The sequence below is a fragment of the Chlorocebus sabaeus genome, chromosome 11, assembly GCF_047675955.1.
Source record: "Chlorocebus sabaeus isolate Y175 chromosome 11, mChlSab1.0.hap1, whole genome shotgun sequence".
NCBI classification, from domain to species: domain Eukaryota; kingdom Metazoa; phylum Chordata; class Mammalia; order Primates; family Cercopithecidae; genus Chlorocebus; species Chlorocebus sabaeus.
In genome coordinates, this window is record NC_132914.1 from 45,591,695 (window position 1) to 45,878,364 (window position 286,670).

The 286,670-nt window shown below is 43.8% G+C and overlaps 8 protein-coding genes, 1 long non-coding RNA gene, 1 other non-coding gene and 3 pseudogenes across 25 annotated transcripts; 6 read left to right on the forward strand and 7 right to left on the reverse strand.

The window, feature by feature from the left end:
• Window positions 1–6,855: 6,855 nt before the first annotated feature.
• Window positions 6,856–12,170, forward strand: TMEM106C (transmembrane protein 106C). Of its 2 annotated transcripts, none has more exons than XM_008003022.3 (8): window positions 6,856–6,937; window positions 7,512–7,723; window positions 8,594–8,657; window positions 9,145–9,304; window positions 9,396–9,536; window positions 9,987–10,036; window positions 10,508–10,561; window positions 11,431–12,170. In XM_008003022.3, the coding sequence occupies exons 2-8, from the start codon at window positions 7,540–7,542 to the stop codon at window positions 11,525–11,527; spliced, it is 750 nt and encodes a 249-aa protein (XP_008001213.2). In that variant the 5' UTR covers window positions 6,856–6,937; window positions 7,512–7,539; the 3' UTR covers window positions 11,528–12,170. The 2 variants fall into 2 exon arrangements, with proteins under 2 accessions (XP_008001213.2, XP_008001212.2); XM_008003021.3 differs by having other exon boundaries at window positions 6,900–7,008.
• Window positions 12,171–15,365: 3,195 nt separating this feature from the next.
• On the reverse strand, window positions 15,366–47,385 carry COL2A1 (collagen type II alpha 1 chain). Of its 3 annotated transcripts, none has more exons than XM_073020671.1 (54): window positions 47,052–47,385; window positions 42,729–42,938; window positions 41,219–41,235; window positions 40,971–41,003; window positions 40,834–40,866; window positions 40,673–40,726; window positions 40,408–40,509; window positions 39,365–39,442; window positions 38,691–38,735; window positions 38,526–38,579; window positions 38,076–38,129; window positions 37,247–37,300; window positions 36,817–36,870; window positions 36,632–36,685; window positions 36,281–36,325; window positions 35,701–35,754; window positions 32,596–32,640; window positions 32,060–32,113; window positions 30,442–30,540; window positions 30,101–30,145; window positions 29,910–30,008; window positions 29,668–29,721; window positions 29,155–29,262; window positions 28,730–28,783; window positions 28,546–28,644; window positions 28,341–28,394; window positions 27,803–27,901; window positions 27,353–27,406; window positions 26,894–26,947; window positions 26,484–26,537; window positions 26,186–26,239; window positions 25,895–25,939; window positions 25,650–25,748; window positions 25,295–25,402; window positions 24,899–24,952; window positions 24,569–24,622; window positions 24,134–24,187; window positions 23,706–23,759; window positions 23,343–23,450; window positions 22,785–22,838; window positions 22,296–22,349; window positions 21,510–21,671; window positions 21,206–21,313; window positions 20,925–21,032; window positions 20,515–20,568; window positions 20,235–20,342; window positions 20,002–20,055; window positions 19,712–19,819; window positions 19,418–19,471; window positions 18,859–18,966; window positions 18,212–18,500; window positions 17,570–17,757; window positions 16,984–17,226; window positions 15,366–16,449 (listed from the first exon to the last, which is right to left on the reverse strand). In XM_073020671.1, exons 1-54 carry the CDS (start codon window positions 47,134–47,136, stop codon window positions 16,303–16,305), a joined length of 4,467 nt encoding a protein of 1,488 aa, XP_072876772.1. In that variant the 5' UTR covers window positions 47,137–47,385; the 3' UTR covers window positions 15,366–16,302. The 3 variants fall into 3 exon arrangements, with proteins under 3 accessions (XP_072876772.1, XP_008001218.1, XP_008001219.1); XM_008003027.3 differs by having other exon boundaries at window positions 15,367–16,449; window positions 42,732–42,938; XM_008003028.2 differs by lacking the exon at window positions 42,729–42,938 and having other exon boundaries at window positions 15,367–16,449.
• Window positions 24,550–25,700, forward strand: LOC140712760 (uncharacterized). Its single transcript, XR_012094487.1, has 3 exons — window positions 24,550–24,643; window positions 25,208–25,413; window positions 25,599–25,700. It is a non-coding gene; the product is annotated as an uncharacterized lncRNA (long non-coding RNA).
• A 44,596-nt stretch (window positions 47,386–91,981) lies between the features above and the next one.
• Window positions 91,982–153,474, reverse strand: SENP1 (SUMO specific peptidase 1). Of its 5 annotated transcripts, none has more exons than XM_008003035.3 (18): window positions 153,374–153,474; window positions 148,616–148,663; window positions 145,162–145,292; window positions 143,515–143,599; window positions 135,983–136,142; window positions 130,826–130,997; window positions 122,377–122,480; window positions 122,008–122,294; window positions 119,358–119,412; window positions 114,411–114,449; window positions 113,112–113,196; window positions 112,581–112,736; window positions 111,220–111,351; window positions 97,993–98,196; window positions 97,069–97,148; window positions 96,049–96,133; window positions 95,430–95,525; window positions 91,982–94,434 (listed from the first exon to the last, which is right to left on the reverse strand). In XM_008003035.3, exons 2-18 carry the CDS (start codon window positions 148,617–148,619, stop codon window positions 94,372–94,374), a joined length of 1,938 nt encoding a protein of 645 aa, XP_008001226.2. In that variant the 5' UTR covers window positions 148,620–148,663; window positions 153,374–153,474; the 3' UTR covers window positions 91,982–94,371. The 5 variants fall into 5 exon arrangements, with proteins under 5 accessions (XP_008001226.2, XP_008001227.2, XP_008001224.2 ...); XM_008003036.3 differs by lacking the exon at window positions 153,374–153,474 and adding an exon at window positions 152,803–153,201; XM_008003033.3 differs by lacking the exon at window positions 153,374–153,474 and adding an exon at window positions 152,748–152,901 and having other exon boundaries at window positions 93,177–94,434.
• Window positions 102,585–104,833, reverse strand: LOC119623903 (large ribosomal subunit protein eL37 pseudogene; annotated as a pseudogene).
• LOC119623978 (U6 spliceosomal RNA) lies at window positions 128,868–128,973 on the forward strand. Its single transcript, XR_005240079.1, has one exon. It is a non-coding gene; the product is annotated as a U6 spliceosomal RNA (small nuclear RNA).
• Window positions 131,190–134,581, forward strand: LOC119620744 (V-type proton ATPase subunit F). Its single transcript, XM_073021332.1, has one exon. The coding sequence runs from the start codon at window positions 132,309–132,311 to the stop codon at window positions 132,666–132,668; it is 360 nt and encodes a 119-aa protein (XP_072877433.1). The 5' UTR covers window positions 131,190–132,308; the 3' UTR covers window positions 132,669–134,581.
• PFKM (phosphofructokinase, muscle) lies at window positions 152,698–198,574 on the forward strand. 3 transcript variants are annotated; one of them, XM_037997201.2, is made up of 23 exons: window positions 152,698–152,765; window positions 175,647–175,739; window positions 183,236–183,309; window positions 184,183–184,260; window positions 185,689–185,878; window positions 186,136–186,301; window positions 187,056–187,100; window positions 187,546–187,654; window positions 187,768–187,863; window positions 188,116–188,208; window positions 190,224–190,349; window positions 191,804–191,868; window positions 192,364–192,427; window positions 193,222–193,371; window positions 193,831–193,901; window positions 194,260–194,347; window positions 194,434–194,586; window positions 195,288–195,452; window positions 196,262–196,323; window positions 196,550–196,661; window positions 197,508–197,607; window positions 197,689–197,794; window positions 198,034–198,574. In XM_037997201.2, exons 2-23 carry the CDS (start codon window positions 175,655–175,657, stop codon window positions 198,176–198,178), a joined length of 2,343 nt encoding a protein of 780 aa, XP_037853129.1. In that variant the 5' UTR covers window positions 152,698–152,765; window positions 175,647–175,654; the 3' UTR covers window positions 198,179–198,574. The 3 variants fall into 3 exon arrangements, with proteins under 3 accessions (XP_037853129.1, XP_008001223.1, XP_037853130.1); XM_008003032.3 differs by lacking the exon at window positions 152,698–152,765 and adding an exon at window positions 172,202–172,303; XM_037997202.2 differs by lacking the exon at window positions 152,698–152,765 and adding an exon at window positions 172,341–172,359.
• A 1,669-nt stretch (window positions 198,575–200,243) lies between these two features.
• On the reverse strand, window positions 200,244–208,074 carry ASB8 (ankyrin repeat and SOCS box containing 8). Of its 7 annotated transcripts, none has more exons than XM_073020673.1 (5): window positions 207,968–208,074; window positions 207,338–207,468; window positions 205,793–205,950; window positions 203,596–203,700; window positions 200,244–202,397 (listed from the first exon to the last, which is right to left on the reverse strand). In XM_073020673.1, exons 3-5 carry the CDS (start codon window positions 205,919–205,921, stop codon window positions 201,765–201,767), a joined length of 867 nt encoding a protein of 288 aa, XP_072876774.1. In that variant the 5' UTR covers window positions 205,922–205,950; window positions 207,338–207,468; window positions 207,968–208,074; the 3' UTR covers window positions 200,244–201,764. The 7 variants fall into 7 exon arrangements, with proteins under 7 accessions (XP_072876774.1, XP_008001229.1, XP_008001233.1 ...); XM_008003038.3 differs by having other exon boundaries at window positions 205,793–205,954; XM_008003042.3 differs by having other exon boundaries at window positions 205,793–205,954; window positions 207,338–207,425; window positions 207,968–207,986.
• LOC103239484 (protein SCO1 homolog, mitochondrial-like) lies at window positions 205,921–215,602 on the reverse strand (annotated as a pseudogene).
• A 3,788-nt stretch (window positions 215,603–219,390) lies between these two features.
• LOC103238222 (prohibitin 1 pseudogene) lies at window positions 219,391–220,195 on the reverse strand (annotated as a pseudogene).
• A 13,004-nt stretch (window positions 220,196–233,199) lies between these two features.
• Window positions 233,200–235,494, forward strand: CCDC184 (coiled-coil domain containing 184). Its single transcript, XM_008003048.3, has one exon. It carries the CDS (start codon window positions 233,694–233,696, stop codon window positions 234,276–234,278), a length of 585 nt encoding a protein of 194 aa, XP_008001239.1. The 5' UTR covers window positions 233,200–233,693; the 3' UTR covers window positions 234,279–235,494.
• Window positions 235,495–248,426: 12,932 nt separating this feature from the next.
• Window positions 248,427–255,909, reverse strand: OR10AD1 (olfactory receptor family 10 subfamily AD member 1). The gene is given in 2 exon segments (XM_073020676.1): window positions 248,427–252,341; window positions 252,344–255,909. Coding segments are annotated over 2 exon segments (924 nt in total). The 5' UTR covers window positions 253,197–255,909; the 3' UTR covers window positions 248,427–252,270.
• Window positions 255,910–286,670: the final 30,761 nt, after the last annotated feature.

Here is a 286,670-nt window from a genome sequence, read left to right on the forward strand (position 1 = left end):
ACTTCCTAGAGACTTGTTGAATGGTTTTGACCAAGATGCTGATAGTGATATGGACAGTGAAGTCCAGGCTGAGGTGGTCTCAGATGGAGATAAGGAACTTATTGGGAACTGGAGTAAAGGTCATTCTTGCTATGCTTTAGCAAACATACTAACAGCATTTTGCCCCAGCCCTAGAGATCTGTGGCACTTTGAACTTGAGAGAGATGATTGAGGGTATCTGGTGGAAGACATTTGTAAGCAGCAAAGTATTCAAGAGGTGACCTGACCTGGCTGCTCCTAACAGTGTACAGTCATATGTGTTCACAAAGTGATGATCTGAAATCAGAACTTTTGTTTAAAAGGGAAGCAGCACATACACGTTTGGAAAATTTGCAGCCTGACCATGTGGTAGAAAAGAAAAACCTATTTTCTGGGAAGAAATTCAAGCTGGATGCCAGGCATGGTGGCTCACGCCTGTAATCCCAGCACTTTGGGAGGTTTAGGAGGGTGGATCACCTGAGGTCAGGAGTTCAAGACCAGCCTGGACAACATGGCAAAACCCTGTCTCTACTAATAATACAAAAATTAGCTGGACATGGTGGTGGGCACCTGTAATCCCAGCTACTCAGGCGACTGAGACAGGAGAATTGCTTGAACCTGGGAGGCAGAGGTTGCAGTGAGCCGCGATTGCTCCACTGCACTCCAGCCTGGGCAACAAGAGTGAGAATCTGACTTGGTGAGGGCATGGGGGCTGGGAGGGAAAAAATTCAAGCCAGCTGCAGAAATCTACATAAGTAAAGAGGAGATGAATGTTAATAACCAAGACAATGGGGAAAATGTCTCCAGGGCATGTCAGAGATCTTTGTGGCAGCACCTCCCATCATAGGCATGGAGGCCTTGGAGGGAAAAATGGTCTTATGCGCCAGGCCCAGGGCCCCTGCTGCTCTGGGCAGCATCAGGATATGGCACCCTGCCTCCCAGTCACTCCAGCTCCAGCTGTGGCTAAAAGGGGCCAAGGTACAGCTCAGGCTGTTGCTTCAGAGGGTTCAAGCCCCAAGTCTTGGTGGCTTCCATATGGTGTTGGGTCTGCAGGTGTGCAGAAGGCAAGAGCTGAGGCTTGGAAGCCTTCACCTAGATTTTAGAGGATGTATGGAAATGCCTGGATGTCCAGGCAGAAGTCTGCTGCATGGGCAGAGCCCTCATGAAAAACCTCTACTAGGGCATTGCGAGGGGAAATATGTGGTTGGAGCCCCCACAGAGTCCCCACTGGGGCACTGCCTGGTGGAGCTGAGAAGAACACCACCATCCTCCAGACCCTAGAATAGTAGATCCACTGACAGCTTGCACTGTGCACCTGTGCACCTGGAAAAGTAGTAGTAGACAGCTTGCACTGTGCACCTGCAACACCAGCCCATGAAAGCAGCCAAAGGGGCTGTACCCTGCAGAGTCATAAGGGCAGAGCTGTCCAAAGCCTTAGGAGCCCACCACTTGTATCAGCATGCTCTGAATGTGACACATGGAGTCAAAGGAGATTATTTTGGAGCTTTAAAATTTGGCTGGGTGTGGTAGCTCACACCTGTAATCCTAGCACTTTGGGAGGCCGAGACATGAGGATTGCTTGAGGCCAGGAGTTTGAGACCAGCCTGGGTAACATGGCAAAACACCATCTCTACCAAAAAAGAAAAAAATACACACATACAGATTAGCCAGGCATGGTGGTACATTCCTGTAGTCCCAGCTACTTGGGAGGCTGAGGAGGGAGGGTGGTTTGAGCCCAGGAGACAGAGGATGCAGTGAGCTGAGATCATAACCGTGCACTCCAGCCTGGGCAATGGAGCCAGACCCTGTCTCAAAAAAATAAAAAGATTTAATGACTGCCCTATTGTGTTTCAAACTTGCATGAGGCTTGTAGCCCCTTTGTTTTGGCCAATTTCTCCCATTTGGAATGGGAGCATTTATTCAATGCCAGTACCTCCATTGTATCTTGCAAGTAACTAAATTGTTTTTGAATTTACAGGCTCATAGGCAGAAGGGACTTACCATGTCTCAAATGAGACTTTGTCAGAGGCATCTGAACCAGAACAACTCCATCTTGAATAGGAGCTGGGTACAATGAGGCTGAAACCTACTGGGTTGCATTCCCAGACAGTTAAGGCATTCTAAGTCACAGGATGAGATGGGAGGTCAGCACAAGATACAGGTCATAAAGACCTTGCTGATATAACAGGCTTCAGGAAAGAAGCCAGCTAAATCATACCAAAACCAAAATGGCCACAAGAGTGACCTCTGGTCGTCCTCACTGCTGCACTCCCACCAGTGCCATGATAGTTTACAAATGCCATGGCAATGTCAGGAAGTTACCCTATATGGTCTAAAAAGGGAAAACATGAATAATCCACCCCTTGTTCAGCATATCATCAAGAAATAACCCTAAAAATGGGCAATCAGCAGCCCTCGTGGCTGCCCTGTCTATGAAGTAGCCATTCTTTTATTCCTTTACTTTCCTAATAAACTTACTTTCACTTTGCACTGCAGACTCACCCTGAATTCTTTCTTGAGCGAGATCCAAGAACCCTCTCTTGGGGTCTGGATCGGGATGGACCCCTTTCCTGTAACAACTTTGGACTTGGACTTTTCAGTTAATGCTGGGATGAGTTAAGACTTTGGGGGACTGCTGAGAAGGGATAATTGTATTTTGCAATGTGAGAAAGACATGAGATTTGGGAGGGGTCAGAGTAGAATGATATGGCTCGGATTTGTATCCCTGCCCAAATCTCATGTTGAATTGGAGGAGGGGACTCATGGGAGGTGATTGGATCATGGGGGCTGTTCTCGTGATAGTGAGTGAGTTCTCACAAGATCTGATGGTTTAGAAGTGTGTGGCACTTTTCCCTTCACTCTCTGCGTCTCTGCCATGCTAAGATGTGTTTGCTTCCCATGTACCTTCTGCCATGATTGTAAGTTTCCTGAGGCCTCTCACTCAAGCTTCCTGCACAGCCTGTGGAACTGTGATTCAATTAAACCTCTTTTCTTCATAATTACCCAGTCTCAGGCAGTTCTTTTTTTTTTTTTTTGAGACGGAGTCTTGCTCTGTTGCCCAAGCTGGAGTGCAGTGGCACGATCTAGGCTCACTGCAAGCTCCGCCTTCCAGGTTCATGCCATTCTCCTGCCTCAGCCTCCCAAGTAGCTGGGACTACAGGTGCCCACCACCAGGCCCAGCTAATTTTTTTTTTGTATTTTTAGTAGAGACAGGGTTTCACCATGTTAGCCAGGATGGTCTCGATCTCCTGACCTCGTGATCCGCCCACCTCGGCCTCCCAAAGTGCTGGGATTACAGGGTTGAGCCACCGTGCTTGGCCTTAGATAGTTCTTTACAGCAGTGTGAGAATGGATACAACCCTTCTTTACAGCGGAGAAAGAAGATGGGGAATGTAAGCAGTTCTTTTGAGGGGCAGTAAATGATTAGGGAGAATGAATAGACAAGGCAGACACATTAACTTGTAAATGATTCTCTTTGCAATTTGAAAGAGCAGGAAAGGCAGGCATCATCTTGTGAAAAATTCCATCCAGGCATGATTGCATTCTTCAGTCTTCTTCTCTGCCATAGATAATGATATTTCAGGGATGGGATACAAACTCTTGGTAAGAAGTTTTCTTGGCCAGACACAGTGGCTCATGCCTGTAATCCCAGCACATTGGGAAGCTGAGGCAGGAGAATTGCTTGAGCCCAGGAGTTTGAGACCAGCCTGGGCAACATGGGGAGACCCCATTGCTAGTAAAAATTTAAAAATTAGCCAGGCGTGGTGGTGCACACCTGTGGTCCCAACTACTTGAGAGGTTGAGGTGGGGGGTATAATCCAAAAAAGTATCAGAGGTAAGTCTCAATTAATTTAGGAGTTTATTTTGAGAAGGTTAAGGACATACCTGTGACACAGCCTCAGGAGGTCCTAACAACATGTGCCCAAGGTAGTCAGGTACAGCTTGCTTTTAAACATTTTTGGGAGGCATGAGACATCAATAATTATGTGCAAGATGTACACTGGTTGTGTCCAGTAAGGCAGGACAACTCGAAGGGTGGTGAGGTGGGGGTCTTTCAGGTCAGAAGTAGATAAGAGACAAAATGTTGCATTCTTTTGAGTCCTAGATCCGCCTTCCACTGAATACACACTTTAGTCTGGTTCAGTATACCTGCATTTTTACATACACCATAGGGCAGAGGAGGCAATCAAATACGCATTTGTCTCAGGTGAGCCTCAGAAGGATGACTTTGAGTCCTGTCTGTCCTTTGTCCACAAGGAAATTCCTTGTGGGCAAATTGTAAGGGGTGTATGTAGCTTTTGATCTTTGTAGCTACCTTACTTAGGAATAAAATGGGAGGCAGAATTGCCTGACATAGTCTCCAGCTTGACTTTTCCCTTGGCTTCATGATTTGGGGGTCTGGGATTTATTTTTCTTTCACAATGGTAATGAGGCATGTGTGACTCCCCCTTCCCATCATGGCCTGAACTAGTTTTTCAGGTTAACTTTGCAATGCCCTTGGCCAAGAGGAGAAGTCCATTCAGATGGCTGGGGGTAGAGGAGGCTTAGTTTTATTTTTGTTTCACAGAGGACTGCTTGAGCCCCAGATTTTGAGGCTTCAATGAGCTGTGATGGCACCACTGTACTTGAGCCTGGACAACAGAGCAAAACACTGTCTCAAAAACTTTCTTGATGAGACAAGGAAATTCCAGAGAGATTCTTCCCCTGTGCTTGGGGTTGAGGGGAGGAACAAGACAAGGTTAGAGTGACCTTGATTCTGAGGCTTGTTTTCTTTTAATTCTCAAAAGCACTCAGTATGCTCAAACACCATATTTTGGGGAATCGTTTTCTGTGACCCAACAGATGAAAAAAAAACATTTCAAGAAGGAAAAGAGGCGGATCAGAGATGTGAGAGGGGAAGTACAGGGTCCTCGTTGCCTCGTACTAAAGACTCAGTGGGCTGACTGTGGCCAGTGGTCAGGCAGGTGGCTAGACAACAGCAGGTACATTGGCATTCCCCACAGGAGAAAGAGGAAAATATGGAGGTGGCAGAAACCTGAGGGGTCACCAGCCTTTCTCTCCATTGCCAAGTGGGCCCCTTATTCATCCCATTTCAGAGTATCTCCTCTCCCTCAGCATCATCTTTAATAATTTCACCTGGTTAATGTCTGCGCTCAACTCTTTCTGCTGCAGGCTGAGCTCGACCTGGCAGTACGAACAAAGAAACGCACCCATTCAAAAGTACCCTCTAGGCTGGGCGCGGTGGCTCACACCTGTATTCCCAGCACTTTCGGAGGCCAAGGCAGGCAGATCACCTGAGGTCAGGAGTTTCAGGCCAGCCTGGTCAACTACTAAAAATACAAAAATTAGCCAGGCGTGGTGGCAGGCGCCTCTAATCCCAGCTACTTGTGAGGCAGAGACAGGAGAATCGCTTAAACCCGGGAGGTGGAGGTTGCAGTGAGCTGAGATTGTGCCACTGTACTCCAGCCTGGGGGACAGAGCGAGACTCCATCTCAAAACAAACAAACAAACAAACAAAAAGTACTTCCTAACCTCTTGTGTGCGTGCCTTTTTTTGTGGCGGTCTGGGGAAAGGGGTCCCTACTACAGAATGAGTCTACTCCTTGGTGCCTCTTGGCACCTAATTGGCTTGCAAAGCTCAGCTCTGGGGTACCTTCCTGCGAGAAGCCAGCAGGACTCCCCATGGAAGCTTTCCCCCAGACTGGGCCCCTCTGAGTGAGACTTCCAGCAGCACTTTTATCTACAGTATTGGAGGGGTCGATGAAGCCTTTGGTTCCCCTCCTGGACTGAGGACAGGTTCCAGTGTAATTGCCCAACGGGTTCTCCTTGCCCACTGCCCAGAGCTAATTCATCAAGATAAGGGAATTGCAATAGAGAATTTAATTCACGCAGAGCCCGCTGAATGAGATACCGGAGTTTTATCACCCAAATAAGTCTCCCTGACAATTCAGAGACTGGGGTTTTTTAACGATAATTTGGCTGGTAGGATACCAGGCAGTGGGGAGTACTGATTGGTTAGGTTGGAGATGAAATCATAGGGGGTCTAAGTGGGTTCTTCTTACTTCTAATCCTGGGTGGGACTGCAGAACTGGCTGAGCCAGATAACTGGTCTGGCTACTGCCAGCTGGTGCCTCAGAATGCAGGGTCTGAAAAATATCCCCAGCACCGATCTTAGATTTTACAATAGTGATGTTATCCCTTGGAGCAACTGGGAAGGTTTGGAATCTTGTGACCTCCGGCTGGATGACTCCTAAACCATAATTTCTAATCTTGTGGCTAATTTGTTAGTCTTACAAAGGCAGTCTGGTCCCCAGGCAAGAAGGGGGCTTGTTTTGGGAAAGGGCTGTTACCTTTGCTTCGAAGTTCAACTATAAACTAAATTCCTCCCAAAGTTAGTTCGGCCTCTGCCCAGGAATGAACAAGGGCAGCTTGGAGATTAGAAGCAAGGCGGAACTGGGTAAGTCAGATCTCTTTCACCGTCATAATTTTCTCACAATTTCTGCAAAGGCAGTTTCTCTGGATGCTCTGCATCTGTGTAGCCTCAGCGACTACACAGCTCCTGTGCTCTAAAGAATATTTCAGAATGGCTTCGGTAGCCGGCAGCACCTTCCTCCTCTCGCAGCAGAGAAGTGTTTTGCTCGGGAAACTTGACTGGAGCCTTTCCCAGCCTATCTAGCGAACAGCAGAGCATCCTCCGGACTCCGCAGACGACCCCGGCGGCACAACCAGGCTCGCAGCTCCCCGGCGCTCTCTGCCGCCCTCTCCCGGAACCGAGGGAGCGAGACAGCGGCGACGTTGACGGGAAGGCCTCCGGAGCCGCGAAGAGCGCACGCGCGAGCGCGCTCCGGCGGCCCCCGAGCGGGCTTGGTATTTGGCGCCTGCGCGCTGAGTTCGTGCCGCTCCGCCGACCGAAGAGGCTGGTAAGTCGTCAAGCTGGCAGGTGGTCGGGGGAGCGGCCGGAGAGGAGCTGCTGGGAGTTCGTGCCCTCCAGGTCTGGGACGCTGGCGTTCGCTCCTGCCTGGGCCACTTTGGTGGGCTCAGAGCATCGCTCTTTGCCAGGGGGCGTGACCTGAGCCCGCCTCCCGGGGCTGGGGGGTGGAGAGGAATGGGAATCGTTAAGGCCCGTTATCAATTTGGTGCCTGTTTGTTGCTCGAGGAGGGCACAGAGCTTACAAATAGTGAAGAGGAAGGGGCAAGGCTGAACCAGGTGGGAGTGGGGGTGCTCCAAGTCCCAGGGCGGTGAGGATCGAGGCAGGTGCGCGAAAGGCAGGCCCCGTTCCCCCTCCCCACCCCCACCGGCTGTGTGTGGCGGATAAGAGCGGAGTGGGGAGCAGTACTACAAAATGGGGATCCCGATGGAAATCGTACAGGTGTTGGGACCACACTCAGGGCAGCAACTTGTTATTTCTGCGTTTTTAGTTTTCTTATAGAAACAAGCGATTTCTGTCGTGATTCACTGGGGCCGCTAACATGCACTCCCTCTTTTCATCTTAGGACATGACACCAGTGGCATATCACGGCCATGGGGTCTCAGCATTCAGCTGCTGCTCGCCCCTCCTGCAGGCGAAAGCAAGAAGATGACAGGGACGGTTTGCTGGCTGAACGAGAGCAGGAAGAAGCCATTGCTCAGTTCCCATATGTGGAATTCACCGGGAGAGATAGCATCACCTGTCTCACGTGCCAGGGGACAGGCTACATTCCAACAGGTGATCACGGAGGGATGATTCCCTAATGAGAATCCCAAGGTACCTTTGGAGTTCTCCTGTCTGCCCAGACAACTTTTCTTCTAGGCAGTAATACCGTAACAGTCAGAGACAGTGCCCTGGACAGGAGCCAGTTCTACTGACTTAATACACTTGGGCAGTTCCACAACTTCTCTTCTTCTCCTTATTTTTCCAACCCTTTCTTCTTTTCTTCACCTCCACTCTTGTTCTTTTCCTGAGGTTTGGAATATTCAGTTTGCTCTATGTTGTGGGGTTAGTTGACAGGTGCATTTCTTTATCACTGTCACTCACAAGGTTTGGGACAGCTTTGCAGGGAAACCATCTTGGAAGCTGCTTTTCAAGGAAATGGACAGCTAATCCTTGACAGCCTAAGGTCAGAAAAATATATCAGGTCAGGAGAGAGAGACAAACACTCAACCTTGGTACAGGATCATCTATTACTATTAACAAGTTGGCCCTCAGAAAATCTTTAACAGTTTAGCTGGAGAGTCATGGAAATTTAGAGCTGGTTAGAACCTTACAAATAATTTACTCCAAAGCTTCCATATGAAAGGCGAGGAAACCATGGCCTTGAGAGATTCAACGACTCTACCAAGCCCATGTAGTAAAGCCAGAACAGGATCCCAGGTTTTTCAACTTCCACGTCACTACGCTAGCAGCACTAATAGATATTTTATAATTTGTGGCACTTTCTTGTTTCTTGTTCATTAGACCCAACATGTGAATTTCACTAGTATTTTTAAAAACGTCTCATTCCAGAAGAATATTTGTTGTGGCAGGCTCAAGTGAGACATGAAGGAAAGTACTGCCAACACATGGGATTTACAAAATAATTGTTTGGCTCTTTTCTAGAGCAAGTAAATGAGTTGGTGGCTTTGATCCCACACAGTGATCAGAGATTGCGCCCTCAGCGAACGTGAGTTACCTGCCTCTTACCTGTTAATACCTACTTCTGTCCCTAATCTCTTTATGTATGAATGCCAGTTAATTCTTTGAAAAGTACATACATTCTTATAAGTTCCCCATTTTCCTTGTAACTGTTTGCCCAAGCAGGATATCTCTGCCCCCATCACAATCTGGGGAAAGAAACTTGAAGCTGGAAATGCTTTGAAGGTCAAGGAATGGAATTAGAAGAAATTGGGAAAGTGGGGTGTTCTGGGAGGTGTGGGACTGTCTCTGTCCACATAGCTCCTTTCTTCAGCTTTTCTTCCCAGAGTGCAAACAGTGTTCAAAGGAGTTTTAAAAGGTTTCTCCTGCTTCACTGCTTCTTGACTGGTTTATGGTTCCTGGCTCTTGGAACTTCCCTTTCACTCCCTTCTCTTTCCTGGTTTTGTGTTTAATCTTGACACACTGAACCTTGATATCTGAATGCCTGGGTCGGTCATGTGCTGTGTCATTTACAGTAAGCAGTATGTCCTCCTGTCCATCCTGCTTTGTCTCCTGGCATCTGGTTTGGTGGTTTTCTTCCTGTTTCCGCATTCAGTCCTTGTGGATGATGACGGCATCAAAGTGGTGAAAGTCACATTTAATAAGCAAGACTCCCTTGTAATTCTCACCATCATGGTAAGCCTTAGGGTCTCATTCTCTGGGTTATGCACCTGCCAGGCTGGGACCCAGGACACTTACACTTGTTTCCTGACTTGCCCTGATGTAGGCCACCCTGAAAATCAGGAACTCCAACTTCTACCCAGTGGCAGTGACCAGCTTGTCCAGCCAGATTCAGTACATGAACACAGTGGTCGGTACATATGTGACTACTAACGTCTCCCTTATTCCACCTCGGAGTGAGCAACTGGTATGCTGTTCTTTTAGGAACATTGCCCCACAGGCCTGAGAGAAGAGTAGGGGCCTGCAGGAATGCCATAGCTGTGTCACTTTCCTTTGTGTCTTCTCATTTCTACTTGTAGGAACTGGTGGTGAGGAAAACCTGATGGGCCCTGTAATTATAAATAATTGTGAGAAAAACCAGCTAGCATTTAAGCATCTGGGGAGCAGAATAATTTGTAAGAGAAAAAGATTTGCTACAAATTAAGAAGCAGCAGTGTTATAGCCTGAGGTCCATTGGCCTCTCAAAAGGGAAGAGGTTGGCAGTATCTATTAGAGGCTCATAGACTGTATTAGGGACGATCTCAGGGCAGTATTTTGTATGTGATGGAAAAATGACCCAAGGTCTTTGGATTGCTAATGACACTGTTCTGTGTCAAGCCTGCTTGGCCACAGACCAACTCTGGTATCTTATTTTCAGGTGAATTTTACCGGGAAGGCCGAGATGGGAGGACCGTTTTCCTATGTGTAGTAAGGACACTGTTCTCTATGTGTGTGCTCTCTACTGGAGGAAAGGGATTCAAAGTCATACTTCATTGACTGGGGCCTGGTCCTGCCTTAGGTCTCAGCTTTTGGCCTATAGGTTCCCTGGCTTTGGATGTATTGAGATTTATTTGAAGAATGTATTATGCATATATTTGAAGAATGTATTATTTGATATGTGACGGAAGTGCTGGAACTTCAAAAGAGAACGTTAAGCCACTAAGGTTCCAAGCGCCAGCACTTATATGATGAGTTTGAAAAAACAGAAAGTGGTATGATGCTGTGGGAGGATGAAAACGACAGTGGCAGGGACTGAGAGCTGACGAGCCTTGGCAGCACTGAGGTTGGAAAGGGGAGGGGATTCACCTCAAGCAGGACAGTATAATTCTGCAGTCTTCTGCTGAAGCTTTTTAAAACAAACAAAAAACACTGACTATTTCCATATTTGCTGTTTGGTAGCTTCTTCTGCACGGTACCTGATATCCTGGTGCACAACATAGTGATCTTCATGCGGTGCGTCTCTCTTCCCTATCCTGATGGCCTGTGCGGCCATGTGAGCCCACCACCTTTGCTCAGGAGGCCCCTGTGTGGCCACAGGGCAGAGGCACCTAGCCCGAGGGGACACCCAGTGCCTCACAGGCACAGATACAGTAGACCCGTGGTGTTCTCTAGATGTGGTGTCCACATGCCCTTCACGAATCACCAGTCACCCTGAGCAGTCAAACCTTTTCTCCATAAAATGGGTCTAGTTTAACTAAACACATGATCCCCTCAGAATCCAGATGAGACAGTCATGAACAGAAAAGCTTTCTCAAGATGTTAAGTACTGAGCATTTGACCAGACTTCCTCTCTAGCCACACAGGTTACCACATGTCATGGACCTTTAGGGTTGTTTCTGGAACCATGGCTGTTAAATTTGCCAGTGACAAGACTCTGCTGCAGACGTGAAATATGAGGGTTAGAGCAGAGTTTCTCAGCCTTGGCACTATGAACACTTTGGGCCAGCCCTTTGTTGTAGGAGGCTGTTCTGTGCATTGTAGGATGTTTAACAGTATTCGTGGCCTCTACCCTCTAGATCCCAGTAGTAAACCCTCCATCCCTTAGTTGTAACAACCCAGAATGTCTTCAGGCATTGCCAGAAGTCTCCTGTGGGGTGAAATCATTCCCAGTTGAGAACCCTTGTTTAGAAGGCCACCTCCTGGCACAGTATCTCTGTGAATGTGGAAAGATTTTCTGGCCTCCTGGTTACATAACAATGAGGGTGTGTGCCTGGGGCCCCTGGGTATTGTTGCCTGAACTTGCAAAAAATTTCCTGGGACATTTTTATGGCTTATTTCATCCCCCAAACATAATTAATTCTTCTTGGTTTTCTTTTCCCTAGAACTTCAGTGAAGATTTCATACATTGGCCTCATGACCCAGAGCTCCTTGGAGACACATCACTATGTGGATTGTGGAGGAAATTCCACAGCTATTTAACAACTGTTACTGGTTCTTCCACATAGCACCTGTAGAAGAGAGCACAGCATCTGTTCCCAAGGCCTGAGTTCTGTACCTACCCACATGTGGTGTAAGCAGAGGAGGAATTAACTCCCAGCAAACATCCTCCTGCCACTTAGGAGGAGACACCTCCCTATGGTACCACTTATGTTTCTCAGAACCAGCAGAATCACTGCCCAGTGCCTAGCCTGTGCCCAGCAAATAGTTGGCACTCAATAAAGGTTTTCAGAATTTAATACAGATCTTTTCAGCTGTTCTTAGGGCATTATAAATGGAAATCATAACATGGTTCTAGGTTATCAAACCATGGGGTGACGTGGAGCTAGGGATGTGAGTGAGCTGCAGGCCATTATCAGTGCCTCATCTGTGCAGAAGTGGCAGCAGAGAGGGACCATCCAAATACCTAAGAGAAAACAGACCTATTCAGGATGTGAATTTGTTTCAGCTGTTCCCAAAGGCCTGGGAGCTTTTCAGAAAGAAAGAAAAAAGTGTGTTGGCTTTTTTTTTTAGAATGTTAGAATTGTTTTTACCAAGAGTCTACGTGGGGCTTGATTCACCCTTCATCCATTGGCTGGAACATGGATTGGGGATTGATAGAAAAATAAACCCTGCTTTTGATTCATCTGTGTCTCCTCTGATTGCCTGGGTGTCTTTGTAGGGATCTCTGGGGGAACCGTAGAATAGTTCCCTGCCAAGAGGGTCAGGATGGAATGGGAGGAAAGAGATTGTACCGATTGTACTCCCATTCCCATGAGTTCCTGTTACAGCAAACAGCCTCATTTTCCTCCATCTGCCTCTTGCGGCACAGGGCTACCCTGTTCCCTTCCAGGGCAGAGCACTCAGTGCCCCCTGGAGGTTGGAATTCAGTCTTGACTAAGACATCCTGGTTTGAGATTGTAAGTTTCTTGGGTCGTCATCACCTGCTGTGCCACCTAAGGTTAGGCTACAGCCCCAGGATGGCAGAGAATCTAGTTAAGAAGCTTGAGTAGTCAGGTGTCAGAAGTTAGCTCTTCCCATAACACTGGAACCTCAGGAAACCCTAACAACAACAGATGGTGGCTGGGGTTGTATATTAGTTTTTGTCTCCCTTCCCATAGCTTGGTTTTCAATATTTGCGTAATGATCTGTATAGTGTTGAATCTTCAAACTAAGGCTAAATTTCATGACTGATGGGCTGACTTCGACCATAACGGAGGAACCCAGAAGCTGAGGGTTAAGTTTCAGTGTTGCCCTGGATCATGTAGTGACACATGTACATGACAGTGATGACTGATGTGGATTGATGATGGGATATCACCACTTACACAGAAGCAAATGTGCACCATTTCTGAGAATGTTGCCCTAATCAAAACATGCCCTAAACACATGAAGATGTTCACATTGCTACATTTGCTCTTTAGTTTTCCTGTTTTCCAAATAGCCTATGTAACAGAATTTTCATGGAATTTTGAAAAAGATACTCATACTGGTACTTCAGTTTTGAAACATTTTTCTTTTGTGACCATATGCCTCAGTAACATTTCTTGCTTTTGATATTATCTTAAAATCCAGTTATTATTTTAGAATGAGAGCACTTACATTTTTAAAACATATAGCAATAAATCCAATGTTATAATACTATCAATTTCTGTATCTGTTTACATTATTAGCATCTCAGACTGCACTTTGGGATATTCTGCATAGCTTTATTGTAGTGTCTGTCAATTCTTGAACAAATGCCTGGAATATTCTCTCAGTATCCCCAAATAGAAAGAGGAAGTGGCTGGCTTTGGTGTCGTTGTCATCACCATTGTGTTCCCGATGGACTGAAGTTTTCAGAGTGTGTTTCTTGGAGAGAGGCTTTGCTAGCTCTCTCTTCTCTGTAGTTTCTGGCTTGGCCAGAAACTATACTTATCTGTACTGTGACCTCTTTCTTATCTCGAACTACTTATTCCGTATCACCTTGTTGAAGAGTTGCTGCATACAGAGATGTCCATTCATTTATTTACTCATTCGAGAAAGTATTTATTGAGTACCTGCTGTATGCCTAGGATTGCAATTTCTAATGCATTTTGTCCAGAGTCATAGCTAGAGTTTAAAACACCATCACACATCTTTTATGCTCACCAGGCCTTATATAGGCCACAGTTTATCTCCACCAACTATTCTGCAACCCTAGGTACCTCAATGCAGGACCTCCACGATCTCTGGGTCAACTCTCAGGGATTCAAGCCCAAAGTGTGAAAGAAATTATTAAAAGAATCAGCCTATTTGTTTAAAACACTACATGAATCAATAGGGTCTCAGGTATTTTCTCTGGACAAAACAATCCTTATTCTTTGCCTTGATAAATAAAATATTACCTGGTTAGCACTCCTTTAAGATTCTGTGTTCTTTCAGTTGTTTAGAAGGGAACCCACTTCAGAAGTTCTGTGATTTGTACAGTATCCAAGGGGTTTGGAAGTAAGTCTTAGCTGGAGCTGAGACTGCCAACTCCTAGTCCAAAGCCTTTGATGCCAGACACTTCCATGGAGATGAGGAGGCTCAAGAAAGGGAAAGCCTGGCCCAGCCCCTTAAAATCAGCAAGCTGGGTCTTTCCACTCAGTCCTGCTGAGTGGAATTTATCCTGAGTCCTGCTGGGGTCGGGAATTTATCCCACAGGTTATTCTGACCAGTAAGACTATCTCCTTTCTGGGGGCATCAGGGATCACAGAAGTTAGTAGCGATCCTGGTTATTCTCACCTTCCCCTCTGGGCCAAGGGAGGACAAGGAAGCAGCACAGGGAGCACAGCCCTGCCAGCCAGGGTGGCAATTTCCACCTGACCCTAGTGCAGGCAGAGGTAGAGCTTTCTGTGCACCACCCTGGGCTCTTCCTTCTGCTTCATGCGGCAGTTACCTAGGGAGCAGCTGCTATTACTTCTAGGTTTGACTAGGCACTCAAGAAGCAGGTGAACTGCAAGGAATCACCTTGATCCTGGGACTTATCTTGCAGAGGTCTAAGCTGATGGTGACAATCTACTGAACTACTTAATTAAGAGTAAGTAGGCTCTGGAGTTTGACAGGTTGGAGCAGAGCTCAACACTCTAGCTCCAGCTAGGAACTCATATATGTCACCTCTCTTCCGACCCTAATTAGCGCTCTTGGTAGGTGGAAGGGTTAACTTATGAGATAGCTATTCTAATTATGTGTTTTCAATGATCATGTTTTCATTTTACTCCTTTGTCATGAACTAGCTCTGACGGGGTATATATTATTATTGTAGATGTATATGTATGTATGTGTATATACATACATATATAAACCTAGGTATATATTATATAATAATATATAGGTATAGATTATTATAATTATCTGGTGATAATTTATATCATAAATTGAGAATACATACAAATCCAACACAAGTGTCTTATTTATTTTTACTATTTAATAGAAAAGCTGTCAACCTTAACTTGGAGGAAGCAGGGGCAGGGATGGGAGAAGGGGACAGCGAAAGGGGTAGCTCTCTGTTTTATCAGCTGTGCCAAATATCTGGAAATTTACTTCACAAAATACTACTGCCCTCTGGTTGATTTGGAGTCTCTCGCCCACTTCATGCATTCCCGTCACTGTGGCCCTCTACTGGAGAAGGGGACAACTTGCTTATTGTTGCCACCTGTCCAGGTCATTGAAAGGCAAGGGACACCCAAGAGTAGGAAGAAATGGGAAGCAGTCCATTCTTAAGACTAGTGTTCAGAGTATATGGAAACTTTTAAGTGCAGGCCCAGGGAGTGAAGAATGGGGGCTAGAGGGGTGGGGACAGGAAAGAGGAATATGGGTGGGGCAGGTCACATTTCCACCTCTCCTTGACCTACAACCAAACATCTTATAGGGGGACATAAATAGATCACTCAGATTGATTGTGTGCACTTAACCATGGGCCCCTGCAGGATTAACTCCCCTATCTTCTCCCTTTCTCGAGGGAGTATCTCCCACGTCTCCGATCCAGCAGGATGCAGCCCACATGTGGTCTTACACCCTAAGCTGGCAGGGCACTAATGTGTCATAGAGCTGTGTTCAGTGTTTACCTTCAAGAGCAATGCCATTCCTCTGGCATACCTCCCTTCCCAAATTTTGGTCTCTGGTCCTGTTCAACAATGGGTTTCACATAGTGCCAAGGTTTACCAGAGAGGCAAGTTCATGTTTGTGTGAGGCTGCTAACCCCAGCAGTGTGGCTTCAGTGTCCTTACTCTTGGTTGAAAAATCAACAGAAGAAGTCCTTAGGACTGCTATTTGGGCACGCCTACAGAATGGAGAATTAATGGAAAAGAAACTAAAGAACAAACCACAAGTCAATAGGTACTTTCCAATAATCTTTTCATTTTTAATATCAATTGATGTTTTAAAAAATACAGAGGTGTTTGACACAGAATAGCACCATTGTGTAGGACACACACAGTTCCTGCGCCCGGCACCTGAAGGGGGGTCTTCTGGCCTGGGCTGGGGGCAGTCACTCAGGGGGCATTTGACTCACACCAGTTAGTTTCCTGCCTCTGCCTTGACCCGAAGGTCTTACAGGAAGACAATAAATAAATAGAACACCGAGATTTTATTTTGCAGTCTGCCCAGTTCAGGTCTCTCAGAAAGAGAGGGGAGAAAGTCCGAACTGTGAGAGGGTGGGATGAATGGACATCAGGTCAGGTCAGCCATTCAGTGCAGAGTCCTAGAGTGACTGGGATTGGAAAGTACTTGGGTCCTTTGGGTTTGCAACGGATTGTGTTGTTTCTGGGTTCAGGTTTTTACAAGAAGCAGACCGGCCCTATGTCCACACCGAATTCCTGCTCAGGCCCTCCTATGTCCATGGGTGCAATGTCAATGATGGGGAGTCGTGAGGTCTTCTGTGACCGGTACTCGATGACAGTCTTGCCCCACTTACCGGTGTGTTTCTAGGGGAGAAAAAAGGAGGAGGCTCTGTTCAGTAGATGCCTTGCTACCCAGTTCCAGCTGCCCAGGAGCCCAAAACTGAACAAACTGGCGAGCATCAGAGCCTACAAGGTTGAACCACACTGAGAGGGCTCCTGAGACCTCTTCTTGGCTTGCCAAAGGCCTCTCCACTTCAACTCCTATCCTTAGCAGCAGGGCCCTCCTCCACTCTGCCCTTCCCGTCCTTCCCCACTCCCTACAGTGAGCTCCCAACCTGTGACCTCTTCTTCACCCTGTACACATTGTAAGAACACTTCTATAACAGTCATTGGGTTCCAGGTAGGGTTTTATTCCCCTGAGTCAGGGGAATGGAGAAGATGAATGATATGTGCCTCTCCCTCACCTGTCACTCAGCCTATCTTCTCTACATGACCCTCAAACTTATGCCTCTTATGATCCTGTCACTTTAGGACCTGACAGCTGCTGCGGGCCAACCCTCAGCCCTGCTCCAGGCAGCTCAGGCACAGGCAGCTCTTCTCTCTGACGGCCCCACTCACCGTGCAGTCATCCTTCAGGGCAGTGTACGTGAACCTGCTATTGCCCTCTGCCCGGATCTCCACATCATTGGAGCCCTGGATAAGCAGGGCCTTCTTGAGGTTGCCAGCTGCTTCGTCCAGGTAGGCAATGCTATTCTTGCAGTGGTAGGTGATGTTCTGGGAGCCTTCCGTGGAAAGCAGGCGTAGGAAGGTCATCTGGACGTTGGCAGTGTTGGGAGCCAGGTTGTCATCTCCATAGCTGAACTGTTGGGGCAGACAGCAGCAGTGTGAGGCCTAGGAGCTGGCATTCAATGGGACCAGGGACTGTAGGGGCTGCCAAGAGTTCATGGTTCAAGGACCTCAAGGGTGCTGGGACAGCAGGGAGCTAGTTGGATATTTTTGCTTCCAGGAGTGGAGCAAGCTCAGAGGACCTCTTTTCCCACCTCCACATGGGAAAAAAATACTCTTCCTCCTCTTTCCCTCCTCTCAAGCCCAACAGAAAACTGGAGGAAAATATGGGGAAGGTGCTAAAAGCTTCCAGAGAGAAATAAAAGAAAGAGTGTGAGGAGCCATCTCTGCTCATCATCTAGGGCACCCAGGTACTCACATGGAAGCCACCATTGATGGTTTCTCCAAACCAGATATGTTTCTTCTCCTTGCTCTTGCTGCTCCACCAATTCTTCTTGGGAACGTTTGCTGGGTTGGGGTAGACGCAAGTCTCACCAGTCTCCATGTTGCAGAAAACCTTCATGGCGTCCAAGGTGCAGCCTTGGTTGGGGTCAATCCAGTAGTCTCCTGCAGGGGGAAGAGGCAGCACCCATGGGGGCTCAGACAGGCACAGACGCAAAAGCTTGAGAGGGCCAGGCCTGACTGAAAGGGACAGAAAGGCCTACAGGGACAAGGGATGAGGTTCACACGTGGCCTGAAAGGAGGGGAACCTGGAAGGATGCAGGGGCAGGGATATCTGCATGAGCTAAGTCCAGCTCTAAGAAAGGACACATGCAAAGAGGGCAGGAGCAGTGCCCGGCTGGTGGATGGAGTCCACCCTGAGGTCACCTTGGCCAAGTAGCCATGGCAGGACAGGTGCCAGGGCTGCAGCTTCTCTGCTGTGAAATGAGAGAGGAACCCTCTGGCAGAACCTTCCAGGCCCAGCTCTGCCCTGTAGTAGGGGGCGTCTCCTCTCTTGCTGCTGTGCCTAAGGGCTGACTCCCTGCTTCCCAGGGTGGGGGATCCTGTCCTCCAAGCTTACCACTCTTCCACTCAGGATGGCAGAGTTTCAGGTCTCTGCAGGTGCGTGCAGGGTTCTTGCGGGAGCCCTCGGGGCTGCGGATGCTCTCAATCTGGTTGTTGAGGGACTTGAGTGTGGCATCCACCTCTGCATCATGCTGTCTCAGGCCACCGGCTGCCTGGTCAGCCCGCATGTACTGCAAGGGGTCGGGGCCCTTCTCTCTCGGGCCTAGGCCAGCAAAGGCGGACATGTCGATGCCAGGGCCAGGGGGACCTGGAGGCCCAGGGGGTCCAGGATTTCCAGGAGGACCCTGCAGCAGGAAACAGAGAGATCAGCCACGATTGTGGGAAAGTGCCCCTCCGTGTCCATCCCCATTTGCTAGAATGTACTAGAGTATCCCTCTTCCCAGTCCCATGGGTGGGGCAGAGGTGTAGCAGGCCAGGACCAAGGAAACCACAGGACCATGCCTATTTCTTCCTTAACCCTTCTCTTCAGTTTCCCAGCACTGATCATGGGCCCTGTGAACCTCTGAGGAGACCTCAGGATAAAGGGTGCCATCACTGTTAACTGCAGGTGGATGCCCTAAAAGAGGCCCTGAGGAAAAAAGAGCTCAAGCCTCCCGGATGCTGGAGACACCTCGACAGCAGGGAAGGAGTCAGGACACTTACAGCAGGGCCAGTTTCGCCTGATCGTCCACGGGGACCAGGAGGCCCAATGGGGCCAGGGATTCCATTAGCACCATCTTTGCCAGAGGGACCGACAGGGCCAGGAGGACCCTGCAAGAGAGAGCAGTCGTGAGGAAAGAGTGGTCACCACAGGGAAGGCTGGGGAGTCGCCAGGGCTGGGTAGGTGGCTATCCTGATAGCACCAGCCACCCCACCCCCCGTTCTTCACATGCTCAGTCATGGAAGCCTAAGTTGGTCTCTATTTGGCCAAGAACCAGCAGGATAGCTCCATGGCCTGCCTACCCTCTTAAGCTCCTCTTTGTAAAATGCTGTTACCAGGGGTCTGTCTGGCAGCAAGAGCTGCTTTGTGTTTGTCTTGCAGCCACTGTGGCCTCAAGTGCTTTTCTGGCCATAGGCACATGAGCCAGTCCTGCCCCCACTGCTGAGTGAGGACCCCTGAGCCCACAGCTTCCCCAGAAGCAGCAGCATTTCCCTCCTCATGGGAACACAGGCCCGCACCCTCTGAAGGGCCCCCTCCATCTTCCAACTCCAAGTCACTTACTCTAGGGCCAGAAGGACCAGCAGGACCAGAAGCACCTTGGTCTCCAGAAGGACCCTGTGTAGAAGGAAGAGGCAAAAGACCGCGGTCAGCACGGACATATCTATATCCTGGGAGCTGGGGGAGCAGCTTTATGTCCCAGCCCCATTCCTTTTCCACTTCCTCCTCCCTCCAGCCCTGAGGAAGTCCTAGAAACTGCTTAGGGTGATCCCAAGCTGTCCTAGCAGCACAGGGAGCTCAAGTGGGCTCTGAGTGGCAGGAGGCCTCGGGAAGTCCCACGCAGGCAGTGACACTCACAGGAGGGCCGGGCAGACCCTGCAGACCAGTGAAGCCACGGTGTCCCTTCAGGCCTCTCTCGCCAGGCTCTCCAGCCTCTCCTTTGTCACCTCGGGGGCCTTGAGGACCCTGGGAACAAGATAGACACAGATTGAGTCAGGTCAGGGCCAGGACAGGAGTCCCCTCCTGTTCCACCCAAGCTGAGGAATCCCTGGAACCACAGGGCTGGAGGCCCGGGAACCACCTGGAGGCCGGTTGCCCTCCAGGCCTACCCCTGGTGGAGACTCAGTGCAGGACACTTGGATACTCACCTGGATTCCCCGGGCTCCAGCTGGTCCTGAGGGTCCCATGGGGCCTTGTGCACCCTGAGGAGAGTGAGCGCAGCATCAGAGAAAAGCCAAGACAGGTGAGGGCCTCCTCTGCATCTGCCCCCAGCTGGGCACTGAGGCCACCGCTCTGTAGTCCAGAGACTGCCTAAACCCGGGGACTGCCTCAGCCCCACCGCTCAGGGGAAGGCGGCTTTTACTGAATTCAGGATACTTACAGCTTCTCCTCTGTCTCCCTGCTTGCCAGTTGGACCAGCGGGGCCAGGAGAGCCAGGGGGCCCAGGGGATCCAGGAGCTCCCACAGCACCAGTCTCACCACGATCACCCTGTCAGGAGAGAGGTCTCAGGCTCAGAGAAGAATGTTCCAGAAGAGACAGGAACAGAAGGTCCTTCTAGGCTGAGATGAGACTGGTTCCAACCAGCCACCCCCGGCTGACCTGTCAGGCCCCAGGCAATGTCCTCCCCATCCCACTGCATACACAGACACCAGACACTCACCTTGACTCCAGCTGCACCATCTCTGCCAGGGGGGCCATCAGCGCCGGGGCTTCCCTGGACAAAGGGAAACAAGAATGCATTTAGAGCTGCTTCCTGCCCGTCTCCACCTCTGCTCCCCCAGCCCCCCTCAGAAGCCCAGGCCTCTCCTCTTCTGCCTAACTCACTCACACTTTGAAGCCAAAGCTTCCTCACTGAGTTTTCTTCCTCCTTCTGGAAGCAGCTCTTGGTCTCTATGCCCGTCTCTCTCCCTCACAACCTTCCCATTGCACCTAGGCTCTCAGGCCTGTCAGCTGACACTGCCACCTGCTTCTCCAGTGCCCTGCCTGGGACTTGCTCTGGCCGGCCCAGCACAGAGACTCACAGGGCCCCTCTCTCCAATCAGAGCCACTCCAGGGGGTCCCACTGCTCACCTCTCGTCCAGGTTCACCTGCAGGACCGGTCAGGCCAGGAGGACCCACGGGGCCAGGAGGACCTCTGTCTCCAGATGCTCCAGGAGCGCCCTGCTTGCCGGGCTCACCCTGGAGGGACAGAGACAAGGACGATGAGTGCACATGGTAAGCACCCCTGCCCAGGGCCCACTGACCCTTCAGGGAGAGGGCAGACAAGGGACAGTCCTGAGGGTGCTGAGGGAGGCAGAAGCTTTGGCAGGCAGGGCCCAGCTTGGATGGAGGGAGGGACACCCCACACTCACCGATGGGCCAGGCAAGCCTGGGAATCCTCTCTCACCACGCTGCCCAGGCAGACCGACGATGCCTCTCTGACCCGCCAGACCCTGGGGACCTGGTGGACCATCGGCACCCTGAGAGAGGAGAGGCAGGAGATGAGAACTGACAGAGTAGCCCAGCCTCTTCCGCCTTCTCAGCATAGCTCTGTGCAGCCCCGCTCCCTGGCATCCCCACGGCCCCTGCTCCCTCCCACCCCATGCTCTGTGAGCTCAGAAGCCACTCACGACCCTGCTCCCAGGGACCTTGGCATGGGCCTGGTAAGGGACTTACAGAGGGACCATCATCTCCAGGCTCTCCTTTCTCGCCAGGGGGTCCAGCAGGACCTTGGAGGCCAGGGTCACCAGCTCGGCCAGGGGGGCCGCTGTCTCCTCGAGCACCTTTGGGACCATCTTTTCCAGAAGGACCAGGGGGACCAGGGGGTCCAGGGTTGCCCTAGAAGGAGAAAATGCGGGAAGTGAGGGCTCATCTCACCCTTCCTCATCCAGGCTGCCAAAGTCACTATGGCCTCATCGACAGTAGTTTCCTCTCTGGGGGCTTCTCTACCTCCCCACACTAAGGGCAAATTAACCCCCACCCCAATCTACCTCTGCAACCTTCTCACCATGTAAGACAGCTCTGGGAAGCCACTCTGGCTTCTCCAGCCCCTGCTCGCTTTGCTTTCTCCCATCTACTTGGAATCCCTCCTTCCTCCTCCCTTTGTCCTCAATCCCTCTTCCTCAGGAGCTGCGCCACCTCTGCCCCTCTGACCCCTGAGCTTGACCCCAGCATTCACTCCCTCTGCCTATGGCGCTGGTGAACTCAGTGAGTTCATCACCCCTACTCCCTCCATGTAAACTCCCTGAGAGCGACCCAGGACATGTGGACTTGCTTTAAAGCACACGGGCAGGTGCACAGAACATGCTGAAAAAACATCTGTCCAGGATGAAGGTAATCGTGGCGGCCCTGTCCTGCCCACCGAGCCAGCAGGGCAGTCACCTGGAGCAATCCAGACCCTGTTGGGTGCTGACCAGGCTATTCCATGCCGCCTGTGCCTCTCATGCCAGGAGAATCACTTACATTGGAGCCTGGGGGTCCAACGCGGCCAGCAGCTCCAGGGAATCCGGTGGCTCCCTGTGTGGGGAGAGGAGAGTCCCTGAGAACCTCAAGCCTTCAGGAGGTTCGAGATTCAAATGGGCGTGGGGTGTGGTCTCAGAGCCTGGTGTGGAAAGGGTGAGGGGCTGCAAAGCAGCAAGGGGGAGCCAGGGAGGGAGAAAGGGCTCCCGGGTCTGGCCACAGAAGCAGGCACAGGCTGTTCCCCTGCCTCCGACTTCTGCAGTCAGCACTTCAGGGAGATGACCAAGGGGCAAGCCTCAAGCTGGGGAATCCGGGACCACTGTGCACTCAGGCGCCCTCTCTCCCACCTGGCTGTGGGTGGCCTTAGGCTGGGGGCCAACGCAGGGCTGGGAAAAGAGTGGGAGGCATCCCAGAACACCCCCCGCCATGGGAGCCTCTGGGGCCAGGCCCTCTTTGTGAGGTACAGGGTGGGTTGTGAGAGGCCTCACTCACTGGGGGACCTTGGGCACCTCGGGCTCCTTTAGGACCAGTCACTCCAGTAGGACCCTGGGAAGGAAAGAGGGAGACAGTGAGGCCCAGTGCCCGGGGAGGTCAGTGGGCTTCTGTCTGAGCCCCAACAATGGACCCTTGAGGTTTTCAAAGATGCAGCTTTCTTGGCACTAAAAACCCAGCCTGAAGAGGCTGCCCCAGGCAAGCCTGTCCTCTCTGCCGCAGGAGACTTGTGTTCTAGTAGAAGCCCGTCGGGCAACCACGGAACTGGTCTGGGGTCTGGCCTCCTGGGAAGCTCTTCCTGCCACCGCTCCCTCCTCTCCAGGAGACCAGCAGCTTGGTTATGGTGGTCGGTGGCCAGCCTGTACTCTGTCAGTCCCTCCACCCTACCCACACAGCCCACATGCCACATGGGGACCATGAAAGCTCCTTCTACCGACATGGGGGTGTTCCCAGGCCTGTGAACCAGCCTCTGTGTACAGCCTGCTGGGGCCTCCGCATCTGCACCCCAAGAGCCCTTCCTTGAGGGAACAATTCTTGGGGGAGTGCAGCGTTACCCACCTGAGGCCCAGGCGCTCCAGAGGGGCCCTGAGGACCAGGGGCACCAGCGTCGCCTTTCTGGCCGGCCTCTCCTTGCTCACCCTTGGCCCCAGGCTGGCCATCAGCACCCTATAATGGGAGGGAGGAGGCGGGTGAGTGACAGGCAGGCCAAAGCCCTGGAGCTCTTCCAGAGGAGCGGGAGACTCTGAGTATCTGCATGTGTGTCCACCCTGGCCTGGATACGATGGTTCTCTTGGTATGGAGGCGGCAAAGGAGAGGAGAGGAGCGTCCATTTCCCTCCCCGACAAGCTCTGATGCCCGAGGGTGCTGGATGTGGAGCTGGCCTGAGTGGAGGGAGCCAGGCGGATGGAGAGAGATACTCACGGGAGGCCCAGCAAATCCTGCTGGTCCAGGGGGCCCAGTCTCTCCACGTTCACCCTGTGAGAGAAGGGGGCATGGTGAGAGGTCAGGCCCCGCTGCCTGACCTACTTCTTCTCCCCTCCGAGAGCCCCTTGGGCCCTGCCCAGCCTCCTGTTCCCCAGAGACGGGCATCTGAAAGCAGCCTTAGTCCTAAACGCAGGCTGAGGCTCTGTTAACCCAAAAGCCCTCAACCTGAGCACATCATGGGAGTGACGTGCCTTCCCCCTTCCCTTCCCATCTCTCCTCCCTCCCTAGACCCAGCGGGCAGGGAGGGAGCCAGTGCCTGGCAGCACGCAGGGCCACCAGGCAGCACGAGGGCCCACACTGGCTCCCTGGCTCTTTGGCTCCTGGGGGCCGAGGGCAGAGCCAGGCTCAGAGGGGCAGACACTCACCGGAGCGCCACGAGCACCAGCACTTCCTGCAGGACCAGGAGGTCCAACTTCTCCCTAAGGGCAGGGAGGGGAGGAAGAACCAGGGGTGAGAAGGTGGGGAGTCGAGTGGGAGAGGGCAAAGTGCATTTGGGGGGCCTTGCTCGTGGGGAGGGGGCTCCAGGTCCCCCTGGCACAGCCTGTGTTACTGTGCAGCCCACACGCGCACCCTCTCGGCCTCTGCTGAATGCACTTTTACCCCCAGCCCAGCTGTCCCACCCGACAGGGAACACTGCCAGTGGCTTCACTTCTGAGAGGACCCCCTCTTCACCCCTCACAGCCCCAGCGGGCAGGAAGGTGACTGATGAGTGAGGAGAAGACAGAACAGCCTCTGGCAGGAGATAAGAAGGAGGCATGACAGGGAGGCAAGGCATGGAGAGGAAAGGAGCCAGGACTCACCTTCTCGCCATTAGCACCAGCCGGGCCAGGGGGGCCAATAGGACCTGTCAAGCCCTGCAGGGAGAGCAGGTAGAGGTGAGGGAGGCAGGCTGAGCCAGCCGAGCACATGGGACTCTACACCAAGAGGACCTTGGTGTGCCCTCCCACCGCCTCCAGAGCTCCCACTTACCCTCTGGCCCCAGTTTAACAGAGAAGTCCCTGCAGTTGCCCATCCCCCACAGAACAGGACCAGGGACCCCACTGGCAGACTGCCCAGCCCCCTTCCCAGCTCTCCTGGGTGCAGGGCTGGGATCCCAATGCCCAGCAGTCCGGCAACCCGCATTCACTTACTCGTCCACCATCCTTTCCAGGGGCTCCCTCAGGGCCTTTCTCACCAACATCACCCTGGAGGAAGAGAAAACCAGCCACCTCAGCCGGGCACCCCAGGACCCCTGTGGCTGGCTCAGTCCCACCCAGGCTGGGGTGCTAGGGAGAGCCCAGTCCCTGCCCAAGAGGGATTTGCTGTGGTCTCAGGGTGGGTCAGGAGCAGCAGGGGCAAGATGAAGGAACAAGGGGAGAGGATGTCACTAAAAGGCAGGGAGCTTTGGAAAGGAGTCTTTAAGCTCCTCAAGAAGGGCTAACAGAAACCCTCATTACCAGGTGCCACGAGGGAATGGAAGTAATCACAAGGGGCAGGAACGTGGCAAAGCCACATCTTTGGTGAGAGGCCGTAACCCCAGTACTTACCCTGTCACCCTTGGGCCCAGCGATACCAGCTGCTCCCCTCTCGCCAGGCATTCCCTGAAGACCTGGAGGGCCCTGAGCCCCAGGGGGGCCTGCTGGGCCAGATGCACCCTGGGATGGAGGTAAGAGGGAGTCTGTAGTGGACAGCACCTCCCCTTGAACCCCTGTTCGCGGAGCCTGGGTAACCAGGGCCCCAAACCCCTCTTCCTTCCCTTCCTCCTATGTATACCTCCTTTCCAGCTCCATCTTCCGCCCCCCACTTCTATTCTTCCTTCCTCCTGAGCCCGCTCCCCTTCTCCCTGCTCAGTGGGACTCCCAGGCTGCCGAGAAGACCCCTACAGGACACAGCCTCACTTACTTTGGGACCATCAGTGCCAGGAGTGCCGGGGAGGCCACGGGCACCTTGGAGGCCTTGGGAACCGGGAGAGCCACGTTCACCTGGGAAACCTCGTTCACCCTGCGGCAGAGTCACCAAGAAGTGATCAACCAAGAGCAATGGGGGAGAAGGCCCAGGGAGAAGCAGGGAGGTGGGGAAAGGAGAAGGAGCCTAGAACCCAGGGCAGGCCCAAGGAGGCCGCCTGCAGTGGCCAACAGGACACTCACCCTGGGACCCACGAGGCCAGGGGCTCCAGCTTCACCGGGAACACCCTGGAGAATAAAGAAAGATGTGTGAGTGTGAAGTCCTCATGTCACAGAGCCCTGAACAGTCCTCCACGGCGGGGCTGAACATCACTCCTCCCATGGGGGACTGTGTCATCTCTGGAGGCTGGGATGTGGGTCCAGGACATTCCCAGGCCTCACAGGGCTCCTCATGCCCTCTTGCCCTTGCCTCCCAGCATCAGAAACGACCTTCCCATCTAAACAGGTTGCAGGTCCAAAGAGCCCCATACTCACCTGGTCACCTGGTTTTCCACCTTCACCTGGCGGACCAGGAGGGCCAGGAAGTCCCTAGAAGCCAAAGTGACAAGCGTTATCAAAGGAGTAAGTTTGCTGCCCTGGCCCCCAGGGAGGCACAGTATATGGTAGACCCAAAGGAAGGAGGCAAGAGCAATGAGAGCCAGGGGTGCAGGGAAGGTTCAATGCTTGGCACCCTGCAAGAGGCGTGGGCCCTCCAGCGATGGTGCCTGCTGCTGTCCCAGGAAGCCCTTGGTATGGCAAAGAACTAGACAGACAGCCTGGTCCAGCCACCTACCTGGAACCCAGATGGCCCAGGAGCACCCTGCTCGCCTCGTTCACCAGCAGGTCCCTGCAGAGGAAAAGAAAAGGTGAGCTGAGCCAGTGTTCCAGAGACCCTGAGAGCCACAGCTAGCAGGGCCCAGGGGAGGTCAGCAGGGTGGGCAGGACAGGCGTCTTCCTGCGCTGCTCAGACAGTATGTGCCTGCCTCCCTGCACTCCCATTAGCCACCCACACTCCTCTCCACCAATGCGGGTCCACACAGCCTCCTGGGACACCTTGCCTCAGCTCAGAGTGAGTCTGGTGTACCAGCTTAGCCCACATCCACATCCGTCAGCTCCATTATTGGATGGATCTGTGGTTTCCCACCCCCACCCCTCCCAGCCCCTGCCCCCAGGGTCACCCGGGGAGGCTAGGAAGGTACTTACAGCAGGGCCAGGGGGTCCTGCAGCACCTGTCTCACCATCTTTGCCAGGAAGACCCTAGAGGGAAGAGAAAAAGACAATGTAATGACATGCTTTTTTTCCCTCTTGAAGTCCCCCTAGGACTGGGCAAAGGTACTTCTGGCCCACAGTTTCCAGACCTTCACGATACCCCAGCTGAACCCCATTTCCACACCTTTCCCTCCCTTCCTTCCCAGGCCCCATCTTTTCTTAGCTGTTTTCAGCATGGAAGCCTTCCCCAGCTCCCTGGCCTGCTGACCAATGGCAACCAGAAGTCTCCCTGTGTAGACACCCAAAGGGCCCAGCCAACATGGGGCTCAGCCGCAGGGATCAACACTCAATACCAAGGGGTCCCAGGACCATGCCATGGGGATGCCATTTCCCTGTCCTCCCTGCAAATGCCCAGCCAACACCAAACCATGGGCAATGGGGAAGGATACTTACTCTCAGACCAGGAGCACCAGGCAGTCCCTTCTCACCAGCTTTGCCAGGCTCGCCCTAGAGGAAAGAGAGGGCAGGGCCATGGGGCAGATGGTTTGGTAGGGAGTTAGGGGCAGAGCAGGCTGCAGGGACTGAGGCTTGGGGCCACATCCTGATGGACAGCCGAGATAAAGCAAATTACCAGCCCTTCTCTTCTGTTCAGGGGCCATAATGGCAGCCAGCCTGCTGGGCACTGCCACATGGAACAATGTATGGCTGCAATGCCCTGACGCTCTCTGGGGCTGTGGATTTTCCCCAGATCACATGCAGACCCCCACTGCCACCCATGGCACAGAAGCCCCACTCATCACTGTCCCTGGCTAAACTCTACTCAGGACCCAGCCCTTTCCCCAAGAGGGCAGGGAGGTAGGTAGCACCACATGGAAGGAAATGGAAGAGCAAATTATTACTTACATTGGCACCTTTGGGACCAGGGAAACCCATGACACCAGGCTGCCCGCGAGCCCCCTGAGGACCTGGAGGTCCAGGACGACCATCTTCACCAGGGGCTCCCTGAAAGAGAGAACACCATCCTCATAACATAGACACTCTGACTACATCCATCCATCTAACATCCACTAAGGGCCTACATGGTAGACCTAGAACTAGGCACCAGTCACACATGCTCAGTATCTAGGATTGACCACACCACACTCATGGGCCCATCTACAGCAAGACACCGCTGAGCTTAGAAAGCTGCCCAAGAAAGTGCACACACAATGTCATCATTCCTCCAAGGATAAGCCCCAAATGCATAATGAAGTGGCATTTTCAGAGCTCACGGCTACTGTACAGGCTATATCTGGCCCCAGTGCCTACCATCTACCCCCACCACAATTCTCAAAATTCACAGTACTCCAGGCCTCCCCAACCCAAACTCCCATCTCTCTTTTCTCTTGCCTCCCCAAGGAGATCCCCCCACCCTCCAGCAGCCCTCCGAGGATAGACTTACAGAAGGGCCAACTTTGCCTTGAGGACCAGCATCACCAGGGCGGCCAGTGAGACCCTTTGTTCAGGAGAGAGAAGAGGGTGGGGTCAGGAGCTGGCCCCAGGACCTCCCAATCCTGGCAGTGCAGGGCTGGAGGGAGCCAGCCAGGAAGGGCCTGAGGGTCTGCCCACAGTCTGAAGCCAAGGGCAACAGTGGCTTTGCTACTTACCCGGGCTCCAGGAAGTCCAGGTTCTCCAGGACGGCCAGGGTCACCATTGGCTCCCTTGGGACCAGCAAGACCACTGGGCCCTCGCTCTCCAGGAGCTCCCTACACAAGGGCACACAGGGAGTCAGTGGGATACCATGTGACCAGCGATGCAGAGAGGGACCCCAGCCCCTCTTCCCCCACTCACCTTGGGACCTGCCAGACCATCTTGACCTGGGAAACCGCGGTTGCCAGGAGCACCCTAAGGAGCCACAGGGAGGAGAGGCGGTGAATGAGAACGGCCCCTAACCCAGCCAGGCTCCAGCGGGTCCATCCCACTAACCCACCAATCCCAATTTCTGGGGAGCAGTAACTGTGGTCTGCAGGACTCTCAGAGGTTAACTTCTGGAGCCTGTCCCCGCTTCCTGGGAAGGAGTTCAGACTGTTTCATGTCAGCCTGGCGGTGGGGGGCACAACTCAGGGTCAGACTCCCTCTCCCCGTGGTGTGGATGGAGAAAGAGGAGGATGACATGCGGAAAAGTCATGGGCTCTGACCAGAACACGGACCACAAGGACTCCACTTCCCTCTCGAGATCACAGCCCCCGTGGGATAGAGCCTCCTCATTCACTTACTCTTTCTCCAGGGGGACCGATGGGCCCAACACCACCAGGCTCTCCACGGGCACCTCTCTTGCCTTCTTCACCAGCGGGTCCAGGGGCTCCCTGGGGGCCAGCGGGGCCCTGAGGACCACCAAAAAAGAGAAACAGAGTGAGCCTTCACCTGGGCCTGAAGCAAGCCTCGACTCAGAGTATGGAGGAAGTAGCCTTGGCAACTGTTTCAGGGTAGGGGGGGCTTGAGGATGAGAGGCCATAAAGGACCAGCCGTGGCAGAGCAGAGGGAAATGAGAGGGCATAAAGATCCAACTGTTCACACTGGCCAAGCCAAGGATGGGAGCTGAAGCTGTATCTGGGCCTTCTCAACCCTGTTAAGTCTCCTCCAGGCATAATCTGAAAGGACCCAGACTGGGAGATAGAGCCCCGGAGGAGGTAGGCGGTGGGCCGGTGGGGCAGTGGGGAGGAGGTGAGGAGGCCTGTGACCCATAGAACAGCAGTAGAAAAGACAAGGGCTTGGGGGCAGATACTCACAGGTTCTCCCTTGGGGCCTTGTTCACCTTTGAAGCCAGCAATACCAGGTTCACCCTTGAAAAGAGAGGCAGGTCCTCACACCAGATTCTCTCCAGGGAGCCTGCCCACCCCAGAACCCCTGTTCACGATGCCCTCGGATGGAGGCCGCTGTGAGGCCAGGGCAGGAGAGCGTGGGAAAGAGGGGTGATGGGGTTTGACTCCAGACATGTCAATGGGACTTGGGGGTCACTTTGGGCTCTTACCGTCTGACCTTTCGGGCCCAGAGGACCAGTTGCACCTTGAGGGCCAGGAGGTCCCCGTGGCCCAGGGAAGCCAGGAGCACCAGCAATGCCAGGAGCACCCTGTCAGCATGAGCAGAAGGGAAGGGTGTCAGGAGAGGGCAGAGGCAGGACCAGGCTCGCTTGGGGGAGCAAAGTCCAGGGGCAACACTCACAGCAGATCCTTTGGCTCCAGGAATTCCATCTGTTCCAGGGTTACCCTGAGAAAGGAGACATTGTCAAATAAGCAGCAAAGAATGAACCCCAACCACCTCCAGCCCTCCAGGGTCCAGATCCAGGGACCTGGCATAGGTGCTGTCCATTTCAGGGACATTCCCACGATGTGTTTCAAGGGGAAGATGGGAAAGAAGGGGATACATCTAGAGATGGGGACAGGCATTGGGCCAGAATGAAGGTTTGGTGATTGGAGCCCACGGCCGTCAGAGCAAAGTACAGAGTCAAGAATTCCAAGGCCACAGACCCCAGACCCCCCAGGCCAAAGAGAAGCTGCACTTACAGAGGCACCAGCAGGCCCAGGGGACCCAGGAGTACCAGGTTCACCACGAGGACCTTGAGCACCTTCAGGACCACGGGCACCAGTGGGGCCGGCTTCACCCTGGGAAGAGACAGGAAGGATGAAATGAAGAAGAGAGGGGACACGGACCTCTAGTGGGTGGGCAACAGCTCAGGGCCAGCCGTGAGCACAGCCCTGGATTATGCACATGCACCCAAGCCCGCACCTGAACATGCGCATTCACACACAGGTCACGCTGCCATTTCTGTCCCTGCCTGACTGAGCTAATGACTTGATGACTTCCCACACCTGCCTCCTCTACTGCTCACCTCCTCTCTACACAGTAAGCCTCCACGCGCCACGGCACGGCTACGTACTACAGCAATGGACAACCCACGGTTCCATAGACACCATCAGAAAAGCGTGGACTGGGGACCCTGCCATCTTGGCACCCTGCGATGATGGATGGACACCACTCTCTCCTACCACCTCCTGTTTTTCTATTTTATTGAGGAACTGAGGTCCCTTCTAAGTCTCTGAACATCCGGGCTCAGAGCACCACCTCACTCCCATCTGGCTGACGGGTGAAGAGTGACACCCCGGCCCTGGCCCCAGTCTGTTCTCAGTAAGCCAGAAATCCAAGACAAAAGCACATGGGGACTCTGCCCCTTCCTTGCTCTCAATGCAGCCCAATTCCCCTTAGGGGGAGCCTCTGGCAAGCCCCCTTCCCCCAAAATGGCTTGTGCTTTTACTTTCATTTTTTCCTAAAAATTACAACCCACTCGAGATGGCAGAGTCCCTGGGGAGGGCTGTCGACCTGGAGAGAGGGCAGAGCCTCCTCAGGTTTCTTCTCAGAACATTCCTGCTTCACTTCGGTAATTATTATTTTCCAAAGGTCAGCCCCCCTCACCTTCCGCTGTCCCTCTTCACAATGGGTCTCCTTTACCCGGCTCCCGGGACCTCAGACACTGTCTGGTTGCCATGGAAACCCCCAGGAGGGGAAAAGCAACCTGATGCCAGTGACACATGGAGGCTCCTTATTCATTCCCAGGGACGTTCACACTGGAATCCCTCCTGGGCTGCGGGGCCTGGCCCTGAACTGGCTGGCCTCCCACTGGCCTCTAGTAATCCTCCAGAGATCTCCATTAACATGGCTTGGAAGAGCCAGGCACCCCAAAAGAAGCAGAAACCTGGAGGGCAGCAGAGGCTCCCTGCCTGTGCCCTCTTCCCTGTCCAGTTCCCTCCAGTGCCCGTCAGGGCCCCGAGCTTGCTCAGCTGTTGGGTCTCCCCCTAGGTTTGCCTCCTTTTGCTGCCACTCCTGGCCTTCTGGCCCTGCCAGGCCTCTGGTGTATTCCCATCTTCTTCTCCGTCCACCTCTCCCCACTCCAAAGTTGTAACCGGATCTCCCACATTTTATCTTCTGTTTTACTTTCCCTCCAGGTGAGGCTACAAGTGTCTGGCTTTTTGCCCTGCCTAGATGGAGGCGGCAGTGGGTGGGGTGGTGGGGAGCTACTTCTCAGACGGGAGCAGGCGGTTGTTGAGGGAGCAATGAGCAAGGGTTACAGGGAAAGGACAGCTTCTCAGCATCCAGAAATTCCTGACTGGACAACAGGACATGTACCTTGGCTCCAGGAGCACCAGGGAAGCCAGGACCACCAGCAGGACCGACAGGACCCTGGAGAGAGTAGGTGGATGAGAAGAGAGGTGAATGCCAGTTCTGACCTCCAAAGCGAGCCACCCCCACACCTCACACTCCTTCCCTCCTCTATACTGATTTCACTCCATATCCATTGTGGCTAAAAAGCCTTGGATGAAAGTTGTCCCTGTTGCCAGCGTCCCCAGGAACCTTTGCCTGGTTTCAGAAGGCAAAGCAAGTTTCTGACTACATCTGTAGTGAGAAGCAGAATCTCCATTGACCTTCCTCCTCTAAAAAGACTGCTGAAAGGATGGCTGAGGAAAATGAGCCCATGCTTCAAAGCTTGTTATCAACATGCTCAAGTGATATTTAAAAACTACTTCTCTTTCTTCCTCCTTTCCAGTAGACATCTGAGAGCTGCTGTGGTTGCACCCAATAAACCCTGCAGACTTCACCGGGCTGCTTAATAGGACTTAGAGCACAGCAACAACAATGACCTGCTGAGGATAAAATGAACTTACCGGAGGCCCTGCGGGGCCTGGCTGACCATCGTTGCCTCGGGCACCCTGTGAGCAAGAAGGAAGTGACCATGAGAGGTACCCACAGGCTCTGTTCATCCCTGCTTCTAGCCCACCCTTACAGAAAACGAAGGAGACACTGTGCCTGGGATGTCCCAGGGCTGAGCACAAGGATGGTGAGGTGTGGGCTTCAGCTTTGGTGTCTGTGTGGGTGACCAAGGGTAGTAGTGGGTTTCTTCTATTTTTTTTTTTTTTTTTTTTTTGAGACAAAGCCTGGCTCTGATGCCAGACTGGAGTGCAGTGGTGCGGTCTCGGCTCACTACAACCTCCACCTCCCAAGTTCAAGCGATTCTTCTGCCTCCTGAGTAACTGGGATTACAGGCATGTGTCACCACACCTGGCTAATTTTTTTATTTTTATTTTCAGGAGAGACTGGGTTTTGCCATGTTGGCCAGGCTGGTCTGGAACTCCTGACCTCAGGTGACCCACCCGCCTCAGGCTCCCAAGGTGCTGGGATTACAGGCGTGAGCCACTGCACCTGGCCCCTAATCTTAAACAAAGCTTAAATCATTTCTTCTTTTCTTCAACTTCAGTTCAGACCCCAAACATCCCTAACTTCACGGCCAAGTGATCATTTAAACACTGAGAACTGAGTGCAAGGAAATAAACAGCGAGACAACCACGTGGACTCAGTGCTTCCTGCCTTGAAGTGCCTTCAAGGCTTGGTAAACCTCTCTGGTTAAGACTTGGTTAAGGCCTCCTCTTGGTTGACTCCAGGTTGCCTCTTCCTCTGGCCAATCCCCAGACAACTTGCTCTTATGGAAAACAAAGATGCTCACAAGATGTCTCCCACTGGCTCCCTGATGGGGCAGGGCACCAGCCACAGTTCAAAGACTACATCCAAGCTCAAGCCCTAAGAGGCTTTGGCTTACAAAGCAAGGCAAGGTTGCCAGCTCCTTCTCTAGGACTGGACTTGGAGGGGGAGGGTTTTTCTGCCAACTTTGTGGTGGCACCCCTCAAATGCTCTCTCAGGGTTCCTTAGGGCCCAGGGAACTCTTTACCCAAACTCTGGGGGCCACAGGCTGGGTGGAGCTGGGCCTAGGGCCTGACTGAGCAGGTCGGCGGGGACCTTTCCCTGCTGAGTCCTGCCTACCAGTCTCTGCCTCTCCTTAGAAGCTAGAGAAGGATGCTTTAGGGGGAGCTCGTGTTTTAAATACAACTCAACTCTTCTTCCTGGCTGGGGTCCATTTCTCCTAACGGAGACTCTCCAGATTGGCATTTAAGAGGAAAGCAAGAGAAGGCTTAGAAAAAATGTCAGCAGGAACATAAAGCTTCAGGATTGGCCACAGCCCCTCTGGCTGGCCTGGCTGCTTCGGGAAACTGTTCCTTGGGAAGCTCTGGAGCACCCTCTCCCCAGAGGTCAGCCAGCAGGGAGGCCCAGGCTGGGCCTGAGCGAAAAGGAGCTGCCACGCTGCTCTGAGAGGCCAGAACTAGGCTGGCATCTGTCACCTCTCCCTGCAGCAAGTCTGGAGAGAGGACACAGTCAGGCCCAAGGGAGGGCACATGACCACAGCAGGCAGACGCCAACCCAGCCCAGTCTCTGGGCCAGCCTTGACACCAGACCAGCACTTGGATCTCCGTGAGCCTGCCCCTTGTCTGGGGCCTGCACACCCCAGACACTGCACAGCCCCCTTCTGGAAGTCAAGGCTGAGAAGGCTGCTGGGAGACCACAGAGTAGGGGCCTCGCAGAGCAGACTCCAGAGAGGAGTCTGATGGGAGGGGAGAGGGAGGAGGAGCAAAGAAGGGCTCAAAGGCAACGTTGTCAATCTTCTAAGCCAAATCCTATACACGCTGCCAGCCTAACTACCATGGGGACAGGAACCAGCAAAGAGAACCAAGAAACAGAGCAGCTGTGCCCAGAAAGGAGGGAACAAGGACAGGGGATGGAGCTTGTCTTTAGCCCATGCAGACTAGGGCCACTGCAGCTCTGAGCCTCGCTAAAAGGCCACAAGCCAGCATCCTGCTAATCTGTAGAAACGGCAGTGTTTCTTGGCAGCCCCAGTGCTCTCTAATCCCCTCACACAGAGTGACCCTGGGGCAAGGCGCTTCAGCAGCTCTGGCTGACAAAGGGGGCGGGGGTCGAGGCTGCTGCTTATTTCACTGATCTGCCATTGAGGGAAACTTCTGCCAAACAAGACACATTAGCTGGAAAGCAGCACAACAGAGTGAAGCTGATTTATTTTGGCCAGCCCTGCAAGGACCTGTGAGGAGGGGCCTCAGAGCTTGGGTGGTGGGGGTATGAAATCAGCAGAAAGCATAATCTTTCTTAAACACGGCTTTCATCGCATCACTCGCCTGACCAAGCGCCTACAAGGACTCTCTATTGCTAAGGAATCAGAGCTAAACGCCTCCGTCTGGCACCCTGCACCCTCCCTCAGCTGCCAATCCCCTCACCCTTAATTTCCCACATTAACTAGAGGCCACCAGAGTCTGAGGCTGCAAGGCACCATTTATCTTAAGCTATTTCACTTTTCTGTGTCTCGGTTTTTTCATTTGTAAAATTGGGAGAAGAATAAAACCACCTCTCAGGATGTGGAGGAAGATGAGACCAGGTAAAACATATAGGGTATTAAACTCAGGAAGTGCCTATGGAATGGTGGCCCCCGGTACTATAGCATGATATCACTCACAGCAGCAGCCAGCATAGAGCCCTGTGAGTTGATGCTCACCTGTTCCACTTTTCTAGGGCATCTGAGCAACCAGGAAGAACAGAGAGTAGCACGGTAGTACTATAGCCAACCAAGTCTGTCTGTAAACTCCAACTGGATTGCCCAGGGAGTGGGTGGCGTCTGTTGAAGGGATTACCTGATAATCTGGATTGGTTAAGAGAATCCTGCTTTCACCCATCCACCCTCCCATTCCCATCCCTCCTCCTTCAACTGTGCAGACTCAGCCTGGGAATTTTTGATGGGCACACTCGGGGTGAGTTCTTAAGGGATAACAATACTCCCTATGCTTCACAGGGTTGTTTCGAGGGTCAAGAGAAACAAACCTGTAAACTCTAAAGTGCTTGGTAAATGGTGGTGTTTGGCTTTGTCAGTTACTCACCGCAGCACCAGCAGGGCCAGTCCGTCCTCTTTCACCAGGCAGGCCACGAGGACCCTGGAACACACACGAGGACAGCCTAAGCATGAGTTGGCTTCACGGTGCTCAGGGTGACCATTTCTACCTGTGGGCCCTTTGCAGATATCAGAGGAGAGGGAGGGTGCACACACCCAGGAAACCAAGGACCTCCTGATGGTGCTGGCTCCTTGACTAGCCAGGATGCCTCAGATCACACCCAACAGTTTTCTCCCCAGGCATAACACACAGATGTTCCTGTTGCTACCTATTGGGAACCTTTGTTACAAGCACACCTTGCTCCTTGCAGTAGATGAGCTTGACAAAATGTTGAGACTCAACAGAATTTTTTTAAATGGGAGCATCTTTAGTGTGTTAACATGGCTATCTTAAGGAAATGTTGGTGAAATCTTGAACAAATCATCTGTCTAATACATTTTGCTTTTTGCTCACAGTCAGATGAAATCTACAACATTGAATATGAACTTTGCACAAAGAGAGCTCTTTGCAGCCATCTGATAGTCTGAAGAGTCTCTGATAAGCCTTCCTGGAGGGTGTCCATACTTACCATTGGGCCCGGAGATCCGTTCTCACCCGGGGAACCACTCTCACCCTGGAAAAATGATTCACAAGGTCAGTGTCTGGGACCCCATTCTTGGCCCACAGAAAACTCCTAGGGAAGACGCCAAAAGCCCTAGTCACCTCAGCCTGCATTGACCCAAACTTCAGTCCTGTGAAGGACAATGCCCTGAGCTCTCCAGGTCTGCTGTTGGCCCATCAGGATGTAGGGCTGGTGTTCCCAGCCACAGCTGTTCTGAGGAGCTAGTTCCACTGAGCTCCACAGTGTCTCCCTGGCTAGGAAGAGGGACTCCTCAATGTCTCCCTCCTCCCCATCCCATTGCACTTTCTGGCCTCTCACCTTCACACCAGGGGCACCCGCCTCTCCCTTAGCACCGTCCAGGCCTGGATAACCCTAGGGAACATGAGAAAATGTTCAATCACACTTCTGGGAAACTCAAGTTGGAAGAAATGCATGAGCCCCAAAGTGCTTTTCTCTCCCCGCAGGCATCTCTTCCTTCCAACCTCCTCACCCGTGATACTTACTCTGTGACCTTTGACACCAGGAAGGCCTGGGGTTCCTGGGAAACCGCGAGCACCCTGCAATCCAAAGTGGAGGTGTTCAGAGCACAGAGTAAAATAACAGGGGGAAGCTGCCCTGGGTTGCAGGAGGGCCTCCAGCTCCCTTGGGCCACCAGGGCATTGTCTCCAATCCCCACACTTGGACAGCTCTTTCAGTAAAACCCAGACCACCCCTCCCCATACTCCCCATTTTATGCAAAGTGGTATAAATAACAACTGCCCAGCCTCCCTCATGGGAGCCTGAGTGGAGATTACAAACATGGTCGTGATAAATATAGGGGCTACTGGTGTTCCATCTCAGAAGTGACCTCATTGAACTGGATGCACTGGGTTTAAGGCCACGGGGAGGGAGACGCTGGGAAAGATGCCTGAGGCTCGGAAAGGTGGCATTTACCTGAGGACCAGGCGGACCTCTTTCACCAGCTTTTCCAGGTTTTCCAGCTTCGCCCTGAAGGGAGAGAGAGATACCCCAGCTTCCTCAGAGACACAGTAGCATAGTGGGGGCACCCCAGAGGGCTTCCCTCCTTCCAGCCGTCCATGCCTTTGCCCACTGGCTCACTCATCTCCCTCAACTCCTTCAGACTCCACATGCCTGGATGCCTTTCATGGTTCACGATTTATTCTTTTGGACACAAGCATAGCCCATGGGCAAGCTCCTCTGTCCTCACCAGCCTCCGACTTCCCCTGAGAGGCTTTTTCTCTCTTCTCCTGGGCTCTGCTGACTGGACGTGCTCTCCCTAACCTTGAGAGACTTTTACTGTCTAATGCTATTCATAAAAATAGCCCAAGAGTGCCAACTCTTGTCTCTTCATTTCGTTTGCATCCTTTGTAGACATCCTGACTCAGGCTGTGCTTTTTCTAACTCATTTACAATTAAGATAATGCTGGGTTGTTGAACGCTTCTTTCTTTGTTTTTTCTTCTCTACATCTTTCTGCCTTGTGTTTTTTCTCTCTCTTCTCTCATTTCTCAATTTCCCTTCCTGGGGCTAATGATGTTTTAATTATTTCTCTTCCCCTTGGATCCAAAGCAGTCCCCAAGGAACTTGCCAGCACAGTCACAGTGGCCATATAGATAGGAGATGGCATCAGGGTTTGGGACAGCCCAGTCTTGCTCCTCAAGACATCTTCACCCTGGGTGCCTCCCTGTCACTCCCCCAGCACACACCTTTTCCAGGCCCTTTCAAAGGAGGCAGCTCCTCATTTGTCTACTCATGTATACTCACATCATCACCAGGCTTTCCAGGGGGACCAGGAGGACCACGGGGACCCATGGGACCCTACAAAGGAAGAGAGTTTAAGAGATGGTTAGAGTGGGAAGACACCTGAGCAATGGACAAAACTTGGACATTGTAGTTTTGGAAGCCAGTTCTTCTATGAAGAAGAAAGATGGGAAGGTCAGAACAAAGGTGCAGAGACCATAGTGGGACGCAGCAGCAGCACAGGCTGGGGTGATCCGGAAAGGGGGCTGGTAGGACAGAGTCCCTGGTGGCCCTTGCCACACTGGGCTGTCTGTCAGAGTTCCTCCACAGCTAGGAAGTCACATCTGAGTTTCCTTGGGGCCACCAACTATGGGAAAGAGCTGGGCAGAGCCTGGGAGGGACAGCAGCTGTGGTCCCAGTGGTCTATCATTACAGGCTCCCCCGGAGAGAGGACAGGGCCGTGTCGGTACTCACAGAGACACCAGGTTCACCAGGTTCACCAGGATTGCCTTGAAATCCTTGAGGCCCCTAAAAAGTAAAATGAGGACACCAGGTGAACCCCTATAAATGACTAAAACATCATAGTGCTTGGGAATCATCTGTGACACCATGGAGGCGAAAAGACTTGTAGGTACTTACAGGAGCACCTGCAGGGCCTGGAGGTCCTCGAGGTCCCATGGGGCCCTGCACCAGAACAGAAAATGAGGGGTTTACTGCACATGCTTCACCAGTGGCCTCCAGTGTGCCATCTTCTCCTAGCCAACAGCCCAGACAAAGGACAAGAAGTTACTCTGTGGGCAAGGGGCCTAGAGTGGCTGCTCCCTCTCATTTCCCACTCCCCACGCAACACTCTATTTTTATTTATAGGCACCATTTGGACAGAAAAGCTGGCCTTGCTTTCTCCTGGACAGTAGCCATGTTTACTAAAGGCTGAGTTTCATTTAGCATGTGCCAAGTCAGAGCTGCGGGGCTGAGATTTCCTGCTGGAAGTCTGTGGATGCTGGAGAACAGTAGCTGCTGTCTGCATTCTTCAGTTCTCATTCCAAGAGCAATAGCAACTGGCCTTCTAACAGATCAGCCTATATGCATCTCTCCATCTTCATTCTTCTTAGTCACTCCAGCGCATCATTAAAAGTGGCATCCATTGCCATTAAAAACCAAATACTTTGGGCTAGCTGAATGGGAGGTTACATAACTATGGAGGAGAGCTGCTCTAAGCAATTATCTGTGAAGCAGAGGTTGTCAGACTCTCTGGCTCTGCTAAGGGCCACCTCCTGCCATTTTCGCAGCAAAGAACTAGTGTCTTTTCTTACCATTGGTCCTTGCATTACTCCCATCTGGGCGCCACCAGCCTTTTCATCAAATCCTCCAGCCATCTGGGCAGCAAAGTTCTGCAAAGAAACCCAACATCAGGAGGTTGAAAGGCACTAGGTCTTCCCTACTTGGCTAGGTAAGCTCTATCTGAATACAAAGAACTCTACTGAGATAAACTCTGATTGTTGGAGACTAACCTATCGTTGATCAGAATTACCACTGATGCCTGGAAAGTACTTTGGGGAATGGATTATAAGGTGGCAAAATCTGGAAGGGAAAGTGTTATTTGGAGAAGTATCAGTTCCTCGCATGTCATTTTATAAAATTATTTTTATGTTCTAAAATATGGCAGATATTATTTAACATATATGGAGAAACATAACCAAACCTTCAAAGGGTGTTCTTTATTCTTTAGGACTTTAATGCCCAGCAAAAGACTAAAATCAACAGTCTTGGAATATTTCAGCAAGAGATGTAGTAGGCATCTGTGAGCCCATTTAAGTTTAAGAATTTACAATACAGCAAACGTCAAAATAGCAAACCTGCAAAAACTAGGCAATCATATAATTTGCTGATTGGTTTGATTCCAAAATTGACTTTAGCCACACACCTTCACTCAGTGGAGTTCTTTCATGAGAGTGAATAGTTGCTTGGAATGTACTTGGCAAGGACCAAGAATAAATGTCTTCCAAGGACAGTGGTCACTCTTCTTCCAGGGAAATACAAGTGCCCAGTCATCCTTTCTCCTAACCCTTACACCCACCCCCGAGCATCAACCACACGGTACAGATGCCTGGAAGCCAGGTAACTGAAGACTTTCTTTATAGAATCCCGGTTAGTGAAAAAAAGCCAGCCCTTAGCACCACAGTCTCATGCCTAATATATGACTCTACTAAATTATAGGCCTGAGGGCAAAGCCCATGGACAGGCTATGTACACACTGCTGGCAGCCCTGGGAGCCAGCCAGGTAAGTGCAAGTAGCAATTTAAAAGCCACATTTCTGGAGGGACAGCCTGAAGGAACGGGAAGTAAGGATACTTACTCCACCAAGACCAGGGGGACCAGGGGGGCCAGGAGGACCAGGGGGGCCAGGATTTCCAGGGGTCCCAGGTTCTCCATCTCTGCCACGAGGTCCAGGGGCACCCTTGGCATAAACAGAAAAAGGCATCAATGGGAAGCCGTGTTTCTCCAAGCGCCATCTGTCCCTGGGCTGCTGTGTAAGAGGTGACCAGGCTCTTAAACACATGGTAGGGCCTTGGGGGACCTGGGAAGTCCCCCAGAGTCAAGCAGCATTGCTTTTTACTCACTTTTTCACCTTTGTCACCACGATCGCCTCTGGGTCCTTGTTCCCCTGCAGGTCCCTGAAGGTGAAGAACATGGTAAGACGACAGCAAGGCCAGGAACCTGCAGGTCAGTAACTCACATGCAGTGAGGAAGGCACGGAGAAGGGGATTTCCCCCTTTCTTACCTGAGGCCCAGGAGGTCCTTTGGGTCCTACAATCTGTGAGAGAGAACCCCACAGGATGGTTAGTTAGAGGAGAGCACAAGGAAATGACCCATTTCAAGCAGCAACTGGGACACCAGGTGAGAATAATTTGAACTTACATCCTTGATGTCTCCAGGTTCTCCTTTCTGTCCCTGAAACATGAAACATTCACAGGATTAAGCTGAGTAAGCCCACTAAGCCCCTAGTCTAAAACCCTGCCAGCAGCCCCTGTGTTGAAGTGCCCTCTGAAACAGATACCTTCTGATGTCTTAAAAAAATCACAGACTGGATTAGCATAGCATTGCTTTTGAAGCACGAAATATAAAGGCAAACAAATATGAAAAAAGAAAAAGAAGAAAGCCCTTACCTTTGGTCCTGGTTGCCCTGCAAGGGGGGAAAAAATAATAGAGAAGAAGGAGGTAAGAATCTTGAGATGGAAAAATACCAATTCTTGTCATTCAAACACTCATTAGATCAAACAAGTAAAAGGACACAACCAAGGAAGGTGGCAGCTTCCTGTGACTCCACTGAACCCCTCTGTTGGGGTGTTAGGGCCACTGTGGCCCTGGGGTTGCTGAGGTCCCATGAGGAATGGAGGTGACCCAGACTTTGTTATTCAAAAAGCAGACAGCATGCAAAAGAAAGGAGCAAGGGCAGCACAAAAAGGCAATGAAGAACTCAAGATCTAATCAGCCACGAGAAGGAAAGCACAGATTCCGTCTCTCTTCCCCCCACAGGGTAGGAAGCCCTTCCCGAACCCCAAGCCCTCCCAGAGGAAGAGTTAGGCACTTAGAAAGGTCTTACATTAGAGCTGCGTCTCCTTGAAGCAAGCACAAATAAAAACACAAAAACAGCAAGGCATATGAGTTATGAAGAGTATCGGAGCATCAGATCCTGTGCCATCCCCAGTCAATAACCCCTCCCTTACAGTAGCAGCAAAATAGTAAAGGCAAGTAACACTTCGCTCACATGGGCCCCTCAGAAAGGATCTGGGAATCTATACATTAAGGAGCCAGTGTTGCTGAAGTGTTAAGGAAAGGCAACTTCTCACTTCCCTTGCCACAGCCTTCTCTACTTCAGCAGGAAGGGGACAGCAAGAACTACTCAAAAAATCTAGACAAGTGTCCCCACTCACTCTGCAGGGAGATAGGATAGGGCATCTGTATGAATGCTGGGAAGGGGTCACCTGTACATATATCATCCACCAGCACTGGATCTAACTGGGAGTTTATAACCACCCACCACAGTGCAGACATATGGGGCTCTGTCTCCACCTATCCCCACTAGAACTCCCAAAGCCTAGCCCTTCCCTCTGCTATTATTTTGCTTCTGAATTAGTGGTCAACTCCAAGAGAGGTAATAGCAGGTAGGAAACTACCACCAATGTTCCATAACTCAATGAGGGAGCCTGCCCCTACTGTCTCCCCACTAGCTGGCAGAGCTTTCTTCACACTGAAGACCACATACATGGAAGTCTTCTAAGGAGAAGAGAAGATGTCAGTGGCAGAGGAGGAATTAATTCATGGATTGGCCAGACAGAGCATTTGATCTCCATAGTAGCTCTAGTAATTTGCAGAGATGATTTCAGAGAGGATTTTTTTTTTTTTTTTTTTTTGTAGAATCACATCTGTCCTTCATGTGTCTTAGAAGCAAATATTTTTGGAGATGCTGGGCAAAGAAGGACCCCTCTAGCGTCTCAAGCTCCCTTACTCAGTTTCAACCTGCAAGTGAGAAGTGGCCTTTCATTTCTACCCCAGCTGCCAGGTCCCATGGATAACTAGCCCCTCTGCTTTGCAGAGACGACCAGCATCTATGGGAGCATGTTTGCGGTGCTTGCAAGTAATTTATTTATGTTGAACAGGAAATAAATAAATTACAACCACTGGCAGTGGCGAGGTCAGTTGGGCAGATGGGGCAGCACTCTCCGAAGGGGATCTCAGGGCTGAGGCAGTCTTTCACGTCTTCACAGATTATGTCGTCGCAGAGGACAGTCCCAGTGTCACAGACACAGATCCGGCAGGGCTCCGGCTTCCACACATCCTTATCATTATACCTCTGCCCATCCTGCACACAGCTGCCAGCCTCCTCTGCACCAAGGGTGGGAAGGGAGAAGCAGAGAGCCAAGGGAAGGAGGGGGTGGGGAGCCAGAGAGAAAAAGAGAGAGGTTGCAGTCAACTTGACAGAATTCAAATGCTGAAGAATGTAGGCTGGGGCCACCTGGACATATAGAACTTAAAAATTATTTTCCTAAAACATCACTGATTTTTCCATGTATTCAACAAATATTTATTATGCACCTTGCACCATGCTCTCTATTCACCAGTGAAAATCTTGACCCAGCAATGAAAGTGGGGGGTTACTATACTATTCTCTTTACCCACCTAATATGGGGGAGACCAGGTGATGGGGTGGGTGGGGGGAGTTGAAGGGTGAGCAGAAGGGAGGAGATGAGATATTCTGAATAGGAACTCTGGGACTATAAAAAGAAAGGAGACAGAAAAATGGTGAGACCTGCCCTCCCCCAGCCCAGGATCAGAGAAGTCTTCTTTCTTCTGCCTTCCTCTGGGAATTATGGGATTTGCTAAATACAACTGACAGCTAACATTCAGAGGGGATGTAGAAAATTCTACCTACAAAAATTGGAATCTATAAGCAGCCAGGCTCCAAAAATAGATATATAAGAGAGGGGGGTGAAAAGATGAGCTATTAGACTTAAGATCTTGTCTCATTCTTTGAACCATATTAGAATTAGGACCAATTTGGGGAGCGGGTAGACCCATTCAAACGATACACTTGGGGCTTGGGCAGGCTATAAACTACTTAGGCGGCAAGGGGGCCAAAGCGCCCCCAGTGCTGACCTCCACCTGTAGCCCTGCTTGGAGATGCCCTGCCTCCATCTGAAAACAGCACCCCGATTTGGGGAGCAGGGGTCCTTGAATACCTGGTTAGGGCTAAGATTGGCCAGGCCAGGCCTGGCCTCCTTCAAGAATGCAGAGGAAGAATAGGAGGGACTAGTCCCCTCCACCAGGGCCCTGCCGTCTGGAATTCATGCTGCAAATGAAACCTGTGCTGACAAGAGCGCTCCTTAGCAGCCAAGGACTGTAGAGCCCGCACCACGTGCTAGGGAGCGCCCAGTGCTGTTTTTCTCATCAAAATCCCCAAGGCAATGGCAGCAGCAGGAGATGAATAATAGGAAAGAGCCACAAACCCAGAGGGTGGAGAGACAAACGAGCCTGCCCACTGCTCTTTAAGGAGAGTGAAAATCTAAAGATAAACGTTCCTTTTTACTTTCCCACTAGAAGAAATCCGCTCAGCCTTTGGGCAAGATAATCACAGGAGGGTGAGAGATCCCAGGGAAAATACAGAAGTTGCTGGGACACACCCACCGTTAAAATAGCTGGAGCAGTAGAATGCAGGCGGTGAGGAAGGTGTGGGAGAGGAGGCGTCGGTTAATGCGCCCCAGCCCAGACTAAGGAAGAGCCCACCCACACCCATGAGGACCCAGGGCGGAGAGAGGGAAAAGCTTGGAGAGGGGCCACTCCCCGTGCGGATCAGATTTCGCGGGGAAGGGCGGCCCGGGATGCGCGGGCGCAGGGGCGGGGCCAGGCTGCGCTGGGTGTAAGAGCCGCTGGGTGACTCTGTGGCTGCGGCTCTGGACACGGCTCGCTCACAGACATTGGCAGAGTGAAAAGTGGGATTAAATGACTGCCCCAGAAAGGAGCCAGCGCCGTAACCGGATCCCCTAGGTGTGGACGGAGGAGCCCAGCACCACCATAATTGCTGCTCCAAAACGGCTGCCGATAGCATCCCGGCGCGCCTGATCCGGTTCCCCTCATTACCGCAAGGCCGTATAAGTGATTCTTTGTGGCAAGCCAATTAAAAAGCTACCTCTTTCGGGGAACTGTTTTGCTTCACCGCCGCTCTGCGCAGGGCTGGAGCCGGGAGGTGGCGGCGGGCGGGCACAGGGGGGCATTGTGGGAGAGGGGGTCGGGCAGTACGAGAGAACCCACCGGACCTCGTCTCTCATGAATGGGGCTTTTCTCGAGCGCACACAGAGCCCGATTCACAGGTCTCCGCGAGGAACCAGTTTAAATAAATACGGGCAGCGTTTCAGCCCCATCTGGAAGCCATCGCTGCCAATCTCCCAACGCAAACAAGCCTCACAAAGGAGGATTGAGATCTCTCCCCTGAGCCAGGGGCACTGTCGGAGGCGAGGGCTCTGAAATGCAGATGAGGGTCAAAGACGCCGCCGCCAATAAGTTTCTCAAACTCGTGGAAGGATAGGGAGGAGGGGTGTGGCCGAGCTCTAGGTTTCTGACATTCCTGACGTCCATGCAGACTGCGCATTTCCCCACGTCACACCTAGGGGTCCGCTGACCCCAGGCGGAGGGGTTACAAAGGTGAGATGCTCCAGGGCGCAAAATCAGCCTCTCGGATGCAGAATCACACTTCCTCCGGGAGGAGGAGGAGCGACGGGAAGGTGTGGGCCGGAGAAGCTGTGGAATCACTACCTCCCAGGAAAGATGCGGCGGTGAGAGAGCTCTACCGCTTAAGCAAGCGACCCTAATACCGGATGGAGAATTTGAGAATTATTTTAAAGTCACCCAGCTAATTCCATTGCGAACTAAGGCAGGGGTCAGTCAAGAAGACATCTTTGTGGGCGTGTGCTTGCAAATTTAGTACAAAAATATAGTCAGTCTAAGTCCAGGCCACGTATAGTCACGCTGTATTCCTCAAATGCCCGGGAGCGCGCCTCCAGCTCAGCGCACTACCGAGTGACCCGGCCAGAGTCTCCTGCTCCCGGCTCCTCCTCGCAGCTGCGCCGCAGGCACCAGCCCTGCCCCCGACGCGCTAATGAACGGAAAGCCCGCCTGAGCCCGCCGCCTTCCACGCTATTCCTGGAGACAGCCTGGTGGCAGGAGAGGGCCCACAGAGCCTCGAAGGCAGAGAACTTTGATTCCCCCTGCCGAAGAGTTTCCCTCTGCGATTGATTTACAATCTGTAACATACAAAGACAGGGCTGGAATCCCAGCCGTCGGAAACGTGCCCAAACACGTGGAAAAAAAAAATCCTCTCTACCTAATACACTTTCCAGGCTTCGTTTGTCCTGAATATAATCCCAGACAGTTGACCTTACCAAAGGAGGGGTAGAAAGAAAGGTGCAGTCCGAACAGCCTTTGGACCCGACTACAACAGCCATCTCTAACTCTACCGGTTGAAATAGTTGTAGCAATCGTAGCAATCGACCAGCCTGCCCCGCTTCCCTGACACACACACACACACACACACACACACACACACACACACACACCCCACGCAGCCTGGCTAGGTGAGTTCCAGAATTTAGAAAAGTAACTCATTGTAGTACCTCCGGGCGGCGGGGAATGGGGTAAGACCGCGGGGAAGGGGGCGCTATTTTCGGGGGCATTTGAAAAGCACGGTCTGGTTGGAATGTTATCGTCTTTCAGACGATCTCTCCTACTGGAAGTTTCTGTACCCTTTATCAGAAGACAGGCGCAGGCGGACGGAGGGAAGTCGAGATGAGCGCGAGGGCTGCACCTTGCTCCAGGGCCAGCTGGGTGGGGAGAGTACCCTAAAGAGGCGCTGAGGTCTCAGAGGGCCTCTCCGAAGCCATTCTTTGTGGCCTGGGATCTCAGCCCACCAGTGTCAGAGTGTTAGTCCCCTTTGTCTAACTCTCCTTTGAGCCCACCAGCCACCAAGCCTTGAACAGGCTGTGAAGTCAACCCTTTGGCGTTTGCTTGCTCCCTCGCTCGCGTTCTCTCTTTTCTACTTCTCCTAAGTTCGATGAGTTAAGATCTGTTTTTGCAGAACTCGAAGTGCTTCGAAGAGGCGAGCTGCGTGCATGTGCGCCTAATTATCAAAGCTGGTGGAGAAGAGCGCATTTATATCTGTGCACAAACTTCTCCCAGCCAACACTTTGCAAGTTCAGTATTCTAGCGCAACGTAAGGACCTCCAAATACTTGCAACCGCGATGGGCACCGAGGACCCTGGGACAGAGTCCTTGACTCCCAGAACTCTGCTCGGTGAACTCCTGCATGTCCTGTGCCTAAGACAGCAAGCTACGACCCCGGGAGCTGTTTTAGCCCGGAGCCGCGGGCTCCAGAGCTGGAGCGGGCCGGGGAGAAGGATGCTGAGGGACGCATAGAAGGCAGGCAGGCAGGGGCAGGGGACGACTTACGGACATCCTGGCCCTGACACCGAAGGACAGCGGCGACGAGCAGCGTCAGCAGCACCAGCGTCGGGGGAGCCCCGAGGCGAATCATGGCTCACCGCGGGGCCTGGCTGAGCCGGGCCCGGGCGGAGCGCAGCGAGGCGGCAGGAGCACAGCGCGGGTCCGGGTCTCTACCGCGCCCTCATGCAGGAGGCCCTTGGAGCAGGAGGAAGCGGGAGACCCGGCAGCCCAGCAGCGCTCTGCGTCTTCTCCCCGCCGCGGCGCCCGTTATATGCGCCCGGCCCCTTTCGAGGCTGGAGAACTCGCCCAAACCGCGGGCCGCCCCCTGCCCCCCGCTGGGCTGTAACCTGAGCCCCCCGCCCCCGGAGCCCGCCTGGTCCCTGCCAGTGCCCGCACCTGCCCAAGCTGGACCCCCCTCTCTGCGAGTCCCGCTTCCCGCCCCCCACCCCTAGGGCGCCGAGTGGGCTGATCGGGCGGGGCGCAGAGATGGCCCCTGCCCCCCAAACCCGGGGCTGCCGCGCTGCCCCCCTCTGACCACAGGCGGGAAGGGGGGCCTCCGGCCCCTCCCCTCGGAGTTCTGCCGGAGTTGGAGGGGAGGGGGGTGTTTGCAGAGGCGCAGGCCGAGAGCCCTAGACCAAGGACGGAAAAGACACGGGAGGGAGGAGGGAAAGCGGTAGAAAGGAGCAGCGGAGGGAGAAGGAGCAGCGGAGGAAGAAGGGGCACCGCGTCGGGCGTTTGGGAGTGGGGACAGGGAGGAGCCCATAGAGTTATTCAGAGTCCTAAATCTTGGAGACAAGCTAGCTGAGCCAGGTCTGAAGGGCTGCCCCGACCTGTCTTTTAGCCCTTTCCTGCAGTACCTGGTCCCCAGACTCCCACCTGGACGTTCACAGCGCCTGCCCTCCACCCCTCCCCCATCCAGCTCTGCGATGAAAGCCTCCTCTGGAGTCCAGGCCGAAGTTGGCCTGAGCCGACAGCCAGGAAAGGAACTGGTGTGTTACTGCACAGAAGGAGACCTGTGTGAAGGTGTGGGGGGCAGGGGCAGGCCCTGGGAAGGGGACTGAAGGAGCCACAGAGGACGGAGGGAGCGGAGACTAAACGGTGCAAGCTGCCTGCTGTCGGGGGACTGTCTAGCTCCAGGCTCAGACGTGGTGTCTGCTCTTCCTGGCTGGGGTCCGGGAGTCCCCCGGGGAGTGGGCACTGCCGGCCGGGGTAGAGCAGCTTTGGCCAGAGACGGTTGGTCACTGCTGCGGCCCTGGCCAGGGATCGGGGAGGCCGATCCAGCTGGCGAGTTCTGTGAGCCGGGGAGAAGCGCCAGAATTTCCCAGTTGGCCCCCTCGCCCTCCGCTTCCCACCTCACCTCACCTTCCCCGGTGAGTGCCCTCTCTCACCTTAGCCAAACTGCCTTCTCCCCAGGGCTTAGCTGGTCTCTTCTCTTGGTCTCCGGTGCCTCCTTTCATACCAGGGAGGAAACGTCCCCAAACAGACCTTTCTCTTGAGTGATATGGTCCCCCAAAGAACTTTAGGCAAAATGAAACTCAGGATTTGGGATCTGACTTAACCAGAACTTCTGCCCTCCTGGGCAATTTGATTTCTCTGGAGCTTTCCCCCTAGAAGCTGAGAGCACTTGGAAGAAGCTACTTCTGGGCCTTAGGTTTCCACCAGGGGTCATGGGACCCCATCCCTAGCCTATCAAGCTTTGACACTTGTCCTAGTAGAGGCTGGAGTTGCAAGAGCACTGGCTGGAAAGGGAAAGAACTCATTGTTGAAGGAAATACTTCCATGCTTTGTCCAGTCTGGATGGAGATGGGGAAGAATTCAACCACTGTTTCCAGCATCTCCGCTACCTTTCACGGGCCTTACTTGTTTGAGTCTCCATGCTCCCATTCAGGGGCTTGCATTAAGCTCTGGGCTCTTCCTCAGGCCCAATCTCTGCTAGAAAAAAGCTGTTCTCTTGCTAGCAGTGCCTCATGTCCTCTTCGGGGGTCAGAGGATCCTATACTCTCTACCTGGAAGATAGAATGACCAAATTCCACTCATTTATCAAGACCTCCTAGGTTAAAGCCCCTCTGAGAAGCCTTCTCTGATATCTCGAGAACACAACATCTCCCTGCCTTTCTGAATCCCCCTGGCATTTATAGCCTAAGCTACGTATGTTTTTGTGTAGTTTTAATTTTTTCCCCTTATATCCATTGGTCTTTATCTCATCAATGAGCCTGGAAGATGCTTGGGAACAAGAACTGTGCCTAGCACAATTCTAACACATAGGAGGAGTTAGGAAAGCCCCTGTGGACTAATAGTTTAGATACAACTATAAAGGCATTTATACGACTGACTTCAAATACAAGTTGTCATAAAAATTCAACAGAAAGAAAAGAATTTGGGAGAAAACACTAAAGTATATGGAAAAAATCGAAGCCCAGTTCAGAATGATCTGGTTTAGTGAGCAGCAAAGTGGTACAGACTTTCATTGCAAATTTGTTCTTAATTTCATCCTCTAGCTCTGTGATTCATCTTTGTCAGTAGACTGTATCTACGTGTAAGAGCTTTGGATTCCTTCCAGCAATCATGGTCCATCTATGAATACAAGTTAAGTTCTCCACCCCCTGTAGGAAAATTTCTTTTCACCAGCGGTGGGAATTGACATAAGAAAAATAAAATTTAAAATTTAAATTGACAAGCCTAAATAAGCTATGGAAATTATTTAAATTATAAAGCCAACTGAACACCAACATTAATATTTTACCCATCTGTGACTCCAAACAACTAATTAAAAACCTCTAATTTGTGACTCAAACTGGAATCAGACCTATATGTAGCACACATATGCAAATCACTGATTTGGAAATTACTTGTCCAACAATCTCACTATCCACACCATACCCAAGCAACTGAAAAGAAGGGGAACTAAACCACTAAATAGCCAGAATTGATGTTATATAAAGCTATGCATTTTGTGCATAGTAGAGCCCTTCTTACTCCTTGTCTGTTAATTCATAGTTTAGGTATTATATTAACACATAATGGCATCTGACCTCTCCAATTAGATGCAGAAAACTAGAGGTAAGATAGGAGAGCAGCAATTGTTGATGAAGCACAATGAGAACAGCAAAAAGGGAGAATAAGAGAGGAAACAGAAAAGCAATATGAAATTGACACAACAAATACAAAACATGGTAACCGAAGGTCAATGGGCTAGGGCCACTGCCCCTACAGTCATCAATGCTTCCAGGGAATATCCTCATCTACAGCATCTGCTGTAGTCCCTGTGATTCATAACTGAAATGTCCAATAAAATGCTAATTTAGGTTTAATGTGGTCTCTTTGAGGAGACACGTAAATATGTATTCCATATTTTAGAAAGGTTGTAAATAAATGTTCATTCACTTAACGTGAAAAATCTTCTATCATAGCAGTGTCAGACCAATAAGGAAATGCTACAATTTCTAGAGCTGCTGAACTGAAGACAAAGAGCTTCTGATTTCCCCAGTTGGTAGGAAAAGAGCATCGATGGCTGAGTGTCGCACATGATCAGCTTCACTCACTCACACCTTTAAGTACAGTATGGGTAACAGTAGGTAGAACAGTTAGAAATTAAACAGGTACAACAGGGTGCAGTGGCTCACACCTGTAATCCCAGAACTTTGGGATGCCAAAGCCAGAGGATCATTTGAGGTCGGGAGTTCGAGATCAGCATGGCCAATATGGTGAAACCCCATCTCTACAAAAATATGAAAATTAGCTGGGTGTGGTGGTGGGCAACTGTAATCCCAGCTACTCAGGAGGCTGAGGCAGGAGAATCCCTTGGACCCGGGAGGCAGAGGTTGCAGTGAGTTGAGATTGCACCATTGCACTCTAGCCTGGGCAACAGAGCGAGACTTCATCTCAAAGCAAAAAAAAAGAAAGAAAGAAAAAAAAGAAATTAAACAGTCACAATCAGTGTATCTACCCCAAGTCAGCCCAATTCAGAGAAACAGATGGATTAAATCAGCAATATTGTGTTGTACAGACAAAATAACCATTTCACTATTTTTCTCTCTTTTATGGAAGCATTAAATTTAGACTCAGGTTGACATAGCCTTATTGGGAAAGATATTTGTAGAGAGGCTGTAAAGAAAAGATCTCTTTCTCTTCCTCTGCACAAATCCCATTTAAAAATAGTGATAAAGTGAAGAAGGATTCACATTCCAAAGAGGTAAGCCCACCCCAAATATGGCAGGTGGTGAATGCACAGACTTCACACAGCAGCCGTGGCGGAGGGTGAGCCCAGCTTACTCAATGACACTCAGCTTCTGTTGGTTGGGCTCAGTTCAGACAGCCTTTCAAGATGTGTTTATGTTTTCTTTTGGCATTTTTGGGGCAGAGTAACAGGATCAAGACTGTCCAGGATAGGGTTTTCCAGATTTATGGTGTACATTCCATTCCATAGGAACATAAATGTGTTACTATGTATTCTCAAATGCAAATAGCACTAAGAATCCCACCCAGTCTCCTCTATCCTGTCACAGTGCCATACAAATTCAGCGTAGGACTCGTACTGAACACCTACTTCTGTATGAGATGGGGATACAGAGAGGATTTAGATACCACCTCTTCATCTGTAGGGGAAAAAGGAAAAAAATGATTATACAAAATGCTGCAAAAAAGGTATCCCACTCTCCCCAACCCCTTAAAAAAAAGAATGAAACAGAAAGAAAGGAAAGAAAGAATGGCATTCTGGAAGCCATGGAGTAAGCTGTGGGGAGGTTTCCTAGGAGAAGTGTGTCTCCAAGCATGGGTGGGGGTTTGAAATTCTGAGAGGTACAGTGAGAGGGCAGGATGGCTCCCAAATGGAAGCAAAGAAGGGCAGATGCACCAGAAGACATGGCAGTGGCCCCAGGACGGTGTGGAGCCATCTGCAGGGCCCGGGGAATAAGACATGGCAGTAAGGGGTGAAGGCAAGGCCAGACATGGAGGACTCCTTGAATGCCACCGAATCTGGCTCAGATCTGCCTTTCTTCTCATTTTCCCCTCTTCTTCTTACCTCCTAGTAGTTAGACCTTTGTGGGAAAAGATAAAAGTGTCTGGGCTTTTTAAAGGCTTACATTTTGAAGAAATGTCTGTATTTTTATACAGAAATGATCTTCCCATTTCACTTTAAAAACAAAGACAACAAACTTCGTGCAAAATCTTGCATTTTCTTAAGGTGGGTAACTTTTTGCTTTTAAGCAGCATTTGTCTCTCTCATCAGCTCTTGATGGTTCTGAGATAAAGGAATAACACAAATGCTTAAATGCAGAGATGTTTGAGCACTTCCAGCAGAAGTTCCATACGAAGCAACTGGTTCTACAATAAACCACAACCATTCCCAAGAGCTAGAGAGCATCTGTTCCAGGCACTTCTCAAGCAATGACACAACATGGGGTTTCCAAGGGATACCCTTTGAGAGGTCAACAACCCACGAAACAGGTGAAACTCTCTCTCCCCATCTCTCTCCCTTCCTTGAACTCCTATTGCATTTGAGTACAACCAGTTCTGTGGAGTTTTGCCTTTAGATAGTCATCAATCCATCTATCCATCCATCTATCCATCTATCCATCCATCCATCCATCCATCCATCCATCTATCCATCCATCCATCCATCCCTTCCTCCCTCAAACATGTGAAGAAATCCCATGTGAGTCTATTCACATGCCTCCTTGATAGCAGTGGCCATACCTTAACGCACCTAATTTTTCCCCTCAAAGCCTTCTTGGCACAGTGCGGTCACATAGTAAATCTGGTCCATGGACCAGCGGCATCAATCTACCCTGGAAGCTTTTTGGAAAAGCTGAACCTACCAAATCAGAGTTGGCTTTTACTGAACTCTTCAGATAACTCATATGTCCATGAAGGCTGGAGACGTGCTGGTCTAAATATTGGCCCATGGAAAGTTCCATGTGACCCTGGCTAACAGAGGCATGTGGTCTGCATGGTCTGTAGTCACACATGACTGGGCTCAGGCGTGCACTGGAGGCAGACAAGGCAAGGAGGGGCCTGAGTTAAAGGTGGCAGAAAGGAGAAGTGAGTTTTAAGGAGAGGAATGGATGAAGGACCCTAAAGGAGGTGATGGATGCACAACTTTGTAAAGCCTGCTGCAATCTTTTTTTAAAGTGGGTGGGGGGGTCACTTTTCCTATGTCCCTTTTTTCAAGTAGGAATTGGGTCCAGTGCAAGGAAGAGACTGACCCATGATTAGAACTAGAACCGTGGATTCCATGGAGACAGTGTCGGGGCAGAGCTGGCAGGGGAGCGGAGTTGGCCACCTAAGCCTCCTTCCCACAGTGGTCCCTTAGCACTGCCCCTCAGGGACTCCTGACTGATGAACTCCTCCTAGGTGGGAAAGGAAAGCGAGGAGCTAACTATGATGTCCCTAGGGCTAGTAGGGTGGGTGCCACCTCAGAGAAAGCCAGGCCCCTGCAAACCAAGTTTATCTTGCCCCAGTGCAGGGGGCAGGGTGCAGTCGGCCAGCCCTCTGGGAAGTCCCTGAAAAGCCCCAGGGAAGATGTGGTAAGTTTCTAGTGAGATCCTTTGCCAAAAACAACCTTGAGAGGGAGCAGGACAGTGCATACTGCCCTTCCCCATGAAGGCCACTTGGCTGTCCCCACACCCAGCACCTGTCCGGAGGCAGCCAGGGCCCCACTGTGCTCTGCACTGCCCCAATCTCCACTCCAGGCTCCAGGCCAGCTCCTCAGCTGATCACCCACCCACTGCCCTTGACACCCTCCCTCCCAGAATCCTGGGCTCAAAATCTTGGGGTCCTGCTCGACTGCCTCCCCTCACTCCATAGCACCAACTATGCACCAGGCACTTGCTAGGTGGTATGGAGGGACAAAAGAAAGCTCTATTAGACATGAATCCTGCACGCAAGGATATGACTACCTCTCAGGGGATACACAAAAAAGGCAAACTGTAAAGTAAACAAGTTATAATATATTGTGATGTTATGTGGCATTCTATGATGTGCTGTAGCACAATACAATGTCATGGACAGAAGACCTCTGTTCTGCCCTTTCACTAAAAATAGCTCTTCCTGACAATGCCTTGGGTAGTGAAGGCAGCTTGGTCACATCTGTCCCATGGTGTAACTAATCTTAAGGATCTGCAGAGACCTGCCTTCCTCCGCAATGGTAACTGTACCTCCAATCGTGAGTTTCTTCTGGCAGCTTAACTGGGCTACCAGCAATGGTACCTCACTGGGCTACCTCACAATGGCTTTTTCTCCTTGCTTCATGGAGACGCCACTCTGGAATCCTTAGCCAGTGGTCTGTAAGCTTCCTTCTCATGGGAGATAGGAGGAAAAAATCCCACATGTGCCCCAGTTTCCTCCCATGCAAGCCTGTCAAGAGGCCCATCTTCATCTTAGAACTGCTTAGAGCTGGGCACGGTGGCACACGCCTGTAATCCCAGCACTTTGGGAGGCCAAGGCAGGCAGATCATGAGGTCAGGAGATCGAGACCATCCTGGCTAACATGGTGAAACCCCATCTCTACTAAAAATACACACACACACACAAAAAAAATCAGTGGCTAGTACCGGTTGTTCCTTTCCATGTTTAGTGCTTCCTTCAGGAGCTCTTGTAGGGCAGGCCTGGTGGTGACAAAATCTCTAAGCATTTGCTTGTCTGCAAAGGATTTTATTTCTCCTTCACTTATGAAACTTAGTTTGGCTGGATATGAAATTCTGGGTTGAAAATTCTTTTCTTTAAGAATGTTGAATATCGGCCCCCACTCTCTTCTGGCTTGTAGAGTTTCTGCCGAGAGATCTCCTGTTAGTCTGATGGGCTTCCCTTTGTGGGTAACCCGACCTTTCTCTCTGGCTGCCCTTAACATTTTTTCCTTCATTTCAACTTTGGTGAATCTGACAATTATGTGTCTTGGAGTTGCTCTTTTCAAAGAGTATCTTTGTGGCATTCTCTGTATTTCCTGAATTTGAATGTTGGCCTGCCTTGCTAGGTTGGGGAAGTTCTCCTGGATAATGTCCTGCAGAGTGTTTTCCAACTTGGTTCCATTCTCCCCATCACTTTCAGGTACAACAATCAGACATAGATTTGGTCTTTTCACATAGTCCCATATTTCTTGGAGGCTTTGTTTATTTCTTTTTACTCTTTTTCTCTAAACTTTTCTTCTCACTTAATTTCATTCATTTGATCTTCAATCACTGATACCCTTTCTTCCAGTTGATCGAATCGGTTACTGAAGCTTGTACATTTGTCACGTAGTTCTTGCGCCATGGTTTTCAGCTCTATCAGGTCATTTAAGGACTTCTCTACATTGGTTATTTTAGTTATCCATTCGTCTAATCTTTTTTCAAGGTTTTTAGCTTCTTTGCAATGGGTTCGAACTTTCTCCTTCAGCTCGGAGAAGTCTGATCCTCTGAAGCCTTCTTCTCTCAACTTGTCAAAGTCATTGTCCATTCATTCTGCTTTGTTCCATTGCTGGTAAGGAGTTGCATTCCTTTGGAGGGGGAGAAGCACTCTGATTTTTAGAATTTTCAGCTTTTCTATTCTGTTTTCCCCCCATCTTTGTGGTTTTATCTACCTTTGGTCTTTGATGATGGTGATGTACAGGTGGAGTTTTGGTGTGAATGTCCTGTCTGTTTGTGTTTTCCTTCTAACAGTCAGGACCCTCAGCTGCAGGTCTGTTGAAGTTTGCTCGAGGTCTACTCCAGACCCTGTTTGCCTGGGTATCAGCAGCAGAGGCTGCAGAAGAGTGAATATTGCTGAACAGCAACTGGTACCAGCCACTGCAAAAACATACCAAAATGTAAAGACCATTGATGCTAGGAAGAAACTGCATCAACTAATGAGCAAAATAACCAACTAACATAATGACAGGATCCGATTCACACATAACAATATTAGCCTTAAATGTAAATGGGCTAAATGCTCAAATTAAAAGACATAGACTGGCAAATTGGATAAAGAGTCAAGACCCAGACCCATCAGTGTGCTGTATTGAGGAGACCCATCTCACGTGCACAGACACACGTAGGCTCAAAATAAAGGGATGGAGGAAGATCTACCAAGCAAATGGAAAACAAAAAAAGGCAGGGGTTGCAATCCTAGTCTCTGATAAAACAGACTTTAAACCAAAAAAGATCAAAAGAGATAAAGAAGGCCATTACATAATGGTAAAGGGATCAATTCAAAAAGAAGAGCTAACTATCCTAAATATATATGCACCCAATACAGGAGGAAGTCCTTAGAGACTTACAAAGAGATTTAGACTCCCATACAATAATAATGGGAGACCTTAACACCCCACTGTCAACATTAGACAGATCCACGACACAGAAGGTTAACAAGGACATCCAGGAATTGAACTCAGCTCTGCACCAAGCAGACCTAATAGACATCTACAGAACTCTCCACCCCAAATCAACAGAATATACATTCTTCTCAGCATCATATCACACTTATTCCAAAATTGACCACATAATTGGAAGTAAAGCACTCCTCAGCAAATGTAAAAGAACAGAAATTATAACAAACTGTCTCTCAGACCACAGTACAATCAAACTAGAAATCAGGATTAAGAAACTCACTCAAAACCGCTCAACTACATGGAAACTGAACAACCTGCTCCTAAATGACTACTGGTACATAACAAAATGAAGGCAGAAATAAAGATGTTCTTTGAAACCAATGAGAACAAAGATACAACATACCAGAATCTCTGGGACACATTTAAAGCAGTGTGTAGAAGGAAATTTATAGCACTAAATGCCCACAAGAGAAAGCAGGAAAGATCTAAAATTGACACCCTAACATCACAATTAAAAGAACTAGAGAAGCAAGAGCAAACACATTCAAAAGCGATCAGAAGGCAAGAAATAACTAAGATCAGAGGAGAACTGAAGGAGATAGAGACACAAAAAACCCTCCAAAAAATCAATGAATCCAGGAGCTGGTTTTTTGAAAAGATCAACAAAATTGATAGACCGCTAGCAAGCCTAACAAAGAAGAAAAGAGAGAAGAATAAAATAGACGCAATAAAAAATGACAAAGGGGATATCACCACCAACCCCACAGAAATACAAACTACCATCAGAGAATACTATAAACACCTCTATGCCAATAAACTAGAAAACCTAGAAGAAATAGATAAATTCCTGGACACATACACTCTCCCAAGACTAAACTAGGAAGAAGTTGAATCCCTGAATAGACCAGTAGCAGGCTCTGAAATTGAGGCAGCAATTAATAGCCTACCAACCAAAAAAAAAGTCCATGACCAGACGGATTCCCAGCCGAATTCTACTAGAGGTACAAGGAGGAGCTGGTACCATACCTTCTGAAACTATTCCAATCAATAGAAAAGGAGGGAATCCTTCCTAACTCATTTTATGAGGCCAATATCATCCTGATACCAATGCCTGGCAGAGACACAACAAAAAAAAAAGAATTTTAGACCAATGTCCCCAATGAACATCGATGCAAAAATGCTCAATAAAATACTGGCAAACCGAATCCAGCAGCACATTGAAAAGCTTATCCACCATGATCAAGTGGGCTTCATCCCTGGGATGCAAGGCTGGTTCAACATATGCAAATCAATAAATGTAATCCATCACATAAACAGAACCAACAACAAAGACCACATGATTATCTCAATAGATGCAGAAAAGGCCTTTGACGAAATTCAACAGCCCTTTATGCTAAAAACTATCAATAAATTCAGTATTGATGGAATGTATCTAATAAGAGCTATTTATGACAAACCCACAGCCAGTGTCATACTGAATGGGCAAAAACTGGAAGCATTCCCTTTGAAAACTGGCACAAGACAGGGATGCCCTCTCTCACCACTCCTATTCAACATAGTGTTGGAAGTTCTGGCCAGGGCAATCAGGCAGGAGAGAGAAATAAAGGGTATTCAATTAGGAAAAGAGGAAGTCAAATTGTCCCTGTTTGCAGACGACATGATTGTATATTTAGAAAACCCCATCATCTTAATCCAAAATCTCCTTCAACTGATAAGCAACTTCAGCAGTCTCAGGATACAAAATCAATGTGCAAAAATCACAAGCATTCTTACACACCAATAACAGACAAACAGAGAGCCAAATCAGGAATGAACTTCCATTCACAATTGCTTCAAAGAGAATAAGATACCTAGGAATCCAACTTACAAGGGATGTAAAGGACCTCTTCAAGGAGAACTACAAACCACTGCTCAGTAAAATAAAAGAGGGCACAAACAAATGGAAGAACATTCCATGCTTACTGATAGGAAGAATCAGTATCATGAAAATGGCCATACTGCCCAAAGTGATTTATAGATTCAATGCCATCCCCATTAAGCTACCAATGAGTTTCTTCACAGACTTGGAAAAAACTACCTTAAAGTTCATATGGAACCAAAAAAGAGCCCACATTGCCAAGACAATCCTAAGCCAAAAGAACAAAGCTGGAGGCATCACGCTACCTGACTTCAAACTATACTACAAGGCTACAGTAACCAAAACAGCATGGTACTGGTACCAAAACAGAGATATAGACCAATGGAACAGAACAGAGCCCTCAGAAATAATACCACACATCTATGAACATCTAATCTTTGACAAACCTGACAAGAACAAGAAATGGGGAAAGGATTCCCTATTTAATAAATGGTGCTGGGAAAACTGGCTAACCGTATGTAGAAAGCTGAAACTGGATCCATTCTTTACACCTTAAACGAAAATTAATTCAAGACTGATTAGAGACTTAAATGTTAGACCTAAAACCGTAAAAACCCTAGAAGAAAACCTAGGCAATACCATTCAGGACATATGCATGGGCAAGGACTTCATATCTGAAACACCAAAAACAATGGCAACAAAAGCCAAAATTGACAAATGGGATCTAATGAAACTAAAGAGCTTCTGCACAGCAAAAGAAACTACCATCAGAGTGAACAGACAACCTACAGAATGGGAGAAAATTTTTGTAATCTACTCATCTGACAAAGGGCTAATATCCAGAACCTACAAAGAACTCAGACAAATTTACAAGGAAAAAACAAACAATCCCATCAAAGAGTGGGCAAAGGATATGAACAGACAGTTCTCAAAAGAAGACATTTATGCAGCCAACAGACACATGAAAAAATGCTGGTCATCACTTGCCATCAGAGAAATGCAAATCAAAACCAGAATGAGATATTATCTCATACCAGTTAGAATGGTGATCATTAAAAAGTCAGGAAGCAACAGGTGCTGGAGAGGATGTGGAGAAATAGGAACACTTTTACACTGTTGGTGGGACTGTAAACTAGTTCAACCATTGTGGAAAACAGTATGGCGATTCCTCAAGGATCTAGAACTAGAAATACCATTTGACCCAGCCATCCCATTATTGGGTATATACCCAAAGGATTATAAATCATGCTGCTATAAAGACACATGCACATGTATGTTTATTACGGCACTATTTACAATAGCAAAGACTTGGAATCAACCCAAATGCCCATCAATGACAGACTAGATTAAGAAAACGTGACACATACACACCATGGAATACTATGCAGCCATAAAAAAGGATGAGTTCATGTCCTTTGTAGGGACATGGATGCAGCTAGAAACCATCATTCTCAGCAAACTATTGCAAGAACAGAAAACCAAACACTGTCTGTTGTCACTCGTAGGTGGGAATTGAACAATGAGAACACCTGGATGCAGGAAGGGGAACATCACACACCGGGGCCTGTAGTCGGGTGGGGGGAGGTGGGAGGGATAGCATTAGGAGATACACCTAATGTAAATGACAAGTTAATGGGTGCAGCACACCAACATGGCCCATGTATACATATCTAACAAACCTGCATGTTGTGCACATGTACCCTAGAACTTAAAGCATAATACAAAATTAAAAAAAAAAAAAAATTAGCCAAGCGTGGTGGTGGGCGCCTGTAGTCCCAGCTACTTGGAAAGCTGAGGCAGAAGAATGGCGTGAACCTGGGAGGCGGAGCTTGCAGTGAGCTGAGATCCGGCCACTGCACTCCAACCTGGGTGACACAGCCAGACTCCGTCTCAAAAAAAAAAAAAAAAAAGAAAAGAAAAGAAAAGAAAAGAAAAGAAAAAGTGCCCAAAGGCCTGGCGCGGTGGCTCACACCTGTAATCCCAGCACTTTGGGAGGCCGAGGCGGGCGTATCACCTGAGGTCAGGAGTTCGAGACCAGCCTGACCAACATGGAGAAACCCAGTCTCTACTAAAAATACAAAAAATTAGCCGGGTGTAGTGGCGGGTGCCTGTAATCCCAGCTACTCGGGAGGCTGAGGCAGGAGAATCGCTTGAACCTGGGAGGTGGAGGTTGCAGTGAGCCGAGATTGCGCCATTGCACTCCAGCCTGGGAAACAAGGGGGGGGGGGGGGTGGGGGGGGGAAGTGCCTAGAAACTCACCACATTCCTAATGCTTCTCTGGGTAAAAATACAAAGAAGTGAGGGTTGTTTCCTTTTAATTTCCCCAGATTAGACGCTGCAACTGCACTTCCTGGCTCTGTCCTCTTGAGCAAGTGAATTCGCTTCTCTGAGCATCATGGAAGTAATCGGTAAAACAGGGATAGTAGTAATTTACTCATGGGCTTATTGTGAGCAGTAAATGAAGTAACAAACATGAAACCTGGGCAAGTGCTTTACATGGGAGGCTTAGAGTAAATGTTTATTATTGCTAGTACTACTCTCCTTGGTCTGCATCCGATTTACCCTTCCTGCACACACCTGCCATACCGTAAAGAGACAATATCATTTATCTGTTTTTAATGTAGTTGGGTCTCATAAAAATTTTTGTCTTAACAGTTATGTTTGCATGAGTTTGGATTACAGCCGATAGATCTAGGTTGATTGACGAATATCCTGGGATTTAAAGTATAGCATTGAACACATCTTTTTTTTTTTTTTTTTTTTTTTTTTTTTTGAGGCGGAGTTTCGCTCTGTCGCCCAGGCTGGAGTGCAGTGGCCGGATCTCAGCTCACTGCAAGCTCCGCCTCCCGGGTTCACGCCATTCTCCTGCCTCAGCCTCCCGAGTAGCTGGGACTACAGGCGCCCGCCACCTCGCCCGGCTAGATTTTTGTATTTTTTTTTAGTAGAGACGGGGTTTCACCGGGTTAGCCAGGATGGTCTTGATCTCCTGACCTCGTGATCTGCCCGTCTCGGCCTCCCAAAGTGCTGGGATTACAGGCTTGAGCCACCGCGCCCGGCCAAACACATCTTAATTGTTTTAAAATCAGTTAGGAATAAAAATTAGATTAAGAAACTTTCAATATTACCTGGAAAAAAAAAAAAAAAAAAAAACTTGGCACAGAGGATAAGTGGCCCCAATTCTTCAGCACAAGTTTTCCCTAAGAAGAACAGGAACTTCTAAATTTATCATAGGTATTGATAGGTATTGGCCTTCTCATTAGTTATCATCTTAAACAAAAAGACAAGTATGATGTAACTGTGGAAAGATTACTATTTGGGAAAAAACTGTCTGCAAGGCCTTTTAAATTTGGTTTGATAAGAAGCTCTAAAGGACCTAACTCAAAGAAATAAGAGGGAAAAGCTGGTCCTTCTCACGTCTGGATAGTGCCAATACTATATTTTGTAGTCAGAAACAGTTTAAAGGGAGTGAAAAAGATGCCTGATTGTATATAGGTGTTTCTGTTTCTTTAAATCTTGCTTGGAATTTTGTAACTTTATTTCTAAATTACCTATCCTGATTCTCCATGATCTTTGTACTTAGGTGTATTAATTAAGATCTAGTTTGTAGGGAAGATGTATTTAAATAGAAAAGTGAGGCTGGGTGTGGTGGTTCACGCCTGTAATCCCAGCACTTGGGAGGCTGAGGTAGGAGGATCGCTTGAGCCCAGGAGTTTGAGACCAGACTGGGTAATATAGCAAGACCCTACCTCTACAAAAACCTTTAAAAATTTAACTGTGTGTGGTGTTCATGTCTGTTGCCCTAGATACTGGAGAGGCTGAGGCAGGAGGATCACTTTAGCACAGGAGGTCGGGGCTGCAGTGAGCCGTGATTGTACCACTGTACTCCAGCCTAGGTGATAGAGCAAGACCCTGTCTTACAAAAAAAGAAAGAAATCTTAATTGAAAAAAAAGAAAGAAAGAAAGAAAGAAAAGTACATGTGCCAGGTTATTCAGACTCAGTCCTTAGTTAAAGCAGAGTTCACCTGTGACAGAGGGTCACAATTGCAGGCAAAGTGCCCAGGAGTGCTGACTTGACAAATGCAACCTAACTGCAAACATCATGTCATTCTCCTTTTCCATAAGCATCGTAAATATCTTACATGTACTTGTGAACGTACTGAATGTATTTTGCTCTTGATGAGGTAATAACTACTGATATTTACTAAATGAAAGCATTTAGGAAATGTTAGATTCCCCTAATATTAATGCCTTGCATCTGTCCACTTCTGTGTGTTTGTCTTTGGCATTAAAGAGCAGGCAGTACCTTCGTGTAGTACAGATTATGAATGGAGATAACACTCAGTAGTAACACTAGCATGGTTTTCTAGACTGAGAACTAGTAAGTAATGTGATCAGTACTGGGGTAGAGAAGCAGTAAGACGATTTTGAGAAATGTTGACTGATGTAAGTTCATGCATTTATTAAGAGCCAACTGATAACCACCTTGGTGTCTGGGGCTGCATGGCTTGTAAATTTCCAGTGTGATGTGTCTGTAGACCTGCAAAAGAAGCTACCATTCTCTTCTTTACCCACTTGGAAACATTTCCTATGATTATAGTGCTTACAGCTTCCTCTTTCTCCCTCCCTCCCTCCCTCCCTCCCTCCCTCCCTCCCTCCCTCCCTCCCTCCCTCCCTCCCTTCCTTCCTTCCTTCCTTCCTTCCTTCCTTCCTTCCTTCCTTCCTTCCTTCCTTCCTTCTCTCTTTCTTTCTTTTTGAGATGTGGTCTCACCATGTTGCCCAGACTGGCCTCAAATTGCTGGGCTCCAGTGATCCACCTACCTTGGCCTCCCAAAGTGCTGGGATTACGGTGTGAGCCACCATGCCCAGCCGGTTCATCTTTCTTTACTCATGGTGAGTTACTCATTAAAGATGTTGCTTTATTGCTGAGATATGTGCAGGGGGTGGAAGGAAGGTTTAGCCTTCCCCAAAGGAGTGTGCAATGTGTATCCAGCAGTAGGATGTGGTGAGTGTAAGTGAGAAAGTAGGAAAAAAGCAATTTTATTATCATCCTTTCCAGAAAAGAACTAAAGAACACCCACCTTGTGTATTGTACTAGAGATACATATTTATGTAATATTCTACTTCTATTCTATTTGAGTGGCTTATACATTCTTGCAAACCTCATGGACATGAAGGAGTGGAAAGAACACTGGCCTGGGAGTCGGGAAACCTACATTTTACACCTAACCATGTGTCTAACATGTTGTGTGATGTCAATCAAATTGCTGTACTCTGTGGGCTTCAGATGCTTCAGCGGTGAAATGAGGTGGCCACACATGGCTCTGTGATGGTTCCTGTTCCAGTTTCTTTTCCACTACCGCTTTTTCCTAGCAGAACAATGACTTATCAATTAACTCTGAAAATCAATTGCTGTGAAGCTAAAACAAGAGCGCACCTAGCTGAAGGTTTAACTTACCCACCCAGTGTGGCTAAGGCAGATGGAAACTCCCTCTGCTTCTGGGACCCAGCACCCCAATCCCAGCTCTGCCTCCTGTGTCTGTGACAGCTGCCCAAGGAAAGACAGAGCAGCTATGCAGGAATAGGAAGCAGGCAATCTCCAGGAACTTACCTTTCCCCAAGGCCCAGGAAAAATGCCCAGAGAGAGAACATATCCAGATTTGTCTCCTCTGAATTGGGCTTGAAGATGAAGGGTCCTGTTAGGTAAACCTGAGCATCTCAGCCCATCTCCCAGGCTAAATGACTAATGATGGACAGATGCTTCTGACAGAGGCCACCTGGAGCCGTGCTTTTTTTTTTTTTTTGTCATGAACCATGGGCCAACCAGGGATAGAGGAAGCATTCTTACTGCAACCTGATCATTGACCTCTTCCAAGCTGACATGTCCACTGAACCACTGGATGCAACTCCATAAGACTGCTCATTGATGCCCAAGTAGACATTAATCAGTCAGTGTTTATATGGTGGTAGTCTTTGGACAAAGACACAAGTACCCTAACTAAGCAAGCATTAACTGAGCACCTATTAAATTTCTAGTTCACAGACACAACATGGGGAGTATAAGGGACTGTTTCATAGTCCCTGCCACCAAGGAAGCTTCAATCTGCATTTCAAGAGATGGCAACTTGAACAGAAGTTTAGAGACAAGGAGATGCTCTAAGACATCACTGCCCCAAAGAACTTTCTGTGATAATGGGAGAGTCTCTCTGTGCCATCCATTATGGTAGCTACTAGCCACATGTGGTGACTGAGCACATAAATGTGGCTAACACAGTGAAGGAACTGAATTTCTAAAGTTTAAGTTGTTTTAAAATTTAATTAAGCAGCAACATGTGTGACTGTTAGCTACCATGTTGGACAATGCAGTGTGCTCTTGCTACTTGAAGTGTGGTCTGCAGACCAGCAGCATCTCATCACCCGGGAGCTTGTTAGAAGTACAGAAGTTTGGCCGGGTGCAGTGCTTTATGCCTGTAATCCCAGCACTTTGGAGGGCTGAGGTGGGCAGATGACGAGGTCAGGAGTTTGAGACCAGGCTGACCAACATGGTGAAACCCCATCTCTACTAAAAACACAAAGATTAACTGGGTGTGGTGGCATGCACCTGTAATCCCAGCTACTCACAAGGCTGAGGCTAGAGAATCACTTGAACCCGGGAGGCAGAGGTTGCAGCGAGGTGAGATTGCACCACTGCACTCCAACCTGGGTGACAGAGTGAGACTCCATCTCAAAAAAGAAAAGAAAAGAAAAGAAAAGTACAGAAGTTCAGCTCCCACACCAGACCTGCTGAATCAGAATTTTCATGTTAACAAGATCCTGAGGTCATTTGTTTACATGTGAAGGTTTCAGCACTGGTCCGGGTGGGGCAGTAGTTCTCAGTCTTCACTGCATATTGGGATCACTTGGGGAGCTTTGAAAAATCCCAATGTTGTGACTGCACCCCAGAACTATTAAATCAGAATTTTTTTTGGTGAGGGGACCCTGGTCAGTGTTTTTTAAGCCCCCCACGTGATTCCAATTTGTGCCTAAGGTTGAGAACCGCTGCTTTCAGGCTGTGCAGCCAGCCAAGGACACACTCAGATGGTAAGTCCATGTGAGGACCAACAACTCACTTCTCAACCTCTAAATTCACTTGTTGGACCCAGCTAGCTGGGAAGCCAAAGGGACTTATTCATCCTTAGCAAGTGTAAGAATTGGCTAGGGCTTATGTTTGTTTCCAATATCTAAGTGAGATGTTCATTAGTTTTTGACAAAACATGTCTAAATACCACACCACTGAAGGGTACAGAAGCAGCCTGCATGACTGAAGGCTGGGAAGAGTTGATTCACTTCCTCACTCTGGGACCTGGATAACCCTGGCATCCCAGAGCAGTCCCAATGAAGGGAGCCATTCTTCCTGTCCAGGGTGGAGGCCACTGTTTTTTCCAATGTCACTTGTCTTCAGCTGCCCTCCTGCAGCTCGGCAAGAATGTGAGGGGCACTGGGGCCAAAGAGAAGAGGTGGGTTTTCCTGAAGAGCGGGAGTCTCTCATCCTGTTGATCTGAACAGGACATCAGAGGCCCCAGCCACTTTCTAGTGATGAATGACATTTGCAGAGATGAAGCTTCGTCTCTGAGCTGGTAAGGATTTGGGGAAAAGCAGTCTGAAACCCGCCTTTCAGGAAACGGGTGCCACGAGCAGCAAGGCTGCCCCAAGGGGTGGAGCTGCAGCCCCATGTGGAACATGGGTTTGAAGCCTCAGTGAGAAATGTTATCCTTGACTTGGGTGATGGGGAGGTGCAAGTTATTCACTATGGAAATGGGATTCCCTAACTATATGATTATTAGCTAATTTGTCTCATGTCCACAGAATGTCCTAATCTTTGTATTCACAGCTGTTCTCATGCATTCATTCTATGGGGGCCTTAGAGGACTCGGTCAAGACAATGGTGCCCTCATGAAGGTTACAAGAGAGCAAGCCGTGCTGCTTTGCCCATCTTGGGATGAGGCAAGAGGGCGGCACTGGTTGGGTCCCAGGATATCAGGCAGGGCACCTCTGCTGCGCTCCCTTCCTCCTATGGAGTACCACACTTCTCTCAGATATCCTTAGAAAGCTGTGTTAGCCAGCACGTCGCTGGGCCACAAGCCACATGTGAATGAGGCTCTCCCTGTCCCCTGACTAGGTCTGAGCACAGTTCCAGGGGAGAAAGAGGGAGGAGGCTCGGGAGCATTGTCCCCCTCCTGTCGCTGGTAGGTGAGCTTGTGTCCAGTGGAAACAAAGAGAAAGCTGGCCAAATGTTGTTATCTCCCCCAGCTGCCTGGACTCTATTGCCATCCCTTGTCCCCATGAAGACTCCCCGTCACCCCACCCGCACTATTGTCTGGGCTGTACAATTAGCACTTTGTTAAATGTTCTCTCATTCTTCAGTGGCACCTCATTACTGAGCCATAAAACAACGGGGCCCAGCAGGTTCCTGGGCGGTCAAATGGTCCAACCCTCTTGACTTAGAGATGCGGAAAATGAGGCCTTGGGGACAATGCTGTGTCCAGCCATAATGGAGCCACAGCAAAAGGAAGAAGCAGTAATATTGATCCTATATTTATTTAAATGTCTGGTATTTTGTTCATTATAGATTTTTGCATTAATTTTTATTTTTAAAATGTTGCATTAAACTAGTCTGTATCTTGATGACTGAATTTTTTGGTGCCTCTTAAAGTGTGCATCCTGGGCCTGGCCCTGACAGGGAGAATAGGGAGTTGCCCAAGGTGACACTAGTTTTGATCAAGAGGTTAAAAGAGAGCTTGGGTCTTCCAACTTGTCCACTTCCTTCTTTTCTGTCAGCTTCAAGTACAAAGTCCTGTTTCTCCAAACAAGTAGAGAGCTCCAGCAGGCAGGGTGGTGAACTTGTGGAATAATAACACTTTCACGTGGTTATTGCCTAGCCAAAGAAGCAACTGTATTTGAAAATTCCAGAAACTGCAGATTTATTCCTTAAATAAGGCACTACTGTTGAGATAGTATCAAAATATTGATACTGCAGTGAGATAAGAGATCTAGGGAAAACGTCAAAATGTGGACCAGTGCCCCAGCTCAATCCTCTCTCACCTGCACTGCTTTGGAAACCCTTTACTTTCCTTCCAAATCCAGCTGACATCCTTCCAAAGAGTTTTGTGTCTCTGATCAGGCTTCACTACACTTGTGTTTCTCCCACTCACCTGGTGCTCAGGGCGTAGAACACAGCCCCAGGTACACAGAGGGTGAACAATCTTCAACAACTGGGCACCAAGGATCCTGCTCCTTTTTCTTTGTAATAGCTGCATGACATGGTCTTCTGTATGGATGTACAAGTTGTCTATTGATGGACTTTCGGTTGCTTCTTTTTGTTCTCTCTCTGTCTTTCTTGTTCTCTCTTTTCTTGTCTTTTTTGGCCCCCTTTTTCTCCAGGGTTCTCTACTGCAGAGTCATGTAATTCCCACACAGTTTTCTCAGAGCAAGTACATGTTCCCTGCCCAACATCAGCGCTGTTGCCATTCACGTCCTGTATCTATGGGGATGACCATGCTCCTTTGGAGGAAAGGCTTGGAACTTACCAACTTACGGAAACTTATGGAAATCATCATTTGGTATTGAGATTTTGCAGGGAACACACTCCTTAAAAATTTCTGTGAGTATGGCTGTTAAGAACCCCATAAAGAGGGAGAAAGGTAGGAAGTGAGTGAAGCGAGGCTCAGCTGCCACCAAGAACTAAGCGGGGTCCACTTTGCGTCTGCTGCAAAGAGAGGAACGGACATTTGGCCTGTCTCCTCTTCCTTTATTGTGTCATAGTCTTTCCTTTACTCTTCTCTTTTTAAAACAAGAAAATCATAATTTTAATATTATTTTTAAAATAGACATACATTCACACAATTCAAAATTCCAGTAGTTGGCCAGACACAGTGGCTCATGCCTGTAATCCCAGCACTTTGGGAGGCTGAGGCAGGAGGGTTGCTTGAGGCCAGGAGTTCGAGTCAAGCCTGGGTAGCATAGTGCAGACCCCATCTCTACAGAAAAAATTTTAAAATTAGCCGAGTGTGGTGACACACATCTGTAGTCCCAGCTACTTGGGAGGCTGAGGTGGGAGGATCACTTGAGCCCGGGAGACTGAGGCTGCAGCAAGCTGTCATCACACTCCTGCACTCCAACCTGGGCAACAGAGTGAGACCCTGTCTCAACAAATAAAATAAATAAATAAAATTCCAAAGGTACAAAAGGTGAAGTCTCCTCCGCTTCCACTCATTCCCCTCCCCATAGGGGACCAATATTACTAGTTCTCAGGTCTCCTTCCAGAGAGATTCCAAGCATATGCAAGCAACTGTGTTTAAAAATCATCCCTTACTCCCGTCTCAAATGGTAAAAATCACCCCTCTCCTCTCCTGGCGCAAATGGTACTCCACACACTGGTCTACACAGGACTTTTTCACTTTCTGTGTCCTGGAAAGATTCCACACCCACACGTTTTTGAAGTCCTCATTATTTTAAGATTGCTTAATATTCCATTGTACAGATATACCACAATTTATTTAACCACTCCCCTTCTGATGGACATTTGGGTTATCTCTAGCCTTTTGCTGAGATAACGCTGTAGTAAATATTTGTGTATATGTCATTTTGCACATGCACATTTATGTGTTGGATAATTTCCTAGAAGCAGAATTGCTGGGTCAAAATTGAAGTATATTAAAAAAAATTTTACAGATATTGTTAAATTCCCTTTAACACTGCATGCGCCATTCCCATCAACAATGTACGCCAATGCCTATTTCACCAAATCTTTGCCAGCTACCACCGTCATGGTTTACAGAGGGAAAATCTCACCACCATAGCCACTCCTTGTATAGTAATCAGTTATTTTGGTCTTTGCCAATCTGAAAAGTGAAAAATGCTACCTCAGTGTGGTTTTAATTTGTATTTTCTTTCTTTCTTTCTTTCTTTCTTTGTTTCTTTTTTTTTTTGTATTGGTTTTGTTTCATTTTCTGGGAACTGTTGGTTCATGTGCTTTGCTTGCTTTTCTATTCAACTGTTGTTCTCTTTCTTATTCGATTTACGTGAGATCTTTATATAGACAACATTACCTCTTGCCTATAATAAGAGTTGCAAGTAATTCTTGATGATTTTCATTTAGAATTTTTTTTTTTTTTTTTTTTTTTTTTTTTTTTTTGAGACAGAGTCTCACTCTTGTTGCCCAGGCTGGATTGTAGTGGCACAATCTCGGCTCACTGCAACCTCCACCTCCCAGGATCAAGCGAATCTCCTGCCTCTGTCTCCTGAGTAGCTGGGACTACAGGCATGCACCACCATGACCAGCTAATTTTTGTATTTTTAGTAGAGACGGGGTTTTACCATGTTGGCCAGGCTGGTCTTGAACTCCTGACCTCAAGTGATCTGCCTGCCTCAGCCTCCCAAAGTGCTGGGATTACAGGCATGAGACACTGTGCCTGGCCTCATTTTGGCTTTTGACTTTGTTTATGATGATTCTTTTTGTTTGCCATGCAAACACTTTTTATTTTTATATGGTCAAATTTATTGTTATTTTATTTTATGGTTTCTGGTTTCATTCATAGATTTTAATTTTTTTCTCCTGGCTCCTTTGAGTTCTTTTAGGGTTAAATTTTTACATTTAAAATTTGATCCACATACAATTGATCTCATTTTAAGGTATGAGATATACATCTGAATTTACTGTTTTTTTTCCCAAATGTCTGTCCAGTTGTGCTAGAACATTTATTGAAAAGTCTATTTTGGCTGGGTGCAGTGGCTCACATGTGTAATCCCAGCACTTTGGAAGCCCAAGGCAGGCAGATGTCTTGAGGTCAGGAGTTCGAGACCAGCCTGACCAACATGGCGAAACCCTGTCTCTACTAAAAATACAAAAATTAGCCCGGCATGGAGGCACGCGCCTGTAATCCCAGCTACCTGGGAGGCTGAGCCATGAGAATTGCTTGAACCCAGGAGGCAGAGGTCGTGGTGAGCCGAGATCATTCCCCTGCACTTGAGCCTGGGAGACAGCAAGAAAAGTCTATCTTTCCTAACTGGTTGAAATGCCATCCTTGATCTACTATAAATTCCAGAGTTTGTCTGCGCCCATCTCAGTACTTCTGTGTCCCCTGTCGTGTGTATCCAAGCACCAGCACCACAGTCCCTTTTTTTTTTTTTTTTGGCTCCATGCAACTTGACTACAGGTCCCTAGGTCTGCAGACATGGAGATTTGCTGATCCCAAGGTGGGATGAGGAGGTAGGGGAAATAGCAAAAGAGTTGGATATTAAGAGCAGAAAGCTTCTGGGCTCTCTCCAAATAACCTCTAGCATCTAAAACGGCTTTGCTCCTATACATTCTCTCAAAATAAAACAAAAAGAGAACAAAGAAGTCCGTTTCCTTATTAAACAGCTATTTGTCGAGCCTGAGAGAGCTCCCTAGTCTAACCCTGTACCTGCTGCTGACCCTCTCCTGGAGTACCTTCTAAGATTGTTTCAGGAGCTTAAGAAGGCCCTAAGTGTGGCTTTGATCGCCATTTTGGAAATGCTTCCCTCACTGGCTCCCTGGGCTCCAAGCCCAGTACTTGACAGTTGCCTGTAAACTGAGCAGGTCTTTATCTCAAAGACATTACAATGGACCCTAAACAAACACATTAACAACCACTCAGAGACCTAACTAACGCTGGCCAATAAACAAACCACCAGAAAAGCTTAGTCAGAAAAGGTTCCTCCTTCCTGCAGCCCCTGAGGGCAGATCCCGGAGTCCCTGCTTCCTCAGCCTGCAGGCTGCTTGCTGCTTTCCAAGGGCTCCCCAGCCCTCCCGGCAGGAATGTAATCATCTGCCCTGAGTGCCCTGCCTCGTCTCACCTTTACCTACAATAACCCAGCATGGTCGCAGTGCACTCAGTGCATACCTATTGCAAATAAAACAAGAAAGTAAATCTCCTTCAAAGGAACAGCTAATAGCTCCAGGCTACCAAAAGAAATGTGTTCCATGGGAGCTAGTGATTATCCTATATACCAAGGTTTTAAATTTAAGGTCTTTGGATGAGCTTCGGGGGTTCCCTGAACCCCTACAATGATTTGCAAAATGTATATGTAGACTTAAGAAGGGCATTTTTTCCCTAAGATATGGGGAAGGAGATCCCCTGTATCATCAGAGTTCAATATCAAATATTTTTAAAATCTAGATATTTATGGATGAAAGGATATGATGTCTAGAATTTGTTTCAAAACATTTCAGTTGGAGGACAAAGAGTGGGTGAAGTAGGTGCAGTTATGGATTAAACAAGATTGGCCATTAGTTGATAGTTATTAAAGCTAGTGATGAGTGCTTGGGAATTTATATTATTCTGTCATGAAAGAAGTGGAAGGAAGGAAGAAGAAAGGGAGGGAGGGAGGGAGGAAACCTTTGCTACAGACTACACTAAAAGAACCAGACCATAGTATACATCTGCTATTCTCATAGTTCTAGCTTTATAGGAACAACGGCCCAGTGGCTTGCCTGATCAGAATTTGAAAGCCTGGAAAATTTGAGGGTGCAGAGCCGTGTTCTTCTCACTCTCACCCCTGCTCTCTATCCTCAGCATCACCCAGAGGGAGGGACCAGAATCCCTGAGGCCATCTTGGTTCATCTGCACCATCTCTCCTACACCTCTTCACCCCTCCCCTCCCCACTTCACTCCAGGCTGCAATGGGGCAAAGAGGTGGTCATCCAAGGCCCTGGCTCTCCATCCAGACCCCAGACAGGTAGAGCCCCTATTGCCTGAGCAAGCTCGCGCAGGAGGGAGCTGGGGTTGCACTATTTGGATGTTCTTGGAGTAGAAAATTCACAAATTCCAAGTTCTGCTCCCAAAGCAAACCTCCCCAGCCCAGGTGGCTGCATCCTTCTCCTCCCCTCCACCCAGTTCCCTGGGTCGCCAAGCGGAGGCTTTGAAAACCAGCTTGTGTTTGGTTTGTGAAAGCACCAATGTTTGCAAAGTTTGCCCAGCAGAGAAGGAGCATATTTTCTCCCTTCCAAATGCAAACTCAAAAGATGCTCCACAGTTTTTCTTCAGACTTTCCACAGGAAACATAAATAAGAAAGAAAAATGACTTTAGGTGCTGAGACCTGAAATGGAATTTCAACCCTGAAGGAACTACCTGTAACAAGCATTCTCTGTCCTTCAGTGAAGGCTTCGAGAGCCTGGGTGCACGTTCCTTTCCTCTGAGCAGCCTTCACAGACGAGGCAAGGGGAGGAGCTGAACCAGTTCTTAGGTCTGACTCCCAGCTAGGTCTTCAGTCCCACACAATGAATGGCTGGTGATTGGCACAGCAGCTGAGATTCCCTGGCTACAGTGTTCTTTTATATATTTCTTGATTGTGTTAGGGTAGAACAAATGAGAGTGCTCCAACCCGAGAGTGCTTGCAGCCACACTGCAAGCCAGATGCACAATCAGAGTGTGAAGTGTGGACACGCCCCCCTGGAACCTGAGGCCACAATTTGCCATCTGCTCTGCCCTTGTCACCATCTCGGAAGAAGGACATCCCTGATCTGTGGCCTCTGTCCTCATGGATCTCATAATTATCAGACAAACACAACCGAAGAGAGGCTGGAAGGCAGTGCTTCAGCATCACACATATATGCATTGGTGATCCAGAGTTCTGAATAATCTTAATGGACAGATAATTGGAGCACTTCTTGCTCACAGCTTAGAGCCACCAAATGACTGTTTCCAGGTTAGGAGTTTGTAGAATATTTACACACCCATGGAACCCTACAAAAGGCTCCAGACCCAAGAAATACAGGGTTGAAGTCAAGGGTTGAGTGTTTATACTTCAAGGTCACCATTTCTGTCTCCTGACATCTGAGAACTCTTCTTCTTCTTCTTCTCCTCCTCCTCCTCCTTCTTCTTCTTCTTATTCTTCCTCCTCCTCCTCCTCCTTCTCCTCCCTCTCCCTCTCCCTCTCCTTCTCCTTCTCCTTTTCTTCTTCTCCTCCTCCTCCTTCTCCTCCTCCTCCTCCTCCCCTCCTCCTCCTCCTCCTCCTCCTCCTCCTCCTCCTCCTCCTCCTCCTCCTCCTCCTCTCTTCTTCTTCTTCTTCTTCTTCTTCTTCTTCTTCTTCTTCTTCTTCTTCTTCTTCTTCTTCTTCTTCTTCTTCTTCTTGTTCTTCTTCTTCTTCTCTTCTTCTTTTGAGAGAGAGTCTCACCATGTCGTCCAGGCTGGAGTGCAGTGGCATGATCTTGGCTCACTGTAACCTCTACTTCCCGGGTTCAAGTGATTCTGTTGCCTCAGCCTCCTGAGTAGCTGGGATTACAGGCACCCGCCACCACACCTGGCAAATTTTGTATTTTTGGTAGAGACGGGGTTTCACCATGTTGACCAGGCTGGTCTCGAACTCCTGGTCTCAAGTGATCTGCCCACCTCAGCCTCCCAAAGTGCTGGGATTACAGGCCTGAGCCACCGCACCTCGCCCAAGAACCTTTCTTCTTAAGATGTTTTCCTTTCCCATAGCATTCTATCTTTGGATAGGCCCAATAAGGCCATTGAGCATCTGCCCTTTTTACAAAACATATTATCAATCCTTACAGCCCATATGTTTAGTGAAAAGTCAACTAAACAAAGCAAGGGACTCCACTAGAAGGTGCTTGTGAGAAGTTTACTCTTCCATCTAGGACTTCACTTTGATGTGCCAAATTCTGAGAAAGGGTATCTGAATGTGTTTATCTGAAGCCAGGGCCAATAACCCAAATGGCTTTCAAATGGCTACAGAGGTTTCTCAGCATTCGATTAATCAGTCCCATCACAGACAAGTCAACTGACCTGCAGACCCATGTGCTGTACTCATGCGTGTTGCTGGTTCTGGCAGGGGTGATCTGGGAGGAGGTATTTCCCGGAGGTGTTTCTGAAGGGAGAGGCACTAGCTGAAGTTGGCTCTGAGATGCAATACGGATGAGGAAAGGGAAGGTGGAGTGCTGATGCTGACAAGGGGAGGAAGAGGAGGGGTAGAGGTTACCAGTGCTCAGAGCATGGGTTTTGGAGGCACACAGATCTGTGCCCAAAGGGCTATCGATGCTCTTCCACTTCATTGCTGAGCAACCTGATGTGTTCATAAGTTCCCTGATACGTAAAAGTGGCACAATACTCACATATACCTGATAAAGTGCCTGCAAGCACTAAGACAAAATGTAGAGAGAGCTTAGTGCAGTGCCGGACTCAGTCAACAAACAGCAAATGGAAGCTGTTCTCATTACAGTAAAAAGGAAGACAGAGGAGGACAAAGGGAAGACGGGGAGGGGGTGCCGTGGGAGGCTGTGGGTGGGGTGCAGAGGCCAACACTGCAGACAGCAGCCCCTCACCCAGCTCCATTTCGGGGCACCTGGGACAACACAGCTCTCAGTCCAGACAGGCTGCTCAGATGTTTATTAAGAAACCACCCATAAAAGTTATTGGAAACTTTACATTTGCAGCACGGTCTCTGCACACTGCTGAGCTGCCACAGCTCTCAACAAGGCCTCATTCATGGCCCCAGGCAGCTCACTTGCCTGCCCCCACTCCCTGGGTCTCAAGCCCACCAGGGTGCCCCCCAGCCCCCGCCCCCAGCCCAAGCCCGGCCTCCTTCCCTCCCTTGGCTCTGAGTGATTTTCTGATTTGCCTTTTCCAAGTGTGAAATCTTTGAATGAAGTCACTTCAACTGGAGAGCAACATCACAAGGCAATGTTTCCTAAGTGCAAAGGTCCCTGGGTGATTTTAGGTAGAACTTGGATGAAAGTTTTGCATTCTAATAGTGTTATATATAGTATCTATATTTTAATGTACATGTGTATGTATTTTGGCAGAGACCAAACCTGTAAAATATATTTATTTTAATAAGTATTGGAGGAAAAGGTAGAATATCAATCCCATGTTACAGAGTTTTCATTTCAAATAAACTTGAGTAAAGTAAAAGAGAATGAGAAAGTTGACTTAAGGAAACCATAAAAACAGTCATAGTCTAGGTGACCCTCAGATCCGGCAAATCCATCCAGGAACGCTGCATGTGATCTCAGCCCTCACCTAGAGCTGTCTGGACACAGCAGTCTGATGCACACAATTCTGATCTACACAGGGAGGTCCTGCCCCAGGCTGGTCAGAGAGAGGACCTGCTCCTTATCCAGAGAGCTCTAGTGACTTGTCCCGGCTCCCTCGGTCATGGTTCTGCCTGTCCCTCACCAGTCTGCACTCGGCCAGACTTGTTCTACTGAAACACTGTCTACAGGCATGGGGCAGCTCCTCAGACCAGCACCCAAGGCCCTTCTCATCCGGCTTTCCTGTCTCTGTCCCTGGTTGGCCTCTCCACCAGGCCCAGTGTACTCAGGGCCAGGACGGCATGGCTCTTCCCTTTGGTTTCCCCTCTGCTTAGACTGCTCTGCTGACACGAATCGCCCCCTGGCCTCTGACTTGTTCTTACTCCCCCACCTTCCCCCAGGCTCCCAAACCTCCCCCTCGCTGCAAGTGGGACAGCTAGTACAGCATCATGCTCGAGTTCAGGCTTGAGTTCTAATCTTACAACGACGGCTTGACAGCTGTGTGTGCTTAAGCCTATTGCTTAACCTCTCTGTTACTCAGTTGCCTCATCTGTTATGGGGGCAATGGCAGCAACATCTTCCTCCTCCCAGGTTTGTTGGGAGAACTGAATGAAAAGACAGTACCAGATTCACAGTAACAGCAAGTACACTGCATGGCTGTGCCTTCGTTAGAGTTTAGTTCTTGCCGAGAGCAGCCTTTCAGCACTCATTGTCCAGGGAGTAGGTGCTAGATAGGTATCTGTTGGCTGATTACGGATGTGTTTTCTACATACGATCTCTTGATCCCTGAGCCTGAGAGCTGAGTTTCTTTTCTGGATCTAACAACCCTGTGGAAACTTGGAGAGCACTTATTCCTGGCCTATCGCACAGCCGTCTCTTCTTTGGAAGGTCTGGTCTCCAGGGCTCTTCGTGGAGCTTGTCTTCCTCCGTCAAGTTTGGCCTAGGAGATGGAATCCTCCAGAAGCAGGCCTTGCTGGGGATGCACATAGACCTTCCCCAGCACAGAGAGGACAGTGCCTGGGGACACTCAAGGCCATCTTCTCTGAAGCCCACCCATGTGGGCAGACTAGAGAGAAGCCACTAGCACACACCCAGAGTCCCTTGTGCCAGGCACCAAGCTAGGTGCACCCTACAAGGCCCAGGCCCTAGTCCTTCAGCCCTTGCTCAGGTGGCTACCAAGACAGCTCCAGAGCTTGGGGGTTGAGGCGAGTTCTCCAGCTGTCAGCCTGTGGCCACCCTGGAGCATGCTCAGAGGGAAACTGCCTTCCCTCGCCCCAGGCCTCAGACTTTTCTGAAAGAAATGTTGTGTTGCCTTGGCCCTCCCGCTTTGCCACATCCCCTTCCTCCCACAAAGCCCGGGGCCCAGGCTACAGTCCAGCAGTACCTCTGTGAGCAGACTTCCAGTGACACATGGCTTTGTCAGAAACCTCATTAGCAGAGACAGAAAGGCGAGAGGCAGCTCAGAGAGGCATTCCAGGTGTCAGTTAAGAGGGGCCGCAGGAGGAAAAGGCCATTAAACCACAACTAAGGTCAGCCCCCGGTAGAATGAGAAAACAATAAACTGAGACCTTGGAGAGTGGTGGGAAGGTAACTGGGGAGTTGAGGGGGGTACCCCTGACTCAGGCTGGGGAGGGCCACCAGCTTGTCTTGCCTGATGCTGGGAGTCCCAGAGGCTGTTCTGTGTAAACTCCTGGAGGACAGGGTCTGGGCCCCAAGAGACTCTGAACCCCGCTCCCAGCACACGCTCAGCACACCACAGGCACTCGGCGCGCACCTGATGAATGAGTGGAGACTGAGCCTGGCGCGCAGGAGGAGGCTGGAGTGTTTGTCATGCATTAGGGGCTGGGCTCGGCACCGCTTGTCTGCAAACTCTTAGTACCCCAAGACGTATTATTAGCTCCCTTTTAAATCTAAGGAAATGTAGACACTAGAATGTGTTATTTTGGGGCTCCCCAGATTCTGGGAATTCACTAGAACTCTACCTATTGATACTTGGAACTTCTGAAACAGACACATTCCTTCATTCCAGAATTAGTCATAAAAAGGCTGAATGAGGCCAGAAGTGGTGGCTCATGCCTGTAATCCTAGCACTTTGGGAAGCTGAGGCAAGCGGATCACGAGGTCAAGAGATGGAGACCATCATGGGCAACATGGTGAAAGCCCATCTCTACTAAAAATACAAAAATTAGCTGGGCATGGTGGCGCGCGCCTGTAGTCTCAGCTACTCATGAGGCTGAGGCAGGAGAATTGCTTGAACCCGGGAGGCAGAGGCTGCGGCCAGCTGAGATCGCACCACTGCACTCCAGCCTGGTGACAGAGTGAGACTCCATCTCAAAAGAAAAAGAAAAAAAAGGCCGAATGCCTGTGGAGGCTGAGGCAGCACACTGAAACTCACTCCTGAAGGGTCATTAGAATGATTGTCTGGTATCTGGAATTCCCTGTCCTGTCAAGGATGACGGGGGCTGCCCTGAGCTGGGGAACATGCTCGGCTGAGGGAGGTGGAGGACAGTGGCAGGCCTGTGTGCACTCCCAGAATTGCTTCAGTGAGCTGTTTGCCTTCACTGGGCAGGGACCCGCACGGGCCATGTATTTTTGTCATGCCCGACGGGGAATGCACATGATTTATGAAGTTTTTTTAACCTGAGGCTTCCTCATAAAGGAGCTTTGAGAAGACTGCAGCAAACCTCCTTATGAAAGGCCTTCCTTTCTGGGATCTGCTAGACAAGGTATTGTTGACTGCCTGCCCTCAAGAATGAGGGACCACGCGTGCCCCACCCTAGGTCTGGAATGGCTCGAGAACTCAGGAAAACTGCATGTGGATTTGTACTTTGTTCGCCTAACCCATCTCAGGCTTCTTGCCCTTTACACCCTCTTAGCTGACATTTCTACCCCCAAGAAACCTGTCCCAAGAGATCTCTGAGTCCCTGATCCCTTATGCCTTTGACATCAAAGGTCTAAGCTTCCCTGGACAAGTCACTTGACCTCATTGAGTCTCTTTTCTCATATGCAAAATGAGCATAAAAATATCCACCTTGAAATCTTCACAGTAAGGGATTTAATCAATGCCTCACCAGTTGGAAAGCTGTCTGAGAATAGCCCTCCACGTGTCATTTAATCTTGTCTCCCTAGCACCTAACAGAGTGCCAGGCACATAGAGACCAATACTAAATGGCAATTTGTAGAACTGACTTCTACTGAATTCAGTGAATTCAGTGACAAAGAATAAGTAAAATGTGTTTGTAAACTGCAAGCACAGTGCCTGGCACTTGGTAGGCATTTAGAAAATTTGGGTTAAGCCTGCATTTGAATCTGATTCTCCCCTACAGATGCCAGACCCAAGACTCTGGCCCCAGGGGTGAGGCAGGGACCCCAACGTTTCAGCCATCTCCTCCTGGCCTGATTGGGGCTGCAGGGGGCCTTTGTCAGCCTCCCCCCTTGGTGCCCCCTCCCCCATCCCAGACCCCTGGCCTCCTGATATCCTGGCAGCAGCCCCCACAGCCCCTCTGGGGTGGTAGGTGTCCCTGTGTCGACACAGCTAGGCTGGGCCCCTCTCCAGGGAAGGGGCTGAAGGGTGTGAAGGACTGGTGTGTATGACTTTGTTTATTTTCTCTGAAGAATCCTGCCTGAGCCCTGCTATAAAAATAACCTGCCTGGAAACCTCATCTCCGAGGGGTAGAAAGAAGCTTTTGTATCCAGGGAAGCTGCTCTAACTGCCGCCCTGTACCTTCGCCTCAGCCCATGCATCAAGGAGGAGCCAGTTAAGGTGATGAGGGGCCAGGGCAAGGGAGAGGGATGCGTGGGGAAGGAGGAGGGGACGGAAGGGCAGTTCAGCAGCCACTCGCCCTGAGCACAGCAGAAGCCTCTCACTTGTCTGCTCGACCCAGGAAGATGCAAAGGAGGAACTGAGGGAGAGAGAGAGAAAGAGGAAGTCAACAAGAGTGAAAACCAAGATACACTGGATGTTGAGAGAGACGAGGAGGCCAGGAGACAGAAGATCAAGTCCAGGACAGAGGAGGGGCATGGCGAGAGTGGGGAGGAGAGTGAAGCCAAAGGAGAAAGAACACCAAGAGACGTGTATGCAGAGACACAGAGCTCAAGGGATCAGAAAGAGGCTGTGGCCATGTTTACAGATGTAGCTTAGCATGTGGTCCCCACCACCAAGGGAGAAGGCAGGCACAGCTGGGTTGTCCCTGCCACCTGCTGGGTTCCTGCTCTGCTGCACAGTCCAACTTCCACTCTGGCTCAGGCTGTGGCAGAAAAGACAAAGGTCCCCTGAGCACCCACTATGGCCGGGCCCTGGGTGAGGCACAAGACCAGGCCCCACTAAGGCTTCTCAAAGTGTTCCTTCCCAGGAGCCAGGCCTGATGGCAAGGAGCGAGTCTGCACTGACACTGGATTCAGGAGGCCTGGATTCAAGTCCCAGTTCTCCTGCTTTTTAGTCAGGTGATCTTGTACAAACCACTTAAAATTTCCCAGCCTGGTTCTCTTATCTGAACCATAAATAATAAACCTCCCTGTCTACCTGCCAGGGCTATGGAGCAAATATATGGAAGCATATCTGAACAGGCTCTCCAAGTTGTATGGTGCCAGCAAGACAAGAGGGAATGACCCATTCCTTTAGCCATGTTTCTCTGGGTAGCCATCTTAGGATCATGGGTGAGCCATACTGAAGATGACCCAACATAGGAAACTCCTATTATCTCTGTTTTCACAGATGAGGAAACTGAGGCTTAAACAGGTTAGTAACATGCTCACCATCATGTATTAATAGCTCGTAGGCAACAGAACATGAATCCAGGTCTCTATATTCAGAATCTGTGTAGACCCAGAGTGCTGGGCCTTCTCTCCAATCTGATGGCAGAGGTTGCCCAAGAATGACCTGGGACAGTCTGCTCCACTTCCTTTAAGGATGAATTAATTTCCAATTGTTCTATGCAGGCCAGACCTATCTATCCTTGGAGACTGCATAAGCAGGCACATTAAAGGAAGACGGGAGGCCAATTTTCGCCCAATATTAGGAAGAACATTGCCATTGTTCCAGCAATGAAGTGAGCTGCCTGAGAGAGTCCGAGCCCTCTGTGGCTGCGAGGCCAGCAGGCCAGGACTTGCAAAGACCACTGGTGCCTATAGGAGGCACATGCTGGGCTTGACAAAAGAAAGCCCAACATTTTATACTCCTTGAGTCACCCCCAGTCCATGCCTCAGTTTCCCCATACATACAGTGGTTGGAGCAAGACTAGATGAAGGCTGAGGTCTTGTCTAGCTCTAACTTCCTAGAATTCTGGAATCCCGAAGGCAGGGCTCCAGGCCTCAGGGTCTGGCAGAGAGAACAGAGACGTGGCTGTTTGTCCAGCTTGGTAGAAGAGTGGAGCTCATTGAGCTTGCAGTTCCCTAAAACGGAACCAGTCGAAAGGCACACGCAGAGAAGATAAATTCATCTGTGGGTCTGGTGAGAGTCACTGAAAAAAATGCAGTGCTTGAGGACGGTCCAAGGAGAGCCAGTTTTCAATTCATAGCCTGTGATGCTGTGTCCAAACAATGAGAACAGCACACTGGGCTTCATGCGACCACGGCCAGAGGGAAAACAGTGATCTTGCAGATGATGTCCCCATCGACAGCACAGTGATCAAGCGGCCCTACATGGTGGGGCCTCCTTAAAATGGTTCCCCTTCCCTTGCAGGCCTGGTCAGGTGGTGTTCGTAAAGCAAAGGGAACACTTTTAGAAATTTGCCTTGAATTAAACGATTGTTCGTGTGACCAAGAGGTGTTTATTTCAGCAACAGAAAGACCTTCCTAAGTTTTGAGCCCAGAATTAGAGTGAGGTGGGCTGGGATCTACTCCCTGGATATGTTTGAGTTAGACTGGAGGCTGGGAAGGAGACAAGATGCTGTTGTAAAGCTTCTAGTGGTCGCTATGGGACATTCCTTCCACTCTTTGCTCTAATGACGATTAATGTTGATGCAGTGACTATTTTAACGTGCTTAGACACCTGCAGTCCTATTTGGCCTTCACTACAATATGCGAAGCAACTGGCTAATATTATGTAGGTAGTAGATAGATGAGATTATGCCCATCTTAGGAGAAAATGGAGAATCAGAGAGGGTAATTCTAAGGGCCCTCAGTTAGCAAATGATGGCTCTGTGGCTTGAACTCAGGCCTTTCGGCCCCAAATGCTGTGCTCTTCATAGCACGCTGCCATCCCTCCGCCCCCATTTTGGGGCCATGCGGGGCTGATTTTTCCAGGCTGCTTTTTCTCTTGTTTAGGGACAGTGCAAAACTATTGGAGCTGGATTAAAACCTTTACAAATACCAAGTTTTGAAACGATTGGTCTTCAAAATAAAAGCAATTCTAATGATTAAGTATAAAGAAGTCTGACGAAGTTCTAACTTTTGCCATGAGCATTACTTTGATGCTTTAAAAATATGAAATACCAGAAATCAAATCTTAATTTTGTATATGGTACCCCTGCCTTCCTGTGTCTTAAGTAGTTTCTAGTCTGTCCTTGGCCCACCGAGTCCCGAGGACTTCCTACCACCACAAGCCGCAGAGCAGAAAGACAGGCTGTACTGGAGCGGAGCAGAAGGTGACTGTTGAGCGGGAGCAGGGAGCAGGAGGGGTTTCGGGAGTGGGGCCCAGGCAAGCAGGAGGAGCCACAGAAAGTTAGGCTCCCACAGAGCTGTAAATCATATTCTTCCTGAGCTTAGGAAATGCAACAATGACCACCATCCCTACCCTCAGGAGGAGACAGACCTCAGAAGGGCCATAGTAAAAAGTGGAAGAAAACCAGTCTTAGGAGTGTCCAGTAAGAGGAGTAGAAAAGACACTAGAGATGCCCTGATTCCCTGCTCCCAGTGGAGCTGACTCTACCCTCCAGAACCTTCGGGCTGGGACTCCTTCCTGCATACTCTGGTTCCTTCTAGATGCCAGTCTGGGGATGAAGGCGGCCAGAATTCAGTTCAAGGGTACCCATCAAGTATCCCACTGGCATATTTTCCAGTCTTCCTCACTTTTTCTGATAGCACAGAGGCTGGAAGGGGGCAATGGGAGGGATTACAGGAAGAAGACAGAGAAACAGTGTTAGCAAGTCGATTCTGAGTCCTTTAATAATCAATAATAATTAATATTAATAACTGCAAATTAATAAGCATTTGCAAACTCTTTAAAGTAATATAAACAGCTAATAAATCCTTCATTCCTGGCCTCTGAAAGAAGTGAAATGTTTGTTTGGTGAGCAGCTGGCTTACAGGCCTTCCACTGATTCTTCCTAATACAGTCCCTCCTGCCCACCCTATCTCCCTAGCAGTCCTGTCCCTTGTCCCTGAGCCACCCATCCTTTTAAAAATCCTGTGGAGTGATGAGGGCTGGCTATTTTCTGGCCGATGGTGGGAGGGACTGGAGACCCCTGTATGCTGGTGGAGCAGCCCAAGGTCCCTGAGGACCCAGGGTGGAGAGCTTCTCGTGGAAGCTGGAACAGTGAACAAAGAGGCTTTTGAGTGCGGCCTCGGCGAAAGCTCTGGAGAGCCAGTGCCTTCAGCCAGCATCCCAGCTGCCCTCATACCCCCAAGGACTGGCTCAGGTAGACTGCTGGCTCTGGCCTCTTCTCCCCAAAGAGATCCCTCATGGAGCTTTGTGCCCCAAATGCTGTACCACAGTGCCCAATGCATCTGAAATGTTACCAGAGATGGGGTCATCCCCGCAATGTCCTCTCATTCCTTCTCTTCTAGGAGTAGAGACTTTGGAGTCTGACAGATCTTCTCTCAGTGCTAGTGTCTTCTGTTTGCTGGTTGAGTGCTCCCAAGCAACTGACAATCTCCATGAGCCTCAGTTTCCTCATATGTGAAATGGAAATAATGGTATTATGTGCTTTAGTGGTTTGTTACACAATGCCTGGCACATAGTAAGCACTCAGTAGACACCAGTATCGTGGTATTATTCCTGATATTCACCCATCCTCCATTCCATCTTGCCCCATGGCTCCTGCTAGACTGGACCCCAATCAACAAAGGGGTCCATTCGATGAGAAAGCATCAGTCTGACCTGGAGCTGAGCTCTTCCTGGATGTGACAGGGGCCTGTGGTTCCACAACCTAGGGGTATAGGATTGGGGTCATGTAGGGGAACTAACTTCAGGCACTAAGGTCAGGGTGACGTTGACACTGACCTTAGATGACTGAGTGCACTCTAATAGCCATATCCGCATCACTTACAAAGAAACTGACTCATACAGAGTCTTGGAATGTTCAAGTTCACTGGTTCTCAGGTTTTGAGGGGCTTCAAGGGACCCAGAAGAAGCTGGCTAAACTCATGAAACCTTCCAGCAAAATGTAGAATTCTACATGTTTTGTGTATCATTTCAGGGGGTTATCTGTGGCCCTCAGGTTTACCCCTCCTCAGGTTCTTCTCTCCCCTCACAGTTCAGAGACTGAAGTCCAGAGGGGTCAAATAACTTGCTTGAGGTTCCACAGCTTGCTAGTGGCATGGCTGTGGCTTACGTCGAGATTTTAACAGTCTTCTCTCTCCCTGCACTGGAAGGTGGCATCTCCATGATGTTGTTTGGCTGAAATTGTGTTCACTCCCCTACCCGGGCACTGGAAGGTTAGCAAGTGCCACCAAGGTGGACTGCCTGGGGTTCTGAGGAGCTTGTTTAAGGGTTAACTCAGGTGGGTCCCGGATTGGGTAAAAGAGACTAAAAAAGGCAAAACCAGAGCCCAAGTCATGTGCCAAGAGCCGCCCTGCACATGGTGGTGAAGGGTTAAAAGAGCTTAGTGTGGCCGTGTGTGTGTGCTGAAGAGCAAGGCTGCATGTGCAAGGGCGCACGTCCCTCACTCACATGCTGGTGGTACAGGACCAGCACTGCAGGCCAGCCCGGGAGAGAGGTGCCGCGCACTCCTGGTATGAATGGGCCTCTGTCTGCAAAGCTGTGTGAGCCTCTGTGTGTGCAGGTCCCATTAACTCACCCTCAGCCACATGTGGAAAGGGGAGGAGAGGCCTGGGGAAGCCCAAACCACTCAGAGTTCTTCTGGTTTTAGACTGAAGTAGAAGACACAGGAGAAAGAAATTACACAGACCCAAACTCAAAATAGCACACGCACATGTGCACACATGCTCCCCACCCCACTGGTGTCTGGTCATAACTTTCTCTTCTCAACCCTATTCTCAACCTATTACCCAGCTGGGCACTTTTGGGGAAAGAATCTTCAGCTAATTCCTAAATCGGACTCTAGAAAGCTGACTTTATTTGCTTTGCGGCTGTCTCAGATTTGTCCTGTGCCTGAGTCTGGGAGTGGCAACTCATTCCCTGACTCACCTGCAGCTCCCGCTACGTGGGCTCATCTCTTCCTCCAGCCAATGGGCCTCACTCACACCACTATGCCTGTGATGGACAGGCTTGGCTCACATTCTGTCCTGGGCCCCATGTTCCCACTCCCCTTTCTAGTGCTCTCTGGGCCTGGGCCCCTATTGCCTTTGGCTGTGGTTTGTTTAATGGGGCGACTCCCATCTGGGAGCAACCCAGAGCTCAGGACACAGCGAGATGGTTGTCCAGGCTTGCTATTTTTTCACCAGAGGAGCCAAACCACAGTGATGGGTTCAGTGGCCTGGCAGCACCTTCCTCATTCCTCCTATCACTAGCCCGACCTCTATTCCCCTGGCTGGCCCTGACTACCAGTGGCCTTCGATGCAGGAATTCCAGTTACCCACTGAAAGACTTCCTGGGTTGGAGTCTGGTCCCCTACACAAGGAGAGAAGGAAGATCTGAAGTAGCCAAGGCTGAGAGAGAGAACTTGGGGACCAAAGGATAGGCCCATAGACCAGTGACCATACTACATTCCTCCCTCTATCCCCATGCCTGGCACAGAGCAGCTCCTAGAATAGTGAGTAAGCAGTTGAATGAATAGAAGGATGAATGGAGAGATGGGTAAATAAATAAATGAAGACTCTTAGATTCATGTAAACATTCTGATAAAAATCGAATTTGATTCCCTGGCCCCAATATAGGAAAGAAGGAAGAAGAGACCCAGCTTCAGAAGGTCCAACCATGCTATCTTTGAGTCTAAGGGAAATCTCTCAGCTCAGGCCCTTTATGGTGTGTCTTCGAGACTCCTTAGAGGTCTAGGATTTGGTAAAATTGGCTTTTCCTCCATTCTTATGTCTATGTCTCAGGCCTCTTCTTGCAGAAGCTGTTTTGCCCACTAGAAGAAGCTTTATAGCTTCACAAAGCAGCAATGAGTTGGGGTGGAGGTGGGTGGAAGGCGATGTGGCTCAGGCTGCCCGGTGCCATGAAACTGAGCCCTGGGACAGGATATTTTAGGCTAGGGCTAGAGCAAAGTGTTACATGCCTAGGCCAAGAGATGCAGAAAGTTTCCAGCACCACAGTAGGCATTCACTAAGTATTTATTTATTGAATGAATGAATGAATGAATAAAATATTTCTATGTCCTCTTCTCTCTCAGTGATATCACAAAATCCTTTTCTGGGAGTAGACAGGATTTTCAAGAGCCCTAGACCACTAGGGACCTTCTTCTGAGGGTAGAATGAATCAGGATCAGTAGCCCTGCTGAAAGAGAAAGGGACAGTGTATATACTTCCTCACCACCCCACTACCCATGATCCTCACCCTCCTTCCTCACCCCTACCACCAGTTACTGTGGTGTCGATAAGGAAGCAGGGGCTACCAGGAGGGAACAACATAAAGCCAGCCTGTGTGTGCATGACCAAGTGAGTGAGGGGATGTGAGATGGTCTCAAGCTCTGGGGAAAGGCCTCCTCACCTTATTGGCTGGGGTGTAGGATGGCACATGGAACTGAGGGGTATGGGAGGTGGAGGATGGTCCTCTGGTGAGGAGGGCAATGGCTGATGAGAGAGAGGCATCTCCACATCACCAAGGCCAGAACTGTGGGGCTTGGAGACTTCATTCAAGAGTCCTGTAGTTCCCTTTCCTAGCCAGACCCAAAGGACCTTCTCTGGTGCTGAGATCTTCAGGGAAATGCTCAGAGCTCCTCAGGAGACCTTGCTGCTGGGGTTTTGGTCACTATTCTCTGTTGCAGTTTGCCTTGAGAGAACCCAAGTGGGTGCCTCCCCTCTGATTTAGATCTAGAAAGCCAGGGTTTTGAGGCCCAAAGAGGCTAGCCTCTCTTTCTGTGCGAGTTGAGCCCATTTTCTGAGCAGACACAGGAGAGCTGTTGGCTCAGGGCAGGCAAGGAAAGGCTTCGTGAGCCAAGGGAAAACAATTAGGAGTAATTACCATCAAGAGAGGCCTCCAGTGAGGGGTGAGGGTGGGAAAGGCTGTCTGTTGAAGAGGAAGATGAAAGTGGCAGACTGATTTTGGGGATGAAATAGGAGAGAGGGTGGGAGGAAGGGTTGAGCCAGAGTGTGTGCTGTCTTTCTCCGGTAACAGGGCGGCACCCCTCCCCCTCAGCCTCTAGCTGAACTAACTTCCGCCTCTTCAGGGCAGAGGGGCTCCGTGTATGGGGGTGGGAGGTGGAGGAGAGGGAGGGCACAAGCCTCTGCATTCCTGACATTCTCAAACCAGTAGGAATAGCTGAGGAAACTCCCTGCTGAAGAGACAGAGCGGGAGACACAGACCGAGGCAAAAAGATAAAATGGAGCACTAGAAATGTTTCCAAATTCCTACAAGTATAGGTCCCCAGGTCATCCCCAGAGAGGGCCACCACCTGGCACACTGGATTGCTGAGGCCCTCGGTGGGGACAGGCTGAATCCACTTGGTATCTCCCTACCTCACCACCGTCAATCCCTAGGCTTCCCCTTTCTGGATTCAGACTAGAGACCTCGAGGGAAAAGAGGTTTGCTAATGTGCGCAGCCAAGAGCAGAGGATGAAAGTAGGAGCCAAAAAGAAAAACGACAGACGGGAAAGGGTTGTCATGGGAGAGGTGAGGAGAATTCCTTGTTATCCCTGTCTGGAGAAGCCAAGAGAAAATGAACCCAATGGCAGAGGGACCTTCTCATTCCCCTTGATCTCCAAACTATGATGAAAAGACAAATAAGGACCTCAATCCTGCTCACAAGAGAAAAGCAGGAGATGACTTTGAGAACCAAGCTCTGGCTTTGGTGGTGTGGAGATGCCTATCTTATTTGGTTTCACTTTGGTCGAGTCCCCATGGAGTCTAGGTCAGGCGTTTTTCCCGTTGAGATGAAGTCGTGTGGCCATGTGGAAGCAGCAGATTCCTGCACTTTTAGGGGTTTTGGAGTCATATGTTCCCTGTTTCTGTCACTGAAAATCTGTGAGACTCTGGGCAAATTATTCAATTCTTATCCTCCTCACTTTCTCATCTGAGAAATGGGGATAATAATACACCTACATCATAGATTTGTGAAGATTAAATGAAGTAATACATATAAAGTAATTCACATATAAGTCTCAGGCCAAGGTCTCAATAAATGTTTATATTATCATTAACACTATTTGAAGACAACAACTCTTGACTGACAAATGGACGATGAACTTGAAGGCAGAGACTCTGAGGTAGGAAGTATGATAAACTAGACACAAAGAGGCGAGAACTTGGAATAGGGTGGAGGCTTCATGATGGAAATGAAGCACAGGTCAAAGATGCTAAATAACAGGAATTCATTCGTCCCTTCAACTATTCTCTCCTTCAGCTATTCTAGGCACCTGGAATACATAATGACCAGGACAGATATTTTAGTGAGAGATGGATAAAACAAATCATTTAATACAGGTTGGGCATCCCAAATCTGAAATGCTCCAAAATTGAATGTTTTTGTGTGCTGACATGACATTCAAAGGAAACGCTCATTGGAGCATTTTGGGTTTCAGATTTGGAATGCTCCACTGGTAAGTATAATGCAAATATTCCAAAATCTGAGACACTTCTGGTCTCAAGCATTTCAGATTAGGCAGGGTCAACTTGTAATATAGTTAGATGCTGTTAAGTACTGTGGGGAAAAATTGAGGGTACGAAAGCTATGGGGTGTGAGAATTGGGGTATAGGGTGACATTCCACCAGAGCCCAGAGGAAGCCTTTAGTAGAATGGCCCTGAGGTAAAAGCAAGCTTGGCTTCTTACACAAACATCAAAGAGGCCATTGTGGCTGAGGCAGAGTGGACAGGGGAGAGTGGTAGGGGATGCTACTGGAAAAGCGGTGGGTTGACTCTTACAGGCAGAGATGATTGGCTGGTGATGGGACAACGGAAAAATGAGGCACAGGAAGGTGAGGAAGTAAAATATTTTTCCTAGGGTTCAAGGAACAGGCACCCCACCCCCTTCCCTTTGTAACTTTCTGCAGAGCCCAATACCAGACCAGGTACCCAGGGAGTGGTTTGGGATAAAGGCTGACTCTGACTCATGGTTAGGTCCAGGTCCCCATTCTCAGGGACAGTCTATTGCCTGCCTGGTGATACTCAGTGCAGGCCCAGGCATTCGACAGCTACCTTTAACCACATTCAGGAATCAGAAGAGTGAACGTGGCTTGAAGATTTCCCTACTCACTCCATATTCAATTGGCTTCAAAATCTTAACCATGACTAAAAGAAAACCTTAGAATTTGAGAACATCCTGGGGACCAGAAGATGATCTTCTAACCCAACGTAGAGAAAACTGTTCCCCCAAAATAATAGATTTTTGAGAAGTTGGTGCTTGCTTATGTTTTACTGTCATGAGTGTGAGTTTTACAGGTAGAAAAGTGGCAAGCACTTCACTTTGAAGTTATATTGAGAAGAAAGGGGTGCAGGAGAGGAGCAAGAATACAAGGCCACAGTTAGCAGGGTGAGTTGGAAGTCCTGACTGGTGTGTTTGGCCTCAGGAAAGTTCTTTGGCAGACTCCACAGACAGGTTTGGTTTTTAAAAGTGCCAAAGAGCCACAAATTTGCATGTTATTTGCGTTCCAGTCTTCACTTCCAGGTATATGGGATGAAATAAATGAATGAACAGTATTCAGACTCCTGGGTAAGGGGTGGACTCAGAAATCCAGACCACACCGAGGATCCAATCACTGGTCCAGCTTGGATCAGGAGACACAGGCACAGAGACAGAGCAAACAGTCATAGAGACAGGGGGACAGAGAGACAAACACCACCAAGTCCTTTTTACCATGGAGTTTCCAGTCAAAGCAAGAAAGTAAGATCCACAGTTTATTTTAAATAAGTCAACTTTTTAAAAATTAGGAAGAATCATATAGACAGGCAGATAAAGGCAACATTATCCCTGACTAATCTCCACCTTTGCCCCTTCATCCTCTATTTCTAGCTTTGTATGGAACTACAAGGCTATGAGTCTGCCTTCTTGATAAGGTGTATTACTTGGTGTTTGCTTAGCCTTTCCTAAATTAGTTAACTATAAGGTCTACAGACTCTAATACAGACTCTAAGATCCTCAGAACAAGGTCAGCAGGCTATAAAACCCTGAGGACAAGGTGCCTTTTATTTCCATAGTCAAACCATCTTTTCACTCTACCCTTCAGGGTGCCTAAGCCCAGTGCTTAAACACATGCTTGTAAAATACCTAGCCTAAGGGGCTTCCTAGAAGTAAGAGACTCAGTCTCAATCTATGAGGGATGCACAATATCACCAGAAATAAAAAGGATGGAGGAAACTGCATTTAACAGAAAGCTGTGTAGTTAGAGAAAATACTTCCACGAGGACCCTGGGATAGAGACTGAGAACCCCCACCCACCCCAAAGAGCATGCTAAATGCTGAGGAAGGTGTTTTTGTTAAGGGTAGAGTGAGGCGTTAGGTTTGAGGCCAGAGATGAACAATTTGGGACCACAAAGGAGGTTGCAGGCTGCCATGAGCAGTCCTCCTTCCTCCACCCTCCACAATACTTTTTTTTTTATTATTATTTTTTTTGTGTTGCCCAGGTTGATCTCGAACTCTTGGGCTCAGGTGATCCTCCCACCTCAGCCTCCCAATGTGCTGGGACTACAGGTGTGAGGCACTGTGCCTGGCCTACGATGTTGTCTTTCTAAATAAATGTTGAATAATTACCTCTACCTCATCACTGGCAGGTCAGAAAGAAACAGCTTTTACTCCTGGTTCGAAAGAAAAGCACTAAATCATTTACCTGCCCTTGGTGGCTACATGTCTCAGTTCATTCATGATGCAAAAGGTGAATTACAATACAAAGACAATGTGGACTTATATTATTTTCTGATTATAAGGGCTGCAGATGTCCAGATGAGAGATTTTAAGATCATGTGATCAGGGAAGGCATCAAAGAGATGGGATTTGCGTATGATTACTCAGTAGGTATTTGTGAAAAGAATAAAAGTAAATTGAATGAGGGGTCTCCAGTGGACTGAACTCTGGACTTCTTGTGTGCCACTCTCCCACACTTTCCTTTCCTAGCACTTGTGTTCTGCAAAGGATAAGGCAATCTCCAGAAGTAAGGAATTGATGGCTACTCCTTAGATTGGAATGGAGAAAAGTCTGCAGCTAAGGTCTTGTCGTCTTAACTCTAAAACCAAGCCAGTGTTAAGCCAGTGGCCTTAAAAATTTAACTTTGAATCTCTGCCTTGACTTCCCTTTCCCAGCAGCATTGTGGCGCTTAATACCATTCCAGAATCTTAAGACTTTGATAAGGCCCCCGGACACCTGGTCCAACCATTCACACAATTGGAATTATCCCTACCATCTCCCTGACAGGCCAGAGATAGCCCGCAATAACATTTCCTCAAGGTCCCTCTCCAGATCAAAGCCTCCTAGCCACTCTTTTCTCTCCCACAAAGGAAGTATGCGTAAGTATCCTTTATTTTAACAGGTGACCCGCATAACCCTCTGTCCCATGTTTCCTTCTCCACCTTCAAAGCTGGGAATAGTAGTGTGTTTTCTTAGTAGACAGATGTTAGGAGTCAGTACAGGTAAAACAAGGCCCTAGACTATAATAAAGGATGCTGGGATGAACTTTGTCCCTTCCCATATTTTTGAAGTTCCAAGCTGTGGATGCATTGCTCCTGGGCAGGGAAATAAGGTACCCTTCCCAGGAGTTTAGCACGTGGCCTGTTTAACAATAGGGCCTAATAATCTAACACCTCTTTTTCCGACTCTCTTAGGTATGTGAACTCCCAGGGTGAAAGCATCATATTCCACCTCATGTTGGTCTATCCAGGTGGACCAAACAAAAAGAAACCGCAGGTGTCAGTCCTCTCTCTTACTCCAGCAAGACATATTGAAAAGCCGGAGGGATGGCACAGGACCAGAAGCTGCAACATTAAAAACATTGGGGCTCTTAAGTGAACTCTTCCCCCTTTACCCACTAGAGCTGCTTAAGGGCCATGTAAAACCAGGCAGTAATGGACAGGCTATGGGACGGGGTTGGTGGAAGTGCTTTTCTAGGTTATCTGTGTTTCTACCTCAGGATCTTGGTGCTAACATTGCTGGGGGCAGTGGGTAGAAGATGCCAGCATGATTACAGTGGCTAAAGAATACAGAAATTAATTCCACATAGAAGTATGAAGCATCTCATATAGAGGAGTCAGTTGACACAAATTCCCCAGGCTGGATGAGGGAAAAGTACTCTTACATTCAACCCTAAATAGGACTCCTGGGAGCAATGGTGGGTCCCAGGTGACAAATGGGATGTAACTAGCCTCTGTGCCTCAGACCATGTGTTTCTCAAATGGATAAGAAAGGTCTATCTGGTATTCTCTGTTCAGGGTCTCAGAGTGATTCTTGGGTCTATGGTTTCTGTTGAGATCTCTATAGCTGGCATCTAGTGTGTATCATCCCTTAAATATTCCTTTCTTAGGGAAGGCAGGTGAATATGAACACTGAACACAGGAGAAAGGGGAAGACAGGAGGAAAAAGTCTTACTTAGTTTAAAGCAAATTACATAAGACATTAATAACATGCCTTTGGGCCATAAAATGCAGAAATATATATATTTTTTCCTGGTCATCAAAGTCTACCCCTAAACAAAGGGGAAAGTTTCCAGATACTACTCCTGATCCTGTTGGCTAGCTCAGGAAAGAATGGTCCACTGTGTAAGTCTGTATTTGGACCAGGTCCAGGGTGGTAAGATGGTCTCAGGGTCACTAACTTCTACCTTGTGCAAAACTGCATTAGTCAGAAAGGGGGCCCAAATTCAGACAGGCTCAACAATTCCTTATATATTTTTCAAAGTGCTTTTGTTGCATGTTTCATTTTCTGCTATACATGGCAATAAATATTTGTTGCTTTGGTCTGTACAAAGTCTGTGAGGAAGGTAAGACAGATGTTATCTAAATGGACAAACAATAAATACAGAGAACAATCTTGTTCTGAGTCCCCCAGATAATAGTGAAAGAACCTGAAAAAGGTCTTTTGATTTATAGTCCAAATCTATACCATATTGCCACCTTTCAAGTTGTTGCTTACATACAGTAAATGCCAAGAACTAGACAATATTCCAGGAGTCCTGCAATGAGCCTGCATGCCACAGCTTTCTAAAAGAGAATGTGAAGGTCCCCAGCAACTCATATATAGAAAGCTATTTATTTCCTATAGAAAACTCAAAACAAAGAAAAAGAAAGAAAAATAAAGAGAGACAGAAACAGAAAGGGAAAGAGAGAGAGAGAGAGAAAACAAGCACACAAAAGGTGGTCTTTCCCCAAAAGGCAGGCAGTTGAAGGTAGGACATGTAGTTGCTGGAGTGGAAACAGTAACATTCAGTTAACAATGGAATATTTAAAAAAAATAGTTTTCTTTTCAAATTGTAACTTGTGGTAAAACATAGAAAAATGTACTAAACAAGCTTGTATAAAACAGTAAAATCTTCAAATAAGCCCAGGGAAAAAGCACAATGCTGGAAAGAATGCGGTACAAGGGGAGAGGAGAAAAGATTTCATACAAAACTACCTATTACAATACAGAAAAAAGTATAAAATGTTCCTACTTTGGAACTTAAGTACAAAATGACACTGGCATTGATCACTATCTAAGCCTGAGGAGCTCTCAGAGGGTGGGGAGAGATGCTAGAAAGAAAAGGAATAGCAGTTTTAAAATCTCAAGTTGATCAGTCCAAGCTCCACCCGTTTTTTTTTTAGCTGAAAATATCATCCCCCTCTGTAACCTCTACCCATATGGCAAAGTTCATCCAGGCCTCAAAATATTCCATTAGGTAGTCCACAAACACCCTACTCATAGGGGCTGGGATCTCTGTGTGCTGGAATTTGGAAAATGGAAATAAATCTACAGGCTAAATGGTGAACACATTCAGTCTTTAAAAAAGAAAAAAATAGCATATCCCTGTGAAATTTTATACATATATATACATATATATGTATATATATATGTATACATATGAAATTCTCTGTGGTTAGAAACATATTTAAACTAGCCACAGACCAAACTAGACCTGCATTCATCCAACGCTGGAATTTTATGCTAAATACTAAGGTCCTTCTTCTTCTTGGTCAGAAGCAGGCAACAGTAAAAGTGGTGCTTTGTTGCACCACTGAAACCGCTCCCTGGGTGGGTCTTCCCCATATCATGTGTTGGTAGCACATGCAAACCCCTGCTTTTAAGGAAAGGACTGCTTGGAACTTTGGGACCTGTCCAGGGCTCATGTGCTGTGCCTCCGGATAGGATGAAGCTACAGGTGATAAAACAGCTACGTATAAAAGCAGGTGGATTTTGTATAGGGACATATAAATAGGAAAGGTCCTGGAGGAGGGGACTTACGTCTGTGCCCCAAAATCCAGTTTACAGTCACATTCCTGACTATACATCGTGAAAAGTGTGTGTGTGTGTGGGTGTGTGTGTATGTCCTGTATATGCTGGTGGTTTTTATCCCTACCTTTTGCCCATGCCCTTTCCTACTTCTTAGTAAGGCCTAACAACAAGAATTTATATGAAACCAAGATTCTTTCCAAGCTTTTCTCAGTCCCATAATTAGGGACTGAGCAAGGCTGGAGCCCTTTGAAAACAAGATGGCAGAACTGAAGAAGTGAAAAGCAGTCTCTCTCTTCAGATTAGGGATGTCCCTCACCCCTTTCACAGCACCAAAGTTTCTTTGCAAAAATAGTATCTGAGATACAAAAGGAAAGGCAGATGTGCTTGTGAATGCATCTCGCCAGGGCCTGGTCCAGGATCAAGGGTGTTACAAGAACAGAGGGCTGGGAGCAGCTGTTTCCAAGGTCTCTGGCTGTAGACAACAAAGAGCTGGTCCCCCACATGGTCAAGGTCTGCTAACTGAGACAGTCTTCACAAGAGTTTTCGGTGGAGGATCTCCCAGACCATCCGCTTCCGGAAGTATGGCATGTGTTGCTGTAGAGACACAGAGACACCCTTAATTTTCAATGCTTTTGTCTAGACCTAATACTCCTTTCCCCATACTTCTTTCTTTTGCAAGGTTTTCAACAAACAGTCTCAGTTGTATTTCTGGTCTTTTAAATTATTCATTCTTGGTTACATGTGGTTTTTTTCTTTTCATTATTTTTTCTATTGTAATTTCTATTGCTATTTTTCATTGTTATAGCCTTAGAAGTTACACTGGGTATTTCCAGGAATCCCCAGGCTGTGCCCACATGTCTCTAAGAATTTTGAGAATGGTGTCTAATAAGTCCTCTATGTTGAACTTTTAAGAGGATATGAGCCTAGGCCTAAAAATAAAAAATTCACTTTTTAGAAGAATTAAGGGAACTTCAAGAGTCAGCTCAGGCTGGTCTAGACAAAGGGCTATGGTAGAAAAATCTGGTAAAGCCACTGATTCAAACAGAAGTAAAAGACTTAAGTGGAGAACACATCAGAATAAACCATAATCTCTAGTCTCAATCCACTCTGGTCTGAGGGACCACATGGACAGAAATGACCAATCACTCTCTAATAGAAGACTGACCAGATTCATCAAGTGAGGGGTCAGGGGAGGGGGCAGCATAACAAATTACACTAAGAGATTGAGGTATGGCCTATTCCCAAACCTGACTACTAACGGAATGCAAGGGAACTAAAGAAACTTGCTATGGTCCCAGTTCTCTTTAGAAGTTACAGTAGGTAGAGGAGACAGGCAGAGAAGGTTCTGCTCTTAACCAGGAAACTTTTACTACAATAACCGAGGTGTGGTAACCCAGGACGTGGTTTATCACTAATTTTCTTTCTTTTGTGATGTGGCTCAGGCAGTAACCATCAGTGTTATGAATCATGGGCTGAAGCACGCTAAAGGTTAGGGCAGAGGCCCCTAAAGAGAACTGGAGAGAAAAACATCTACAGGGCAGCTTGGAGACAAAGTAATCCTAGAGCTCCCTATGGAAGGCTCAGTTCACCTGTGTGAAGTTGATTGGTCTGTCTTTGGTAATACAGTCAGCATATTTGCAGGCAAACATCCCACAGTCACTTCCATTCATCTGCTGTGGAATTTCCTGGAAGACCAACAAAAACAAAAATGACATCTTTCCAAGCTTCTCTCCTTCTTAGATTAAAAATAAGAACGAAACGATATAAATTATACAGGTTTCTCTAAATTATAAACAGATGACTCTGGCCCCCTCAGTCAGGACAACAGAGGCTCAAAGAAACAAAATATAACATTCCAGTCAGGTCTATGTACTTCATAGTAATCACACTGGAGACTATCTCAGACTTCCATGGCACCTAAAGGTATAAAAACTGCTTCCTCCCCCAGAGGCCAAATAATCAGCAAACATTCCCCTTAGGAGTGAAAAGCTTAGGAAAATATCTGGGCATTTAGCAAACCTAGTTCTACATAAGAAACACACTGTTTTCCTACGGATAGCTTAATTTATCCTCCCCCAGAAACCAACCAACCAAGCTGAAGTCAGGCTAGACACTAAGACAGGTGATCCCTGGGAATTAAGCAGTAAAATTCTTTCCTCCCCAGATACCCTACTCTTAGGATTTTTATTTCATCAAGATGAAAAGTACCTGGCTTTTCTTGCTGAAGAGCTGCCAGCCATTGGTGTCAAACTCTTTCCTTTTCTTGTCAATGCTTTCTTGCTTTAGGTATTGCCTAAAGGTATCAGGAGAGAATGAGACAAGCAGTGCAGAACATGGATGACAGCTGCCACACTAAGAATGCAGCTGACAATCCCTAGGAACAAATTTGTTTCATCTGCTCTTCTGAGGAAAAGAGTATATAATGCTGGCAAGAAATCCCCGGATTGTTCAGTTTTCTCCAGAGCTGAGCTTGCCTCTTCTAGCTTGCCTCTTCTAATGTCCACTCTGTCAACTCAAAAGGAACATGACCTCTGCCTATACTAGTTAAGCTCCTTCTACCTACCATTCCTTCTGAGGAACGATTCTTTTTATTCTTTTCCTTGGTTTATATGGTCCTTTAGAACTCAATCTAATGGAAGAAAAGTGCTTTTCTGGCACTACTGAGGTATTTATTTACTATTGTTGGCTTGGTTCTCCTATGTAAAAATTAAATCCAAATCAACAATGTATTGAGTATACCTTCGATAGAGCACTCTTAAGTGCAAACTGTTTACCATTGTGGAATCTACTTCCTCCTGGCCATCAGAGTGGTACAGTGAGGAATAGGTGTTTTGGAAAATGAAACAGGTGGAGCATAAAGAGATTTGCATTCTGGTTTCCCACCTGAGCCACTAACTAATAGGACTTGGGCAAATCAAAGGCACCTCTGTGGGCCTTGGTCTCTTCATTTGAAAAATGAGGAGGTCGGATTAAATGATTTCTAAGTAGCATCTATATCTTTATATCTAGTCTATATTTTAGTGCATTAGGATAGTAATTGCTCCCATTAGGGCTTACTTTGGTATTGTTTTTAAACTAAACTTACTTAGACACAAAATATGCATTTTTACTTAATATGAAGATTTTATCAATCACTCCACTGAAGGTATCAAACAACTGAGTTCTATTACTGGAAAAACACCACATATACCCGATATCAAACTCTTCTGTCCTCAACTCCCTACTTACAAGAGGATTCTGCAGGCTTCATTGTTTATCCCACCCATAGAGTCGTAATAGGTAATATTCTTCTTTCTAAAGTCCACAACCTGAGAATAAGAAAAAAAATCTGAGTGTTTATGAAGTGAAGAAAACTGGTTTAAGCTTTTCTCTTTCCTGCCCTTTGGAACCTTCTGCCAGACTTCCTACAAAATCATGATAAGTTTGACTGATACTTTGCATTATATTATGCTTAATCTGCAGAGAAAAAAAATGAAGGGGTTATTCACATAAAACTATGATGCCACTGATCAACGGGTGGCCCCATTACTGCTGTGAAGCCTTTTTCTAATGTTCATTCTCTCCCTCTGCAAAGTGGGCAACAGTGAAGAAACTACATGATTTTCAGGGAATATAAGGTGAGTATCTCAAAATCATTTCCACAGTTTCAGAAAGATGGTGAGCAGATTCTGGGTTTTATTTCTTTATATTGAGAAGTTCCTTTTAGCTTTATGCTTTTCAAATGTAATCCAAAACAGACTGTGAAACAGTTTTATTAACACATTAGGCTAATGCTCACAGAGTCATAAAAATATTAAATTACCAAGTATGCAAGGTAAGTCACGATTAGGCTGAAAATAACAGTCACAGAATCTGAGTGGCAGCATCATTAATAAGTCACTTTTTCCCCCCATGCCTTCCTTTAAGACTGCTTAGACACCCTATAACTCTCTTTTAAATATTTCCAGAAAAGGAAATTCCATAGCTTTCTTCAAAATCTATATCCCAATCTTGATAGGAACTTCATTGATCTATCTGATTTTAGTCAACCTACTACTAAACACTCTTTCTCTCAACAATCAAGGGAAAATGTAGAACTACTACTCACTACCCTTTGTGTGTTCTATAATTACATAGCTTTTACATTTTATCAAAAATGAAAGGGGTACTCACAGCTAGACACCAGTGCACTCCCAGGTGAATGGGCACCAAAAGAATGTCAACAGAAAATACATCTACTTTCTTTGTCCAACGTTTCACTGCCTGATAACCAGCCGTTTTTAATTTAGTGAAGAAAAACGTATTAAATGCATGCACACTTGGCAAGCCCTTCTCTTTACTTCGCTCCATCAGCATATTCATGTAGAAATTGATGATCTGTGGGAAGAAGTTACACCTATTAGACACTCAGGCCTAGCCTTTCAAAGCAGTTGCAGTTGCTGTATTGAATAGCATATGTAATTGTTTCCTAATAAACTGAATTAAGTCTTCAACATCCAACAGACTCATTTCTCTAAATCAAATTCTGACTAGAAGGGGGAAGGCTGAAGTGCTATAAACAGTGAAAAGAGAAAAAGCTGACATATATTATGGGGTTGGGAGTACCAATGGGCAGACGCTGGCGAGGCTTGAAGAAGACTGAAGGTTAGGTCAAAAGACTGCAGAAAGACAGGGATGTTAGAAGGTGAGGCTTATAGAAAAGGAAAGGAAGGCATGCAAACAGTTTAATAAGGTACATTAGCAGTTACCTTTACCTACTGGAACTGTGATAGCAATTTAAGTAGATACTGAGCTCAGTTAGAGCCTAGTGTTAGTCAAGTTAAAATCAAGAATTCACACTTTATATCAGAGCCACATGTTTTTGCACAAAGATGGAAAACTCTGCTCTACGGTTTGAGACTGCCTTTTCAACTCTCAGAGGAAACTCTTTTGGTCGCAAGTAGAACTAAGTGACAGGAGAAGCCATCAATTATATTAGAAAAACACCTGTAAACTGATAGTAGCTCAGCAACGTCACCTTTATATAAAGGCACACATGGAAGCATAAAAACCTACCTTATGTGAGACCTAAAAGTCAAGTCACAAACATGAAGAGTAAAGTTCTACCCCAGAATCTATATGGTTAGCTTTCTCATCTTTGTTGATTCCATTTATGCCTTCACTATCAAGTGTGGAAAGAAATTACAATGCCTGAGTGGGGAGATGTGTGATTCTTTCTGTTAATGAAACAACATCTTCTCTAATAGTGACTGTGTTGTGTATGGTTCCATTAGGTCCAGGACTCTTGGTACTAAAACCTGAAAGTTATTGTGCCGGAAGTTACTGCATACTTACTTTATGTGGCCAGCTGAGGTCACGCCAGTGTCTGTCAACTGCAAGGAATGAATGGGCTAACTGATCCACGGCTTGGAAATATGACTAAGAAAACAGGCACATTTTTCAGAATGCTTTTTGGGGAATGGGAAAATGCCCCTGTTCTTTGACAAATATTTACACACCAGGATGCCAGAACAGTGAGCTACTGCCCAACAGTAAGCAACAACATACTGGGTAGGCAGCAGGGAACACTGCCAGGAACACACCGGAGCATGGTCTAGACCAGAGAAAGGGCCTATAGATGAGGATGCCTAGGCAGCTGCGGGGAAACCACACTCGCCATGAGGCAGAACTCTGAGGTGGGAAAGGCTAGGACTGAAGAAAGACACTGTTTTCTCTGCAGCTCTGATGACTGAGCAACAGGCCCAGTCAGCCCAAAGGACTCAGGTTATGGCTTATTCTCTGCCTAGTGTGATGCCCAACAGATAACTGGAGCTCAGTTGTTATAGATAATGACACTTAATCAAGACACAATTAGAATCAGGTATTTCTCAACTATAAGTTTCCAATCTAACTCTGCCCCTCAGGATAATGGTGCTAAAGGATGCCTCTAGGTTTCTAAAGGCAGCCACAAATGCAGTAGGATCTTCTCAGCAAGTACAGATTTCTAGGCTGTAAACTATGTTCTCTAATGAGGAAAAATTGGCAAGAAGGAATTCACTGATTCCTCTGGCCTTCTACCCATCTTATAATGTTGGCCACGTTATAGGTTAAGCCCTTCAACCCAAGACATAAGCAAATGACCTGCCAGTCACTGTAAGTGAAACCTTCCATGGGGCAGACAGCTTATATACTCCAACAAGAAATAACGACTGAAGCAGGAGGGACCAGGCAGAGAGATAAGGACGGTGAAGCACCTGACAGCCATGGAGATACATCTCCCCTAGGTGTCTATCAGAGATTACCTCTGGAATTGTAAGTCTGAAGTGAAAAAAAAAAGAATGACATAAATGAGTGTCATGCTATACATCACTATTCTATTTTTCAAGAGGAAAGAGTTCCAGAAACCAAGGAAGCTTAGCTGGACTTACACAGCCTGAGTTTTGCTTGTTTTTTCACCTTGAGAGGGTTCACTAGAAAGCTCAAGACCAACACAGTTGAACAAGAACAGAGAACCCCAGTGATCAGACATGGTATCTGTTCCCTTTTGAGAATTCCTCTTCCATTGCTGCACCCAACCAAAGTTTCTCAACTGAGAGGGAAATGGCCTCCTCCAAAGTCAACTAGTTAATTAGCTCTAAGGAATGATCTGGGTTCTTTTTCATTTCCCCTAGATCCCAGTAGGAGGGAGTTTGGTGACCTCAATGCTCCCCACATTAGCTGAGAATGTAAATCTGACATCTCAGACAGAATTTAGATTCAAGTCTTTCTCCTCAATTTTTTAGCTATTACTCCATCCAAATGAGGAAAATTGCCACAGTTCAGCCAAGACACCATCATACCAAAAAAACAAGCTAAGAGAGAACAAAGAAGTCCTACATGTCATCTCACAGAGGAGGGCTGAAGATGAAGGAAAAAGAAATGAGAGAAGGGATCACAGTGTTCAAGATGAAAGAGGAGCAGTGATGGTCACAGCATTTGCTTGCATTTTGTGAAGACAACGGTCCCCTACGCCAAGTTGGCAACAGCCCTTTACTCAAACAAGACTCTCTTAGCATCAGCAGATCCTAAATTCCCTTTGAAATAAGGAGCTAAAAGTAGATCAGCCCTGTGCTTGCTGTTTGTCTCGCCATTATACCACAATCTGAGGACTACTGTCAACGTTAGTCCACCTGTCACCTTTTCTGGGACCCACACTTGCCTCTATTTGCTCATTGTGGCTCTTGGTGCTTAAGGAGCTGCCCTTCCTGCTGCCTTCGCAGGCTTGGCCATAAGCAACTACTTGTCTATGCAGTCATGTTTAGGGATGGGTGGGTTGTTTATAGTGCCTTGTTCCTCCGAGATTTTATTTGAAGAGCTGCCAGGGTGAAGCTGAAAAAAGCTTTTCTTTCAGAGAAACGCCTACAATGTTTTCAAATTAAAGATTCAATCCCCTTTTCCTTAATGTTACCACAATGACATAAATGACCAATGCTATTTGCATCTTCCTTCTTCCCCAGTAAACCAGCCAAACTATTGTTTTCTCATGTTTTTAGAAATAAAATATTTCACTACCAGTAAAGTCTTGATTTTTAGCCATTCTCATGCTTATACTTTGAACCTGTCTAATCAGCTTGAGAAAAAATGTTCTAAAAGGCCTGCGCATGACAATACTTCTGAGCAGAGATTAAGACAACTTTTGGGGGGACAAAAGCCGTTTTTCCAATTTTACCTCTCTAGATTTTCACCTTGACCTCCCCATTCTGATTTTCAAATTAAATTTACCCTTGTCAACCACAAAGTCCAAAAGACTAACTGAACAGCAGCATTTGAATAGTGGGTCAGGTCATTCACTCATAGGAGTTAACCTAGTCATATTACAGAAACCAGAAAGGCAGGTTTCCCTCACTGCGAACATGCACACAGAATTTTTCTCACATGCCAATTCAAGGAACAAATTATCAGAATTATAGCTAAAATTTTAGAGAAAGGCAAGCAACATGTTAATGGAGTCATTTATGGAGAATAACTACTATTCTCCATGTGACCTTCCATAAATCCCTGGTTAATCAGGGCTAGTTCTATTGAGAAACACTTCAAAGAGATAAACCATAATAATGTGGATGCCAAAGAGTCATGTTAGAAAACTTTAGTTCTGATCATTTTATTCCACACATAAGTGTACAAGCACATGGTGGATTCATCATATTCACTTAACTAATTTATTTCATTTTGCCTAGTTTTTTTCCTTCTTATGCAATCAGCTTTTATTCTCTAAGGAAAACCTATTCCTAAGGCTAGGTTTGTCTAGTTGAACTTAAATGTTTTGCAGGCTGTTTCCTCCCTTTACTGAGCATCACTCAAATTTAACTACTCCTTGGAAACAATTATCAAACTATGACCACTACCAATTCCCCCCATTCCCATAAAAAATATATATATATATTCTGAAAGTTAGAATGCTAGACAAAGCTGGGCGTGAGCTCCTGCCTACAATCCTAGCACTTTGGGAGGCTAAGGTGGTAGGATCACTTGAGGCCAGGAATTTGAGACCAGGCTGGGCAATATAGTGAGACTTTCTCTCTAAAAACTAAAAATAAACAAAAAAGCCAGGCATGGTGGCACATTCCTGTGGTCCCAGCTCCTTGGGAGGCTGAGGCAGGAGGGTCACTTTAGCCCAGGAGTTTGAGGCTGCGGTGAACTATGATCACACCACTGCACTCTAGCCTGAGTTACAGAGTGAGACCCTGACTCGGAAAAAAAAAAAAAAAAAAAAAGAGTGTTCATCAAAATGCAAGTGCTCTGTTCCAGATTCTGATTCTGCAATAAAAATCAGGTGACTTTGGTACTTCACTATAAAGTTTTACTTCTTATTTTATACTACAAATCAAGTAAGAATATGCTCTCTATACACTAGGCTATTGTGATGCTGAACAGCCGAGAGACATCTCTTCCTTTTCAGAGATGAAGCTTACCAAGTAGGTAATTAGTCTGCCTGGTTAGCTGTGGCTTCAATGTAATTACAGTCTGCTATGTCGATTCTATCTTAATTCCTCCTTCACTATCCTCCTGTCCCCCATATTTCCTATGAGTTTGGTTCTCGTTGGCCTTTCACTAGCTGGTGAAGTTAAGAAATACTGTATTCCAACAGTCCAATGCTTTTCCAATTGGAAACAACTGGTAATAACTAATATGTGTTTATAGAGTAGAACCCATCCCCCAAAAAAGAGACATGTCAGCTTGCTATTTTTCCAATTCATCCATGTAAACTGACAGCAAGGAATGAGAGGGAGAATAGGGTGTTGGAGGGAAAATAATAGAGAGACAGGAAATGCTCCAGTTATCCTGCTTCTCCACGTAGGATAGGGCATAGAGGGCTGAGTAGAGGAAAAAGTGTTTCTGGTGTACAAACATTTGGGTGCATAGGATCGATCTAACTGTTCCAGTCTTCTACATCCTTACTGATTTTCTACTTATTCTATCCATTACTCAGAAGCAGTGAAACCTCCAATAGTAATAGATTTGTCTATTTCTCCTTTCAGTTCTATCAGATTATGCTTCACCTATTTTGAAGTTCTGTTATTAGGTGTGTACATATTTAGGTTGTTAAGCCTTCTTGATGAACTGACCCTTTTATCATTAAGAAATGTCTCTATTACTGATAATATTCCTTGTTCTGAAATCTAATTTGTATAATGCTAATAAGTCACTTTTTCTTTTGATTCATGTTTGCAGGGTATATTTTTTCTGTCCTTTAACTTTTGTAAACCTATGTCTTCACATCTAAAATGGTTTCTTGGCCAGGCGTAGTGGCTCACGTCTGTAATCCCAGCACTTTGGGAGGCCAAGGCAGTGGGTCACCTGTGATCAGGAGTTCAAGACCAGCCTGGCCAACGTGGTGAAAACCCATCTCTAATAAAAATAGAAAAATTAGCTGGGTGTGGTGGCAGGTGCCTGTAATCCCAGCTACTCAGGAGGCTGGGGCAGGAGAATCACTTGAAGCTGGGAGGCTAAGGTTGCAGTGAGCCAAGATCACACCACTGTACTCTAGCCTGGGTGACAAGAGCAAAACTCCATCTCAAAAATAAATAATAAATAAATGGTTTCTTACAGACAGCTTTTTAATCCAATCTGACAATCTCTGCCTCCTTTCACATATATGTAATATAGATATAACATATACATATAAACATATGTTTAACATATATACATTTTTAAAAACCAGAATATTTATTTCATGACTAATCACTGAAATTCTTAAGATTAACTGGATGATGCAACTGCTGCCCTCTTGGGTGTAGGTGTTGTTCCTTCACAGAGTCCATGCCTAAATCTGCAGTATATGATGTTTAGGTGCTTCATTCAACCAGTCGCATTGGTATTTTATTTTAGCCTTGGCAGTCTAGTTATACTTTCTCTTGCCCTTAGCAGGGGAGCCACATTTGCCACAGGTTGACTCCTGAAGGCGGTAGGCCTTACAGCCACAGAGGCAGAACAACTTGTGTATCGTATCACGACACTTTCCAAACAGCGATGTTCCCTTCATCTTATTATCTTTACGGATACCTGCCAGACACCCTCACCAATGAATCCTTTTGCTGTTACACAGGGCCAAACATTCTCAAATTTCTCCCCTCAGCTCCTAACTGAGGTCAGAACTGTGCAGGCTCCCCAAAGGTCAGACTGAAGCAAGGGACACAGTGCAGCTTCAGCTCCACAATTATGGGCTTGGTCCCCCAGGCATCAGTCAGCAGCTATTCTTCTGGCTCAAGAGGGCCGCTGCATGCCTTTTTCCTGCCCACCAGCTCCCTTTATCTGGAAATTTGCTGGCCTCCCCAAGGAGAGCCAATCTCTTACTTTTAATTGGATGTTTATTTACCCTATACTGTTCAGTAAGGCAGCCACTAGCCAAATGTGACTATTGAGCACTTGAAATGTGACTAATCCAACTAGAGATGTACTATAAGTGTAAACTGCATAGCACATTTCAAAGAGAAGGTAAAATATCTCAATAGTATTTTGACTACATGCCAAAATGACATATTCTGGATATATTGGGTTAAATAATGTTATTTCATTTTATATATTATATACAAAATATATATTTGATATATATTATATATATTACATATTACATATACATATATCAAATATATATTACATATATATTATTTTATATATTTTTATATATGTTATATAATATATATTAATATTATATATATTATATATATTTTTGAGACAAAGTCTCACTCTGTTGCCCAGGTTGGAGTGCAGTGGTGTGATCTCAGCTCACTTTAACCTCCACCTCCCCAGTTCAAGCGATTCTGTGTCTCAGCCTCTCGGGTAGCTGGGATTACAGGCGCCTGCCACCACACCTGGCTAATTTTTGTATTTTTAGTAGAGACGGGGTTTCAGCATGTTGGTCAGGCTAGTCTCAAATTCCTGACCTCAGGTGATCCACTCGCCTCTACCTCCCAAAGTGCTGGGATTACAGGCGTGAGCCACTGTGGCCGGTCTATATTATATGTTTTTATATAAAAATATATTATTTATATATAACATATATTAAATATATATTTTTTATATATGTGTATATTTTTTAATTGAAACAGAGTCTTGCTCTGTCACCCAGGCTGGAGTGCAGTGGCACGATCTCGGCTCACTGCAACTTCTGCTTCCTGGGTTCAAGTGAATCTCCTGCCTCAGCCTCCCAATTACAGGCACACACCATGATGCCGGGCTAATTTTCTGTATTTTTAGTAGAGACAGGGTTTCGCCATGTTGGCCAGGCTGGTCTTGAACTCCTGACCTCAAGTGATCCACCCGCCTTGGCCTCCCAAGTGCTGGGATTACAGGCATGAGCCACTGCACTCGGCCCATTTTACTTTTTTAAAAGTAACTATTAGACAATTTAAAATATGTGGCTCACATTATATTTCTGTTGGACAATGCTGACCTAGGTAATTTACATTTAACATTCATGTGGTTGGGTTTAAATCTACCATCTTGCTCTTTTTTCCTATTTGTTCTGTTCTTTTTATCTTTTTTCTTCTTTCCAACTCTTTTGGATTTTTAAAGTTCCATTTTATCTCCATTATTGGCTTAGTAAATATATCTTGCTTTTAATTTTTATGTTTTAGTGGTTACTCTATGATTTACTATGCCTTTAACTTATCATAGTCTACCTTCATATAACATTATACCACTTTATGTAGAGTATAAGGATCTTCCAAGAGTATATTTGTCCATTTTGTCTCCTTCTTTGTGCTGTGATTATATTTTACTTCTGTATGTTATAAATCCCACAGTATGTTGTTTTAGTTCTGCCTTAGTCACCTCTCTTCTAGACATATGAAAAAATGAGAACAACTCCACTCCTCTTCATTCCTTTGTGTAGACTGACATTTCCATTTGCAATTTTTCTTCTGCCCGAAGAACACATAATATTTCTTCTGGTACAGGCCTGCTGGTGATGAACTCTATCAGCATTTGTTTGTCTGGAAAAGTACAGCCTTATTTTTTGAAAGATATATTTGCTGGGTATAGAATTTCTACTGACAAATTTGTTTCTTCTGCAGTACTTTAAAGATGTAGCTACATTGTCTTCTGGCCTACATTATTTCTGACAGTTATACCTACCTTTGTTCTTCTGTACTTAATGTGCCTTTTTCCTTCTGGTTGCACTTAGTATTTTTATCACCAGTTTTCAGCAACTTGATTACTATACATTTTAGCATGATGTTTCTTCTACTTGGGGTATAGAGAACTTCTCAAACTTGTCAGTTCAGTTTTCAAATTTGAAAAATCTTCCATCATTATTTCTTTAAATAAATTTCTAACACCACCTACACCCCCACCTTTCCTTCTGGGACTCCAATTACATGCTTAACCTGTCTGGTATAATCCCACAGCTCACTGACGCTCTTGACATCTTTCTTTGACTTTTATTGTGTGTCTCACATTCCAGTTTCTACTGCTATTCAAGTTTACGAATTTTTTCTTATGAAGTGTCTAATCTACTATTAATACTACCTTATGTATTTTTATTTCAGATATATTTTTCATTTCTAGAAATTCAATGTCGGTCTTGTTTAAAAATATCTTCCATTTCTCTCCTCATGATGTCCATTTTCTTCTAACTTCTTGAATATGTGGAAGATATTTATAGTAACTTTTTAAATATCCTTGTCTGCCAATTCTATTATTTTGGTCATTTCTGGGTGTTTCTTTTCTCCCTCATCATAAATTGTACTTTCCTTCCTCGTGTATTTCTGGTCATTTCTAGTTGGATGCTGGATATTGCAAATTTTATGTTGGGCCTTGTTGTTGCTGGAATTTGTTGTATTCCTTTAAATATTGTTAGGCTTTTCTCTGGGATATAGGTTATCTGGATCGGTTTCAGGCTTTTGAGGCTTGTTTTTAGGCTTTGTGATGGTGGGTCCACAGCAGCCTTTATTCTGGCCTCAGGTGATCCTCTAGGGTCAGTTTTATTCTAGGGTCAGTTTTATTCTAGGGGCAGTTTCGCCCTATTTCTGAGGCAATACCCCTCTGAGGATTCTATTCAATGCCCTGTGACTTAGGAGGTTTTTCTACTCTAACCGGTTGGAACATAAACTACTGACACCTGTGCCGCCTCTAAAACTGTGCTGATCCCTTCTTTCTGGTGGTTCTTTCCCCAGCCTCCGGTAGCTTCTTCTCATACATGCACAAATTGGTACTCAGCCAAAGACTGGAGGGAAGCCCCTCTGCACAGGCTCTACCAGTCCCTCCTTCACAACACACACACCCCACCCTAGAAAGCTGGGGATATTATAGCATGCATCCCTTTTATTTCCCTTCCCTCAGGGATCACTGCCTGGTACTACCTGTTACCCAATGTCTGAAAATTGTTGCTTCATGTTTTGTCTAATTTTCTAGTTAAGCTGAAAGGGTAAATTTTGTTTCCTTTATCATGACCAGAAGCAAAAGTCAGTTTTATTTACTTGTATACCTAAATTATATCCATGTATTTCTAAATTTATCTGATGCCTTTTAAAACAATCCTTAGTCCCTCAAAGGAGAACCATTTGGCCATAAAGAGAAACACAAAGCCTAAAGCAGTACTCAGGACAATAAACCTAGAATCTTAAAGTTGGAAGGGATTCCAGAAGTCATCCAATTCAATCTCCAGGAATTAATGCATAGTTTCTAATAATGACACCCATTTGAAAATATTTCCTTCTGTTTCTTGACTGTTTCAATCTACTTCCACTTTTGCAACTTATTTTTCCTTTCTCTGTTTTTCTAAAGAGACAGGGTCTCAGAGTCTTGTTCTGTCACCCACCCTGGAGTGGGGCGCAGGGGCACAATCATAACTCACGGCAGCCTCGAAAGCCTGGCTCAAGCAATCCTCCCATCTCAGCTTCCCAGTGTTGGGGTTACAAGCATGAGCCACTGCTCCCAGCGTAATTTCTCCTCGCTTTAACTCCATCCTCCCTTCCTTAATTAGACATTTCTATTAATAACTCATCTCCTGACCCAGTATAGAAATCCCCATCTACAGTGTCTTGATTTTAACAGTCTTCTTGCCTCCTTTGGTATTCTTTATATGGCAGCCAGTTCCCACATTCCATTTTTGAGACGTTTTATTGTATTAATCCTGTCAATCATTAGTCCTTTGAAGTTGTACAGAATTTAACCAAACTCACCTATAGAGAAATCCATTTATGAAATTTTTTTTAAAACCTATTGTATGAATAGGCACTGTGGTCTACTTTTCTTTTAGGAACAGGGTATCCTAACGGCTTTCTATATATATTCCAAAAATAGGATTTCTGGGTTTTAATTTCCTTATAAACTGAATCTGATTCCTTTTACTTCCTGGTTCTTATATTCCTTTTTAACTCTGAAATCCTACGAAGTATGGTACTTTGTTTATAAAATGGTAAGAACAATATATCAGCCACTTATTTTGGAGAAAGTTTTAATACATCTTATAAAAAAGGAAACAGAAAAAGAAGAGAAATGATTATTAATGAAAATATCTACTTGAGGGAAGAAGATAATTGAACAGAGGACAAATCATTTGCAAAAGAAGACTGATAGTTCACAACTGAGAAACAGAATTAAGTCTTGTTTTCTTTTTAAGACACAGAGTCTTGCTCTGTCACCCAGTCTAGAGTGCAGTGGCTCGATCATAGCTCACTATAAACTAAAACTCCTAAACTCAAGCAATCCTCCTTTCTTAGCTCAAGTAATCCTCCTGCTTCAGCCTCCTGAACAGCTGGGACTACAGGCACATGCCACCATGGCTGGCTAATTTTTAATTTTTTTGTGGAGATGGGGTCTTGCTATGTTGCCCAGGCTGCTCTTGAACTCCTGGCCTCAGGTGATCCTCTCACCTTAGCCATCCAAAGCACTGGGATTATAGGCATGACCCACTGCGTCTGGCCAAAATTCAGTATTCTTCAATGAGTATCAATACTTAAGGATATCTACTAATACTCCATCAAGATGTTAGCTTCTCAAGGGCAGTAACTTTGAAAGCCTACGAGACATGGTACTTTGAAAATGGTGCTTTTTAAGATAGCTCCCATCATTATTATGGACATGTGAATTGGCACTCACTTTCAAGGATAACATTATTCTGAACTGAGGAGAAATGCACTCCTTCTACAAAAGTTATGGCTAGGTGTGGTAGGGATAAAGCAGACAAAGAATCTTTCCTTCCTCTCATCTCCTCTAAAATAATGTAATTTCCATTAACTTAGCTTGCTAAAACTCCAGCCTCTGATGGGCCCAGTGAATGGAAAATATGTCCTGATGAATGCTGTCTCTGTAAGGAATCTCACTGAGGTAAATGCCACAGTAAATCGCAAGAACTCAGCTCATATCCTACTCATTGCTGCCCTCTAGGAGGTTTTCCATGACTTACAACAAACTAAAGCCTTCTATCCCTTTAGAATAACTGACCTCTCCCCACCAGCAATGGCAGGAAAAAAAAATGGCAAAAGACCACAGATCAAAAATAACTTAACAGTGGATACTTATAACTATCCTTGATTTTCATTTCCTCCTTTGATTTGGTGAACTCTTTTTTTTCTATTATTTGAACCAATGTTGTAATATCTGAGCCAAAAGAAGCAAAGAGGGTTTCTTCTAAAGAAAGATAGTAACAAACCATGTCTTCCTTATTATTCTTGGTCACAGATATTATTCACGGAGTGATGAGCTTCTGAAATTTTTATCTTATAAACCAACTAGTGGCAAAAAGAATGGGGCTGGCCCCAGAGAAAACCAGCATCCTGGACATGATACATGGCTCCTAAGTTCTATATTTCTGATCCTAAGACTAGGATCCAATTTAAGATTCTGAGGTGGTAAGATATAGTAGATAAGACCCAATACTTGGGTCTTAATCTTGGCTCTGCTGTTTACTAGCTGTATAACCTTGCAAGTTTTTAAATCTTTCTATGCCTTGTTTCTTTATCTGTAGAATGGAGATGATAAAACTATCATATCTACCTCCAAAGATATGATGACTATTACAAGAATAAAACACATAAAACATGAATTGTACCTAATGAGGTAAATGATCAATAGTTATTAGCAAATATTATTTGGAAGGTCTTGATCATGCAAAAACAGGATATGGATATCTAAAATATTTAATGATTACTACACTGAGAAACTAAAGATCCTCCACAGCTGTGAAGCTTGAGTATACCCAGATTAGGCAGGGATGCTCACAGAAAGAAGGTACTTAGGAAAAGATACCCAACCCAGTTTTCCTTTGCTGTAAAAATAACCTTCTAAAATAAAATAGGTACTTACAGGTTTAGGTTTAGGAATAGATCAGTTAAAAAATTGTAGTGTAATTAATATACTTAAAATAAACTGGAGTTAGGAGGTGAAGACCGTAACTTTCCCAATACCTCAAATATTTAATAATAATATAACTTTGTCAATGTCCATTTAAAAAATATCATACATAAATGGAGGCTATTTTGGAAAGCTTATCATTCATTTTGTAAGCGATCTAAAATGAGTAGAACTTAGGTAGAAAGGGAAGTAAAACTGGATTCCTATAAAGAAATCCCAAAGTATTCCTTCATGCTGCAAAATGGTCAGCTAATACTTATTTGTTCAGAAGAGATGAACTGCAGAACAAGAGCCTTAAAGAGAGTGAGAATACCAATGAGTGAATGTCTTCTTCAGTGTTCAAATCTTCAATACAAGAAAAGGTAAATTCAGTGGTTCTCAGACTCTTAAATACACCTGAGATGTTTGTTAAAAATGCCTGTCTCCACCACACTCCCACATGGTTACAAGAATGAAGAGGCCTATGAGAGGTGATTTTAATGCGGGTCATCCATGGACCACATTTTGAGAAATAGTGAGATAATGCCTTAATTTAACTGCCACTTAATGTTTGTTATTTGTATGTAAAGATAGATGCAATATTACCTCATCATTGAGCCAATTCAGATGGTTTAGAGTTTGAATATCTTTGCGTGTAATGGTCAGGCGAAATGCTTCACTGAGAACTTCATCCTGATTCCCATTACGAAATACATTCTTTATTTCTTTCTCCATTTCCTAAGAAAACAAAAGGTGTCAAGACATCAAACATGCGTGGCTTCAGGAAAACCATATTTCTCACCAAGCCCCATGAAATCCTCAGACTATATTTATCACCATTCGATTGTTTATAAATTTACTGTTAATCAGTTTACTTCTATGTAACATTTTGGTTTCTATTCCTTCCCAGTAATCCCTGATTACTTCTTTACACTTCATCTAGTCCTCCCTTCTCTTTTTCAGCACAACATTCAGATCCTTGTTTCCATATTAATCCTAAAATCTGAAATAACCTTCTGCTATCAAATTTTCTAAGCCATGAGAAAAATTAACTATATTTTATATCTCTGGTCCAAACAACTTCCTGAGAAACAGATTTTTTCACGAAAGGTTATAGTAAGAGAGTAAAGGCAGTATCTTTTAGAAATTACTTTCTTAGAGATCTTTTTTTAAAATATAAAATACGGAATTCAGTACAACTATAGTAAGTGTGTTATGCTCACCAGCTACAAGGTAGGTTTCAAAGAGAAGTATGGATAAAGAAACGGATTATCTAAAAATGTACACAGACCTCCATGTATTTTCTAAATTTTCTATAATGGGTTTTATTACTTAAAAAAAGAGCAAACTTCAGCTTACAATTTGGGATCAAACTATTGTATGTGCGCAGTAAGTAAAAATCCACATGACAGGAAAGACAAATGTATTAAATGCTTCTCCACTGAAGTTGTTAAAAGCCACCAACAGTTCTTTCATAAATTTTCAATATTTTAAAAATAAAGCCCAGATTGGTATGTAAAATAAGTGAAAGCAGAAATATACAAGAAAACCTAAATACCAAGTGTTCTACGGCTTTTTTTTTTTTTTTTTTTTTTTTGAGATGGAATCTTGGCCTGTCACCCAGGCTAAAGTGTAGAGGCAGGATATCGGCTCACTGCAACCTCTGCCTCCTGGGTTCAAGCAATTCTTCTGTCTCAGCCTCCTGTGTAGCTGGGATTACAAGTGCCTGCCACCACGCCCAGATGATTTTTGTATTTTTGGTAGAGACGGGGTTTCACCATGTTGGCCAGGCTGGTCTCGAACTCCTGACCTCAAGTGATCCACCCGCTTCAGCCTCCCAAAGTGATGGGATTACAGGCGTGAGCCACCGTGCTTGACCACTATTGCTTTTATGTTTGAAATTCGTCCGAGGAATTCTTTCTAAACATAATACTTGGTGGTGTAGAAATTAAGTGTATGTAATTTACCTCTGTAATTTCAGGAAATTCATCTTCACTATCAGTTAATTTATGACCTTTTTTTTGTGTTTCTTGGGCAACAGTAACAGGAATCTCCTTTTCAAGAGGTACACGAAGATGCAGTTCTACTGAATCATGTACTGTATGTTCCCGCTCCTGCAATCTCTGAAAGATAAAACTTCAGAATAAGCGGGATAAAGAAATCTGTGGCTGTTCCTTGACTTATGATAGGGTTATGTCCTAATAAACCTGTCATAAGTCAAGGAGCATGCTGAAATGCCTATTACTTTCACTTTTTTGTAAAGTCAAAAAATCATTAGTCAAACCATCACAAGTAGGGGACTATGTATATTTGTCTTATGTACAATGAGTAGTACTGACTGGACAGACCGAGAACATTTACCACATATTATAACATGCTATGCTACCATACGATCTTGGAATTACAACAGCAATTACCCAAATCTGGGTAACTTTCTAAAATAGTTTCTATTTCGATGTACTATTTATTTGCAATATTATTCCAATTTTCTTTTTTACCTGGTTTTGAAGCTGTAAGGCCAATGCTTTCTGTTCTTCAATCTGGCGCAATCTTTCTCGTGCTCGAGAATCATAAACACTAGTTCTAGAAAATGAAAAGGAATGTGACCAAATGTAGACCACTCTCAGTATCAAACGTATTGTTGATGTACACTGAGTATTAAATACAGAACCCTCACAAAGAAAGTCTAAAATCCTTATACTAACTTATCATCCTTATTTTAAGACATAGAGTGAAACCACATAATGTTACTGAAATTACTCTACTCTTTTTACAGACATTATTATTATTTTTTATAGAGATAGGGTCTCACTATGGTGCCCAGGCTGGTCTCAAACTCCTGGGCTCAAGCGACCCCCCTACCTTGGCCTCTCAAAGTGCTAGGATTACAGATGTGAGCCACCACACTTGAACTATTTTTACTGAAATTACTAAAAATATCAGTGCATTGCTAAATGTGAACAGATGACTTGTTAACATTTGTAAACACATAGTTCTTTTCTTAACATGTTTTTAAGATTATAATGAAAGCGAAACTTCAGTCCGGAAATCCAAAAATGGGATTGAGCCCCAAAGGAGAAACTAATACAAGATATTGCTGAAGTTTAATTCAAATACTATATTTTTGATAGATTTTTAAAAAATTACTGAGACCAAGGGGTTTGGATAACTCAATAAAGTAAGTTCCTTAAACAAGACTAAATGCTTTCAGTGATTTTGCAAAGTCCAGAAATATGAATTATTCAATAAATTAGTTTTACAAATGCCAAAATAGGATAATTTATTGTCCCTACTACATAATAGCTAACTCTATTTTTCCAATTTAATTTAGCTTCAACAATTGTTATAGATTTAATAAACATAAGTGTAGAAATGTTCCAACTCCAACAAAATTTTGAAAACTCATCAACTTAAAAGTATAAACAGGTACTTTTTTCTTTTTTTTGAGACGGAGTCTTACTCTGTTGCCCAGGCTGGAGTGCAGTGGCATAATCTCGGCTCACTGTAACCTCCAACTCCCAAGTTCAAGCAATCCTCTCGCCTCAGTCTCCCACAAAGCTGGGATTACAGGCGCGTGCCACCACGCCCAGCCAATTTTTGTATTTTTAGTAGAGATGAGGTTTCACCATGTTGGCCAGGCTGGTCTTGAACTCCTGACCTCAGATGATCCACCTCCCTTGGCCTCCCAAAGTGCTGGGATTACAGGCGTGAGCCACCACACCCAGCCTAAACAGGTACTTCTTATTGGCAAAAAACAAAGTGATTGAGAAGGAAAAATGATACCAAAAATAACTTACAATTCTTTGATCCACAGCTCTGCCTGGAAGAAAGTAGAACTATGGGTAGGAAAAGAAAAATTTGACAAATGAGCAGGAGGCTTATGAGAAAATGAAAATATTTTCATCAATAAAAACCATAATTTAAGTAGTTTATACGAATGCTTTACAAGTATGGAATAAGTAAAAGGAATCCAAATGACATAAAATAACTGTAATTAGGAAATAAGGAGACACAATACTTACGCATACATATTAGTTAAAATCATATGGATACATATTAGTTAAAAAGGTGACCCAAAGTTCAGCAGAGATATTATATTTGGCATAGCTCCTACTTGCATGAGAGACCAACATTACGTGAAAGAGGACATCACTTCTCAAAATAATACATTAAGCTAGAACATTGCTCTTCCCAAATGATTCAGGTTGAAAAATTTATTAAAAATCCCCACCCACAAAATAATCTACATCAAATGGCTAATAAGCCAATGAGCCAAAGCAGAGAATCAGCAACACTACTTCATTCCAAAGATGACAGGTCAATTCTAGGTCCATGTGGCTCTTGCTGACAACCCAAGTGATATGCTGAGCAGAGCCACAGGCATGATTAATTGTCCTAGAGCCTCTTGTTTTTCTCAAACTTCCTTATCTATAAACTTCTAACTAGGCAGGATCTATCACAGAAACAAAAAGAAAAAGAGTGAACACTTTTCCAAAGAAAACTTTTAAATATACAGAATAAGTAAACAGCATCAAATTGGGAGTTAAGAGACCTGGATTAGAGGCCAGGCATGGTGGCTCATTCCTGTAATCCTAGTGCTTTAGGAGGCTGAGGAGGGAGGATCGCTTGAGCCAAGAGTTCAAGACCAGACTGGGCAACACAGGAAGACTCTGTCTCTTAAAAACAAAACAAAAGAAAACAAAATCCTCTGCAACTAGAATAGTGCTTGGCACATAGTAGGCATTTAGTTTTCTTTTTTTGACTCTTACTCTGTTGCCCAGGCTGGAGTACAGTGGCACAATCTCGGCTCAATGCAACCTCCACCTCTCGGGTTCAAGAGATTCTCTGGCTTCAGCCTCCTGAGTAGCTGGGATTACAGGCACCCGTCACCACACCCGGCTAATTTTTTTTTTTTTTTTTTTAAGTAGAGATGAGGTTTCACCATGTTGGCCAGGCTGGTCTCGAACTCACGACCTCAGGTGATCCATCCACCTTGGCCTTCCCAAAGTGCTAGGATTACAGGCATGAGCCACCATGCCCAGCCATTTAGTATTTCTTGAATGAACAAGTAATGTAGGGGCCAGCAGTTTTCTTCAATGGATCAAGGTATCCACTGGCTCAGGAAAACAAAATGCAGGGAAAATCTGCCTTTCCAAAGAGATGTATTATTTCTCATATAATTGAGGCATATAGTAATAATAACTACAACTGTTTTTGAGCACATACTTAGTGCTCTACATGTAAAACTCTGCTCTAGATGTTTTATGTATTAGTTAAGCCTAATGAAAATGCCCATATTATTTAAACCTCAACATAATATATAAAAAAGAATTATTACTCATACTGTACAGAAATGAAAAAGGAGGTTCAAAATGATTATTTATCTTGAAAAGCCAGGATTAGAAGTCTTATCTGTCCAATTCCAAAGACTGTATTCTTTTGACTGTGCCTTTCAATAGATCAAAGCATTAAAAAAAAAGCCAGGGGGAAATGAGTACTTGGGCTACTCAAGAGAGCACTTCAGCCTACCTAGGAAATTCATTTATCTAACAAAGATTTATTTACTAAGCACCCATCATATGCCAAGCACCATAACCAGTAATGGGTGACAGGTACAAAGGTATTAGTAACAAACAAGGTAGAAGGATGGAAGAAAAAACTAATGTTATCTGGCAAAGTCAAAGAAATCTTCTGAGAAAAAAAAAAATAACACCTGGGTGAGATTTTGAAAAGCAAAATTAAGGCCAGGCATGGTGGCTCATGCCTGTAATCCCAGCACTTTTGGAGGCCAAGGTGGGTGGAACACCAGAGGTCAGGAGTTCAAAACCAGCTTGGCCAACATGGTGAAACCCAATCTCTACTAAAAACACAAAAATTAGCTGGGTATGGTGGCATGTGCCTGTAATCCCAGCTACCCTGGAGGGTAAGGCATGAGAATTGCTTGAACCCGCGAGGCAGAGGTTGCAGTGAGCAGAGATTGTGCCACTGCACTCCAGCCTGGGTGATAGAGCAAGACTCTGTCTCTAAAGAAAGAAAAGAAAGAAAGAAAGAAAGAAAGAAAGAAAGGAAAGAAAGGAAAAAGGAAAGAAAGGAAAGAAAGGAAAGAAAGGAAAGAAAGAAAAGAAAGAAAAGAAAGAAAGAAAGGAAAGAAAGAAAGAAAGAAAAAGAAAGAAAGAAAGAAAGGAAAGAAAGAAAGAAAGAAAGAAAGAAAGAAAGAAAGAAAGAAAGAAAGAAAGAGAAAGGAAAAAGAAAGAAAGAAAGAAAGAAAGAAAGAAAGAAAGAAAAAAAGAAAGAAAGAAAGAAAGAAAGAAAGAAGAAAGCAAAATAAGAGCTTATCAAGTAGACAGAGAGACAAAGGGACATCCAGACAGAACAAACGGAAAGTATAACGGCAAAGAGGTATGACACAGCATAGCATATTCTGGGAAATAAAAGCAGATCTTCATTACTGGAACTTAACTGGGAGGCAGCAGTGGAGAATTAAGAGTAGAGAGCCAATAAACCAAGCATCAGCAGAGTAGGCTCCAACTTTGACAAAGAGCATCACTCAAACAGCCTTACCCTACAGACCATTTTTCCTGCCAACTTATTCTTTAGTCATCACTAGGGGAAATCCTCCGTAAATGAAAGGCAGTTTTAGTAAAGAACCATTAAGGAACTGAGATCAACTCTTTACCTGAGAGATCAACTTCTTCCCAAGAAAGCTGCACACATCTTGTGGCATTTCACATGAAGCACATATAAAAATAAGTGTTTTATTTGTAAGTTAATCTTCACGATTAAGTGTAAGGTATCAATACTGGCATTTTATTGATAAGGAAACTGAGGTTCAGAAGAGTAAGTTGTCCAAAGCTACATGAAGCCTTTTCCAACTCAAAATCAGAAGGCAGATCTGACTCCAAAAAAAGATGTAAGAAATAAAGAATCCAAACTATGAAGTCTCCCCCAAAGACTTAACAAATAGAGAATTTTAAGAAATATTTAAAGCTTAGAACACATGGGGGAGCTGCAAAGAAGTAGGGGAACTGAGATGAGAAAGAATATTTCATTACCCTTAATCTTCTCAATAGAAAACTGATGTTATTCTCATCCTAGCAATTGAATTCCCAAAGCCATATATGGCAAAGGCACACCAATCATAGTAACCTACTGGATTACAGAGCAAGAAGTATTTGATACCTCCAGATAAGTAAAGTTTCATGCAGAAGTTCACATGTGAATTGAGACCTGAAAGATAAAACACTACTGACAGACAAAGTTGAGGTATGGAGGACATTCCAGGCAAAAAGAACACTGAATGTGAAGGCAAGAAATGCTTACTGTATTTACAAACTGAAAATAGTCCAGCTTATAAAAACACATGAAAGAGTCCCATATTTCCATATGGCTCCCTCTTACCTCCATCATGTCTCTGCTCAAGTCACTTGATCAGAGACTTTCCATGACCACCCTACACAAATAGTATCTTCCCAATCCTACTCTATACATTACCCTGCTTCAATTTTCTTCATAGCACTTATCATTTCAAGGCATATACGTTTGTTTATTTGTTCACTATCTGTCCTTCATCCTTCCCCTCAAGTAGAATGCAAGCTTCTTGAGAATAGGGACTTCACATTGTTCACTATTATCCTCAATATTTATACTAGTACCTGGCACACAGTAGGCTGTCGGTAAATACTTGTTAAAGTGAGAAAGTGAGGCTTGTGAAAGAAGTGCTTTTAAGTGCATAGTAAGGAGCCTGGCTTAATTCAATGTCTAATAAACCACCCTTGAAGGAGGTTAACAAATAATCATTAAACCCCTTTAATGAATGATCAGACACAAATTCTGAAAGATCACTCTGACTGCAGTATGGAAGATGGACTAAAGAACAAAGTAGACCAGGTGCAGTGGCTCACACCTATGATCCCAGCACTTTGGAAGGCCAAGTCAGGAGGATCGCTTGAGGCTAGGAGTGCAAAACCAACCTGGTCAACATAGCGAGATCCCGTCTATACAAAAGAAAAATTTAAAAATTAGCAAAGTAAGGTGGCACGCATCTGTGGTCCCAGCTACTGAGGAGGCTGAGGCAGGAGAATCGCTTGAGCCCAGGAGTTCAAGGCTGCAGTGAGCCATGATTGTGCCACACTGCACTCCTGCCTAGGTGACAGAGCAAGACCCTGTCTCAAAACAAAAACAAAAACAAATGAAAAAAGAGCAAGGCAGAAGAATTGTTTCAAGAACATGGTATGGTGGAAGATGGAATGAAGAACAAAATAGAGGCTGAAGGAAGAACAATTATAAAGCCACTGAAATAATTCAAGTAATATGTGACAGAGGTCTGAATTGAGGTAGTTTTACATTGTGTAACTTTTAGTGAAAAAGTTGTGATTAAAGAAAGGCAAAACAATATGTTAAGAACAAACTTTTAGGCCAGGCATAGGCTCACACCTGTAATCCCAGAACTTTGGGAGGCCAAGGCAGGTGGATCACTTGAGGTCAGGAGTTCGAGACCAGCCTGGCCTACATAGCAAAACCCCATCTCTACTAAAAATACAAAAATTAGCTGGGCATGGTGGCGTGCGCCTGTAATCCCAGCTACTTGGGAGGTTGAGGCAGAAAAATCGCTTGAACGAGGGAGGTGGAGGTTGCAGTGAACCAAGATTGCGCTACTATACTCCAGCCTGGGTGACAGAGCGAGGCTCCATCTCAAAAAAATTAATTAATTAATTAATAAAGAACAAGCTTTTTCCAAAGTTTACCTGGGAGTTGGAGTCTGGGAATCTTTCACTTGCAGTAAAATCACAGAGTCTGATCCTAAATAAAGAAACACAAGAGCATTTCATTAGTAATAAAACTCCACAAAGTTATACTTTCTAGATATCTTAGTTTAAGTTTCCATACTTTGCTGTATTTTATTTCCACAAAAATAACATAAGAACAAAGGTCAGATGGGAGAGAAAGAGAGGTAAGTCCATTGTCACTGAGAACAGAAATAGGTCTTTGTGAAGAACTTGCTTCACAAATAAGAAAGTCCCTGGGAAATACAAGCTTATTGGCCCTTCAGCATCTACTCCTAGGCTGCACTTGCTCCCTGTGCTTCCCGTCTGTTTCAGGAGAACAAGAAAATGGCAGGATTCCTTAAAAGTCTTCATGGTAGTCCTCCATCTGCAATTTTGGTTTCTATGGTTTCAGTTACTCGCAGTTAATCATGGTACAAATATATTAAATGGAAAATTCCAGAAATAATTAGTAAATTTTAAATTGCATGCCATTCCAAGTAATGTGATAAAAATCTCTATCCAGCTCTATTTCAGGCATGAAATCATCCCTTTGTCCAGCATATCCACATTGTATGCACCACCTGTCATTTAGTTGTCACCTCAGTCATCAGTCTCAGTATAGCAGTGCTTGTGTTCAGTAACCCTTACTTAATAACGTCCCCAAAAGGCAAAAGTAATGAGGCTGACAATTCAGGTATGCCAAAGAGAAGGTGTAAAAAGTGCTTCCTCAGCCTGGCCAACATGGTGAAACCCCGTCTCTGCTAAGAATACAAAAATTATCTGGGCATGATGGCTCACACTTGTAATCCTAGCTACTCAAGAGGTTGAGGCAGGAGTAGCACTTGAACCCAGGAGATGGAGGTTGCAGTGAACCAAGGTGGTCCCACTGTACTCCAGCCTGAGCGACAAAGTGACACTCAGTCTCAAAAAAAAAAAAAAAAAAACCTACTTCCTTTAAGTGAAAGGGTGAAAGTTCTTGATTTAATAAGAAAAAAGTAACATTTTCATTATAGTATATTGTTATAATTTTTCTATTATTAGTTATTATTGTTGATCTCTTACTGCACCTAATTTATAATCATAAGTATGTATGTATATGATGTGTATAGGGTATAGTATATATAGTATACTCTCCATGGTTTCAAGCACCCACTGGCTGGGGGTGGGCCTTGGAACATATCCTCCCCCTACAGATAAGGGGGAACTACTGTAGTTCATGATCTACAATGAGACTGAATTAGGTGAAAGGAGGAAAGGGGTGGAGGAAAGGAAGAGGGAAGGAAACTGGAAGAAGGAGGGAAGGGGGACAGGGAAGGAAATATCACCTCAGGAGGTATCTAAAAAGTACAAATTTTATCATTCTATTATGTGTTTTCTCTGTTGAATACTACTCAAAGGCAGGAAACATGTTCTTCTAAAGTGCTATGATTAGATCCTCAGAGTATTTATTAAATGGTACAAGGAAAGTAATTAAACAGTGCAATGTAGTATATTTGTTTCAATTTAGTTGTATAATATCTGCAACACAATGTATGTTTCTGAGGTTAAAGGAGTTTGGTTTTTTTTGGCTTTTTTTTTTTTTCCTTTACAGTTCTCAGTACATCACCTCACAAAATATAACAAGAGTCTTCATGGATATGTGTAGCTATATAATGATGCTGCCAAAAAGTTTAATCCTGAGTGAGAATTCTCATAAAGTGACAAGTAGACAAAAAAAACAAAACTCAAACAACCTGAGAAAGGAGGGGAACGACTAGTGCTCCATCTATCAAAAAATCCCTGATGTTTAACCATTTAACCTAAAACTTGTTTTAAGTTACATACCTAAGTACATACCATAAATTGATACATAATATACACCTAAAGAGGGGGAAATTAAGGAAACAAAGAAATCTATCACAACAAAACCTTAATTAACTGGAATGCAAAGAGAGTGAATATTTCAGTTAGTTGAAAATTAGGTAGAAAGCTTTTTGTTTCCAATGCTGACAATCATTCTAAAACGCACAAATCTAAGTAGTTAAGCTTCAATATTTATCTGATGTTTCAAAACTCCTACAACTTCAGAATTCTTACCACTGTAAAGTCATAGAAACAGAGAAAGTGCTGAAGCAATTGGGCTGAGTATATATACTCTGACTCTAGCCTCTACTTAGGAAGTTAATTGCTTAAATAAGTATCAAATCATTTGCATCTTGAGGTAAGAAAAAAAGAATATCCTATTTGTGGGTTTAGTTTACTCATAGCATGGTTAACTGAATCATATGTATTTAAAGTATGGAAGTACATGTCTTACAAGTTCAATATCCCTTATCCAAAATGGTTGGGACCAGAAGTTTCAAATTTTGGACTTTTTTGACTTTTGAATATTTGCATTATACAATTTGAGCACCCCAAATCCAAATATCCAAAATCCCAAATGCTCCACTGAGCATTTCCTTAGAGTATCATGTTGGTATTCATAAAGTTTCAGATTTTGGAACATTTTGGATTTCATATTTCCAGATTCAGTATGCTCAAACTGTATATGTTTATTTATATGTATATTACAATGTTGCCTGTAATAGAGCTAATAAACAGTTAATTGGCTATTAGGACTAAAAATGTAGTTATATGATACCATGTTTACCTTCAGATTGTGTATTTGAAGCTGCTAAGTTATCTGGCTGATGTGGAACAGAGTGGTGATGATGGGGTTGATGAAGAGTATCAGAATCTTTGGATCCAAATGCAACAACATCTGGGGTATAAGAAGAGAGGGAATATACACTGTGGGACAGCTGTTCCTGGTTAGTTAAAATGCTGGCAGATCCAGATGATGAAGTATCAGAGCCAATGATCTGAGATGCACAAGAGTTTCCATTTTTAAACAGTGAGTCTTTCAAAGTATTTTTACTGGAACTAAGACATCGAGACCTAGCAAGAGAAGAATATTGTTTCAATATCAAATAATAAATTGTAGAATTAAATTCATCTGAAATATGCTTCTGTGACTCACAGGTGTAAAGGAAAATGTGTGGTAGGTTTGGCTATAGAAAACTGTTTCCCTGTGACCATCTGTAGCAGCTGTCTGTAAATCTCTCTTTCTTCTTCTTGAACTGTCTATAAAAACAAACAAACAAACAAACAGTTTAGACACATGCAATAAGGCAAGTATTTCTCAAACCAGCATGTAAATGGAATCCTAGCTCTGCCAAAGCTCAGGCAGAATCCTTAAGATAATTAAGAATTACGGGCCTGACACAGTGGCTCATGCCTGTAATTCCAGCATTTTGGGAGGACAAGCGGGGAGGATCATTTGAGGCTAGAAGTTCAAAACCAGCCCAATCAACATAGTGAGACCCCAACTCTACAAAAGAAAAACTAAAAAAAACTGGCTGTAGTGGCACATGCCTGTGGTCCCAGCTACTGGGGAGGCTGAGGCAGGATAATCACTTGAACCTGGAAGGCGAAGGTTGCAGTGAGCGAAGATTGTGCCACTACACTCCAGCCCGGGGGCAGAGCAAGACTCCATCTCAAAAAAAAAAAAAAAAAAGAAAAAGAAAAAGAAAAAAAAAATATATATATATATATATAAAATTATCAAATATGTAAAAGAGAAGTTGAGTAAATACCAGATAATATATTTTGAAAAATTATGGAACATATATTTAAATAATAATGCAGAGAAGCTATAGGCTATAAAACCAGAAAGGCAGCAGGTAATCACTTCTGAGTCAAAAGAGTCCCAGAAATAAAGGGCCTCTAAATTAGGATTCCAACAAATCCCTTGATTCCTGAAACCTGTTAGAAAAATCACAAGGAAGTAACCAGAATAGTCCAAACCAGTTAGAGTGGAATATCTTGCCAACAGTTTCCTATTTTATTTAAGTGCAGTTACTTTCCAGAGACAATTTTCATCTCCAACATTTATTTATTTATTTTTCCTTTAAGCCCCAATACTACATTTAGGGAAAACCATATACTTCATAACATTCATTCATTGTCATGCACACCTACTATGCTCCAGTCACTAAAGATAATGAATGCATTGAATAAAATAAACTTCCTGTACTTATGGAGATTATATTGCAGTGAAAGGAATTAAACAAAAAATTAGTCAGGTAGAATGCAGAAAATTAAAGGGTAAGAGAATGGAAAGTTATGGAAGGAGAGCAGCAGGAACAGGTAAGATTTCTCTTAAAAAGGTGGTATTTCTGCAGAAACCTAAAGCCAAGGGAAGAAATCAGTCCTAGAAACATGTAAAAGAATATTCCAAATAGAGGAACAACAAATGCCAAGCCCTGAGAGGGGAAGGTGCTTAATGCGTTCCAAAAATAGTAAAGTCCATGTGAATCAGAAGAGTAGGAAAAAATGAGATCACCTGACAGAGAACCAGATTATATAAGAACTTATAACTCAGGCAAAGCATCAATTCTATACAGGTCCCATGACTCAACAGGCTGTATTCACTAGCACTTAGTAATATGCCCTGGCAATTTATTTTTAATCTTATATACAGTTTAATACAACCACCAATCCTCACAAAATAATTTTAAACATTATGTCAGGGTTAGCAGCATCTTGTACCGTGATATTTCAATATGTGCTGGGACTACAGGTGCCCGCCACCATGCCCGGCTAATTTTTTGTGTTTTTAGTAGAGACGGGGTTTCACCGTGTTAGCCAGGATGGTCTTGATCTCCTGACCAGCCCAGGCTGGAGTGCCGGGGCGCCATCTCGGCTCACTGCAACCTCCACCTGCCGGGTTCAAGTGATTCTCCTGCCTCAGCCTCTGGAATAGCTGAGACTATAGGTGCACGCCACCACACCCCGGCTTTTTAATTTTTAGTAGAGACAGGGTTTCACCATGTTGGCCAGGCTGGTCTCGAACTCCTAACTTTAAGTGATCTGCCCACCTTGGCCTCCCAAAGTGCTGGGATTACAGACATGAGCCACAGCACCCAATATGTAGGGGTTTTTTATTTGTGTGTGTTTTGTTTTGAGACGGAGTCTCTGTCATCAGGTTGGAGTGCAGTGGCACAATCTCGGCTCATGGCAACTTCCGCCTCCCTGGTTCAAGCAATTCTCCTGCCTCAGCCTCCCGAGTAGCTGGGACTACAGGTGTGCACCACCACACACAGCCAATTTTTTTTTGTATTTTTAGTAGAGATGGTGTTTCACCATGTTGGCCATAATGGTCTCAATCTCCTGACCTCGTGATCTGCCCGCCTCAGCCTCCCAAAGTGCTGGGACTAAAGGCATGAGCCACAGCACCCAGCCACCAGTATGTATTTTTTTAACCCTTGGTCTCCTTCCACTCTCTCGTCTTGTAGTCCCCAGGGTCTACCACTCCCATCTTTATGTCCATTTGTACCCAATATTTAGCTCCCACTTATAAGTGAGAACATGCGGTATTTGGTTTTGTTTCTGCATCAGTTTGCCTAGGATAATGTCTTGCCTATGTTTTAACAGTTTTGTTTTCTTGGTATTGAGTTGAGCTCCTTATATATTTTGAATATCAACCCCTTATAGAATGGATGCAAATATTTTCTTCCAATCTGTAGGTTGTCTCTGCACACTGTTGTTTCCTTTGCTTTTTAGTTTGATGTACTCACATTTGCCTACTTTTGCTTTTGTTGTCTGTGACTTTGCATGCAAATCCAAAAAAATCAGTGCCAAGACCACTGTCGTGTAGTTTTTCCCATTTTCTTCTAGCAGTTTTAGAGTTTCTAGTCTTAAACTCTTTATTCCATTTTTAGTTGATTTTTGTATATGGTATAAGGACCTAATTTCATTCTATGGAAATACAATTTTCCCAATACCATTTAGTGAAGAGACTGTCCTTTCCCTTTGTGTAGTCTTGGCACCTTTGTCAAAAATCAGTTAACTAGCTATATAACAGGTTCATTTTTTTTTAAAATTATACTTTAAGTTCTAGGGTACACGTGCACAACATGCAGGTTACATATGTATACATGTGCGATGTTGGTGTGCTGCACCTGTTAACTCGTCATTTACATTGGGTATATCTCCTAATGCTATCCTTCCCCCCCCCTCCCATGACAGGCATAATGGGTTCATTTCTAGGTTCCCTATTCTGTTTCATTGGCTGATGTCTATTTCCAATACCATGCCGTTTTAATTACTATAGCTTGGTAGTATAGTTTGAAATCAGCTAGTGTGGTAGCTTCTTTTTTATTCTTTCTGCTCATAATTGCCTTGGCTATTCAGGGATTTATGTGGTTTCATATGAATTTTACCATTTTTTTCTATGAAAAATAACATTGAAATTTTGATAGGGATTGCACTGAATCTGCAAATTGCTTTGAGTAGTATGGCCATTTAAACAATATTAATTCTTCCAATCCATGAACACAGAATAGTTTTCCATTTAATTATATCTTCAATTTCTTTCAACAATGTATGTTTTTCAGTATATAGGTCTTTTAATTCCTTGGTTAAATTTGATTTTTTTTTTTGTAGCTATTGTAAATAGGATTGTTCTCTTGATTTCTTTTTTGCACAGTTCATGGTTAACAGTGCATAGAAACACTACTAATTTCTGTGTGTTGTTTTGTATCCTACAACTATACTGTATTCATTTAATGGTTCTAACAGTTTTTTGGTGGAGTCTGTAGGGTTATATATATACACACGTACATATACACACACATATACACATATATACATATACTATATATATACACACATATATACACTGTATTCATTTAATAGTTTGAACAGTTTTTTGGTGGCATCTGTAGGGTTTTCTATATATAAGATCATGTTGTCAGCAAACAGTGACAATCTTATTTCTTCCTTTCCCAAAAGAACACATGTAACTTTTTTCGCTTTGCCAAAATGAAAGTTACCTAAAACTTTAAACAAAAATCTTTTTTGGACCATCTGGTACTATCAGTAAAAGAAAACATCTTTCTCTGTTAAATTACTTGTTAAACTGTTTTTTGTTCTTTTTGTTAAGCACAGTGGCTCACGCTTATAATCCCAACTCTTTAGGAAGTCAAGGCTTGAGCCCAGGAGTTTGAGACCAGCCTGGGCAACAAAGTGAGACCCTGTTTCTACATAAAAAATTTTTAAAAATTAGCTGCATACTGGCGTGTGCCTGTAGTTGCAGCTACTCAGAAGGCAAAAGAGGGAGAATCACTTGAGCCAGGAAGTTGAGGCGGCAGTGAGCTGTGATTGCACCACTGCATTCCAGCCTGGGTGACACACTGAGACTCTATTTCATAAAATAAAATAAAATAAATTAAAATTTTAAAAAGCCCTAACTGTTCTTTACTGAATAAAGAAAATTAGGGGCTGGGTGCAGTGGCTCACTCCTGTAATACCAGTACTTTGGGAGGCCGAGGCGGGTGGATCATGAGGTCAGTAGATCGAGACCATCCTGGCTAACATGGTGAAACTCCGTCTCTACTAAAAATACAAAAAATTAGCCAGGAGTGGTGGTGCCCGCCTGTAGTCCCAACTACTCAGGAGGCTGAGGCAGGAGAATCGCTTGAACCCTGGAGGCGGCGGTTGCAGTGAGCCAAGATTGCGCTACTGTACTCCAGCTTGGGCAAGAGAGCAATACTCCGTCTCAAACAAAAAAAGAAAATTAGGATCTTAAGAGGAAAGGAAGCAATAATTGCACAGCATGATAAAGTTAAAGAAGCTAGCTAATGTTACATTTTAAAACCTGAAAAAATACTAAGACGAGTGTTTTGAAGTATAAAAATAATTAATTAAGGTGCTGAATCATATTTTTTAAAAGGGACAGAGTCCTGCAGTTAGGTGATGTTTCTATAAAAGGCTCCATCATAATGGGTGCTGACGAGTTGATGGGTGCACACGCCAACATGGCACAGGTATACATATGTAACAAACCTGCACGTTATCCACATGTACCCTAGAACTTAAAGTATTAAAAAAAAAAAAAAAAAAAGGCTCCATCATAAAAGAACTGTAAAATTATAAAACTTTAATAGCACAAATAAATTTTAGGACACTGATAAACTGTTTTGTTATAAATTCCCCCAATAACTTTATAAATACTCCTCCTAATTTTCATTTTGTTTAAAGTAATAACTTTATACCATATAAAATATGAAAAGTGCAAATTTCAATAATTTTCTGAGTCCCAAATGCTTGACTTATGACAAAACTGTAAAGCATTTCTAAGTATAAAACCATCACTGTCACCTATTACAAAAGTCCAGTATCTTAAAACGTTGCTCAATAATTTGCAAAGAAGCATATCTAGAAGCAACATGTAAATGAAAAGAAACTACCTGTGTTTTTGCCATTTTACATTTTTATTGTCACAAGTATTTTCTCTTTTCCAAACAGAACTTTATATCCTCTATAACAGCACTGTCTAACAGAAATTTCTGTAATAATAGAAATGTTCTATATTTGCCCTGGCTACATGTGGCTAATGAATACTTAAAATGTGGCTAGTGTCACTGAGCAACTGAATTTTAAATTTGAATTTGAATTAATTTAAACAGTGCTGGTGGCTAGCCATTACCCTACTGAATAGCACGGCTTTTTGATGTTGCCTCTTGAGTCAGCCATTCTGCACAGCCACTGCTTGCATATACCTAAATTCTTCTTCATGTGTTCTCTTCAAACCTCTGTTGCAAGACTGAGCAGTGCAGTGGTGACATCATCTTAACTGTTAATTTTGTAGAAGACTTCATATTCCTGAAGTTGATGGACAAATCCGGCATTAAGGTTAATACATCTTCCTTTAACATAACCAAATGTACCTCTGTTGAGGATCCCAACGTTTCATGGAAAGTGACTTTTCATCCAGTTTGTAAGTTCCCATCAATAAATTTAGTCCCAGGGTTAAAAAGTATTATATCTGAATTATTTGTAATATCCAAAAATAAACATCTAAATAAATTTGTTGAAAGTTTGATAATAAAGTTTGGCCCAATATTTTGTATTACTCATGTTATATGGCTTATTCTGTAGTACAGGTGGCTCAACTTTCATACTAGGAGAACATAGAACTAAAAACAGGCAAAATCTGCATCACTTGTTTCATAGATTAGATTCTTAGCTTCTTCTCTGAACTACAGGAGGAAGGCAAACTCCAGCTTCATGTTCTCCGTTTACCCAACTAGTGGCCTGGAGGGCTGTTTGGAAGGGTAAAATTGCCCAAGCAACCCCCAGTCTTCAGGCTGGCAGAGGAGGCAAAAGGAAGAAAGGCTGAACAGTCCACAGAGCTGGTGGGTGAATGGCAAACTTACAATGAACACAGAATTAAAGGATCCTGGTGAGACTGAGCAACAGAAACATGGGGCAGGGGAGGGTTAGGAGCCCTGTACCCAGCTGTCATGCTGCTGCTGTCTCCTCCACAAAGTCTCTCTGTACCCTTTAGGCTGTCTAGACTCCAGCATAATCACAAACCCCACAACTCCAGTAATTATTTATGCATAAAATAATTTAAATATAATATAAAATTCAATAGCATAAAAGGTATAATGAAAAATAAATCTTGGGCTCACTTTAGGAGCACATATACTAAGACTGGAACAATATAGAGATTAGCATGGTCCCTGTACAAGGATGACATGAAAATTTGTGTAATGAAAAAAAAATGTTTATTTTTTTAAAAAATCTCCTTTTTATCATTGTTGCTCAGCTTTACCACCAAAGGCAAATGTTGCCAGTTTCTTGTCTATCCCTTACCCTGCTAAATGACTTAGTATTCTGCCACCCTCCACTTGAATGTTGGTTTTTTCTTTTTTCTTTTTTTTTTTTTTTTTTGAGACAGTGTCTTGCTCTGTCACCCTGGCTGCAGTGCAGTGGCACAATCACAGCTCACCGCAGCCTTGAAATCCTGGGCTCAAATGATCTTCCTCCTTCAGCCTCCTGAGCAGCTGGAACTACAGGCACCTGGCACTATGCCCAGCTAATTTATTTTGTAGAGACAGGATCTCACTATGTTGCCTAGGCTGGTCTCAAACTCCTGGCCTCAAGCAATCCTCCTGCCTTGGCTTCCCAAAGTGCTGGGATTGCAAGCATAAGCCACCGTGCCCAGCCAAACGTTTCAGATTCAATACAAACTTTAAACCAAAAATATGAACAGCATTTTTACTAACCATATCACAAATAATCAAGTTTTGACACCTAAGAGATCACTGATTACCAAATTATGTAATTATTTAGCATGCAATACTGTATTCTTGACTCCATACTCAGTAAGCTTCATTGGGCAGGAACCATATTGCTGTGTTGGACAACAGAAAGCATACTTGACCAAACCTCCTCAGAAGTTCTCGGTTCTAGGCCTGCCATTTACTAGTCATGTAACCTATGACTCTTATTTTCCAAATCTGTAAAACATGACTATTACCTCATCTCTACCTATTTTGCTGAGTTAAAAGGATTAAAAACAATAATACACATGGAAAATACACTGGAAGCACTAATGCTATTTAAATGTAAGGTAATTATTATTCATTTGTATCTCCAAGCAACCATAGCAATTAGACGTACATTAAATATGTAATCTAACAGACGTGCACACATTCTGTCATGCGAATTATATGCTACATTATATTCATGAAATTGACTTTTCTTTTAGGTTTACTGAATGAATATAACAACCCAAGTGTCAACAGAACATCTTTCTTTTCAGGAGTCTGTAACTTCAAAAAAGGTCTTACTCATAATAAAAGGATATAAATTGTTTAGCTTCTTGATTTATCTCTTATATTGAAGAAAAATTGTTCCTAGTAAGAAGAACAGGTATTTCATCAAATTAAAACAAAAAAATTTTTTTTGAGATGGGTCTCACTCTGATGCCCAGGCTGGAGGGCAGTGACACAATCACAGATCACTGCAGCCTCAACCTCCTGGGCTCAAGCAATCCTCCCACGTCAGCCTCTCCAGTAGCTAGGAGTACAGGCATGAGTCACCAAGCCTGCCTAATTTTTATATTTTTTGTAGAGACAGGGTTTCTCCATGTTGCCCAGGCTGGTCTCGAACTCCTGGGCTAAAGTGATCCACCTGCCTTGGCCTCCCACAGTGCTGGGATCAAAAGCGTGAGCCACCTCACCTGGACCAAAATCAAATTTTATCAAAAACTGCTGAGGAAGACTAACAGTTTTTCCACAGGAGACAAGGGTTTAGGAAGGGTCTAGCAAAGATCAAAGAGAGAGTGAGTTTGATGTATGAGAAACCATTCAGGCAACACTAAAGATTAAGTAAAGTCAGTTGTACAGCAGGAATAGAAAATATAAAAGTAAGACAAATAATGAAGTCCTGATAAAACATCTCTTTAATCTCTTTAGAAGAGATGATAATACTCAAAAAGAGTAATTCAGACAGAAAAAGCACAGGAAGGATAAAATAGAATGGTTCTTAAACAACTAATTATTAATAGGCAGCAAATGGCTCAATGTAGGGAAAGATCCCAACTTTTAGTAGCTTTTGTCACAGGTTTTCCTTACCTCTTCTGCTGTACTAACATGTCGCCTCTGAGTTTTCTTGGGGCTCAAAAGGCTTCGACGACACGAACCACTCCAAGACGGACTTGGAACAGGTTTAATAGGGAAAGATTTTTCATACGCAGATACATGGCAGTGATGGTTTGACTTTCCCGCAAAAATGTTTGATAATCCACTAAAAATAAAAAAGAGTTTGTAAGAAAGATAAGAACAGACAATAAGTAAAATAAATCTAATCTAGTGACTATTTTCACTTTCAAAATATAAAACCAACCAAACAAAACAGGTAAAACAATAGGTGGTACCATTTGAGGGAAATATACGATAAATGAATAAATGACATATAAGGATGCTGCATCAGGTTCTGCCACTTAAAAGATCTTACATTGTCAAAACACAAAATTATCAAATACTTAAAACTGTATTTTTAGATCCACAATCTAGAATTTCTTTTGGTCAGGAACAATATAGCTTTGTGGTATGACAAAGCATAACAGATTAGATGTCTTCAAAAGACCTGGGTTCCAGGTATGCTAAAAAAAAAATACATTTTCTATTATTCCCTGTACCCGATACTCAGCCTATTGGAGGAAATTAAGATTAAATATGTAAAAATGCATAAAGGCTGAAGCCTCTCAACTAAGCTTTTAAACTGAATTTTAAAATTTCCTTAAAGCCCAACAGAGGGCTCCCATCCTTCATTAAAAACAACTATTAGGCTGCGTCATTAAATTCTCCTTCTGGCCTATTTACTTCCTCTGAATAATTTTTTGTCTCTTTATACCATCTAAGGGGGAAAACTGGAAAATTGGCATGAAGAATATTGTGAACTCAAAAACCCTGTCTCACATCCAAGGCTTACTAATTTTGAGGTTTTTTTTTTTTTTTTTTTGAGATGGATTCTTGCTCTATCACACAGACTGGAGGGCAGTGGCATGATCTCGGCTCATGGCAACCTCCACCTCTTGGGTTCAAGTGATTCTCCCGCCTCAGTCTCCCCAGTAGCTGGGATTATAGGCACCCACCGCCACAACCAGCTGATTTTTGTATTTTTGCAGAGACGGGGTTTCACCATGTTGGCTAGGCTGATCTTTAACTCCTGACCTCTGGTGATCTGCCTGCCTCAACCTCCTAAAGTGTTGGGATTACACGTGTGAGCCACAGCACCCAGCCAATTCTGAGTTTTTCTATGCGCTCTTTCTCATCTATCATTACCTGGAAAGTTTGAAGTACTTATTCTTAGCATAATAAATGTTCTTTTTTCTTCAAGACTCAGACTACAGAAACACAGCTGAATATTCTAAATTCAATGAAATCAACTCTTTAAAATCATTATATGTGTTCTGAATCCAAATCAGACAAGATCTAAAGAAAATCAAAAAGTGCACAATTCTCTTTAAGTCTTCTTGGGTTTGTATATGTGTTAAGAATGGGGAAATGAGAGTGGCTTCTGGTGCTCTGGGGTGAGCTCTGCCCAGCTGCGAGGATGGCGGGAAGAGGGAAGCTCATCACAGTGATGGGAGACGAGGACACAGTGACTCGTTTCCTGCTGGGCGGCATAGGGGAGCTTAACAAGAACAGCCACCCCAATTTCCAGGTGATGGAGAAGGATACAACCATTCATGAGATCGAAGACACTTTCTGGCAATTTCTAAACCAGGATGACATCGGCATCATCCTCATCAACCAGTACACAGCAGAAATGGTGCGGCAGGCCCTGGACGCCCACCAGCACTCCATCCCCACTGTCCTGGAGACCCCCTCCAAGGAGCACCCATATGATGCCACCAAGGACTCCATCCTGCGCAGGGCCAGGGGCATGTTCACTGCTGAAGATCTGCACTAGGGTCTTCGTGTGAGGACTCCTCACAGCCCTCAGCCCTTCCCTCATTTCCAGGCCTCTCCTCAGGCTTGCCATCAGCCTTCTTTACATTTTGAGCCTCTAATTTCCAAGTCCCTGCCCCTTCCCACTCCATTAAGAGGCTAGGTGAGGCACTTCTAGGTTGCTGGGGCTCTGCTGTTAAAATCAAGGCTAGTTAAGAAACAGGAAGCCTGACCATCTCTCTCCACTGCCTCTTCCCTGTGCTATTACACAGTGTCATTGTTGACGTTAAATTAAACTCATATTCTTGCTTCTCTCAAAAAAAAAAAAAAAAAAAAAAAAGAATGGGGAAACAAGCAAGGACTTAAAATTTTAGGAACAGGCTTGTTTTCTTAGGATGAGTGGATGCAGCCAGGAAAAGATGGCAAGGGCAGTGTAATTGTTTAGTAAACACATGATGGATTCTCCACAATGTCTTTTGTATTTGTGTTTCCCAGAGTATGTGTGCACCTATGCATGTTTTTTAACATAAAATATTACTCTTCTAAAGAAACAGTACAAGGGCATCCTGCAATGCCAGAAAGCAAGGGTGTTACCCAAAATCAATAAGCTAAGGTCAAACAGACAGAGAAGCAAGCTTAAGGGGCTTCCACTAGCCAAATTTCTGAGAATGTGGGCATTAAAAGTATAACAATTATAGTGGATTGCAAAACACTGAATCCATAATGACACTAAAAAAGGAACAGACAAATTCATTTGAAACATATGAAGTGTCTATTTTACAAAAACCTTGCTTTGAAAACTGGTAATGAAAAAGTAAAATCTAATCATTTATCCTGCCTTTCCCATAGGAAACACATTTCAGGGACTCTAACAGCTCCAGCAAAGGAAAAATGCAATCAGAATGCCAATTAGGAAGTGTAGAAGTGATAAAATTAGAAAAATATTATTTCATTAACTGTAATAAAACTATTATCAGTTAAGTATTATCAAATGATATTAATTATTAGGTGATGGCTGATGTGAAATTCATCATTCATATAATGCCAAAGTAACATTATTTAGATTACATTCAAGTCACAGGGGAAAAACCTAATTGTACAATTAACTACCAGATTGTCAGTTCCTCAATCCAGAGGTCAGTCTAGTATCATGAATAATAGAACTAAAACAAGACACTGTTTTTCAAATGTGATAAACGCAGCATCACCTTTTAGTCACATCAAAAACCTAGCTTATAAAAAATACAGGTGATTTTTTGACAAAATAATGATACCACGTGGAAGCAACCTGTCAAATCCAAAAAGTAGAACATGATACAGAAAAGTCATGTCATTTAAAAAAAGGAGGCTGAGGTCGGGCATGGTGGCTCATGCCTATAATCCCAGGAAGGGAGGTCAAGGAAGGCAGATCACAAGGTCAGGAGTTTGAGACTAGCCTTGCTAATATGGTGAAACGCCGTCTCTACTAAAAATACAAAAATTGGCTGGACGTGGTGGTGGGCACCTGTAGTCCCAGCTACTCAGGAGGCTGAGGCAGGAGAATCGCTTGAATCCAGGAGGCGGAGGTTGCAGTGAGCCGAGATCACACTACTGCAGAGCGAGACTCCGTCTCAAAAAAAAAAAAAAAAGGAGGCTGTTCTAATTATAAGAGACAAAGCCAATAACTTCCAGATGCAAAACCAAACTAACTGGGTCACCTGAGAAAATTTAAATATGACTTAGGGTATAAAATAAAATTTACAAAAGAACACGTACACTATGAACTCATTTTGGAAAAAAGTAAACTAGGTAGAAGGATATGTACTGAGATATTACAGAGTTGATCTCAGGCTGGTGGCAATATGATGTTTTCATTTTTTATTTTTCTTAACTATGTTTTCTAAATTTTTCCAAAGTATTTGTACTATTTCTGTAATAACATTTTTTTTTTAAATAACAGTATGGCTTTATTGCATTAAAAAAGCCACCTGCAAAATGATGCATAGAGAAAACCTTTAACGAAGACAAAATAATATCATGCATTTAATAGTATACATAACATATATATCATACTATATATGAGTAAGAAAGAGTAAGAAAGAAACAGGTATAGGAAAAGGTTTGGAAGGAAACACACCAAGGAGAAGGGATTGGGATTGTGGGTAGCAGTCAAGGGATCTTCAGCTTTGTTGGTAACATACTGATTTCTACAATGTGAGTATATGAGTGAATTACTGTATAATTTTTTAAAAGTTAAGTGAGGAACATGATCCCAGGGAGTACTGACACATGTTCCTGGAGTCCATGTGTATAATAAAATAAAAGTCATCTTGTTGGCTTCTATCAACACCACAAAGCTCACACTTGACTAAACAGTACATTAAATGATCCCACATTCCTAAAATACACCAGGGCAGAATTTAAGTAGTCATAAATACTATTTTTAAAAAGAGATATTTACTAATATAATACTATAATAAATAATAATATAATAAAATACCTGAGGGAAAAAGTTTCTAAGCCAAATTTCATCTGCCTTTAATAATCCATGTAAGTTTTGTTAGGTAGAGCTTATGAAGTTGGAATAACTAGGATAAAGTTCTCTATGACTATCTTTTTTGTTTTTTGAGACGAGATCACTCTGACGCCTAGGCTGCAGCTATAGTGGCATGATCTCAGCTCACTGCAACCTCTGCCTCCCAGGTTCAAGCGATTCTCCTGCCTCAGCCTCCCGAGTAGCTGGGACTACAGGCACACATCACCATGCATGGCTAATTTTTTTGTATTTTTAGTGGAGACGGGGTTTCACCATGTTGGCCAGGCTAGTCTGCAACTCCTGACCTCAGGTGATCCACCTGCTTCGGCCTCCCAAAGTGCTAAGATTACAGGCATAAGTCACCGTGCCTGGCCTGTGACTCTTTTTATTTTCTAATATATAGAAGTAGCTTGATCTACTTGACTAATGTCATGAGGTAGAGAACTGCTTTAGTTTAAGTCAGGTCTCTGCTCACATGACAGCTGTAAAATGTGTTTCTTTCCGCTCAAATTGCAGAGATTGACTGATTTTCACTTTAAGATTTGCAAGAGTCATACTGATCTTGAAGGGTCCCAATATTCTCATATCCACCAAGATTTACTTAAAATTCTCTCTTCCAGTAAAATTTAGCTATCATCAAAATTCAGCACTAAGTAAATGAGAAGTTGAAAATGTAAAATGGATTTGTTCATATCCTTAAGGTTTAAAGTCCAAAGATGGTGTTACTCTTTTAAAATCCCCACGTAATAACTATCTACCTTTTAGTCACTTTCTCTTATATCTGAGGAAGGGCTTGAGAACTAAGATGACAAAATACCAACCTTGAGGTCTTTCGGGTTTCGAGGTAAAGACTTCGGCTGTTTCTTGATTTTTGTAAAGATGAGCTTGATGATGGAGTAGAATTTCTCCATTGGCCATTTGCACTCTGGCCAAAGGTTCTTAAGTCGCCTGAGCCAAGAAAACTGTCTGAGGAAGGATTATCTAAAAAAATAAAAGTTTGAATAAATTAAACAAATTCTACAGGTGGTTCTCCTTATGACTGCAACCATGACCAACTATTGTATTCCAAAGTAATGTGGCATATCACCATGTCTCTCATGGAAGAAAGATCCCAGTCTCAACTGCCAGTAAAGTCTGCAGTAGGGGAACTTCTACAAACTATAATTGATTCAGCCATACTAACCTGAAAATTGATGAAGGAGCTGAATCCTGCCACAGCCATGTGCCTTATCTGCATCAATGTGACTCCGTGGTGTCCACCAAAAGTCAACATTTTACCCCAACTATATCTTGCAAGCACTCCCAGGCCTGGGCCTGAAAGAAGGTAGGCCAGACCAGTAAGAAAGCAGGTGGGGGGCCAATGAGAATTGTAATTCAAATGAACAACAGTTATTGCTTACTAAGCAGCTAGTGTCACTTTCTTCTTTTTAGTTACCATGTTCAAGACTCAGGTACTCTCTCAAAGAGCAGAGACAACCTAATTGCTGCTTATTCTGGTTGGCTTATGGCAAGGAATGACCCATCATATATATCTGGTTCTGGTATAATAATCTTCAGTCATTTAATGCCATAATCAAACATATTATTACTCCAATGTTTGCTACTACAATCAGATTGAGAATTACTTATTATTTGAATTTTCTAACTTATGGATTACAATCTGGGATATCAAAAACCTCCTGAAGTTTCAGCTAGGAGTGGTAGAATAATTTCTATACCCTCCTCTCCCTATCTGCAGAATTGGACAATTTAAAACAGCTCCCTCAAAATAACTTCAGACATTAAGTTACGGAACTCTAAGGAGCTCCAGTGAAAACATAAGAATAATAATTCTCTACTTCTGGAATTTTTTTCTAGTGCTGACATTATTTTGAAGATATTCTTTTAATGCATATTACTATAGAACTTTTCACAATATTGTAAATGTATGCTATTAAAAATATTTAATGTATCTTTTGATACTCTATCCAAATAGGCAGCCTTCAAAAATATAATTTTGTGTTTCTGTAAGCTAATCAAGATGTCAGGATGTAGGGTAAATAAGACAAGAAAAAAGAAGCAGTCAAGGGTGGCATTAGTACTAATTAATTCAACAGTTAGTGACCTTAGTCTGATAATTAAAATAAGCTAATTTACTTTCAAAATGAATTGTAACTTTGTTCCTTTGTAATCAGTATCTATGCTTAGCATCTATTACTATAACTTTGAGGACAGAAACATGAGGGTAATGAAAATGAGTCTTAGTAAAAAACTAGAAAATTATTATACTTAAGTTTAAAGTCATAACAGTAGAAATATTTGTCTCTCACACGTTTTGGCTAAAATTTGATTAGGGCATGATCTAAATAGAGATATCTGTCTGAGGAATCGGTCTGTCAAAAATACAAATTACCCTAACAGGTGTGAAATTTGAGACCAAGGATAAGTCAGAGTAGCATTCTCAATGGCATGTGACAGAGACGGCAGCTTCAAAATGCAAGGAGAAAAGCAGAAGATCAGGCAGCAGTCTGCTTAAACAGAAAAAGGTGGTTCCAACTATACTTAATGAAATCAATCGCTGAATGGTGTTCTGCTGCTGATGGGATCAAGTAAAGCTAGAGACAGACTAAGAGGAAACTACAGATACTGTTTTGTTTGTTTGTTTTTGAGGCAGGGACTCACCCTGTTGCCCAGGCTGGACTATAGTGGCACAATCATAGCTCACTGCAGCCTCGAACTCCTAAGCTCAAGCAATCTTCCTGCCCCAGTCTCCCAAGTAGCTGGGATTACAGGTGCATACCATCATACATGCCTAATTTTTCTATTTTTTTTGGAAAGTCAGGGTTTCACTGTGTTGCCCAGGCTGGAATCGAACTCCTGGCCTTACGTGATACTCCCACCTGGGCCTCCCAAAGACAAAGTACTGAAATAACACAGGTGAGCCACTGTGCCTGGTCACATATAGTGAGAGTTTAACATGATAGTCTGTCATCACTGATTTCTGTAAGAAATCAGAGTTACAAACACCACAAAAAAGATTACCTATGATGTGTACATACATACACACAAAACTAGGAGAAAATACAGCAAAAATTTAACTGTGGTTATGTTCTAATGATAGAGTGATGGGTATTTTTCTACTTTTCTGTACAAATTTTCTGCAGGGACAAGCAATACTTTTATGAGTATAATAAACTTCATATTAAAAAAGAATGTGTCAAGACTGGGTGTGGTAGTTCATGCCTGTAATCCCAACACTTTGGGAGGCCGAGGCAGGTGGATCACCTGAGGCCAGGAGTTCGACATCAGCCTAGCCAGTATGGTGAAACTTGTCTCTATTAAAAATACAGAAAATTAGCCAGGCATGGTGGCACACGCCTGTCATCCCAGTTACTAGGGAGGCTGAGGTATGAGAATCACTTGAACCTGGGAGATGGAGGTTGCTGTGAGCCAAGAGCATGCCACTGCACTCCAGCCTGGGTAACAGAGTGAGATTCTGTCTCCAAAAAAAAAAAGAATGTGTCAGGTAACTACTTACTATGAAAGTAACTACCAGTTGCTCCTGTTAACTTTAGTTAAAATAATAGCAGGATGTTTAAATAATCTTACCTACCAAGTATCATTCTGGTAACCTAATTTAACATATTTTCCAAAGAGAAGACATTGATAATTATTCTAGGCATGAGCAAAATCATTTCTTTTCATCCTACTTTTCTCTGTTTACGGTTAAACTTTTTCTTTTTCTTGAGACAGGGCCTCCCTCTGTCCCCCATGCTGAGTGCCAGTGGCACCATCACAGCTTACTGTAGCCTTGACCTCCCAAGCTCAAGTGATGCTCCCACCTCAGCTTCCTCAGTAGCTAGGTCTACAGGTACATGTCACCAAGTCCAGGTAATTTATTTTTATTTCTGTAGAGACAGGGTCTCAGTACGTTGCCTGGGCTGGTCTCAAACTCGGGCGAAAGTGATACTCCCGCCTTGGCCTACCAAAGTGCTGGGATTACAGGCATATAAAGTTTTACCGTAACAAAGTAAACTGTAACAAAGTTTTTAAAACTTTATTTTTAAAAAAATCAGTATATTAAATACTCTAATCTTAAGTGGATTGAGAGGTAGATTTTTAAAAAGCTTGATCTAGAGATGTTAACCCAATAAAGCAATAAAGGAGAAGTTCCAGATCCTAGATCCTAAAGTTTGGGCCTTCCTGCTCACTTTCATCCTGGTGGAGGAGGAGACAGCAGGGTGAGAGAGAAGACAAATACCAGTAAAATCAGGATCAGCAGATTAAGGCAGGTAAACTGAGGGTCCGTGTCTAGCCCAATCAAGAGGTAAGGCAGAAGGTGATGACCACTGCAATCGATGTGGGGATTATTAGAAAAGAGTATACCCAGAGGAGAGAGCATAATTGGAACGAGTATGGAAAGAGGAAGAAGTTTTTTTAAAGTCCATAGTAAAAAGTAGGTTTTAATTAAAGACTTCATTATAAGAAAAAAGTATATATAAGACCACTGACATTCACAGATTTAAAATACTGATTTTTAGAAAGTGACCTTTGATGTCTGTGACATGCCATAAGCTTGTTCGATTAGGGACTAGATGAGATTTGTTAGACACAAATTTGAGTACTCTGCTTCAAGCTGTGAGTAATTTAGCATCCCCATTTCAATATGACTTTATTATTCACTATTGTTATTCTCTATTCATCATCTATATATAGCAACTGTTGTAATTATTTTCTTCTCCAAAAAAAGGTACTCAAGTGAAACATGAAGCTTTTAGTGTAAGACTGTTGATATAGGAATCAACTTGTGGTATGAGGATAAACATAAGAAAAATATAACTCTCAACAATTATGTAACTGAGTAGAAAGCCAAGGAATCTGGCCAAATATTATATTAGAACTTAAGATAATCTTAGTTATATTCTTTGTGAGTATCAAGGGTTTACTGAAACTTAGAAGAAAAAAAGCTCTATATACCAATGCTTTTAGGGCATGTTATTAACAACAGCTGAAAATGGTTAAGGGTAAATGTGCACCTAAACCATAGGGAAAATAATGAAGCAAATGAAGGCACACGCCCATTATCCCAAATCAAATGCTTGCATACAGTTCTATACCGAAATTTAAAATTTTTGGAATTTTAGAAAGATAACCTGGCATATTAGGTAACACCTTCAAGTATAATCTGTAACAGTACTCTGTAATCAAACATGTTATCTGCAGCAAAATGTGAAAATACTCATTTTTACAGAGATTTTAAAAAAGAAAAAATATAAACAGCTCAGTGTCAGTTCAAGTAGGTTTTGCCAAGGAATTAATTCAGGTCAGGTATTTTTTTTTTTTTTTTTTTTGGAGATGAAGTCTTACTGTGTTGCCCAGGATGGAGTGCAATGGCACAGTCTCCACTCACTGCAACCCCCACCTCCTGGGTTCAAGCGATTCTTCTGCCTCAGCTTCCCAAGTAGCTGGGATTACAGGTGTCCTCCAACACACCCAGCTAATTTTTGCGTTTTTAGTAGAGACAGGGTTTCACCATGTTGGCCAGGCTGATCTCGAATGCCTGACCTCCAGTGATCCACCCGCCTTGGCCTCCCGAAGTATTGGGATTACAGGCCTGAGCCATTGCACCCAGCCTCAGGTCAGGTTTTGAAGCCAAATGAGTTGTGAAAAAAATTTTTGGTTTTCAGAGGTTTTTGGATTTGGAATTGCACATAAGGGATTGTGGATGTGCGTATCAATTTCATGAATTAGAAATGAGCAGAAAATGATTTAAAAAGAACACGTTGACAGATGAAAAACTAAAACTATACTGGCCTGGACAACACAGAGAAACTCCGTCTCTACCAAAAAATACAAAAATTAGCTAGGCATGGTGGTATGCACCTGTAGTCCCAGCTACTCAGGGGGGTGAGGTGGGAGGATCACAGCCAGGAGGTTCAGATTGCACTAAGCTGTCATTGTGCCACTGCACTACAGAAGGGCAACAGAGACCCCCTGTCTCAAAAAAAATTAAAATAAAAATACTGAGTTAAAAAAGATTACATGTGTCAAATCACACAACATGTACGAGGTATGTACACACAGATAATCAGAAGAGATTACACAGACTTGAGTTAAATAAGAGTTGGATGAGATGGAGTGCAGTGGTTCACACCTGTAATCTCAGTACTTTGGGAGCCCTAAGCAGAAGGATCACTTGCGCCCAGGAGTTTGAGACCAGTCTGTGCAATACAGCAAGACCCTCATCTCTATAAATAATTTTTTAAAACATTAGCCAGGCATGGTGGCATGTACCTGTAGTCCCAACTACTTGGGAGACTGAAGCAGGAGAATCGCATGAGCCTAGGAGGTCAAAGTTGCAGTGAGCCATGACCACATCACCACACTCCAACCTGGGTGACAGAGTGAGACTCTGTCTCAAAAAAAATTAAAAATAGGCTAGGTACAGTGGCTCATGCCAATAATCCCAGCACTTTGGGAAGCCGAGGCGGGTGAATCACCTGAGTGATTTGAACAGGAGTTCAAAAACCACCTGGCCAACATGGCGAAACCCCATCTCTACTAAAAGTACAAAAATTAGCCAGGCATGGTGGCAGGCACCTGTAATCCCAGCTACTCGGGAGGCTGAGGCAGGAGAATTGCTTGAACCCAGGAGGTGGAGGTTGCAGTGAGTCAAGATCACGCCACTACACTCCAGTCTGTGCAACAGAGCGAGACTCCATCTCAAAAAAACCAAAATAAAATAAAATAAATTAAAAATAAAACATTAGAATTGGGTTATGAGAAGGGAACTTTCAGTAGAATTTTCTATATAGCTGTTTATTATTAAGTAATTGTTTTTAACTTAAAGCAGAGATTCCATCCAATGGTAAACTGGCATATGAAATTATAAGCAAACACAGCCTGAGTTCAAATGGAAATACCGATGATCTAATTTCATTAACCATTCAATCGTTCCTCCGTCATTAATACTGAGCTATCAAACCAGATTTCAGACTCTGTTCATCAAAAAGCCTTCTCAATAACAATGGTAGTAGAGTTACGTTTCGAGAAAATTGATTTTTCTATACAAATTACGCACGTACTATGGAAGTCCAGTGCCCAGGGCAGATAAAGTATCACCCACCTAAATCACATTTAAATACAGTGTGAATCTAAAAAAGCATCATACTAACGTCTTTTTAGGGAGGAGATCTCACTGACAAAGAATCCTAAGGAAGCCAAATAACAAGAATAATTATTATCTGCATTCCGTATTTATCATTCCAATTTATCCTTATAAAAATTCAGCCAGGTACAGTGGCTCACACATGTAATCCCATCACTTTGGGAGGCAGAGCCAGGCGGATCACTTGAGGTCGAGAGTGCGAGACCAGCCTGGCCAACATGGTGAAACTCTGTCTCTACTAAAATTACAAAATTTAGCCAGGCATGGTGGTGGTTGCCTGCAATCCCAGCTACTAGGGAGGTTAAGGCAGGAGAATTGTGTGAACCCAGGAGGCAGAGGTTGCAGTGAGCCGAGATCATACCACTGCACTTCAGCCTGGGCAACACAGGAAGACTCCGTGTCAAAAAAAAAAAAAAAAATTCCTCTTGAGGCAGTTTCAATGGTATAACTAGTATTCCTATATTGTGGTAAGGCAAGAAGACTGAAGCATGAGGAGTAAAAAGACCTGGGAAGACTACTGTAATCTTCCTGAGTCCAACTGCCAAGAGGCTAACCAACAAAACTCTTAGTTTCTCAAGGCAGAGGCAGAAGACCCTTGGAAGTCCAAACCCTAGTAAGGGGCAGATGATAGATAAGTCAGGCAGATCACAGGATAAGAACAACCTAGAGAATGCTGACTTCTGTCATGGATCACAAGTTAAATAGGCAAGCCCTTGAATATGCAAGCATATGGCTGTGGCAGGTGCTAGACAGAAACACACAGTTAACATTTCCTGCCCTGAAAGAAGGACAAGCTCAGGAAGAAATAAATTTTCAGGTTTCATGGTTTCAAGTAGAACAGAAATAAACTAGCTCTGTGATTTAAATTAATGCAAAACAAACACCCTTTTCACACATCACATACACATATCCCCAAAAAAAGTCAAAAACAAAGTTGTATTGCTTTTTACAATGGCATAATGGACAGTTAGATTAGATTCTCAAAACACTTTCCCACAAGAAAACTAGTATTTGGATGAGACAAAATCAGTAAAGTATCATAGCAACCACATACACAGGAAAAGCCATTCAAATGATGTTCTAGTGAAGAAAATACCATCTTGTTTTTGACAATGTCTTTACTTTTGGAGATGATAAACATAAAAGATATGCTATAAAGAAATCCAAAAGGTATAAAGTCCCTTGACTCCAAGTAATGTGTCATACCTGAATAATAGCTTGGATTATAAGCTGCACTTCCTGTGGAACATGTAAAAGATCGGTCCAAATGTCCTTGCCTGGAAGATAAAATCTAAACAAAGCAGAAGATTTTTCTTAAGTCACATTTTTTTTTTTAGAGACAAAGTCTCACTCTTGTTGCCCAGGCTGGAGTGCACCAGCACGATCTCTACTCACTGCAACCTCTGCCTCCTGAGTTCAAGTGATTCTCCTACCTCAGCCTCCTGAGTAGCTGGGATTACAGCTGGGATTATGTGCCATCACACCTGGCTAATTTTTGTATTTTTAGTAGAGACAGGGTTTCACCATGTTGGCCAGGCTGGTCTTGAACTCCTGACCTGAGGTGATTCACCCACCTTGGCCTCCCAAAGTGCTGGGATTACAGGCGTGAGCCACCATGCCTGGCCATGTCATGTTTTTTAACAATAAAATAAAAGCATATATTAGGAAAAATAAATAATTAAACAAGACTATAAGCCGGGTGCAATGGCTCATGCCTATAATCTCAGCACTTTGCAAAGCCAAGGCAGAAGGATCACTTGAGCTCAGGAGTTCAAGACTAGCAATGGACAACATGGAGAGACTCCGTCTCTAAATAAATAGACTATAGCAGAACTAAGACTATTTCAGAACTTGATATAATTATATTTACATGTTATACATATTAGTACTACATACTAATAAGAAAGGAAAACACGTAGACAATCTAATGAAATAATTCAGGCTTCAAGAAAAAAAACAGGCAAAATATCTGTTATACAACTTAATTCAAAGAATGTTCACTAAAGGTAAGTATGTATTTAGTACACCCTGTCTGAAAGCCAGTTATAACACATATTAAAAAGGCTGAGAAAAATCAATCTGGTTTTGGTTGTTTTGATAACTTTACAGACATAGCTCTCAATCAGAGGTGGTGCTGTACCCTGGGTACATATCTGGAAATGTGTGGACATACATTAACTATTAAAATAATTATGGGGGGAGGTATATGCTACAGGTATTTAGTGCCTAGAGCTCACGGATGCTAACTATCCTATTAGTAAAGATTCACACATCAAAGAATGATCTCAACCAAATTACTAATGGCTTTCCTATTGAAAAAGACTGCTTTATTAATAGTGCTCCCCACACTTTCATGTGCATATAAATCAAATGAGGATGTTTTTAAAACATAAATTCTGATTCAGTGATATGAGATAAAGCCTGAGAGTCTGCATTTCTATCAGGCTCCCAAGTAATGTTGATGCTGTTGGTCCTGAACCAGACCTTGAAAACCAGGCACAGACATCTCAGAGCTGCTCTATATTTTCACATTTCTCCCCCATTTAATGCTCAGCAATTTTAAGCGCTAGTTTAAAAGAACACCGATCTGTATATAAGTAATTTTAAAATTCAGAGAACAATGAGTTTTCTAAAAGGTACTGTTCTTAAAGAACTCATACATAGCCTATTTTGTCTTAACTTCCTTGTCTTAATTTTAATATATAGAGCAGAATTCCAAACACTAAAATCACTGATTCTAAAAAGTTTATATCCATGCTTGTATTTTTGAGTGTGGTATTTAAACTACATAAGATGAAAACGTAAGAGGAGCCCAAATAATTAATTAATTAAAGGAAGAAAATTGCTCCTAACCTGCTGGTCAGAAAGTGAAAGCTGGTCCTCTGGAAAACCTGTTTGTGGCAGGAGGTGGGTTTTGAATAAGGAGTTGTGGTTCACTAAAGTCACTTCTCCAGCATCCATCCTCATCCTATCAGCAATATCATCTAGGGAGAGAGTGTGGATTAGTTCAAGTCACATAATTCTTCAATAATGTTTCCCCTATGAACCAATCTTTTCACCAAATAAAAACAATTCCCACCCAGGCATGGTGCCTCAAGCCTGTAATCCCAGCACTTAGAGAGGCTGAGGCAGGAGGATTTTTTGAGGCCGGAAGTTCAAGACCTATCTAGGCAACACAGCAAGACCCTGTCTCTACAAAAAATTTAAAAATGAGCCAGCAGGCCAGGTGCAGTGGCTCACACCTGTAATCCCAGCACTTTGGGAGGTCGAGGTGGGTGGATCACGAGGTCAGGAGTTCGAGACCAGCCTGGCCAACATGGTGAAACCCCGTCTCTACTAAAAATACAAAAATCAGCCAGGCATGGTGGCAGGTACCTGCTACTCAGAAGCTGGAGGCAGGAGTATTGCTTGACCCTGGGAGGAAGAGGTTGCAGTGGGCCAAGATCGCGCCATTGCACTCCAGCTTGGGCAACAACAGCAAAACTCCATCTCAAAAAAAAAAAAAAAAAAAAAAAGTTAGCCAGCCAATGTGGCACATGTCTGTAGCCTCAACTACTTGGGAAGCTGAGGCAGGAGGATTGCCTTGAGCCCATGAGTTCAAATTTATAGCGAGCTATCATCACACCACTGTACTCCAGCCTGGGTGACAGAGAGAGACCCTGTGTCTAACAATAATAACAAAAAAAGAACTTGAAGAACAACTCTGCAATAAAATAAAATGCCTCTTTAATAGCTAACTAAAGGCAAAAATCTCATATTGTCATTGTCAACAGAGGTCCATGTACAGAAATTGGCTCATTGGTAGATGGCCTCAGTTAATTTCAAAACAATTCAAAACTTGTACACATATAAAAACAGCTTAATTTAAAGTTTTAAAAATAACAAGACCAGGCAAGGTGGCTCACACCTGTAATACTAGCACTTTGGGAGGCTGAGGCAGACGGATGGCTTAAGCCCAGGAGTTCGAGACCAGCCTGGGCAATATGGCAAAATCTTGTCTTTATTAAAAAACAAAACAAAACAAAACATTAGCCAGACGTGGTGGTGCATGCCTGTAGTCCCCACTACTCAGGAGGCTGAGCTGGGAGGATCCTCTGAGCGTGGGGAGGTCAAGGCTGCAGTGAACCATAACAGAGTCACTGCACTCCAGCCTGGGCGACAGAGTGAGACCCTGTCTCAGAAAACAACAAAGAAAAACAAACAAAAACCAAAAATGCCCCCAAAAGAAACTTTTTAAACATTTTAACTACAGAAAAAAATTTAAATATAAAAGATTGGGGCAAAAAATTCACCATTCAGTAACAAACACTGTTAACACTGGTTCATTTCCTGTTTTAACACAAAAAAGTGCTTTAAGACATAATCCACCTGCTAGGTGTGGTGGCTCACACCTGTAATCCCAGCACTTTGGGAGGCTGAGGTGGGTGGATCACTTACTTGAGGCCAGGAGTTTGAGAGCAGCCTGGCTAACATGGCAAAACCCCATCTCTACTAAAAATACACCAGGCATAGTGGCACATGCCTGTAATCCTAGCTATTTGGGAGGCTGAAATATGAGAATCGCTTGAACCCGGGAGGCGGAGGATGGAGTGAGCCAAGATAACACCACTGCACTCCAGTTTAGGCAAAAGAGTGAGACTCTGTCTCTAATAATAATAATAAGAAAAATCATCATCATCATCATCATCATCATCATCATCTGCCTGAAATTTTTTAAAAGCATAATTTTATTCATATTGCTCTTAACAGGTATCAGCTCAATAACTATAACATTAGGGCAGAATTTTACTTTTGAACCATTTTTGATAACTTTATTACTACAGAAGAGCTAGAATAGAGGCAATAAAGGTAACAGAATTCAATGACTTACACTGGTATCAGCAATGAGAGAAAATGGAAACAAATGAACAGGGAAGGAGAAGGCAGACTAAGGAAAAGGAAAACACAATAGAGAGAAAGCTAATGTGAATCTAAAAGGAACACAGGGATGTTATAAAATCTAAGAGTATAGATTTTTCAACTTATTTCTAAATTAGCTACTAGTCCTGATCTTATATTGATCGCCTTAACAGACATAAAGTACTATAAATGAAATAGTGAAAAATGTCCTAATCACAATTCTCAGTAACACTAGCTAAATGAAATAAAATATTTACATTAATCAAATTGTCATTTAGAAGTCAGTATAACAAGAACTCTCGGCTGGGCACGGTGGCTCACCCCTGTAATCTCAGCACTGTGGGAGGCCAAGGCAGGCAGATCATGTGAGGTCAGGAGTTCAAGACCAGACTGGCCAACATGGTGAAATCCCATCTCTACTAAAATACAAAAATTAGCCGGATGTGGTGGCACACGCATGATTGTAATCCCAGCTACCTGGGAGGCTGAGACGGGGACTGCTTGAACCCAGGAGGCAGAGGTTGCAGTGAGTTGAGATCATACCACTACACTCTAGCCTGGGTGACAGAGTGAGACTCCGTCTCAAAATAAAATTAAAAAAAGAACAAGAACTCTAGAAAACTCTAGAACCAGAGTGCCTAGGTTTAAATCCTGGCTCTGCCAGTTATAGCACATGACTCTAGGCAAGCTTCTTAACTTCTGTGTCTCAGTTTCCTCGTGATATAATAGGGATAATAACAGTAACCTACTTGGTAGGTGCTATTAGGTACCCTTGTAAGATGGTTAGGAGTAAATGAACTAATATATTTTAAATATTTAGAACAGTGTCTAGTACACAGTAAATGTTTGCCAGGGTATATTTGGCTTTTTCAATATAATCAATGAGATAATACTCCTAAATGAGTACATAAACAATGTTTTAACCAAAAGATAATTATGTGGGCCAGGCGCGGTGGCTCATGCCTGTAATCCCAGCACTTTGGGAAGCTGAGGTGGGCAGATCACCTGAGGTCAGGAGTTTGAGACCAGCCTAGCCAACATGGCGAAACCCTGTCTCTATTAAAAACACGAAAATTAGCTGGACATGGTGGCACATGCCTGTAATCCCAGCTACTCGGAAGGCTGAGGTAGGAGAATTGCTTGAACCCAGGAGACACAAGCTGCAGTGAGCAGAGATGGTGCCACTGCACTCCAGCCTGGGTGACAGAGCAACACTACGTTTCGGAAAAAAAATAATAATAATAATTATGTTTGCCATATAGTATTACATAATTAGGATTAAGATTTCTCTTAAAATTATTATTAAGCACAAAGATACAAATACTGAAAATGTTAGGAAAACCCATTCTTTCACTCTAGCTTAACCAATGAGAGTAGCTGAAAGGATTCAACAACTAGTTAGTCTTACCCATTTCAAGTCTTTTCACATCACTGACTTTAGCAAAGATACAAAGTCCTATAAAAGAAGACACAAAACAGAAAAATTACATACTGAAACGCCTACTTCACTTAATTTTAGAAGGTGCAGCCACTAGAAGTGACATTTGTTTGTGTTCTTAGTGGAGAAAAATCTAAGGTGGTAAAGAGTTGACTTGATGGGAAAAGGGTAAAAACTAAAACTAGCTTGAGGTGCTTCCAAACATTTCTGCAACCTGTGCTACATTAAACAGCAATTACAGACTACCCACAGAATCACAGAGTATTAAAGCAAGAGGCAAGCTGGGAGCGCCAACCCTTAAGAGACTGAGTGCTTTGCCTAAAGTCATAATGTCAGCAACTACACCAAAATTATAACCTAGAAATTCTTCCCAACTCATTGTTCTATTACCTCATGCTAAATCACTTCACAAACAAGTGACAGACTTTGTGATGGTCCTTTTAAGATTTTTCTTCCATCTCTTACTCAGCGGCCTGATACTCTAACGACAATCAAGGACTACTCTGGAGGAGTACAAAGTACTTCCCCCAACATCATCAATCAAACTGCTACAAACCAAAGCCCCTTTGCCTATATAAAAATTACTGTCTCCTCTGATATATCCACTTTTTCCACAAAATAAAGATGTTAAAAACCAAATTGCTGGCTGGGTGCGGTGGCTCACGCCTGTAATCCCAGCACTTTGGGAGGCCGAGGAGGGCGGATACCTTGAGGTCAGGAGTTGGAGGCCAGCCTGGCCAACATGGTGAAAACCCATCTCTACTAAAAATACAACAATTAGTCAGGTGTGGTGGTGCGTGCCTGTAGTCCCAGCTACTCGGGAGGCTGAGACAGGAGAATTGCTTGAACCCAGCAAGCAGAGGTTGCAGTAAGCCGAGATCATGTCACTGCACAGAGCAAGGCTCTGTCTCAAAAAAAAAAAAAAAAACCAACCACACAACCAAATTGCTTGGAACTAGGTTAATAAACATATCCTCGGCACATACGGTCTTGGCAGATTTCCAAGAGGAGGAGGCTACTAGGGATGGTAATAGTCACACCTATATATATTTATAATCTTATAACCATATTTTTAAAAATATTAAGCACTTCATCAACCACATAGCAATACTATGTATTCATGAGGCTGGATGATGATAATAGGCATTCTTTGTGGTCACAATAATGAAAGTCACACAAAGTAAGGCTACTTAAAGTTTTCTTGGCATATGCGATCACGCCACTGCCCTCCAGCCTGGGCGACACAGCGAGACTCCATCTCAAAAAAAAAAAAAAAAAGTTTTCTTGGCAGAGCTATAGACTAAGCAGAGTAATTATCTGATTACCTAGTATTGCCAGGAAGGATCCCTAAAGAATTTAAGCCTTAGATTTAGGCTTCAAATGTATTTCCAAATGCTCAACTTAAAAGACTTCTTTATCTAAAAATTCTTCAGGTTATTTTTTCCCCTTCTTTCTTCTTTAATAGAGTAGACTCCCTTTGGTTCCAGATTAAGGGGGAAAAAAATCTTATCAACCAATACATTAGCAACACTTTTTTGACATTTTAAAGTTGCTTCATAATTGTCATTACTAGCCTTTTAAAAATTATTATTAAGAAGAATGCCAACTTAAAAGCTTGGTGCCCAAAAGAATAATCCCACGTTAATTTCCTTGCATTTTGTTGAGATAGATGTGAAGAGAAAAGGAAGCTAGAAATTCAAAGAATTTTACCGATCATATCCAGAGAGGTTAAATGACTTGCCTGAAATCACACAGATAGGGCAAAAAAAGGACAAGAATCCATGTATCCTGACTCCAGGGCAAAGGCACATTTCAAACATCATAGAACTTCAAATCCTTTAACACAACCTCAAAGATTCATACGCACTGGCAATTTAAAAGTAATCCCTCACTCACCCTGGGGAATCCACACTGATTTATAATTTTAAATAATTAAAACCCCACATTTATATTTTAATACAAATATATCCAGCTTCTTCAGTGTGCTTACGGTACATTCTTTTAGCCACTTGCAGTTACATTGGGAGAAGGAATATTTCACCCCAGTTACATTGGGAGAAGGAATATTTCACCCCAAGATTCTCCATGAAAATGCTGGATCTGGAACCTTGATGCCACCAAATTCATGCAACTGTAAAAATGTTTTCTTTTTTAAAAAATGATTCTAATAATTCATTTCCTAGTATACACTGGTCATGTAATTTACTGAAAGAACATAAACCATTACAAATATTCAGATGAACTCAGGTTAGTAGCGGAACACAAGGGAACGGGAAATCTGAAAGAACAAAAAAGATCACAGTCTTCACAACTGCGGTGAAACATTTATAACCTTACACATACGCAAAGAGGGGAATATAAAAGACAATGTTTAGGGCTGTAAGGAAGTCACTAGAAAATATATAGTGAGGCCGGGTGTGGTGGCTCACGTCTGTAATCCCAACACTTTGGGAGGCCGAGGAGGGCGGATCACGAGTTCAGCAGTTCGAGATGGGCCTGGCCAACATATTGAAACGCTGTCTCTACCAAAAATACAAAAATTAGCCAGGTGTGGTGGCAGGTGCCTATAATCCCAGCTACTCAGGAGGCTGAGGCAGGAGAATCGCTTGGGAGGCAGAGGTTGCAGTGAGCCGAGATCACGCCATTGCACTCCAGCCTGGGTGACAGAGCAAGACTCTGTCTAAAAAAAAAAAAAAAAAAAAAAAAACTCTATCTATATCTATACCTGTATCTCTATGTCTCTCTCTATATATATATATTTAGATCTATATATATCGATATACGCCTTCTTTCTGGTCACAATAATGAAAGTCACACAAAGGAAGGCTGCTTAAAGTTTTCTTGGCATATGAGATCACACCACTGCCCTCCAGCCTGGGCGACAGCGCGAGACTACATCTCAAAATATACAGATAGATAGATATAATTTCACCTATATATATCTATATACAGATATAGAGAGAGAGAAAGAGAGAAAGAGAGAGAGAGAGAGAGAGAGAGAGAGAGAGAGAAACACCCAATGTTAGCTTTATCCAGGACCAAGATGTGGTTAGAACAATTTATAAGAAAGGTGTGAAAGCAATCACGTGAAATTGCCCTTTTCCAAGTTCTGAAAAACAATTACGTGTACAATAGTGTGTATTATATCATCAGGTGTTTGCGGTTTCTTCCCCTCTATTTTTACATGTAATCTCTCCCAATCAGACTCTAACACCTTAAACACCTTAATACTCTAACGCCGTAAACCCTAAGTATTCAAATTCTTTCATACACATTCATTTACCGGGCACCAACTATGTGCATTAAGAAAGGGTCCCTGCCACTGGGCAGCTCACTGTCTAGTAGGGAAAGCCAGATCCATAAACAGGTACAGCAAGACAGTAGAGGTGGTACAACTGATAGAAGATGTAGAAGTTGGGAAGAAAAGGACAGAGTTCCAAAGCAATAGTCAAAAACTGCATTCCCTTAGGCAGAAGTAGTAGAACCTGTTTTTGTATCCATCCACTCCCTCTAGACAACTCATTAGATGAGTGATATGAAGACCATCTTTGCAGTTGGGATAATTAATTGAAGTCAGTTAAAAATGAAAAAGCCTTCCTAAAAGGGACTAGAGAGGAAAAATAAAGGGTGGTTGGGTGGGGGGAGATGTAAACTGGAAGTAAGTTAAGGGATCATGCTTAAAGAGATGCTTAAAGTTGCATTGTAACTGTAATTTCAAAGTCAGGGTAATCTGTATTTCAACATGAGTCCTTAACACAAATTATTTTTATGAAGAATAAAGATTTAGGACATGATGTGATCTAATCCATCCAGAATAACCAGTTATAACAAAGATCGTCAAATAGTTGGTAGTAGATAAAAGGCTTTATATGAATATTACAAGAATCACCACCACTTCAAATATAATAAGTGTACCAAATATGAAGTAAAATGACTTTAACAAGGCTGACTTGAAAGTGATAAAGGAGCAAGTTATTGCCAACCAGATAGTGGAAATACTGCACAGGCACCGATAAACAGAAATCACCAAGCTCAAGGAAAGAGAAACGATCCAGAGATCACGTTAGGGTACACCAAGAAAGAGACGGTTCAAGGGAATTACCAGGAGGCGATGAGCCAGGTAAGCAAATTGTGGTAGTTAAGGGGATTTTCATAACCTGAGCAGGAGGGTCCAGACGTTTCTTTCTGGTGGTGGCACTAGCGATATCACATCTCAGGGAGATACCACAGAGTAAGAGAGTTGGAGAAATGTTTACGTGAGACGCAGAAGTAGTCGAGAAATATCACTGGGGTCTCAAGGAAGGCGGGAGATGAAGCCGGTACCACAGAAAGCCAAGCTTCCCGGTGAAAACAGCTCTCCCTAGAGAAGACCCTGCTCTGGCGGGAAAGCCCCGGAATCGCAACCGGCCTTTTCCCAAGTACCGCTGGGCGCTGGGATGGGGCCTGCTGTAACGGCAGGGAGACGGCCTCTCCGCCGCCCAGGAGAGAGAGACCAGAAGGAACGGCCTCAGGTAGCCTAACGGCCACCGGCGGCCACAGCGCGGCCACCGGACAGCAGGGGGGAGGGGAGGTGGTCCCAGGGGGCGGGGCAGAGGAAAAGGCGCCGGCCCCACCGTGCTCCCCGCTTCCGCCCAGTCCAGCCCGGGCCGGCGCACCGGGCCCGACACAGTCTCCTGGACCAGGCTCCCTCCATCCTCACCCCTCCCCCAGCTTCCCGCCGCCACTCACCGAACCGGAACCGGCTGCCATGCGAAGGGGTTTCCGGCCGGGCGCGGAACGCAAAACCCGGGAACCGCCGCGAACCGGAACCGCCTTCACAGCACCGGAAGAGCCGCTAGGTGGCTGCAGAGGAGGGGGCTGGGGCCGGAGGTCAAAGAACAGAGTTAAGGACCAGCGGGACGCCTGCGCGGTGTGGCGAGGCCCGAGAAGCCAAGGGAGCGTTTAAGACTTGTTGTAATTTGTCAGTACCCTTTTCAGTCTGGGCGTTTTCGCTTTCTCGTACTCGGAATACTGTTAGTGAGCCCTTCGTCCTATGCTTTTCTGTGTTCCCTCAGCTCCCTTACTCGCCGCCTTCTGGTTCCGCACGGCGAGTTTTGCTTGGGTTCCAGTTTCCATGGCAGCTTTTCGCTGTGGCCCTAAATCTGCGGAAACCTGTGGCTTCCCCCGACAGATGGGGACCTGAGATCTAAATCGATCTCAGGCTATCTCGTGTTTTATTGAGAATCACAGAACGTTAGTGCTCGTAGAGGTTATTGGAGATATTTTAGTGTTACCAGGATCAGAGAAGTGAAGGGATTTCCCAAGGGTTTTAAGTGCACGGCCCATCTAAGACTAGGAAACAAGTTTCTTAACTTGCGGTCCTATACTCTGCACCACCTCATGCTTGATTGACCATTCAGCAAAAAAAAAAAAAAAAAAAAAAAAAAAGGAAAAAGCATCTTGAGGATGGATTAGGCTAGACGCTGGCAAGATGTAGAAACTTGGAGAACTCTGGAGGAACTTGAAAGACAGGCAGAGCTGTGAGGAAAGCTTTTGGGAACCCACTAGAGATCTGCTTTTCTGGGTAGAGATAGAGAAGGATCCAGGAATCACCTCTGACCTCTGAAGGGCTTTGTTGTTCCTGGGACACATTGATTAACCTGGAATCTGACATACTTTTTAAAAGAAAATAATGGGAAGAAATATGTTTGTTCATCCAGGCTGTTTGTCAAGCACTTCAGCTTGGCAGGCCTCTGGACCCAGGCCCTGTAGAAGTCTTAGAGAAATGCCCCCTTAGTAGGTCCTTTACACTCAGATCACAGCCACAGGCACAGTCTGAGCTCAGACTTGAAGAAGGGTAGTTTGTGGAGGCCCCCAGCCTTTCTGATACTCTCAGAAGCTTCCTGAGTTCAGGGGATCCTGCCCTGTCAAATACATCAAAGTAGATTATTTGTGTTGCCTCATATGCTGATACTTTTATATTGTCAAGCCCTAAGGCCTAGTAGTAGTGAGCATAGCTGGTCTATGTCAGTCATTGACATCTTATTCCACAGCTCTGTTCGTTTGGATTAAACTCTGTCTCTATTTCTAGGAGGGAGCCATGCATAAAGACGAGTTTCATCTGAAATTTTTCATGTGTGTGATTCAATCTCGCCAGTTAGTCAGGACTCCTCAGAGAACAGGTACCATTGTCTCCTGATCATACTCCAGTGACAGAGAATGAGTTCTCTCACAAGAAGTCTCAATACAAGATGTGAAGCTTTCTAGTATAAATACGGATTTTAGGGGTCAACTGACTAGTTTATCACATTCCCACTTTGATAAAATATTGATCACTGAGTCATGTATTTTCCAGGTAAGATTTTGACCTGGTTTGTTGTGTTAGTCACCAGGCAGATAAGGAGGACTTGAGAGTTGAGGGGGGAACAAAATTTACCCCATGAGTTGTTCATTGATTTCTGTGTTGTTATATGAATTACTTTGACCAGTCTGGGCTCATCTGTGGGAATCTTTATTGTCATTATAACTGACACTCCAAAACTATCAAGTAAATCAAGCCTTAAGGAAAAATGGCCTTCTCATCCACCCCACCTCAAAGTATCTAGTTATATGTTCTGCTTTTCCCCCATGTATGTCAAGGAAATGGAATCTTTTTGAGGTAAGAGAGTTGTTGAGAACAGTCATCGCTTCTCTAATTTTTCACTGGATTTTTGGAAAGAAAGCCCTGAACAGCTCAGAGTCATAGGAAAAATGAAAGGGAGTAAGAAACACTCCCTTCCCTGAATCTCACCTTGAGGGTGACCTAAAGCTATTGTTTCTCAGCTGGGGAAGCTTCTACTTCCAGCATGCTCATACCAAAGCCACAAACAAAGACAGACACCTTGAAGAATCTAGATACTTTGGATGATCCAGACACCGTGAGAAGCATACCTGTTTTCAAAACTGGTGAGGCATGTGGGTAAACAGCAAGAAATGTGCAAAGGAATATGGGAAAGTGAAAGTTGTATGCATGGTGTTATAAATCAGGGTAGAGCTACTGAAGTAAAGCCGAAATACAAGTTAAGACCCAAGGGGGAAAGTCTGTGTGTGTGTGAAACAGAGAGAGAGAGAGAGAAAGAGAAAGAGGGATGGGGAGGGAAAGGAAAAAGGGAGAGAGTGGGGGATGGATCATCTGGGAAACTGTAGGGAAATGGACATTTCTCTCTATGAAGAATAACTTAATTTGGTCAATATTAAATCAGTTGGCTCATAACTGTGAACTACTAATCTGGTTTATCCTATTGTCAGCATCCTTGATATATAAATATGTGAAACTTAAAAAAATCGACTAAAAGACTTACTATTTTACAAAATGATTCCAAATATTGTAAAAAATTTTCATCTTAGGAAACCGTTTAATAATAGATTTCTCATGTATGTTTTAAATAATGTTCAATTCACAAGCAATTTATACGAAGCTTCAGAAACACATCTGTATGTTTCGTCTCAACTTAATTACATCTATATTGGAGTCAATTCACTGCAAATCTTTATCAGGTTCCCACTATTTGCCCAATAATATACTAGAAATGATAGGTTATAAAACATACATATAAGACATATCCTTGCCATTGCCCCAGTAGCTTACAGTTTGGAAATACCTTAGTGATTATTTAGCTCAACTCTCTTATATTTTCAGAGGGAACTCAGGACTAAAAGGTTTTCCTCGGAAAGTTAATAATTTCATTAAAGTAACAACTCCTAGCACTTATGAAATATATATCAGTATTTAGCCATATTTTTGAGCACTCACATTTGAAATCATTGGACTAGACTCTCTAGGAAATGAGAAAATGAACTAGACACTTTCCCTGTTTCCTACGATCTTATGATTAAGGAGGAGAGATAATATGGAACAATGTGTAAGTTAAGAACTTAATAACTTTGGTTCAAAATGTTGAATTGGTTCAAAATAAGAAGTCATAGATATATAGAGAAGGGAAGAACCAGCTGACTGCTCAGAGCCAGCTTTTCTTTTCCTTCCTTCCTCCCTTCCTTCCTTCCTTTTTCTTTTCTTTCCTTTTTTCTTTTTTTCTTTTCTTCCTTTTGCAACTGTTTGTGGTCTACATCCCTTTAATCAGACTTCCTTTGCCTCTGCATAGAAAGCAGCAAGAAATAAACCCAGCTGATAGCTTTTTCCTATTGTTTATTGACTTTGTACAGATTATTTCTTATTTGCCCTCATCTTTCCTGCTTTTTTGATTCTCCTTTTCCCTGATGTACCTAATACTCACCTCAGACTCCCTTTGCTCTGATGACTCATTTGGACCTGCTTCTGTGGTTTGAACTCAGCATTGTCTCATGGACAAAATTCTGATGTTCAGCTTCTGCCTTGAAACCCTGGGGTCTGTGCGGCTCAGGTAAGTGGCCACTCTTAACCCTTTCAGCTTTCCTACTGGAGAAAGGAAATCCAGTATTTTCCCAGCACCAATAAGGTCTCCATTCCTTCTCTTCTGCCTGCCTCCCTGCTTCCTTCCTCATCCTTTCCTCTTCCCTTCCTTCCTCCCTCCTACTCTTCCTCCTTCTTTGACTTCCTTCCAAGAGAATTTGTTGAGCACCTACTATGTCAGGTACTGTACTTGGCACTGGGAATAAAGTAGTAAACAAAACAGGTACGTTGTCTGCTCTCATGAAGTTTATAGTCTTATGGGACTAAGACAGTAATTACACAATCACACACATGGTTATATAACTAGAATGTTGCTAGTGCAATGAAAGAAAATAATACCATGTAATCAGAGGATAAAACAGGGGATGTAATATGGCCTGAGAAGTCAGAAAAATGTTTCTCAGGAAGGCCTGAGGGATGAGTATGCATTAGCTAGGTAAAGAGAGAAGAGCTTTCCAGAAAAGAGGACAATAGACTGTGAAACGGGAAAGAGTAGAATGGACCAATGCGACCTGATGATGGGAGGAATAGCGGGAGAGAGAACTGTACAGATGGTGTAAGAGCCAGACTGTGCAGTGCCTTCTAGGTCTTGTTGACACTTCTGAGCTCTGGGAAATCACTGAAGAATGATAGGATCATGTTGCCTTTTAAAACATGTTTCTGGCTCCTGGGTGGGGGATGGATTGGAGAGGTACAAGGGTAGTTATCTGCTCTGATAAGATGAATGCCACTGCCTTGCTCCATTTCTTACCTCTAGGCAATGCATCACTCTAGGGCACCAGTGAAATGGTGAGGAACTCATGTCATCAAACAGCAGAGATGAGCACAGAGCTACTGGTACCCAAACATAAAAAAACCCTGGCCTGATGTCTTTCTGCTTCTGCCAGCCCAAGAAATTCACAGGGACTCCCTCCAGGGTGTTCTGCTCCTTGTTCTAAGTGCAGTTGTACATGGAGATTCTGTGCTCTAGTCCTTAAGAAAAATGGAATATATTTCTTTCTTGTCTCATACCTGGCAGGGAAGCAGCTGTTGTTTTTTCCAACATCTTGCCTGTCAGTATAAGCAGCTCTGCCTGTACTATAATGAGGCAAGCTGTGTGTGTGTGTGGCCCATAGAGGATCAGCTTCTGACATAAGAAAGCCACTTGATCCTGCACTGGGGTGTAGCAAGGGTGTGAGTCACCTAGGCTGTACCATTTACCCCTATGTCCTGACCCCTAGGCTTTGTAAAGAAAGGTAGTTAGCATTTCAAGATAGGTAAGAGTGTGGGACAACTACCTCCAGGACAAAAGCTCAGGGGTAGCAGGTACCTTTGTGGTACGGGCTCTGATCCAGCAGATCCAGCTGCCCACTAGACATAAAGCCTCTCCTGCATATAAAGACTTCGATGATGGGCAACCTGCCTAGGTAACTAGTGACTCTCAAGACTACTTTTAGTGACCTGAAAATGGGGAAGCATTCCAAAGGAGTGGTGCTTCACCCATTTGCTTCTTGTGTCACAGCTTCTCCCTGGAAGATAAGACCTTACTATCATATTCTTCACTTCATCTAGGCCATCTATCATCAGCATTGGCCATGCCCCCTGCTGCCCTTCTGATTCTCTGTACCTGGGTATTCTGTACACTCACACCTAGGTGAATTATGCAGACAAGGATGCAGTTACCCCAACGTTGTGAGTGCAACTGAAATGTAGAGATTACAATTGCTATCCATGATCCAAGTTCCCTTCAAGCAGGTGTATTTGCTTTCTGCATCAGAGGCAAGATTCTCTCTCTATATGCTATGTTGTAGCAATCCAAGAAGCTGGACCCTTGCTGAAGGAAAATCAATGGGAGTTCTGCCTCTATCAAGATTGCCTTAATCTCAACATAGTCACCATTCGTCATTGACCTCCTGACCCCAGACTTCCAGAATCAGTTCCACAGAACTTGAGTCTTCTCCTGGAGCTAAAATTTTCAGGGCTCTTACATTGCCAACTGAATTGGGAAAGTCATTGAGTGGGAAATATCACCTTACAAATGCTCTTCTTTCAGTCAAGTATGCAAGGATATCAATAGATCTATGGAACACTTCTTTCATCTTCCATCATTTTGTATATATACACTTGGACCACCCTTCTCTGGGTGGTTCCATGTTAAACTACCTCTCAGTTATCCAGGGACGTGTATTTATGGGTCTAGAGGTATATTGCATGGACTATGTACTTGCTAAACAGCTAAGGCTTCCACATTGTGTTTGATTAGGGGTTAGCAGATCTGAAGAGGAAGACTCCCAGAATTGTGTTATACAATAATTATTTGTCTTCTCTGCTCTGATATCCCCAAAAGCTTACTTTTTTAAGGAAAGAAAAAGTTTATCTGGCTCAAGATTGAGGCTACATTCCTCTGCTGAAGTTTGTTTACCTCTGCCATAATCAAATCTTGAAAGTGGCAGCTTTAGTTTATAATGGGAATCATCTTGTCTCCTGTGACCTCTTCCCTGAACTGTCTCTCTCAGTAAGTTGATTGTAGTTGGTGTAAGTGACCCCACAAGAGCCATCCAGACCTTTGAGGCTGACAGATTCATTCTTCAAGTGATGGTGTTCTTGGACCTCCACAGCTTAGAACAATTCTTATCAAACTTTGACTTGTGTCAGACTCACCCTGATAGCTTGTTAAAACACATTGCTGTGTACCACCCCCAGAGTTTCTGATTCAGTAGATCCCAAGTAGGACCCAATAATGTGCATTTCTAACCAGTTCCAAGATGATACTGATTCCACTAGTGTCAACTGAGAACCATTGTCTTAAACCAACTAGGGTACCTGAAGAAACTCAGCCTGTCCCTGCTAGGTGAGGTGGAATAGCCAAACAAGTGCCCTGTGTCAGAAACCTCAATATTAGTGACTGGTGGAGTCTGCTTTGTCTCCAGGAATCATCCTATCCCAGCTAGAGCTAAAGATGACTCTCCAGACAATGGTTTCATGCCTGTGCCCAGGGTCTCTCATCATGGAGCCACATTCTAATGGGAAAAGCAGATAACAAGCAGTATATTCGTCAGGTAATGACTAGATAAGCTCCATGGGTTGTGTAGTGGTGAGAGGGCCAGATATATAATTGTTTCAACCCAGAGAGAGACCCATACCTAATTGCTGCAAGTGTTTCACAACATCAACCTGCCGAATCATTATTGCCCGTGTGTAATTCTGATTCCAGTCCAAAGGAATCTTAGTGGTTCTTAACTTTTCCCTGTCTCAGATCTCTGCCTTTGCTATTGTCTCTATTTGAAAGCAGTTCCCCTATATCGTACTTAGCATGGTTTTCTCCCTTGTTTATTTAGACCTCTTTTTAAATATCATCTCCTTAGTGAGGTTTTTCTAGTTCACCCTACTTAAATAGCATGCATGTCACGCTCCTTCTCTGCCCTGGTTTATTTTTCCTCATAGCATTTATCACCACTTGACTAATTTGTTTATTATATGCTTTGCTCACTAGCATGTAAGCTCCATGAAGACAGAGGTATTTGTTTTGTTTCATTTTGTTTTTCCAATTCGGGATCCCCTTGAGCCTAGAACAGTGCCTAACATGTACTAGGTTTACAGTATTTGTTGAACGGATACATGAAAACTGTTATATGCTGTTTGCTTTTCTCCTGGGTTAAAGTCACACCTGTGTGACTGCCATACCTACTTCTCATTCCCAAATGTCCTGGTACACCATCAGTAGCAGCATCTTCTTCATTTTTTCATCATAGTGGTCTTAATATAGATCTGTACTCATTTAATAGCCATGATACTATCCTCATGGTGGTGAATGTATTCATGTATATGGCATACAGCATCCTCTTACTGCCCCCCACCCCGTGTCAGCCTCTGGTAATCATTGTCAGAGAGATCTTCTATCTACATGAACTACTCAACTGCCTGGCAGTAATGTTTGGTTTTATCCTGGTTTGGAAGGCATTGCCCAAAGCTCTGCATGTCTTCATTTACCTATCCATGACATACAGCGTTAATGGTCAGACAGAGCATATGTATTAGGTATTTTAGAACACCACTGCAGCTCTACTCAAGGGTACTACCTAACTAGCTGCTGGAGAATTTTCTTTTTCTTGCTGTCTGTCTTTTTCTTTTCTTTCTGTCTTTTTTTTTTTTTTGAGAGGGAGTCTTGCTCTGTCACCCAGACTGGAGTGTGCAGTGGCACCGTCTCGGCTCACTGCAACCTCCGCCTCTGGGACTCAAGCAATTCTCCTGCCTCAGCCTCCTGGGTGGCTGGGACTACAGGCGTGCCACTACACCCGGCTAATTTTTTGTATTTTTAGTAGAGACGGGGTTTCACCGTATTAGCCAGGATGGTCTCGATTTCTTGACCTCATGATCCGCCCACCTCGGTCTCCTAAAGTGCTGGGATTATAGGCATGAGTCACCGCACCCAGCTGAGAATTTTCTTTAAACATCTCATACATATCTCCCCCAGAATTCCTTCTTTCATAATAATTATAATTTTTGACCCTACTATGTGCCTAGACTTCACTAACACACCAATGGCTGACTGATACTTGGAGAGCTCTAAGAAGCTTGAGGACCTTCTTAATGACTTCCTTTGCACTGAGGATCAGCATAAAGCAATTGCTGAAAGGCATATTCTTTATGCTGATCCTCATACGAGATTATCATTTGGCTCTCCTCTGTCCACATCAGCTTTATCTCAAATGCTGAAAATAGGAAAACCACCAGCAGATAATTGAAGGTAGAGGGAATGATGGGCTTTAATCTCATGGTCTTCTGGCTCCAACTGACCTCCCTCTTAAGCATTCAATCCTTTTTTTTTTTTTTTTTCTTTCGCTTCCTCCCAGGTCCAGCTACCCTAAATTCTGAATTGTAGCTACCAGCCTCAGCAGCTGAAGAAAGCTGGGTGTATTCTAGACAAAGTTCTAGATTTCCAGCAGTATCATGGCGAATTCCTATAGTTTAATCATTGGAATAGATATAAGCCCTCTTGAGAGGCCTATCGGAGGGCTCCAGGTTATTTTCCAGCACAAACCCAGGACATTTCAGCTTTCTACTCTGGAGGAAGGGTCCAAGGTGTTATTTTCCAGCCCCCTTATACCATAATAGCAATGAAAATAATCTTGGAATGAGTGAAAATCTAGCTACTGGCTTAGTTTGGTTGCCTCAAGAGTTTGTTGGTGCCATCTCTTATTGACTATGTAACTTGCTTCTTTGCTCTTGTTGTCCATGGTCCTCTAACATTGCTGAGCTGTGCACTTTACTCCCAACACTTTCCGTAGTCACCCTAGCTTGTATGATAATGCTTAGAGCTCTTCCTCAGCCCACTCTTCCTTAGTCACCGCACTGTGTTCATCTGTAGGCTTCATGCACCAACACTCTGTCCTAATGTATGCTTCTCAGCCTCACTCCCACCCCTTGGAATGTCAATTGGACAGATACCATATTTTCTAGAACTGCTTAGATCTCAGACATTTTCTTCCAACATCTATCCACCATAGAATTATGAATCCAATTTTTATTAATAAGGCAAGTCAACAATAGCTAGCTAAAGTGTTGAGTCCAATTTGTTAAAGTTCTTGGGAAGCTATATTTTAAATTTAAAAGTTGTTTGATGGATAGAATATTAGGAAAAAAGGGAAATGCATGGTCTTGCAGTTCAGGATTAAAGGAAAGAAAATCAATTTTTAAGGAACTATTCCTGTTTCATCATATCATTCATCTCTAATGCTGGAAAACATATCCACTGGTATCTTTCCCGTAAACAGTACTGAGTAAACACTGACAAATTCCCACTATCCAGGTACCACTTATTTTTACTCCTTCTGCTTTAATATATTCATGTCATTAAAATATGATACATTATTAATGTTAATGGGGTTATTGATTTTTTTTCAATTATATTCCACGTCCAATGACATGTAAACTTCCTACGAACATTCGATAATCCCTCTAGATTATAAACTCCCTGGGAGCTTATTATATAGCTTAGTAGCTGGCACAGTGGCTGGCACATGAGTCTTCAATAAGTATTTGTTAAATGTATGAATGAATTAATAACAAATAGGAGTTTCTCAAGATTCTTGTCAGGAAGAAATTTACAGCCATTTCTTAATACGAAGTGTTTCTTCCATCAGCTACTCTATTTTGTGTTGGTTTTTACTAGTTTAACTCAACAACATCTTCAGTTTGTGGATTGCCTTGAGATGACCATAGGCAAGACATAAGTGCTTCTGAGAAAATTCTCCTTCTCTAGGACCCCAACCCCTAACTTACCTGAATGTTGCCTAGGTGTCCTTTGAGATGATGATTTCTTTCTTTTTTTTTTTTTTTTTAATTTGTGTGTGTGTGTGTGTGTGTGTGTGTGTGTGTGTATTTTTATTATACTTTAAGTTCTAGGGTACATGTGTACAACGTGCAGGTTTGTTACATATATATACTTGTGCCATGTTGGTGTGCTGCACCCATCAACTCGTCATTTACATCAGGTATAACTCCCAATGCCATCCCTCCCCCGCCCTCCCTATAATAGGCCCTGGTGTGTGATGTTCCCCTTCCAGAGTCCAGGTGATCTCATTGATCAATTCCCACCTATGAGTGAGAACATGCGGCGTTTGGTTTTCTGTTCTTGCCATAGTTTACTGAGAATGATGGTTTCCAGTTGCATCCATGTCCCTACAAAGGACACGAACTCATCCTTTTTTATGGCTGCATAGTATTCCATGGTGTATATGTGCTGCATTTTCTTAATCCAGTCTGTCACTGATGGACATTTGGGTTGATTCCAAGTCTTTGCTATTGTGAATAGTGCCGCAATAAACATACATGTGCATGTGTCTTTATAGCAGCATGATTTATAATCCTTTGGGTATATACCCAGTAATGGGATGGCTGGGTCATATGGTATTTCTAGTTCTAGATCCTTGAGGAATCGCCATACTGTTTTCCACAATGGTTGAACCAGTTTACAGTCCCACCAACAGTGTAAAAGTGTTCCTATTTCTCCATATCCTCTCCAGCACCTGTTGTTTCCTGACTTTTTAATGATTGCCATTCTAACTGGTGTGAGATGGTATCTCATTGTGGTTTTGATTTGCATTTCTCTGATGGCCAGTGATGACGAGCATTTTTTCATGTATCTGTTGGCTGTATGCATGTCTTCTTTTGAGAACTGTCTGTTCATATCCTTTGCCCACTTTTTGATGGGGTTGTTTGTTTTTTTTCTCATAAATTTGTTTGAGTTCTTTGTAGGTTCTGGATATTAGCCCTTTGTCAGATGAGTAGATTGCAAAAATTTTCTCCCATTCTGTAGGTTGCCTGTTCACTCTGATGGTAGTTTCTTTTGCTGTGCAGAAGCTCTTTAGTTTAATTAGATTCCATTTGTCAATTTTGGCTTTTGTTGCCATTGCTTTTGGTGTTTTAGACATGAAGTCCTTCCCATGCCTATGTCCTGAATGGTATTACCTAGGTTTTCTTCTAGGGTTTTTATGGTTTTAGGTCTAACATTTAAGTCTCTAATCCATCTTGAATTAATTTTTGTATAAGGAGTAAGGAAAGGATCCAGTTTCAGCTTTCTACTTATGGCTAGTCAATTTTCCCAGCACCATTTATTAAATAGGGAATCCTTTTCCCATTTCTTGTTTTTGTCAGGTTTGTCAAAGATCAGATGGCTGTAGATGTATGGTATTGTTTCTGAGGGCTCTGTTCTGTTTCATTGGTCTATATCTCTGTTTTGGTACCAGTACCATGCTGTTTTGGTTACTGTAGCCTTGTAGTATAGTTTGAAGTCAGGTAGCATGATGCCGCCAGCTTTGTTCTTTTGACTTAAGAACAAAGCTGGAGGCATCACGCTACCGCATTGTCTTGGCAATGCGGGCTCTTTTTTAGTTCCATATGAACTTTAAAGCAGTTTTTTCCAATTCTGTGAAGAAAGTCATTGGTAGCTTGATGGGAATGGCATTGAATCTATAAATTACCTTGGGCAATATGGCCATTTTCACGATATTGATTCTCCCTATCCATGAGCATGGTATGTTCTTCCATTTGTTTGTGTCCTCTTTTTCTTAATTTGTGCTCATTTAGTTTCTCAGGAACTCCTGGGGATGATTGAGCCTTTGACAAAGATTTTCTGCTTGGCAAGACTTTAGTCAGGTTCCTGAACCTTCTCCTAGACCTATCCATGCACTTTCTTGTAAAATCCAGTTTTAGCAAAGAACCCTGCTAAGTCAGTTTATCAAGAACCCACCCCCCCATACTCAATATATGCTCATCCGCAATATCTGATCAAGTTTCTCTCCCTCCACCACCCGCCAGGGGATGCCTTATTACCCTGGTCTGTCTTCGGCAAGAATCCTGTTAGCTTGGTTTAGCCAGAATCCTCCTTTCCCCTGATGTTTCCTCTTAGTAATTTCTGACCCTGACCCTGCCATAAATTCCCACTTGCCCATGCTGTAATTGGAGTTGAACTCAATCTGTCTTCTCCACTGCAAAATCCCATTGGTGTGGTCCCTATACCTATCACGATGGTCCTGAATAAAGTCTTTCTTACAGTGATTTTTTTTTTGGGGGGCGGGGGGGAGTGGGGATGGTGTCTCACTCTGTCACCCAGGCTGGAGTGCAATGGCACTGCAGTCTCCTCCTCCTGTGTTCAAGCGATTCTCCTACCTCAGCCTCCCAAGTAGCTGGTACTACAGGCATGCGTCACCATGCCTGACTAATTTTTGTATTTTTAGTAGATGTGGGATTTCACCATGTTGGCCAGGCTGGTCTGAAACTGCTGACCTCAGGTGATCTGCCCACCTTAGCCTCCCAAAGTGCTGGGATTACAGGTGTGACCCACTGCACCCAGCCCCTTACAGTGATTTAGCAAGTATCATTGAATAATTTTTTAAAACACCCTGAACAGAAAAAGGGATCTAAAAGATTAAATGTCGGCCGGGCGCGGTGGCTCAAGCCTGTAATCCCAGCACTTTGGGAGGCCGAGACGGGCGGATCACGAGGTCAGGAGATCGAGACCATCCTGGCTAACATGGCAAAACCCCTTCTCTACTAAAAAATACAAAAAACTCGCTGGGCAAGGTGACAGGCGCCTGTAGTCCCAGCTACTCGGGAGGCTGAGGCAGGAGAATGGCGTAAACCCGGGAGGCAGAGCTTGCAGTGAGCCGAGATCCGGCCACTGCACCACTCCAGCCTATGCGACAGAGCGAGACTCCGTCTCAAAAAAAAAAAAAAAAAAAAAGATTAAATGTCTCGGGATAAGGCTGTGAGTAAATGAGTGACATTTCCTTGCCTTCACCTAATTAAGATAGACTTATTAGTGCAATAATTCATTAAGAATACTTTTTTTCTTTTTTTGAGATAGGGCCTTGCTTTGTTACCCAGGCTGGAGTACAGTGTGGTCTCATCACAGCTCACTGCAGCCTTGACCTCCTGGGCTCCAGTGGTCCTCCCACTACAGGTGCGCGCCACCATGTCCAGCCAAATTATTTATTCATTTATTTTTGTAGAGACAGAGTCTCACTATGTTGCCCCATAAACCAACATAGACTGTGTTGGTCTCAAACTCCTGGGCTCAAGCAACCTCCCACCTTCATCTACCAAAGTGCTGGGATTACAGGCTTGAACTATGGTGCCAAGCCCATTAAAAGCACTTTTAATGGTGACATAGGAGTTGGTGGTGGGTAAAGAGAGAAAGGAATGCATTGCCTCTCAAATTTCAGCCTGTGGTAAAAGTTTATCCATCGAACATTGACAAGTGTCAGACTTTTAGTCTCTTTTTCCTATGAGTTAATCTTTCCTAGATCTGGATGAGGCAGATAATGGGGCCTAAGAGAAAGCCTGTTTGCATCCACTATTTACTTCATTCATGTAGATTTTGTCTACAAATGCAAATCTCCCCACAAAGGACAGCTTTACAGAACCCTTCCTGTGTCCGCAGCCTCTGAATAGCTGTCTTAAAATATGCCAAAGTGTATTTTACAATAGCATATTTTAGTTTCCTACAGGAACTTTTCAGGCTTTTTCTTTCTAAATGTATTTTAATGTCTTAATTGAGATATAATCCAATATCATAAAACTCACCTATTTATGCAATTCTGGCTGGGCACAGTGGCTCTTTCTGGTAATCCCAGCACTTTGAGAGGCCAAGGCAGGCAGATCACTTGAGGTCAAGAGTTCTAGTCCAGCCTGGCCAATATGGTGAAACCCCATCTCTACTAAAAATATAAAAAGTAGCCAGGCATGGTGATGCACGCCTGTAATCCCAGCTACTTGGGAGGCTGAAGCAGGAGAATCATTTAAACCCAGGAGGCAGTGGTTGCAGTGAGCCAAGATTGCACCATTGCACTCCAGCCAGGGTGACTGAGCTAGACTCTATCTCAAAAATAAATAAATAAATAAATAAAGTGTACAATTCAATGGTTTTCACTATATTCATACAGTTTGCAACCACTGTAAGTTTAGCACATTTTCATCAACCCCAGAAGAAACCCTGTACCCATTAGCAGTCATTCCCCAATTTCCCTCAGTCCCAGGCAACTGCTATCTACTTTCTCTTTCTGCAGAGTTGCCTATTCTGGACATTTCGTATAAATGGAACCATATGATATGTGGTCTTTTGTGAATGGCTTCTTCTACGTAGCATAATGTTTTTATGTTTTATAAACCAAAAATAAAAGTCTAAGCTCCCTGACCATCTGAATAGACCCCTCCTCTCAGCCAAAGGCATTTCAAAGTTAACCTAAAAAACTAGTTCAGGTCATCAGGGGAAGGGGGAGCTGGACATGCCTCCTCCTTTCCTCCTTTTGGAATTATTGATAGAACAGACCCTTCAAGTCTGATAAGAAACATTTACAATTGGTCGTGCGTGATGGCTCATGCCTGTAATCCCAGCACTTTGGGAGGCCAAGGCAGGCAGATCACCTGAGATCAGGAGTTTGAAGCCAGCCTGACCAACATGGAGAAACCCCATCTCTACTAAAAATACAAAATTAGCCAGGCATGGTGGCGTATGCCTGTAATCCCAGCTATTCAGGAGGCTCAGTCAGGAGAATCACTTGAACCCGGGAGGCGGAGGTTGTGGTGAGCAGAGATGGCGCCATTGCACTCCAGCCTGGAAAACAAGAGCAAGATTCCTTCTCTAAAAAACAAAAACAAAAAGAAAAATTTACAATCTATTCTATCTGAAGTCTGATACATGGAGGCTTCGTCTGCATGGTAAAATTTTGGTTTCTACAACCCCTTATCTTAACCTAGACATTCCTTTCTATTGATAATAACTCTTTAAACAAATTGCCAATCAGAAAATCTACCTAGGACCTGGAAACCCCTGCTTCCAGTTGTCCCACCTTTCCAGACCAAACCAATGTACATTTTACATGTATTTTTGCATGCTGAGAGAATTAAGGAAAACAAATACATCTTACATGTATTAATGAATGACTTGTATCTCCCTAAAATGTATAAAATGAAGTTGTGGCCTGACCATCTTGGGCACATGTTCTCAGGATATCCTGAGGGCTGTATCACAGGCCATTGGTCACTCATATTTGGCTCAGAATAAATATCTTCAAATATTTTACAAATTTTGACACTTTTTGTCATAGGGATATGACACGTTTTATCCATTCTTCAGTTGATGGACTTTGGGTTCTTTCCACATTTTGCCAGCATTATGAATAATTTTGCTATGAACATTGGTATACAAGATTTTGTGTGAACACATGTTTTCATTTTTTCCTAGGTATATACCTAGGAGTGGAATTGGTAGTTAATGCGACAACTCTATGTTTAACATTTTGAGGAACTACCAAATGTCCACTGCAGCTGCACCACTTTACATTCCTACCAGCAATGCAGAAGGGTTCCAATGTATTCACATCCGCTCTAACACTTTCCTTTCTTTTTCCTTTCCTTTCCCTCCCTCCCTCCCTCCCTTCCTTCCTTCCCCTCTCTCTCTCTCCCTCACTCTCTCCTTTCTTCCTTTATTTCTTTGTGTCCCTCCCTCTCTTCCTCCCTCCTTCCTTCCTTCCTTCCTTCTTGCCTTCCTTCCTTCCCTCCCTCCCTTTCTCTCTCTCCCCCCCCCCCCTCCTTCCTTCTATCTTCCTTCCTTTCTTTTTTCTTTTTTGATAATAGCCACCCTAATGGGTATGAAGTAGTATTCTCACTTCAGTGAAGTAGTTCTGATTTGCATTCCCCTAATCGCTATTGATGTTGAGCATCTTTTCTTGTACTTATTAGCCATTATACATCATCTTTAGAGAACTGTCTATTCAAGCCTTTGCTCATTTTTTTATTTTTTATTTTCGAGACAGGGTCTCACTCTGTCGCCCAGGGTGGAGTGTGGTGGTGCAATCTTGGCTCACTGCAAGCTCTGCCTCCCAGGCTCAAGTCACTCTCATGCCTCAGCCTCCCAAGTAGCTGGCACTATAGGCATGCGCCACCACACCTGGCTAACTTTTTGTATTTTTGTAGAGATAGGTTTCACCATGTTGCCCAGTCTGGTCTTAAATTCCTGAGCTCAAACAATCCACCTGCCTTGGCCTCCCAAAGTGCTGGGATTACAGGGGTGAGCCACTGCACTCGACCAGTTTTCCCTATTTATCAACATCTTGCATTAGTGTGATACAGTTATGATAATTGATAACTCAATATTTATACATTATTATTAGCTAAGTTCCATAGTTTACATTAGGGTTTACTCTCTGGGTCGTGTAGTTCTATGAATTTGACAAATGCATAATGTCAGGACAAATGTATGTCATGTGTCTGTTATAGCATCATACCGAATCATTTTAGTGCCCCTAAAATCCCCTGTGCTCTACCTATTAATCTCTCCTCCTCTATCCCAAGCCCCAGGTAACAACTGATATTTTTATTGTCTCCATAGTTTTACCTTTTCAAGACTGTCATACAGTTGGAATCATACAGTATGCAGCCTTTTCACACTGGCCTGTTTCACTGTGTCTTTTCATGGCTTGATCATTTCTTTTTATTGTTGAAAAATATTGTATTGTATAGCTGTATCACAGTTTGTTTATTCACCTTTTGAGGGACATCTTGGTTGCTTCCAGCTTTTGGCAATTATGAATAAAGCTTTTATAAACATTCATGTGCAGGTTTTTTGTGTGGACATAATTTTCAGCTCATTCAGGTAAATACTTAGGAGTGCTATTGCTGGATCATGTGGTAAGACAATATTTAGCTTTGTAAAAAACTGTCAAACTGTATTCTACAGTGACTATACCATTGCGCATTCCCACCAATAATTAATGAGAGTTCTGGTGGCTCCACATTCTCATTAGCATTTGGATTTTTGAATTTTAATCATTTAATCATTCTAATAGGTGTGTAGTGGTGTCTCATTGTTTTAATTTGCAGTTCCCTAATGACATATGATGTTGATATCTTTTCATGGTTATTTGCCACCTGTATATATCTTCTTTGGTCAACTCTTTTGCCTATTTTAAAATTGAGTTGTTTTCTTTTTATTGTCAGTGAAAAGAGTCAAACTGTAAAACATTTGAAGAGATTTATTCTGAGCCAAATATGAGTGACCAATAGCTCACCCATGACACAGCCCTCAGGAGATCCTGAGAACATGTGTTCAAGGTGGTCGGGCCACAAGTTGGTTTTATAAATTTTAGGGAGATATAAGATATCAATGAATATATGTAAGATGTACATTCGTTCAGTCCAGAAAGGCATGATAACTGGAAGTGGGGAGTGGGGAGCGGGGCTTCCAGGTCATAGGTAGATTCAAAGATTTCCTGATTGGAAATTGGTGAAAAGAGTTAAGTTACTGTCCAAAGACTTAGAATCAATAGAAAGCAATGTCTGGGTTAAGATAAGGGGGTGTGAAGACCAAGGTTTTGTCAGGTAGAGAGAGCCTCCAGGTAGTAGGTTTCAGAGAATAGATTGTAAATGTTTTTTATCAGACTTAAAGAGTGTGTTCTATCAGTAATTCCAAAAGGGAGGAGCATATAATGAAGCATGTCTGGCTCCCCCTTTCCATCAAGGTCTGAACTAGTTTTTCAGATTAACTTTGGAATACCCTTGACTGAGAGGAGGAGTCTATTCAGATGGTTGAGGGGCTTAGAATTTTATTTTTGGTTTACATTCTTAATGAGTTGCAAATGAGTTCTTTCTTTATTCTGGATGCCAGCCCCTTATCAGAGAGATGATTTGCAAATATTTTCTCCCATTCTGTGGGTTGTCTTTCCACTTTCTTGATGGTATAATTTGGAGCACAAATGCTTTTATTTTGTGTAGTCAAATGGGGTTTTATCTCCTAGTCACTTGCATTTGTATTGTGTGTGCCAGAATGTGCAGGGGTAGAGATAAAAGTAAGCAAGAGGAAGAGGGCAGTGGTAAAAGCAAGAGGAGACCTGACTGTGGAGACAATGAAGCAAACGCATAGGTGGAGCAAGGGAAGGTGAGACTTGAGTAATGGATGCACCTCTTGCTCTGGGAGCATCTGACCCTTTTTCCAGGGTGGATCCTGTTTGCTGTGAAGCCTAATTTACATGCTTGCTTCACTGCCAGAATCCCGCCCCCATCCCTCCCTACAGCAGGCTTGAGAAGTGGCTGTCACAGCCACGCCCTTCCCTCTTGACACCTCCATTCCAAGTAGCTAGCTTTTCTGTACTTTCTCTGAGAAAGGTAATGTAAATGTAAAAGAAGTTTTTGAGGCTATTCTATAGAAGATGTCATAATTCAATGTTCCTCAAAGACAGGGACTGTATTTATTTTTAAAAAATATCTCAGCACCTAATGCAAAATCTAGCACACAGACTCCCAATAAATGTTTGCTTAAAGACGGATGGGGGCCACAGGGGCAGGTTTTATTATCAGTTGCTGAACATGTTGGACTGCAAGGTGTCTCAGGGAGTCTGGACTAGGAAAAAGTTCTGTGTTGAAAACAAGAGAAGCAACGAAATAATTTCCTATTCCCATTAAATAAAGATGCTGATGGCTCTCGAGATAGATATGAGGACCCGAGGGCTGTGGGGAGTGAAGAAACTAAGCCGCTGCCATATCTGAGCCGAATTCTTAAGGGGAGGAGGAAGAGGAGGAGAAAGGCAAGCAGGAGGAGGCGGAGCCTTCTTGTCAGCATCTGTTAGTGGAGGTTGGGAAGCCTCTCCTCCTTTCCCCCTCCTCCTTCCTCCTCCCTCCACCTGGCTCCTCCCAGTGTTCGTCCAGCACACCTCCCCCCTTTCCCAAGGACAATCTGCAAGAAAGCAGCGGCGGAGGAGAGCTAAGACTAAAAGGCAAGAGGGGCCGTTGAGTGAAGAGCAAGGGGGAGAGCTGGGAGTGAGGCGGGAAGGTATGGGCCGGGAGTAGGCGGTAGGGAGAACTGAAAGGAGCAGAAAGGAAAAGAAGAGGAGATACGGCATCCTAAGCCGAGCCGAGAGGGGGATGGGCAGGGCAGTCGTGAAGAATCCTAGCCCCTTGGCCAGCCCCCTCCGCTTTCAGGCTCAGCTGCATTCCCCGGGAATCAGGGATGGGTGGGTGGGGCTCGGACGGGTTGCCCTTGGCTGCCTGACCCTACACTGGCACTCAACCAATTCAAATCAGTGCGCCTATGATGCTGCTTGTCTGTTTCTCCCTGCCGCGTGCTTATATACACACGTGATTTTAGAGATATGTTTTAATATCTGTTTCTCTCTACGTGCGTGTCATTGTGGGTCTGTAAGGGATGCTTATACATGAGTCTGCATGAATTTCTGTGTCCTGTGCCTCTGTAACTGCCTTAGAGATTTCAGTAGAAGAATATGAGCTGGTTTTTACAGGTCAGCACTCTTAAACTCCTCTTGTTATGGCGAATTTTCTCCCTCACTGACGCTGCCAGGGGTAGAAGAGCTCTGTGTGGGATTCTACCCCCGTCATGAGCTCCAAGAGTGAATGAGAAAAAAAAACGGGAGGAAAGGGATCAGCGTACCCAGATGTCTTGTTCTTTTCTTTCCATCTTTTTTCCTTCCTGTTTGCCCTAGTCACTTAATCTTTCTTTTTTGAAAACGGCAGAAATTTGAACATGAACATTCCAGTTAAATAAGAGTGTCTCTAGTCACGCGTGTCTGTATGTTCCTTTCACTGTTTGCCACTATATGATTTCTGAAGTCCAAGTTAGGAGTGTGTTTTAAAGTAGAATATGGAGGTATATCTGTATCCAAGCCTATTTTACGTTTTTCATCATTTATATTTCATGTAGTTCATCAGTTCATTGTTTTCAACAAGTATTTATTGGGGTCCTGTAATGTGCATAGACTTTGCGAGTCTTTAGTGGGCTGTGGGAGAGTTTTTAAAAATGATCATGATCTCTGCCCTGGAGGAGTTCTCAGTCTACTTAGGGAAAATGACTTTAGTAGCCATCCAGTCCAGTGGTTGGCAAACTTCATCTGTAAAAGGCCAGATAGTAAATATTTTAGACTGCCGGCTCATGAGTCTCTGTCACAATATCCATCCTACTGTTGTAGCACAAAAACATCCATGACAGTACGTGAATGAATGAAGGTGGTACACACACTGGAATTTGAACTTAACATTTTTCACATGTCATGAAGTACTTTTTGCAACCACTAAAAAATATAAAAACCTTTCACAGCTTACTGCCATACAAAAACATGAGAAGGGCTGGATGTGGCCTACAGACTGTTGTACGCTGACCCTGATCTAGTCCAACCCTCTTTTCAGTGCATAAGAAACAAGTAAAATGCCACATAAAGCAGGCCTAGCGTGGCGGTTCATGCCTGTTATCCCAGCACTTTGGGAGGCGAGGTGGGCGGATCACCTGAAGTCAGGAGTTCCAGACCAGCTTGGCCAACATGGTGAAAACCGTCTCAATAAAAAATACAAAAATTAGCCAGGTGTGGTGGTATATGCCTGTAATCCCAGCTACTCGGGAGGCTAAGGTAGGAGAATCACTTGAACCTGGGAGGCGGTGATCCAGTTTAGACAACATGTGATTAGAGGAAGTCCAAAAGAAGGCTTCCTTGACCTGTGGTAATCAGTGGTTTAATAAGGGTACAACTATCACTGGCCTTAAATGATGGAATGGGGTATGAATCTGTGGAAAGGGCCAGGGTAGCCATCAGGACAAGGGATGCAGTATGCCCAGGCACAAAAGTGGGAACAGCAAAGTAATGTTCAGGTGACAATGGAGCAGAGGATCTGTAGGACCAAAAGTTGAAGCTGCATGCAAGGGCTAGATTGTAGAAGCTTCGAATGCCAGCCCAACAAGTTGAGACCTTATCTGTCATTACTGATTATATGTAGTACGTTCATTAATCTCCATCTCTTAACACAATGCATGTTTGTGAATGTATGTCTTCACATATGTCTCATTGCATTCTTTTATTATTTGTGTGGATTTGTGTGTTTATGTGACCTATGTTTCTATAGGCAGCTACCTTGAGTTCTCTAAATGCAGGGTAGAAGCAAGCACAAGCTGCCCTTAAAACTTGGGTTCCTGTGAATGAATACACATCTCTACTGAAGCCTAGGGACCTATGACCTTCCTATAAAGGTTTATTTTGTGTGTCTAATAGAGTGAAGAAAGGAACACAAGCACAGTGAGACCAGCTATTGTAGTAAGCAATTCAGGTGGAAAATGGCAATGAGGATAGAAAGGAGGGGATGTATAAAGGAAGATAATAAGAAGGGAGAATAATAGGATTTAGTTACTGTTTTGAATCTGAGAGGAAGGGAGGAGATAAATTAAAAATAACAGGTTTTAGCCTGGAAAACTGGGAGAGTGATAATTCCACTGGCATTTTATGGATACAAAAGTATGTCCTCTTATGTGTTCCTTTGAGAGAGGTGATCCCTAAAGAACAAAATATGAAGGTGTTCCCATGTCATATGTACACATCTGTGTATATATGGCAGTGACTTTGTATTAATCTTCTCATTTCATAGCAGGTAGTAATGTGAGGGGCAAGACCCAAAGACCAAGGATCAAGAGATGCTCAGGAGGCTGACAGCCTGAGAGGGAAGAGCCATAGAAAGTCCCTGACCACTCTTGAGACTGACACCATTAATTTGCCTAACTCTGGTGTGCCTTTATAACCTCAGACTATAGTTTCAACTCCATATCACCTAACCCCATTCCAATAGCACAATTCCATAACACCCAACCCTAATCTTAATTATAATCCAACCTACCCTTTTCTACTTTGCTGATTGTCATCAGTGCCCTAAACCTCATCTGATTCCAGCTCTCTGCAATAACCTATGCCTTCATTGAAAAGGGAGGTATCCTTGAGGCTAACTCAACTTTTTTCCACCCTTTCTCATTTCTATTCAGTCAACTTCTCTTTTCCCTGACCTTAGTTTATTCCCCACATAGGTTCCAATTGGGGTGGGAGGGATCAGAGCGGGATTAGTTAGAACCTTAGTAGTCTTGGGCTTGATTACATGACATTTCAGCTTGTCAGTCTACAAGGGTGTGGCTCTCCTCTGGAAGAAGCCCAAAGCTCTCAGGCTGCAAAGCCCAGACTTGGTATAGTGGGAGAGCCTGACTGAGGTGGCTCTAGCCAGTCTAACTGCCGTTTCTTGAGCTAGTGGCATCTTGATTCCTGCTGTGCCTTAACTGACCATTGTCTTAAATTCTAGAGTGGATCATGACCCATGAAGAGCACCATGCAGCCAAAACCCTGGGGATTGGCAAAGCCATCGCCGTCTTAACCTCTGGCGGAGATGCCCAAGGTAAGGAGGAGGGGACGAAAAACACGACTGGTGGGGCTTTTGGAATTTACTGACTCCGTTGGCATTTACAATAGAATTATTCTTCTGTAGGTTCACTGGAATTTTGGGCTTTCCTAAAAATTTCTGTGAGGCCTAAGTCCTCAAGTGCATTTGAATTTTATTTGCCTTGCTTTTATTTACCCACATCTTCATAAAACTTCTTTCAAAGTTTCTTTGAAGACTGGGGACTCTTTTGGTCCTTGGAAACCTGAAAGAGTGGTGTTTTCTCAAGCAGCATTGGAAAGAAACTAAAGAGAGAAAGTTATTGAGAAGGCAGTAAGTGGATTAACTCATGTATTTGGTCATGGGGGGGATGGGAGGAGACCCAGAATTAGTATTTGGTGGGTCCCAACGAGGTCTTCAGGTATTAACTCTGATGTCTGGAGAGTTCTTGCACTGACCAGGGTCAGTCAGGCACTCAATTTTCTCTGGCCTTTCCTCCTCTTCCATTTCATTACCCCTTGAAAAAATAGGAACAGCAGCAGTTAATCAATACAGATCCACTATGAGGTGGAGGGGCAGAAAATGAGCCAGCAAAAACCTTTTTCTAGATTGAATTTAAGAAACCTGGGAGTCATGAAAATTAGGTGTATAGGAAACACGGAGTGCGAGAGAGAGAATGTGTGATTTTGTTTTAAAAAAACTTTTTCTCATTTGATCTTCTGATATATTCTGATACATTGAAAAGAGGAAGAATTTCTTTGAAAGGATACAGGACATGGAGACAATTATGGAAAAAAGAGAGAAGGAAAGCAATTTCAGCTAGGCTCCCCTCCTCAGCACCACTGTCCCTAGGCTCTTTTAGACTTTGTGCTAAGGACCACTTTGTATATGAGCCCTGTCTTGTATATTGTGAAGAAGTTGAATTCCTTTAGGAATTTATAGTTTAATGAGGAAACTAGAATTCTTACATAAGGCACATAAATAAAAACAAGCAAGTGTGCATTAACCAAGTGGAATCTACTTATATAATGAAATGATAGCCCCTGATTGAATTAATCAGGGAAAACTTCATGGAGAAGGTAGATTTCAAGACACTGAACTCTTTATTTAAGTAAGATGCTTAGAACAGTAGCAGGCACATCATAAATACTCAATACAGGTATCATTAATTAATTAAAAATGAATTGGTATCTGCTGTGTCAGTCAGGATGCTGGTCACTAGGGATACATCAGTGAAAAAGTCTGACACAATCTTTGTTCTTATGATACTTATTAGTATATTAGTAAAGCTAGACTTTTTAAACTAATATTTGTTATAATTGTGATATAGGTTATGAATCAGAAAGTGCTAGAATGAAGAAACTGAGGAAGGAGGGTATGGAGGTCTGAGTTTAGGAATAGTGACCAGATTAGGAATACAGAGTCCTAGTTGAGTTTGCAGAAACCACAGACCTGGCTTTTATTGCATCTCTCTTCTCTGCTGGCAGAGTACCATGCCAATACTGAATTCTTTAACATGCACTTGAGCATTGATCCTGAAACCTTGGTAGAATGGTCTGTGGACCCAGATTGTCAGATTAGGGGAAGAGAGAAGAAAGCCTGCTAAACAATCCAAGTGAGATACACAGAGTTATAAAATGAAGAAGATATTTTTAGAGAGGGAAAGGGGGGAAAAAAGGTCAGCCTAGGATTTAACTTGGGTCTAAGAGCAGCAGAGCCCTTCCACCTTCTGATCCTGAGCTGTGAGGCCCTCTGAATCTAGTGATGGCCATAACTCACTGCTATAAGAGAAAGACCCTCTTTTATGGAGGCAGGGACTATAGATAAGCTAATTTCTGAAGGACCCAGCTGATAGGCATAGTGTATCCAGGGAAATATCCCACCTGCAAATCCCCATAACGTCACAGCAGCATATCACTAGGGATTGAGAGTGATAGAAACTGAAATTCTATGGAGGCAAGGAGGCAAAACAGAAAACTCAAAATAGAGCTGAGAGGTCCCAGCTGAAGGAGAAGCTCAAATTCAGAAGTGACCTGCCCAGAGCTGAGTTTGATGGACTCTAGTTCTCCCAGGGAGAAAACATAGAAATGTTTTTGGTTTTTTTCCCCTGAGGGTTTGTGGGCCACATGGGAAAGTGAGATTGAGCTGTCTAAAATCCATAGAGGTCACAGCTTTGTCATTCCCCGAACTCAGCAAAGCTAATCATCTCTTGAGGTAGAAAAATGGCCAGGAATCGGATATCCTGAGCTCAAAAACGAAGAACTCTGGGATGCTGGGCTGATGCTGTACCAAATCCTAATTCCCTTTCCAGCCTAGAAATGGCTTCAGCCACCAAAACTATGCTACCTTTAGGAGCCATAAACATTGTCATAAACATTGGCATATTCTAACCCTGGAAAGGACCTCAGTCAGTCATCTGCTCTGGCCCTCTGTCTCCAAATAGCCAGCCATTACAAATGTATGTTTATCCTTTTTGTTTTTTTTTTTTAAGAGATGGGACGGGATCAGCTGGGTGCGGTGGCTCACACCTGTAATCCCAGGACTTTGGGAGGCCGAGGCAGGCAGATCACCTGAGGTCGGGAGTTCGAGACTAGCCTGACCAACATGGAGAAACCCTGTCTCTACTAAAAATACAAAATTAGCTGGACGTGGTGGCACATGCCTGTAATCCCAGCCACTTGGGAGACTGAGGCAGGAGAATCGCTTGAACCCAGGAGGCAGAGGTTGCGGTGAGTCAAGGTCACACCATTACACTACAGCCTGGGCAACAAGAGTGAAACTCTGTCTCAAAAAAAAAAAAAAAAAGAGAAATGGGAAGGGATCTTTTTATGTTGCCCAGGCTGGACTTGAACTCCTGGCTCAAGCAATCCTCTTGCCTCAGCCTCTCAAGTAGCTGAGACCACAGACCATGTGCCACCGCACCTGGCCTTTTCTATTTTTAAAGGTTCGCGCGAACAGAGATTCCTTTACCTCTCTGGTTTGCTATTCTAGGGTTTATAATTTTTACTTATGATATCCATTAGAAAGTGCAGTTCGTCTCTAACAAATGTTTATTCCTCATATATTTTTAAAAATCTTATGAAAGTTAGAAAGAAATTATTTAGTGTCATCTTTCAAAAAAGTCATGCTCAAGTCATTTATTAGATTTTTTTCTGTCTAGTCTCATAGAGACCCATCACCCACAGTTCTTCTTTCTAAAACCTCTTCCCAATATGCCGTAATTGGAGACTCCAAACTACGTGCTTATGATGTTCTCCAGAGCCCCTCCTGACTATACCCAGAATACCTATTGGATGGTGCCTGTAATCTTATCCTTCGTCTTGCTTCTAATAAGTCAGACAGCTGCCATAGAGGTTTATTTAGGGCAACATGGAACAGCCAAGGAGACTCTGGCCAGGACTGGCTTGGGGCCAGACTAGGCTGGTCAGATTGGCTGGGAGAGCTCAAAGAATTACTGGGGCTCCTTAGTATAAACTATTTGTGTACCCCAAAGTTTGTGATTTTTAGGGAACTAGGGGTTTGAGGCGCAGGTACCAGGTGCACAAAGAACATCCTAAAATTTGGTTTCTAGGAAGACACTCAGATATTCAATTTGGAGACAGGATGAATGACTTCTGGAAGTTGGTGGGGTTGAGGTAAGAAGAAGGCAGAGGGAGAAGATAATTTCCTTATTGTGAGATTTTTCTTATGCCCAACTGATTTGGATAGTCCCTGTCCACCGTCTGTTGTTTGCTTTTGTACTGAAAACCTTTGAGTCATTTGTCTGTCTTAACTCTGGGTATACCAACAGGATTGCATTAAGTTAGAGTTTTTGCAGGAACATTTACTCAGCTTGGGAGCAAGAAACAATGTTCCAACCTATACATTTCAGAACAGTTTTTTCCCTTATTTCCTAAAATTACAAGTTCATACTCCAGAACTCCAGGTATCCAGAAGAGAATCCCATAGGCCCTGTGACAGGCTGGAAAACAAACTTTAGTTTCATATCTATTCTGATCTTATTGAGCTGACTTTATTCGTCTTTCCTAAAGCATTGATGACTTTGTGTTGACTTTTGACCTTGTTCCTTTCACACACGTGGGCTATTTCTCAAGCTACTGAAAGGCCCCTCTCTTCACAGATTTTTTGGTTTTGATGCCTTCCACTTAAGGGTGTAAACTTAGGCTTCTAGACTTCATGGGGCTTTGCCTTAGTGATGTATAAGTGAGCTTTGACATCAGTGCTCACCAGTGACTTCTTGTTGACAAGTCCAACCTTTCAGGCCTTACCTTAGGCTAGTTATCAGAAGCATTTGGCACTGTTTCCACTTCTTGAAACTGTCCCCTTTTGACTTCTGAGACATCGCTAAGTCCTGGTTCTTTTGTATTTCCTGCTGCCCCTTATTAGTTTTCATCATGGAACCTCCCTTCCCCTTCCTGTTCCTTCAATGTTGGTTTTCCTCAGGGTTCCATTCCTTGCCTTTTTCTCTTATAATTCTACATATTCTCTTGAGATAGTCTCTTCTGTGTTCACATGGATGCTCCATAAGGACTTCAAACTCAACATATCCAAATATGAATGTATCACCCCCACCCCAACCTGCCCAAACCAAAACCTGCCTCTGCTGAGTTAATGGTACCACACTTTTACCCTTTGTCTAAATCAATCACGGGACATTTTCTCCCTCTCTGACCCTTAAAATGTAATCACATTGCCAACTGGATATAAGTCCTATTGCTTCTGTTTCCTAGATGTCTTCTATCCAGTATTTGTTTTGTCGCAAATGCTACTGTTCCAGTCCAGGTCTTCCACATTTCTTATCTAGGATGCCAGGTAGCCTCCTAACGCTAGAAATCCCTCTCTCAAGCTGTCTTTCACGCTGCTGCCAGGGTTATCCTTCTGAGATGCAGATCTCATCATGTCCGTCTGCTCGCTAAATTCTTCAGGGATTCTTCGTTGTCTGCAACTTTTGTTTTTGGAGGGGGTCACAGACCCCTTTAAGAATCAAATGAAAGCTGTGGACCGTCTCTCAAAAGAAATGTCCGTGCCCGCAGAACTTTTCATACAGTTTTGTGGGGTTCCTGGATTCTCCGAAACCCATCACCCATGGATCTCCAATTAAACCCTGGCCTGTAGAATACAACTCAAACTTCTCATGGCACATAGGTGCCTGCCCACCTGTAGAGCTTCATCTCTCACCACTTCCTAGTTTATATTCTTTATAATACCAAATTACGTAAGGTTGTTTTTTGACCCTCACCTTTATTTGTGCTATTCCCTCTGCCAAGAACACTCTGCCTCAAATTCTCCACCTGACAGAAAAATTTTAGAGGAAATTGTCCTTTAGGTCCCATGACAAATGTTGTGTTTTCTGTATAACCTTCTCTGACTTCCTTCTGGCAGGCTTAGATACTCTTTGTCCCTCTTTCCACTGTACTTTGTATCTCTCTCCCTCTGTCTGTCTTTTTTGAGAGATGGGGTCTCACCATGTTGCCCAGACTAGACTTAACTCCTGGGCTTAAGTGATCCTCCTGCCTCAGCCTCCCAAGTAGCTGGGACTATAGGCATGCACCATTGTGCTTGGCTCATGTCTTTTATAGGGACCAATAGACCATATTGTAGTTCTCCACATGTCTTGAGGACCATTACCAAGTCCTTTATCTTGGTATTCCCAGATTCTGTGTTGGTCATTGCTGTACCCCCAGTGCCTAGCACAGTGCCTGGAACATGATAGGTGTTCAGTTAATATTTGTTAAGTGAACAAATGAACCTTCAATTTGGAGCTAATAGCCATGTAATACCAACCTGCAAAAAAAGAAACATTTTGATCTTTTTTATTCCATCCGATTCCTGATAGCTTTGGATTATTCAAAAGTTTGTGATGGTTTTTAGTTTGGTGCTGCAGGTTTTCCTGATTACTAGCTCTCTTGGTGCTTGCTGGTATATTACATTTCTCCAGGCAGGGTTAAGGACAACATGAACAGATTTTAGACTGAAACAAAAATATGTAGTAGAATATCTAAGAGAGGGTAGCTAAAATGATTCACAAGAAGTTGACCCATCATGGCTATAAGATTCCCTGTGCATCACCATGTGCTCCTCCTCACATTACATGGTAGGAAAGGAATGTCTCCCGTCTGTCACCAATAAGGCCATGCTTAGCACAGGATCAGTGCATTGTTCCTAATATGAAACACACATATGGGACACCTGCTGTGTGTTGTGTGTTGGGAAGGGCTGGTTTTTTCACAGTGCTCCTGGAAGAGAGTTCTTTTCACTGAAAAGCTACTAGGAGAGGGATAATACCCATCTGTGAAAAAGGGAAAAGGATTGCCTCTGTATTTTAGTCCTAAGCTTTTGTTTTGTTTTGTTTGAATTTTATTAATTTTTTTTACAGATGGAGTCTTGCTATGTTGCCCAGGCTGGTCTCGAACTCCTAGGCTCAAGCAATCTTCCCAGCTGACCTCCCAAGTACTGGGATTACAGGCATGAGTTACCGTGCCCAGTCCTAGTCCTAAGTTTTTCTTCCAGTAGAAGCAGAGAGAGAATGATTTACAGCATACTTTTCGAGTTCCCCATAAACATCTTATATACAGGGCCACAGGAAGAGACTAACAAATATTCGTTGACTAATTGAGGAAATGCCAGGAGAAGGCAGTGAGAGAATAGAGTCCCCACCAATTCTTCCTGCACACTTGGTCACAGCCTCTTCTGGCAATGTGGGAACTAGTGAATCACAACTGTGTGGCACACATTGGAACATAGACCAACTCAAGTGACACAAAAAAGGGGTATATTTGTGTGTGTGTGTGTGTGTGTGTGTGTGTGTAGATTGAGAGAATCAGCTGTCCAGTAACAGATATACTTGTGAACTTGTGAATAGACTGTGACTTGCCAGGTTACTGAACCATATAGAGTCATGTCCTTGTTCTTAAATGCCTACTAAAAGCTGACGTCTCGATATAGTGCAGAAAGCAAGGAAAAACCTAGTACAGCCATTGAGATTAGTAGGACAAACCTTTGAGTCTGATAGTGTTAACTTAGGCATTTGAGAACTTGAATTCTAATCTGAACTTTCTAAAAGTACTAGCTTTGTGCCCCTTGACCTTTTTGAGTTTCAGTTTCCAAATCTTTAAAATGGAGACAATTCCAGGATTGTGGACAGGATTAAATGAGATGATGTTTGACAAGCTCTTGGCAGTGTCTAGCCCACAATACATATTCAGGAAAATGCTTTATTCTAGTTGTTATTATTTCCCAGATGGTCCTATCAAGGAAAGGTCTTGGGAAAGGCAGGATTTTTGGGGGGCTTGAGGAGCAATGAATGCAGATTATCTGAAGCTCCGGTAACATTGACTGCAGTAACTGGGAATGGGGATGTCAGAAGACTTTGATGAGAGGATTATTCTAGATTCAGAGAAAAGACTAAATAAAGTACTGATTCATTTTTTTTAGCCAAATGTAATATATGTGGATTCCAGGGCACCTTTTCTTAGGAGCAACCCCTCCATGACTTCTTTTGTCCCTCCTTTCAGGTATGAATGCTGCTGTCAGGGCTGTGGTTCGAGTTGGTATTTTCACCGGTGCCCGTGTCTTCTTTGTCCATGAGGTTAGTTCTGTACTTTGTTCTTCATCATTCTTTCTCTGCCCTCTTCTAAATCTACCTTCTATCCCCTTCCCACGTTCTGTGTCCTTACCTCCCAGTTAGTTACATTGCTATGTTTGATTTTCCTTGGCTGCCTATCTTCATGAGTCACTCTTTCCTACTCTTGACTTCAATAGGGATGGTGGGACCTGGGCATCTACAAACTGGGTCTTCATGTTGCCTGTTCAATTTAAAGGAAAAAGTAACTCTCAGTTCTCCTTTCATCTCCCTCAAAACAGAGAAAGAAATGGAAATGGGTAGTATTTACAGCAAATTTAGTATATCCAGGGGAAGAGCCCTAGGAGGGAAGAGCCTTGCTGTATTTCTGTAGTTTGCATAACTTCCGGGTTCTCACTCTTCTTTTGCACCCTTCTCCCAGTACTCTCTCATGCTTTACCCACTCTTCTTTTTATAAGGTCCACCCGCTTTCTTCTATCAGATTGTATAGTCTCTTAGAGCAAGTCACATTTCTTTCCTTCCCTCCCACCAACTTCCCCTTCTCCTTTTCTCCATGGTTATCAAGACCATCTGTTATCATTGGTCCCCTGTGAAGCAGGTTGGAGGAGATAGGGTGAGCCAAAAATAAGAATTAAGATTATTCGGAAGGATATCCACATCCCAATATTTAAAGAATGGGAGAAACTAGAAGAGAGTATTGCAAAAGTTGACGTCTCTTTCTTTGGACTATGTTAAATATAGTCTCACGAGCATCCAGGACTCACTAGTGGGAGGAGGTGGCTTGACTCTCAGAGAACCTCTTCCCAGGGATCCTGTCTTAATCCTGGGAATTTAGGGAGAAGCCTATCAAGGGCTTAACAGTTATAATATGTCCCACAGGGTTATCAAGGCCTGGTGGATGGTGGAGATAACATCAAGGAAGCCACCTGGGAGAGCGTTTCAATGATGCTTCAGCTGGTATGTTGTTCCAGAGAACTCCCTGTCCCATATTTGCTCTGTCCTTGTTTCATCCCACTCTGGTTTGGGCTCATGGTCTCCCAAATTCCCTGTCATGTGGTTTCATGGGAAGGAATTCAGTGACAAGAGAGGGACCCTATTTGCCCTTTACTCTTAGCATTTGAAAATATCACCCTGGTTTCCTGGGGCAGGGAGAGCGTGGAGGAGTGATCACAGGATGCTTTGCTCTTTATGGAAAGGTCATAAACAAGACTATGGGGACTGACACATAAGCAGGTCTTACTCTAGGGTCACGGGGAAGGTCTGGCCCTGAAAATAACCTTACCAGAGGACTGGAGCCAGAGCCAGAAGTGGAGCTGAAATTTGCCAGTCCTCATGTGATGGAGATGAGGTGACCTGAAACCAGACCACTTAAAGGACGAAGGAACTGAGACAGACTTTTGGAGTCTCAAAAAAATCCTAAGAGTATCCTGAGGATTTCCACAGTCCTTTATGCTACTTGCTGTATGTTGTGTTAGGCTTCTCATGTGTATCCACTGTGGGCTAGCCCACAGCGAGTGAGAGAAATACAATCATTTGCTGGTTTACTGAAAATTTGTAAATTACATTTGTATCCCCCTTTTTTCAGCTCAGTTCCCTAAAAATCCATGGGCAAAAATTTAATATGCAGTATCTAGTGAAGGCTCTACCTAGGTGCTAGGTAATGGTGCCTGCCATAAAGTGGTCTGAGAATGAACCAGAATTCTCCACCAGTATCCCAAAGTCATGGCTGCACAGGAGTGCATAAGATATGAAAACCTAATCAGGGATAGAAAGCCTTAATTTCCCGGGGACTTACAGATACCTCTCTTGGGGTATCTGTAAGGCTTTCTTTACCCAGAGCTATTTTTCCTGTGAATACCTGGATATTGCGGCTTCTGCTACTGGCACCATGGATTGCAAGGAGCTGAGGGGAAAGGATTGGCAGTACCTGGGTACAGTTAGAAATCTCAGTGTAGAGAGAGGAAAAATACTACAAAACACATTGGGATGAACTCCTAATAATAATTTAATGTCAGGCCATTAGGGAGAATTTCTAAAGACTGAAGTCACTGCTTCTAAGATGTGAAAGTTGGAGATTATTTGAGAAGCCAACAGATACGTGTGTATTCACTTTTTCTCTTTAGGATAGTCATAGATGACAAAGCCTTCAATGAAATGGGTTCTTAGCAGTCTTCTAAGATGTATAGCAAAATATGAGAATGACCCTATGATGCCTCAGCCAGCATCATTTCCCTTTACTTTGGAAAGGACAGATCACTCTTAAGGATGTCAAGGAACTTTCTAGGGACTCACACAGTTATGTTAGGCCATCACAGCGTTGGAATAGGGGATATCTCAGCATGTTGAGCCCTGTCTCTGGAGAGCTGACTTCTACCTGTTCCAAAGGGAGGCACGGTGATTGGAAGTGCCCGGTGCAAGGACTTTCGGGAACGAGAAGGACGACTCCGAGCTGCCTACAACCTGGTGAAGCGTGGGATCACCAATCTCTGTGTCATTGGGGGTGATGGCAGCCTCACTGGGGCTGACACCTTCCGTTCTGAGTGGAGTGACTTGTTGGGTGACCTCCAGAAAGCAGGTAAGAGATTTTTCACAACAGTATTGCTTATTTGTGTCGGTATGTGCACGCGTGTACACACACACATCACCCCTGCCCCTCTTTTACCTCCCATTGGAGAAAAATGTTACCCAGACACAAATAGGCAGCCTTTGCCCCCCTTTTCTGGTATTGTCTACAATTCCTTTTGGCTAGAGTTTCTTCTCTCTCTAGATATCTCCTCTTTAGGCATGCCAGGTACCTCACCCAGTGGCTCCTGGTTTGCTTCTCATTGTCAGGTAAGATCACAGATGAGGAGGCTACGAAGTCCAGCTACCTGAACATTGTGGGCCTGGTTGGGTCAATTGACAATGACTTCTGTGGCACCGATATGACCATTGGCACTGACTCTGCCCTCCACCGGATCATAGAAATTGTAGATGCCATCACTACCACTGCCCAGAGGTAAGGGGACTTGGGAGGTAGGCAGTGTAAGAAGATGGCAGCTAGGACAGGCTAAAGGGCTAGAGGCTGCTGAAGACTGAAGTATTTGAGCTATGGTGACTATAATGACCAGTTTTCTGGGGCTAGAACACTATTTTTAACTAAAAATTATCTAGAGCACTGAAATTGCACTGCTCCCTTAATGATATATGATTTGCCTTTTGCCACTGTCTGACCCACTGTCCAAATATGCAGCTCTGAGGTCTTTCATATCTTTGGGCTAAATGATTATTCTTCAGACTGGGCAAATCTAGGGAGCCCAGACATGAGCTACACTTTCCAACCATATCATAGAAAGTATAAGTGCTGCTATGACCACCATAGCTCAGAGATAAGAGGACCTGGAGGGAGGCAATGTAGGATGGGAGGATAGAAGGGTAATCGCTTACCCCAGGGTAATCCTAGAGGATTCCAGTTAGTCCAGTCCTCCCTTCACTTCTTATCCTTTTCTCTCCTTTCCTTCCCTGACCCGGTTCCTCTCTGGAACAGAACCTCTCTGGAACAGATACCTTTTACTGCTGTGTTTTCTCAGGCCTGGGAAGGATACCTTGTGGCTAAAGTATTTCCCCTAGGTCTTCCTGATCTCAGGAAGTCTGCTAGAAGGCCTGGCAGCATACATGTATCTCCCAGAGAGGGTAACTGGCCTAGATATGGGTGGTGGCTTGATCTTGGCCATACGGTCTCTTGGACTGTGTCCTATGTCTATCTCTTGCAGCCACCAGAGGACATTTGTGTTAGAAGTGATGGGCCGCCACTGTGGGTAAGATCCTCATTCTGACCCATTTATTCCGTGGACCTAGCAATACCCCTTTCCTTTTCCCCAGGTAGTCCAGTGAGGTCTTTCAGTAGCAGCAGATCTGGAGGTGCACATGCTCCTTGTGGTGTGGTTCCCTTTCCTGCCTCCATCCCCCTCCATTACATCCCCACACATGCATGTGTGTACATGCTCAGGCACATGCTTGGTGTAAAGAGTGGGCAGTGCTCTGAGGCTGGAAGCCACTGTGGCAGGTGAACATAAGTGGAAGGTGTCCGTTAGAGAGAGAATCTCATTGAGGGGCCCTGGTGCTCTTACACTTGCCCCAAGAATAAAATGGAGGCTCTCCAGACCTTTTACCAACTATGAGAACTAGGAGAACTTGTTGGGTATGGATGAGGCTATTTGTAGAATACAGCTTCTAGCAGGATGCTTCTGGCTCTCATCTCAGATACCTGGCCCTTGTCACCTCTCTGTCCTGTGGGGCCGACTGGGTTTTTATTCCTGAATGTCCACCAGATGACGACTGGGAGGAGCACCTTTGTCGCCGACTCAGCGAGGTACTGGCACTTTATTTTGCCCTTAAGAAATCCCTCACCCTGTTCCACTGATGATCTGTTTCCTACCCATCAGCTTCATTCCATTGATCATTTTACCCTTTGTTCTCAACCAGACAAGGACTCGTGGTTCTCGTCTCAACATCATCATTGTGGCTGAGGGTGCAATTGACAGGAATGGAAAACCAATCACCTCAGAAGACATCAAGAATGTTCGTATGAATGAAACCAGATAGGCCTTAGACTCCATAGCCCATTCCCTTCTGGCTTCTGAGTCTCCTGACACTGCTTCTCCCCTTGGTCCTTCTGCACATCACTCCCTGGGTCCCTGCCCCTGGTTGCCTCCCACAAAGAACCATTACAAGACAAGAGGCTGAGCTGTCCACGGTTCACCCAAGTCTCTGCTTGTTTTCTTCCTTTGACTCTGTGTAACCCTCTCTCTGTCCCTCTCTTGGTCCCTTCAGCTGGTGGTAAAGCGTCTGGGATATGACACCCGGGTTACTGTCTTGGGGCATGTGCAGAGGGGTGGGACGCCATCGGCCTTTGACAGAATTCTGGTAAGTCACTGGGCTCTGTGGCCTTCATGCCTTAAAACCCTCAACCTTGTAGTCCTTCCTCCTCAGGGCTGCACTTCACCAGATAGGGACTTACACCACTGGTCGTGTTGCCTCTCCACCAGCCTTTGGGCTGCATTGGCCACTGACCCATTCCCATACACTTGAGGGTCCTCTTCTGTTACAAAAATGATGAGAGACTTTGCCTTCCTAATGGTGAGGAGCAATATCTTTTTGTTTTGTTTTGTTTCATATATTTTTAATAAGAATTTTGAAATAATGGTAGATTCACATTCAATTGTACAGAATAATACAAAGATAGTCCCACATACCCTTTGCCCAGTTTCCTTCAATGGTAACATCTTGCAAAACTGTAGTACAATATCATCACCAGGATATTGACATTGATATTGTCAAGCTACAGAACATTTCTATTACCACAGGATGTCTCATGTTGTCCTTTTACAGCCACATGTACTTTACCCCCACCCATCCCTCCTCATTCTTAACCTCTGGCAACCACTAATCTGTCTCTTTGTCTGTAATTTTTAATCTCATGTATATTATATAAATGGAATTGCATAATATGCAACCTTTAGGATTCTTTTTTTCCACTCAGCATAATTCTCTAGATATTTATCAAAGGTGTTTGTTTCTATAGTTTGCAGTTTTCTGCAGAGCAGTACTCCATGGAGTGGACGTATTACAGTTTGTTTAATCATTCAGACATTTGAGTTGTTTTCAATTTTTGGCTATTAGGGATAAAGCAACTATGAACATTTGTGTACAGCTTTTTGTGTGAACTTAAATTTTCATTTCTGCAGAGTAATTGCCCAGGAGTTCAATTGGGTTGTATGGTAGTTTTTTTGTTTCTTAAAAAATTTTTTTTTCAAAGATACTGCCCAACTCTTTCTAGAATAGCTGTACCATTTTAATTTCCATTAGCAATTTATGAACGACCTGTTTTGTTTGCATCCTTATCAGCATTTGGGGGTTGTCACTTTTTTATTTTTAATTTTTTTTAAATTTTAACCATTCTGATAGGTATATAGTGGTATTTCTTTTCTTTTTTTTTTTTTTTGGAAATGGAGTCTTGCTCTGTTCCCCAGGCTGGAGTGCAGTGGCATGGTCTCAGCTCACTGCAACCTCCACCTCCTGGGTTCAAGGGATTCTCCTGCCTCAGCCTCCCAAGTAGCTGGGATTGCAGGTGCCTGCCACCACACCTGGCTAATTTTTTAAATTTTTAGTAGAGATGGGGTTTCACTATGTTGGCCAGGAGGTCTTGAACTCCTGACATTGTGATCTGCCTGCCTCGGCCTCCCAAAACGTTGGGATTACAGGCATGAGCCACCGGGACCAGTCTTTTTTTTTTGTTTAGAGATGGAGTCTTGCTCTATCACCCAGACTAGAGTGCTGCGGCACAATCTTGGCTCACTGCAATCTCCACCTCCCGGGTTCAAGGGATTCTCCTACCTCAGCCTCCTGAGTAGCTGGGATTACAGGCACACGCTACCATACCTGGCTAACTTTTTGTATTTTTAATAGAGACGGGGTTCCACCATGTTGGCCAGGCTGGTCTTGAATTCCCGACCTCAGGTGATCTGCCTGCCTCGGCCTCCCAAAATGCTGGAATTACGGGCATGTAATCCCAACCTTAGACACTCAGTTTAAACCCTCTTATCCTATTTTCATTGGAAGAGCAAAGCAATCTCCTACCTTGTTTTGTCAATAACAAGGGAACATTATTAAGCCCCAGTAATCCTGTTGGTTACTGTAGTGGGCACGTTTCTCTAGAACTAAGTAGAATCCTTGAGGTTCCGATGGCAAGAATACAGAGTCATCAAGCTTTAGATGAAATCTGTTTGGGGAGGTAAAGCCCAGTAAGTTCTTTGCTGCAGTTCTTAATTGTGAGACTCAATCTTGTGATTTGGAAAAGGCCTCAAGTATCCTGACTCTCTAGGCTGAGCCAAGATGAGGCAGCCTGAGCCAGACTGTCTTTGTTCTCTGGACTCCTGCAGGGCAGCAGAATGGGTGTGGAAGCAGTGATGGCACTTCTGGAGGGGACCCCAGATACCCCAGCCTGTGTAGTGAGCCTCTCTGGTAACCAGGCTGTGCGCCTGCCCCTCATGGAATGTGTCCAGGTGGTAAGTACTGATCCTAAACCCCTTTCTTAACAGTCTCAAGCCCCTGCCTTGGAGTTCATGGGGCATGAGACCAACATCTAAGGCCACTGGTGTAGGAGCAGGTGGAAAGGCAAGATGGTATAATAAGAGACATACGGGGAAAGAACACAGTGGGTTTTGCATAGGAGCTCTTAACTAAGCTTCAGTGTTCCCATCAGTAAAATGTTCCTAAGGAAGGTGGGAGATTCTACATCCTCCTTAGTAATGAAACCCAGTATCTCATAATACACAACCTCAAACATTTTTATCATGTCTTTATTGGAAGAAGAATGCAATATTCCTCCTAACTTTATTAAGAGCAGGAGAATATTATTAAATTCTAGCTGGGTAGTTTTTGTCTCTGATTTCTATCTTGAACATGTTTCTCTGAACCAACATGAGGTTACTAATGCTCACGTTGAGGGTTATTGTAAGGATTGGAGATAAGCTATATTAGCATGTGATGCAGTACCTAGCAAATGTTGAGTGCTCAGGAAATGGTGGCCTTTATTATGAAGGAATCACTCCTTTGATACCACAGAGTGAACATGGTGGCTGGGAGGCTGGGAGCGAGAGCTAGGGTATCTGGCCTGGTTCTGAGGGCTGGTCTAAATGCTCCCCTTCTCCTGGCCTCCTCCTCTCTGAGACCCAGGAGTCCCAGTGACCTGCAGCCTTGCTTGGAAATGTATCTGTGAAAGCTCCAAAGCGAAGGCACTGGCCCACAGAGGTGAAATCAATAGTTGAGAAGCACACAGCAGGGATCAGTCCTTCTTCCTAACTTGGTTACCTGTAGGATCTTCATTTACTCATGACTTTAGAGGCTGCTTTAAGGCTGGGGACCTGGGTGTGGAATGGAAGATACTATTTATCTGTGAGCATTCTTCCACTCTACCCATACTTCTAATAAACAGAGCATAGTTCTGGGTGCGGTGGCTCACACCTGTAATCCCAGCACTTTGGGAGGTCAAGGCAGGCAGATCACAAGGTCAGGAAATCGAGACCATCCTGGCTAACATGGTGAAAAATACCAAAAAAAATTAGCTGGGTGTGGTGGCACACTCCTATAATCCCAGCTACTCGGGAGGCTGAGGCAGGAGAATCGCTTGAACCCAGGAGGCAGGGGGTTGCAGTGAGCCAAGATCGCGCCACTGCACTCCAGCCTGGGCGACAGAGCAAGACTCCGTCTCAAAAAAATAAATAAAATAAAATAAACAGAGCATAGAATCAGTTCTTTTCTTTTGCTGCTCATTACTCAGAAAACTCAGGAAAAAACAAAAATACTTCTGTGAAAATTTGGGGGCATAGGAAAGGTGGGGTATAGAATGGGCAGGATCTAGTCACAATCCCAGAGATGGGCAGAGTTTGACTGTGGGATGGAAATCCAGCTGTGCAGAATTGTGACCCTGGAGTTGAAACTGTCACTGCTCCCCCCTCAGACCAAAGATGTGACCAAGGCCATGGAAGAGAAGAAATTTGATGAAGCCCTGAAGTTGAGAGGCCGGTGAGGAAATTACGGGAAGCTCACTAGCTACAGAAATCAGATGCCCGAAGTCAAAGATCTCCATGACTCCAGACCCAGAACATAAGCTTCTGCTGCTTCCTTTTCTGATTCTCTCTGCAGCAAGTTCTTGCCCAAGAAACTTAGTTGTCAGGTGTCTGGAAGGATCAGTTCATCTCAGGGATGCGGTCCCTGGCATCAACCTTTTATAATCTGTTATTTCTATATGTGAGCCCCAGCTAGATGATAAGTTCCTCTAAGCAAGGGACAGTCTCTTGTGCCGAGCACAGTGCCTGGAGAAGAGTACTGAGCGAGTGTTGGATGAACTAGTGGCCCCTTTGCAGCCCCTGCCCTGTCCCTGCTCTGCGCCAGTTCTGTCCTCAGAGGTTTGCCCTATGGAACTTCCCTCTGGGAGCAAAACTTCAGACCAGGATCCCCATGGCTGCTGGCTGTGGGGAATGGCCTAAAGACACCTCTCTCTATTTGTACTTCCTACAGGAGCTTCATGAACAACTGGGAGGTATACAAGCTTCTAGCTCATGTCAGACCCCCGGTATCTAAGGTACTGGCAAGTTGACTTGCCCTCTCCCCTTTTGCTTCTCACTCCCCCAGTCTCTCTTCATAAAGTGCTACCACAGTCCATACAACGTAAACCTTGCCAACTTCTCTGCCCCACTCTGATCTTCAGTGCTGGGTCCCTGGCCCTATTATAATGATTTTCTCTTAACCACCCCAGATACCAGCCCCCTTTTTAGTGTACCCTGGATATCTCTAACACAAGACCCATGCCCACTTCAGGACTGGCAAGAAAGCATGCAAAGAATGGGAAAGAGAGCTTATGTACTTTTTCTCTGGGAATATGTGGGAATAATCACATCTAAGTGTATCTGAGCCACCTCTTCCATTGGAGTCGTCGTCGTCATTATATTATCAGAATTGTTTGGGTTGCTTATTAAACATGCAAAGTCCTGGGCCCCTCTCTCAGAGGAGATTCATATCTGGGTAGAGGCCAGGAATGTGCAGGTTTAACAGGCTCCCCCAGTGGATTCTGATGCAGGTGATCCAAGGATCACACTTTGGGAAGTGCTGCTCTGGAAGGTCTCTCATTGTATAATGTTGATATCTGAGATGGGGGACAGCAGCTTTGTTTATTGATCTGTGATCAGGAATTTTGCTTCCATAGTATGTGGTAGCAAGTTGTGCTGGCATTCCTTGGGAGAGGGGTGTGTGTTGTCTCAGGCAGATGTCCTGATCCCTGGATGACAAGGGTTCAGAGCTCTGCCTCCTTTACTGACCTCCTCCCTGTTCCCACACTGGGTTTCTGTCCTCCTTTTTCCCCTGCTTCCTCCTGTATAGAGTGGTTCGCACACAGTGGCTGTGATGAATGTGGGGGCTCCGGCTGCAGGCATGAATGCTGCTGTTCGCTCCACTGTGAGGATTGGACTTATCCAGGGCAACCGAGTGCTCGTTGTCCATGATGGTTTCGAGGGCCTGGCCAAGGGGCAGGTATGAAGACTAAAAGGAAGAAGGGCACATATTCTAGGACCCAGGAGCAGTCATAGGGAAGATAAGTGTAGCAAGAATGACCTGTCCATTCTCTTGGCTTCCTCTGTTCCTCACTACCTCTCTCTCCTCTCTCAGGGTCCAGGCAGAAGTAGATATTTAATGTTAGGGCAGTAGGAACAAGCAGGAATTACTGGAATGCACCATTGCAAACAACATGTCCTATTTAATTCTCTATCCCAAAGCTCAGCACAGTGTCTGGCATAGGTAGATGCTTAATATTGGTGAATGAGCAGTAAGGGTAGAAGAAGTTCAGTGCATGGGGAAAAGCTAATACCTGGTGTACCTCTTCCAACCAAGGGGGATCCAGGGGTGGGGTTAGAACTCAAGCAGTGGCACCAGTCCCACACAGGCCTCCTAGTGCTTTAGCTTTGAGCAGAGCTCTGTGGCTTTTCCCCACAGATAGAGGAAGCTGGCTGGAGCTATGTTGGGGGCTGGACTGGCCAAGGTGGCTCTAAACTTGGGACTAAAAGGTAAGTAGTACTGCAGAGGCACCTCCTCCCAGTGACCTCTTCAAGTTGCCCTTGGATTTGGGTGTCAATTCTTTATGCCAGGGTCTGCTTCAACCACCCTGTTGTCTGGGTCCTCCACCCCCAACTTCACAGTTGCTGCCATGAGGGCAGACATGCCCATCTCAACATCTTTCAGCAGCTCTGGCAATTTAGAACTCCAGTGTGTATCCTTGGATAGGACTGAGAGGGTGGGCTAGGGAGTGGGGCACAGGTCAAGAAATTAAAAATAAAGTGCCTCTAACTCTAGCTTTTCTCTCCCTCAATTTTCCTGTCTCTTCCACAAATTCCCATTCTTGTTCCCCCATCACTGGTCAACTAGGACTCTACCCAAGAAGAGCTTTGAACAGATCAGTGCCAATATAACTAAGTTTAACATTCAGGGACTTGTCATCATTGGGGGCTTTGAGGTGAGTGCCCGCCACCGTGTCTCCCACTCTCCCTCCCACTTCCTCTCCCTCTCCCCAATCCTGCCCTTGTGCTCTCTTCTTCTTAGGCTTACACAGGTGGCCTGGAACTGATGGAGGGCAGGAAGCAGTTTGATGAGCTCTGCATCCCATTTGTGGTCATTCCTGCTACAGTCTCCAACAACGTCCCTGGCTCAGACTTCAGCGTTGGGGCTGACACAGCACTCAATACTATCTGCACGGTGAGAGCCCACCACCACTTCCCATTCCTTTTGGCCAGGATTGTAATCCTTCAACTGAGTGTGGTCCTGAAAAGTGAGCTTCTCTTTGTACCAAACAAATGGGAATGTTTGAAAACGATTCTTTGGCTGAGTGTGGTGGCTCACACTTGTAATCCCAGCACTTTGGGAGGCTGAGGCAGGCAGATCACTTGGGGTCAGGAGTTCAAGAGCAGCCTGGCCAACATGGTGAAACCCCATCTCTACTAAAAATACAAAAATTAGCTGGGTGTGGTGGTAGGCACCTGTAATCCCAGCTGTTTGGGAGGCTGAGGCAGGAAAATTGCTTGAACCTGGGAGGCGGAGGTTGCAGTGGGCAGAGATCGTGCCACTTTACTCCAGCCTGGGTGACAAAGTGTTCAGTTTCCTCACCTGGAAATGCACCAATACCCTGAATACCAAATGTTTTGTGTTTTCTTTCTGAGATCGTGCAGTCTAATTTTCTGAGCAGTAGAAAGAATAGGTACAGCTTCCTTCCCAGGAGAGACGTTCTGCAGTGTGGTTGGCAAATATGCCTGTTACCCGAAATGCAAGAACTTGCTCTAGGGGCCCTGCCAGCCTGTAGAGAATATAGTTCCAGAGTTTAATTAGTGGCAAAGATTAAAGAGTGACAAGAATCAGGCCCCTGATCATGTCTTTCTAACTATAACGCATTGTCCTTGCAGACCTGTGACCGCATCAAGCAGTCAGCAGCTGGCACCAAGCGTCGGGTGTTTATCATTGAGACTATGGGTGGCTACTGTGGCTACCTGGCCACCATGGCTGGACTGGCAGCTGGGGCCGATGCTGCCTACATTTTTGAGGAGCCCTTCACCATTCGAGACCTGCAGGTAGCTGGCCACCCAGAGCCTGCTAGGTAGCTCTCCCGTCTCCAGACTGTTTCCACAGTGATCTGAACTATGAGAGCTCAAGTTGAGGACAGAGCTGATTGGTCTGTGGAATCCTGTGAAGACCAGAAAGAGCACTATGCAGGCATTCTCTGGTGTCACCTCACAGGCATGACCGCAGCTACTATTGTTGGAATGCTCATTTTGAATCAGGTGGCCTGGTGCTAAGCCCTTTGTGGGCATTTTTGCATTTTATCTTCACAATAGACATGCAAAGAAGATACTCTCTCCATATAACGTAGAAAGGTTTAGAGAGGCTAAAAAACTTTTCTAAACTCCTAAGTGAGCAGATGGTTTAACTGATTGAGAAAGTCAGTGATCTTTTTACTATATCATGTCTCCCCTTCAGATTTCCCTTACTCCCGTTCTGCTTTTGAGAGAGATGCTGTCTCAAAATAGAGACATAAAGTGTCAAGACTGACACTGGGACCACAAGTCAGCCCTCTGAAGCAAGGGGAACCAGAAAGGCTTGGAAAGGGAGACTGGAGAGGGTGAGGGACTGAACACTGACAGTTACTGCAGCTATCTGTAGTGCTCCCTCTTCCAGTTCTGTCTCATTTGGAGTCATTGTTTAAATTTTAGTCCACACTGAGGTTCTTAAAGGAATTAGGCCCAGTTGAGGCCCAGGATTGTAAACAACTCTCTTCCATGTCTCTCTTCCTTCCTGGAGAGGTGTGGTGTGGAAGAAGAGAGATTTATACCCAACCTTATCCACTCCCGATTAGGCTTAGGATTTACTCTTTCATTTTCAGGCAAATGTTGAACACCTGGTGCAAAAGATGAAAACAACTGTGAAAAGGGGCTTGGTGTTAAGGTACCTCATCCATGGTTCCTAAGTGGAGAAGAAAAATAAGCTTTGGCTCAAACTCATAGAATGGCCAGGGTTGGGACACCCTGAGGAATCTGTAGATATAAAGGGAGGGGGCCAGCCTATCCCTTGAATCCTGGGAGGAGACAAAAATTGAAAGGAAAGAACAAAGGCAGAAAGGGGGGATGGAAAGCCAACCCAGAGTCACAGGCTTTTGGTCTCCACCTGGCAGGAATGAAAAGTGCAATGAGAACTATACCACTGACTTCATTTTCAACCTGTACTCTGAGGAGGGGAAGGGCATCTTCGACAGCAGGAAGAATGTGCTTGGTCACATGCAGCAGGTAGGGAAGACACCCTAGTCATGCCCTTCATCAGACAGCCGTACCTGCCAACAGCCACTGAGGCTTCCACTGGCCTTTTCCAGTCTTCTGGAGGAGCCTGTTAGTGCCATCATAGAGCATGGGCCTGCAGTCTCTTACAGTCATAGAACCAAAACATCTTTATCCTGGAAATGACTTTAGAGATTATATGGTCTATCCTTTTCATTTAGGGGAGGGTTTTCAACCTTGGCAGCTTTGCCTTTTGGGGCTAGATGATGATTTGTTATGGGTAGCTGTTCTATGCACTGTAGGACAGTTGCACAGCATCCCTGGTGTCTACCCACTAGATGCCAGTAGCACCTCCCTCTCACTCCCGATTATAACAAAAATGTCTCCAAACATTCCCACTTTCCCACCTGCTTCCTCTTAATTAAAAGGAAATCTGTATGATATTTTGTATTATTCTGAGGTGCTACCAAGGGCAGCCAGATTGGGCCACAAAAAACACTTTTATGTCATCATTGACAGTGACCAACAAAAGCTGCTGGGCTGAAGAGGGGCAGGCAGCTGACCCTTTGGCCAATAAGACTAAAACAGGATCTGGCAGCTGTGGAGCTAAAAGAGGGGATTGTGGGGCCAATCATCTTCTTTAGTTATTCTTATATCTGATGCATGGCCAAATGTGCTGGGCCAGCCTGGCCTTGGATCCTGGCACTGCTTCAGGACACCCTTTCATAGTTTGATTTCTGGATTCCTGTTTTGGGCCGTAAACCTGGGGCCCATCTTTCCTTTTTCTCTGTGTGTCTCGATATCTCTGTCAGTTTATTAGAGTCCTTCCCTCTGTAATTTTTATGTTTCTTTCTCCAGGGTGGGAGCCCAACCCCATTTGATAGGAATTTTGCCACTAAGATGGGTGCCAAGGCTATGAACTGGATGTCTGGGAAAATCAAAGAGAGTTACCGTAATGGTAGGTGGGGTGAGAGACCGAGTGCCCTCTGTAGAGGCTGGTTCCCCAGTATAGAAGCTGATTGACCATCCCTTATTGCAGGGCGGATCTTCGCCAATACTCCAGACTCGGGCTGTGTTCTGGGGATGCGTAAGAGGGCTCTGCTTTTCCAACCAGTGACTGAGCTGCAGGGCCAGACAGATTTTGAGTGAGTACCTCTGCTTTCTGGAGTGGTTCTCTCCCTGGTAGTTTCAAGCTCTACTGTCCTCAACCTGTTCACTGTCTTTAATCTTTTTAAGGAGTAACACCTGTATTCTTACCCATTTCAGATGTGATGCACATGTCCTAAATCTAACCTCTTCTGTCCAACTTCTTTCTATAAACCTTTGGTAGAAGTTGATTAGGGTACTAAAAGATTATATCATCATCTACCTCATTCCTCTGTAGGCATCGAATCCCCAAGGAACAGTGGTGGCTGAAACTGAGGCCCATCCTCAAAATCCTAGCCAAGTACGAGATTGACTTGGACACTTCAGACCATGCCCACCTGGAGCACATCACCCGGAAGCGGTCTGGGGAAGGGGCTGTTTAAACCTCTCTGGAGTGAGGGGAACAGATTATCTGATCATGGTCAGCTCACCCCCTGATAAGTCCACATCTTCTCAGTGTTTTAGCTGTTTTTTTCATTAGGTTTCCTTTTATTCTGTACCTTGCAGCCATGATCAGTCCTGGCCAGGAGCTAGAGGAGGGGGCAGTGGGTGGGAGCTCCTATTAGGTAGAATTTAACATGACTTCTGCCCCAGCTTTATCTGTCACACAAGGCTGGGCACCTCTAGTGCTACTGCTAGATATCACTTGCTCAGTTAGAATTTTCCTAAAAATAAGCTTTATTTATTTCTTTGTGATAACAAAGAGTCTTGGTTCCTCTACTACTTTTACTACAGTGACAAATTGTAACTACACTAATAAATGCCAACTGGTCACTGTGCTTTCGTTTCTCCTGTTATCATCTTCCCAAGTGGAATGTAATACTGTCAGCCCCATGTATCAGACACTTGCCTGATGAAGCAGTAAAGATGTTAAGGGTATCACAGGGGGTAGAGGAAGGGATTATCTCTAGTACACTACTTGCTGGCTGTCTGAAAAATTATCACGGCCAAACTCTAAAAACAGTTCTAAATAGTGACTGAGAATGTTTGTTGCTGGAGTCAGGGATTAAGGCAGCCAGATACTCTTTGCACAGTTCTTCAGTGGGAAGAGAAATTAACAATAAATATCAAGCACTGTGGTAGGCATTTCATCACTGAACTCTCAAAGTAGCTTTTGGAGGGCAATAGTGACAGCCTGACTTCAGAAAGGAGGACACTGGAGCTCAAGATGATTGATTACATAATGTCTCCTTCAATATTATTCAAGTAGAACTCAAAACTCAGTTCTGACTTCAAACCTCATCCTCATTCCCCATTCCTCTGCTTCCTTACCATGCCATATCAAATCCCCAGAGCCATAAGGCCTATGAAAATGAAGTGAAAGGGAAAGTGCAGGCATTCATTCAGAACGTTTTAAATGCTAATTGCCATTGATTTATAGGTTCTCTTTCCTATCTTTAATCTTAGAGCTGTTTCCTCGAGAAAATGAAGAGGGAAGGATGGCTCAGGGGAAGCTAATCAGAGGGAAAATGTCACTCTGTAAAGACTAAAAAAATTAGGATGATGATACGATCTGGGGAAAAAAAAGGCATAGTGAAGACCACTTAAAAACAAAAAAACGAAAACCTGTGAAGGTGCATGCTATTTCCCCAGAGCTAAAAAGATAAGTGAAATTGTGTTTGAACTCTTAAGTGGAGGTAAAGCAGAAGTTATTAGCCACCAACCACGAGTGATTATGAAGTAACTGAGAAACAGGTAACATTTTTTCCCACATGGACAAAACTTTCTCTTTCCAGAATATTAAGTATCTATGATGAGAAATGAAATAGCATCTAAAGCAGTTTATAAATCTACCAGAATATTAGAATCACCTGAGGCCTTTGAACATACTCATGCCCAGGTCTATTTATTTTTCTGTAGAGATGGGGACTTCAGCTCCTGGTCTCAAATGATCCTCCCTTCTCGGCCTCCTAAAGTGTGAGGATTACAAGCATAAGCCACTGCGGCCAGCCCTACTAGGTCTGCTTTGGACCAATTAAATTAATCTGTGGGGGTGGAGCCTGGGCCTTAGTATATTTAAAATTTTTCCTAGGTGGTTCTAATTAACAACTAGACTTGAGAACCACTGACTAATGCAGTGGGATCTCATTCCTGGCTACATCTGAAGCACTCAAGCCCCCAGAGACCAGAAAATTCCAAAGAATTGGTATGAGGTGAAGTCTTGGCACCAGTGTTTTTAAAAAGCCTTCTTAGTAACTTTATGTGCAGCTGGAGTTGAGAACATAAAAGTAGTAATTCCAGATTTGGGGTGGGAGAAGGTATAAAGGAAGGGGAAGCTCTTCAGATACTCTGCCCACGCCCTCCTGTTCACTCCAGCAATGCCCAGAATCACTGTTGCCAATGGGAGAAAAGTTGGGATGAAAAGTTACATTGAACAGCCAGACAGTAAAAGAAGAACTTTTTCTAAGGGGGGTTGGAGAAAAGTAGGAAAAGTAGAAATTGCGAAACTTGCTTTTAGAACTATTTATTCCTCTTTTTTTTTTAATGGTGTTTTTTAAACACCAGCATCAATAGGACAAAATACATGTTTTCCAATTAGCTGTGTCAGTAGATTCCATTCATTGTTTGTAGTTCCCAATCAGCTTTAAAAAAAAGTTTTTCAAATTTGCATACAAGTCATCTAAAATCAATAACAACTTGATCTAGTTTAGAAACATGAAATGAAAGAGTATTGTTCACTAAAGCAGATCTCTTTTGGGTAGATGGACCATCACAAAAGCAGCTCTTATATGCTTTTCCCACTCCCATCCCAAGCCCACCCTCCTGCCAATTGTATTGTATAAATCAATAAAAAGCAAAGGTTCCAGAACAACTGAAAGAAAAATAATTCCAAACTAAGCAGAGTGAGCTTTCCATTGGGAATGAAGACCCATGGGAAAAGGCAGCCCAGCCCATAAGTCCTCCCTGCTGGAACACACACTGTAGGTGTAGGAACTGCCTGCGAAGCTCATTAGAACACACTGGCTCTCAGGAAGAGAAAAAGCTGCATTACAAGAGAAGTTCTCAGGACTTTAGGAGTTCTTAGGACTGTTATTTCAGAGCTATTTATTACTGTTATTGCAGAGCTCTTATTATTTCAGAGCTACTGTGTAGCCCTTGGGCACAACCAAGAGAAAGAGGCAAAGACTGCTGTTTCCTTTGATGAGGGGAAAGAGGTCCAGTCCCTTCTGAATGCCCCAGAACATGGCACACTAGGGATGTCATCCAGCCCAGTTCTGGATCTGCATCATTTGAGGTTATAGTATCCTCATCTTTGGGACGCAATTGCTGTTAGCTGAAATTGTGATTTTCTTAAATTTTTTCACAGATCAATTAAAATCTTTTTTTTTTTTTTTGAGACGGAGTTTTGCTCTTGTTGCCCAGGCTGGAGTGCAATGGCGTGATCTCAGCTCACTGTAACCTCTGCCTCCCAGGTTCAAGCAATTCTTCTGCCTCAGCCTCCCGAGTAGCTGGGATTACGGGCGCATGCCACTATGTCTCGAACTCCTGACCTCAGGTGATCCGCCTGCCTCAGCCTCCCAAAGTGCTGGGATTACAGGTGTGAGCCACCATGCCTGGCCTAAAATGCTTTCTAGAAGGGATTCTTCTGGACCATTAACCATGTCCCCAAAGGAAAACCACACACACATTCTTTAAGTACTTTCCATCTTCCCAGAGAAATTTAGTTGCACTGCTGACTCCTTCCCTAAGGGGGAGGATTGAGGGAGACTTCTTCTGCAAAGTGCAATATAAAAAGCCAAGTAAGCAATAAACAGAAAACAAAAGTGAGGGATTTTTTTTTGTTTGGTTGTTTGGTTGTTTGGTTTGGGAAGGGGAGGTGCTATGGAGGTTACTGTTGTGACATGTTGCTTCAAAATCTATAAACCACACAACAGGAACAACTGTTTTTCTGTTTTCTGTGACAAAGAGTACTGCAGGCACAACCTCACCCAGAGTTGCCTGCATGATGGTGCAAACATCTTCTCCGGGCTATTCTAAAAGTAACAGGTATTCCTTCAAAGAAGCTGGCAGTGGAAGGCCCTTCACTGCATCAGGGAGATACTGGAGTCCCAGGCTACGGCGTACGGCATAGCGAGCAAGTGTTTTTAGAGTCCCTGGAGCTGAGCACAGAACAGTCAGTTTTTCACATAGCTGCGGGTCTCTGGCCACCTCTCGTGGCATGGTGCCATTTTTCCTCAATTCAAAGTGTCCAACAGCTCTGTGGAGGAGCTCAAAGCAAGAGTCCTCTTTCTCTGTTCCAAGTCCCCTGACTAGCAGAGCCACCAGGCGGGAGATGGGTGTCTGGCCTATTAGGTTGATGACTCTGACCTCTGCGCCATAATCCAGAAGAATACTGACACTCTCAAGATTTCCTTTCATGGCAGCCCAGCTGAGCGGTGTATCATTGTTATAATCCAGGGCATTGACAGAGGCCCCACTCTCTAGGAGAGCCCGCACACACTCAGCATTGTTCTTAAAGGCTGCCCAGTGAAGTGGGGTATCTCTGTTGCCATCCAAAGCATTTGGGTTTGCACCATACTCCAATAGGACCTCCACACAAGCCTCATCTTTCTCTGCTGCATAGTGGAGGGCTGTTCGGTTATACCCATCCAGGGCATTCACCTGTAAAAAGGGAGGAACTATTACAGTAGACAGACTACTGAGAGGAAGACAGGACAGCAGCAAAGCAGCTTACATGGTTACCCACTACCTTTGCTATGCAGTGCTCTGAACAAGAGGGTCAACAAGCAACTCCCAGGGAGTGCTGGTGATAAAGATGAAGATATGACAGGAGCTTAGGAGCAAAATGGAAAAGAACTGTCCTCAAACAGTCAACACTATTATGTGCATTGACTAGCTGGTCTGCATTATTTCGGTTTTTGCTGCAATGTTCATTTATTCGTTAGAAACTCTACCACAGAGTAAAGGGTAAGGCAGGAATAGAGGAAGTCTTAAGTCCCTGTAACTGCTCAGAAAGATATTTACTGGAAAGTTGCTTGACTACACAGAGTTTTGGATTATTTTACTTATCCTGACCCTTTCTGTACCCTGTGGCTAATGTAGCAATCAAACTGAAAAACACGGCTTTTGCTATGTTCTTTAACCATACAGAGAAGTTCAAAATGTTAGAATGTAAGTCAGACCTTTCCAAAAATACGCTGTGGGTTCACAAGAGAACCCAAATGAAAGTATGTGATAGGAAGAACACAAATCTCCCAGTGCTGGAAAAGCAGCTGGCTTGCTGACAGTCAGCATCACTTGCAGTTTTTTTCTTCACATTTCCAAATAGCATATTCCCTCATCAATGAAAAAAACAAAACAAAAAACCCTGAAACATTTAAGTAAGTTCAACCTTCTTTTGGCTAAAACCTATCTTAAGTACCACTTCTTAAGTACTTTAAGTACTTTTAAGGATACTTTAGATTTAATTAGAGTTGAGGGATCTCTGCGTTTATATTTCCTGGATAGACAATAAGCAATGAGAAGATTAAATGGCAATATAAACAGCACCTACAAGGTAAGCTTCCTGAAGTGATGGCCAGTGACAGCTTAAGTTAAGGAGAAGAAAGAAAAGCAGAGTATCAGCACTATAAAATGGGGCAAGCAGGGTGGGGACAGAAAGGCAAAGGAATGAAATCCTTATATCATTTTATATATTTACCATTACATTTTCCTTAATATTGGCTATGCCAACATTACCTTGAGTTAGAATTTCAGACTGGAGGAGGGAAGAGATGGAGGAGTGATGGGGAGAAATTCTAAGAAAGCATGAAGCTCAAGTTTTAGTGAATCATTAATGTGAATGTGTTAAAAACATTACCTCGGCTCCTTTTTCCAGAAGTAACTCCACACAGTCAGCATCTGACACCATACAGGCACAGTGCAAGGGCTTCAGTGTACCATGAGTGCAGTTCACATCTGCTCCCTGTGGGCAGAAGACAACTTCAGTCAGTGTGCTCAGTTCTGGCTTGCCCAGCAGGACAGAATTCAGAACTGAGTCCAGGGGACAGAGCGTTCTCTATTTTATAGGTACACTGCTAGTTCCTTGTTTCCTTTTCTATTAATTAATATGCCAATGTCCAAACTAAAGGAGTACACTGAAGAAGAAGGAAAACAACTGTTAATTCCTTAGATCAAGTTACTAAGTTCCTCCACAAGGGAGCCTGCCAGATGGTCATCTGGACATTATTGAAGACATAATCTTATGTGTCAAAGCACTGGAAATCTTATCATCAGGCAGGAAAGCTGGACCAGCAGTCCACTTTCTATGGCCACTATGCTCTGAAAAAGTAGGAAAGTGAGTCTGTCAGACTGAGGCCAGAACTGGCATGCATTTTTGGCCATTCAGCAAATGACCATCACTAATAGTGGCATCATATTAACACTATTTTTCCTTATTTATAAACATCTTCAAAGTAGCCTCTTAGTATCAGCATTCTTTACCACCTAGCCTTTGCTGGTGCTTCTATTCAAAATCAAAGGACAGGCTGGGCACGGTGGCTCACCCCTGTAATCCCAGCACTTCGGGAGGCTGAGGCGGTCAGACCACCTGAGGTCAGGAGTTTGAGACCATCCTGGCCAACATGGTGAAACCCTGTCTCTACTGAAAATACAAAAACTAGTCAGGTGCGGCGGCAGGCGCCTGTAATCCCAGCTACTCGGGAGGCTGAGGCAGGAGAATTGCTTGAACCTGGGAGGCAGAGGTTGCCATGAGCCGAGATTGAGCCACTGCACTCCAGCCTGGGCGACGAGGGAAACTCCGTCTCAAAAAAAAAAAAAAAAAAAAAAAAAAAAAAAAAAAAAATCAAAGGAGATGGAGATACCAGTCAGACCAAAGTCACTGAATGACTCAGCAGCAGAGCTAGAATTAGAATGTGACAAGGTTTCCACCGCGGAGTCTTCTGACACCACTTTTGCAGAGAATAAGCTAACACTGCATGACTTTTCCTTCTCCAGTTGTGCCCAATAACTCTGAAGCAGCTACAGAGATCCAGGCTGTAAATGAGGAGCCTGAAGTCTTAGAATATACAGAAGTAACCATCTGGATGCATTTTCTGGTGATCAAAAAATTACTCTGTAACTTCTCTTCAACAAGAAAAATAAATAGAAGAGGATAGTAAAGACCTTCTAGGATACCAGTCATATAACAATTATTGAAGAGCGGTGATTAAACATCAGATGGTTAAGGTGTTTTCTTAAACTATAATTACCACGCATTTTAGAGGTTGATATCCTCTACAGAGCTAGAAGTGGTAGCTGCTTTTAACATAGAATGTAAGTACAAATCTCTCCATGTAATTATTATAACCCAGGTATGAAGAAAAGCTCACAGGATTTAAAAACCACCCCTGTAGCCAGGCACAGTGGCTCACACCTCTAATCCCAGCACTTTGGGAACCCAAGGCAGGTGGATCGCTTGAGCTTGGGAATTCAAGACCAGCCCGGGCAACATGGTGAAACCCCGTCTCTACAAAAAATTAAAAAAAAAAAAAAATTAGCTGGACATGGGTGGCATGTGCCTGTAGTCTCAGCTACTTGAGGGAGCTGAGGTGGGAGGATCGCTTAAGCCCAGGAGGTCAAGGCTGCAGTAGGCCATGTTTGCATCACTGCACTCCAGCCTGGGTGACAAAAGTGAAGCCCTGTCTCAAAAAATAAAAATAAAAACCACCTCTGCTTTGCTCACCTCCTCTCTTAATAAAACATGTATAGAAGACTTTGAGCTCAATGGATTACATATGCATCATACTTAGATATTTTACAAATAACATGAGACTAGGGTTATTGAGAACATATTCCATGAAGAAAAATGTCAGATACACAAAGTGAAAGGGAGAAGGGAAGCGAAGCAAACATAGGGGAAATATATTTTAATGATCAAGTTAATGCAGTTAGCAAAATATAAAAACTTCCTGTGATCTTGGGTTGAGACAAAGCTGCAAATCTGTGATCCATGAGGATTTACAGAGCTTTCCCACTTCACATCGCAAGGACTCTCCTGTCAATACCAGCACACTCACCCCTCTGATGAGGTCCTCTACATTATCATGTGGGAAGGAACGGATGGCAGCAATTGTTCGGATTAAGCGCTCTGAGAGAGAGTATTTGCTCTGAATGCTCTGCATAATATACCACATACTGGAACTCATCAAGGCTCAGGGTGTTCACATGCTCCAAACTGCCTGAAACAAAGAAGTTTTCGGCATATACAATATTATTGAGCACACCTGTCTTTAGGGTTAGGTGTTCTCTGAGGCCTTCCCTTCCCAATACTAAAAGCAGATTTCAAGGAATGATTAATACTATTTTCATAATCATAAGGAATTGGATAATAGTTGCCTAGGGAGTTCGATAAACTTGGACACAAGATTTCCCCAAGAGGTACTAAGACCCCCATGGAGCTCTGTGTGGTTTACAAACAAGACTAGGCAGGGAATAGGATTTTTAAAAGGCTGAGGAGGTCACAAAACATTATTTTCCTTCTTTGAATTTTGTGGTTTTTATGATCAGCACCACCATTAAGTTATTTATAACACTGGGCCTTGCAATATAGTTATGTACATATTGTTTCTCCAACTATACTGTAATCAACTGGAAGGCAAAGACTTTGTCTTCTATTCTTTCATCCATGTAAGGCCAGCCACCGAATCTCACAAAAGGTAGGTATTTAACAAACACTGGTTGGTTACGACTAAACAGTATGGAAGTGATTGTCATCTGTGAAAAGATAGGAAGAAGGCTATGGAGCAAATATATCTAAATAATGAAAAGGCATCTGAAATATTTTCAAATGTCTTCAGAAGAGATAAAAGAAATATTTGAGGTAATAGTCTAAAATAAGAAAGGAAAGCACAAGTATAACTACCCTAGAATCATCTATATAAAACTAAGAAAAAATTAAAGTTCACAATAAAATATACTTTCAGTTTTAGGAAAATTTGAAGATTTTAAAATGAGTTAAAGGCGGAGCGTGGTGGCTCACACCTGTAATCCCAGCACTTTGGAAGGCTGAGGTGGGTGGATCACCTGAGGTTTTAATCTCTCCAGTAGCCACAAAACTGCTCTGAGACAAGTGTCTGTATCTTATAACTTTTTTGTTTCAAGGAAAAAAAATACAGAGGTGCCTTTGAGTTGGTAATTCCAAGAACAGCAGCAGGAGACAGAGCATCTAAAGCAGGAGGCTTGGACCAAAGTAGTTCTGCTGCCTGTAATCCCAGTACCTTGGGAGGCCAAGGCAGGAGGAGCTCTTGAACCCAGAAGTTCAAGACCAGCCTGGTCAACATGGCAAGACGACCCCAAAACCCAACCGTCTCTACAAAAAAATTCAAAAATTAAAATAAATAAATAAAGTGGTTTTGTTAACCATTTCTGGGCCATGATAATCTGATGAAACTAAACTCTGCATTCATTTTCCAGGCGCTCTTGGACTCTGGGCTAAGAACTCCTGAGAATATAGTCAGCGGTCTGCTACTGCCTGGAAGCTCCCGGTAAAGGAATGAAACTTCAGGGCAGATTGACAGCATTCACTGTGAGGAAGGGTCAAGGAAATCTAAATTCGATCTCACCAGACAGCAGCCCGTGTACGGTTTGATTCCCTTGGAAGGCCCTTTCCTCTGCTAGAGCTGAAAGCCCTGTCTCCCTCGTTTTCTTTTGCTACGGGATCCAGAGAAAACACCAAAGGGCATTTACTGCAAAGCTGGAGGAAACAAACAAACAAACAAACAAAAAACCAAAAAAAAAAAAAACGCTAAATGGAAAAGAAGACACAACAACTCTGATGCGAGGAGGCCTCGGCCCCCGTCCCCTCCCGCCCCAGGAGAACCTTGGCGGAGCCTGCACCGCCCCTAATCCCACCACACCTGCTGCGTGAGGGGTCGCGGCAGCTGTCTAGCTGAGGCTAGGGGGCGGGGGGCAAGGGTACGAAATGCAAGGACGTGCGGTGTCACTTTCCGCACCGGCTCCCAGCAGATAGCAGCAATCCCGGCAGGTCTGGTACTGAAAGAGAATCACGCAGTTTGCGCTGGGGAGCCTCAGACGCGGACCAACCCCTCCCGGATCTGCCCCCTAAGGCCCGGAACTAAGTCTCAGCCTCGAGAGCTAGAGCACTTCCACTGGGGAGTAGAGGAAGCGTTATTGGGCGTGGCACCCTGGGTTAGGACACCTGGCTGTAGATCCGCACCAAGCACCGCACTCACCGAATTGCCGGGCTGAGGTGGGTGTTGAAAGCCGCTGTCAGCGCGTGACCCGGAAGCAGAAGCTGTCGGGGGCAGGCCCCTCTGTTTACAGGACAAGAAGACCAACTAAGATGGGCGCCTGCGTACTGATGAGTGTTCGTCACTGGGGCGCGCCTGCGCAGACTTGTGCAGCAGCTTCCGTCCTCACTAGGCCTAGTTAGGGGGTTACTTTCTCCTTTTACACAGAGGCTTTGTGCGCAGGCTCAATGCAGCGTTCTCGGCCACAGTGGCAGGGTTCGGGTCTTGGTCCTGCAGTGGGGGAAAAAAAGCTCAGGAACCCTGGTCGTTGGGCCGATTCTATGTGGTTGCACCTGTGTGGACCAGGCCAGCAGGGGGTCCATCCACAATGGTTCAGTTACTTAGGAGACTAAACTCCTAATAAGAAGTGTCTGTGACAAATAAAAATACTTCCAGCATTATTCATAATGGTGGAACCAATCTATACTCCTTAGAACCCTCCTGTACATTGTCCACTCTCCTTCAAGTAAACCATATCAAAGACAAACTCAACCACCCAAGAGGTATAGTATTCTGAATGTAGAGGAATAAATGACCTTTATTTATAACTCTTATTAGGGTTAATGAACCTTCCTGTGCAAAGACATGATGACACCTCTGAGTGACAGACTTTCTGTGCAAAGTATAAACATTTTAAAGTCAGCAGCACATGGTGGTGGTGCATGGAAGGAGTGAAGCAGCCCATTCAGGCAGACTGCAAGAGTTGTGGTCTGCCCAGCAGCCTGTTTAACCAGAGTGCCCCACACTTACTCCCCAAAGCTTGTTCTAAGCAACCAAATCTAACCAATTAGAGATTTAAAGCAGGCCCAGACAGTTCATGTACATCATTGAGAGGATGGTGAACTGAAAGTTCATGACCTGGTCTGAGGAGTGAGCCTCCTTTGAGCTCCAGACTCAAAGGAATTTTGCCAGGTAGGAATATGCCCTCCACTTCCTGCCACTGCACCATGGTGAGACTGTCCATTTTTTTCAAAAGAAGCTGAAATACAGATTTTTTTAAAAAGTGAATTCTTCCAAGTTGCAAATGTTGGCAGTGTTTTGTTTGTTTGTTTTAATTTTTGAGACGTAGTTTCACTCTTGTCACCCAGGCTGGAGTGCAATGGCGTGATCTCGGTTGGCTGCAACCTCAGCCTTCTGGGTTCAAGTGATTCTCCTGCCGAAATAACTGAAACTATAGGCACCTGCCACCACACCCGGCTAATTTTTTTTTTTTTTTGTATTTTTAGTAGAGATGAGGTTTCACAATGTTGGCCAGGCTGGTCTCAAACTCCTGACCTCAGGTGATCCACCCTCCTCGGCCTCCCAAAGTGCTGGGATTACAGGCGTGAGTCACCATGCTGGACCACCTCTCTCAAATTTTTTGGTTGGGAAATGCTGAAGTATATAAATTCTGGGAAACCATCAGCATCTTACAAATGTAAGAATGAGTAGAGTCTCCCAGGGAGTGATAAAATAGGCTCTCAATACAGGTTATTTTACTTATTTATTGAAACACTGAATACACTTTTATTTTACATGGCGTGCAACTCAGTATATGCAGAAAAGTACTCTATGTCACACTCATGATCAATATCCTCTTATTTCCATTTGGCGTGTCTTTGAAAACCTAGTACATCACTAAGCTAAAAATCACATGAAAGACCCCTAGAGAAATCAAACTAACTTTTTTTCCCCCCAAACAGTAGATCTCATCTTTATTAGTCAAATCAGCATCTGCTGATAGTGCAGTGGAGCAAAGCTGACAGTGATATTCATTAACAAAGAAGACAAAACTTACGCTTTCAGGTATAAAGATCAACTCTGAATGGCAGAGAGCCTAATCTGACTATCATCAGCCACCAAGAACTCAGAAGAGCAAATAACTCAAGAAGAGAGAAGCCAAAGCACTATGAAAATTATTCTTTTCTGTGAAATTCAGTTCCACAGCCTGTATGAGCAAGGGTCCGAAACACTGGAGAGCCAACAAAGCTGCTGGGAGGGCCCATTCATAATGGGAGATGTACTGGCTGTGCCTCCCTATGCTGTGTCCTTCCATGAGCTTCCTCCACTCTTTACTGACTTCATTTTGACTTGGTCCTCTGGTCTCACCACAGCTACTTGGGAGACTTTGAGTTGTTATCTTACAGTTCCGAGAGTCTGTTTTGATTGACTGAACCCAAGAGTAACATGGCAATCCACAATAGAAGCGTTCTCATGGTACAATGGTACAAAGGTCATTCTGTAGGTTGCATATATATATATAAAATTCTAATTCCACATAAATATATATATATATATTTATATGGAAGACAAAGCTTCTTTTTTTGTTTTTTTTTCAATAAAGTCTCACTCTGTTGCCCAGGCTGGAGTGCAGTGGCATGATCTCGGCTTACTGCAACCTCCACCTCCCAGGTTCAAGCAATTCTCCTGCCTCGGCCTCCCGAGTAGCTGGAATTACAGGCGGGCCCCACCACGCCAGGCTAATTTTCGTAATTTTTTTTTTTTTTTGAGACAGAGTCTCGCTCTGTCGCCCAGGCTGGAGTGCAGTGGCGCGATCTTGGCTCACTGCAAGCTCTGCCTCCCGGGTTCACGCCATTCTCCTGCCTCAGCCTCCCGAGGAGCTGGGACTACAGGCACCCGCCACCACGCCCAGCTTATTTTTTTGTATTTTTTAGTAGAGATGCGGTTTCACTGTGTTAGCCAGGATGGTCTCGATCTCCTGACCTTGTGATCCGCCCGCCTCAGCCTCCCAAAGTGCTGGGATAACAGGCATGAGCCACCGCGCCCGGCCTCAATTTTTGTATTTTTAGTAGAAACGGGGTTTCACCATGATGGCCAGGCTGGTCTCGATCTCCTGACCTCAGGTGATCCACCCACCTTGGCCTCCGAAAGTGTTGGGATTACAGGCATAAGCCATCACGCCTGGCCGCCTCCTTCCTCTTTAACAAGAGAATGTTGCACCCAGCATCACTGCTTTGGCTAGCTCTTTTTTCCTGTGTGCCCTCATGTGTGCAGCAATTGAACTGGCTAACAATTTCTGCATTCTTCCTGGTCTAGCCAAAATAATCTGGAAACTCACCATCTAGCCCAATCAAAGACATTATTATTGTATGATTCACTAACATAGTCTTCATCTTCATCCTTAGGGCTAGAGCTATAATATACTCTGTATGCTCTGGCCACATGATTGATCTCTTCTTTTGTGCCAATCAAGCCAACCAGTTTGGGAGAAAATTCTTTCACATAATTTGCAATGGCCTTTTTTGTGTCCCTCTCTGGGTCAATGGTGATGAAAAGTTAAATTTGGCAGAGTTGGAATACTATCTCATCCACAACTTGAATCATTTTTTCTAGTTCTTCTGCAAAGATATCAGTAATGACTGAAACAAGAATAAATCAACAGCCACTGACCCAGGCAGTCTTTGTCAGTTTTAGGCTCTCCAAATGTGTTGTGAGGGAAGATGGTCCCCCAATAAAGGCTTGTTGATGCTTCACTGCTGTTTCTTCTCTAGCTTCTGTCTTTTCTATTTTGAATACTTCACTCCAGCCAGTAAACCTCCTCCCATAGCAAATGTGAATGCTAAAGACTTCCAAGAAATAGGCCTGGGCTTCAAGGGGCATGTGCAGTCTCTACAGTCCTTCTGCTCAGGCCCTGACCACCTCAAGGGTGGTTGGTGGTATCACTGCGTGAGGGGCCAGCTTCCCAGGCAGCTACCAGCGAGCCTCCAGTCATGCCACACTTCCTCTTGCATGCAGAATTGCCTTGGCAACACTCTCACAGTCTACTTGGCTGGGCCCCAAAGTTCATGTCAGCCAGGCAAGAGGTGCCAAAGTTGCCCCATACTGGTTACTTTGAAGTGTCTCTGAGAATTCAATGCACAATGAAAGTTGGTTTCAGATACATTCAACCATCCTTTCATCAAACATTTACTGAGCACCTACTTTGTTCCAGGCTTTGTGCTCAACTCTCCAGGGAAGACAGAAATGGAGAGAGACAGTCTCTTATTATCAAGGGTTGGGAGACAGATATGAACGTCCTCAGTTGCAATTAAAGATGATTATTTCAACAACATTGTTAGGTCCAAAGTCACCGTTGACAAATGGTTCTACCTTATGGTGAGCTCAAGAGAGTGAAGGAAGGGTCTGTGAAGAGACTTCTTGGGGAGAAATTTGTATGTGCTGAGTCCCCACTCTCCTCCTACTCAGAGGGAAAGGAAGTACTGATGTTGCCTGAAGAGGGGCTTCTGTGGGATCAGAGAGCTTGAAGATTGTTCTCCATAATTGTAAAACAAAAACTGCACCAATACTTACTTATAAATTAAAGAGGGCTGTAGCCACAAAGTACATGTGGCTGCATTGGGATCTGTCTGGACACCCAGATTCAGCAGGGATGACAAATGTATAAATGTTTACCTGGACCAGATGTGGGCCACATGAAGACAGCCAACTTGGGGTTACCTTTTGTCCATCCAAATGGGCTGTCTAGAGGTATGGGGGGACCCAGTGGCCAGAAGCTGGAAATGAACACAGGGGTGCTACAATCCACAGTTTGTCACAGTCAACCACTTGCACTGGTTTTGGCCAAAGGAACTCAAGTAAGATATCTCTGGTGATGGGAATCTGCAAAGAACCTTTAAAAGCACGCTTTAAGAAAAAGAGTCAGCTTTAACCATGTGCAAGACCCAGGTAGTACAGACCTACCCTACCAAGAAAGAGAAACCTGCCCTATCTCCTTAGCTGTTTTTGTTTTTGTTTTTAGTTTTTTGAGATGAAGACTGGCTCTGTCACCAGGCTAGAGTACAGTGGTGTGATCTCAGCTCACTGCAACCTCCACTTCCCAGGTTCAAGTGATTCCCCTGCCTAAGCCTCCCAAGTAGCTGGGATTACAGGCAGGCACCACCATGCCTGCCTAATTTTTGTAGTTTTAGTAGAGAAGAGGTTTCACCATGTTGGCCAGGATGACCTCGATCTCTTGACCTCATGATCCGCAAGGCCCACCTTGGCCTCCCAAAGTGCTGGGATTACAGGCCTGAGTCACCATGCCCGGCTGAGACTATTTGGTTTAAAGTGACTGTTACCTAAAGGATTGCCAGTTATCAAAGAGTTAATCAAAAAGTCAGGGAATCTTCCCAATTTTCTATTCAGGAGCAAGAGAAGATTATTATCCTCCAGTAAAAAATGTTTTTGTTTGTTTGTTTGAGATGGAGTCTGGCTCTGTCACCTAGGTTGGAGTGTAGTGGTGCCATCTTGGCTCACTGCAACCTCTGCCTCTTAGGTTCAAGCAATTCTCGAGCCTCTGCCTCCTGAGAAGCTGGGATTACAGGTGACCGCCACCATGCCTAGCTAATTTTTTGTATTTTTAGTAGAGACAGGGTTTCACCATGTTGGCCAGGTTGGTCTCGAACTCCTGACCTCAAGTGATCCACCTGCCTTGGCCTCCCAAAGTGCTAAGGTTACAGGCATGAGCCACCATGCCCAGCCAGACAAAAACATTTTTAAAGTGGAAAAAGACAAAAAATAAACTTGTATTTTGATCACATCCCATGAATCTTGCATTCACTATTCAGATTCCATCTCTGCATATTTTAGTTGGTTATTTCTGTTCTTGATGTTTTGATTACAAGTGATTCCATGAATTTTGTGTTTTAGTGTGCTGTGTCTCCCATAAGACTTTTAGGTCGTTATTTTTTCTTCCCTTCCCTCCTGATTCCAGTTCTGCTCTCAAGAAGTTCTCATTAGATGATGTTGATCAACAGTATGACTAATGTTCCTATTTTCAGACCTTGGCATAAACTTGATCTGGAAATTTGATAATGATGTTTTGCCTGTAATGATTGCTGCTATCACTGTTCAACAGTATTAGTATCCAGGCTCTGTGGGTACAGGGTATCCCAGGTTGCAGACCTGGGTGTCTTGCCCTTTGAGTCTTGCCAGTACTAAATGGCCACAGGCTTTTGAGCAACTCCTAATTGGAGTAAAAACTCCTTTATTCACTTGGCTGCCTCCATACCCTTTCCTTTGAGTGGATCTTTCAGAATGATAGTGTGCTGGGGGAGAGTAATTCTGCATGACAAGCTTCTGAGTGGTAACATGAAGCCTTTCACAACAGCTTTTAAAATCTCTGGCCAGAAATTATCAAATACTCCCCTGTCTTAAAGGCCTCATCGTTCTCCATCAGGGGCTGCCTGGCTAATGATGGCAGCGTTTCCCTGACACCTTTCCTAGATAAAAGCAAGTTAAGTAAGAAGAAGGGACCCCTTTCAAATAAACTATCCATCACCAAAGAAAAAGAAACAAACCGAAAAGGAGTTCGAGATACCCTAAGAGTGAAGGAAAGAGAGGGAATCAGTCAGTGTTTACAAAATAGGGTAAAAAAATAAGATCCAAGTGTCAGACTAGTTGGCTAGTTGGAAAACAATAGCTTTCTCTCAATAATGGAATATTTTACTTTACTTTGAATTTGTTCAATTTTTAGGACTATCCCTTATAGCATATTCCTCATATTTAGAAATAATGTAATATTATGCAAACTTCATAAAGACCAAGATTCCAGTTCTGATAGTAGCTCTAGTTACTTTACTTGTAAAAGTAAGTACTTTTATAAGTAAAAGTAAAATTACTGACTAAAGTAAGTAGTGCTTTACCTGAGTCTCAGTTGTACAATGGGATGAGAGTATACTCCAAAAGTTAATTTCATAAAACCTAGTCCACATTTGTGAAAAGTGGTTCTGTAAACTACATAAATGTTGACACGTCATCTTTATAGGATTTTATATTTGTTCAAGGAGGTTACCAAATGTCTCATCCTTCCAGTTACATTGTGGCACCTTTGAAAGAGCAGAGATTTAGATTTCTTATACTCATCTCTTTTGTCATAGCACAGTTCTAAACACAAAATAGTTATTTAATAAATACAATGGAATTGAACTAAAGTGAACAGATCTCCCAAAAATGGGAATAGTGGAGTGCCTTTATGTCCTAGTCCCTGACATAGAAAAATTGAAAAGGAAGCTTTGGAACTAGAGCAAAGAAAAAGAAAGTTCAGAGGAAACATAATGTAAGTCTCATGAAACCTTTCATATGCTTAAACCTTGTACTAGAGAAAGTAATTCAGCAAAGAAAAGAACAGTATTAATGTGCAGCAGGGATATTCTCCCAAGACATGCCATCAGGATTAAACAAGGATTCCTTTCAGAAACTGCTCTGAGGCAGACATGCGCTCAATAGCCAAACCCTACTCTCTCTCTCTCTTTTTTTTTTTTTTTTAACTTTCCCCAGGACTTGGGAAATTTTACGAATTTCATATTTTTAGAAAATTAGCTTTTAATCAATATTTTATTATTATTTTTGGTCACATAGTTCTACCAATATTTTCCACTATCAGAGCAATTATAAAACATTTTTAGTCTTCATAGAGAAAAATTGCCTGAAGGATTTTGGAAAAAAAAGTACAGTAAAAATACAAATAACAATTTTAAGGATAATACCGAAATTATATATACATGATACTATTTTTCCAAGAATGTAGGCATTTATAGCTAAATTACCTAGCAAATCCAGACTGAATAGGACAAACTCTGGCAGGACAGTTAACGTCATCCAGGGGAGGGAAATTACAGAGGAAATGACTACTTGCTTGGTACAATTGGGTGGTCCAGACTAATCTGGAGAGTCCTACAAGCAAGACAAAGAGAAAAGAAAGGAAAAGAGAAAAGATCTGGTTCTCTGAAACCATTTGAGAAGCAAATTACAGTCGATGTCAGAATTTTCTGCTCACCTGGGCCTATGCTATTTCTAATGGGAGTGTGTCTCCCCCTTGAGGGCAAGTAGAGCATTTGCTCCTTCTTGCTTCTTGCCCAAAGTTGAATGATTTGTTTTTGGTTCATCCATTGAGTCTTTGATTATATCATTAATTGGTTGACTGATTCATCCATTAATCCAACAAATACTTATTAAATTTTGTCACTGTGATATTTGTTGTGATAGACACTAAAGATCCAGCCAGCTGAGATCAACAGAAATATGGTCCTAATCACCAGAAAAATTACAGTTTGATGTGAGAAACAAATATTAGATAGTCACCTGAATGCCTAAATAATCACAATAGTGATGACTTCTATAAAGGAAAAGTGCAATGAACTGAATATTTATGTCATCTCAAAATTCGTATGTTGAGATCCTAAGCCCCCCAACGTGATAGTATTAAGAAGTGAGGCCTTCAGGAGGTTATTAGGTCATAGGGGCACAGCCCTCGTGATGAGACTAGTGCCTTTCTAAAAGAGGGACCTTTGCCCCTTCCACCATATGAGGACACAGTAAGAAAGAGCAAATGGGGCCTCGTCAGACACCAACATTGGGATTTCTTGGACTTCCCAGCCTCCAGAGCTGTGAGAAATTAATTTTTGTTGTTCACAAGGCACCCAGTTTACAGTACTTTTGTTATAGTGCCCAAATAAACAAAGATAAATAGTAGGGAGGGTAATAGGACGATTCAATAGAGGACCTAATTCAGGCTGGGAGGCCAAGAAAAGCTTCCCTAAGCATAGACCTGGAAGATGGGTAGAAACAACCAGGTCAAAAGTGTGGAGGAAGTGTGGGGAGTGGGAGGGGGCTGGCCAATGGAGCAGGGTCAGGATATTCAAAGACCCTGAGGAGGAAAGAGTTTAGGAAGCTGGAAGATAAGGAAGAGGCGAGAATGAGAAAGAGACAAGAAGCCGGAAAGGTAGGGAGGCTCCAGATCAGGTGTGGTCTTGGGGGACATGTTAAGGATTCTGAACTGTATCCCAAAAGAACAAGAAGTCTATCAACAGGTTTTATTCAAGTGACATGACCCCATGTGTGTTTTTAAAGGACCACTTTGACTTTTTGAAGAAGAATGGATTATAGTGGATCCATGGCAAGGATTAAAATAGAGAAAACAGCAGCCTAAGTGATCTGGACAAAAAGTCAAGCAGGCTTAGATTTGAGTGGTGGCCATAGAAAGGGAGAGAAGGGGGTGAATGTGAAATATTTTAATGTTAGAATTGATAGAACTTGGTGATTGGTTACAAGCTGGAGATGAGGGGTACTGTGGTCAAGAAAGACTCCTAGGCTGGGCACAGTGGCTCACACCTGTAATCCCACCACATTGTGAGGCTGAGGTGGGTGGATCATTTGAGGTCAGGAGTTCAAGACCAGCCTGGCCAATATGGTGAAACTCCACCTCTATTAAAAATACAAACATTAGCCAGAGGTGGTGATGGGTGCCTGTAATCCCAGCTACTCAGGAGGCTGAGGAAGGAGAATCACTTGTACCCAGGAGGTGGAGGTTGTAGTGAGCTGAGATGGTGCCACTGCACTTCAACCTGGGTGACAGAGAAAAGAGAGACTCTGTCTCAAAAAGCAAGCAAGCAAACAAACAAACAACCTATCTCTCTCTCTCTTTCTTTCCTTTTTTTTGTTTTTTTTTTTTGTTTTTGTTTTTGTTTTGAGATGGAGTCTTGCTCTGTTACCCAGGCTGGAGTACAGTGGCGCCATCTCAGTTCACTGCAATGTCTGCCTCCTGGGTTCAAGCAATTCTCCTGCCTCAGCCTTCCTAGTAGCTGGGATTACAGGTGCATGCCATCTTGCCCAGCTAATTTTTGTAGTTTTAGTAGAGACAGGGTTTTGCCATGTTGGCCAGGCTGGTCTTGAACACCTGACCTCAGGTGATCCACCCACCTCAGCCTCCCAAAGTGCTGAGATTACAGGCATGAACCACCATGCCCAGCATATATCTTTCTAAAAGTATCCAAGATTGTTTAAAATTATATTATTTGAAGACCTCTTATCCCAACTCAAAAATTTTTAATGACATAAATATAACATTGAAACCAAAACCTGATACAGATTTTACAAAAGAGATAATTACAAACCAATATCATTTATGAATATCATAGGCAGAAATGCTAAAATATTAGCAAATTGAATCAGACAGCACAGTATGTCATGACAAAGTAGAAACTGTTTTGGGAATGTAAAGATTGTCCAGTGTTAGGAAATTCATTAATATAACTAATATTATTATATCTAAGAAGGAAAATCCTGTAATTATCTTCCTAGGGTTGAAAAAGCGTTTGAAAAAATTAAAGTTGCATTTCCTATAAAAGTAAATTACAAAAGAGGGGTGGAAGATAATTATCTTAACATCATAAACCATCTTGTTTATCATCATCTTACTATTTTCATAAGAAAACACTGGAGGCATTCCTGGTAATGTCTGAAACAAGGCAAGGATACCCAGCATCACCATAACATTAACATAATGTTGGAGGTATTTGTCAATGCATTTTTACAAAAGAAACCTATTGGATGTGTGAAAACTGTTGATGATATAGCTATATCTAGATAACAAAAGCAAATCAATGAATAAACTACACAAACAAAAAGTTGAATTTACATGGTAGCACAATATAAAAGCAATATACAGAAGACAACAGGCTTCATACATAAGATACAAGGATGAATCAGTTAGAAAATAATATGGAATCAAGAGTCAATTGGTAATAGCAACCATAATTACAAAACTCCTAGGTATAAAGGTAAAAAGAAATATGTAAAGCCTATGAGGAAAACTGTTAATATAATAGCTTCAAAGACATAAAATAGATCTGAAAAAATGGAAGACATTCTAAGTGAATTTGTAAATTTAACATGATTCCAACAAAAAAGTCAAGGATTTTTTTGTTTCACTTTGTTTTTTAGTTATACAAATTGATTCTTAAGTTCATATGGAAGAAATAAACAAGAATATCCAAGAAAGTGCTGAAAGGAAGAGCAATGAGGAGGGGCCAGTCTTATTAAGACATTTGAGATATTATAAAACCTTCATCATCAAACTAGTATAAAGCTGGTGCATATAGACAGACACACTAATGGAACATAGTAGAAAGTCTAGGCATCAATCCAAGTACATATAAAAAGTTAATGTATGTTAGACATTATAAAACAATGTGAAAAATGGACTTTAAAAATATATGCTGTTGAGACAACTGGGTACCATGTGGAAAAAGGTAACATTGGATCCATTTTTTACACTGCACATCCAAGAAAAACTTCACGTGGCTTGGTTAGCTAAACATGACTACATGGAAACTCTACAAGTTCTAGAAGAAAGCATGTGTAGATTGCTGTGGAATCTACCTATGCAACCCTGGGAATAGTGGGCAAAGCATTTCTATGTCTCAAAACCCAGAATCAATAAAAGACCAGTCAATTCTATTACATATACATGTATGTATTTTTTAAAGTTGTTTTACAAAATTTCGCAGTGATTTCTGGGGTGGAGGGCGGCGGGGAAGGCGGTGTTAAGAATCATCGGGGCTGTGTCCCAGTTGGCCCGTGGAAGTGCAAGCAGGGTGAGCGGGCCCTCACTGGGGCAGCTGGAGGAGCACAGTCTGCTCCACCGGCAGATAGATCATGTTCCCAGAGCATGAGAGCTGTTACGCTCCGCAGCTTCCACCTTGTGCAGCTCAGGTCGTCTCCTGCGGTGGCCAGTGAGTTGGCAATCAGCTCAGCTGCCTTGGAATTGCCCTCAGCAGAGATGATAGCTGCCTTTTTCTGCTGCTCGGCCTTTTCCACCACAAATCTGGCCCTCTCTGTTTCCTGATGAGCCACCTGTTTGGCTTCCAACCCTTCTGTGAATTCCTTCCCGAAGGTCAGATGTGTCAAGGACACATCGTCCAGGATGAGCCCAAAGGTGGCTGCTCGCTCCATAAGGTAGTTCTCACCTGCCTGGAGACTAACACTCTCTAGGTGATTACTTCTCCAGCATCAAAGCCAGCCACCACTGACTTGAGGATCTCTGTCGTGATGGACGGCAGCACACTCTCATCATAGTCCTCTCCAATACTGGTGAAGATGCAGGAAACTGGCTAGCGATGGGCCGGAAGAGGATACACAGTGTGATGTTGACATTCTGTAAATCTTTGCTACCAGTGATGTCTGGTACATGAGTGGTGGAGAAAGGCAGTCAAAGATAATCGGTTTCTGTACCCATGGGATGAGAAAGTGAGTCCCTTCCCCCACCACAAAGTCCTGTACTCCACGGAATCGGTCAAAGATGACAGCTCTGTGCACAGCATCCATATTTTGTAAGGCAGAGTTCACTAGGCCTCCTGCAACAGCTAAGGCCAGGCCGTACTTGCTGATGGACTCAAACACTTTGGCTGCCATGTTTTCTTCTGCTGGACCCTCTCACACCTACTTCCACTCTGATCTACACATGAATTCTCCAGCCACCAAATTCTATTACATATATATTTTTTTAAAATGTATGGCCCAAATACCATAAGCAAAGCCAAAGACAAATAAGTCACTGGACAAAACAATTGCAATTTTTACCACAGAATAAAAAGTAATCTCCCTAATATGCAAGAGCTCTGAGAAATAAAATGACACAGATCCAGTAGAAAAATGAGCCCAAGACATGAACAGATAGAAATAATTTATGCAAGTGGCCCTTAAAATAGTAAAACATGCACAACTTACTCAAAAAAGAAAGGCAAATTACATTACATTGAAACAGCATTTCTTATTGTGTTGGCAAAAATTCAAAAGTTTGAGAGTACATTTTATTGCTAAAGCTATAGGGAAAAGAGACACAGTGATATGCTACTGGTAGAAGTATAGAGTGATACAGTCCTTAAGGAAGGAAATTTAGTACGATCTAGCAACATTGCAAATGGATTAATTTGTCCTTTAACCCAGCAATGATATTTTTGGGGACTCTACACTAAAAGTACTTCTGTACAAATTTGAAATATTATAAACACAAGGTTAGTATTCATTGTGGTATTTGAGTGACAAAAGTCTAGAAACGCCCCAAATATCCATCAATAGGGGAGCAGTTGAGTGGTTAAATAAACTGTAGTATATAGTGGAGTACTATGAACCCATAAACATGAGGTATATCTGTATGTGTTGCTCTAGAATGATAGCCATAATATTTTATGAGAAGCTACTTTAGTGCAAAATGAAGCATTGGAAAGAAAAAAAGCAATAAAAGACTAGTAAATATAAAACCAATAAAAGTGGTTATCTACACAGAGTAGGGAAGGAAAACGGATGAAAATGGAAGGGAGAGGCCAGCACGGTGGCTCATGCCTGTAATCCCAACACTTTGGGAGGCCGAAGTGAGCGGATCATCTGAAGTCAGGAGTTCGAGACCAACCTGGCCAACATGGTGAAATCCCACCTTTACTAAAAATACAAAATTAGCTGAACATGTTGGTGCACGCCTGTAATCCCAGATACTCGGGAGGCTGAGGCAGGAGAATCACTTGATCCTGGGAGGTGGAGGTTGCAATGAGCTGAGATTGCACCACTGCACTCTTGCCTGGGCAACAAAGTGAGACTCCATCACAAAAAAAAGAAAGGAATGGAAAGGAGATACAGCTGAGTATACCTTTTTATGTAGTGTCAACTTTAGAATCATATAATCATTTAATATATTCAAAAATTAAGTTAAACCAAAAAGAGAAAAAAGAACAATCCCTAAAACTGAAGCAAGTGAAATAAAGCTGTTTACAAGGTTGATAACATAACCAAAAAGAAAGATTTATTTCAAATGACTTTGAAACACAAGACTTTGTCTTTTCTTAGTGAAATATATTCTAGGATCAACACAAACTACAAAGAACTCTTAAGTTTCATTCTGTAATTTTATTATTCTAATAGTGGTATTGTAAAACTATTTTGTGTATTTTATAAGATAAAGCAAGTTTAGTGTAAGAAGCAATAAAAATGTGAAATCAAATAAGTAAACATCTAGTGTTTAAACTGTAAGCTACAAGTGTTCTGAAGATGCCAATAATCTCACTGAAGACTATGGACAAGCTGAACAACTTGGATCTGTGGATAAATCTCTGAGCTGGAAAACACAAAAGACTATTCTTCAGTGGACCAAACAAGATGACTCCTCAGACAACGTCTGTGAAGTTGATGTCATACGGCACACCCTGACGCTGAATATATAAGGCCTTAATTTTAATCTAAAATGCAACCACTCTCTGAGCATCCAGATTTTCAGCTATTCAAGATTCAGAAAACAAAAAGTTATTTCTGGAAATATTTTAGGAAGTCAAATCATTTCTTTTGTATTTTGATGGAATTCTCTTTTTTTTTTTCTTTTCTTTTTTTGAGATGGAGTCTCGCTCTGTCGCCCAGGCTAGAGTGCAGTGGCATGATCTTGGCTCACTGCAAGGTCTGCCTCCCAGGTTCATGCCATTCTCCTGCCTCAGCCTCCTGAGTAGCTGGGACTACAGGCGCCCACCACCACGCCTGGCTAATTTTTTGTATTTTTTAGTAGAGACGGTGTTTCACCATATTAGTCAGGATGGTCTCGATCTCCTGACCTCGTGATCCGTCCACCTTGGCCTCCCAAAGTGCTGGGATTACAGGCGTGAGCTGCCGCGCCCGGCCAATGGAATTCTTTTTAAAATGTTTTTGGCTTGAGATGGAAAAGGCAGCAAAGTAACTAAAGACAGATTTTAGGCTGCATTATAGAAGTGTTTCAAAAAATAGGGATTGCATTGGTTGGTTTAAATGTCAACCGTGGGGAAAGCTTTAGGCTCAGGATTTGCGCTCTCAAGATCTTGTTTTCAGAGAAATTGATAACACACGTGCCAGGAAGTGGGCCCAATTAGGAATTCCATCTAACCAGACAAAAAGTAGTATTGCTTAATGCGTTTGGAAGAATTTCCACAAGTGTGAAAGAATTGTAAAACATCAGGAACTTGTTGCAAATTATTAATTTAAATATGATTTGAAATATGCCTGTTTCTGGAGAATGAAGGCCAAAGAGAGGAATTTCATCCAGCAATAAACAGCCATGACAATTTGAAGCCAAACTCTTTATATAAAGCTACCTTTACTAAAGGAGAATTATATTATTTTAAGTAAATAGTTTTATTTTTAAATTATGTTTAGTTTAACTATACAATTCTTGTAGGTCAAAGTAAGTAATACTTCAATAATGTGGCACAAATTTTAAAGTTTAATATTGAATAAAATTAGGAGTATCAATTTTTTTTTTTTTTTTTTTTTTTTTTTTTTTTGAGACAGAGTCTTGCTCTGTCGCCCAGGCTGGAGCTCACTGTGAGAGAAGGAAAAGCTAGAAAGAACTTCTCAAAGGATTTTTAACTCTGAGACAAATTATCATTATTCCCACTTCCACTGTGAGGTCAATATGCAGGATGAGGCATTTAGGTTAGATTTCTTAAAAAGTTTGAGAGTGATGGATGTGTGAGAGAGGAAGGAGCCTGCATCTCCTCTCCAGGAAGCCTTAAATACCAGAAGAGAGTCTTACTTGTCTGAGTTTAGCTTGGGAAGAAACAGATTTACATATCCCTGAGACCAGCTCCGTGCTATTTCAGCAATTCTACCACTCACATTTTAACTCCAAACCAAAAGTTGAATGAATCCTGAAATGATTGCATGTTTTTCACAATAGGAAGATTACCACAGTCTCTTAATACCCACAGATGCTTCTCTAATCCTTTTCTTTCTCCCTATTTCCCCAAGCAATGCCATACTCAGGCCCTTGCAATCTCCTGCCTGTAAGACTATTCCTCTGCTACCTGTGTCTAGAGGCTAGCAGATTGGACACTGTGGCTGTAGGATTTACAATACACACCTGTAACATATCATAGTCTACTTTCAAATAGTGTAAAAATCTTATAGCAATTTACTTTCAGTTTCTCCCTTATGTTTTTTATTGTTTTTGTCATACATACTGCTTCTACGTATGCTAAAACCCAACTGGATATTTATTATTTCTACTTTAAATAGTCATTTATTTTTTCAAGAGATCAAAAAGTGAGAGGTTGGGTGCAGTGGCTTACGTCTGTAATCCCAGCACTTTGGCAGGCCAAAGTGGGAGAATCACTGGAGCCCAGGAGTTCAAGACCAGCCTGGGCAACATGGTGAAACCCCTTTCTTACAAAAAAAAAAAAATACAAAAATTAGCCGGGCATGGTGGCACACACCTGTAGTGCCAGCTACCAGGGAGGCTGAGGGAGGAGGATTGTTTGAGCCTGGGAGGTTGAGGCTGAAGTGAGTCATGATTGCATCATTGTACGCTAGCCTGGGTGACAGAGCAAGACTCTTTTTTAAATAAATAAATACTGAGAAAATGTTTTAACTATTTTGCTTATATTTATCACTTCTCACACTCTTTATCTTTTTATATTGGTCAAATTTTTGTTATTATTTTTCTTTCGCCTGAAGAACTTCCTTTAACACTTCACCTTTGTTGGTATTTTTAAAAGTCTTTATTTCACCTTTATTTTTGAAAGACATTTTTGTGAGGTAGAAAAAATTCTGGCTCAATCTTGTCTTTCACTTTACATAGCTTTTATAAGAAATCTGCTGACCTTATTTTTTTATTCCTCTACATCAGGGATGACGAACTTTTCTGTAAACGTCCACACAGTAAATCTTTTAGGTTTTGCAAGCCATATGGTCTCTGTTGCAACTACCAGCTCTGCCATTGTAACACAGAAACAGCCATAGCAAATACATAAATGAGTGTGTATGGCTGTGTTCCACTAAAACTTCTTTTTGCAGAAATAAGAAGTAATCTAGATTTGACCCAGGGGTCATAGTTTGCCAACCCCTGCTGTGTATGTAATATGTCTCTCTCTCTCTCTTTCTCTCTCTCTCTTTCTCTCTCTCTCTTTCCTTCCTTCCCTTTCCTTCCTTCCTTCCTTCCTTCCTTCCTTCCTTCCTTCCTTCCTTCCTTCCTTCCTTCTTTTTCTCTTTCTTTCTCTTTCTTTCTCTTTCTTTTCTTTTCTTTTCTTTTCTTTTCTTTTCTTTTCTTTTCTTTTCTTTTCTTTTCTTTGTGACAGAGTTTCACTCTCGTTGCCCAGGCTGGAGTGCAATGGCATGATCTCGGCTCACTGCAACCTCTGCCTCCCAAGTTCAAGCAACTCTCCTACCTCAGACTCCTGAGTAGCTGGAATTACAGGCATGCACCACCACACCCACTAATTTTTTATTTTTAGTAGAGACAGGGTTTCTCCATGTGGGTCAGGCTGGTCTCAAACTCCCGACCTCGGCTGATCCGCCTGCCTCGGCCTCCCAAAGTGCTGGGATTATAGGCGTGAGCAACCGCACCTGGCCTATAATGTATCTTTTTCATCTGGCTGCTTTTAGAATTTTTTTCTTTATGCTTGGTTTGTAGCAACTTGGTTATGATGTGCATGGGAATGGGTTTATTTGTTTATTCTGCCTGGATTTTATTGAGCTTTCAAATTTGGAAAAATGTTAGCTTTTTGTTTGTTATTATTTATTTTTGAGATGGAGCCTCACTCTCTCTCCCTGGCTGGAGTGCAGTGGCACAATCTTGGCTCACTGCAATCTCCACTTCCAGGTTCAAGCGATTCTCCTGCCTTAGTCTCCTTAGTAGCTGAGATTACAGGCACCCACAACCATGCCTGGCTAATTTTTGTATTTTTGGTAGAGACTGGGTTTCAACATGTTGACCAGGTCGGTCTCCAACTCCTGACCTCGTGATCCACCCGTCTCAGCCTCCCACAGTGCTAGGGTTACAAGCATGAACCACCGTGCCCAGGCTTAGCCATTATTTAAAAATATACTTTCTTTCTTTCTTTTGAGACGGAGTTTTGGTCTTGTCGCCCAGGCTGGAGTGCAGTGGCTTTATCTCCGCTCACTGCAAGCTCCGCCTCCCAGGTTCACGCCATTCTCCTGCCTCAGCCTCCCCTGTAGCTAGGACTACAGGCGCCTGCCACCATACCTGGCTAATTTTTTGTATTTTTAGTAGAGACGGGGTTTCACCATGTTAGCCAGGATGGTCACAAACTCCTGACCTCAGGTGATCCACCCGACTCGGCCTCCCAAAGTGCTGGGATTACAGGCGTGAGCCACTGTGCCCGGCCATATTTTTAAATATACTTTCTTAGCCCATGGCTCTTCTGAAATGTCAGTTGCATAACATTGAAATACTTGATGTGCCGCCCAGGCTGGAGCTTGTTGACTATTTGCTTTCTTCCATTAGGTCTTAGATCTCAAATTACAGCAGTAAGTTTCAAATTACATTATCTCCATCTCTTAGAATCTTTCTCCACAATCTCTCCTTTCTAGGAAGAGAATCTCCCCTAACACACTAGTTTAAGTCCACAAGTATGAACCAGAGAAGCTTATGTCCCACAGATCTCCCTGCAATTTAAACATCAGTGATTTCGATGTGAATGATGTGAAATTGTGAGCAGTTTATTATTTAATATACCTGGAGGTGTCTTGGATGATACTCATTGTTCTAATGAGGAGCAAAAGCTTCTAATGCCTTTGGTAAGAGGGAATTGGTTTTTAATAGTATAAGAAGCAGCTGGAAGCCAGTGTGTGATATGGCGATGGATGAACTGGGATGAATGGGAGATTGGATATGTGACTCGGGATCATCCTCTGAGGAGAATCTATCCCGGTTTAATCCATTTGATCCAGGCAATTACCAGTAAATCTCACATACCGTTCCCTTCTGTGTCTCAGAGACCCAGACAACACTGTGGAGAATAACAAGACCTTACTAAAAATGTCTCACTTAGGTTGTTTAGAGACTAACCTCAATTTCTGGAATATTATTTTTCCGATCCATGTTTGCTGTTTGGTTTTAATTTAGTTTTACTATCCTGGGAAGGCTGATCCTTATATATCTTTTGTTATATATTTGATCAATGTGGGGAGTTTTTGTTTGGTTTGGTTTTAGAACAGAAGCAAGGAAAGCAGGCAGCAAGGGACAAAAAGGACTCAATTTTATTATAGTAAAACGTGTAACTCGGTGCTAACACTACCCTAAATCACCATAGTCTACCAGTTTAGGAATATGAAGAGAAGAGGTACACTAGATTTAAAGCATAGTAATCTCTATGTTCATAATGTCCCTTTCTCAGTTGGCTACTACTCTTATAACCAGAAACAGGGTACCTTTTTTTGAGGCTGCCTCCAGCAGAATAAGAATATAAACCAGGAGTTCTCCTTAATATGCAGTATGAAGATACAGGCTTGACATCATCCCATTCCCTGATAATGCTGAGGGGAGCAGAGAACGTGCATTTCTTTGACCCTGAGTTCTGACAAAACTTGGCCTGGTATCTTTGAGACTTTGATGGGGATAGTGGTGGAATATGCCAAGGGAGGTTAGAGGGGTGGGTAGGTGACAGCTGTCATTTCAAAGCTGCAAGCACTTTTCTATTTTGTAAGAAATGGAGACTTCCATTTGTCTCTGAAGTAAGTATTCCTTTGTTCAAGAAAGGCCACCAACAAGGCCACTTAATAGTGTGACCATAAGCCGTAGGTTACCAAAGTAGATGGCTGAAACTGAAAAAGCTAAAATGTTCTTGAAGAAAGGGCAGAGTTGGAGATTCATCTATTCAACACATATTTATTAAGCATCTACCATGTGCCAGGCACTATTCAAGGTGCTAGACATGGCAGTGAAGAAAACAAACCCCCTGCCCTAGTGGATCTTACACCCTAGTTGGGAGTAAAAGATAAATAAATAATACATAAAATAAATAAGCAAAAATACAGGATAACAGATATTGATAACTGGTGTGGAGAAGAATACAGCAAAGAAAAGGATTAGAGATCCAGGATGAAAGTAATCCTGGTGCCTTAAAACAAACAAAAGAGCAGGCATTGTGCCTATGAACTGTGGTCAACCATAGAAGATGGAGCTATTTTCATGCAAGACTTCTTAAAATAGGGGCCTCAGGGTTCTAGGTGAAAAAGTTGGGAGAAAGGGTCCTTCTCCTCACTTTTGCCTAAGATCTAGCACTTCTACAGTTCTTTGAAGACATGGATTACATTTTGGGGTCCCTGCCCATGGTATATTCACAAATACTAGTATAGTCTCCATTTGTGTCTGGGCAATGGAAACAGAATGCACCCTTGTAGTGGCTGCTAAACTGTAACTGATAGTGCCTTGCTGGCCCTTGAGAATGTGTTAGAAATAACTTTTGACACTATTTGGGGGGCCTCTGAGAGAGATGAACTTACTATAACTAGATGTATTAGTAAGAGTGAGACCTACAAAGTTTTGTAGAATTACGTAGGATAGATAGCACAGGCTTCCTCAAGATATGACAGGCAAGGAAGGACCTGAAAGTTTGCATAAGTCAGCTATGAGGGACATTAAATTCCTAAAAATATCTTTAATGAAAGGGAAGTTTATGGCACACATACCATAGTCCCTATCCTACCATAAATATTTGGACATGATTTCCTTCAAATTGGACTGATACTCTGGGAGAGGCAATTGATCAAACAAAATGGCCCCCATTGAACTAGAAATTGCTTTTTTGGGTGGTGCAGCACTATCAGTGCCTGACTTGGGGCCAAATCAGGCTCTGAGCTGTTGCAAAAATGGCAACTTTCTAGGGGTAAAATAATTTATGGAGAAGATGGAAGGTGCTTAAGGCCATGCACCAGGGATCATTGGTGGCTCTGGAGTTCCAAATGCTTCTGTGTCCATGGCCAGTTACCTAGAGACTTGGGTTGGAACTGGTGACATCACAGTGACACCGAATACATGTTTGAATATGCACCGAGAGGGGGAAAAGCCTCTGCAAGTGTTGATCTAAGAGAAGCTGCGGCAGGGGGCAGTGCAGAAAGGGGAGATGGGATGACACTGGCAAAAGAGGTTTAATTGGAATGGAGGGTTATTGTCAGTGGAGATTCATATTGCATGAGAAGTTAGAAGGTACCCTGGAATTCATGCTCTGAGTAAAGTTAACATGGAAGAGAAATAAGGGGTTAGGGGTGGCCTTAAAGACTCCTAAAAACAGTTTGAGGTCACAGAGCAAGCAACTGGAAGTGCAGTTCAGACCTTACATGAGATGTGGGTAGGTGGCTCACCACATGACCATGTCTATGACGCTAAATAATCTTGAGGTTGTGGACAGTTGGATCACCTCTCCAGTCAGAGGCTCATACAGGCCTAGGGTCTTTGCAAACCACCATGTCCATTTTGCTGTGCGAACGTCGGGGAGATGAACAAAGCAGATTGGCTGTAATGCCAGGTAAACCACTCTCTGGTGCTGAGAAAAACTAGTCTATGTGACAGGCAAAACCCACAACAATGCGAATATTCTCAGCCTCTCCATCTTTTCTATGCTCTGAGAAGACCTCTGTAATTGATAGCTGGAGTTCTCAGTACTCATGCAGATTGGGGGAATAAAGGACAGAATCAAAAGAGCTAAAATAAGCTTGGCCTGATTTACGTGAGAAGGACAGGAAGCTTCTTCTTGGAGAAGAGAAAAAGAATACATCCAAGAAGTGAAGAGAGCCAGGGAGTGAGAAAGCAAGGGTCAGACTTGAGAGAAAGTTTGAGGAGAAAGGAGAGAGACCAGCAGCAACAGCTATGCCATAATGTGTGGAACAAATAGAGAAGGAAGGAAGACAAGTTTCAGATGTTTTGCTGTGCACTAAGAATGTAAACACCCTTAGAGTTTTCCCAGAGACTGTAATAAAAATCTAAATTGCTTTTTAATGCTTTTGGTGATTGGATATGTTTCTTTTGAATGTGATATCACGCTGCCATGGGCCACAAAGCAGCTCAGCTTCATAAAAGTTATACTTGGGGGATATTGTCTGGGATTTGGGGCCTAAGGTACAGCAGTCAACTGTACCTTGTTTTAGATCATTGCTCTAGAACTGAGTCTAGCCAGCATTATCGGATTTATAGTGCAAAAAATACACCAGCCATATAAAGTATAAACTAGAGATATACTAGATACTAGATAGAGGTAAATGGCAGAGCCTCTTCTGAATCCCAATTTTAGTGAGAATATGATGTTTGAAACTAGGTGCACCTGATGGAAACCTGTATGTAGGCAGCATGAGGGTCTCTCCCCACCACAGACTGATGACAGTGGGATGAAGGAAGAGAACAGCTAAGGTGATTCCCAGAGGACAATAGAAAAGCAGGAAGCAGAAGCTGTGTAGGGGTTATATTCTCTTATTATGTGGCAGTTCCTCTGAATATTCTAGTAGGATAGCTGGGGTACACATCTGGCCCCCTTTTCCTTAGAAATGGACCCATGCAACTAACTATAGGGCACAGGGATCCAGAGGGCCCAGGCCTGTAACCCAGCTAGCTGACTGAGGCTCTGCCACTGTTCTCCTTATTTTCCTGAGACTAGACCTTTCTACCTTGTCTCATTTTCACACAGAGTTCCTGAAATGATCTGGTTTTCTATTAGACGCACCAATGTCTCCTTCCTATATTTTCTTTTTCTTTTCTTTTCTTTTTTCTTTCTTTTTTTTTCTTTTCTTTTTCTTTCTTTCTTTTTTTTTTTTTTTGAGACGAAGTCTCGCTCTGTCACTCAGGCTGGAGTGCAGTGGCGTGATCTTGGCTCACTGCAACCTCTGCCTCCCGGGTTTGAGCAACTCTCCTGCCTCAGCCTCTGGAGTAGCTGGGATTACGGGTGCCCACCACCATGCCCAGCTAATTTTCGTGTTTTTAGTAGAGACAGGTTTCACCATGTTGGCCAGGCTGGTCTCAAACTACTGATCTCAAGTGATCCACCCACCTCAGCCTCCCACAGTGCTGGGATTACAGGCATGAGTCACCGTACCCAGTCACCTTCCTATATTTTCAAATCCTGCTACTGGTCCACTCCCCCAGTTCCCACCTACCCTTGACTCTCAAATGTTTGACCTGGAACTTGACTGGACCAGCCACACTGCTTGATCTCTGCATATGTTTCCCATGGTCTTTTGTGCTTCTCCAGTAATTTTCCCTCCCTCTGGGCTCAGATCCCTTGTACTCTCAGTGGACTTCATAGCCACCACCTCTGGACAGCATGATGTAATCTTATGCTGAAAGCCTTGACATAAATGGTATCCTCAACAATAGTGGCAAAAGGCCTTGTATGATGACATACCACAGCTCCTCCTGTATGGGGGCTATGCTTAAGGTAAGCTTATGGGATTTCAAAGATGAGAAGTCCCCCACTGGGACAGAGTCACTCTTTGTAGGTAGAAGGCAGGGATATGCCTGAACTGGCAAGATGAAATTTTCCATGTGAAGTGCCTGTCAAGAGATGTAAAGTAACAGACCCAGACAGAAAGCCTGAAAGCCATGACAGTCTTTTCTGGCTATAGCTGAGCTCTCCTGGGAAGGATGAAAGCAGGGTTGAACCCATAAGCCCTGAGAACATGCTTGCTGTAGTATAATCAGAAACTAATGCTGTGTAAGCTCAGTTGTTTTCATGTGTCCTGTCTCTATTTCTAATTTTCCTATAGTTTTTTATAAAGTCTCTTTGTAAATACCAGCCCACTTCAGTTGTGCTTATGGAAACCAAGGAAAAACATTTCTGTCCTCTCCTGAGCCAGAGTTTCAGGAGTAACTTAAGGTGTCATTACCACTTATGGGGTACATAGTAGAGGTAGGAGTCCTAATCAAGATGAGAGTGCTGGAAATCTGTAGAATGAAGGAAGAAATAAGCAAGCAAATAGGATTGAATCATTAGTTTCAGAAAATACAATACTGTGCTTTTAAAATTTGTTCATATATTTGTTTTGGGAAATCAAATTTCTAATGGCTGCATAATATTTTATATATGAGCAATTTTGCCTTAGTTTATTTAAACATTCTGCTCCTGGTCATTTAGGATAGTCCCCACTTGTTTCTATTTTAATAGCAGTAAGATTGGTATAGGCCAAACAGTCCTCTAGTGTCACAAAAGTTTCCCTGTGCCAGTCTCACTCTTCATCACCAACCACATAATCAGGGAAACCCAAAGGTAACACACACATTTGCTGTAACTGAACCGCCAGTCTACAAAACACCTTTCCCTAGTTCTTCTCTATCTTGAAGTGATATGGTTTGTTTCTCTTCCCCAGATTTATTCTTGTGAACTTCATTTTTGGTTTCTGATCACTTGGCTTCCCTAATTTCCTAGGGTCATTATTAATGTGCTCTGCCCAGGTGCTGATTCCTTCTCAATCTGGAATCATCTACATATATTAAAGACAATGTTTTTCTTCCTCCGCCCTTCCTGCTCCACCCCTTAAATAGGGAAAGGGGTTGTCACAAAGGTTGTGGATACTCAGTGTATGTCTGAACTTGGGCACTGAAAGAGAGAGCGGGAATTACTCTAACACACAGTCATCCCATCCATCCCCTCCATGCAACCATCAACAGTTTACCTTTTCACCTGTGAGATGATGCAGAGTGTTATTCGGAATTAGAAATAATATTATAGACTATCTAGTTCAATTCCCTAACAGATGAGGAAAATGATGTGGCCAAGGTCTCTGAATGAATAAGTGGCAGAAACGAAACTGAATTCAGGTCTCCTAAAACCCACTACGTTTGGCTTGCAGAGTTCCGGATGAGAGCATGGGACTTGGTCGTTTTTGTTATTCATTCAATAACTATAACTATATTAAGCGTCTACATACTAGGTGCCAGGCAGTATTTTAGGAGCTGGGGATTCCGTGATGAAGGATGCAGGGGAGACAAAAATCTCTGCCCGTATGGAGTTTCATTGTCAAAACTTAAGTACTTGGCCTCCCCATCCGCGACAAACTCCCAGGGACTTGGGTAGGAGCGGCAGGGTCTCGTAAAGGAGGGAGTCCCATCCTTTCCCAGCTCTGGTGATTTCTATAGCGAGAGGGCTGATTTACTGCAGAAACCTCCGTAGTGCCCTCCTCCTCCTGCCTCTGCACCGCCAGGCCCGGTGGGGCCGGCTCCAGAGCGCCACCGTGCCCCAGCTCAACTCTGGGATGATTAGCATCAGCTTCTCTACCCTCTCCGCTTTCCTGCGCACCGCTGGAGGACAGGGAGGCAGGACTCGACTTTAGCGCCATCCTCTGAGAAAGGAATGCGGGCTGGAAAAATCCTTCCAGGGCAGTCGCGCTGGGTCTCATACCCCGGCTAGGGGAGGGACGATCTCTCCCGGACTTGGAGGTTTATGCAGCAAACGGCTCTCTCATGCTTCCCTATTAAACATTGCAACCACACACTCTTTCCAGCCTCGGCCGAAGCCACTGCAGCGTCCCCTCTCCTCCCCCCACCTCGCTAGTCCAGACTCCACAGCCCCACTGCAGCTTCCAGCCATCCTCCCTTTTTCTTCTCCACTTCCTGGTTACCATGGAGACACACGTCATTTACGTGCCGTGCGTCGCCTTGGAAACAGAGGAGCATCCGCGGCGCCGCCGGGAGACCCGCCCCAGCTGCTGCTGCCACACTCGCGGGCGCTGCCAGTTAATGGCCTGGGGGAGTCCCGAGTGCTACGCGCCGCTGGCCTCAGCCCGGACCCGGACCCCTCCGCGAGCGCGTCTGTGACCCACGGAACCGGCAGGCGCTCTCTACTTGTGGCGCCCAGAGGGCGGCGCTGACACGGGCGCAATCCGGAAGGTGAGGCAGGGCAGGGCACTTTCGTCCTGGGGCGAGCCCAAGAGACGCCGGCTCTGGGACCCTCTCCGGGTTCTCGTCCTGCCGCCTCTTCTCGGCCTCCCGCGACCCTGCCCGTGCCCTCTGCCCAGGACTAGTCTCTCACGTCCGCTCCCAGCCAGTCTCGGGAGCCTCTGCTTCCCTCCGCTCCTCCCCACCCCTCCCGGGACCTCTCCCCCTCCACCCCCTCCCCCACCCCGGAGGCCGGGCTGGACGCGACCCAGAGCCGCCGCCACCCGCTTCTGCCACTCAATGGAGGACGGTCTGCTGGAGATCATGACCAAGGACGGCGGCGACATGCCGGCGCCCCTGGAGGTGTCCACCGTGCCGGCCGTGGGGGACGTGATCTCCGGGGAGTACAACGGCGGCATGAAGGAACTGATGGAGCACCTGAAAGCCCAGCTGCAAGCCCTGTTTGAGGACGTGAGGGCCATGAGGGGGGCCCTGGACGAGCAGGCCTCGCACATCCAGGTGCTCTCGGACGACGTGTGCGCTAACCAGCGAGCCATCGTCTCCATGTGCCAGATTATGACCACTGCGCCCCGCCAGGGCGGCTTGGGCGTGGTCAGCGGCAAGGGGAGCTTCCCGAGCGACCCCCAAGAGCCGGAGACTCCTTCACCTGGAATTGGGGACAGCGGCTTACTGGGTCGCGATCCCGAGGACGAGGAGGACGAGGAAGAAGAGAAGGAGATGCCCAGCCCCGCCACACCCACCAGTCACTGTGAGCGCCCCGAGAGTCCCTGTGCTGGTCTCCTTGCGGGGGACGGGCCACCTATGGAGCCCCTTGACATGCCCGACATTACCCTGCTGCAACTGGAGGGCGAGGCCTCCCTGTGAGGGGACTCCGTGGGGCACTACCTTCTCGGGCTGTCTTTGGGTTTCCGAGTGCATGACGCGAGGGGACTGAACGGCGCGGTGCGGCATGCTTCCCTTGGACAGCTGCTCTTGTGGGTCAGGCAGAGAGAGACTCCCTCGAGGAAGGATTTGTAGGGTGAAGGACTTTGGGAGCATCAAGAATTCTTTCTGCCCAACTAAGCGAATTATAGCAAACTGCGGAAAGGTGAGGCTCCGGGAAAGGAAGCGCCCATCTCTGGACTCCCATCCATCCCTATCCTGTCCTTTCCCCCTCCCCAGACAACAGGAGAACCCCTGAAATGTGTAAATAAAATTCTGCTTTTTCTATTCTGAAAAAGGACTTATCTAGGACCATGGCAAATAATCTCTAACAATTTACCTAGAAATTAAGGAATTGGGGGTATTCTGTTCTGGCAACAGGAAATTTACCCTTCTGCTGAAATCCAAGATATTCAGTGCTCTGCAGAAGCCTCTCCCCCTCACAGATCTCTGCGGCTGCTGATTGGTAAAGGAAGCTTGAGGAGGGAACTGCAGCCCTAGGAATCTGGGTGAATGGGGTTCCAAGGGCCCCTGGGCTGGGAGGAGCTGGCTATGAATGTGCATGAAGACATACTAGCTCAACCTCTAGGATTTTGCATGCAGAGCGGATCCTGCCTTGTCACTGACTTCATTTGGGATTGCTTTTCCACTCACTGGGGCTTACAGAACAAAGAGCCCGGTTCACAGGCAGAGACTCGGGGGTGCTCAGCAGCAGCCCAGATTTAGGGGACATTTGAGGGACTCGGGGCTGCAGCCAAAAACTGTCTCTCCTGGCTACACCTGCTTAACTTCAGTTCCTTTTTCTGTCAATATGTCCCTGCCCGCTGCCTCTCGGTGTTGCCTTCATAATGTCTTGTGTGTGTTATGTGTGTCTACTTGTGTAGTAGTGTGTGAGCCCTCAGGGGCAGGGCTTGTGGCTCTGATGTTAGGTTCAGGGGGCTTCAGACCCTTCTATGAGCTCCAAGCTATCATGGCGCTTTTCCCTCCCTCTTCTCCCAACCAGGGCATGGAGCATGTGGCTGTCCTGAGGTTCTTTTACTGATGTGCCGCCCTTCCACCTCCTCAAGTGGTGACTTTGTGTGCCCTCCCCCTCCTTTGTGTATTCCTTCTCAATACTTTCCTTGGTGTTAACCTTAATAAAAAGGCGTCATCTCCCCTCCTTGCTGACTGATACTAGAGGGATATCAGGGTTGGGCTTAGTGGGAACTGCAGGGACCATACCTTCCCTCCTCTCTCCTTGCCTCCAGTTCAAGGAGTTGACTGTTCCTGTCCTGGTTGGGACAGGCATTGCCAGCTCCGCCTGCTTTCCCTTCTGTCCTGGACCTTGACCTCAAGCTGCCCTGGGGAAGGAGGTGGTAAGTGTTGAGACTCCCATGCTAACATGAGTTTTTAGTAGCCAGAACTCCAAATGTGCAGGAGACTTCTTTTTCAGTGAAGCATCTGGCCCCCGGGGAGATGATTTCCAAATCTGCGTCCTGGAATGGCAGGTACTGCACCTGTTCCGTGGAGGGAGTGGGGTGGGGGTATTGTTCTGGAGGGATTACCTGGGATCTCTGGAAATAGAGTGACACATCACAAAGGGAAACCACAATAACTGCCTCAGGCCTCTAGTGGAGAACCCGGGGAAGGTGTTCCCCAGAGGGCTTGACTGACAGCTCTAGTCTACTCCCTTGGGCAATGGAGACCCTGAACAAAATCTGAGAGCAGAATGAGCTAGGGTGCCGTGTGTGTGTGTGTGTGTGTGTGTGTGTGTGTGTGTGTGTGTGTTTTCTTGCTGCTGGTAGCTGCGGAGTGGTGGAAAGAGAGAGCACTAAGACACAGATCTGGACTTAAATCTCAGTTCCAACACTGAATTGAGTGCTCAAGGCTTAGTTTCTGGATATGTAAAATGGGAACAAAAAGTTGTTGGGGAGAAAAATATATAGGACTCCTAAGAAGTCTTGTGCAAATGTTAGTTTCCTTATAGTTTTATTGGAGTGGGGGTGGTGGTGGTGACTGGCTCCTCTGGGAAAACAAAGCTACCCAAGGAAGGCTCTAGAAACTTTCTTTTTATATAATCTTTTCCTATCCAAAGAATCCTTGAGGCTGGGCGCAGTAGCTCACAACCGTAATCCCAGCGCTTTGGGAGGCCAAGGCGGGTGGATCACCTGTGGTCAGGAGTTCGAGACCAGCCTGACCAACATGGAGAAGCTGCGTCTCTACTAAAAATACAAAATTAGTCAGGCGTGGTGGCACATGCCTGTAATCCCAGCTACTCGGGAGGCTGAGGCAGGAGAATCACTTGAACCTGGGAGGCGGAGGCTGTGGTGAGCCAAGATTGTGCCATTGCACTCCAGCCTGGGCATCAAGAGTGAAACTTTGTCTCAAAAAAGACAAAAAAACAAAAAAACCCTTATCCTTCTTTAGAATTAGATATTAGGTATTCTATCTAATTCTACTTATCTGATTCTATCTACAGAATTCTAGTTATTTAGAATTAGATGGAGCTAAGGAAAGGGGAATGGTGAGATTCCTAAGCTAGCATGGACCTTTTCATCATAAATGAAAGGGTCATCATGAATGTCGTGTAACTATGGGCCAAAAACGTCTTGGGGGCAGCCAGCCCTGAACACATAGGCTGGCCAGAGGAATCTTGAATTATGCAGTGACCGGAGAATGTGTACTGGGGGCCCTAGAGAGAGCTGCTAAAGTATATAAGTGGGAAAGTGTCCCTGAGGACTGGGAGATAGGTTCCTATTATAGTTTTAGCAGTAGGCACTAAGAAAAACAATAATAACTGTCATTTATTGAGCATCTACTATGTGCCAGACACTGTACCCAATTTTATCTCCCAACAGCCCTATGAAATAGGTACTATTATTATTTTCATATAACAGTTCAGAAACAGAGTCTAAGACACTCAGGGTCACAGGCTAGTACTCGGCAAAGCCAGGACTTAAACCCAGGTCTGTCTGACTTAAAAAGCCCTAGATGGAACCACTTTGCTAATTGCTCTTTTATTTGGATCTTCAGAGAGGAATCTTCATATTGGAGAAATAAAGGTATTTCTCCAATCAAGAGCCTGAACGAATCCTGAAAAGGAAATAACCTTAGTTTTGGTTACTTTTCATCTTCTTTGTTGGAAAAAGAAATTGCAGTTCAGATTTTGGTTAGCGACCCTTCCCAGAGTCCAGTGGGTGGTAATATAATAATAGCACCAAGAAGACAGCCTCCTGGACCTGTTCCAGGAGGAAGAAGCCGATGCTCCCAAGTGTTCTCTCACACAGCTCCATTCTTGTGCCTCTTTCCCGCTCTCTATATCTCAGATTCTCCAGAGTCTGACATGAATCCCAAGGGCAACTTAGGGTGGGCATGGTGGCTCACACCTGTCATCCCAGCTACTTGGGAGACTGACATAGGAGGATCACTTGAGCCTAGGAGATTGAGGTTGCAGTGAGCCATGATTGTGTCACTGCACTCCAGCCTGGGCAACAGAGTGAGACCATGTCTCAAAAAAAAGCCAAGGGCAGTTTAGCTCTTTAGCTTCTGTAGAACATTCTGGCAGAGTCTTTTAGCCTTTGACTCCAGTTCCCCTTCTTATGCCCACTGTCCTCAGTCCCTTAAGGCCTCTTTGAAGTTCTTTAACCATTGCCCCTCAAGTCCCAGATAGACGAAAATCTCTCCAGAAAAAGCAATCCTTCAACCTTATTCAGTCACCTGCACCCAGCATCTCACAAGGATCCAGCACAGGTAGAAGGTCCTTGTTTCTTCCTATTCCCCACTCTTCTCTTGCATTTCTCCTTTGTAATGCCTCCCGGCCTCTTCTTTTCTCTGATGAGTGAGTGTCAGCTGGGATTCCTAAGTGCAGACTCATGGGCAAGGGTCACAGTTGAACTCCAGAGGGCCACAACCCCTTGAAATTGAATGCAAAGTCATTTAAGTAAATACATTCTCTAGAGAAAGGTACATTGTTTCAACTTTATTCTTAAAAAATAAGAATTAAGTTAAAAAAAGTAAGAATCACTGAGATAAAGGGTAATGAGACTTTTTAACTTGAGAAATACCCTAGGGGAAATGACTTTTCCTGAACCTGGTACTCTTGGCACCTTTTCCTCCAGAGATTTCCACACTGAATTGAAATTTTTACAGAAATCTGATTACTCACCATCTAATCAACACATTCAAATTTTGTTGACACCCATGATGTGCTAAAAATCCCGTCTCCCAATACTTCCAAGTCTGCTAGTACTTGGAGTTTGCTGGAGCACTGCTGATGTGGAGGTGAGGAAATGGACCCCCTCCATGGCTTCATACCATTTTATGTCTGGGGCCAGCACATGCTGTGCTGCATGTAACTCATCACAACTCTTTCAGTTTCTGGCACTCCCGTCTCACACTGGTTTAAGGCGCCTCCCTCAGGGTTTAGCTCCTATTCTCAAGATGAAAACATGTATAGCTTCATAGAAGTAAGCTACAATTTTATCCTGGTACGGCTAAAATCTGCTCTTAGAGAAACTGTTACTTCCCTAAGAGATGTAAGCTGGCCTCCAACATGAACACTTAGTTTTACATGATCTCAGGATCACCATAAATGATAGTCTCTGTTTGATATGTATGATGAAATGGCTCACCTAGTAGTTTTCCCTGAACTAAGGAATAGTCCTTACCCAAATATATTTAGATGTATACTTCTTGCAAGACATAAAATTGCTTGCATCTTTGAAAAGGCAGGTTTTCAAAAGCATCTTCCTCATTTATATGCCTTGAAGAATAAATTCAGCCAGGATACTTTGCTATGGTAAGAAATGTTTTTGAACAAAAGACATGTTTTTGAATCCTTTATTCCAGCTACCATTTCCCCCTCACATTTAGACTGTCCCCAGAAAGTGAATTCTCTTTCTGCTTGGAAGCACTGTGCTTGTAGAAGGAATCCTGCTCTGTAAATAATGCTGTAATGGTGCCACCTGTCGGGGAACAGGGACATTACAAGGGGAGCCTCTAAGGGAATTTATGGCTTTCACTTCAGCAAGCACTATCAGATACCTGCTAAAGGCCTGGTTCTCTGCCAAATGGTGGGTGGCGAGGACAGAAGGGAAAGTAAATAAATAGAATGTATTTGAAGAATGTAAAAGAGCAACTGCAATAAACTCTTGACTGGTCTCCCCTGGCCTTGCTCACATACCATTCATCCGAAGGTTAATCTTCCTAAACCAGAGCTTTGAACATTCATTCTTCTCAGAAATCTGTGTGTCCCTAGTGCTTCCTAAGCTAAGTTTAAAATCCAGTGGGCGTGGAGAGTCAAGGTCCTCCCTAATTAGGCCTGGAATATTTTTCAACCTGTATATTTCATTTCCCAACTACATCTTCTAGACACCATCCCACCAGGTGAGAAGCCCATATTATCCAAGTCAAAGCTGGAAATGATTCCCAAGGGTATCCCAGTTTCTTTAATCCCTGAGTGAGCTGTCTAAATGAGCACCCTCTGGCCTCAATTCCGTATCTCTCAGTCATTCTTTCGAAGTGCAGTCGGATGCACATCTCCTCCAGAAAAAGGACTTCTGCGGCCTGGGCCACCTGCACCAGCCTCTCAGAGGTGTTCCCCACCTCCCCTTGCCCCTTTTCCCTCTCTCACACTATCTGTGAATGGGAAATCCACAGAAATAGCATGCAAAACTTTGACTATGAATTTGTGCATTTATTTCAAGGAGTAGGGTTCATAATTTTCATCAAATTATTAAAGAAGCCTGTAAAGTCAGAAAGGGTAACTAACTCTAGTCAAAATGTGCTACTCACCATTTCCCAGAAATGCCCCTTATTTTCCTGCATCTGGTTCTCTGGTCATTCTCTTTACTTTCCTGCTCCATCATGTCTGTTAGTTAGAATTCTATCGGTTCTCTAAAGACCTTCTCTAATGCTACTTTCCTCGTGGAGCCTTTCCTGATGTGCTCTCTTCCTCCTTAAAATGTCCAAATCTTTTTCTTTGTACCTATTTGGGGGATGGTAACTGCATTTTGCCTTACTTCTATTATTCCTTATGTGCTTTTACGTTCTCCCTTCTGGATTATCAGTTATCTTGAGAGCTGGAACTGCTTTCTCATTTTTATAGTCTCTGAAGTATCTATTTTATTGACTTTAAGGCACCATTGACTGTATGGCATCCTATTTTAGATACCATTAAGAAAGGAAAAAATACTGTCAAACTATCACTATGATTTCTTATCATTTATATTTTAAAGTTTCATTCTTATTTAAATAACTCTATTAGAGTTGTTTAGGAATAGAACTTAAAAAAAATCACTACTATGCACTGAAATAACTAAGTCATTATGGTATTATTTAATTTTTTTCACATTGAGTCTGACACTTGAATTACTTTTTGACTCAGAATTGTTGATGCATTTTCCCACGCATTTCTATTCGCTGGGCCATTTTGAATATTCATGAAGTGGCATTTCTTAAAGAAAAAAAAAGTCCTCTACTACTGGCTATGGGAATTTCTTCCAGGCTACAATACCTAGTGTGCAAGTTTTAATGCTGGCACATTTTTTGATCTTGCTAGAACATGTTCAGGGAAGGTGTTCAGACAACAACTAGGACTAGTATTCCTTCAAATGGTCATTAAATGGTTGATTAACCGAAACATCAAGGGATTATAGATTTGCAGTCATGCCACTTAGGTTAACAACTAGGATCAGGCATGTATATGCAATGACAACTGTGTCATGACTGCTGCGTGGCCAACAGTAACTGAAGGCTGCCATCAATTGTAAGACACATTCCATTTCAGAGATGTTACAACGTGGGGTCCGGGGAAGTCTGTCTGGAATTAGTAGTAAGGGACCTTTCTTATAATAGGGAGAAAATGTGTATAATTGAAACAAGTATATAACATCTAAAGAATTACAAGATTTTAGAGCTGGGAATAAAAAAACACACGTTACCATCCCTTAGAATGTTATTGGTGAAATAAACTTTAGTGATGATCATACAACCATTTTATTTATTTATTTATTTATTTATTTATTTTGGATACAGTCTTACTCTATCGCCCAGGATGGAGTATAGTGGCACAATCTCAGTTCACTGCACCTCTGCCTCCTAGGTTCAAGTAATTCTCCTGCCTCAGCCTCCCGAGTAGCTGAGATTACAGGCATGTGTCACCACACCCGGCTAATTTTTGTATTTTTAGTAGAGATAGGGTTTCACCATGTTGCACAGGCTGGTTTCAAACTCCTGACCTCAAGCTATCTGCCCACCTTGGCCTCCCAAAGTGCTGGGATTATAAGCGTGAGCCACGGCGCCAGGCCTCATACAGCCATTTTGTATGTAACTCAGACGTCTGAAGGGAGTACCCATGTCTGTTAAGAATCTGATTAAATTTGACCCGAATTTCAGTTCCAAACCTGGGAAGTCCAAAGCATTCCATACAATTTCTGCAGTGTCTCATAGTTTATTTTCCTCTTGATTCTCCACATGTCTCAGGCCTTACCTAACTGTAAAGCTAGGCAAGTTGTACAGTAAGAGTCATAGTGACATTTTATGAAGGATTTAGGAGGTCTAACAACCTTTGAATTGTACAACTTTTCTTGCATAAATTCCCTTTCAGAAGTCCTTTCATGACTCACACAGATCACCTACCACATGCTTGGACTATCTTACTTGCCCTAAGCATCCCTCTTTTTAAACAACCAGTCATTTTGCTTTAGGATAATAATTTACCATACAAGATCATTTCTTATATAAAATCTCTTTTCTTTATAACCTTCTTTGCATAGCTAGGGGGCATGGCTAATTCCACATGTCCCCAGGCTTTATCTAGAATTTAATTGCTTCAAGGTAGGTACATTGAACAATTTCCAAAAGTCAAAGAAGCAGTTTATGACCTTAAAACATTTAGAAAACCTAATATCTGACCTAATTTAGACCAAATATCTAAATTTTGAAGACATTTTTATTTTACCAATAGTCTTTAAAACTGTCTTTATTTTTGAAAGTTTACCATAGTCACATGAACTAAAAAGCATTAGTTTTAATTTTTCTGAGAAAATATTTAAGTGCTTTTCTTTAAGCCAATTAATAGAACTCTTTTATATAAACGTTACACACACAATACATATAGACAGAAGATCCTGTAGTTGTAAGGTTTCTCATTTGCCAATTTTTAAGTTTCTCTTTAAATCATGCAGTTTTTAATGCCTTAATAAGCAGACAGAGATGGAAGGAAAAACAGATTTCCAGAAATTAAGGGCCTCATTTTTATACCAGATCCTGGATTCCAAAAAGAGAGAATCAGCCCATCCCCAATCCCTCGCATCCACACCCCTGAGTCCATGCAGGCTGCCTCAGTTTCATTCCTTATCAACTGTAGGACTCATAAAAACCCTTTCATTGGTTTCAAGAAGAACTATTACATAATCCTGCTAGGCATTTAAAATATTTTACAGTAGATTGAATAGGAAAATGGAGGTGGGTGGGGTAGGGATCCTGGGGAAAGTCCCATGAAGAAGTTTATGCCTTTAACAGGCTCCTCCACCCCATCCTTCCTTCCTTTCTTTCTGCTCCTGCCTGCTTGCTCAGCATTACCAGCGCATTCTCATATTTTGAGAAAAATAATTTCTTTCACACGTAGCCCCCCGGGTAGGGGAAATTTATCTTATTTTTACCCCAAGTACTTCATTAAAAAGTACAGCCTCCTTCTAAGAGAATTGCCGGTGAGCAAATATTAATTATGTCGTTGTACATAACTAAGGAAATGGGTGATATGCCCAAGGTTACACAGTTAATGACAGTGTTAGGAACAGAAGCCTGTTCACCTGAACTATAGAAGAATTTTTTTTTTTCCATTAAATGGTACTACACTTTAATCTGCTATAAATGGTTACAATACGCTAAGGAAAGCTTATTGTGATTTGAATCCAGCTTTGAGAATAAAGAATCAAAAATTTTTTTACAGTGGGTGAATAATTCTTATCAGCATGATGGAAAAATACATCCAAAAAGAGAACCATGACTGAGTGAATTTGTCAGCAAGTGTTTACCAACTGCCTGCTATGTGTCATTGAAGGCCGCGGGCACTGCAGCAGACTCCAGGAAGTCATGGTCCCTGCCTTTAAGAAGCTCACAGTCTAATTATAAGAGAATAATTGAATCGGGACAGAGTGTTCTTGAATCAGGACAGGGTGCTTCTCGGAAGATCAAAGGGAAAATCTGTTTTCTATGAGTATTGCCCACTAAATTGAAAGCACTTAAGTTTTAAAATGGGAATGGTGTGTGTGTGGGAGGCGCAGGTATGTATGCAGGTGAGACAAAGTAAAATGTAGAAGAAATTTTAAAAAATGTGTGATGTTAGCTGTGGGCTTGTAAAAATAATTTTTTTTTTTTTAAAAAAAAGGAAGTTAAAAAATGCTCAGAAAAGCCACAGCATTTTATGCTACAGAGGACATCAAGTATGACACTGGAGGAAGAGCCATGGCAGAGGCAGCATCCTAGTAATTTTCTGGAAAAAGTAAGTACAATGGAGTTGGCAAAACAAAACAAAAAACCTATGTATGGTGTCCACACCAATGCACAAAATACAGGTAATAAAACAATAGAATTTTAGATTTTATATGATGAGGAAAATAAAATCTCATACAGAAACATGGTAGGATGGGATTCACACCTGGAACTTGGCAGGGAAAAAGGTACAGTATGTTGCTCCATAGAAACAGAACTAAGTTCTGATGCGCAGCTAAAAAAGGGTTGCAGGTTATGGGACACACACCATGTGTTTGTGGGAAACCTGCTTCTGGGTAAGAAGCAGCTGCTTTGCTGTGATCTGCAGAAAATTAGCCCTTGCCCCGGCATTTGTAAAATTCAGGAAGGAAAGAGGGAAAAAAAGGGCAAGTAAGGGATGAAGGAAGGAAAGAAAGAGATAAAAGAAAATAAGTGCAAGGAATGAAATAAAAACAAAAGAAAATGATAGAAGGAAAGTCAGAGTAGCCCTTTACATCACCAAGGTAGAGTCTTGTATGGGCTTTTTATATTCTTGAGCATGGAAGCAAGAAAGGAATCGTTTAGGTAAATATAAAGGAGAGGAAATAAGTCACGTTGTTTTTAAAATGTGCCAAGGCTAACAAAACAGATATATAAACTGGATTACAGATCCCAGAAGCAAATAATGAAACCAGCACAAAACCAAGTTCCAGAATCGGAGGATATGTTATTTGACGTAAATGTCATTCCTCAGAAGGAAGAGGTGACATAGTACAGATTGCTATTCTGGATCTAATTCTGACCAACAAAGATGGAACTGATTAGTGAAATGGAAGTGAAGAAAACTCTTTGAGAGAAAGTAACCATGTCACTGAGTTTCTGGTAGCCAAGGAAATAAGGTGAAATATGTGTCCAAGGTGATGAAAAACTTGACTTCAAATAGTTAAAGGCTATGATTTTCATAGCTTGAGACTGTATGAGGGAAAAGGTTCAAAGAGGGTTAAATTCAGTCAGAACAGTGACTTTGGAGTTCAGTGACGAGGAATGAATGGAATGCCTAGAGAGACCTCACCAGTGAATTCAGATTGAGAGATATCTGACAAAGAATAAGCACAACTAAGAAAGTGGTACCCATATTTCAACATTTTAAAAGTGCAAGTCATAAAGCAAAAGCTGGGGAGTTTCATTATTAAAAAATCAAGGATTTCTGTTCCACAAAGAGCATTATTAACCAAGTTAACAGGCAGATGGCAGGATGGAGAATACATTTGCTTTGTCTAAAACTGACAAGGGTGTAATATCACTCTAAAATATATAAGGAACTCCTACAAATGAACAGGAAAAAGCAACCCAATTGTTTTTAAAAAAAGGAGCAAAGAATATGAACAGGCAGTTAATTGCAGAGGAGAAAGCTAATAAGTATATGGAAATTTACATTAGTAATCAAATGCAAACTAAACAAATAATGAGATATCACTTTATTCCTATCAAACCAGTGATTAGAAATCTAGAAAATAGCAAGTGTTGGCTGGGTGCAGTGGCTCTTGCCTGTAATCCCAGTATTTTGGGAGGCCAACGCGGGAGAACTTCTTGACCCCAGGAGTTTGAGACCAGCCTGGGCAACACAGTGGGATCCTACTTCTACAAAAAAATTTAAAACATTAGCTGAGCATGGTGGTATGTGCCTATAGTCCCAGCTACTCAGGAGGCTGAAGCAGGAGGATTGGTTGAGGCTGGGAGGCTGCAGTGAGCCATAATTACACCCTTGCAACCCAGCCTGGACAGCAGAGTGAGACTCTGTCTCAAAAAAAAAAAAAAAAAAAAAAAGAGAAAGAAAAAAAGAAAAGAAAGAAAAATAAAAATTGCAAGTGTTGTCAGACGTGGAAATACAGAATCTTGCACTGCTGCAAGATTGGCTCCACCACTTTTGGAAAGCAATATGGCATTACTTGGACACATTAAACAGATTCATACCCAGTAGCCCAGCAGCAATTCCTCCCCTAAGTAACATAAAGCAAATTATTTACGAGTTCACAAGGGGACCAATACAAGGATGTTCAGTGCAGGGTTATTTGTAGTAGCATGGAGTTGGAAGCAGCATGGGAGCTCATCAATGGAAGAGTGGACAGATGCATACCTCGGACTATTAGGCATCAATGTGAAGTAACAGATTAAATATTAACATCTGGCAATGTGGATGGAGCTAAAAAACAGTGCTTAGGTTAAACAAATACATGTAATGAGACAAATATCTGAGTAGCTTTGGAGTACATTTAATAATGCATGCCCATGAAATAATAACTATGTTTAGAAAACACATAAATGGAAATATGCACATTAAGCACATTAGAAAATTGCCTATTATAGGGGAAAGTGGGATTTGAAGGGTATAAATAAAAAAATAAAACAAGAGGGCCTGTCAGGGTCCGATGATAGTGTGCCATGAACTGAGGAGTATGATCAACTCAGTCCTTTCAGGAACAAACAAAACTTCAAAACATAGCAAAAAAAAAAAAAAAAAAAAAAAAAAAAAGGGCAAACATAAATCATAACAACACCTGAAAGATGAAGGCTGGAATGAGGAAAAACTTGCAAAAAAGAAAACTGGCTGGGCATGGTGGCTGACGCCTGTAATTCCAGCACTTTGGGAGGACGAGGGGGGCGGATCATCTGAGGTTGGTAGTTCCAGACCACCCTGACCAACATGGAGAAACCCCATCTCTACTAAAAATACAAAATTAGCCGGGTGTTGGTGGTGCATGCCTGTAATCCCAGCTGCTTGGGAGGCTGAGGCAGGAAAATCGCTTGAACTCAGGACGTGGAGGTTGTGGTGAGCCGAGATCTTACCATTGCACTCCAGCCTGGGCAACAAGAGCGAAACTCCGTCTCTGTCTCAAAAACTGGACTTGTTATTTTGATCATATACAAAACACAGGTAAGTCTGATGCTCTGGGCACATGGGATGCTGTTAACAGTTGGAAGAGGGGAGAAACATTTCTTGAGGTGCTAATTGAAGTGCCTGAAATACTTTATGTTATTTAATCCTCATAACCACACTGAAACATCATTGTCCTAGTTAAGACTCTTCAGCTAAGACTCTTCAGTTGCAAGAAACAGAAATCCATTTCAGACAGCTTTAAGTCAAACAACAACAACAAAAAGCATTTGTTATATGGGCGTAAGGTTATTTCACAGAACCCAAGAGTAAGAATGCAGCTGGGTCTTCAAGGCTGAACCAAACCAAGTGCTCCTTGAGGCTCTAAATATATTTTTCATCTCCTAGATAAACCATATTTCTATATGTTAAACTGAATATTTCAAAGGAAGTCACCAATAATAGGTGCCTTGGGGGCTTCCGTGAGGGTTCAGGGCCCTGGACATTACCGCTCCACTCCTATCAGAACAGCTCTGTTTTTATTTGGTTAATATATCAGGATTCTGCTTAAAAGTTCATTGAGGAAATAGCACAACAGTACCTCCTCTGGCCAGATACTGTGCGAAGAATTACAAAATAAATCACAGACGAGTGGAGAAGACAGGAAAGTAAATACACTCTAAAACAATAAGGGAGTACAGTGACAGAAAAACGCAGATTATTAAGGGAACTCAACGAAAGTCTAGTAAACCCAGAAAGGGTTAGGGCTTATGGGAGGTTTCACGGAGTGGGTACCTGGAAAGGGGAGGTAAGGCAGCTCAAATGACACGTTCAATGGAGGGAAGAGGATTCAACAATTATACAATTCGCTGAGTCGGGGCTATCACTGCGAAAGAACTTGGCTTCCGATCCGCGCTCAAGGCTGGGAGCTATGGAGGCCGGATGTGATTGGCAGAGACCTCTGCTCAGGTCTGCGTCAAGTCTTACTTCGCTCCCATCCCATCCTGCGCCAAATGGGCGCAGTATCCCAACCATTCCACTCGGCTAGGAGGGGATCCTAAGCCTCAAGGTCCGCATCTCCCGCTGGAGGGACTGAGCAGCCCCACTGGTGTCCCAGAATAGATCTTGTTCCCCAGAGGTTGTCAGGTTACCGCAATTCGGCGCAAGCAAGGCGGCCAAAGAGAGGGCGCTCATTGGCTGCCACAGCCCCAGTCCGAGAGGCGGAGGAAGGTTGATTCGTCACAGGCTGTCTGCGCTGGCCACTCCTCTCTCCTCTCCAGGTTCTAATTAGGTCAGTGGCCCTACAGCCTCTTGGGTAGTTTGGAAGTGCGTCGCGGAGCCGGCCCTGGAAATATGGCGTCAACTTCAGGTTTTGATGTGAGGGAGCCGAGGGCCCAGCCAAACCCTGCGGGGGGCAATTCCTGGGTACCCTTCCCACATTTTCGGTCTTTGGGCGGCGCCGTGGTAACCCCAGAGCCTAGTTGCGTGCCCACCGGGGACAAGTGTCTTTGCATTAGGACATGAAAGGGGACTGGAAAGTGCCGTGCAGTTTCAGGATAGTTTCTGGTTAATTACATTTTCATGGGTTTTCGCAGAGTCTGGGGGCAATTTGTGTCCTTCAGAGACCAGGGACCAGGGCCCAAGCTACGGCAGGGGAGACGCGGCCAAGGCTGTGGCTTCTTGTTCGAGCTCCGTTCGCGTCCGTTCCCGCCTTGCGCCTGTCCCTCTGTCAGCCCAGGTCCTTGAATGAGACAGTGCTCGCCCTTGAAAAAGCAGTTCTAGGTCACTCGGCCTGCTTTTCCAGCATTCCGGGCCCCAGCTCGCCTTCTGCCATCCATGTTGACAGCACCAGTTCTACGACGAAGCGAGTGATTCCTCTTGCCTGGAATTTCACTCGTCCCTGGTATCGAACCCTCTGCCCCAATTTTCTACCTTACAACTCCAGCGTATTTTTAACGGCTCAGCCAATATCACCTCCTTGGTATAAAGCCTGCGCCGTGCTAGCTTAGGAACAGGAGCTATGCCGTTTTATTATTTTTCTTTATTTTAATTTTGCTTTTATTTTTCATTTTTTAGAGAGGTGGGGTCTCGCTGTGTCGCCCAGGCTAGAGTGCAGTGGCGGGATCATGGCTTACTGCAGGCTGGGGTCAAGCAGTCCTCCCGCCTCAGCCTATGGGATTATAGGCGCAGGCCTCTATGCCATTGTAAATGCTGCGGGTTTTGAGTATTTGACCTCTGTGAGCCTCAGTTTTTGCATCTTAGCATTGAGATAATACTAATACCTCATAAGGTTATGTGAGGATTAAATGGAAAGCTCTTACAACAAGTGCTTAGTAAGTATGTTACCATATGTGCTTCCAAAGTACTTTGGTGTAGGCCTTTTATAACTCTTGCCCTTTCTATTACCATTATTTGTTCTTGTCTGCCCTACTAGACTGAGATTCTCAAAAGCTGGAACTGTCTTGTTTATAATCTCAGCATCTATCAGTGCTGGGCAAATGTAAAGCTAAGAAATGATTTCTTAGAAAACTTTTTAAAAGCAGCCTTTCTTCTCCTTTCCCTTTCTTCCTTTCCTTCACTTTTTCCTCTTTGACATAGGAATTTCCTTTTTTTTTTTTTTTTTTTTTTTTTTTTTTTGAGACGGAGTCTTGCTCTGTAGCCCGGGCTGGACTGCAGTGGCCGGATCTCAGCTCACTGCAAGCTCCGCCTCCCGGGTTTACGCCATTCTCCTGCCTCAGCCTCCCAAGTAGCTGGGACTACAGGCGCCCGCCACCTCACCTGGCTAGTTTTTTGTATTTTTAGTAGAGACGGGGTTTCACCGTGTTAGCCAGGATGGTCTCGATCTCCTGACCTCGTGATCCGCCTGTCTCGGCCTCCCAAAGTGCTGGGATTACAGGCTTGAGCCACCGCGCCCGGCCAGGAATTTTCAAACCTACAGAAGAAGCCGAGACCCTAGGGGGAAAGATTGGGACCTTTTGTTGTTTTTCTCCATGGTGACCAAAAGAGCCTTAACATTCACCCCAGTCTGACAACTTTAGACAGGTTTCTTCTGGACGTTAGGCCCATGACCTCCCCTTTCTTTGAGTGTTAACTTTAGAAAACTTGTGATTGCAAATTCTTCTCTGCTCCTTTGAAATGTATATAAATCTCCTTAGAAGCTTATGCCAGTTTTACGACCCAGGGAATGTCTTTCTCAAGGACCTGGGAGCCATCCCTTTGAAATGTAATTATCAAGGACGATAGCACCCCTATCTCTCAGTCTCTGTGGGAGGGTGGGAGCCTAACCTGTGGGTGCCTTGTTTGGAATTGTAAAACTACAGCTTGTTTTGAAGATACAAGAAAGTTTCCTTTTCCTTTGCAATTAGCAAACATAGATGTCACGTGATTCCCCCCACAGCAGCTCTTGAAAACTTCCCAGACCCTTGTTTCAGTAGCATTGAGTTTAATCTCATATTGCAGTAGTCTTAAGGTCTTTCTTGCCTGTTTAACTTTGATGCAAATTTTGACAATGGAAATTTTAGGTTCTGCATTTATTGTTTCTTCCCAATTACAGTGATTTCTCCTTTCTCCTTGTTAAGAAGAGCTTCTCACATCCTCTGATTTCTGGAGAAATCAATTTGGACTCAAAAGATTGGAGTTTTGTGGAGTGAAGCTACTGTTTTTGTTTTGCTTTGTTTTTTTGTTTTGTTTTGTTTTGTTTTGTTTTGAGATGGAGTCGCACTCTCTCACCCAGGCTGGAGTGCAGTGGTGGAATCACGGCTCACTGCAGCTTCCACCTCCTGGGTTCAAGTGATCCTCCCGCCTCAGCCTTTCAAGTAGCTGGAATTACAAGCATGCGCCACCACGCCCAGCTAGTTTTTGTATTATTATTAGAGATGGGGTTTCACCATGTTGACCAGGCTGGTCTTGAACTCCTGGCCTCAAGTAATCTGCCCACCTTGGCCTCCTACAGTGCTGGAATTACAGGCATGAGCCACCACGCCCTGCCAGAAGCTACTGTTTTAAGTCATCATTGCAAAGGGTAATGTGTGATGTGCATGAGTGGAAAGGGCAGTACATCTATTTGAGAGCATCCCAAATGAGGTCCATTCATATTATGGAAGTGCACTGGGAAATAAAGAACAGGACTACCCCTTTGTTTATTTATTATGAAGAGGTAAGAGAAAAATGCAATTTTCAAAGAAAGAGAACTGCTGAGAATGTAGTACCTTCTCAAAGAAAGCTATATTTGGTTAAGGTGAGAAGCTAGAGGAAGCCACAGAGGGCAGGGTTACAAATCAAAAGACTTCTGCAATGGTGGAGGTAGTATCCAGAAGGGTTCCTTAAAATACAGGGATCCGTGTAAGATGAGGAGGTAAGGTGGAGTAGGATTGAGGTGGAATGAATTGAAAGATGGAAACGAAAAAGGAAGGCAGTAGGGGAAGAGGGGAGTTAATTTGGGGTATGGATAACAGGGAAGGAAATAGGTAACCTGAGAAGCTTGGTAGAGGCACTTACCACTTGCATGGGAAGGGAAATATCATGCAGACGGTCCTGTTGCTAAAGGAAGCTAGAGGATTTAGGAGAAGGGGTTTGGCACACTGGCCTGTGTCACCCATCCCTCCCTGACAACACACTACACAGAAAAATTGAGTGCACTGTTGCCATTTAGTATCATTCTCCCCCCACGACTGGTGGAAGCTAAGAAGATGAAGTTCAGGGTGCTGATCTTTTATTTTTCTCTGACTTTTCTTATGTGAATACTTATCCCTAGTTTCTTTTTTCTTCCCCTCCCTCCTTTGCTCCCTTCCTCCCTTCCTTTCTTCCTTCCTTCCTTTTTTTTTTTCTTTTTAAATGAGACAGGGTCTTGCTGTGTTACTCAGGCTGGAGTGCAGCAGTGCTATCATTGCTCACACAGCCTTAACTTCCCAGGCCCAGGCAATCCTCCCACCTCAGCCTCCTCAGTGGCTGGGACTACAGGCATGTGCCACAATGCCCAGTTATTTTTAAAAGTTTTTGTAGAGATGGGTCTCCCTATGTTACCCAGGCAGGTCTCAAACTCCCTCCTCAGCCTCCCAAAGTGCTGAGATTACAATCATGAGCCACTGCACCCAGCCATTTTCTTCTTGCTTCTTTACCTACTTTGCATAGGAATTGGGTAGATGAGGGTAGACCCAGGAAGTGAGAGTGGAATTTAAGAAAGAAAAACAGTAAAATGAAAAGCTGAAAAATAAAAAAGTTTACTTCTAAATGTATGTACGCAACTCAGGTTGGGGGATTAGCATGTAAATACAAATAAAACGGAGTTAAGTACGCTTATTTATTGAATCCTGTTGTGAGAACTTAAGAGGAAAAGAAACTAAGGAAAATCTGAAATTTTCCTCTTGGACCTGAGGAAGGTCCAAGAAAAAACAACGTGGAAGTGAAGTCAGAGAGATAACATCAGGACATTGGACATCAGGAGGAACTTTCAGGTCTAATTCTAGTGCCAAGGAAGCCATGAACCAAGGAAGCCATGCTCTTTCCTGGAGCCTTTCAGCATAGGAGAGTTACTCCTCTGCCAGCGCTGGGGAAGGGGTAACTTTCCCATACCCCAGGTGAAGGAGCTTTCCTTTCAGGGCCTTCCTGCTAGACGGACTGTGCCGGGGCCAGCCTGGTTCTCCCAAGTGCCCTCACCATGGCCTCCTTCATTTCCTTGTAATGATGGGGTTAATGATGGTGTACAGGAGGGAGAAAGGTTTGTCTTTGTCAGGCCCGTGTGTGCTGTGGGAGTTCATGTAAGAGAACATAGCTGAGGTGTAGAGAAAGATGACCACAGTCAGGTGAGAGGCACAAGTAGATAAAGTCTTCCCCCGACCTGAGGAGGAGGCTCTGCTGAGGATGGTGGCAAGGATGCACACATAGGAAGTGACAATGAGCACCATGGGGCTGAGCAGCACCACGATGGCATCAGCAAAGATTGCCCTCAGACTAAACTGAGGGTCCCCACAAGAGAGGCCGATCACCATGGGGGCCTCACAGAAGAAGTTTTCTATGTGGTTGTCTCTGCAGGAGGGCTCTCGGAATGAAACATACTCAAGAAAGATGCCATTGATCAGTCCAAAGAACCAGGCAGTTCCCACAAGCCTGAGACAGACCTTCTGGCTTATGATCTGGACATAGCTAAGTGGGTAGCAGATAGCAATGCAACGGTCATAGGCCATAAAAGCCGAGAGGATGCACTCATCCACACCAGCACAAAAGACAAAGTACATCTGGGTCATGCAAGATACAAAGGAGACAGCGTGGTTCCTGACCACGAGGTAAATCAACACCTGTGGGATGGTAGTGGTGGTGAAGCAGACATCCAGGAGAGACAGGTGGCTGAGGAAGAAGTACATGGGGCTGTTGAGCTTGGGGTCTGTTCAGGTGATAAAGATGTTGAGGCCATTCATGGCCATGGTGAGACTGTAGAGGGCCAAGAAGAGGGCAAAGAGCAATGCTCGTGTGGAAGTGGACCTCTGCTGAAAGCCCACGAGGATAAATTCTGTCACTGTGCTGCCATTCCTTAGCATCTGGGGCCTGCTTGAGGAGGGAAGATGGGAAAATCACAAGGATATAGCTGTGGGGTAACAGAAGGTACCAACTTGGTCCGAGAAGCTCAATTATAAAACAGGATAGTTGAATGGTGGTCATCCCTTTGGAACTTAGTAAACTCTAGTAATTTGGCAGTGTTATGGGGTGGTAAAAATGCCAGGGTCACCACAGGCTGCATACATAGAATCATAATATCAAAACATGAAGGAAGTGCTGGTTGTAATGTGCTTTACTCTGGTTTGATCAGGCATCAAGTGAAGTATTGCATCTGCTCCAGAACCCTCAATATTGAAGGATTAGCCACTAACCAGGATGTGTTCAGAGGTGAAAAAATAAGATAATTGGGTCTGGGACCCATGCCAAATGAGGAAAAGTTTTAGGAATTGAAGACTGGAGTGTGTGAGGGAAAGGGATGGTGGCTATCAGCTTATAGAAGATTGTATTTGGGAAGTACTTGAGATATTTGAAGGTGTATTTTTCTAGAAGAAAAAAATGCTGAATCTCTGTGTGCCTAATTTAAAATGATGAATGGGTTGAAGTTTCAGGGAAAATAAAAACATTCTAATCCTCAGGATTGTCCCTCAGCTAACAGTGATTTGCACCTTTTTTGGAGACATGTCAAGCTCTTCCCAGTCACCCACCTATTTCCAGACTCACTCGCCCAGCAGTTGCTGCTGCTACCGCAGCCACCCATGCTGTGCGTGCTGGAGCTGGGGACTGGGTGGGCGCTCATGCATGCCTTCCTAACAGGAGACAGTTTTCCTCCTGGGGTTGGAATTTACGGTTACACACAATTAGGTGGAAAGGATCCAACTATCCTTGTGTGAAAAGGGAAGCTATGAGCAGGGCATATATTTAACCTTTCTGGAATGGACCTTCAGAGAACTTTCAACTGTCCCTTTGTCTCTGGCAATAAATCTTGTTCTTTTTCCATTTTCAAAGAATGAGCAGTCACAATTCTTATGCTCTTATCTCTCTATTGTAACTTTTAGGAAGTTGTTATGTTCATATTAAGTCTGTCTTGTGCTTTTCATCTTGTTTTGGAGTTAGGATGTATCAGATCCCTTCCCTTCAGATGCTTATACTTTTTTTTTTTTTTACCTTAATTATAGAGACAGGCGCTCACTATGTTGCCTATGCTGGTCTTGAACTTGTGGCTTTAAGTGATTCTCCTGCCTTGGCCTCCCAAAGTGCTGGGATTACAAGTGTGAGCCACTGCACCCAGCCTCCTCACCTTCAGATGCTTATAGATGATAACTATATTCCTGCTTAACTTTCAGTTCTGGGAACCATTTCTCTTCATTTTCTCCTCTCCTACTCCCTTTTCTATACACTCTCACTCTACCCTCTGTTAGTCTTTTTTCCCTTTTCAATCTACTTCTAATCCTCATTCTTCTCCCTCTCCTTTTCCCATTTGTGGTGATGGTTGCCTGCCATTTATCTTACTCTGGTCAAACTCCCCTGTCTTCTCCATGTCTCTCAATCTCACATATTCTCGATCTGGATTTAGAGCTACCTACCCTCTCACTGCCACTCCTTGCAACTCTAGATTCCCTCCAGTTGTGATCTGATGCTAGGTCAAGGTAGTGACTGGGCAGTAGGCTACTCCCATCATCTTTACTTTGGGATACTTTTCTTGTGCCTAGGACTTCTCTTGGGGGCCCAGAAAAGGAAGGGAAGGGCAGAGAGCACTGTTTAAGATGTTTCTTGGAAGCCTGTGCTCAGTGGACATGTTGGGGCTTAGGTCACAGTCTGGGCAAAACAAGTCAGTGAGCTACACTCCAGAGAAGCCTGGGATTTGTCTAAGAAGAAACTGAGATTTGACCTGAGGAATTACTAGGCCCTACTGGAGGATAAATGCTTACCTGTGGTTTATTGTGCCAGAAAGAATTCTGTGATACCCAGCATTTAGCACCTTGTTAGCTACCATTAGAGGTTAATCGGTGAAGGATTTGTCTAAATAAATGGGACAATATCATGGAAATCACATCCTACCTCATTCTGTTTCTTGGCTGATAATGATGTTTGTCACTGAATCAAGTAATGAGTAACAGAAAACATCTCATAGTGTTTGAAGAGAAGCTGGTCCAGGTAGGATCATCTGACCTGGCCGGCCACTCTGGAAGACAAGGTGTGTCTGAGGACTTAGTTCTTTTATACTGTTAGAGATGAATGTCTACTTAAATGACATTGATAAGTTGCATGTGTATACACTTTATAGTATAGGCGTGAAAACTTACATGCCCCTTGAAGGAGTGAAAGATGTGCCATCTCCAAATATGCCAGACTGGTATATTATTATTATTTTGAGATGCAGTCTTGCTCTGTCATCCAGGCTGGAGTGCAATGGCATGATCTCGGCTCACTGCAACCTCTGCCTCCTGGGTTCAAGCAATTCTCCCGCCTCAGCCTCCCAAGTAGCTGGGATTACAGGTGTGTGCCACCGTGCCCAGCTAATTTTTTGCATCTTTAGTAGAGACGGGGTTTCACCCTGTTGGCCAGGCTTTCTCGAACTCCTGACCTCGTGATCTGCCTGCCTTGGCCTCCCAAATATTGATTATTTTGAGTTAAACACATTGAAAGCCAGGTGTGGTGGCTCACACCTGTAATCCCAGCACTCTGGGAGGCCGAGGCAGGCAGATCACCTGAGGTCGGGAGTTCGAGACCAGCCTGACCAACACGGAGAAACCCCGTCTCTACTAAAAATTAGCTGGGTGTAGTGGTGCATGCCTGTAATCCCAGCTACTTAGGAGGCTGAGGCAGGAGAATCGCTTGAACCCAGGAGGTGGAGGTTGTGGTGAGCTGAGATCGCGCTACTGCACTCCAGCCTGGATGACAGAGCGAGACTCCGTCTCAAAAAAAAAAAAAAAAAAAAAAAAAAAAGGAAAAAGTTGTAGTCTCAGAGCTGACCTGTCTCTTACATCAAGCCATAAAGATTCCACTGTCAGGGGTACTTTCTTCATACCAGGGTGAAAAAATAGCCCTTATCACCAGAGACTTAAAGACTACAATAAACCTAAATAAACATACTGAACAAAGTAACCCCACCTTCCATCCGCTTCACACGCCCTCCCATATATCTCCTAGTGACTCTCCTAAAACATTTTACTGCCTCTAGCCAGATTTTCTTTGTCCTGTCATTTCTTCTCAAAATCATTGTTCTTTGTCTAAAACAATACAAAACACCTTGCTTTGACCACTCTCTTGTAAAGATCCTCATGTATATGTAAAACTAATATAATTTGTATACTTTTATTAATCTGCTTAGTGTCAGTTTGGTTTCTAAATCCAGCTAAAGAGCCCACTAACCCTTCTAAGATCTAAAAGGGTTAAAGGTGATCTCTGACTCCATGACACCCCATATACCGTTTGCTAAAAATCTTATTCTGCCCCATCTTTTTCAGATGGTATATTTGGACCTTCTCAGATTTTAAAAATTCTGTCTCGGTGCTAATGAATTGAATTCTAGCACCTTGACTTGAAGATGACATTCCCCCCGTTAGTTGAAGAAATACCAGCAAGAAAATAAAAACAGTCATGTCTTTATTCCTGTAACAGCAGATAAACATATGTCATTCTGTAACATAAAATTTGTCCTTGCACATATTATTATTTTTTGTCACCAGACTGGAGTGCAGTGGCATGATCTCAGCTCACTGCAACCTCCACCTCCCGGGTTCAAGTGATTCTCCTGCCTCAGCCTCCCGAGTAGCTGGGACTACAGGTGTGTGCAACCACGCCCAGCTAATTTTTGTATTTTTAGTAGAGACGGGGTTTCACCATGTTGGCCAGGATGGTCTTGATCTCTTGACCTTGTGATCTGCCCGCCTTGGCCTCCCGAAGTGCTGGGATTACAGGCGTGAGCCACCACACCATTTCTAACAAAGAATCGTTGAAGAATGGACTTCAGACATTGTTGCTAGGTCTTCTACAACAAATCTTGAACTCTAAAATGTAATTTTTATTGGTTGTCTTAATTCATGACCATAGTAATATTTAAAAAGATATCTCTGTTTTCTGAAAGATATACAGTATACACTTATGAAATTTCTTTGTTAAACTGGAAGAGGATCTTTTTTTTTTTTTTTAAATCACAAGTGCGTAGAGATAAAAAGTCAACCATGACTCCTTGGGTTTCCTATTTAAAGAGTTGAGGGTCTGTAATCTTTCTGAAATTAACAGTAGTTTACAAAGTAGCTCATGTACATAACAACATTTGAGTCTCCATTTTGTTATTGTATCTAAATGATGTGATTTAATCTCAGTGAAGATCCTCTGATAAGATATGTTGGACTATGTAGCTGAACACAGTGTGGCAAGGAGAAAAAAAGAGGGAATTAATTTTCAGCTGTGGATCTAGAGTGGTGTCATGTTTGATTTAATTAACCTATGGTTCTGACCCATATTAAAACCATCTGCAGGCAAAATCAAAATGGCCCAACAGTTCCAAGAGCCTCTCGAAACAGCGGTGATTGGTACTGGGGGAGCAGCGACATAGAATGGAATTAGAACTGTTTTAATTATGGCATTCCTGGTTAGGCATAGACTTCATCGGCTAAGAGAATAAAATGCTGGATACTGTTAGGGGTGTGGTAGAGTGAGAAATAACTTCTTCCATACTCCTAATGTCTCCTTCTTTTTGAAGGAAATTGTAATGACATAATACTCCTGACCTTTCTCTTCTCCACAGGAGGTAGAGTGGCTTACCTGATTGATGATTTTAGAAGGAGAAACTGAGTACATGTGTTCTATCCCTTTCTTCTCCCCTTCCTCTTGGGAGTGAGTGGACTTCTCCAGGGCAGGCTCTGCCCCTTGTTGGGAAGCCTCTGTTGTTGGTCAGTGCTGCCAATGACAGGGGAATGAGTATGTCTGTCTGTCTGACTCTGTGCTTCTGTATTAGGAAGTCCATGTCTGCTTATTAATAAAGGTGGTATTTTGACCTCCATCTGCAGACTCATTGTCTTATTTCTCAGTTGATTCAGAACCACATGGGAAGAGTAATATTGTTTATAGTATCCCCCTCAAGGTCCCAAACAATTATTTTAAGTGATATTATTATATGTGTGGAAATAAAATTGCAAACAAAGAAAACAATAGAGTTTTGGTTATAATTAAAATAAACTCAGTCATAATAATGTCTAGCAGGTCCTGGAAGGAAAGGATGCTGGTGATACACATATTTTGCATTCTCAAAGTACAGTGCAGGTGAAGTAAGGGACACAAGTCTACATTCCATGACCACAGGAGTACAATGAACAAAGTATGCCATTGTAGACTAGACTGGTGGGAAAATGTCTTCTTATAATGTAAGGCTCTGAATCTTGTCGTATTTACCTAAGAGGGGCAGGACAGTATTGAATACATTCAACAGCAACAGTGTTTCTGTTGTTCTCTTAGCATGCTATAAACACAGGAAATAAAATATAATACATATTTTATGGTTTATTCTATGGAATCTGTTTTAGGAATGGGGTTAGTGCACTTACATTGTAAATGAACTCATCGACCTTGTTTAAATCATGTAAGGTCTTCTCTTAGAAAACTTCAGCCTGTGTGAGGCTTGACTATCTTCTGTAGGTCTGCTTTAAATAAAACGTGCCTCTCATAATTTCAAACCTTACACCACTTAAAACCTGGTTTATCCAATGCATACTTAAATCTCTTACTTTTTGGATTAAATTAAATGCATCATTTCACGATGCAGAAAAACATTGTTTTTTCTGGGTGAATAAACTTTATAGTAGATACATTTAGTGTGGTGTTCATGGAGCCCCCAGGGAATCAATAGACATGTTTCAGAGTGTCCGTGCATCTCTGAAATGTAGGAAAAGTTGTGAGCAATAGAGCATTTTTCTTGGTGAGTCCACAATTTATCAACTTCCCTAAGGCGACTGGAGCCCATGAAGAGTTAAAAATTTCTGATTTGAAGTCACAAAGTTCCCACAAATTTATTTGGTCTGAAAAAGTGTTCTTTTATCTTGCTGAATTGTTTGTTTCCTCAAAAGTGTCTCCAGTGGAGAGTGAGTGAGAGAGAGTTGAGCAGCCATCCACCACCAGTAATCTCTAATAGGGCTTCGATAAAGTACTGGTGGATCCCAACAGTAATGAGACAATAAAATAGGAAAAACATGCACAAATAATTTTTAAAAATAGGTATGAGGGAAAATTTCTGCTAATGACTGACAGATTGAAAGAATCCATGGAAAAAGACATTTTTATAACAACAACCAAAAAAAGACCAATCTAAGTGAGAACAAGAATTAAGTCCAGAAAGTCTTCCATTTAGGTATAAACTTGAAATTATACATAAACTTTGAGGAATGCCTTAAGAGGCAGAAAGTAGCCACAAAAAATGTTCATTTGGTAATTGAATTGTTCGTGGATGTGTGATTATTGTGGTATAAAACATACACTCAATGAGGAAAAGCAGTTTCCCTTTCATCTTTATTAAGGAAGATAAACAACAGAGATTCCTGTCCCTGAATTTGATAATGAGTGGACTGATTGGAGGTAGTAAATCCTATAATGGCCAATGCTTAATCATTTTGAAATTGAATATATAGAAGATTTAAATTAGGACTTATTTGAAAATTGAATGGAGATTTTCTTTGCTACTCAAGGCAGAGAACTAGAGCCAGCACTTAGGATTTACAGGACTTTTCTTCCCTCTTCCCACTCTGAAAATTCCCTGGTCGAATAAGATTAAATCAACAGGCAGTCTACAGGAAGAAGGCAAAACCATCCACCCTCCTGATTCTAGCCCAGAGAGCACATAGTTTGCCCTACAGTGGTAAGTCAATTTCTCTTTGTTAACTAAGAGAATGCATATGTTTTTATTAAATGGGAAAACTAATAGAATTTAGAAATCAGACTAATAAAAGCAAAGAAAAGACCTTTAGTCATTCTAAAATACAGATAAGATGACTAGCTTTAGAAATCAATGAGGAATGAGCCCTGGAAGTAGCCCGCTAAAATACAAACACAACTAGGATCTTCCAGAGGTCCTTATTAGTGAGACCAGGGTTACCCAGAACCGGAGAGAGAAGGGGAGAATGCACAAGTTGCAGTGTCATTTGTAAGACTCAGCTGCCTATTTGTGCAAGGAGAGAACCAAGTAATTGCATCTGGTTGGGTAGGTGTTTTGCATCAGGAATGCTAGAAAGAGAGGAAACTACACTGAGACCCTTCACCAGGAGCAAAAAGAGAGAAATCAAAAAAGAACAGCCCATAGCAAAAGTCCCTGTAAGATTAGAGCCCTTTGGCCAGGCATGGTGACTCACGCCTGTAATCCCAGCACTTTGGGAGTCCAAGGTGGGCGGATCACGAGATCAGGAGTTCAAGACCAGCCTGGCCAAGATGGTGAAACCCCGTCTCTACTAAAAATACAAAAAGATTAGCCAGGCATGGTGGCGGGCATCTGTAATCCAAGCTTCTGGGAAGGCTGAAGCAGAGAATTGCTTGAACCCAGGAGGCAGAGGTTGCAGTGAGCTGAGATTGCACCACTGCACACCAGCCTGGGCGACAGAACAAGACTATGTTTAAAAAAAAAAATCAGAGCCCTTGTCTGCCAGACCTCTCTGACCTAGCACCAGCCCCCATTAGAAACACAAAGTCAGGCCTTACTCTATCCTTAAATGGCCAGAAAAAAAATAGCTGTTTCTCCATCTGATTTTACATATAACGCAGAAAGCCCTGTAATTATGGCATTTTTAAAGATTTTAAAATTTGAGAATTCGGAACTCTGTGATTTTCACTAAGACCTATCTGCTAGGAATAAAATCAGGAAACAACAAACAATAAACTTTTGCCATGTATTTCCTAATGAAGTTGTAGAGACAAAAGCATGTGGACCCACGTTTGGGGAGACATTTGGAGGATAGATGTAAATGACTTTTAATGAAGGGCAACTAAGCCTTAGTGTGAGTTACTGGAGGCCTCTGCTTACAACTCTGTTGCAATGTAGCAACTCATTCCAATGTCTCACAAACTCACTTCAGAAGTGCTTCTACAGGCCTGTCCATTTCCTTTCTTTTCCATTTTAAATTCATTCCCATTTCCCTTTTCTTCAGCAAGATGGACAGTGAGTAGTTTGCCTTTCATGGTGCCACGCCTTGCAACAGATTTGTTAAGTTAAATTGTAGAAGTGTTCTAGATTCTCTCATTGCTTCCCTCCCAGTGTTCTCTGCCTTCACTTTGCTTCTTTCACCTCTTTGCTACCATATCCACTTCAATTTCTCCACATCCCTCGGAAAGCGAGGATCTCTGAAGTACCTGCAGCCCCTGAAGACACCTAGCCAAGGCCAAGTATTATGAATATATCCAGACTTGGCATGCCAGACCCCTGTGATCTACAAAAGGTAAGTGTAGGGCACAAACTGTCCTGGAAGGTCCTTCTTATTGGTTAAAGGGAGCTTACTTACTGCATTAAAGGGAGATGTTACTGGGAAGAAACAACTACCTGAGCTGATGGTGCAGGGGTAAAAGAACTTACCAAGCAAATTGTAGGTGCAGAAAGGCAGATTTACTAGAGAAAGTAGGAAAAGATTTTGGCTGAGAGGCAACTGGCAGTATCAGCACGAGAGAAGCTAACTGCAAAAAAACAGGCTTGCTGGAGAGTTTATATTATAGAATAGAGTTTATGCTGTATGCTGAAGAGAGCTTTGTGCAGTGCTGATAATGCCAAGGTTGCAGTGAGCTAACTTCAGGGTGTCTGGTGATAGTTGGGTACAGGAAGATTGTGAGTTATTTGTGCAGGAGGGCTATATGTCCTGGACCATGAAGAAAGGCAGACTTACAGCTTATCTGCTTTCTTTTTTTGCTTTCCCTTGGTCCTGCCAGCCTGACTCCTTTTCCCTAATTAGGACTCCACAGAAGACATAATAAATAATGAAAATACCAAAAATAACCTCATCCTAATTTTATAGTGGAGGTTTTAATTCCGTATTGTGCCTCCCTCTATATCGTAAGACATGATCACCTTCCATGATCCCTATCCCTTCTCCAGCTGAGCACTAAAGTGAATCTACTATTCCATTAGAAAAGCTATAACAAAACCAGATTAGACTTGCTGCTCCTCCCCCTTCTCACAGTCACCTTCAATATGGAGATTTAAACAAAGAGTAAAACAACCAGAAATCTAAGGGAAAGACAGAGAAAATGATATGCCAAGCTATCCATGATAATGCTCCTCTGTGTCTATGTTCAAAAGAACTTAGTAATCAAGAAGAACCACGATATATCAGTGGACTGGATAATAACTTCAGCTGTTCCATGGCATTGATTAATCTGAGCTATTTTGCTATTTTAAATGCTTGAAAAAAATTGGACTAACTCTAAATAGCTTAGAGAAGAAAGGGAAAGAATGAGAGATATGAGAGAGAAAGAGGACACACACACACAGAAAGGGAAGGGGGGGGAGAGAGAGAGAGAGAGAGAGAGAGAGACAGAATTCCTATCAGAGAGAATTAGTACTATCATCTACAGCTATAAGTTATAGAAGAGAAAAATTTGAAACACACTGAGAATCCTGGACTATGAAATAGATGTTTTATAAGAGGCAAATAGTTATGTATTTATGAGATTCAAAACGTCAAAATAGTTCAATAGCAAGAAAACAACTGAATTTAAAAATAGGCAAAGGACTTGAATAGACATTTCTTAAAAGAAGACAGACAAATGGCCAACAGGTATATGAAAAAAATGCTCAACATCACGAATCATCAGGGAAATGCAAATTAAAACCACAATGAGATATTGCCTCACACCTATTAGCAAAAAGACAAAAGATAAGTGTTGTGAGGCTGTGGAGAAAAGGGAATAAGTGCACACTGTTGGTGGAAATGTAAATTGGTATTGTCATTTGTTAAATATTATAGAGGTTCCTCAAAAAATTAAAATTAGAACTACCATATGATATATCCAAAGGATACGAAATCAGTATGTCAAAGAGACATCTGCACTATCACAGTCATTGCAGCATTATTCACAGTAGCCAAGATAGAGAATCAACTTAAGTGCCCATCAATGGACAAATGGGTAAACAAAATGTGGAATATATACACAATGGAACACTATTTAGCCTTAGAAAAAAAAACAGGAAATTCTGTTATTTGCAACAACATAGATGAACCTGGAGGATGTGATGTTAAATGAAATAAACCAAGCACAGAAAGACAAATACCACATGATCTCACTTATATGTGGAATGTTAAAAAGTCAGCCTCGGAAACAGAGAGTAGATGTCAGATGAGTAGATTGCAAAAAATTTCTCCCATTCTGTAGGTTGCCTGTTCACTATGATAGTAGTTTCTTTTGCTGTGAAGAAGCTCCTTAGTTTAATTAGAATCCATTTGTCAATTTTGGCTTTTGTTGCTGTTGCTTTTGGTGTTTTAGACATGAAGTCCTTGCCCATGCCTATGTCCTGAATGGTATTACCTAGGTTTTCTTCTAGGGTTTTTATGGTATTAGGTCTAACATTTAAGTCTCTAATCCATCTTGAATTAATTTTCGTATAAGGAGTAAGGAAAGGATCCAGTTTCAGCTTTCTACTTATGGCTAGCCAATTTTCCCAGCACCATTTATTAAATAGGGAATCCTTTCCCCATTTCTAGTTTTTCTCAGGTTTGTCAAAGATCAGATGGCTGTAGATGTGTGGTATTATTATTTCTGAGGACTCTGTTCGTTCCATTGGTCTATATCTCTGTTTTGGTACCAGTACCATGCTGTTTTGGTTACTGTAGCCTTGTAGTATAGTTTGAAGTCAGGTAGCGTGATGCCTCCAGCTTTGTTCTTTTGACTTAGGATTGTCTTGGAGATGCGGGCTCTTTTTGGTTCCATAAGAACTTTAAAGCAGTTTTTTCCAATTCTGTGAAGAAAGTCTTTGGTAGCTTGATGGGGATGGCATTGAATCTATAAATTACCTTGGGCAGTATGGCCATTTTCACGATACTGATTCTTCCTTTTGATATTGGCTGTGGGTTTGTCATAAATAGCTCTTATGATTTTGAGGTACGTTCCATCAATACCGAATTTATTGAGCGTTTTTAGCATGAAGGGCTGTTGAATTTTGTCAAAAGCCTTTTCTGCATCTATTGAGATAATCATGTGGTTCTTGTCTTTGGTTCTGTTTATATGCTGGATTACGTTTATTGACTTGCATATGTTGAACCAGCCTTGCATCCCAGGGATGAAGCCCACTTGATCATGGTGGATAAGCTTTTCGATGTGCTGCTGGATCTGGTTTGCCAGTATTTTATTGAGGATTTTTGCATCGATGTTCATCAGGGATATTGGTCTAAAATTCCCTTTTTTTGTTGTGTCTCTGCCAGGCTTTGGTATCAGGATGATGTTGGCCTCATAAAATGAGTTAGGGAGGATTCCCTCTTTTTCTATTGATTGGAATAGTTTCAGAAGGAATGGTACCAGCTCCTCCTTGTACCTCTGGTAGAATTCAGCTGTGAATCCGTCTGGTCCTGGACTTTTTTTGGTTGGTAGGCTATTAATTATTGCCTCAATTTCAGAGCCTGCTATTGGTCTATTCAGGAATTCAGCTTCTTCCTGGTTTAGTCTTGGGAGAGTGTACGTGTCCAGGATATTATCCATTTCTTCTAGATTTTCCAGTTTATTTGCATAGAGGTGTTTATAGTATTCTCTGACAATAGTTTGTATTTCTGTGGGGTCAGTGGTGATATCCCCTTTATCATTTTTTATTGCGTCAATTTGATTCTTCTCTCTTTTCTTCTTTATTAGTCTTGCTAGCGGTCTATGAATTTTGTTGATCTTTTCAAAAAACCAACTCCTGGATTCCTTGATTTTTTGGAGGGTTTTTTGTGTCTCTATCTCCTTCAGTTCTGCTCTGATCTTGGTTATTTCTTGCCTTCTGCTAGCTTTTGAATGTGTTTGTTCTTGCTTCTCTAGTTCATTTAATTGTGATGTTAGAGTGTCAATTTTAGATCTTTCCTGCTTTCTCTTGTGAGCATTTAGTGCTATAAATTTCCCTCTACACACTGCTTTAAATGTGTCCCAGAGATTCTGGTATGTTGTATCTTTGTTCTCATTGGTTTCAAAGAACATCTTTATTTCTGCCTTCATTTCATTATGTACCCAGTAGTCATTCAGGAGCAGGTTCTTCAGTTTCCATGTAGTTGAGCGGTTTTGATTGAGTTTCTTAGTCCTAAGTTCTAGTTTGATTGCACTGTGGTCTGAGAGACAGTTTGTTGTAATTTCTGTTCTTGTACATTTGCTGAGGAGTGCTTTACTTCCAATTATGTGGTCAATTTTGGAGTAAGTGCGATGTGGTGCTGAGAAGAATGTATATTCTCTTGATTTGGGGTGGAGAGTTCTGTAGATGTCTATTAGGTCTGCTTGCTGCAGAGATGAGTTCAATTCCTGGATATCCTTGTTAACTTTCTGTCTCGTTGATCTGTCTAATGTTGACAGTGGGGTGTTGAAGTCTCCCATTATTATTGTATGGGAGTCTAAGTCTCTTTGTAAGTCTTTAAAGACTTGCTTTATGAATCTGGGAGCTCCTGTATTGGGTGCATATATATTTAGGATAGTTATCTCTTCCTGTTGAATTGATCCCTTTACCATTATGTAATGGCCTTCTTTGTCTCTTTTGATCTTGATGGTTTAAAGTCTGTTTTATCAGAGACTAGTACTGCAACCCCTGCTTTTTTTTGTTCTCCATTTGCTTGGTAGACCTTCCTCCATCCCTTTATTTTGAGTCTATGTATGTCCCTGCATGTGAGATGGGTCTCCTGAATACAGCAAACTGATGGGTCTTGACTCTTGGTTTTTATCTCTGTCCATTCGTTTATGGCCTTCTCTGCATTAATTATTCTAGTTATCGGAATGAATTTGAAGATGGCCGAATAGGAACAGCTCCAGTCTCCAATTCCCAGTGCGAGCGACACAGAAGACCGGTTATTTCTGCATTTTCAACTGAGGTACTGGGTTCATCTCACTAGGGAGTGCCGGACAATAGGTCCTGGTCAGCTGCTGCAGCCCGACCAGCGAGAGCTGAAGCAGGGCAAGGCATCACCTCACCTGGGAGGTGCAAGGGGGAAGGGAATCCCTTTTCCTACCCAGGGGAACTGAGACACACAACACCTGGAAAATCGGGTAACTCCCACCCCAATACTGCGCTTTAAGGAAACAGGCACACCAGGACATTATATCCCACACCTGGCCCAGGGGGTCCCACGCCCACGGAGCCTCCCTCATTGCTAGCACAGCAGTCTGTGATCTACCATAAAGGCAGCAGCGAGGCTGGGGGAGGGGCGCCCGCCACTGCTGAGGCTTAAGTAGGTAAACAAAGCCGCTGGGAAGCTCAAACTGGGTGGAGCTCACAGCAGCTCAAGGAAACCTGCCTGTCTCTGTAGACTCCACCTCTGGGGACAGGGCACAGTAAACAATAACAAACAAAGCAGAAACCTCTGCAGACGCAAACGACTCTGTCTGACAGCTTTGAAGAGAGCAGTGGATCTCCCAACACGGAGGTTGAGATCTGAGAAGGGACAGACTGCCTGCTCAAGTGGGTCCCTGACCCCTGAGTAGCCTAACTGGGAGACATCCCCCACTAGGGGCAGTCTGACACCCCACACCTCACAGGGTGGAGTACCCCCCTGAGAGGAAGCTTTCAAAGCAAGAATCCGACAGGTACACTCGCTGTTCAGCAATATTCTGTCTTCTGCAGCCTCTGCTGCTGATACCCAGGCAAACAGGGTCTGAGTGGACCTCAAGCAATCTCCAACAGACCTACAGCTGAGGGTCCTGACTGTTAGAAGGAAAACTATCAAACAGGAAGGACACCTACACCAAAACCCCATCAGTACGTCACCATCATCAAAGACCAGAGGCAGATAAAACCACAAAGATGGGGAAAAAGCAGGGCAGAAAAGCTGGAAATTCAAAAAATAAGAGCACATCTCCCCCGGCAAAGGAGCGCAGCTCATCGCCAGCAATGGATCAAAGCTGGACGGAGAATGACTTTGACGAGATGAGAGAAGAAGGCTTCAGTCCATCAAACTTCTCAGAGCTAAAGGAGGAATTACGTACCCAGCGCAAAGAAACTAAAAATCTTGAAAAAAAAGTGGAAGAATTGATGGCTAGAGTAATTAATGCAGAGAAGGTCATAAACGAAATGAAAGAGATGAAAACCATGACACGAGAAATACGTGACAAATGCACAAGCTTCAGTAACCGACTCGATCAACTGGAAGAAAGAGTATCAGCAATTGAGGATCAAATGAATGAAATGAAGCGAGAAGAGAAACCAAAAGAAAAAAGAAGAAAAAGAAATGAACAAAGCCTGCAAGAAGTATGGGATTATGTAAAAAGACCAAATCTACGTCTGATTGGGGTGCCTGAAAGTGAGGGGGAAAATGGAACCAAATTGGAAAACACTCTTCAGGATATCATCCAGGAGAACTTCCCCAACCTAGTAGGGCAGGCCAACATTCAAATCCAGGAAATACAGAGAACGCCACAAAGATACTCCTCGAGAAGAGCAACTCCAAGACACATAATTGCCAGATTCACCAAAGTTGAAATGAAGGAAAAAATCTTAAGGGCAGCCAGAGAGAAAGGTCGGGTTACCCACAAAGGGAAGCCCATCAGACTAACAGCAGATCTCTCGGCAGAAACTCTACAAGCCAGAAGAGAGTGGGGGTCAATATTCAACATTCTTAAAGAAAAGAATTTTAAACCCAGAATTTCATATCCAGCCAAACTAAGTTTCATAAGTGAAGGAGAAATAAAATCCTTTACAGATAAGCAAATGCGTAGAGATTTTGTCACCACTAGGCCTGCCTTACAAGAGACCCTGAAGGAAGCACTGAACATGGAAAGGAACAACCGGTACCAGCCATTGCAAAAACATGCCAAAATATAAAGACCATCGAGGCTAGGAAGAAACTGCATCAACTAACGAGCAAAATAACCAGTTAATATCATAATGGCAGGATCAAGTTCACACATAACAATATTAACCTTAAATGTAAATGGACTAAATGCTCCAATTAAAAGACAGAGACTGGCAAACTGGATAAAGAGTCAAGACCCATCAGTCTGCTGTATTCAGAAGACCCATCTCACATGCAGAGACATACATAGGCTCAAAATAAAGGGATGGAGGAAGATTTACCAAGCAAATGGAGAACATAAAAAAGCAGGGGTTGCAATACTAGTCTCTGATAAAACAGACTTTAAACCATCAAAGATCAAAAGAGACAAAGAAGGCCATTACATAATGGTAAAGGGATCAATTCAACAGGAAGAGCTAACTATCCTAAATATATATGCACCCAATACAGGAGCACCCAAATTCATAAAGCAAGTCCTTAGAGACTTGCAAGGAGACTTAGACTCCCATACAATAATAATGGGAGACTTCAACACTCCACTGTCAACTTTAGACAGTTCAACGAGACAGAAAGTTAACAAGGATATCCAGGAATTGAACTCATCTCTGCAGCAAGCAGACCTAATAGATATCTATAGAACTCTCCACCCCAAATCAAGAGAATATACATTCTTCTCAGCACCACATCGCACTTACTCCAAAATTGACCACATAAGTGGAAGTAAAGCACTCCTCAGCAAATGTACAAGAACAGAAATTATAACAAACTGTCTCTCAGACCACAGTGCAATCAAACTAGAACTCAGGACTAAGAAACTCAATCAAAACCGCTCAACTACATGGAAACTGAAGAACCTGCTCCTGAATGACTACTGGGTACATAATGAAATGAAGGCAGAAATAAAGATGTTCTTTGAAACCAATGAGAACAAAGATACAACATACCAGAATCTCTGGGACACATTTAAAGCAGTGTGTAGGGGGAAATTTATAGCACTAAATGCCCACAAGAGAAAGCAGGAAAGATCTAAAATTGACATTCTAACATCACAATTAAAAGAACTAGAGAAGCAAGAGCAAGCACATTCGAAAGCTAGCAGAAGGCAAGAAATAACTAAGATCAGAGCAGAACTGAAGGAGATAGAAACACAAAAAACTCTCCAAAAAATCAAGGAATCCAGGAGTTGGTTTTTTGAAAAGATTGACAAAATTGACAGACCGCTAGCAAGACTAATAAAGAAGAAAGGAGAGAAGAATCAAATTGACAGAATAAAATATGATAAAGGGGCTATCACCACTGACCCCACAGAAATACAAACTACCATCAGAGAATACTATAAACACCTCTATGCAAATAAACTGGAAAATCTAGAATAAATGGATAATTTCCTGGACACTTACACTCTTCCCAGACTAAACCAGGAAGAAGTTGAATCCCTGAATAGACCAATAGCAGGCTCTGAAATTGAGGCAATAATTAATAGCCTACCAACCAAAAAAAGTCCAGGACCAGATGGATTCACAGCCGAATTCTACCAGAGGTACAAGGAGGAGCTGGTACCATTCCTTCTGAAACTATTCCAATCAATAGAAAAAGAGAGAATCCTCTATGAGGCCAACATCATCCTGATACCAAAGCCTGGCAGAGACACAACAAAAAAAGAGAATTTTAGACCAATATCCCTGATGAACATCGATGCAAAAATCCTCAATAAAATACTGGCAAACCGGATTCAGCAACACATCAAAAAGCTTATCCACCATGATCAGGTGGGCTTCATCCCGGGGATGCAAGGCTGGTTCAACATTCGCAAATCAATAAACATAATCCAGCATATAAACAGAACCAAAGACAAGAACCACATGATTATCACAATAGATGCAGAAAAGGCTTTTGACAAAATTCAACAGCCCTTCATGCTAAAAACGCTCAATAAATTCGGTATTGATGGAACGTACCTCAAAATCATAAGAGCTATTTATGACAAACCCACAGCCAATATCATACTGAATGGGCAAAAACTGGAAAAATTCCCTTTGAAAACTGGCACAAGACAGGGATGCCCTCTCTCACCACTCCTATTCAACATAGTGTTGGAAGTTCTGGCTAGGGCAATCAGGCAAGAGAAAGAAATCAAGGGTATTCAGTTAGGAAAAGAAGAAGTCAAATTGTCCCTGTTTGCAGATGACATGATTGTATATTTAGAAAACCCCATTGTCTCAGCCCCAAATCTCCTTAAGCTGATAAGCAACTTCAGCAAAGTCTCAGGATACAAAATTAATGTGCAAAAATCACAAGCATTCTTATACACCAGTAACAGACAAACAGAGAGCCAAATCATGAATGAACTTCCATTCACAATTGCTTCAAAGAGAATAAAATACCTAGGAATCCAACTTACAAGGGATGTAAAGGACCTCTTCAAGGAGAACTACAAACCACTGCCCAGTGAAATAAAAGAGGACACAAACAAATGGAAGAATGTACCATGCTCATGGATAGGAGGAATCAATATCGTGAAAATGGCCACACTGCCCAAGGTTATTTATAGATTCAATGCCATCCCCATCAAGCTACCAATGATTTTCTTCACAGAATTGGAAAAAACTGCTTTAAAGTTCATATGGAACCAAAAAAGAGCCCGCATCTCCAAGACAATCCTAAGTCAAAAGAACAAAGCCGGAGGCATCACGCTACCTGACTTCAAACTATACTACAAGGCTACAGTAACCAAAACAGCATGGTACTGGTACCAAAACAGATATATAGACCAATGGAACAGAACAGAGTCCTCAGAAATAATACCACACATCTACAGCCATCTGATCTTTGACAAACCTGAGAGAAACAAGAAATGGGGAAAGGATTCCCTATTTAATAAATGGTGCTGGGAAAATTGGCTAGCCATAAGTAGAAAGCTGAAACTGGATCCTTTCCTTACTCCTTATACGAAAATTAATTCAAGATGGATTAGAGACTTAAATGTTAGACCTAATACCATAAAAATCCTAGAGGAAAACCTAGGTAGTACCATTCAGGACATATGCATGGGCAAAGACTTCATGTCTAAAACACCAAAAGCAATGGCAGCAAAAGCCAAAATTGACAAATGGGATCTCATTAAACTAAAGAGCTTCTGCACAGCAAAAGAAACTACCATCAGAGTGAACAGGCAACCTACAGAATGGGAGAAAATTTTTGCAATCTACTCATCTGACAAAGGGCTAATATCCAGAACCTACAAAGAACTCAAACAAATTTACAAGACAAAAACAAACAACCCCATCAAAAAGTGGGCTAAGGATATGAACAGACATTTCTCAAAAGAAGACATTCATACAGCCAAAGACACATGAAAAAATGCTCATCATCACTGGCCATCAGAGAAATGCAAATCAAAACCACAATGAGATACCATCTCACACCAGTTAGAATGGCGATCATTAAAAAGTCAGGAAACAACAGGTGCTGGAGAGGATGTGGAGAAATAGGAACACTTTTACACTGTTGGTGGGATTGTAAACTAGTTCAACCATTATGGAAAACAGTATGGCGATTCCTCAAGGATCTAGAACTAGATGTACCATATGACCCAGCCATCCCATTACTGGGTATATACCCAAAGGATTATAAATCATGCTGCTATAAAGACACATGCACACGTATGTTTATTGCGGCACTATTCACAATAGCAAAGACTTGGAATCAACCCAAATGTCCATCAGTGACAGACTGGATTAAGAAAATGTGGCACATATACACCATGGAATACTATGCAGCCATAAAAAAGGATGAGTTTGTGTCCTTTGTAGGGACATGGATGCAGCTGGAAGCCATCATTCTTAGCAAACTATCACAAGAACAGAAAACCGAACACTGCATGTTCTCACTCATAGGTGGGAACTGAACAATGAGATCACTTGGACTCGGGAAGGGGAACATCACACACCGGGGCCTATCATGGGGAGGGGGAAGGGGGGAGGGATTGCATTGGGAGTTATACCTGATGTAAATGACGAGTTGATGGGTGCTGACGAGTTGATGGGTGCAGCACAGCAACATGGCACAAGTATACATATGTAAGAAACCTGCACGTTATGCACATGTACCCTAGAACTCAAAGTATAATAATAAAAATAAAATAAAATAAAATAAAAATAAAAACGAATGAATTTAAACAAACAAAAAAATTATTCTAGTTATCAATTCTTCCACTTTTTTTTCAAGATTTTTAGTTTCTTTGCGCTGGGTACGTAATTCCTCCTTTAGCTCTGAGAAGTTTGATGGACTGGAGCCGCCTTCTCTCATCTCATCAAAGTCATTCTCCATCCAGCTTTGATCCGTTGCTGGTGATGAGCTGCGTTCCTCTGCAGGGAGAGATGCGCTCTTATTTTTTGAATTTCCAGCTATTCTGCCCTGCTTTTTCCCCATCTTTGTGGTTTTATCTGCCTCTGGTCTTTGATGATGGTGACGTACTGATGGGGTTTTGGTGTAGGTGTCCTTCCTGTTTGTTAGTTTTCCTTCTAACAGTCAGGACCCTCAGCTGTAGGTCTGTTGGAGATTGCTTGAGGTTCACTCCAGACCCTATTTGCCTGGGTATCAGCAGCAGAGGCTGCAGAAGATAGAATATTGCTGAACAGCGAGTGTACCTGTCTGATTCTTGCTATGGAAGCTTCCTCTCAGGGGTGTATTCCACCGTGTGAGGTGTGGGGTGTCGGTCTGCCCCTAGTGGGGGATGTCTCCCAGTTAGGCTACTCAGGGGTCAGGGACCCACTTGAGCAGGTAGTCTGTCCATTCTTAGATCTCAACCTCGGTGCTGGGGAGATCCACTGCTCACTTTCAAGCTGTCAGACAGAGTCATTTGCGTCTGCAGAGGTTTCAGCTGCTTTTTGTTGTTTTTGTTGTTGTTGTTGTTTAGCTGTACCCTGTCCCCAGAGGTGGAGTCTACAGAGACAGGCAGGACTCCTTGAGCTGCTGTTAGCTCCACCCAGTTCGAGCTTCCCAGCTGCTTTGTTTATCTACTTAAGCCTCAGCAATGGCGGGCGCCCCTCCCCCAGCCTAGCTGCTGCCTTGCCTCGAGATTGCAGACTGCTGTGCTAGCAATGAGGGAGGCTCCCTGGGGTGGGACCCTCCAGGCCAGGTGTGGGATATAGTCTCCTGGTGTGCCCCTTTGCTAAGATCCTTGGAAGAGCGCGGTATTGGGGTGGTAGTTACCCGATTTTCCAGGTGTTGTGTGTCTCAGTTCCCCTGGGTAGGAAAAGGGATTCCCTTCCCCCTTGTGCTTCCCAGGTGAGGCGATGCCTTGCCCTGCTTCAGCTATCCCTGGTTGGGCTGCAGCAGCTGACCAGCACCCATTGTCAGGCACTCCCCAGTGAGATAAACCCAGTACCTCAGTTGAAAATGCAGAAATCACCTGTCTTCTGTGTCGCTCGCTCGCGCTGGGAGTTGGAGACTGGAGCTGTTCCTATTCGGCCATCTTGCTCCACCCCTTAAGTTCTTTAAAAGATCTCCAAATTGCTTTCCACAGTGGCTGAACTAATTTGTATTCCCACCAACAGTTGTTGAGGTATCTCCAGAACCTCAACAGCAACTGTTATTTTATGACTTTTTAATAATAGCCATAGTGACTGGTGTGAGATAGTATCCCATTATCGTTTTGATTTGCATTTTCTGATGATTAGTGATGTGGAACATTTAAAAATATTTGTTGACTGCTTGTATGTGTTCTTTTAAGAAGTGCCTATTCATGTATTTTGCCCACTTTTTAATGAGGGTTTTTGTTATTTTGTTTATTGGATTGCTTAAGTTCCTTATATATTCTGGATATTAGATGTTTGTTGGATGCATAGTTTGTGAATATTTTCTCCCATTGTGGAAGTTGTCTGTTTACTCTGTTGATAGTTTCTTTTGCTATGCAGAAGCTCTTTAGTTTAATTAGGTCCCACTTGTCAGTTTTTGTTTTTGTTACAATTGCTTTTGAGGAATTAGTCATAAATTCCTTCCCAAGGTCAATGTCTAGGATGGTGTTTCCTAGATTTTCTTCTAGGGTTCTTATAGTTTGAAGTCTTATATTTAAATCTTTAATCTATCTTGAGTTACTTTTTGTGTATGGTAAAAGGTAGGGGTCCAGTTTTATTGTTATGCATATGGCTAGGCAGTTATCCCAGCTTCATATATTGAATAGGTAGTCCTTTCCCCATTGCTTATTTTTGTCAACTTTGTCAAAGATCAGATGACTTAGGTGTGCAACTTTATTTCTGGGTTCTCTATTTTGTTCCATTGATCTATGTGTCTGTTTTTCTACCAGTACCATGCTGTTTTGATTACTGTAGCCTTGTAGTATAGTTGGAAGTTGGGTAGTATGATGCCTGTGGCTTTGTTCTTTTTGCTTAGGATTGCTTTGGCTACTTGGGCTTTTTTTTGTTATTGTTGCTCCATATGAATTTTAGAATAGTTTTTTTCTAGTTCTATGAAAAATGATATTGATAGTTTGATAGGAATAGCATTGAATCTATAGATTGCTTTGACCAGTATGGCCATTTTAATGATATTGATTCTTCCAATCCATGAGGATGGAATGTTTTTCCATTTGTTTGTGTCATCCACGATTTCTTTCTGTGGTGTTTTGTAGTTCTTCCTGTAGAGATGTTTCACCTCCTTGGTTAGATACATTCCTAGGTATTTTATTTTTTTGCAGCTATTGTAAATGGGATTGCATTCTTGATTTGGCTTTCAGCTAGAATGTTATGGTGTGGAGTGGCATTACTGAGTTTTGTGCATTGATTTTGTATCCTGAAACTTTACTGAAGTTGCTTGTCAGTCTAGGAGCCTTTTGGTGAGTCTTTAGGATTTTCTAGGTATAGAATCATATCATTTGTGACGAATGATAGTTTGACTTCTTTTTTAATTTGGATGCCCTTTATTGCTTTCTCTTATCTGATTGCTCTGGCTAGCACTTCCAGTTCTGTTGAATAAGAGTGCTGAGAGTGGGCATCCTTGTCTTGTTCCAGTTCTCAAGGGGAATGCTTCTAGCTTTTGCCCGATCAGTACGATGTTGGCTGTCGGTTTGTCATAGATGGCTCTTGTTATTTTGAGATATGTTCCTTTGATGCCTAGTTTATTGAGGGTTTTTTTTTAATAATAAAGAGATATTGGATTTTATCAAAAGCTTTCCTGCATCTATTGAGACGATCATATAGTTTTCATTTTTTATATACTTTGCATAGTATTTAAAATGGTATCTTAAAATTACATTTTCTATTTTGTTTGCTGGTAACAGAAATGCAGTTAGATTTTTGCATATTGATTTTGTTTCCAGTAACTTTGTTAAATTCTATCAATTTTAATAATTTTTTGTGCATCCTTTTAGTTTTTATGAAGACAATTGTATCATCTGTAAATAGAGTTTTATTTTTCATTTCTAGTTCTTACACTATTTTTTATTTTCCTGCTTTACTGTACCACCTAAGATCCTTAATATAATCTTAAATAAAAGTAGGGATAATGGTTACCTAGGCTTGTTTATGATCTTATAGATAATGCTTTTAATGTTTCACTACTAAAGATGATGTTTGCTATGCGGTTTTGGTTTAAAATCACTTTAATAGCTTTGGAAGTTCTTTTCTATTCCTGGTCTGCTGAGATTTTTTTAAAAAAAATTACAAGCAGACATGAATTTTCAGTAAAATAGATGGTCTTCCTGCATCTCTTAAGATGATTATGTGATTTTTCTTCATTTTCTGTTCCTGTGGTAATTTACATTAATTCATTTTTTAATGTTAAATCAATCAACTTCAAGGCTGGCACAGTGGCTCATGCCTGTAATTCCAGCACTTTGGAAGGGTGAAGTGGAAGGATCACTTGAGGACAGGAATTCGAGACCAGCCTGTGCAACATAGCAAGACCCCATCTCTAAAAAAATTTTTTTAAAATTAGCCAGGCATGGTGATTCATGCCTGTAGTCCTAGCTACTCAGGAGACTGAGGCAGGAGGACCACTTGAGCCCAGGAGGTTGAGGCTGATTGCACCATTGCACTCCAGCCTGGGTGACAAAGAGAGACCTTGTCCTGTCTCTAAAAAAATTAAATTAAATTAAAAAATAAAAATAAAAATCAACTTTGAATTAGTGGGATAAACTTTACTTTGGTCATAAGGTATTATCTTTTAAATATATTGTAATACACAATTTGCTAAAATTTTGCTTGGGAATTTTGCAACTATGTCCAAGAGTGAAATTATATTTTTTTGGTGGGGGGGGGGCAAATTTTAGTATCAAAGTTATATTTGCATCACTAAAAAAGTTGAGGTGCTTCCTCGTTTTCTAGTGTATTCAAAATTAGCATTTTTTTCCTTAATTGTTTGGTAGTATCTGCCCTAAAATCATGTCTGGCTTTTTATTTATAGAAATATTTTTAAACTATTCATTTAATCTCATGCTTATATGTGTGTTTATGTTTTCTGTTCTTCAACTTGGAGAATTATATTTTTCTATTAACGTTTCATTTATCTACAGTATCAGATGTAATGACATGAAACTTTCCATAGTATTTTCTTAAAAATATTTAAAACATATATTAGTTTTCTATTGCAGTGTAACATTACCACAAATTTAGTGGCTTATAGTAAAATGTACCTTATGGTTTTTTGCTTTATCTTATCTTACAATATCTTAAAGTTTATCTTACAATTTTTCTCTACTATTACAAGTGAAAATTATCTCACCATTTCCATGGGTTGGGAGTCTGGATATGAACTAGCTGAGTCTTCTGCTCAGTCTCACTAGGTGGAAATCAAGGAGTCAGCTGGGGTTGCCATTCTCATCTGAGGCATTGGTCTTCTTCCAGGTTCACTGGTTGCTGGCAGAATCATTTCTTTGCAGTTGTATGACTTACTAGCTGTCAGCTGGGGGTTGGTCTCAGCTCCTAGAATTCCTGGCCACGCAGCCCCCACAGGCAGTTCACAGCATGGATGTTTGCTTTCTTCCACACCAGCAGGAGCATATCACTGTGACTTACAACCCTTCTCTAGTCTGCTACAATGGAGTTTTAGACAAGAACATTTTATATTTTGACTTGCATCATTGAGAAAAACACTGTCAACCTCATTATGTCCCTTTGAAGGTAACCTGCCTTTTTTTTTTTTTTTTTTTTTCAGGCACCTCTTAAGTTTTTCTCTTTGCCTTTCATTTTCAGAAGTTCTAGTGATGTGTCAAGCTATGGCTTTCTTTTTATAAATAAAATATTTTGGAGATATTTAAGGCCTCTTTAATCTGTGGACTGATGTCTTTTTCAGTTTTGGAAAATTCCAAGCTGTTTTCTCTTCAAATACTGCTTTTGCTCTACCCATTCTTTCTTTCATCTTCTTTATGACATACCTTCCACTTTACCAATTCTTTTTTTTTTTTTTTCTTGAGGCAGGGTCTTGCTTAGTTGCCCAGGATGGAGTACAGTGGCATGATCATGGCTCACTGTAGCCTTGACTTCCTGAGCTCAAGCTATCCTCCCACATCAGCCTCCTGAGTAGCTGGGACTACAGGCTTGCACCACCACGCCCTGATAATTTTTTGTATTTTTTGTAGAGACAGGGTTTTGCCATGTTGCCTAGGCTGGTCTTGAACTCCTGGGCTCAAGCAATCCTCCCATCTCAGCCTCCCAAAATGTCTGGATTACAGGCGTGAGTCACTTACTTTACCAGTTCTTTCATCAGCTACATCAGCTGTTTCTTTCTTTCTTTTCTTTCTTTCTTTCTTTCTTTCTTTCTTTCTTTCTTTCTTTCTTTCTTTCTTTCTTTCTTTCTTTCTTTCTTTCTTTTCTTTCTTTCTTTCTTTCTTTCTCTTTCTTTCTTTCTTTCTTTCTTTCTTTCTTTCTTTCTTTCTTTCTTTCTTTTCTTTCTTTCTTTCTTTCTTTCTTTCTTTCTTTCTTTCTTTCTTTCTTTCTTTCTTTTTCTTTCTTTCTTTCTTTTCTTTCCTTTCTTTCTTTTCTCTCTTTCTTTCTTTTCTTTCTCTCTTTCTTTCTTTGACAGAGTCTTGTTCTGTCGCCCAGGTAGGAGTGCAATGACATGATTTTGGCTCACTGCAACCTCTGCTTCCCGGGTTCAAGTGATTCTCCTGCCTCAGTCTCCCTAGTAGCTGGGCCCGCCACCATTCCCAGCTAATTTTTGTATTTTTAGTAGAGACAAGTTTCACTATGTTGGCCAGGCTGGTCTCGAACTCCTGACCTGAGGTGATCCACCTGCCTTGGCCTCCCAAAGTGCTGGGATTACAGGCGTGAGCCACCATGCCCGGCCACATCAGCTATTTCTAATGTGCCTAAATACACAGTGAATGCTCCTGGATCTTGGCCCTAAAATCCTTCACTGCATTTTTAGCTCTTTAATGACTTTATTGTAGGTATTTTAAAATGTGTCAAGCTTTTGGTTGTTTTTATTGAGATGGTTGATCCAAATTACCTGGTCTATAAATATCAGAATCAGAAGCCCCCCTTATAAATCAGTCTGCAACATCTGTGCCCCTTTCATTTTTAATATTGTTTATTTAAGCCTGTTTTTTTAAACATAAGTCATGCCAGAGGACTGTCAAAGTATTAATTTCTTTGACCTTTATTAGATTAATCTTTGAATTTCGTTGAATCCATCTATCATGTGCATTTTTTCTTCCTTTCACTTTCCTTGCATAAGGTATTTTATTCTGTGATTAAGTTGTTTGCTAATTTTTAAAATTTTTAACTTCTTTTAAGAGAAAGTTCTGCCCTAATGACTGCCCTAGCTATATACCACAAAATTATGTGTAGTTTCATTGTTATTTTGGGGTTCACAAATTTTTCTAATTTTTATTATAGTTCTTTTGCTGAAAGCCAAACATGGATATTTACGGATTTTCATTTAGAAGATAAAATTTACTTTGTCTGTGTAACCTCAATGAATAAGGCCAAAACCAAAGAGAATAAATATAGGAGAAAAAATTAACTGATTTTTAAAATTAAAATGCACCAATTATACCTGACTCCAGTTTAGGGAATATACTTCAAGCCCAGCAGGGAGAAAGGAAAGAAGATAGAAATCCATTTTTTTTTTTTTTTTTTTTTTGAGACGGAGTCTCGCTCTGTCGCCCAAGCTGGAGTGCAATGGCCGGATCTCAGCTCACTGCAAGCTCCGCCTCCCGGGTTTACGCCATTCTCCTGCCTCAGCCTCCCGAGTAGCTGGGACTACAGGCGCCCGCCACCTCGCCCGGCTAGTTTTTTTTTTGTATATTTTTAGTAGAGACGGGGTTTCACCGGGTTAGCCAGGATGGTCTCGATCTCCTGACTTCGTGATCCGCCCGTCTCGGCCTCCCAAAGTGCTGGGATTACAGGCTTGAGCCACCGCGCCCGGTCAGAAATCCATTTTTATTTGAATGGATCACTGAGGCCAATTGCACTCCACCTACTCTACAGCCAAAAAGAGTTTATTCATTTAATAGGTGGGTGCCTGTTATGTTGTAAGTATTGTGGTATGTGGCAGGGATACAAAATGACACATGGAAACTCTCTCCCTTCCCTTATTGGGATTCTCTTACATCCCAAGTCATCCTTATATCAGGAAGATAAGTAAGAATATAGAGAATCCATGACATATGGACATTACTAACAGAAAAGGATATGTTTATCAGTAGAAATATTTTAAAGTCTATCATCTCCAAATAGGGAATATACCTCCTTGTGAAGGGTCATGGAACATTTACAAAATACTACTGTTGACATATTAGACTATAAAGAAAACTGAAATGAATTCCAAAAAGCTAAAACGGTTCAGACCATATTCACTACACTAAAACTAGACATTAAAATTCTGTTTATTTCTTAAATTTTCTTAAACACTTCTTAAACTTCTGTTTATTTTCTCCCCTTGAGATATGAGGAAAGGAGAGCAGGTGTCAGCTTGTGTATGGGATTTTCCTTAAGAATATTCTTTCATGTTTTTCTTTTCACTGCAAGAAAAGAAATAAATTCATATGGAATATTTTAAATTTAGAATGTGTTGTTTTGATTAAGTAAATTGTAGATAATATTTTTCTGGTCAGGCAGCAGTGTCATGCAGTCTGTGCACTGCATAGAGGCTCCTGAAGGGAAGAATAGATGCTGAAATCTGGCCTGCACTCAGCTGACCAAACTGTGTATCCTGGCGAGGGGCTATGTGAGTACAGAAAAAGCAGTGCCTTCGTGTATGTTCATTGCAGCACTATTCACAATAGCAAAGATATGGAATCAACCTAAATGCCCATGAGTGAAAAACTGGATAAAGAAAATGTGGTACGTATACAGCATGGAATACTATGCAGCCATAAAAAGGAGCAAGATCACATCCTTTGTAGGGACATGGATGGAGTTGGAAGCCGTTATCCTCAGCAAACTAATTCAGGAACAGAAAACCAAACACTGCATGTTCTCCCTTATATTTGGGAACTGAATGATGAGAACACATGGACACATAGAGGGGAACAACACACACTGGGGCCCACTGGGGGCTGGCAGGAGGGAGAGCATCAGGAAGAATAGCTAATGGATGCTGGGCTTAAATACCTAGGTGATGGGATGATCTGTGCAGAAAACCACCATGGCACACCTTTACCTATGTAACAAGTCTGCACATCCTGCACATGTACCCCTGAACTTAAAATAAAAGTTGAAGGAAAAAAAAGTTGTGCCTTTTTTTCTGATTCTTCCCTGAGTGGGAGTGACTTTTTGTAATTAGCCCAAAGTTTCCATATGTGTTAGAGAAGCCTTGCTGGCTAGGAAGTTCTGGACATGAGAATATTTCAATTTCAGCATTTAAAAGTTTTTGTCTCATAAGATTGATGAAGTCTTTGAATAATAATAAAAATGCCTATGTTACTCTAAGTGGGTTTTAGGAACAAAAAGGCAATAAGGCATTTCCTCGCATGCAATGATACTCAAAAGTGTGGCCTACAGACCACCAGGAGCCGCCTCACCTGGGAGCTTGATAGAGATGCAATCTGTTGAGGTTCACCCCAAATCTAGGGAATCATGAACTCCAGGGATGGGGCTCAGCAATCAGTGTTTTAACAAACCCTCCATGGTATTCTGATGCACATTAAGTGTTGAAAAAAAGACGCAGGGGTGGACAAACCATGGCCCTCAGGCCAAATATAGCCCACTGCCAATTTCTATAAAGTTTAACTGTAACACAGCCACACCCACTGATTCGTGTATTGTCTATGGTTGTTTCCCACTACAACAGCAGGGCTAAGTAGTTGCCACAGAGACCATATGGCTTATAAGTAGGGCGACCAGATTTATCAAATAAAAATATAAGGCACCCAGTTGAATTTGAGTTTGAGATAAACATAAACTTTTTTTTTATTATGAGTATGTCCCATATGCAATATTAGTAACCCAGCACACGAAATCTATAATACTTACTATCTGGCCTTTCATAGAACAAATTTGCTGACCCTTGTCTACCATATTGACCTTAGAGTGAACTTGCTTCTGATGGAGCATGGAAGGAAGCAATGAAAAAAGCCTCACTCCTGAGATTCTGTACCTGACAGACACCATCCATCCTTTTAGCTGATGCATTGAGTCCTAACTACTCCCTTCCCAAGAAGGTTCAAGCCAGGAGATCAGTCTGCTTGGGATGGAAGGGTATCTGGTGCCAGTTCTTCTTCTGCTTGTAAAACTCAATAGATCAGTTACTTTTCCTATTGTAAGTTTCTAGTGTTAAACATATTCAATTAAGTCTTACCAAGGACATGTTTTAGAAGGATTGTTCAACCAATTCAGAAGTGATTCCATGACAATAATAAAACTGACATGATTATGAAAACAACCCCACCTACTAGAAAATTGAAAAACTAAAAAGCCATTCAAAAATAACTCTTACATTAAACAGGAACTCAAAACAATTGTAAGCAATCTTAAAAAATCGGATAAAAGTATCATGTGTTAATGAATACTGTACACAGATATTTATTGTAGGAAAACTTAATGGCCTGAAATACTTCTATTACTTAACAAAAATAATAAGGATAAATGAACTTAAATGAAACAAAACAAAATGAAATTGCTGAAGAGATTAGAAGCATATAAACAACATTAACAAAGGGAAGATCAGAAGCAGAAAATTTGTAAAGATCAAAGCAGAAATTGTTGAGTAAAAAAAACAGAAAAAGGGTTGTATATTTTTAGTAATTTATCTATCTCCTCTAGGTTTGCTAGTTTATGTGTGTAAAGGTGTTCATAGCAGCCTTGAACAATCTTTTTTATTCTTATGGTGTCAGTTGTAATATTTCCCATTTTGTTTCTAATTGAGCTTATTTGGATCTTCTCTCTTTTCTTGGTTAATTTTGCTAATGGTCCATCAATTTCATTTATATTGTCAAAGAAACAGCTATTTGCTTCATTTATCTTTTGTATTTTTTGTTTCAATTTCACTTAGTTCTGCTCTGATTTTTGTTATTTCTTTTCTTCTGTTGGGTTTGGATTTGATTTGTTCTTGTTTCTTTAGTTCCTTAAGGTGTGACCTTAGATTATCTATTTGTACTTTTTCAGACTTTTTGATGTAGGCAGTTAAGGCTATGAACTTTCCTCTTAGCACAGCCTTTGCTGTATCCCAGAGGTTTTGATAGGTTGTGTTACTATTACCATTCAGTTCAAAGAATTCTCAAATTTCTATTTTGATTTCATTGTTGACTCAATGATCATTCAGGAGCAGGTTATTTAATTTCCATGTATTTGCATGGTTTCAAAGGTTCCTTTGGAGTTGATTTCCAATATTTTTCCACTGTGTTCTGAGAGAGTACTTGATATAATTTCAGTTTTCTTAAATTTATTGGGACTTGTTTTGTGACCTATCATATTGTCTTGGAGAAAGTTCCATGTGCTCATGAATAGAATGTGTTTTCTGTGACGGGTAGAATGTTCTGTAAATATCTGTTAAGTCCATTTGTTCTAGTGTATAGATTAAATCCACTGCTTCTTTGTTGACTTTCTAGCTTAAATCAATAAGAATTAGAAACCCTGAACAGACCAATTACAAGCAGCGAGATTGAAATGGTAATACAAAAGTTACCAAGGGAAAAAAAGTCCCAGACCAGATGTATTCACAGCTGAATTCTATCAGACATACAAATAATTCGTAACAATCCAATTGACACTATTCCACAAGAAAGAGGAAAGAGGGAATCCTTCCTAAATAATTCCACGAAGCCACTATCACCCTAGTACTAAAACCAGGAAAGGACATGACAAAAAAGAAAACTACAGACCAATATCCCTGATGAACATAGATGCAAAAATTCTTAACAAAATATTAGCTAACTGAATCCAACAGCGTATCAAAAAGAGAATCCAGCATGATCGAGTGGGTTTCATGCCAGGGTTGCAGGGATGGTTTAACATACACAAGTCAATAAATGTGATATGCCACATAAACAGAATTAAAAACAAAAATCACATGATCATCTCAATAGATGCAGAAAAAGCATTTGACAAAATCCAGCATCCCTTTATGATTAAAACCTTCAGCAAAATTGGCATACCAGGGACATACCTCAATGTAATAAAAGCCATCTATGACAAATTCACAGCCAACATAATACTGAATGGGGAAAAGTGGAAAGCATTCCCTCTGAGAACTGGAATAAGACAAGGATGCCCACTCTCACCACTTCTATTCAACATAATATTTGAAGTCCTAGCCAGAGCAATCAGACAAGAGAAGGAAATAAAGGGCATCCAAATTGGTAAAGAGTCAAACTGTCAGTGTTTGCTGATGATATGATCATATACCTAGAAAACGCTAAAGACTCATCCAGAAAGCTCCTAGAACTTATAAATAAATTCAGCAAAGTTTTAGGGTACAAAATTAATGTACACAAATCAGTAGCTCTGCTATACACCAACAGCAACCAAACTGAGAAACAAATCCAGAACTCAACCCCTTTTACAATAGCCGCAAAACAAACAAACAAACAAACTTAGGAATATACCTAACCAAGGAGGTGAAAGACCTCTACAAGGAAAACTACAAAACGTTGCTGAAAGAAATCATAGACACCACAAACAAATGGAACCACATCTCGTGCTCATGGATGGGTAGAATCAATATTGTGAAAATGACCATCCTGCCAAAAGCAATCTACAAATTCAATGAAATTCCCATCAAAATACCACCATCATTCTTCACAGAACTAGAAAAAAAAAAATCCTAAAGTTCATATGGAACCAAATAAGATCCTGAATAGCCAAAGCAAGCCTAAGCAAAAAGAACAAATCTGGAAGCATCACATTACTTATTTCAAACTATACTATAAGGCCATAGTCACCAAAACAGTATGGTACTGGTATAAAAATAGGCACATCAACCAATGGAACAGAATAGAGAACCCAGAAATAAACCCAAATACATACAGCCAACTGATTATCTACAAAGCAAACAAAAACATAAAATGGGGAAAGGACACCCTTTTCAACAAATGGTGCTGGAATAATTGGTTAGCCACATGTATCAGAATGAAACTGGATCTCCATCTCTAACCTTATACAAAAATCAACTCAAGATGAACCAAGGACTTAAATCTAAGACCTGAAACTTAGAAGTTCTAGAAGATAACTTTGGAAAAACACTTCTAGAGATTGATTTAGGCAAATACTTCATGACCAAGAACCCAAAAGCAAATGCAACAAAAACAAAGATGAATAGCTTAGACTTAACCAAACTAAAGACTTAACCAAACTAAATTAGACTTAACCAAACTAAATTTTGCATAGCAAAATGAATAATCAGCAGAGTAAACAGACAATTCACAGAGTGAGAGAAAATCTTCGCAATCTATACATCTGACAAAGGGCTAATATCCAGAATCTATAAAGAACTCAAACAAATTAGCCAGAAAAAACCAAAGAGTCCCATAAAAAAGTTAGCTTAAAAGAAGATATACAGATGGCCAACAAATATATGAAAAACTGCTCAACATCACTAATGATCAGAAAAACGCAAATCAAAACCACAATGTGATACTTACTCCTGCAAGAATAGCCATAATCAAAAAATAAAAAAAAAATAGATGTTGGCATGGATGCTGTGAAAAGGGAACACTTCTACACTGCTGGTGGGAAAGTAAACTAGTACAACCACTATGGAAAACAGCGTGGAGATTCCTTAACGAACTAATAGTAGAACTGCCATTTGATCCAGCAATCCCACTATTAAGTAACTACCCAGAGGAAAAGAAGTCATTATACAAAAAAGATACTTGCACACACATGTTTATAGCAGCACAATTTGTAATTGCAAGAATATGGAACCAGCCCAAAGGTCCATCATTCAATGAGTGGATGAAGAAGTTGTGATATATATGTGATATATCAAATATCTATCTCACATATACATATCTCAAATATATATCACATATATATCTCACTTTATATATATGTATAAAATGGAATACTACTCAGTCAAAAAAAGGAATGAATTAATGGCATTCACAGCAACCTGGATGGAACTGGAGACTACTATTCTAAGTGAAGTAACTCAGGAATGGAAAACCACACATTGCATGTCCTGAGTCATAAATGGGAGCTAAGCTATGAGGATGCAAAGGCATAAGAATGATACAATGGACTTAGGGTACTCAGGGGAAAGAGTGGGCGGGAGTGAGGTATAAAAGACTACAAATAAGTGCGGTGTATCCTGCTCAGGTGATGAGTGCATCAAAATCTCACAAATCACTACTAAAGAACTTACTCATGTAACCAAATACCACCTCTTCCCCAAAATTAAAACAAACAAACAAACAAACAACCGAAATAGAATAGAATCAATAAATGAATTCAAGAACTGATCCTAGGAAAAAGCCAATAAATGCCAGGTGCTGTGGCTCATGCCTGTAATCCCAGCATTTTGGGAGGCCAAGGTGGGCGGATCACCCGAGGTCCGGACTTTCAGACCAGCCTGACTGGCATGGAGAAACTCCATCTCTACTAAAAATACAAAATTAGCCGGGCGTGGTGCCTGTAATCCCAGCTTCTCAGGAGGCTGAGGTAGGAGAATTGCTTGAACCTGGGAGGCGGAGGTTGTGATGAGCCGAGATCAGGCCATTGCACTCCAGCCTGGGCAACAAGAGCAAAACTCCGTCTCAAAAAAAAAAAAAAAAAAAAGCCAATAAAATAGACAGACTACTGTCTATCTAATAATTAAAAATGAAGTGATAGAAAGAAAGCAAAAATACACGAATTTTAAAAGGTGGAATAATCTCAGCCACAGAGAAAATAAAAATAATTATGCAACAGTACTTTGCAAGACTCTATGGCAATCACTTTGAAAGCCAGAAGGAAATAGGTAATTTTCTGGGTTAATATGAGTCACTAAAATTCATTGAATAAAAGATAGAAACAAATTAAACAAATATACTGAGTGAAATGAATATAATACAGTAGTTCCGAACCTTGGCTTCACATTGTAGTCACTTGGAGAGCTTTTAAATATCCGCATCCCCAGGATGCATACCAGACCAATTAAAATAACGTTGGAGCTAGGCATGGTGGCACATGCCTGCAGACTCAGCTACTCAAGAGGCTGAAGGGAGAGGAT

Bases quoted from the DNA above. Each gene is read 5' to 3' on its own strand.
- TMEM106C (XM_008003022.3), top strand. From the start codon at position 7,540: ATGGGGTCTCAGCATTCAGCTGCTGCTCGCCCCTCCTGCAGGCGAAAG. The intron at 7,724-8,593 runs GTGATCACGGAG...GCTCTTTTCTAG, and splicing joins GACAGGCTACATTCCAACAG to AGCAAGTAAATGAGTTGGTG. The intron at 8,658-9,144 runs GTGAGTTACCTG...TGTCATTTACAG, and splicing joins AGATTGCGCCCTCAGCGAAC to TAAGCAGTATGTCCTCCTGT.
- COL2A1 (XM_073020671.1), bottom strand. From the start codon at position 47,136: ATGATTCGCCTCGGGGCTCCCCCGACGCTGGTGCTGCTGACGCTGCTC. The intron at 36,326-36,631 runs GTGAGAGGCCAG...TCATTTTTCCAG, and splicing joins CGGGTGCCCCTGGTGTGAAG to GGTGAGAGTGGTTCCCCGGG. The intron at 28,395-28,545 runs GTAAGTAGCAAA...TCCTGAACAAAG, and splicing joins CTGGACTTCCTGGAGCCCGG to GGTCTCACTGGCCGCCCTGG.
- LOC119620744 (XM_073021332.1), top strand. From the start codon at position 132,309: ATGGCGGGAAGAGGGAAGCTCATCACAGTGATGGGAGACGAGGACACA.
- SENP1 (XM_008003033.3), bottom strand. From the start codon at position 152,799: ATGAAAATCCCCTTAACTACCACAATTTGCTTACCTGGCTCATCGCCT. The intron at 148,664-152,747 runs GTAATTCCCTTG...CTTCTTTTATAG, and splicing joins ACCTGGCTCATCGCCTCCTG to GACTTTGTATCTTTGCTAAA. The intron at 113,197-114,410 runs GTAAGTTATTTT...TTCATTTTCTAG, and splicing joins GAGCTGTGGATCAAAGAATT to AACTAGTGTTTATGATTCTC.
- PFKM (XM_037997201.2), top strand. From the start codon at position 175,655: ATGACCCATGAAGAGCACCATGCAGCCAAAACCCTGGGGATTGGCAAA. The intron at 187,864-188,115 runs GTTCGTATGAAT...TGGTCCCTTCAG, and splicing joins CCTCAGAAGACATCAAGAAT to CTGGTGGTAAAGCGTCTGGG. The intron at 190,350-191,803 runs GTAAGTACTGAT...CTCCCCCCTCAG, and splicing joins TCATGGAATGTGTCCAGGTG to ACCAAAGATGTGACCAAGGC.
- ASB8 (XM_073020673.1), bottom strand. From the start codon at position 205,921: ATGAGTTCCAGTATGTGGTATATTATGCAGAGCATTCAGAGCAAATAC. The intron at 203,701-205,792 runs GTGAGTGTGCTG...TTCTGCCCACAG, and splicing joins TAGAGGACCTCATCAGAGGG to GGAGCAGATGTGAACTGCAC. The intron at 202,398-203,595 runs GTAATGTTTTTA...CCCTTTTTACAG, and splicing joins TTCTGGAAAAAGGAGCCGAG to GTGAATGCCCTGGATGGGTA.
- CCDC184 (XM_008003048.3), top strand. From the start codon at position 233,694: ATGGAGGACGGTCTGCTGGAGATCATGACCAAGGACGGCGGCGACATG.